General features: G+C 39.0%; 3 protein-coding genes across 3 annotated transcripts; all 3 read right to left on the bottom strand.

Annotated features, from left to right (window-relative positions):
- Positions 1 to 11,145: 11,145 nt before the first annotated feature.
- LOC138620969 (histamine N-methyltransferase-like) lies at positions 11,146 to 16,626 on the bottom strand. The gene is made up of 7 exons (XM_069698657.1): positions 16,544 to 16,626; positions 16,242 to 16,384; positions 15,352 to 15,404; positions 14,819 to 14,926; positions 14,040 to 14,170; positions 13,553 to 13,646; positions 11,146 to 13,146 (listed from the first exon to the last, which is right to left on the bottom strand). The coding sequence occupies exons 2-7, from the start codon at positions 16,373 to 16,375 to the stop codon at positions 12,794 to 12,796; spliced, it is 873 nt and encodes a 290-aa protein (XP_069554758.1). The 5' UTR covers positions 16,376 to 16,384; positions 16,544 to 16,626; the 3' UTR covers positions 11,146 to 12,793.
- A 4,559-nt stretch (positions 16,627 to 21,185) lies between these two features.
- Positions 21,186 to 28,480, bottom strand: LOC138620968 (histamine N-methyltransferase-like). Its single transcript, XM_069698656.1, has 7 exons — positions 28,404 to 28,480; positions 27,600 to 27,746; positions 26,338 to 26,390; positions 25,327 to 25,434; positions 23,832 to 23,962; positions 23,575 to 23,668; positions 21,186 to 22,380 (listed from the first exon to the last, which is right to left on the bottom strand). The coding sequence occupies exons 2-7, from the start codon at positions 27,734 to 27,736 to the stop codon at positions 22,019 to 22,021; spliced, it is 885 nt and encodes a 294-aa protein (XP_069554757.1). The 5' UTR covers positions 27,737 to 27,746; positions 28,404 to 28,480; the 3' UTR covers positions 21,186 to 22,018.
- A 4,788-nt stretch (positions 28,481 to 33,268) lies between these two features.
- On the bottom strand, positions 33,269 to 198,267 carry thsd7ba (thrombospondin, type I, domain containing 7Ba). The gene is made up of 29 exons (XM_069698655.1): positions 198,049 to 198,267; positions 161,777 to 162,116; positions 157,922 to 158,098; positions 125,330 to 126,197; positions 121,637 to 121,885; positions 120,515 to 120,684; positions 116,108 to 116,266; positions 108,561 to 108,761; positions 98,230 to 98,421; positions 95,162 to 95,393; positions 91,595 to 91,710; positions 90,517 to 90,649; positions 89,585 to 89,688; positions 80,975 to 81,166; positions 72,625 to 72,891; positions 71,694 to 71,872; positions 56,482 to 56,615; positions 55,086 to 55,242; positions 51,171 to 51,315; positions 49,467 to 49,582; positions 48,505 to 48,622; positions 46,696 to 46,841; positions 45,602 to 45,770; positions 41,666 to 41,839; positions 39,623 to 39,718; positions 38,371 to 38,453; positions 37,431 to 37,626; positions 37,011 to 37,098; positions 33,269 to 36,706 (listed from the first exon to the last, which is right to left on the bottom strand). Exons 3-29 carry the CDS (start codon positions 158,079 to 158,081, stop codon positions 36,625 to 36,627), a joined length of 4,926 nt encoding a protein of 1,641 aa, XP_069554756.1. The 5' UTR covers positions 158,082 to 158,098; positions 161,777 to 162,116; positions 198,049 to 198,267; the 3' UTR covers positions 33,269 to 36,624.
- Between the last annotated feature and the right edge of the window lie 25,976 nt (positions 198,268 to 224,243).

Below are 224,243 nucleotides of genomic sequence, written 5' to 3'. Positions count from 1 at the left end.
CCACGTACCTGTAAGTCGCGTGAGGTGCAGTATCAGGTGACTCGAGGCTTCTCTGCTCAGCTGACTAGCTACTGATAGCTTGCATGTGAGGCAGTCAGGGAACATGGGTAACTTGTAGACTCGAGATAGCTTGAGGTGTTTCGGGGATGTCTGTTAATAGAAGCTAAAGAAAACAACTGTTTAGACTGTCGAAAATCCATGAAAACTAAAGATTTCTGTTGTAATGTGTAATGTAAGTTTTTGAACGATATCAAACTCTAAACTAGGCTGTGTTTTTACAGTCTTTAACGGTGTAGTTTTGGAGAGCCTGTGCCCAGTGCAGATTTATTTTCCTGGCTGATGTGATTTTCTGCTGTTGTTGCCCATCCGCCTCTGGGTTTGACGTGTTGCGCATTGGTAAGCTCTTCTGCTCACCAAAGTTGTAAAGTGGTTACTGAGTTACTTTAGCTTTTTTTTTTTTTTTTATCAGCTGGAACCAATCTGGCAATTTTCATATGACCGATATCATCAACCAGTTATATCTGTCCACAGTAATGACGCTCACTGAATGAACGTCTTTTTTTGCACCATTTTGAGTAAACTTTAGAGCCTGTTGTGCAGGGAAATTCTAAAAGATCAGCACTTTCAAAATGCTCAAACCAGCCAATGTGGCACCAACAATCAAACCAGAGTCAAAGTCACATTTCCCCCCCATTCTGATGCTTGAGATGAACATAAACTTCAGCTTCTGACATGTTTGTTTGGTTTTATACACTGCACTGGTGCCACATGATTTGCTGAATGGATAGCTGCATGAATAAGCAGATGCACAGGTGTTCCTACTAAAGTGCCCGGTACGTTCAAGTTTTAATAGTAAAATGACAAATACTTTCGAAGAGGCTGGGAAGTGCATGACAACTTAATGTTGTTGTTTAGAGTTATAGGCCCGCTGCTCCTTTCCTCTTCCTGTGTTGACGGTCAGGTAATTTTTAAATGCTGGCGTTCACTAATGAAAGGATGAACCCAGCAGACTCTCTAATGGCTGGCTGTGAATGTCAGCAGGGACAGTAAATTAAGCTGTGACATAGCACCCTGGCCCAGACATACGTGCTTTCCAATCAATCAGAAGTCATCAAAGAGGATCATTGCAATTTGTATGTATTAACCCACTGATGTTAGTAATATTCCGCCCTCAACATTCATTACGTGTCTCAGCTAAAGTCCTGATCACAGATTCTTTCTCGTCTCCTATGAGGCTGTTCCGCAAGATAGCTCATTATCTTCAGCTTATGTTTCCACGTTTGCAAGCTTTACCGTGGACACACATTGATGAAATTGCCAGGGACCAAAAAACTAATTTTATGAAATCCGGCACTAAGGTAAATGTCTTTCTATCTATCTTAATATTCTTTCAGTTTCAAAATCTGAATAAGAACTTCTAATAGTCAATAAAAAAAAAGTGTCCATATGGATAGTATTAAACTAGGCCATGAGCATCGTACCATCTATTGAAAGTTATTTTTTTCCACATATAATGCCACCTTTCTTAAAGTGTCATCTTCGAACATTAAACCTCGTCTTTCAGATTTCCTATAAAATGCAACCTATTCTCTCAGCCTTAGGGATATATTGGGGTTCATTGAATGAATCTCAAACATCGGAGCAATCACTGTCCTGGATGAGTGGCATTTCTCTCTGCTCTCGCCGTCTAGCAGCCTTTTTCCGCTTCATTTGAGCCAACATCCAGCCGGAGAATGATCGGAGCAGCCAGAGGAGTCTTCCCAGCCGTTTTGTGGGCGTCTGGACGTCCTGGGCTCCTCTGTATTCATTAGCAGGCTAGTCACAGCGGTGCGATGGAGCGTATCCTCTCAGCGGCCTGCAGGGACTGTCAGCAGAGTGACGGAGACGGATCGCAGGTGGACCAGTCGAGGAGACCTGCCATAGATTAACTCGTCTGCCAGCAGGGGGACTCAATGGTACCATTTATTTTCAGCTCAAAAGATAATTTTTCTAATTAACCTTTAAGTGCATTGCTTGATGTTGTATTCAGTGTGGAAAGACTGCCACGTAGCTGCTGGACTTTTCTGGTATTCTTGGGTTAAAATAAATAGGAAATGTCTTCTCAGTTATAAAAGATTCTTTGAGCTGTATCTATGTCTCGACCTGTAGGTCAGAGACTTGGGTGGACATACTGCTAAATATCTTCTTAGTTTTGCCGCATAATTAAACAATGTAGTATTGATACAGCATATATATTGAGGGATGCTTGATTTTCTTACCCGGGATTGCAACAAAATGTGTTGCCTTAGAGAAAGACTAAATACCCTTGCCAGGCCAGTATAGACCTGTGCCTAAGGGACCTACAGTAGACATCACAAATCTAGATTATCTGTGATTTTCAAAGGATCAGTGTGTCAGGTTTAGGGGGCCATATTTGCAAAGATCAAATTTAATATTTATAATTATGTTTTCATTGGTGTTTAATCACCTGAAACAAATAATCGTGTTTTCATTACATTAAAATTAACCCTTCATTTCCACATAGGAAGCAGGTCCTCTTCCAAGGAGCGTGCCGTGTTGCACCAACGTGTTTCTACAGTAGCCCAGAAGGGTCAAACCAAACTCTGGCTCTCAGGAGGGCTTTTTGTGTTTTTGGCCATTTTCATGATCACCACAGACTCTCTAATGTTCAGACACAACACAAAGCGAATCATTCCAGCGGGGTGATTACAAAAAAAAAGTCAATGCAAAGAAGCCAATGTCGGCAAACTTATGCTGGGCGACACAAAATGACACAAATTCACGTCCACGCAAGATAAAAATATTGAATGGCCATTGCGTGAGTAATATGAGGCGAAAATTCACTTTGCGTTTTCAGTCAAAAAGAAAAATCTAAATGAAAGAATTTGAAAGTTGTATTCTAAACAAAGCTAAATATAGTTTTGGGAAATACACCTATTTGTTTCTGCACTTCCATTGACCTACCTGCTGTTTGCTAATAGAAGGCTGCAACTAGCAGCTACTTAGCGAGCCTAGTCCTGTCCAGTGGTAGGCTGCTGAAATCCACCTACCTGCTAAAGCAATATCAAGAGGATTCTTTTCACTCTGGACAAAGCGAGGTCAGCAATTTCCAGCATTAATACTGTGCTAACCAAGCCAATCAGTAAGCAACTAATGTTCCCCCCCCCCCCCCCAAGATATCAAACTAACGTATCAAGGATTTTAGGAGCTATAGATAGTTTTATATATAGTATATACATATTATAATGTGTATTTGAGAGTAAAGAAAAAGGCAACATTTATTTTCTCAAATCAACAACTGTATTCACAGCTTGCTGTGAAAGTTTAACTTATCTCTCAGAGTACAACCAAGTAGACTCAGGACATTCGGTGTCAAACTTCATATTAACCATCAAATGTTGCCCCCTGGGCAAGAGGCTGTCTCCTCTGCAAATAAATCCAAAATGGCTATCCCAAGAAGATTTCCCCAAGCCTAGAGACGTTCATGCTTTAGATTAAAAAATGTGTAATTCCATAGCCATCTGGCTTGAGAAAAGGAATTTAAGAGGTGCGTGGATGCCAGCCCGATGCTACATTTCGGAATGGGCTATTGCTTTCCAAATTGCTCTGGGCTGTGTCCTTTCCCATGTATTTGTGCAATAGCATTATCTTGTTTTCTGTCTGCCCTCCCCTCTTCACAAAGTTTAAAATGTAATCTTTTCTTGGAGCATGGCTGTTTTTGATAAGGAATCTAAACTAGGTCAAGGACTCAGAGTAAAGTCATTGAACAGTAATTAAAGCAGCCGCCGATGGTACAGTTCAAAATGTCTCCATGAGCTTTGAGATAGAAATCCATTCAAGGATTTGGAGAGCCTTTGTTTCACTCTCCTCATGAGTACAATCATCTTATTCTTTCTTTTTTTCCGGGAAACTGAGTAATTAAGTGAGCAGAGTTATTATCAAGCCACTGGAGGGAATTGAGAAGTTCTGCCCGAGCACCTATAATGTCCACTCATTTGAAGGAGTAGCAGAATGATGAAGAGCAGTTGCTGGGTTACCAGGATGCTGCAATGTCTGCTTGTAAAGTCCTTTTCCAGAACTCTACATTCACAATAAAGAGCAGATAGTCTATTCAAACGTTTCATTGTAAGGGAGTTAAATTAAAGCTTGATTTGATGCTAATATGACTTGCACATATAGCATATATAGTAAGTGTCAAAAAGCAAAAGATAGTACATGCTTTTCCATTTCTGCATTCTGCAACAGTTCTGTGTAATCCTTAATAATCCTTATCAGAGTTTCAGTGTTGGCACCATTAACACGGGACCATTGTATTGTACTACACATGCTTAATTCTTCATCATGTAAATGATATTGAAGAAAATAGTTTTATGCAAATATAAAAAAAATGTAAAGATTGTCTGCACAATGTGGTTTGTTTCTGAGCCAGACGGCTGCTGGGAAGTTCTGAAAGTCAGGAAAAGAAAAAAAAATAAACTGAAATATATGCAGATCTGGAGAACAATATGTGAACTAATATTCCCACCAATGGGACAACCATTGCCTTGTGAAATTCATAATCCCTCTCTGTAAGAAGATGATATTTGGCAGCCACCTCCATCTACTGTAACATTGTGCCTATGGTCTTTTTGCATCTTTAGGAGCGCCACTGGCTGAGCATTTGAAGTTTTTAATCTGGCGCTCCAGAGACTAAGGTCACCTTTCACTATCCCCCCTCTCTCTCTTTTATTTGCTCTTGCTTAGTTCTGGCAACCCTGCTATTTCACACACTATTAAAAGAAATCTACTAATGCAAGGAGCGAGGTCCTTGGCTCGTGGAATGGAAAATGATGGCATTTCTGAATTCTGTCTCTCTAAAAAAGACCCTGGGCGTCTTGTGCAGGGTTTATGACCCTAAGATTAGTCACTTTTTGGAGCTAGATGTACTGCCTCGGGCTATTTCTGCCAGAAACTGATTTTCATATTGATGTGCGACGTTGAACCCTCTCCAGTCCACATATTGGCTCATGCATCACCTGGACTCTGCAGCTGTCAAGCCTCAGTGATAGCAAGTGAAGCAGACAATTCCTCTGTTAATAAATAAACAAGTGCAACGCTGCAAGTACATATTATATTCCGAAGGCTTAAGGCTTTCAAGTACGCACTGTACATTTCATTACCATTAATAATGCACGATGTTCAAGTCTCAATTTTGTCCTGATTTCCTATTACAAAGCACAATTATGATGTTTTTATATATTTTATGCATGTTATCAAGAATGCTATTAAAAAAAACTATACCACCATATTTTAAACAGCCATCACTCGGTCACCGACTATTGTAGTTTTCTACACCTGAGCACATTTGTTTTGATTTGGCTTCTAGCTTTTTAAGCATCAGAAAATGGAATGAAGTATGAAACAAAAACTTCTTATATCTTACTCTATGTTTGTTGTTCTTGTTTTGCCTTTGGTGAAAATTGAAGTAACATTTGTGTGAACAAACAAATAACTGTTAACAAAAAACATGCAATATGCTTCATACCACTGGTCTTTCTCCTGTTGTCTAGGGGGGAAAAAAAAATAGCAGTTGGGGAATTACATAGAGCAGAGCTTTGCATGTATTACACAGTAGAAGACTAAGGAGAGATTATCCAAGGCCAGATGTGTCTCTCTCCAAGGAAAAAACATGCCGTCCCCTAAGCAGCAACATCCTGCCGCGAGTAAGTGTCAAGCAGCAGGGCGTCGGCGGTCGGCTGTCTGGAGCATCACATCGGCTGTCTCTGAATATGCAAGATTTCAGGTTTAGGAAACGGTCGTCTTTTAATGTTGTCGACACATCATCCATCATACTTTAGACAAACATTTTCCAAGTTGACTGATTGACGGTAATGCAGCATTAGCTTGTTTGCTTGGAGGCAAATGTCATGCCTGTTTATGCATTTTTGAGAAGAGAAAATATGAGGTTTAAATTTGCCTGTGAATAGACCTGTGAAGCCGTTTCCCAGCAAAAACAACAACAAAAAGGATGTTGCACAGAATAAAACAGGGCATGGTAACCCTAAACCCCTCTAAAACAAAAATGATATACATCACTCTGTATTCCTAATATCTCCACACACAGATTTGAATGGCTTAATTGTAAAAAAAAGTGCTTCTTGACGAGCACTTCATGGCAACGACACCCTGTACTTCATGAGCTATGACTCCAGCAAAGAAACCAGCAGGCTTTTCTAGGTGCAGAATTGCGTTTTATTGAACCAAGGGCTTGTCAGCATTTTTGGTGAGCTGGTAAAATATAATTGTGTCATCCTTTATGAAGCAGTGTTGGCTTGACAGCACCCACAGAAGCTTCATTACTCTGCTTTTTATTGGGGTGTGAAGAAGGGACATTCTCAGTGATGAATAACGTCTCTCTCGCATGAAGTCAAGGTAAAACACACTCACAGCTGTGATGTGCTCCACTGGATGTACATGGATCATTTAAAATGAAATCAATTCAGCTGAAGAATTAGAGCTGGTAGCCATAATGGTTTTTATCTGACGCCCATCAATACCTGTATTGATTTGCAAGTAGAATCGAATCTTGTGAGAACCGAGAGGAAAACGGAAAAAATACAACACACAAATATCTGAGCTACCACTGCAACAAATCCACCAAGCTGTCGAGAGACATCTGTTAATCCATCATGATTTTCTTCACGCACACCCAAACTTGGTGTCCGAATATTTAATATAGTGAAGCCGAATAACTTCAAAATTTAAATCCCAGCCTGCATGTTTCTAATCTGGTTGCTTTTGCTGCAAACAATCTGCCCGTTTTCTACAGGATTCTCGCTGTACTTTAGTATAGGAAAAACTAACAAATAAAAAAGGCCACCACCATTTGTGGATCTGGATTTCATAAAACATTTACAGTGGAAAGACTGTACACAGATTTTGTTTGATTCTCTAGTGTTGAAGGGAAACTCCTTAAACTGTCCTCATCTCTATTAGAAGCGAGCTACCTTCAGAGTTACTCACAGCTCCTAAATAAGATGAAGATGGCAAATGCCCCCATTCACTTGTACTGTGATTTATCAAGCTCAACAACCTTCTTTATTGGGTTTGGTTTATGGCCAAGGCTATAAAACATCACCTAATGGATGAAAAACACAAATGTTTGACAATTAAGCTGAATATTTCATTAGAATGGGTTCAGTCAGAAACAACGGCGAGGCTCCTGATCATAAGTTATTAAGGCAGAGAGGGGCCACTCATGGGACCGGAACTTTAAATAGAGGTCCGAAGTTTCCAACTTAATTTCCTTTGCACAATCAAGCTCTCGCCCATGAGAGGGAGGATATTTAAAGATCCAATGAATGGACATGGGCCATAAACCGCATTTAATAAAAGCAAAAGACGAGATACAAGTTGATTAATGCAGTGAAGAAAAATAAAGCCATAGCAGATCTGCTGGGAAATGTAAGTTCTTTATTTTATTTTCTCATGACAGGGATTAAGTACAAATATCCCTTCTGCTGGTATTAACTTTTCACAGGATTGCTTGGTTTCTTGATCAGTTTTTAGAGCAGGTCCTGTGCCTTTTCACTAATAGAGCTGCAGGAGAGACAGACATCATCCTCAGTAATAAAACACAGCTGATATCATCTGTAGGGTTTAAATGATAAGGGTTATTTAAAGGCCTCTGCCGATGCACTAAAGTCACTGATAGACAGTATGGCAATATTCAGCATCTTAATTTTGGCCATTTTCAAACCCATGATACAAGAATTCCTCAGTGTTTCCTACACATTTCCATTCTTATCCTTTGCACCAACATCACTAAACTTCTGAAAATTATTTATTTTTCATTGCATCCCAGACTAATTAAATTCTTGCAGGGTGAACATCTCTTTCAAGTAGGCTGACTCACATCACCAATGCCGCTTTAAACTCTGGAAGACATTGAAGTTAAATGTACAACTTTACAAAATCCATTGCTACACAATAAACTATGCAAATAGTTTTAAAAAATATACATAAATAACCATTTAGTTGTGGCCATGGAGGAAGCTCATTCAGTTAATAAAAGAGCTGCTGACAGAAGGTATCAAACTAACCTTATCTAAGCAAAAACTTCAGAGGCACACAACTCCCACTGCATTAAGGCTTTCTTGTTTTTTCCTCTGCATCCCACAAACAGTAAATGACAAGCACAGCCCCAAACACTGAACCATGTGAGGGGTGTTTAGTGAGAGGGTAAACGTCACCCAGTGTAATTAAGGAGGATCTTGCCGTCGGGAACTCTCTCAGTTGACAAAGTGAACAAGTGACAGTGACTCTTTTTTATCAAACGTTCAAATATTGGCTTAAAAGAGCATGGCTTAGAGTCAGCATCAAGTTGTTTCTCAAAATTGTTATCACCGTTTGTCAGGCACATGAAATTCTTCTGATGTAGCCTATTTTTCCACTTGAACTTTTCCTCCCAACAGAAGAAATGTAATAGTTGTAGTGAAAAAACAAATGGTCTCAACTGGAGTATATAATTTATCAAGACACTAAATGTGTTGTGTTATCTGTAATTGATCAAAATATGAACAGAAGGGGTCAATTAGTGGTGGGTTTTTTTGGCTGGTTTATCTCTCAAGCTTCTGGTACAATAGTTGGCATGCAGAATAAATATGGTGCAACTGCTTATCTGTGGCAATTCTCAATATTCATACTCACAGGAACGGTTCAGAAGATCGGACTATAAGGCCTTGAATCACTAGATTAATGAGACAGACAAAGGTAAACTTGATTAGAGCAGAGTCACCCCCATTCCACCCTTTCTGATTTGTGGTTAATCGCCTTGGATTGATTTAAGCCTGCGAGTCTATAGGATCACATCTGTGCAGCAGCGAGAGAAAAAGACTGAATTCTGCAACAGAAATTTTCCCCCTTCAACTTATTTTTTACTGACTGCTATAAGATGTTAGACAGAATCTTAAAATAAAACTAAAGTCCTGAGAATCCATCAATCCAAAAGCCGTATTCTGCTGCACTCACACCTATGGAGGACAGCTGCTATATAACAGCAGCTGCTAAACAGGACTAATTCTCCAGAATAAAATATGCCGCACAGCACGGCCATTTACAGGACTGGTATCAGAGCTATATTTCAAGGCCCGGTCGCAGCCTCTGCCCATTAAAGTGTGCGTGATGTATTTGGGGGCCGGTTTATGTCCTGCTCTGGTCTCAGAGAGGGCTACACACGGACATGATGGCTGATAGAAGATGCCTCTGGCCTGATACCAGCTCTCCATACAGAGGGAACCAGAGGAGGGGAGTCATAATAAAGAAGATAGACATCTGAGGAGTCAATTTGGTCAAACAGCATCTATGAAGGTTAGAAAAATATAAAAATGCCATCATTGTTTTGCCCTTATGAATACGTGTGATGCAGGTCGTGGGGTCATGAATTTTCAGACAATGGCCAGGATTAGGTATAATATGTGCAACTAGACTGTAGTATTATTTTGTAAGTGAACTTATTGTCAGACAGATTGAAGCAATGTAATAATGTATATATATATTGTATTGATATGAAGAAAAAAAAACAGACACAGCTTCAACTTTCATGTTGTCATTTTCATAGGAGCTGTTTGAGACATTCTGCAGCATCAGCAACTGTTCAATTTGAAAAACTAAATTGTGACGTCATCTTCAACATAAGATTCTTTAATATTTGTTAGATGCAGCAGTTTATTATGTTACCAGTGTTAAGTGCGTTGAGTGCTACGAAAATAATGTTTTTAAAGAAATCTCTCCATTTGTTTAAATTGTTTGTTATTTTAATGGAAAAATGTGTGATTTTTGAGAACATCCAACAATAATACAATTTTTTCCAGGAGAATTATATCAACCTTAAATTAAGTTTCAACAAGTAGACATGTTGCAAAGACGCTTGCAGTCTGCTACTCAGAAATTAATTCTAAAACAAGCTTGTATCAAAAAGGGATTCAAACTTAGAATAAAATAAGTACAACATACTTTCTTTATTACTGTGAAGGTACACGGGTGAGCGCCTTAGAGGCAGAGGTTAAAGGTTCAGCTCTAATAGCCAGCCAGATGGACCGGAGAGAAAATTTTACCCGGATAACATGTCGAAACTCTGCTGCAACATCTGTCCAGTCTGACGTAGCAAGTAAGTATGCTGCAAGTTATGGATTCTGCATTTAAAGCTTAATCCATTGTTTTCACTGCATCATCTGCACAACGGGAAGCCAATAAGGTTCCTGTGTAAATGGAAAAATGTACATCAAACACTCTCGGGAGACGTGGCATGTCATTATGGCATCAGCTAATAAGCAGGTGTCAGAAAGTAAGTAAAAATAATATCCAGCTGTTCAGCACTTTTAAGTGTAATCAATCACCTGGAAAAGAAGGCAGTCCATGACAACTGATTCTGTGATAAGACACCAACTGGCTCCTGAAGTAAATAGTTCTTGAAGAGCATTAGTGGCAAACAGTGGATTGAGGGTTGATTATCTCAGTGACTAATGCTCTGTCACTCTGTGGTATGAGAGGGCCCAGCGAGGACCCCCGGTAATGGAGCCTGAGCAGGTGTTGAAAGCCCACTGACATCAGGGGGGAGTGCACTGACAAGAATTTCTGATGAATTTCAATTACTGATCTATTAAAGCTAATGAGGTAAATGAGCAGCCAGAATACATTTGCCAGATAGCTTGAGACAAGACCTCAGAGGTTTGACAGGGTTTTGTGCGTGTGCAGCCTCAGCAGACGGCGCCGTATTTGTGCTACTGTTTGAAATGTGTTAGCTTGATGAAACTGACAACACAGGAGTCAAAGAACCACTACAAAGGACTTATTTCCTACATATTAGTCATACAGTTTGGATATGTTTGATAAAAGTTGGTGCGCTCACGTTGAGCTGTCAGGTCATATATAAATGTGAGGTCAGTGTGCCATCTACTGGACACGATGCAGCAGAGCACAGAGCTGCATTTGCTGTATTCTCAGACATGTAATACCATCTGCTGGCTTTATGGAGAACTGCATCATGGGGAAGTTCTCTTACTTTTTGAAAAAGCTTTTCGTCATGACTATCCCCCCAAACTATCTAGTTATGATGTTATATGCTTTGGTTGTCAAATATATTTCAACATTAATGCTATAATGTGATTTTTTTTTAATCATATTATTTATTTCTTTATTTTTTGATATTCGGTGTAATTGTGAAGTGCTTCGGGAGCATGCTGCATGGTGATTTTAACACTTTGAAATAAATAAAGTTGAAGTAAATTATTTGACTATTTTGTATACCATTATTAAATAGGGAAAGGGAAAGAGTGAGAGAGTGTGTGTGTGTGTATGTGTGTGCGTGTGCGTGTGTGTGTGTGTGGGAGTGTGTGGCTAAATGGAAGGAAACGGGGGATCAGTGGGTTGATATTATCTGCAGCTCCACTGACAATCAAACAAAAGTTCAGGTGTGGGTGATGCAACCACGCAGAAAAGTGTGGCGCATCTAAATCACAGTGACAGACAGAGAAAGACAGTTCTCCTCCAATAATAAATCAGAAGATACAACACCAAGCATGAGTGACAGCAAGACTAAACCTGCAATACCTGCAGGCCAACCATCTCTGGGCAACAGGAAGAAAAAAACTAAAACAACCGTGACCAACTTTTTAATCTTAGTAGTAAATATTTGCATACTCAGCAAACACATCACGCATGAGGCAACATCATCATTCATTTGGATATGACACCTGACAAATATAAGTCCAGTATTCACTCTCACACTTGAGAGCTATATGTGGTCCTTTAGCTGCCAGCATACTATATTCACCTAGTAGTTAATAGTGAGTTGATAGTTTTGCAATTTTCATTCCTTCTGAAAAAATAATGCCTTACCAGTAATGAGACTGAAATAAGTTAAGTTGCAGGTTGAAAAAAGAAAGACTCTGCAGAGTTATAATGGTTCTTTAAAGTTCGTGAGGATTTTTATAGTCCCGCATTAATGTGACCTGAAACATCATCAGATATTCACACACTTCCTAAATGTAGAAAAAGATAAGCTGATTAAACAAATGAGATAAAAATATTGTACTTATGAAGGAAACTGTTCCAATATTACATATCTGGGAGTGGCAACAGCATGTGAATGTCAGGTTTTGCAGTTAATTTGAAGGTGAAATTGGAGTCAGGTGTGTTCAATCAGTGGGATGACAATCAGGTGTGAGTGGTTGTCCTGTTTTATTTTAAACAAGGATCGAAAGAAAATCTTCACCTGTTTTTTTTTTTGCCACTTATCGATATTTAATATTTGATCCTTTTCCTTAATTAAAAAACAACGACATATGTTATTGTCTCTTTTATTTGAGTTCTCTTTATCTACTTTTAGGACTTGTGTGAAAATCTAATGATTTTGTAGGTCGTATTAATGCAGAAATATAAAATATTTAACTTTCAAGCACCACTGCAGCTACTCATTCTCTGTAAGTCTGTACGTGTCGTCACTGGATCCATTATTATAATACAAAAAAAAGAGATTAGCTGCTTCAATGTGAAAATGTAATGTGTAATAATTCAGTGCTAAATGTCTTTACACGAGAGGTTAAACTTAGATCAAATGATTCAAGACTTGAGGATACGGATATAGTTGCTTTTAGCAAGATATACTGTATATATTGTATATCATTTTGTAAAGCACACACAGTCTGTGGCAGCTATTTTAATCTCCAAACAGATAGTGAATTGTACTTGTTTTAGGCAAACATAGAGAGTAAATAGAAACCGGAGCATGTGAATGTTTTTCCATACAACATACTCAAGCATGAACAAGAATGCAGCTCAAGTTACTATTAAAGAGCACCTTGCCGTCTTTTTCAACACTGCACTTGTTTCTGAGAAGGTCTAACATGCCCGCTCTGATTTCGGGGATGAAGGACTGATAGAAGTGGTCTCTTGCTGTCATGAAATTCAGCAGACGTCCTCCGATCACGCTGCTTGGATTGAAGCACTCGGTGATGTCGAAGGAGTTGGGTATTACATGCTCCTCATATTTCAGGCCCAGGCTCTTCAGGCAGGCGACAACCTCTCCTGACGAGCGGTACTCTGCGATGGCGTGGACGCACAGCTCCTTCTTGTAAGCCTTCCACAGGGTGTCCCAGCCGCCGTTGGCTGGATTGTACAGGATTCAAAAATTAAATGAATTCAAGAACAAAAACAACTGACAACAGAAGCACAGCCAAAAGAGACTGTTAGTCATCCTCTGATCTTGTATTACAGTCAAGACACTCGCCGCCTCAAAAATCCTGAGCACAGCATGTTTCCTTGTCTGCTCAGACATCTGCTTATTTTTTTTTACAACACAGAAATCCAAGAGGGCATCATTTTTTCAGCACAAACTGATTGTTTGAAATCTGCTCTTTAGTAAAAAATTAAAAGACAAAGACACCAAGTCAGACTTTTTGCTTTTCAGACATCTTGCTCATAGTCTGAGTTTTACATAATATAAGGACTCGAATGATAAACTGAAATAATGTGGCGCCTTTAAATTGTTGTATGGAAGATGAATTCTGCTCACCTGCTTCAACGATGATCATGAGCCTGCCGTTGTTCTTCAGAAGGGATTGGTAAAACTTGGCCGTTTCAGCAAGGTTATCCACATAGTAGATCATCTGTTGGGGAGGGGATTGAAGGGAACCTTTAAATGTGACCTTTGTGAAGCTTGAATACTTAGAAGTCTTTCCATTTATAGTTCGTCTGCCAGATACACTTATATCAAAGAATGCATGACTATTCACAGCACTAATTATTATCCACTTTTGTTTGGCAGAAAACGCTCTGCACGAAATGTGGTCCCCGAATGAATTCAAGCACAAGTGCAGGATTTAGTGAGAACCTAAATATATCTCGTTGCTCACACAAAGGGAGACACTGAGATTTTAACAGACGTTTCCAGTCCTCATCAGACTACCCAACAACAACACAAGACAACGGAGAACATGCGAAGCCCGCTAAAAAGTGAATTTGCAATCTTCTCAGTGTGAATGCGAAAAAAGTTATAATACCTGAATCATGTGTATGAAGTCAAATTTCTTCATGTCTCCCTTTGCTTTCTCTTGCTTCTCATAGTCCCCACTGTGCATGATATGCCAAGAAAATGGGATCTTCTGGAGGTCGGCAGTCTTTGCTACCAGCACTTGAAGTTAGACATTAAAAAAAGAACAACAACAAAAATCAACCACATTGAGATATATCAATATGCATACACAGTACACAGAGCGTTTCATCAATCAAAATACAGATTACAATCAGATAAATTACAAACATGCAATTCCACAATTTCTCCACATAGAATTGTTTTTATTAAGTTAGTGTTATGATCAAAAAGAAATACAAAAAGGGTAATAAAAACGGAGCTGTGGTCGCAACCAGGGCCAGGCCACAAATGATTATTGAATTCTTGGTTGAGACAGGGTGCGGACCAGGGAAGGACATGATGCAATGACCAAAAATATTCTATCTGTGATCAGATGAAAGTAACATCAGCAGGCTATTTCAGTGACATCAGATTTGTTCCCATATATAAATATACAATACAGATTACATCACATTTAATGTGGTTTTTTTTCCCCCCATTTTTTTTTATCACCAGGTAGTTATACTTGTTTTCCTCCATGAAATGTAACCTTTAACAGCATTCTGAGAATCTAATTGCCAGCTGAAACTACTACTAATTACCACTACTAATGGAACGAATAGAAGAGACAAAATAGAAAAAAGTAGGATCTCATGAATACAAAATAAAAACATTTCAATCTGTGGTGTGAAAGTGAACCGTTAACACCTTTGAAGTTGTCGGTGAGCTGAGAGCTTCCCTCCACGACGTCAGCAGTGATAGGAACCGCAGGGAAAGAAGACTGCAGCAGGGAGAGCATCTGGATATCCATCTCTCCTGGAATAAACCAGGAGGTTTGAACATTTTAAAAATCCCTCTGCCTCCATGTAATACTGATTCAATATGAAAATATATATTGTAAAACTTTCTCAAACATTCAAAACTAATTTTAATTCGACATGTCGAATATATTTAGCACACGCGTGCCTGTTTGCTCAGTACTCTTATCCTTTTGATCATTAACAATAGCTTTGATGTTGTCACCATCCAACAATCAAAATAATCTATGAACTTTATTGATCTCTTGTGAGGAGCAGAAACTCTGACAGCATCCTCCTTTAACCTCAACGCCCCCACAGTCTGTCAGTGTGAATTCTCTTTACTGAACCCTTCATAAGCCTAGTCCTTTTGCAAGTAATGAAGCACAAAACTGCCAAAGCAAACCACTACAAAATCACCAGTTGTTGTATTTCATCACGTACCTCCACCACTTCCAACACCAAGAACATCCAGGCTGCTTTTACTAGCTGCAATTCTGCATCAAAAGAGAAAAAAAAAAAACTTTCAAATAACTTGGCCTGATTGTTGATGTGTCTGACTTAAAAAAATTCAGTCTCCTGTCTTAAAAACAAAACAAAATAAATCAGACAACAAACTTGTGACTGTAATGACCCCGAAGATTTCACTTTGATTTCACATAATTAGTGGTCCCTCTGAAAATCTCAGAATATTTATCTTATATATATGTCTTTGTGAGTGCATTTGTATGAAATATTCACGTTATTACTTTCTATGTGACCCATGTTTAATACATTTGTGGGAAACATGACTGTAACTACAGACTGCATTCGAAAAACAGATACAGTTGTAAATAAATCTTGCAAACAATGACAACAGGAGTTTATAGCACAGCTTACAAACATTATTTGTAAGTTGTACTTTTATGTGCATTCAAATTTCCACTTGATGGAAATTCATCAAAGGCAAATTAAAAAGCTGAAATATTTTATAGAATTTTTTTTAACAAAACTTCTCTGTACTGCCTTCCTACACCTCCAAAACCTGTTTTATCAGGGTTGTGGTTTTGTTTGGACAGAGGGAAAGGCAGAAAACAAACAGGCTTTTGGATATGGAGAGGCCCTGCAACTGTATTGGCTTTGTGCCTGCATGAAATCCTCCAATTCGACCTCTCTTTTCAAGGGACATTTTACAATTGTTGAGAGAGGTTATTAGCTGAGATCTCAATGGGCCTAAAGAGCCAGTTCAACAACACAGTAAGAGATAAAGAAAGCACCAACAACTGGGTAAGTAAAAATGTTTCAACGAATAGAAAAGTAAGTGTAGTGTAGCACTTCTCTCTTTCCGGCTGTACCTTTGAAATTCTCCCGGCAGGATGTTGTGAACACACTCCAGAATGGCCTTGTGCTCTCCTGAGTGCTCCAGGTAGAATTGGAAGCTTTGGACTGAGCAGCCCTCATAGCATGTGTGCTTTGCTTCTGCAGCCATGACTGATTCCTGCAATGCATTACAAACAGTGGTTAAAAAAAAAAAAAATCAAATGAATTTGAGCGATTTTTGCATGAACAAACAACCAATGAAAACATAAAGACATTGCCAAGCTAACTTGAAATCACTTAAGTGATTTAGTGCTACATTAAAAGAATTTACAATTACCTCCAATACTTGTTTGTGGAGAACGAGGACAGAGACTCACTTGCCCTCCTACTCTTTTAAGTTGCAGAGTTGCTCTCCCCTCCCACAGGCTGGCTGGCTTCCTTCCCGGGAGCTTTTGTTGCATAACTCATGAACTTTGCCAGCACAAAAGAAACAGCCACAGCTGTGCATTGAGATTCCTACTAAATTAGCCTCATCAATCTCATACAGGGATCCAAAATTTCTAGAGAAATTTCTTTCAGTTGTTTAATAGTTCACCTTAACACAGCAAATTCCTATGTTCACTCAATATGTAGCAGAGAGGACTAGTTGAGTGGTGGAGAAAGCACTGGAGGCAGGAGCAGTCTTTACCCGGTGGATAGTTTATTTACAGCGGTCACTAGACCACGACGGCTCCGGCATATTTTTTTTGTGTTTTTAAAGAAGCTATACAACAAAACAATCAAAAGAAACTTAGTAAGCAACAAAAAGAAAATGAAGTCTACTCCCAAGGCTACAGGGCAGCTACTTCCACAACCAACTTCAACCAGGAACACTGAACTCTTTTTGTGTGTCATCTATCCCAAACCGGAATATCAGAGGTGGAACGTTGATTTTGAACAACTTTTAAGTCTTGTTAAGGTCCTTCCTTGTCGTTTAGTTATATATATCTGTCTTTTCAGCTTTTCATGTTCATTTCCTGTTTTATTTTGGTCCTCAGTGTTTTGTGAGTTTTTGTGCACCTGTGTTTTGCCTTCTGGACCTTGATTTTGCTTTGTCCTGCTGTACTATGCTCTGCTTCTTTGTCTACCCTGCTATTTGGATCCTGGACTGAACTTGACTGAGCTTTTGGATTAGCCCTTAATCACTTTTGCCTGTTTGCATCAGTAAAGAGTTTGAACCTCACTTGTGGCCTGGAGTAATGCGTGTGAGTCCACCTCATGAATCATCACCAGTCTTTCTCACTGATATACAGAACAGCATTACTCTTAACCTGACTATCACTCCGGGCTCATGTTCAGTGTGTTGAACAAATGAACTGAACATGTAGCGTGTTCCCTCACACTGAAAGGATGTGAGACAGTCTGAGCTGCAGCAGTGAGTCTCGACACTCTCTGCTCATACGGGACAGTCAAACATTGTGAGTGTATTTTGGCAAAGTCTGCTAAAACAACAGGGAACACAGCAATGTGTGTGTTTATGTTCAAGTGTAATCACATGAAGAATTAGGACATTGATTATCTTATTCTAATTCACAGTTATATTAGCCATTAGCTAACGTGTTCGCCTGCCAAACATGTGCATCTGACTGAGACGTCTGCTGAACTCATCAGAACATTTCAGGAAGTGATTTAGTTTGTTGACCCAAAATATTCGTTCCTTTAAAAAAAAAAAATTCATTCGCGAACAACACCACGCCATCTAAAATCTCCAACTCCCACAGGCGAGTTCAGTGTTTTTTTTGGGAGAAGTTCACCTTCAGGGCTTTCTGCCAGAAAGAGTTTGGGGAAGAGGAAAGGGGTTGGATTTCTGAGAGGCTTTCTGGCAGAGAGCCCTGAAACCAAACTCCTCCTGTGTGCACCTTCAACTTGGTGATATGGAGTGGAGCAGAAACAACTGGATAACAAAATTGACAAAATGGATTCAAATGAGGGAGCTCAATGTGGATTTATTTCTGAACCATATCCAGAAATTAAAATGACACTAGCGAGGTTGGCAAGCTAAAACCATGCGCTCTGCTCTTCAATGCTAACTAGACTTGTTCAGTGTAATAGAGACCAGTGCTCAGGAACATTATCCTCACATACACAACTAATGTATGTGGCTGGCTTGATGGAGTGCGCTGAGAGCATTTGAGGTAACAGACTGTGGTGGCCAATGTCAACCTACACTCTTGAAGGCATGTGTTGCCACTGTGACAGGTGCCCTGCTGAGGGAGAAGATTCAAACAGGACACGGACAGGGTGCAGTTGAAGAAGTAAGATGTGTTTTTCTATGTGGAGATGGAGGGGAAAGACAGGTGGGGATTTCGGGGGCTGTGAGCAGAGAGAAGCAACATGACTGATGGTGCTGGGCAGTGTGAGTCACTGGGCAGTCGAGGAGCATGACAGAGTGGAAGACCCGTGGCACGATGAACTGGTTTGAGTGGGCGATGGAAGCGAGATGGAAGGATTTGCAGGGAGGCAGGCCAGGATTCTGGACTCAGGGGAACCGAGGTAGGACTTGGGCAGTTTGCATATTTATATGCTAATACTTGCTATTTTAAGTGCATTCCCTGACAAGTATGGAAACATGCAGTGCATTATGGGTGGTGCACTAAAAAGGGTCCAAATATTGAGTATGTTGCATACTCAACACTGGACACTTTAAAAGGATCTACCCACCGATCTATTTTGAAACTGCGGTGACTGAGGAAGCTGCAGCTGTTGCAGCAAACACCGCAATATATATATATGATGCAAGTTGTACACATCATGTTTATTTTTCACTAATCACCACCATAATGTTGTTGAATAGAAGGCACCAGTGTGTTTGTTGTGTGCGTCAAACAGGGCATGAAAACACGTTTATTTTTTTTTAAAGTAAAATGACTGAAGAAAGCTGTCGGAAGGTGATTGATTTAAATGTTCCGATCATTTCTGGAAAGTGCAGAAACGGCAGTGTTAGATACGAGACAACACCACCCCGCCGAAATTTCAAGCGCTACACAAGTAAATGCACTAACACGTAAGAGTACTATATGCGACATGCGCTAAGGGAATATATGAGACGTAGCTTTTGCTGTAAGCGGCCTTAGACCGGGCTGACACCGCAAAGAGGCAGAGAAGAGCTGCAGGGTTGGCTGATGTGTTGATGGGGGTTGCAGGCGAGTCTGTAAGGAGCAGCCAGGGAAGTGAGAGCTGACGGGAGACAGGTGTGCAGGAGAGCGAGGGACTCACACAGGCACAGAGGGACAGACAGGAGACACTGAGAAAGAAACAAACAAACAAAAAAAAACTCTGGTGGGAAAACACAAGTAAACTGCCTAAACCGTAACACGCACTTCACACTTGTACTATAATGTCGAGTATAAGCCCCGACTTTCATGTCGTTACAACCTCGCAAGCACGATCTGCAGTTTTTCTATGGACGATTTCACAACCTGTTTTTTTTGCACTTCAATTAAGTTACAGCCTTATCACATTAAAAGGAAAAAAAAACAAAAAACATCACATTTGCTCCTTCCACACAAGTCTTCCACCAATCGTACACAATTTGTTTAACCACCAAATTGCTGCACAATAACAAGCCGCCAGGTTAGAGTCCACACACATGCTGGTTAGTTGAACTTATGACTCCTATTTGCTGGTGAGTGTAAATATTTCCTATGCCTCGTCTTGTCTTTGTTTGTACCTGTTAGCCCTGTCGTACTTCACAGGCCTGTTCCTGTCACACTTCATGCCTCAGTCAACATGAGCGAGGACTGGCTGCAACAGGTTCTCAGTTCTTAGTGTTTTGTCCGTTTGCGTGTGTTTGTTCCAAGTTGCAGTGTATTGAGCGTCGTTGTAGACATGTTGAAAACAAAGTGAACTAAATCTGTAACCAGAAGCACATCTTTAAGTTATGAGTAAAAAGCAACCGAGGGACCAGTTCATCTCAGGAAGATCCAGAAGAAAAGGAGGCCTTCTCAAATTAGTATACGCTGACTTAGATGTGCTCAAAGACTCAAAGGTGAATTTCTGTAGACAGTTTTCTAATATGGCACTATCTGTCATGGTTGAATAGTTGTCATTGTCCCAATAATTGGCAGCTGTGTGAAGAAGAGGGTCAGATACATTGGAAAAGGAAAGGTGGAAGGAAACACCAGCGAAAAGAGAAGCAACTTCATTGGAGCAGAAATGTCTGTCTAAAACTTAAAACTTCAAGCACTGAGAGCAGTGGAAACACTTACAGGCTACAATTAGTATTCAAATTGTATCAGATCAGTTTTTTTTCAGTGGATTTGCAGATAAGACAAAGATACTAAGACAATGCTTCTACAGTGTTTGTTGACAGTGTGCCGCAGTCCAAAACGTTTTAACAAACAAACTAAGAAACAGCTGTAGCCAAGGTTAGCCCTTCTCAATTGTGTGTGTGTGTACAGTGGGCCGAGTTTTGGCATTCAAACACAAAAATGTAAATATATGCAAATATGTAACTTTAAGGTTGTGTGTGTGTGTGTGTGTGTGTGTGTTTGTCTGTCTTTTCTTTTTTTCTTTTAGTATTTTGTAAGTGATCGGAGTCAGTGATTGCTTACCTTATTTGTCCTAGATTTGTACCTGTACCCCACCTTGTAATTTACAGTTCAGTAAGTGATTCTGCCCTCAAGATGGTGCCAACAGTTCACCTATATCTCAAACAGTTGTTGTGGTTTAATAGAAACACTACAAACAGCTGCTGCATGAAGCTTGGGTTTGTCAAACCCCTATGTTGTTATGTTGTTTATCAGTGGCACATTTTTTGTATTACAGTTAATTTGAGATATATTGTTAACACAGCTTTTATAGCATTTATATATATATATATATATATATATATATATATATATATATATATGTATATAAACTGTTCTTGACTGCTTTATTGACATAAAACCACTTTTAGATCATTTAAAATGAAGAGCTCAATCTCAATGGACAACACATTTTTCAAGTTTCTCTTTATTTTTAGATTTCTGAGGATATTTTATTTAATGCAAGCAGCTGTATAATGGTTAGAAGTACAGCCCATCTGTATGCCATTAAAAATTCAGCCTTGTGTCACGCAAACGTGTAATACACCCATCCGTCCACTAGGGGGCGCCGTGTCAGTGTCATGTTTTGCCTCGCTTAGACGTGAAAGTGAACCACATGTATGACCAAGATCCTAGAAGCAGGTCCTGTGATAAAGTCAATAATAAAGTCGGTGTTTGAGTCTGTAAGCCAGCAAACGTCGACATGGATTTCTTTTAAGTAACCTAAGTTACATTATTAACCTACGCGATGTACCTAACAATACGGTACATAAAATGACTTATTTTAACCCAAGCCGTGATCCTTTCCTAAACCTAAGCCACCTCACTTTTCATGCCTGGACGAGGAAAACAGTGACACATACACAGGTTGTAAATAATTACATGATGATTAAAATCTTGAGCTAATGTCTGAGGCTGATTGTTTAATTTGTAGGAATGTTTAAGTGGATCATTACAATAAAAGAAAATCTGCAATCAAACCATTTTCATTTCGCACAAACATAAAGAGGTTATAAAGAATTAATACAAAATACTCAATAACATAATAATAGAAAATGTATAAAATAAAGATAGAATGTGTGGAAGCAGGTTTATGAAGAAAATGATGCAAATCAAGATATTTCCCAAGTAGACTAAAAGCTTGTTAATCATAACTATTTAATACCCTGTTCAAAATCAACTTAAACAACTATGTTATCAAGCTACTTCAAAGTTAACAGTCACTATATTCTGACAGCATGTTTTTAAGGCAGCTGATCTATGACTATCACTCCGAGGTTGTTGTTAAAAATAACTTTGCCCTCAGACTCCACACTGCAGTCTGGGTGCCGGAGCAAGTTCAACACACCTGCTCTCAGCTCGGGGGAAGCGGTTTTACTGAAGTCCAGCACTTCAGTGAGAAAATCAAGCAGCAGCTCTCCATTCTCATCCCCCTGTGTGAAACACTCGCTGATGTCCATTTGAGATGGCAGCTCGTAGCTCTGGTAGCTCACTCCCTCTGAGTCCAGGATGTTTTTGATGTCTCCAGTAGTCACACACTGACTTATTTCTTTGTCACAGAGCTGGTTTCTGTAGGTCCGCCACAGCTTTCCCCAACCACTCTCCCCTGGAACAGATGACATGAAAACAAGGGTAATATCAGCGCGTTAACAAGCAATGACAATGTTTACAAGTGGCTGTTCAGCAGGTTGTGTTCACCGTGGTCTCCATCTTAGTTTACTATCTTATCATGACTAAAATTTGCAACCTAAAACTCACTCAATGTCAAGATATTTTACTGAATATGTAACAATATTTGACTTGCTTGCAGTGCAAAGTGGAAACAATTCATCCCCATATGAATCAGTGCTCACAGCAACTCTCCCACTGTGGAGACGCTCATATGGATTATGCTAATGAGGGATAACTCAGTGTAGAGACTCCGGGAAGGAAGCAACAAACCTGGGTTCAGTGGCAGGAGCAGACAATATTAGCACGCCTTATAACCTGATACCTGTTATTGCATCAAAAGTTGTATTTTTAAGGACATTTCCCTCGGTAATAGATTCACATTTTAAGAGCCAAGTCAATTCAGAAAAACTGTGCACGTAGTACTGTCTGAGAGCAGGTGTCTCTCACTAAGAGCTTGAGAACTGGCTACTCTAATCATGCGTTGAGGCAACTGGGCAATTGGAAATGTCGCATTTCCTAGTCGAGAGCGTTCACAAACAGGCAACATGACAGCCCTCAGAAAACCTGCTCTACTTCTGCTGCCAGAAAATCATCGTCTGCGTCCAGGGACAAAACGAAGCTCAGGAAGGCATTTTTTTTATTCGTACACTGCATTTCTACACAGTTTGATGTACGGTAATATTGTTGTTTACATAGTAGGTAGGCTTGGTTAACCAAGTCTGGCTATTACCAAGCAAGTTTATTTCTCCCTGCCGAGTCAAGTGACGTCAAACTTACTTCTTAGAGCTTTAAAAAAAAACTCCCACTGTCCTAATGGCTAATTATGTACTTGACAGGTATTCACCTGCTCATTCTTTGCTGTAATAGATGTTAAACTTGTTGATGAAAAGAGACAAAAATAAGTCATCATAGCAGGCAAAACTAGCTTTTCCACCTTCTACCGTGATAAATGTGGACAACATACAGAACACAATGCTGGAAAAGGTTCCACATATTATTGCTTTTAATTAGCGACACTTTTATGCTGGTTTTAAACTCTAAATGTATGCGTAAGAAATTGGTACACCAACTATACACCAGCGTAACAAAGATAAAATATCTTGATCTAAGATTTGATCCATCCACTTACCAGACACGAGAATGATGAGAAGCTTCCCGTTCTTGCCGAGGAGACTCTGGAAGAAGTTGATGGTAACGCCGGGATCCTTAACGTAGTACAGCATCTGTTGATTTTACCACACATAACGAACTGGTGACTATATTCACAGAGCGCCTAATTATAATGCGATGCCAGACAGATGTTCTAATGGCATAAATTGCTGTCGAATGCCACCGAATGAATACGAGCTACATGTGTCAGAATTGCAGTCTGTCATTAACACCGACCTGTATCATGTGAATGAAGTCGGCCTTCTTCGTCATCTTTTTCACCTTCCAGTGCTGCTCAAACTGGGCGGCAGTCATCTTGTTCCAAGTAAATTTGATGTAATCTAAATCTGGTTTCTGTGACACTAAAACTGCAGACAGACAACTGACAGTTATAAAGTCTACACTGTATCACTGAATTTACACAGAAATGTAGTGATGCATCTGTGCTGCTGCTCCAAGTTTCTTTATGTGAATGACATGCCCACGCAGCACCTCAAACACTTAGGCAAAATCATAACATTGTCATTTAAAATCCCCTGCATCATACAGAAAGGTTGACACACAAAAAAAGTTAACATGACATTTTGCTTCTTATTTCAGGCCACATTTTTTTTGGAGTAGACAGTTGTTACAATGCTGGACAGAGTTTGGACAATTTGCACCTCCGCGATCAAAACAAACACAAATCACTTGTGTTGTATCACACCTCATTATAACCAGCGGAAACCACATACCAGGTTACACACACACACAATACTGCATTTTCAACTGTATGTTAAAAGTTTTGAGGGAGACAATTTTCCAAACATGAATCTACAAATAGATATGTTATTGCCAGCCTACATCACTGATTTCCAACATAGCAGTGATTAAAATTAAAGTCCATGAATCATTTACATCAGCCAGTTATATCTGCAGTCTTTAGCTTTAACTTGGGCATGGGAAAACAGGAAGTGCTGAATTTTTGGGTTACAACAACTTATAAATAAGTTTATGTAAAAAAATTGTTTGAAACTGAACCCTTCTTGGTCTGATTAAATGCAGTCATTGGTCAGTACAAAGTATTATTATCACACAGTAGATCTGTGTTTACTATGCGCATGAGCTGCATTCATTGTAGTTCATTTTACATCATAAACCTACTTGCATCCTGACCTAAGCTGACATAGCAATGAAATAATAATGCTAAAAAGTTTAAGTTGTCTCAGTCAAACTTTTACAGCCGTGACTTGTCTGTGAACTGCTGACTCAAAGGAAGACGGCATGAGCAAGTCTTTCAACCACAAAAGATTTTGACATATTTTACAAGATTCTTTTGATAAAACACATTCTGGTGAAGGTGTGTGTCGACTGCTAGCAGGCAGAAAAATCCAAACACCTCTCCAGTACAGAAGCTGCCAAAGTTGGAAATGTAGAAACAGTGGGTCCACCAATTTATACACAATTTTATGAGGATGTCTTTTGAATAGATGAAGTGTATGTGTGAGTAATTGGTGGTAGCAGAAGATGTATGTAAAACTTAGGCTGGTGCCTAAAGGACAACTCCCCTACTAACACATCAATAACTGTTTGACTGTTTTATTAGTGTGAAAGCCAAGGGCTGCTTTAAAATGTAATTTCAGCATTAAAAATACAATAAAAAATACATATGCTGTGAAACTGAATATTGAAAAGTATTTTGGAGAGCACATCAATATAGAGATACAGAAGAGTGTGCTTTTAGAGACTGTACCTCTGTAGTTATGTAGCTGCTGGCTGCTGGGCTCCACCACCTCGTTATCCACCGTCACCCCCTGGTGCTTCTGATGGAGCTCAGAGAGCATCTCTAGGTCAATCTCACCTAAAGGCAACCAACAGTCTATTTTTGGAAAACAACCATTTCTTGCAAATAAAAGTTCGATACACTTTCTCACAGTGACCAACCCAATAAAAATAATTTACAAAAATGTGTACATTTAGTCAACAAGCATTTCCTCACAGTGCTCCAGTTCAAACAGGGCTGCAAATTTAAGCCGGAAAGAGCCAGTAGCACTTTTCAATTTTGCAGGAAATCATAGATTTTATGTTGCAATAATTAAAAAAGAAATAATGTTAAACCCAGCAAAGAGAGTTATCACTATGATTTTCCTTTTAGTATCATTTAGCTACAGGCAGATGTTCTGGTTCTTATTGAAGGTGACAAGTTGCCACGTACAAAGAACTAAATCTAAGCAAGAGAGCTGATGTGGACATGCGCCAAGTCTTTTTGATTAGACTGAATAATATCTTACAGGGGAGTTAGTAGTCATTCTAATGGGTTTTACAGTCCATTAGAGAATCGGTAGCATTGCTCCATTATGATACCGACATGACAGCTAAGGTAAATTAAAAGGATTGGCTTTGACATAAGTAAAGGGTAAAAATGCTTCGGGGGCACATAGTGGGTTTGCTCTGGGAAAAATAACCGCGCTGTATGGTGTGAACAAGAAACAATGTGCAGTGAAGCTATAGAATAGTAAAGGTCAGTTTGTCTGACGGAGGTTAAAGATTAATCTGACAACTGGACAGATGTCTGCAAACCCTTGATGGTGATAATAGGGGGGAAAGTTTCGTCTGCAGCAGCAGCAGTAGCAGCAGCAGGCTGATTCGACAAGGCCTCCTCACCTTAGCTGTCTGCTGCAGAGGTCGCTCAGCTATTTACCGTGTCACACGGAACAGAAGTTAAATTCAGCCGTGATAGTGTCCTACAAGTGCGTGTTCTCACCGGCTCCGCTTCCAACTCCAATGACATTCAGATGTGACTTTCCATCTCCGATGCTGAAAGGAGAAGGAAAAAAAAAAAAAAAAAAAAACCTCAGTTTTCAAAACAGTAAAGCCTTGAAATTCATATCCTCCAACCTGCCAAATTTGGGTCACAGTTTTGGGCTTGTCAATTCTGCCTGACACTTGGGTACGTGAGACGCTGTGATCTCGCGACGGCGACATCTAGGAATACCGAGGCTTTGATTGCTGCCGAGGCATGTTCTGTCACTCACCGTCTGATTTCTAATAACCCCATTACACCTTCTAATTTACTCGTGAGTCACATCTCTGCAGATTCCTCTCAGATCTGCTTCTTAGACCGTCGCAGCCAGCTGAAAGTTCGGTTTGGGTTCTCTGCAGCATGTCAATCGTCTCCAAGAGTTTACATCACAACATGGAAAAAAAAACAAAAAAACAATGCAGGAAGGGATGGAGTTTCCATAAGCGCTGACTCATTGCCCTTCACAGTCACGTACCAACTGTTAGGCTGGGTAATCTGTGTACATTCATGTAGACAGTCATTTTATCTTTGTGGGTCCAACGGTAACAGTTAAGGCCAAACCAGCGAGCATTGTTGACTTTTTTGAGCAGTAACAAGAAAGAAAAAGTGCATGTTGGTTAATTTGCACTGCTTATGCCACTTAAAGCTCTGTGATCTCTCTTCATTTGGACTGAAGACGATCCATTTTACTGCGATTCAGCGGTTCCTCTTTTTTGTGTTTATTACATTGTAGGAGTTAATTTTTGATTAACTTGTTTTTTCCACTTCCGCCCTAATCGACTCTCAACTTTGTACACATATTGTGCTGAAATCTCTTCTTTGATTCCCTGCCAACTGCCTAAAGGTCAAGATCATATCTTGCCTGACAGTACACTGGTTTATCAGTAACACTTGTGTCATAATGTGTACTAGAGTTAAGCCTTATTGGATTTGTGTGCCCGTGCCAATGTCTGAGAGTTGTTGTAACGTGATAATAACAGTATTATTGGAATTTAATCAATTTGCTTTACACATTTTAGGACACAAATCTGTCTTTTTAATGATTTCATATCTGCTTGGTAGCGGTTTTTTTTTCTGTAGCTTCATTAGGCCACCCAATTTACTGAACTTTAAATACTGTTAACTATTCTATTCTGATGTACATTCAGCTGTACTCTGATGTATTTTGTTGTAAACAGTCTGGTCATGTGGATCCACTCATAAAGGTGTGCGTGCTAGATTACCTGGCCAGGATGTCTGGCAGCTTGTTGTGGATGAAGTCCCGCATACACTTGTGTTCAGAGGAGCGCTCCAGAAAAAGCTGGAAGGATTTCTGGTATCTGCTATCATCATTAACCAGACTCTTCAGTGGGGAGGCCATGGCTCGCAATCTAGCACCAAAAAATACATATATATAAAAAATAGATATTAATTTGTTTTGGGCTTAAACGCATTTGCTGTGACACTTTTTTTTTTTTAAGCCATTACGCGAACAGCGTGGGTTGTTGCTGTGACATCGAGAAGAGGTGTGCTGTCATAGAAAATGCAATAATTTTCCTATTTTAAATTTAGAGGCCACTTAATTCATGCAGCTTATAAAGTACTAATCATTTCAACTTTATTGAAACGGAAGTCAACGTTTGCAAAATGGTTGTACTTTTCTAGTCTTTGCGCACACTGGGTTTGAACCTGCTCATTCACGAAGCTCCACTCCGATAGGGAAACAGGCTTCGCCCGGCCGGATTGCGAACATTCTTGGCTGCAGCTGAGCATGTATTTGTCCAGCAGTGGCTGATATATTTGCCGTCAGGACAGAGGTGCCTGTGTATTTAGAGAAATGTCTCAAGCTGCAGCAGCTGCTGCAGCGGTAACACAAAACCACGTACAGTGCAGAGAAACCGCCTGCCTGCCGCGTCACAACGGTCACAGCGACTGCAAACAAATGGCTGCTGGCTTCCTGAATGTCACAGAGATAGGCTGAACGTAGTTCCACTGTGCACGTGTCGTTTAAGCAGCAGAGAAATCGAGACAACGATGTGATCACTTACGTGTCGGGCGGAGGATTGCGTCAGGACCCGGAGTGGCGTGCAGGCGCGAACAGATCCCGCCCGCCTCTGTCACACGGAAGACCAGTCCAATGAGGAAAAACTAAGAGCGCTCAGAGGCTGATGTGTACTTTTTAAAGACTTAGGCTGGAAGAGGTTGCAGGCGAACTCTTTGCAATAAAAAAAAAAAAAGCATTTATTTTTTCAGATGGTTGCTGGAGTCAAAACTTCTTATACCATTAGAGGGCATTCGGAAAGGGCGTCGCTCATCGTGTCTTTGTAAATAACTTGGCAATAAATCTGAGAAAGGTCAGTCGGACTCTAGTAAACCACACGTCTCACACACACCCCTGGTATAACCTTAACCAAAGCAGGAGAGTGTTGCAGCTTCAGAACCAATGCGGGAATGATGAGTTTCTGTGTTATATTTTGAGGTTTATATTTGGATCAAAAACTGCATATATACATGCATACTGTTGCCTATGACTTCTATTTGTTACCCTCTGCATTCAACAAGCTAAAATACTGCTCAAATAATCCATCACGTCAGGTTTACATTTGTTGAGATACCTTGTTGTTTCCTCTCAGCTCAAATCCAAACATGCACCGCTGCAGAAAGAAAAATCTGACATAAATCAAAGCAGACAGTATTGATTCATTTCAAGCTGATTTTCTTATTGTATGGAGACCAGTGCCCGCAAAGATCTTTTTAAAGTCGAAGAAATGTAGCGCCGATAAGGTCAGCAGCACTGCTAGGGGGTGAGGCAGGATGATTTGTAAATTGGTCTAAAAGATGAAAAATGAAAAAGGTTATATCATATCATTTAAGTGAACGTCATGCCTTTCAGCGTGTCATTGGCTCGCAGATTTCCTACTTTTTACAGTGTCAGATGGACAGGAATTCAGCCGACAACCCAAATTAGTTTGTAATTAGGCCACATTTACAAACTGATAAATGTTTAATCCATGGAGGAACTCCCGGGGAGAGTAGCAGTAGCCTGTATCGGTGTATATGAATGCAGAGCTCAGACAAAAGACCATGACCATATCTATATTTATGGCTCAGAAGAAGGCTAACTTGGCCTCCCTCTTGTTTCCATCCAGTGTTTTCTGGCATGTGAAACAAAATCCAAAATGACACAACATAACTTTACTGTATAGACTACAGTTTTGTCAGAATTAAGGGTAAAATGATTGGATTATGAAATTGACGTTAACCATCACAGCTGTTGCTTTGTCACCGGAAAGGTTGTTTACAGCCTAAAAAACAACAACAACCAACAGCTGCAACAGGACAGAGCAAAGAAGACTTTCATCTCTGGCTTATATATCAATAGAGAGAGAGAGAGAGAGAGAGAGAGAGAGAGAGAGAGAGTCATTAAACTGAAGGCCAAGACATGAGAGTTCTACACTGCTGCCATCAACACTTTGTCAACAAGACAACATGGACATGGCACATGGACTTCATTTTCAAATCAAGTACACACACACACACACACACACACACACACACACACACACACACACACACACACACACACACACACACACACACACACACACACACACACACACACACACACACACACAGCTCGTGTCTAACAATAGGCTTGTGAGAGTAGTTTGAATTATTGTTGCTTCAGTTTGTTGAGCATCATTGGTCCACTAAGACCAGACAACTCAGCCTTGCATGTATTTTCTTTTTACATTGTATTTTGTTTCGTATTGTTGATGAGATAATGACAGCATTCATTGTGAAATGTTGTGTTGATGTATTGGTTTAATTTTAGCATATTATGTTACAACCTTGGATTTAACTGGTTATCTTGGCATGTGTCGTGCACTTGCATCCTAATTGTTCAGCCCTGGCCCTAAAACTCACAGCACCTTAGGTTTACTTGATGGATCTCCCCACTCATACTGAACAGAAATACGTACATCACAACTCCCCCACGTCAAAATAAAATTCATTTTTATGGCAGCCTTCTATTTTCTGGCCATTTTTGAACATTAAACTTTTAGCTTGAACGAAATGCTGCTGCTGGAAGACTAACCAAAACTACAAAAGCTGACCTTATTACTGCCCTCTCTTTGTACCATCTTTGCTCACGCTGAACTAAACTTCAAAGAGTTTTTATTTAATTACATGAGCTTACACCATTTTATATTTCTGACCTCACCGTTCTCCATGTGCCACCTCTGCAGTCTTAGATCTGGTCTTAGAGTCTTAGAGTACAGGTCTTCACTTACACAACCTAGAAGTCAGTGGGCGGAAAAACATTTTTTACTGAGATTCACATAATTGGGATGAACTCCTTCATGCAGATGATGAACTGGATACTCAGTCTGACCTACTCGGTCTAATTCAGTACAAGATATTCATTAGTACATATAAAGTTTCTTTCACACATACAGACACTGATATACACCACCTGCACACACACTGTTATGCATATAGTGCACAACAACTCGACGGTGTTACTTGTCTAGCTTGTTCAATTAATGCAAGGTCATATTTAACAGGCATCAAAACCCACGCAGCTCTGCATGCTAACTTTTAATAACTAGCTCAAAACACGGAGTGCAGCTGAGGCAGACAAGAATGCGTTTAGTTTTGCAGTCAGAACTCGTAGTACTGGACCAAGTGAAATGTTGGACCTGATGATGGTGCTGGATGGAAAACCAGGGGGGTCACCAAACTTGTGACAATTCATCCGGGTTTCTGAGCAGTTCGTCAAATAGTTGCAGGGACATTAAAACAAAAGACCACAAATGTCATTTCCATGCTTAACATTATGAACCCGAGGCTATTTTCAGGATAATTTCACTACCCTCACTTTTAAGCTAATATCTTGGTCATTATAGGGACTAACCATTCATGCTATATCTTGTTTGTTCCAGAACAATCTGGGTAATCCACAACGATAATACATTGATAATACCTACAGATTTATAGACGTCCGACAAAGAAACATTTTTGATTGTCTGGGATGTTTGTGGGGCACTCTATGACTAAGCAATTTTAAAAAGTATTTGCTTAGTGCCCGGCAGAAAACAAATGCCATTGTTTTATTCAGTAAAGGAAAACACAATTAGTGTAATTACAAATCAAACTCCAGAAACCATTAAGTTTTGTATGATAGTTTTGTCACTCCATGAGTGACAGAATGGGTCAAAATATTGACCTGCTGGTGTTGCTACAGTAAAGCATGTTTATTTATTGTTTCTGTTAGTATGTTTTATTGCTATTGTCATTTGTGTCCTCCCCCCTCTATTTTGTAGTCGACTGAATTTCATTGTAAATGAGGGTCTCCTGATTTGCCAAGTATAAATCAAGTTTGAATGAATGTTTCCGCCCTTTTTTGCTTGACAAAGTTCAGTAAGACAGTCTGACATTACTGGGTTCAGAAATCCCCAAACTTCACTCTGAATATTCCATAATAAAGTTGCCATCTTCAAGACATTTCATCATTCATCAAAGAGGCTTCAACATTTCTATTGATTAATGCAAGCGAGTCCATGCAATTAAAACTTGATGTATTTGAACTGTGATGTGAGTAACCTGAAGGCGTGGAGAGTCCTGGAGATCCTGAGGTCTGTAATGAAGAAGCAACATGCAGTTTGATTTTCCAGGTTCGATTCCCACTGGTCATCTCTGACTGAGTGTGTTCCTCCTCCGTCCTCCCTTCTCCTTTTTGTCTCCCTAAATAATTGCTGTCTATTAATGTTTAAATTCCACAAATACAGTCATAATTAAAACAAGCAGTGATATGCGGGCCCCTGCATGTAATACACGTCCAATAAATTTGGTGCATGTAGGTGAAACTAGGTGCCGGGGCTGCAGTTTAGAGGGCGCTAGCGACCCATTGGGCCGCGCCCATGCGCAAAACAGATATCAGATGTATGTCTCACCAAGCCTGATGTATGTGTCACGTTTCTTTAGGTAAACCTGCTCGCAGTTAAAAAAAAAAAAAAAAAAAAAAAAAGTATGTTGCCAGCAGGGGGCGCTATGACTACGAGCGAATATTACCATAGAGGTGTCTTCAGACTGTTATCAAAGATGTAATGTAGTTTAATTATTTAATTTAATTTAATGTAATGTAATTTAATTATTTAATTTAATGTAATTTAATTATTTAATTTAATGTGATTCAATTAATTTATTTTATTTTATAGAATTTAATTAAATTCTTCAATATCATTTAATTTGATTTATAGTATGTCGTCTAAAATATCTAAAAAGACATATTATAGCATTTCGTCCAAAATATAACAAAAAAGTCATAATATAGCATGTCGTCCAAATTATGACAAAAAGTCATACTGTTGCATGTTGTCAAAAATGACAAAAAAAGACAATTATTAAATTATTTTATTTGAATTTCAGTTTTTCTAATAAATTCAATTTTTTTTATTTAAGTTAATTCTGTTCAATTTATTAAATTAATTTAATAATTAAAAATTTTTTAATTCAACTTATTTTATTTAAGTTAATTGAATTTCAATTAATTCAAACTTTGCCACATTGCCATGGCAACTCCCTTTGACAAAGTCGAACGAAATTCTCAATATATCATCAACATTTTTAGGCTATTCTGACCAGAATTTAGGTTCATGTGATCAACCAGCTCGAAGCAGCATGTGAAAGTACGAAAAGTGTCATTTACTGTTGCAAGCAAGGGGCGCTATGACTATGAGGGAATATTACCATACAGGTGTCTTCAGGGTAGGACTGTTATCATACATGTAACGTTTGGAGACGGTCGGTCCATGTCCATAAGATTTACAGCAATTTGTAGTTTTATGGCGAGACGCTCAAAATGGCTGCCACACCACAGGCACACCCAATCGACGAAAACAAATTATTTTGATAACTTTTAATTCCAAACATGTTAAGAAGTGCACTGATAAAATTTCAAGTCGGTCCAACAAAATCTGTAGGAGTTCATTAAAGTACAACATGTGCGAGTCACCAAAAATGGCGACAAAATTCAAAATGGCAGATTTCCTGTTGAGTTGTGGTCATGATGCCAAGAAACTTTGTGTGATACACATGTCCACCTAATTTTGTGCATCTAGGTAAATGTAGCTAGCGAGCCATTTGGCCACGCCCACGTGCGAGTCCATTACAATACTTCAATTTTCGCCACGACGTGAGTTTTTGAGTATGTTAAAGCCACCAAAAAGGCGATTAATCTTAAGGAACTATAATGATAATCGGGGAAAATAATTCCTTGAAAAATAATTGGGCTTTCGCACCATCGGTGCTTCGGCCCTAAATATCCAAGAAGTGATTTTCTGGGAAAAAACATTTACAGTTTTGTTTCGTGAAGCCTGAACATCATCAGCAGAGTGATGAAACTCTCAGATTTCATCACACTGCTGTACATGATGAAATAGTAATAAACGATTATAAACATTCATTATTTGAAAAGGGTATGCATTGTTCCTACTAAATATTCATTAAGCTCTCACTCTTACTCCAACTGCAGCACAGCGTAGTGCTTTTTATTAGAACGATCCAGTTTTCTCATTATAGACAAATTAAATGAATTAAGAAGAGACAACCCCCTATAGACTGTTCACACATCTTCACTAAAACATGCAAATATGTCTTGAAAGCTGCTAAAATGAGATGAATTGGATATGACAAGATCAGCCTACGTCTTTACCACAAATCAGATGGCCACGACACAAGTATTTGAATTCAACCCTCTCTTAAACAAAAGTGACAGTCTTAAATAAATTAATTAGATGAGACAAAAGATTTAAACACTGTTTCCCTCGCAACCTCCGATCATCCCGGGACTATCCGACTGGGAATCTGACTGGAGGGCAAGATGAATCTTATCAGCTGCTTATCTATTCTGGGCTTTGCCTGGGAGCCGGTATCAGCAATTACAATTTATCAGGACTGGGAAGTCAAGGAACCAAAGACGATAGCAGCAGGACTGGAGCCTCACTTTTAAAAACATTTCCCTCATTTTGAACTCTGCAGATGTGCAGCAAAGAGGAAAGAACAGTGAATTACTTTCACATGGTTCCACAATTTATTTGCATTTTTGTCCAGCTCTCCATGTACACACAATAGTAACACAAATAGCATGGTACTGTAAACAATGGGTGGACATACTTTCAGATTTCTGGGACACGACCCAGTAGTGTTCTCTCATCAGGTCAGAGTTCGGCTGTTTTTGTTTTATTATGGAAATGTGACTAGAAAACCTTTGAATTAGCCAGTCAGAAATTTTAACTATTTTGTTACTGGGTTTTACTTTGACCTATCATTTACCATATGTCCTTTTGCTGACCAAATATTAGAAACACTGACTAAAAAAAAAAAATCTCTAAAATGTTTGGCAACTTATTAAACAAAATCTCTGCAAGGCCACTTGGAGCACTTTCTACCAAAATGGATCAAGCATGCCTACATACAGTCAGCTGTTGAAATACAGTCGCTGCAACGTGTAACAACCGTATTTTGCACAACCATAAAAGATTATAGAGTTATTGGTAAAATACATTCAGAAGGAGGTCAGATGACACAAGACCAAATCTTCAGTTTGTAGAGGCAGAACGAGAAACAGCACGAGCTCAGGTTAGCGCCGAAATGACCAAATATTAGGAACTTAATTGTCCACTGGGTTGTACGAATAATGTACAAAAGGATACGTCTAAATGAAACTAAAAAAGTATATACTCTAACAAGGTGCTTTGGATGACGCGCTGGCAATGAAAATCATAGATGCTTTGCACTGTAAGTGAAAATGTATATAAAAAACAAAACAATCCAAGAGCTGAATGAAAGAAAACTTTAAAGAGATGAAAATGATGAAACAGCCCAATTAATTAATATGTGCTCACAAATATTTGGTCTTGGCTATCTTTCATGTTTTGAGCCCTGTATTCACGTCCAAAAATATATGAAATGCAATAAAAAAATAAAAATTGTAAGAAAGGAATAACATACTCTCCAAACTAGACTGGTTTTCTCTTTGCCAGCTAATCTTGTATTTGGATGTGAAGTATGAAATAGATTCCATAAAAAGAAAGTGAAGTATGACATCCTCGTGGAAAAAATAAAGAGTATTTGCTCTATTAAAGACACTGTGTGTGATCCAGTGGATAATTCTTCCTTTCTATCCTCTCATTGGTGATCACCACTTTTGTTTGTTTTGCATTTGGTGCAAAAGTGTGCGGTATGATCTTTATCATGTTGGTATTCGATAAATTGATTTGCATTAAATGTCTTTTTCTTACTGTAATTCAATAGACTGCACATGTCACCAAAGTCATCTGCCAATTTATTAGTAAGAATTCTACTACTTTGATGTTGTTCCTTAATTTTGTTCTGTGGCCGAGTGTCTTATGAGCATTTGGGAGGAGAAATTACTGCATCGTTAAACTCAAGGCAAGCCTGCATTTGGTTTCCACATTTACACAACATATGGCATCATCAACGAAAACACAATCTGACGGCAAAAACTTGCATTACAGTTAAAACACTAGAAAAGTCATTTGAAAGGAAAACCAAAACTGAATCAGCACTAACGTAGTGCATAGACCATCGGGTTTATTCTCAGAAAGTCAAAATAAAGGCTGTTTAGTTTACCATGAAGGCTTGTGATACTTCCTTTCACAAAGACCCAGCACCGATGAGACAAAGTCAAATGCTCCGTCGTCGGGCCTTTGAATATCATGAGTGACCGCTGACTCAAGATATTCCGTCCTTCTCACGACACAATTACGAGACAAAAAAAAAAAAAAAAAAAAAAAAAGAGAAAGAATCAGGTGGTCCCGCTGATTCTTCGCACACAAAAAACCCTCCAAAATAAACATTCATGGATTCACTTTGTCTTTTCTGTCTGTGAGTCTGTTTTTTTGTGGGTTGCGAACAGTACTTTATCTGTCTGGTCATGTTGCAAGCAGATAAAAAAAAAAAAAAAAAAAAAAAAAAGAAACTAGAGGTCCGTGTCTCTTTTTCACCTTTCGTTCCTCTTCGTCGAGGAGGAGAGTTGGCTGTAGTCAAAACTCGGGGCTACTTTACCCTTCAGCTGCAAATCACACGCGAGCATCACTATTTGTGTGTTTGCTCATTTTTTGCGATATCCAGCCCTCAATTCAAACGGGTCAGCGGTCGGTAGTACGTGACGATGCGCTCGCTAACAATCTGAACGAGTCTGTCCGAGGCCAAAGAGTGTCCTAGTGAGGTATAGCAGCCTGGTTACATATCCATGTCACCATCATAGGCTAGAGTCAAGGGCTTCTGCTGCGGCGGAGACGTCTTCGTGGTTTTGGATGGCTTACTGAAAAGAGAAAAAACAAAAAATGACAATAAAGAAAAGTAAAGAGAGTGTGCGGCTTAGTAGCGCAAGGCAGCCCAACTTGATTTCAGAATTCCATTATCTGATAACAGCAGCACACAGCAGACAAAATATTGTGAAAAGTATAACTCATACTTGACAGGTTTCTGTTCAAGGAGATGAATTTGCTTTGCTTCTTTGGTATTCACTCTGTTCTTATCTAAAATGTGTGTGACCTACAGTGGAGCTTTTGTTTTGGAAATTGTGCGTAGTGAGGAATCTCTGAGGAGAGTAATATAGTACATACCAGACCAGGAATGATAAAGCAATAATGAAGATAATTAAGATGAATCCGACGGCAGTCACGGCGTAAACCCACAGCTTTACTCTTCCATCTGTGTAATCAAAAAGCAGTTTTTAATACAGAGTTTTAAATATATGCGAGTCTGAATGTATTTACAACTTTTTTCTCACATTTCAGAATAACAAAAAAATAGGTTTGTTTTCTTTTCAAACATACAGTGAAGGACTGACTAGATATTCTTGACAGTTGTTTGTCCTCTGAGGTTGTTTTTTTTTCTTTTTCTTTTTACAGAGTAATGATTATCTCTGTCAAAGTGAATTTCTCCCCGAGCCCAGGGATCCCAGACCTACAAAGGCACGTTCAAAAGCAGGAAGTAGCTCAGGCACTCTGGCTGAGCTGTACAGATGATTTCCATTTCAGTACCTGGGCCAACAGGTCGCAAGGTCCACTCGCTGAAGAGGTCTTTGGCCTGAGACGGCCCGGGTTTTAATCTTCCAGAGTTGGTTTTCACATCAGCTTTCTTGTTGTTGTCCACCCCTGGGGTTCTGGTGCAGTAGTCCAAGAAGCCGTGCGTGGTCATTACTTCAGTGTAACCCTTCTCACACCCACACACTCCACTCTGCATGAGGTGGAAACCAGGGCCAGAAGGACATCATTTACAGCCAGCAGAGGATGAGTGCAATCGTTACTTTCCCACTCCTACAAAATACTGCTGACAAAACTGTCTGCCGTGCATTTGGACTATTCTGCTTTACTCTGATCAGTAAAAACACTCTCTGCTTCTAAGCTTCTAACACAGGTTGATTTTTCTGTAATTAACCTGCGCCTCTGAGGGGGTACATCACTTCCCAGATTGGGAGACTAATAGGAAGGCACCCCAGCCAGGCTGAAGACAGACACACTGGACTCAAATACAGCATTTCACAGCTTTGCCGTTATAAGTGCAGTTACATCGGAGTACTCTGAGGGGCAGTAAAACGTCAAGCTAAGGCCAGTATTTGTGATTTTCATGCTGCTTGTGTGCAGTTCCCGCCTCCTCCACCCCCCCCCCCCCCCCACCACACACACACACACACACACACACACACACACACACACACACACACACACACACACACACACACACACACACACACACACACACACCCCATAGGTGTAGTCCCTAACTGACACAGAGCCACACAGTCATTGGTATTAATCTGATTATCCTTTAATGGCCTGTTGTGCTGAATTAAAAATGTCATCTGTCAAAATCCGTTTAACTCCCCCACCTAGAGATGTGTGGGCAGCAGGAAAAGAACAAAACACACACACAGTGAGACTCAGAGATCACAGCTGCCTGATCAAAGTGCGGCGATCTTACCGGTGTGCAGTGTGAGAATGGTTTCGTGCACGGAGGATGGCAATGTCTGAGCGTGGTCGGCCTTTTCTGCGGGAAACACCCCCCTGGAGAAAGACAACATGTTCTTATTTCTACTCCTTCGCCCATTGATCACGAAATGAATGTACTGTCACACCTGATTAATGGGCTCGGTTGACTATCAGGGACCCTGATTAATTTCCTGAACATTTTAATTCCAACATGGAAAAAGCATGTCAAAATATCAAAGTGCAATGCCACTGGTTCTTCACTTCCCTGCAAAGGGAGGTTATTCCTTCTGGGCTCATATTTGCCAGGAACACTTCCTCCCAGCGATAAGATCACATTCACCAACTATTTACAGCACATCAAGCCTACATAAAGCTTTCATTCCCACAGCACTATTACCTTTGTTCTGTTTCTCTACGCCTGCTTTACTTCCCACAAATACAAATGCATGATTATATTTATATGGATTGAAAGCCTCCCAGCTCAGAGTCTGGCTTATTGATTACTTATGTTAAGAGGGAGAGGAGAAATCAATAGAGGCTGTGCTGAGAATAGGCAGATCAAATAAGCTGTTAAATTCAACCAGAACACTGTGCTAAAACTATTCTTTGTGCAAGAGTGCATGTGTATGTATGTGTAAGTGTGTGAGAGACAGAAAGTGCAGTCCATGTGTTCACACTGCAGATTCAGATGCACAATTGTGAAGGCCACCAGATTTTTTAAGAGCGGGTCAAGTCACTGATCATTTATCTCCTGGAGGATACAACTTCTGGACAGTATAATGATATTGTGAGATATCACATTCGTTTTCTTTTCATCTGCCGCTTAGAATGTCTGCTTTCTTATTATCTCCTGAACCAACAAGAAAATCTGCTCTAAATTGATTTCTAAACCACCTGCTACAACTACCTCTTCCAAAATCACCAGTGTGACAGCTTTCTCAGATGATTGAAAGAAAATTCACTTACTGTCATGGCAACGCTTACATATTTCTTTCTGAGCGATCAAATTATCTGATATTCTAGCAGATATCCATGTGATCCAGACTGAGTTGAAAAATGAAAGCGTTTTCCTGTTCATAGAGATTCAGTTCAGTGCGGGGGAACAAAAACAAGAACTGGGACACGTTCAGCTGAAAGCTGCATTAAGCCAGATTTATATTTATATAAGATTGTGCGTCTGTGTGTGTGTTCCTTTGAGTTGTTCTGTGTCACCAATCCAAGATGGACACAAGACAACTCCTCACCTGTGACATTGACGCCATCCGAGCGCTGACACCACACTGCTCTCTCATTGTTGCTCCATCCTCCTGTCCTCCACTGGTAGCTGTGGCACTTTCCTCCTGTAGCGATGACAGAGAGATGGAGACGACGCTCATTAGCAGTTTGTGTCGGGCATACAGAGATATCGTCAGGCTCCTGTGGACGTTAACCACCGCTTTCTCCTGCCCTGCTACATTGTATTGTAAGGTAAGGCGTGAAAGGCGAAAAGGGCATCTTCTCCACGAAGGCATCTTTGGAGAAAATAAGATCAATTTGGTTGGAAATGTATGAAACATGCCTTTTTTTTTTTTTTTTTTTATGAAAGGAAAACACTTATTCTCCACAGGGGAAGAGTGAATGGAGCAGTCAATGACACGTGAGGCTGATGTCGTGTATTTAAAAAGAAAAAAAAAACAGCCACATATGCAGACCTGAAATTAAGCATAAAATAACATGAAGAAACACAGCATGATACATAGAATTAAACAAAATCACACATATGGCTACAAATGTGTATCATTAAAATCAAAGCCAGGTAGAGCATCTCAGAAGGACAATTTCACATGCAAGTTTTAGAAGTGGCTTTTTAAAAAGGGAAAAAAGAACAGCCAAGAGGCCAAATAGTTGTTGGTTGACTATGTATAAGAGAATATACAGATACAGCAATCAAAAATGTATCTAATCATCTAATAATCAAGATTATCTAATGAAACAAAAAAAACAAGTTTAAAAAAATATATATATTTAGGGAGCCAAAGATTAACTCTGTCTACATTTATACATTTTTATCTCAATCAGTAAAATGCACCGTCCTCTATGTTTCATCACAATTGGATAAGTGGTTACGACCTCTCTCTGGTTGAAATCCTGACCCGGGAACGATAGCCTTTTCATTGTATTTTAAGATTTAAGTGCTACCTCTCCTGTGACAGTTTCAATGATAACTGCAATTACTATCACACCACCATATAGAGCGGCATTTAAAGCATTTTTTAATATCCTTTTAGTCTTTTAGCTCTAAACAGACAGGTTTATATTGAGTGAGACCCCAAAGGAGTCTTCAATCCATAATGTCTGTTATGAGCTGCAGTGGTGTGTCGTCTGATGAGTCACAGAGCAAATGTTGCTTTCCAAGGAAACGGTTCCCTGCCTCAATACACGCTGGTAAACACTGGAATATGGTTTCGAGGGCAGCAGGATGAAAGACAAATCCTGCAGTGACCCTCATGAGCAGATATAAAGTTTATTGAACATTTATCAGAAGGCCATCTCCACTTTATTGAGCCATCTTGAGGATAAGAGGCTTTTGTTCTTGAATGTCCTGTGTTAAAAATGTGAATAGATGCGCTGTGCAGAACAAGGAGAAATGAAGGTATTCTGAAGGCAAATAACCACCTTCTACGTAAATGATGTTAATCGTGTCTCTTATTTTATGAAGTTGATTTATAGAGACAATAAGGGTCCACTTAAAACCAGCTTCTGTGGTATGAAAGCTTTTTGGGGAAAGCTTTTCAGCTTGCAGCTTGGACCCTTTTACATCTGCATCAACCGATTGTATTTATCTGTCGGGGAAGTGGAAACAAGCGCTAAACACAACACTGACATATTATCACCCTTTAAAATGTAATATGGTGAACTTGAAGCAATGAGCAGCTAAAGAGCAACATCATCATTTATTGGGAGTCATGTCACAACTACCTGATAAATGTTTCATGTTCATGCAACTGTTATTGAGGAAATCTTAGGCTCTTTTGTTGCTACAGTGAATGCTCACTTTGTCTGCTGTTTGTTGCTAAGCAGGCAGCGTACAGTGTTCATTACAGCTTTTTTTGTTTTTTTTGCTGAAAACAGCTGCTAAGAAAGTAGTGAGTGAACTTGAATAGTAAAGCTGAGAGTCAAAAAAGATGAAATTGGGTGATAATTATCTGTCCGCTTGTCACGTGTGGCGTCTTTACATTGCCTTGTCATGTTGACAATAAATAGTAGGGTTAAAGGATGACGTGTACACTCTTGGTTCTCCACAATACCTTTACAGGGCTGGGTCTCGAAGACTTGATGTGGGCAGCTGCCCTGATTCTCCATGACTTGAATGATCACAGCTCTGGAGCGCGCCTGGCGACCGGTGGTCTCAAAGCTCCGCCCCTCCAGGCAGGTCAGCTGGCAAGAGCTCCAAGACGACCACTCAGTCAAATGGCAGTCTCCTTAGGGCAAAAGGAGACAGAGAGACATCAGTGATAACACAGCATGGTCAATAAACCTATCAGACTTTCTTTTCAGATACTTAGGGCTGGTTTATATTCAGCCTGCCAACACTATTTCAAGGATCATTTTATTGGCTCCCCTGCTAGCTCCTCGAACATTTAAAAGAGATCGAAAACAACGTCAGCACACATCTGCGGCTGATAATGTACCAAATGCACAAACAAATTAGTCAGACAGCCCAGTGGGTATTCAGAAGTAATAGACTAACCACAGTTATAAATTATACAATACAAGCTATAACACCAAGCCCAACTGTAAAGGCAACACCCAGCACTGAAACACGTTTCACAGGAGAGGAAAGTTTATTTTGGGTTCAGTTTGGGTGAAGCTTTTAGTCGGCAAAAGGCTGGATGATGTGCTCTGTGAGTCAACAAATAACAGACGGACACTTGTTTTCTTGAATGTCAAACGCAAATATCTTTTGTAATGCTCGATGGGGTCACCCTGTAGTGATAATATCATCCACGGCCACCGCTCCTCAGCCAGAACAGCCCTCTGATTCTTTGCCCTGAACGCCCATTAGAAACTGTCTGCGGATTGAAGCGTCTCATTATCTTTCATCTTTATATGGATGCACTCCATCAGCGCTTCTCTCATGCTGCTGCAGTTGTGGAAACATGCTGTGGGGAAAGCTGTAGCATACAGTAAACAACAACAACACACATATTGTACATGACGACAACCCCTCCCCCGGCCCCTACGCTCGCGCCCGCCACCTTCCCACATACAGCCGCATGAGCCCCGCAACACGCACATCTTCTCTCTTGCCATCAAACACTCCTGATCCCGAGCCAAGACTCAAAGCAAAGGCGGTTTGAGTGATGAATCAAAGAGAGGATCAGAGGAGAGCGAGAGGCAGATGAACAAAAGCAAGCACTGCAAGATGGTCTCTCTTCATGGTAAAAGCTAACAAAAGACTCGCGTGGCGATTTTGATAAGTCTTTTTTTTTTTTTTTTCACAAGATGATAATCATTGTCTCTCTTTTAAAAATGAGAAAAATTCAGATATATCCTGTGCTACTTGTGCAGCCGCCAGGTGACTAAGGAGAGTAAAGCTCAATTATAGATTTTCAGTGTGGAAAGGCTGACAGTGAGAAGGGAAGCTGGATGTAGCTGTCAGCCATCAGCTCCCCCCTTAAAGGCAAGTTCTACATTCACGTTGTAGCCTAATAAAACATTTTTTTTTTAAATCAGCTTGCATCATGGGATGTCAGTTAACTACGATATTCGGTCTTCTTGTTGCTATGGTGATTTGTATGATGATAAGGTTGACCATTTAACTGGGCCCGGAGTCAAAGAAAAATGTATACAGTTTACACAGTTTATATAAAATGTTCTCACCAAAATGGTCAATTAAAAGCACACTGTGAGTGATTTGAATACAAAATGTCTACAAAGCTACATTTTCTTTTTATTCATATGGATTTAGTGTTCATGTAATCTCTGTAAAGTAGAAGAGCTCCATCAAGCCGGCATTTTTTGCATTATATTATTCATCGTCAGCTTCATTAAAAGGGAGTCTGCAGGCAAACAAAGTTCCATCCAACTAGCTGCACTGCTCAAGTAAAATACACAGGCAGTGCCAAGATGCATAAATTTCATCTCTTATTATTTTTTTGCCACATTAGAGCTAAAAACTAAAATGCCAGCACAAGTGATCTTTTATTGTAATCCATCAGAGATAACTCGCAGGTCCTGATACTCAAGTTTGATATATTATCTGTGTGCGTTATACAGTACGTATGACTGATGTATGTATGATATTAAATGATGTAGTTATAGTACAAATAGAACTACTGCATACTCCAGTTTGTCTGAGCTGCCAGTCCAGGAAATTTGGTAAGTGTTTACCAGACTTGGACGCAGCACAACAATCCATTCACAGTTCCGTTTGGAAAAGGCGGACTCAGATCCAGATTGGCACCCAACAGTAGCTGTACCAAAATCAGGAAGCGTACCGCTGTTCAGAATATTTTCAAACATAAAAAAAAAAAAAAAAAAAAGCGTGTCTCTGCACCGCCTGTCTCCTCGGAAAGCTGCGAATGCGGACAGATCTCAACACTCGCATCCAATCCCTGACATGATAAATGTGGTTTGAGGATAGGCGAGTGTGTGTCTGTGCACCCAAAACAAAAGCAGCAGCAGCAGCAACATGAAGTAGTACTCCATTACATTATTTAGATGAAAGATGTATCAACTGGACTTGGTGCGCATTTTGACTATGTTTTCCACGTAGCGCGTGGATGATGATATAAGCGTAGTCGGGTACAGAACATTGTGGTGATGTGGGGGGGCACATCAAACCATGTTGCAGGATTGAATATTTCTACCTGTTTTTCATGCAGTTTTGCTTAATAATAGAATTGTAACACATGTCCAGCTCCTGCTTTTATTACAAAGGAGGACAATACTGTCGGCATATTAAGACGAAATTTCAGTTGAGGCTTTCGTTATTTGCTTGTTAGAGCCATTTAAAAACAAACAAAAACAAAAAACACTTATTTGATGGCATAGATGGCAAATTTCCCTATTTCTAAGATTTATTTAAAATGTCTGTCTAGACATTAAAGGACATTGTAATTTATTTTGTCTAGAGGCAGTTCTCACTGCTGAACAAAAATTTGAATTTTATAAAGTTGACAGTGATGAGGTTCTTGATATCAGCGGCTGTTTTGGCTGGTAGAGGGATAACACAGGCAACTCATTATTTTTATGTACTTTCATCTTTTCAGTCTTCTTAGCTACCCTCGCTGCCCTTACTGCCCCACCCTACCACACCAGCATGCGTACAGTGCTTCATAATGATGTCCTGCCAGCTCCTTTCAGGATCACCACTTTAAAGTAGTTTTGTTTAGTCATTAGTCATTGTGATACAATACAGGAAATTAAAGTAAAGTAGATTAAACTCAATAGGAATTTCATTTTGTTATCTCGTGGGGTTTTTTTGTATACTGATTTTGCAGTCAAAAATAAATATAATCAAAGCTGCTCTTACTGAAGCTGTTTCTTTCTAATATGGCATTTCATTTTGCTGTTGGAAAATCATTGCCTTCACAGTCGCACACAAACTCTCCCCAATGCAGAATTCCCATAGGCATTAATTGTGTGGCTGTAATAAGCAGTGATTGCTCTCAGCAATATGATATGTTAATTGTTTCATTTAGCACGGGATGCTTTTTTTTTGATGCGTTATTTATTTGTGGGTTGCTAAATAGTGCAGTGTAAAAAAAAGAAAGAAAAAAAAAGTCAATAGTGCTTTCAAGTTGTAGATCATTTAGTTGCTCAGTAGTGACATTTACAGAATTGAAGCTCTTCGAGACAGTATCAGCCTAAAATATGGAATTCGTTTTATCCAAATGAAAAGTGTATCTTTTCTTGGTTGGTATTGAAAAGCCAAACCAAATAAAGCAAAGTTAAAAGGGTCATTAGTTAATCTATAACTTGATTGATTTTGTAATTATTTAGCAGCTGCAAATGTCAACCAGTGGGAAGAGGGCACGACATTTTGGCAGATTACAGCACGTGAGTTTGTGTTAAAAAAAACCCATTATTGATTATATAGTAGGACAAGCTGTATAATTATTGGGGGTCGTCAAGTCCAAATGACTGCAGTAATTGATAAATCATGCAGTCATGTACTTATGCTAATTATGCATAAATAGGCATATATGTTAATTGAACGTGTTTGAGTGCAGCTTTGCCTGGGCAGGGGACGAAGCAGGGCTGCTCCATTTCCTGTTGGACGCGCTGCCTCACGATGTCTCCACACAGCTCGTCTCTCGCTGGCTGAGGAGGAGACTCGTGCCAGTTACCCGAGTGGACGACACATGACAGGTTCCTTCTCCGAACGCCCTCACCGCACTCTGCGCCCTGCACACACACACACACACACACACACACACACACACACACACACACACACACACACACACACACACACACACACACACACACACACACACACACACACACACACACACACACACACACACACACACACACACGGATTTGCCTTAGGAAATAAACTGTATGTAGTTTTGGCTTTGGTGAACACAGACAACTATGACACTTGTAAGTACCTACAAATGTTTCCTAACCATAACTTTTTCTTTCACTACTGTTGGGTATTGCCGACCATAAGTAGTCTGTATGATGACTGTGCCCTATTAGATGAAATAAAAAAAAATAAAAAATCCACATTGGTTCCTTAATGCAAACTGATCATGGAAGCTATTTCTCATATCTGTATGGAAATCTTGTATACAATTCTATAGGCTTTGTTTGCACATTCATGTAAAACGCCTTAGGGATTGTATGCATGTCTACCAAATATGTTTAATGCATTTCCTTCCTCATACAATATTTGCTAAGCCGATTCCTTGATCATTTCAAATCCTGGATGCTGTTTAGCTGATAGCAGTTCCTCTTCTTTCCTGCTTTGTTTGCTGACACAGTCATGTGTTTCTTGGTGTGCTATTGTCAGTTGTTAGACATTCAACATGTGTGAAACCATTGGCACACTTGCTTGTTTGTGTGCAAGCACATGTGAAAACAAATTAGGGACCTACTCATCAAAACATTGCTCCATAGCGCTATTAGTGGCCAAAATCCCCACAGAGTACCTGTAAATATTCAACAAATGTGACGCAGAGAAATTAATTCTTAAGATAATGCATGGCTAGCAAAACCAGAAAACAAAGGCTGTTCAGCTAAAGTGAAGGTGGAAATCTTCGGTTGTACGACGACACCGCACGGAGTTACAAAATTGTTTTGCCAATTTCAATGCGGGTCATACCTCTACAGTGCATTGGGACCAGTCACTGAGCCCCCACATATAGCAAGGCCTTATGGGACACGGCCTGGACTGGGTGATCTGGTTGGGGCAGGGACGACCTTCGTCATGAGCTTCTTGCAGGATTCTCCGGGTGCGCACGGACTGACCTACAAAACATCCAGGCAGACATACCATTATGAACAACAGTAAACCAGTACATTTGCAAGCTGTAATCTAAATGTCGAAGCTGAATAATATTCTTTTCGCCTGCATATGTGTGAAAGTCAACAAGAGTGACATTTTGCAGACCTATTGTTAAAATGACAAATTGCTAAAGCAGAATGAAAGCACTGTGGGATTCAGGCTCTCAGGAATAGATCGTATGCGAGACAGGGTGAGAGCCCTAAATGCATCACTGCACAAGCATAACGTCCCATAAAATAACAGTTAATAAAATGCGTGGCTGAAATGAATGATGATCATTTGTTTCAAAGTGAAAAGAGGCTGTGTCTTCACTTTAGCCCTGTGAAATATTTTGCTCATGACAAGGAGGAATTAGTGTAATAGCACAATTCATCTGTCAATCTGACACTTTACATTCAAATCTAACAGTTTCCTACAAGAGCACTTTATGTAAGTGATCCATCAATAATGTGTGAATGGAAATGTTTGGTAAATGGCCACAGTTAAAAGTGACCAGTTTAGTATGTTCGAGAGCAGCTTCGTGCCTGGGTCCTGTGAGGCTCAGTGAAGGCCTCCGTCGGCCATCCAGCTGGCAGAAGTTGTGTGTGTGTGTTTATGAACGAGTGTGTTACGCCAGGGGAGATGCTGAGCTCTGTGAGCCGCAGGCAGGCACGGTGAAAAGGACTCTGCCATCTAAAAAAAATCAAACCAGAAACACCAATGCTCCCGTGGCATCCTGACAAAACAAGATCCTTGCGTCGTCTGACACAGATACGACACAAACCCCTCATCAAGACTGACAGATGTGTTTCACAATGTGTGAGAATGAAATGAGAGAGTGAAAGAGAGAGTCACAGCAACAGTGACAGAGCTTTGAGAGACACAGTGGGAGAGGGTGTGGAGTTTAATCCCCAGTTGAAGAGCCTGTGTAAATGTGAGCTTATTGGAATGAGGGGTTAAGTGTGAGTAGACAGACAGCCAACGTTAAATTAAAATTAATGAACTTAAGACAGTATTGAATCTCTCTAATTAACAGAATAACAATCTTTCTCTTTGGGAAATTGGCTGTGGGAAGCCGAAGAAACAATGTATGCATCCTGGTTAAATCATTAACTTTTGTATATTGCATGAGATTATGACATGACTTTCTCAAAGTGAGGCGAGCCAGCCACAGGTTGGTGATTACCAACCGCATTTTTCCAATCATGCAGAGGTGGGTTATATATTTTATTTCAGAACACTGAATCATTGATGGCTTCCATAGAGGTGAGCTGTATGAAATTAAATTTAAATGAACCTGGTATTCTTTAAAGCATAACCTCATAAAGCAAGTTGCCCATGTTAATTAAAAAACTGGATTTCACACAATATAATAACAAAGTAGAAATATTAATATATATATATACGTTATTGAAAAGGAAAAAAAAAAAAACTCGGCACACAGTATTCTGGTATAATAAGGCTGTGGATAACACACTCTCGTGAATATTTTAATGCATTTAAATGTATTCATGCAGAATTCAACATCTTGCTGAGTGCCTGAGTAGACGGAATAATGAGGCGCTGCAAGTGTTGTCCGCTGTGTGTATGTTCATCAGGTTGGTGTTCTCATTGGTTCAGTGGGCTTTGTTTGCTCATGATGTTTACCTTGGCTCCCACAGGTGTGCGAGCATTCCGCCCACGTCGACCACTCCGAGCGCATGCAGCTGACGGGACAGTCGACCACGCAGCTCTCTGACAGCCGCCACTTGTTGATCAAACCAAACTGTAGAAAACAAGAGGCGAGCTAAGAGGAGGGCTGGCTAATTATTTACACTGACAAGAAAGAGTGTGCGTTCCACATTTCCATATTTTAAACAGGCTGTGGATCATTTCAGGACAGTGGAGGAGAAGCAATTGTAAAAATATTACCATTAACGTTGCCATTAAATGTTATTGAGCTATTAGAAGCATGTCCGCACAGACGAGCGCAAATCATATGTCTAATGCACATTATATTTAACACGGAGACAGCAGAATTCATCCCATTTAAACCCCTTCACTCAGCAGTGTGCAATGCTTCTGGATATATCACACGTTAACTGCAGGTTGTGGGACAAGACAAATATTCAGTTTGCGACACAAACGTGAAAAATGGTCCATCTACTACTGCTTTTGAATTTACAGTAACTTGCAGCATCTTTGAGCCATTTGTCTTTGCACAATTAAGATAAGGCAATAGCATTAAGTTCTGTTTGGCTTGGTGGCAAACTGCTCGGTGAAACATAACGTTGGAAACAGATTAGAAGCAACATTTTCACTTTTTCATTTTCACAAATTGAGAAACTGAGCTTTCAATAATGTATGAGGTACAGAAGCAGAACAGCAGCTGGAGCGCTGCATTATCTACCAAACCTTCTTATTCTGTGAAAACAGAGAAAAGCTGAAACAATCTTGAAATACACAATTATAGTGTTTCCTGTTAGAAGGATCTCTGTATACGAATTATGAAAATAATATTTTTGTTCTTAATTTGTTTAAAAGTTAGTCATAGTACACATTTTGCACCATATTTTTGATGCACAAAATATAATTTTTTTTAAACGCCTACTTCAATTTCTTTGATTTACCTGCTCACATTTCTGCTCCTCTACAATCTTGCCATCGCTGCGAATACAGTCCAGGAGACGCAGCCGTGATCCCTGACCGCAGACGGCATTTGCACTCAGCTGGCATGTACTCCAGTCTACAAACACATAGCAACATATCTGCATTCGTCTCACTTTCATACCAGCGTATATACCAGCAACAGCAGCATCACTTTATGTTATATATCAACGGCAGAAATATTTATCATAGTAACCCCTCCCCCAGCTAAACTCACACATTTTTAATCTCTGCTGAGTTCAACAGTACGTTACAGTTTATTTTTTCAGGAAGTCTCACTGAGATCAGGATTTCTTCTGCAAGAGAGACCTGGGAACAAATTACATACAATGTACACAAGACCCCAACAATCAAAATCATTCACTCAAAACAAACACAAGCACATAACTAACTCCAACATTACGCTAACATAAAAAATAAGGCTTTTAAGTCTCCAGAAGGATATCACTAACTGAAAGCTATGTTGCAGCTCATTCCAGTACGAAGGAGCACAGCACTGGAAAACCAGTCTAAACCCTGTTCAGAGTTGGAACTTAAACTCTCGGAGGTGTTTGCGATGGCAGTCAGCAGTAACGAAACAAAAGTCAGTTTGGTCGACAGCATGATACCAGAGTGATAGCAGCAGAATACGCATACAAAATATCTCCATATTCCAGTTTAGACTATATGGTGGATTACATAACTTTGTTTTTCCATTTTCAAAGAAGAAACACACTTTGTTTTGCTGTAAAAATTCAATTAGAATTTTAAATAATAAAGCAAGATGTTGAAAAGTAAATGTTCTATTGGAAAATCTGCTGCCAAGTGAGATTCTTAAGTATTTATAATGCTGGACTGTATCGATTAAATGTCCATATAACACATGGATGGGAATAGAAAGATCGATTTTACACATGCTTGAGAAATACATTCATTTTGTCCTTTTGGATTTCAGAACAAGTTTTAAATGAAACAGATGGGTCTGCAGATCATTGAAAGCAACCTGTAATCTGAGGAACTCCTTGTTTGTGATGGAGTTTATGGTATACAAGATAGTATCATCAGCACAAAAATGGCCTATACATTACATCAGAGGTCTTCAACAGGGGGTCCGCGGAGGTACTGCAGGTGGTCCGTGAAATTTTTTGGTTGATTAGACAATTTTTCACATTTTTAAAATATTTTTTCCCCACAAATTTAAATGGAGGCAAAAAATGTTATCTTTCAGTCAGAAATGCACACATTCAGCGACACACAGGAGCTCTCTCAAGCTGGGCACCGGTTCACTCACAGCGCGAGACTAGCCTGGACCTGTCCCTGAAAGCCTGGACCTGTCCCTGCAAGCCTCCTGCACACAAAGAGGAGGACCGGCCCCTATCGCTGCTGTGCCAATCACAAGGCCCAGTTTAATACAAAACACAATTTTATACAATATATATATATATATAGTAGGGGGTCCCTGCTCCATCTCTCTATCAATTTGGTGGCCCTTGGCCTAAAAAAACGTTGAAGACCCCTGCATTACATTATTTATGTACACAGTGGGCATGGCAAAGCAAGGAGTAAGTATGAGGAACACTGACTTTATCAGACAGATATGATTTGAAGCAGTTGTATGGACAAACACCAAAACTCCACACACAACAGCTTATTTACAAAGCTCAGCTATGATGTGTAGATGATCCTACCTGAGACTCTGTACTGGTAGGTGAAGCACGTACTGTTGAGGAAACAGGGCTCTGACTGGACCCGCTCTGGACAGACGGCATTATCTGAGGCTGGGAGGCGGAGGATGTGTCTGCTCCTGTTCCTTGTTGCTCCTTCGTCACATTGCTCCAAAAAAAAAAAAGATGTACAATAGTTTTAGTTTCAGAAATAATGGTCACGGAATAAAACCATTTGAAGTCAAGTTCAGCTGGAGTTCACATAGTAACTCTTGGTTGGAAGTCAGGAAATCAAAAGTAATTTAATCATCTTTTAATTACGTGAAATCAAATTGTCGGAGTGAGAAATAAAACAAATGTTTGCAAAGTGTAAATTCAGCAAATAATATCATAGTGAAGCCACAGAGATGAAAACTAGGACAAGCTAGGGATTCAGCATTACCTGACACAAAAAAACACAGTATATACAAACTGCTGACTTCTGTGTTCTATAAATACTGTATTTCTAGGCTAAACGTCTAAATAATCCTGCAAAGTAAATCAGCAAGGAGAGACTTGAATTTACTGTATCGACTTTTACATCCCACAGTTGAGGGCATATAAAGATGGGTGTGATAATAATTATTGAGAGAGCAATTATGAGAACATTTATCTACCAACAGGCAGTTCCAGCATGATGAGAATGTGCAAATCATTCCAGTTGCACTCTGTATGAATGGATATGTGTGCACGGAGGATTGTGTAAACGTGGAGGAGCTGTCAGCTTGGTCTCAGATTGGACAGGAGAGATTCCACTGATAAGGTCTTAGCGTTGAGCAGCATTCGTCCCTCTGCACCTGATGCACCAGGACATGCACCTCAATCACTGTCACCTCCTAATGAGGGACCTCTGTGTGAGGCTCATGAATCAGCTGCAGTCATTGGACCCCTAATGTGGTCACACCAACTGTCACACAACCGCACACTGACATTTGTATGCTACATACAACATTAGGTCCGGCAATCTGCGAGCTCAACTGAGCCTTCGGCTGTTGACAGATTAGGACCAGGTTCACAGCATTTCTTTTCATACCACGACTGTAAAATAACAAGACCAATAATAGCTACACAGTTCACAAAATCGATATGTTAAAGTAATTTGTAAGCTGGGTTGCCATAGGTTCCTTTAGGTGCTGTAGCACTTAGCACAGTTACAACTGTGCATTTCTGTTCCACATACTGCCTCACATTTTCATTCTTTCTCTGTCGTGCACAAAACCACCCACACACATCCGACATTCTTTACCGGCGTTGATTATTATCTGTAAACGTAACCAATCATAGAGCCATCATGACTACTTCACATTCAGCTAAAATTGACCCCATATGTGTTGGAGGAAACGGCACATGAAGAGACATGTTCTTCAATATGAATTTTGTATAAAATGTTGTTTGTACCAGTATTTTAGTTTCATTTAGCCACATTAATTAAATATCGTGCACTTTATTGAATGTAGTTTCCTGCCTCCCGGGTTTTTACTTTATTTGGGTTCTGTTTAGAATATAAGATGCCACTAAATTAGATGATCACTGGTGCTTGACTGTTCCCTGTCAAAGCCATTTATGGAATAGGGGGAAAAAAACACAGCCTTAGTGGAGTGCAACATCCACTTTGGCCAGTAAAGTTGGAACAAAGCCTGAGTTTTAGAAAACCTTGAAGACAGTCGAATAAGGGTATTCAAGATGTGTGCATCTACACTATACTGCTGGTTGACCATACGCAATGACCATGATGTAAAAAAACAAAACTGTCCTGTATGTGCTTTGGAATAATCACATAACCCCTGTGGACGTATTCCTCACGCAGTGTGATTTGTGTCCCACAACTGCATTTTCATTGGCTTTAGCTTTACTAAAACAAGGCTGAGGAAGGAACATTACTGGCCATCATTCCACTGTGTATGTGTGTGTGGACAGTGTGTGGAAACATCACAGTGTTTATTACCCAGGATGCCGTTCTTCATCACTATGCCACCTCTGGACGCAACAACCCCACTGATCTCATCACACACCTGTACACGGTGCACAAAATCCTCATTCCAGCTAAGTGCAGGGATGACCCCGGGCTACACAACTGCCTCCAATTACAGTGGACAAGTCGATTTTTACATAAAGCATCTCTGTTTCCTATAACATTCCCCATTTGTGGAGGATATTTCTCTTTCCACAGCATGGGACTTTAGATGTGTTCTTTTGAAGAGCTCTTTCTCTCTCACTTTGCATAATGTCTCAGTCAGTATGAAGTTGAGACCGGTGCTGGTGAAACACACACGTCTGGTGGAATCTGAAGTTGAGGTTGCAGGTCAGGTTATTAGTTGAATAATGTGAGAATGGTTGCAAACCTCAGACTGTCCTAATTGCAATGGCATTTTAAAGCTGACAGTTAGTCGTGACTGCAGATCAGTTTAAATATATATCCAAGTCTGTATGTGAAGATTCTTATTTTAGTCTTTGTGGTGATTATTGTATTCATAGAGGTAAAAGTATATAGAATAACTTCAGTCAGATTTTTCTTGGTTTTGGGTCAAATTTGTTAAATTTGTTAAATTAAAGGGCTATGTTCTTTACCATTTAAAAAAAGGTGTATATATTTTTTTCTTTCATTCTTACTGAAAGAGATGTGACAAAAAACATACAACACATTTTTATCTTCATATAATTATTTTTGCCATTAGGGTCTCTGCTTCATGGTGCCTAAATATAATCTTTAACATTTGAGTCTACACTACCCAATTTACCATTTTGGTCACCTGAACAAACAGATGCAGATACAAATGACACCACTTTTGCTGTGACACACGTGTTGTAGTTTAGGGTTTTTTTCAGAAACATTTTCATCGGCCTGTCGGCATAAATTTGCTTTCAAGTTAACAGCTTCAGTCTGATTATATTTCCGAATGTATCACAGAATTTTTCTAACGTTAAGAGTGCCGTCAAAGATTGCAAATTCAAAGACTGAGCAAGACAAAACATCTGTGGAGAAAAGTCTGACTAATTAAGTGATCTCTCTGGTTCATTTTCCCATCCTGCTCTCTCTCTGATGCCAATGTTCCAGTCCAGTGAAGTGTTATGTCTAACAGGAAACCTATAACACGGCCATGTGACCACTAGCCTGTAGCTACAAACAATGGAGAACATATGCTACATAGTTCGAGCCTGAGGGCGAACATTTATTGGAAAATGGAAAAACATTCACAAACTCATTTTATTTTTCTGTACCCAAAACTGTTTATAATATGTTTGAATATGAACTTCTATTACAAATGGCATTGCACTACTTACGATGTGAATGTGTTGTTTTTACTTTTATCTTTAAAATCTGAGAAATGCTTTTGTAAGATTAACATAAAATCATCTCTACCTCTAATCTATCTCTCCTCCACCTATTTTATATTTACATATATTTTCTGTAGATTATAGACATGCTTTAAAGGTCTCATATTTTATACTTTTCCATTGTTTTATTTGCTGTTTTGAAATCTATAAGTAGAAATTGTTGTCATAAACCATTGCAGTATAATTTTACATCTCCTATCTAAAGGTTCTCTCTGGAGCTCTAACGAGAACAGGCTGTTTTGTGTCTGTGTCTTTGAGGGGCATTATATCAATGACCTTTTCTGACTGGCTGATGCATGAGTGCGAGTTTGTGACATCACAAACTTACAGGAGTCCACATGGTACAGTTGCTGAATAGAGGCTGTCTGTATTTCTTGCTGGACTCATCATTTTGACACACAGTATTTAAACAGTACCAAGACCTGCTTTATGACTAAAAATAGAATAAGAAATCTGAATTAATATAGTATGGGACCTTTAAATAATAACAACAAATAAGCCAAGTTCCAACCCCACAAACTGTGAACTAAAAGAGAAAATAGTCACTCAATTATTGCTCCTTACCAGAGGGCAGTTGCTCCAAGGTCCCCAGGGTGCCATGACGCAGTCATTGGGGCAGGCCAGATAGCAGACCTGAGCTCTGGGTGGCATTTCCTCCTGATCACACAGACTATCCTCCACACTGCTGTCCTCCCCAGCCGTCGTTTTCTTCTTGACACACCTAGCAGAGCAACACATGCAGCTGTATAACTGGCCTCTGGGGCCCTCATAATTGGGCCCTTTTTTCAGTTTAAAAACCCATTTCTAAGTTTCTGATCCAAAATAGATTATTGTTTTTTCCTCAGGTGAGGTTTTGAAGTTAGTTTATTTTCAAAGGATCTCTACAATTTGTCCTGTTTCTGTTTGAGCTCTCTGACCCTTTGACTGTAAAAAACTGAAACATGGGTTCAAAAAGCCTGTTCATTACTCACACTCATTGTTATATATTATATTTAGCCCTGCATGAAGCCCTCATTTCAGTCAGGGACGACTTATTAATTGCCAGGTCAGTCCTGTTTTGTTACTAACTTGTTCCACAGTAACTACTCACATATTTGTGTGCCATTATTAACTTCTTTATTGTGAAGGTAATCTCTCTGAAAACTGGTTTTAAATTGCCCAAATTTTAAGATACATTAACTGAGGGGATGGACAATTTAAAAACGTACTAATAAATAACCTATTTGTTGTTTATTTCTGTGACCTTGGAGAGAAGTTCAGTCAGTTAACTTGAACATTTGAAAAATGACACAGTTTCACTTTTTACACAAATAATATTTTTATGAGCTGAAGAGACTAGTGTGACCAAATTATATATATAAAAAAAAAAAAAATCTGTAATCAGTATTATATTTTACATTAACCTACAGAAAATGTTTTTCAACTGTCGAGCAGTCCAGAGTTTTGTCTAACAGCTTATGATAAATGTGGATGTTAAAACTGTACATGTAAATTTCTGAAAATGGTAAAAGAAATGAAACATTTCTGTCTGTAAATTTGTACCAGCAGATTTTAGCTCTTTTTCTGGAGCTGGGTGCTTGATTAGCTTAAATCTGTGTCTGTTAGTTGCACTTACATCTGGACTTGCACAGAGCAAGTCCAATTCTGTGTCTTTAGACACAGTAACACAGTTGCCCAATTCAATGTGTACTCTCTCCAATAGTGCTTAATCCAATTCTAAGGTCAACACTTCAGTGCTTTCCTCGGTGGCTATTTTAAGTACCACCAAAAGGAACTGCAAAAAAAATCTATCAACAGTCATTAGGAAGCAGTAGTTTGTTTTGACTGTTTGTTTTCCCTTGGCATTGCAAGTGTCAGGACCAGTGAGAGAGCCAGCTACAGGACTGTTGCCAGTGTGCTCCCCCTGCTGTGTGTTGCAATGCCAGGCTAGCAATCTGCCAAGCCTCGCCCGCTCACTGACCTGATCTTGCGGCTTTGGACTCCCTCTCCGCATGCTGGCAGGTCGTCCACAGTATTGATGGTGCAAATGGACCAGGGTTCGATCCTCCACTCGTACTGGCTACATTCACTGGTGCATGGAACAGCCTCATACACCTGTATGCATGCACACGCAAACATGCAAACGCGCAAACACACACACACACACACACACACACACACACACACACACACACACACACACACACACACACACACACACACACACACACACACACACACACACACGCACAGGAAGAAAGGGACACATACGGGAAATTATAGAGAGGATGCAGCAAAATGTGTAACTTGGAAAATGGACACGCATACAAATCAGCTCACATACTCATCCTGACCCCTCTCACCCCCCACATATGAGCATGTTCCAAGTAGAGTTAACAATAGCTTTATAGTGTTCACTAATGGGACGTCCCTACTTTAGAAACAATATTCCTCCTGGGTTTTCATTTTGAAAAATCTAAAAAGAAAGAAAAAAAAGAAGACTCCTTTGAACTTCCAGGTATAATTTCTCTCAAAATTTGCTTGCATGCTGTTCTTGTTTAATTTATTAGGCACTTAGGATTTCCTGGGATTTTAATGTTGGGATGATGTCACCTATATTTTTCTACATTCAGAGTATGAATAGAGATTAAAAAAAAAAATACATAAAAAAAAACAACCCGTCACTGGAAGCATAGAAATACCTTTTGAGTAAAAGAATTGAAGAGGAAAGTCCAGCACTAAAGAAAGGTAACCTTTTAATACAAGGGGGTTCTGAATGAAGCAATTGACACTTAACATGCTAAAAGTGCAGAAGGGATAAAAAGTATTTTAAACCACACTGAAATAAATGTATGCACGATAACAGCATTGGGGTATGTAAAATGGCAATGACCATGGCAGCGGGCCTTTCGGCTGACAATGTAATTGGCTGGTTTTTGAGCGTATTCACTTCCTCTCTCTCAACCAGTGAATCTGGCATGTCTGTATAACCAAGGGAGCAGTCAACACAATGCTCCTGCAAACACATGTTTATTCTCAATCTATGTAACTGTCTGCCACAGTAAAAGGTATACTCTTGAGGACAATTTGCAGAAAAAGCTATGACAAGCTGAAATGGGTGTCAGTGAGTGTGTGTTCAGACTGGAGAGAGGGAATGAGTGTTGCGTATTCCCTCCCCTGCGGGCCACACAGATGTCTATTACACACCGTCATCATCTCCCATCTGTCCCTGCAGATGCCCCTGCTGGGAAAACTGGCAACTGCTCTTTTCCCACTTTCTCCACTACGACGGCAGAACCACAGCTCCAGCTCAACAGCTAATTTTCATCAGCGGAAAAATGACTTTCGATTCACTTTCCTCAATATACACACCATTTATTGTGACCTAAGACCATTTGCTCAGTAAGAAACCGTGTCAACATAGCACTTACCAAACGGGCTACGGTGCCAGAGCACATAAGGTGTCAGATGGATAATAAAACATTTGCTGGCAGGTTACAGCTACAACACAAAGACTGGATTTGCCCTCAAGTCCATCTCATCTCACACACATTCACTAAGAGACCATGCAGAAGAAAGACTATCAGAATAATCCTCTACACACTGGATCCACTCATTGGGTCTCTATCTTCAGATCTTTCTTCTCCTGGAATGAACTGTTTATATATAAGCAATACAAGAATATTACTCTGCTGAGTTTTTTTTGAGCAAAAACGTTAAAAACGTTCCCGACTACTCACAAAATAAACTCCTAAAGTATCTGAAAAAATGTCAATATGAATTTATCCAGGTAAAAAGCAGATGGAATATCATAAGTTATTTCCATCCATGTAGCACTTTCTTTAATTTAAGTATTGTTCTTTCTCTCGACTAAAGGACCAAAAGGGTCAGGAGTCTCTGTGACTTGGACAGATCTGGCATGCATTTCGTCTTCATTAGCTAAAGCAGAGTACATGTACAGAATGAATGGCACTGACCTGAGCCTGCGTGGATGTCCATATTAGCAGTGCATGACAAGCCAGAAGTTGGGGAGGGGAGAGAAGAACAACGATATGATCATTAGTTTAGATTTTGCCTGCAGTGACAGAAATGCATAGCTGTGCTTAAATTTTAATTTGAAAAAAAAAAATACTGCATTCTGCTCAGTGTTTCATTAATGAGGGTAAAGGATGATTAGGTACTCCGTCAACACAACTAGAGTAAATCTAGGCGTCCTGGATATTTTGCCAAACTGAATGATTCATATTGCTGGGAGAGTGTTAAAGCGCTGCAGTTGGTTGTAACAGCTGTGCTTCGGCCAGACCTGCAGCTGAAGGCAACTCCGAGAAATTAATTTGTCTGGAGATGGTGAGCGGAAAGTTGACGTGAATAAGCATATGCTCAGGGAGGCTGTGTGCTCTGTGTCTAAATAAGGTTACTACAAGCAAACTGTATTGACAACCACTCCAGCTATTCTGATTCATTTTTAATGGTAAGAAACGGCATTCAAATAAAAACCTACTGACTCAAAGACAGTGATAACTTTAGCTGTAAACATGTGTACATTTAAAATCAACATTTACTAGACTCACAGAATCCTTGCTTGAGCCAAATGCTTCTTGCCATGACAAACAGTCACCAGTGTATCTTCTGCAAATGTCTGTCCATGCCAAAAAAGTTCATTTTTCCAATTCATTCCATAATTCCTCCGCACATGTGACTGGGATTACAAGCCTTGGGTTGGGTCAAATAAAAATCCATTCTGGGTAAGAAGCAGTCGTGGATGATCTCTGAAAAGTCCTAGATTTACAGAGAGAGCTGAATTGGCCTTGTGCATGCCATCTCTTCACTCTCTAAACAGCTCCGCAACATAGTGATTGTGACTTCAATCCAAAAACCATACACCATATACCAATGCAGCACATGATACAAACCATATACACATATATTGTAGGTGTCTTTACAATGATGCATGAGCATACATACAAAGACAACACACACACTCCCACGCATGCAAATAAAAACATAAAAGACCAACACAAACACGGACATGTGAACTTTCGACAGACCCTTCTGTAGGGACAGCATTTTATTGTTAACAGAGAGAAAATTGGACAGGAAGCCTTGAAGCAGAGCACTCTCTACTATAAATCTCTCTCAAAGTGTCATTTTGTAACTATGACTTCAAATGGACTCTTCTAATACTGTCAGCAGGCCCATGGATGAGTTGGAAAAACAATGGCTCCTTTGAGTAACACAGGTGGGATCTACTCCCAGCTAATTATGATCAATCCAATATACTAATGATAAGTTAAAATGTGCCATAATAAAAGACAGTAATTAGGATGACTGCGATTGAGGTCATGTATCAGGGACTTTCAAAACAGGCATATAATACTGCTTAAAAAACATCATTCTCGCTTAAAGTGATTTAGATAAGAGAGGATAAGTTGAAACTGACATGGGAAGAGTAGGAATGAGGCGAGCCAAACAACCAATACACCAGCAAACCAACAGCAGCAGGAGACTCTGTATCCAAAGCAATACTCAGTCTGAGTATGTCATCTGCTCGTAAGCCCCACTGACTCACCGATCCCTTCACGCGTCCTCATGATTTAAGACGAGGTGGATAACATAGATGATCTCCTGAGAGGACCCAGACTTGACAGATTGTAACATGTTATTCTGTGGATGCACTCCTGCCACATACCCTGTGTTTCAGTTTCACAGCAGTCACAGAGAACCTGCAGTGTTTATTCAGTCGTGATGTTTTCACATTGTGAGCTTCATACAAACAGGAAGGCACGGCCACAAGAGACACAACCGTTAATTTCAGCCGTTGCTCATTGACCACTGAGTTGGTTTGCATATTATCCTCAAGCAGCCTCTTTCTCTCGTGCTCTTCTCCTTCTTATAACTGCCTCCCAATTAGGTTTCCGACTATCAAGGTCGTCAATGAACCAAAGCCCTTACAAGATTTACTCTATGTCTAACATCCTCCTTGGACCCACTGCTGTGTTGGCTCTGCCGCAGGGCAATGGCATGACTTTCCATAATTACACAAACTGATTGGCCATCAAGCCCTGAAACAATCTCCTTTTCTCATTTACTTTGTAATCTATTACCAGGACCCAGCTCAACAAGACAGGAATGCATTAGCAGAGACATTTTGCGAGCACTTAACCTTGTATCATAATAATAGCTGTGGTCAAACATCTTTTTCCAAACACTTTGACAAAAATTCTGAATGAGCACAAACTAGAGCCAGAGCCGCTCTTTCACAGTTCAAATTAGTGCGCTATTCAAGTAATTTTCACTTCAGAGACAAAACTCTGATTGAACACACTTATGTCATAAAATCTAAAGAGACATCCTGAAAGCCAGATTTTCCTGTGATATATTAGAAGGTGCAGGTGACAGACTATGATGAAGACATGGTTGTCTGCAGTCTTTTCCAACAAGTGTCCTGGACTTTATTCCAGTTTCAAATCATAGATGGCAGATGATGTGCGATGGAAATTAAAACGTGACAGCTTTATTAGTTGATCGATTTCATTGACCGATATTGGCTTGTCATAGACATAATGATATCCACACATATGTTGTCTGATATGGAATTGTTTTTACAAAACGTAATGCAGAAAAACCTGCTTGTGACAATGTAGAAATTCGTACGTTCAGAAATGTGTTTTTTTTTTTTTTCATATTTAGTCATTTATAAAGTCATTCTCCCAGGAAAGTTCACTGATGTCCTTTTGGACAATAAATTTGGTCATTAAACTGTAAAATATCCTGCCTCCATCTTTGTCACAAGTAGTTGATGAGCACATTTCAGATGATATATCTATATACATTTTTGTTTTACAAGTAATACATTAATAATCAAACACTGAGGCCTCATCCACAACGACTGCGTACTTCACATGTAAAAGTTGAGGTTTACAAAAAAATAAGTTCACACATACGGCCAATTTAGAATCACCAATTAACCTAATAAGCAAGTCTTCGCAAAGAATCCTGGCTACCTGGAGAAAACTCACACAGGCGCAGGGAGAATATGCAAACTCCAGACAGAAAGGTCACAGCAGTGTAGTAAGACACCAGTTATTGCACAAGCCCCTTTCCATACAGGCCAAACCCAATCATATCTATTTACATGTTATTTATTTTCTTATCACACTCATCACTGGGCTGCTCCCATCAGCTGCTTGCTTATCACTTTATTTCCAGTCCTAATGGCACAAAGCAAAGGAGCCACATGATACACACAGTTTTGGTTAGAGCAGCTGAAAGGTCAAGGATGATTCCAGGAAGTGGCAGGTTTCTGAAAACACAGGCTCACCTTTTTATGACACTCAGCCTAAATATACTGCTTCACTTTTCTATGAGCCCTTTCGCTTCCACTTTTCATCATCTATCAGGCAAATGAAAATACAGAGGATGCATCAGATACCGGGAGAGCAGTGCATTGACATTTTTAAAGAAACATATTTTTACAGAACTGGGCATATTTCTCCAATCATTTTCAATGTTTTTGTTATTGCCTGCTGCCAGAGGCAAAAGACACACGTTACATGCTGAAGACACTGCAGTGGCCGCACACTGTGCGTCTCTGAAAAGCAGACAAACACCTACGTGCTCAATTTTAGATTTAAAGTCAGTGGTTTGTTTTTTTTGTAAATATTGAGTCTGTAGTTTCATCTGACATGTATCTATTTGTAGAAGCCACGTTTGCCGCTATGTTTGACCACGTTGTCCAAGTTAAAGAATAATCCTATTAGTTAAAGGGAAGCAGTGCACCCATCTCATTCAAGCTTGCTTTTCTTTAGTTTTTTTTTTCTTTACAATATATGGTCATCTATGTGCACACATTTTTAAGATGATTGTGACCAAAATAATTAATTATTTATTTCTGTCTTTTGTATGCATGTAAACATTTGGAAAGGGTCATACACACAGTTTTAGAAATACAGTAATTTGGTACAAGAATGGAATAAAGGGAGAGAGTTGGAGATTAGACACTGTGATGTTAATACACTGCTCACAGCAGTCTTCTCTTTAAAAAAAAAGTCACTGCAGATGAGAGTGTGTTTAATATTCACCCCGACACGCAATATGATTTGTTTTTATAATTAGCAGATAGGAGCTATGATTAACCTTTGAATCTGAAGAAAATGCTATGAACCAGCTGAGAGCCCAGAGGCTTTGAGAGGCTTCAAAATGTAGCCTTTCTGGGTAGCAGCACTCCACATCCTTAACGATATGCACGGCAGGGAGACACCTCGCTTTTTGGGCTATGCCTACAGGGGAAGAATAACACATGTCCAAGCACTGCTCTACGTTAATTACACCTCATTGGCCTTAGGTAGCTCCAGCAGCAGTTGGCTCTAAGAGAGAGAGAGATGAGTTTAGCACCTGAATGCAGTTGGGTGAAAACAAGATCTAACATTTGTTCTGATTTTTGGGATTCAGCCTTTCTGGAAGACCTGCTGTAGCTGGTTATTAAAGGAGGGACAGTGTGCAGATGGAACAACAAAGTTCTCTCTCATAATGCAAAGTCATTAAATCTCATTAAAATAAAAGCAAAGCCTTGCTGATTAAACATTACTCTTAATAGTAAATTTCCACAGCAGTGAAGAAACAAAGGACCAGATCTATTAAAAGCCATGCCATGCTAAATAAGTTTAGCTGAGGACATCGTGTTGGTAAAGAAAAATACACACAGCATACACGACAACAATATTAACACAAAACAAGAATGCAATATATAAGTCAAACAGTACCAAGTGATTTAAGTCAAGTGAGTTGCGCTTAAATGTCAAAATTGCACTTGAGTGTTGTAAGCAATTATCTCATATTTATAATGATACTGTTGAATACTGTGTACAACTAGCAGCTTATCGATACAGTGTATCTGTTTGGATTTCATGGTAAATGGTGTACTTCAGGTGTTATTGTGGTCCACTGAGGATAGTGGTGATTATAGAGTCTCAAAACAGCAAGAAGGCGATGGCTCTTTTTCTGTAGGTGTAGCAATCACAGAAAGAGCTGTCAAAAGCACTTATGGGTCTACACAGTAGTTTGAAGGTGTTGCAAATAATGGCTGACAGATTGGTCATCACTCTTTCACCCCCACGTGTTTTGGGACAATGGTTCTTAAACTGGGTGTCACAATATTTATCATATCAATGTCATTTTCACCACATTTAAAAAAAATTGGCAACAACATATCTATAAACTACATTTTATTTTATACTTCCTACATGTCAAAACAGAAGAAAAAGTAAACAAAAACAAAAAAATCCAGACCACCGCATTACAAGCTAGTTTTGTTTTGCATGTTGAAGATAACGACATGATGACTCAAAGTTGCCGGTTCTCATAGTAACGACATGCTTTCTGATTTGGGAGTTTTGAGGGGCAGAGAGCTTGAAATGACTACATCTAAGCTGATAAACACAACTCTCACGGCTAAAGGCAATATGGTCAAGTTTTATCTGCTTGGGGACGACACGCATCCATCGTCGTTCGCAGTATTGTGCGTTCCCAGCATCATAAGTGGGATGTGGGACAGATGGAAACAGGACCAGCAGCCACCTGTCAGTGGAGTCAGACCTGCGGGTTTTGCTCTCACACATCAGTGTGTGCAACATCTGGCTAACCATGTGCCATTAAAATGCCTTTAAACTTGTTTTATTTTGTTGGTTTGTACTTGTACACCATAACTAAACGAACATTTTCATTTCTAACAGAACAAAAAATATGTTTGACATTTTAGCGTAATAAATTGCATTATAAATCTGCAGAGCACCTGCTGTTTTTATTGTCTTAACAACTGACTATTTATACAGTATGAACTAATTTCGATATGAGAATATGACAGTAAAACTGCAGCTGTGTATTTATTACATTCATTGTTATATTGGAGATTGGGTAAGTTGGGGTGCCGGGACAAAAACGTTTCTTCTAACGGAGTGCCATGGTTTTAGAAAGTTAACCACTTCAGCAGATACTTGTTTGAAAGCTTCAAAGTTTCAGATGATGAGTGTTAAATAGGAGACACACAACCATCAGGGCAACTCCATTCACCTTGATACATGTCTGGGAAGAAAACAGTAGTAGATGCATGGCTGTGGTCATAATGCCGGAGTCCAAGGTAGACAAGGATACGCCTTTAAAGACTCTTCATACAGAGTGGATGAGGAGGTGGCCATTAGAAGTTACTACCAATCATCAAAGGAAACAAAATGCTGCGACTCACAAGCTCTTCTGTGAGAAGTAGCATTGATAAATAGCAGATGGCTGTGAGTTCATTAAGTGTGATGAGATGACACAGAGATGTTTTAAAAGGACTTAACAATAAAAGAACAACAGAGAAAGCTGTCACCTACCTCGGTGCTTGGAGTTAATGAGGTTTCTTCAATGGTAATATTAAGTGTCTACAGAAAATCTGAATGCAATAAAGCAAATTAAACAACAGATAAGTTGAAGGATTCAAAGCCAATATACAATTACCATAATCAACTTGTAACCTAATTTTATCAAACAAAACTGAGCAAAAGAGAAAACTCACCAGAGCAATATCAACAACATAAACAAGAAGCAACCAAAATACTGAGTATGGGTAGATAGCAGCTTAGCTTGGCAGCTACGCCACCGTGACATTACACAGCAGAAGATCAATGTGGGAGCAATAAAGAACTCATCGACAAATTCATGCATGTAACAAACTGCATCTGACTGTTTTCTAGTCTGTTTCTTCTAACCAGGCACCACAGCCAGCAGCATCAGCCGCCTCATAGCTTACTGACATTTGCCAAGTACACAAACACCCTGTTGAGCTGAGCCAAGACATCAAATCATGACATGCAATGACCAAGAAAAGCACCAAATGCGTCAAGTACAGCAGAGGGCCTGGGAAATCCGCGCTGAAGATGGTGATACATATGATGAAGATAATCATTTATTTGACAAGCAATGACGCCAAACTACCGACAATGTAGGACAACACAGGCTTTGCATCTTGAAGTGTGTGTTTGTGAGCAACCCCTTATATCAAATCGGTCAATGCTTGGCGTCACTGAATGCTGTCACCAGCAACGAAATGTGAGGTTCAAACATGATTATTAGAGAACACACTCGATTTGATTGTTATCAGCACGTCATGCTGACTGGCTAGTGGAGCCCTTCTCCACCTCTGAGGCTCAGTAGACTGTTATCTACGATACACAGTATCATAGCATTGGAGATTCCCAGAGACAAATGGACCAGACTTTCCCCCTCATGGTTACAATAATAAACACATAGCTAGTGTTGTGTAACAGTCACAGTTTGGTCAGGTCTAGACACAAAAACTACTTGGTTAGGTTGAGGAAAAGATTGTGGTTTACGTACATAAGTTAACTCAAATGAGTCAACGCAGACTTCTGGTTTCACATGGAACATGAACGCTGGTCTCCTGGTTCAAAGTCCTGTGTTTTATCCATCCAACCAACCTCAACCTTCTCTTTCTTACGCCTAATACTATGTCACCTGACTTCCACATGTAATCGCATCATCATGGCTATAGCAGGTGTGGTTTGCCCAGTTTAAACATTAGGTCAATAAAATACATGAGATACAACAGCCTGCTGTATTACCAGGTAGGTCCTGTATAGTAGGCCCCAACTAGCCCATTATATTTGTGACAGAGGTGTGATGATATCAACTATTTAACAGTCAGATCGTGTGGGTGGCGGATGTTGGCATGCTTGCTGATTAAAGAAAAATCCCAAAACATCAGCAGTAGAGTGTAGAAAAAGAATAAGAAAAAAACAGCTTCAATAGATTGAAAAAAGTGAGTTGCGTTGTAGGCTGTGGTACGTAGCATGTCAGGTGTGTTGACAGTTATGTTTCCATTTTTAGGTTTTATGAATTAATATTGCTAGCATGCAACCAAAGACTGCGACGTATTCAACTGTGACATACACAGGATGCAGGACTGTGTTTTCACTAACGTTCACCATTGATACATCAATACTGAAAAGGGATTTGAACTCTCGCTTTATATTCCAAATAATACACATTGCTTGTGGTTGAGAGGGGCTTAAAAATGAAGTAAATGTAATTATTTGATGAACAAAATATGGCACACATGGACACACTGTTAATTAAAACAGTCTTCCTCGTCAATTTTAGGCTTGCTGTCTGTATGTGGCATTCACAACATAAAATCCATCAATTGAACATAAAATATGAATGCTCTTATTCAACAAACTCTGTTTTATATTCCCTCTTACCTGCACCTGCAACGATCTGACTGAAACATAAAAAGCACAAATGAGCTTGAATACATGTGATCTTGTTGAATTCCACATAGGAAGGTGTGATTCTACTGAAATGAAGGTCTTGCAGTCACATCAGGAGGTGATAATAATAAGGAGAAAATAATTAGTTTTTAACAATAAATAAGTGATCTGCACGATTCAAACCAATGATAGCAGTGTATGGACACTTTTGTCCTGTTGCTCACTCCACAAGTTGCACAAGACAACGTCAAAACAAAAACAAATGAGGAAGAGATGTCGCATTTCCTCTTATTATCCACAAAAATAAAGGAACTAGTGTCGTATGCTTATAGCCGTCTGTAACACACATCTCCCTCCACACACACACGCACGCACGCACGCACGCACGCACGCACACACACACACACACACACACACACACACACACACACACACACACACACACACACACACACACACACACACACACACACAACATACAGCAGTAGAGCGTTGGAGGTGACCCGGATGGATGTTTCTCCATTTGACAGGGCCAAAAAAAGAACTATCTGACTGGCACAGAGGCTGTCAAGGAGTCAAGACCATTCTTTTGTATTATATGGAAAGTGAATACACCACTTGATATCTCGGTTTTTGGCAGTGTAACACTTGTGGGAGTTATGATAAAATTCAAATGTCTCCTGTAATTACAGAGCCAATTTGTGTGTTTCTCCGGGAGCTCAGCTTTGACATCCGTGAGTTCTCTATGGCAGTCTCTCTGGGCAGTTCGTGTTCAGACATGGGCTGCAAATCCTGGTACTGCAAAATCAGTGTGTAGAGATCCAACACTTTATCAGCATTTACATGTTTTGTGGGCGTTTTTATAGTAACTTAAAAAAATTGGAGATATGGTACATTTGAAGTAAAATGTTTTAAAAGGTAATTTTGCATAAAAAAAAAAAAAAAAAATTCTAGGCATATGGATAATGTTTTTGCACACCAGAAAGTCTTATTAACATGAAGAACTTAGAAGCTCGCTGTAAAAAAAACAAAACCTCCCACACACCCTCGATCATATACACTTACCTCAAGCACTCCATTCAAAGGATCAGGGGCCACATTTATAAAACTGTGAATTGTATCCAGATCTTATTTTTAAAACTGCTCGCATAGACACCATGCACATTTTTCACTTTAAATTACAATCAACTTGAAGACGTGTGGACTCTAGAGAGCCTCAGTCTGCTCACAACACTTCCGTAATGAACAATAAACGCAGATAGCTGGTAAAATCATAGACACCACAAACAAGAAGTATGAAACATTGAATGTAACCCCATAAGCCAGGATAGGTTCTTCCTCTTTCCACAGTTGATTATCCTCTGGTGTCTCCAGTGCATTCTGTGGCCTAGTGCCTCTGACAAGATATGTTTACAAAATATAATGTTATAAATCCCACTTTTCTAATGGAAGTGGTGTTCGCATATTTCAAGTGTTGTTTTGCTTATAAGACAGATGGAGTAAAATTGTGGGTAATAGCAGCTATCTTTGTGCAAATGTCTGAAACTGTGGCTCTTGATTTCAAACAGGGAAAAGCAGCATCTTATCTGGAATTGTAAGTACCAGTGAAAATCCAAGAAGCTGAAGCTAGCTGGTTAATTAAGCTTATGGCTTAAAACAAGAACCCTGTCAAAAGGGTCTTACATATGCACTTCATGGCAACATAAATGAAAATGTGCTGAAAGCCTGAGGATAAAGGGCATCTTATACTGCTGTGAAGAGCTTACTTAGTCCAATATAAGATGGATCTTACACTGTTAATTATCACAGTAACATAATCATGTTTGGCTGCTTAGCTGACATGGACAAAAAATATAGTTGTGATGCAGTTGTTTGTATTTTCAAACAGCATGATTTACTTTTAACAAAACAGGAGGAATAAGCAAGCTGAAGACCAGCCGTCGCATGTGTGGCGAACATAACACTACCCCAGATAATGAGTTCTGATGACGTTGTGAGAGTGTGAAATTGTCCTTAAAAGAACTGGACACAGCTGCTAAAGTTACCGTACACTCAGATACACTTTTTGTAACATAACCTGTAAATGATAAAAATGCTTCTTGACCTTTGCTGGGTTTGGTCACTATGGTTGATAGTAAGACAGTTAGCTGGATATGCTAGAGTTTGCAGCTTCTCCCTGTTTAAACCATTACCGGTACTTTTTCTTCCCATTAAAAAGACACCATCTTCCAAACTCTTTGAAGACACGGCATCAGTAATATTACAGCCACCACCTCAACATGTGGAGACATTCACACACATCCTCTATTTCATTTGCCATAACTAAGCAATGACTGGACAAGTGCTCATTGGAAGAAGAGTTTAGCATACAGTTAAATGAAAACAAACCCCAAGTGTATTGATTATCCTTCAAGTTAGTTCTTAGCTTATTCTTTTCCCACGTGTACACAAGAACCTGGGGGTGCATTTTCGGTGAGAGTCATGTATTAATTATTCATCTTGATTAACTTGTTCATGGTCACATTTAAAAAGAAAAAAATCTTTCTGACTGCCTCATTAACAGCACACTTAGCGTTTACTTCACAGACCAGCTCCTACACAGTCTGTTTGACATTGTGGCCATTTTCTGCTCATTATTTTCATGGTGGCTCCCCCCCCCTTATCTTTCATGCTCACTCAACCATGCGACGAGAGGATGATTTGTGGTGCCCTGTAAATTTCATCTCTGTCAAGCCAATCTCGCTTCTGGCTGCGGCTCAAGGGGAAACATCTGCTGGTGGGAGCGAGGCTAGACTTTGGCTAAAAGTGTGACTCCCCGTTCACAGTCAGAGACAAGAGTGCAAGTGTTGTCAAAAGAGGAGAGTGGCCATTAGGAACGAGCATATCTGTTGTCACGCCAAAAGAGCGTAAATTAAGAACTAAGGGCCAAATGTAAGTGTGAAGGCTGAGCGAAGAAGAAAGCAGCTTCCTTTGAACACCATGTGGTGACCATTCAGGAGTACAACATACCAGAAGGGAAAAGTAGCCTTACAGATCTGTGCTTTTTGAACTTGCATAAAGGCTATAGTATTTTTCCACCCACACCTCGGACAGATGTACTTCACTTTAAACGGCCAATTTAATAATGTAAACAACGAGCCCCACTTCACCCGAAGGATAAATCCACGAGGACATGGGCAACAGTGAGCTCCAATTTCTGTGGCGAGGGTTATTACAGGGCATTCCAACAGGGGCCATACAGACCTTGTTAATGGGCACTTAACCATCTGTACACACATCTCCACTACACATTGGAATATTTTTTACACAGCAGCGCATCATCTCCACACTGACCTCTACAAACTAAAGTGTCCTTTCAAGCCCATTCAAGCATACAGACAGCATTCATAAAACACTTCCCCTGTTTAAACCGTGACCCCACGAATGATGTACTGTCACAAAATATATTCAGAGCTGCGCTTGAAAACCTGACGATGGAAAACGAAAAGCTCCCATCTGTCCTCTTCACCCCCCCCCCCTCGCTGTCCTCCTTCTTTTTGTTACTTAATGCCGCCCTGTTTTTATGTCAAAGAAAGGGCATGTCTTGCAAGGCCAATGACTATGTCTGACTGAGGACACCAGGAAATGAACAGGTCACCCAAGAGTCCCACTGTCTGATGGGTAATAAAGCTTGTCATTGAAATGTGAGCAGAATGCAACGGTTCCACTACAATAGCATTTGGCTGCAATACAATGAGAGTTCAAGGAAAATATTCCAAAATGATCACGCACCATACAAATGTTCCCAGTAAGATAATACTGTATGTCAGGGAGTGTGAACACTGACTAAAGTATTTTTTCACATTTAGCATGGCTTCTATATTACATGTACTGTTGTAGAGCACATTAGCAGACTAATACTGACCTCATCTGTATTCTATTATATGGCCCCTGGAAACTATCAATTCTGGTGAGAAGTAACTTGAGAACATTGTAATGCCCATAAACTGTAGATGCTTGTGAAAAATAAAGTCTAAAAGTAGGAATGCCCCAAGCAGATCTCAAAGATCATTATCGGGGCCAATCAGTAATTTTTCAACTGATCGATATCGGCTATGCAAAGCTATTTTTAGTCTTGATCATTTGTTTTACATCAACTGTCACACAGGTACATAAACCTAAAGCACAGTTTTTGGCTGGAAGCAGAAGTGTACTCTGGGATATGGCGTACATGCGGCCACTTGTAATGTCTGCAATGCGAGCGTTTTCCAAGGCGTTAGTGAGAGAGAAATGCATGTAGTACTGGTGATTTGATATAGCACGTAAAAAATAAACACTCAACGAAATACAATGAGTTCACTTAAGTAGTGAAATTGAGATTTTGGTTTGTTGTGACTGAAGGTTAAGCTATTACAACAATTCAAAGTGGAATTGAGATTATACGTTTTTGAATGTGTTCTTACTACAATGCTGCACTAAGGGGAAATGATAGCTTTTCATAAGGAGGTATTTTAGTTTGTTTACTTGGATATTTTGTTAAGAAACAAACATGAAAACCACCTGCACTCAGTGGAATTTTGATTAAAAAAAAACATATTTTTGTTTGCTTATTTTGTGATTTTGTAAAATAAATAATAATTTTAAAACAGTTTGGGAGCTTGCAGTTAAATCATTTTTAAGTGTTGATTTGAATCATTTTCATGAATTTTAAGTGTGTACTGTGAAGCTGGATTAAATAGGAAAACACAAGTATTGGATCGGCACTCAGATCGGGGGCAAAAAACTTTCCCAAACCAATCAAATTAGCTTAAAATGAAAGAATACCTGTATCATATAAATTCCACTTTAAAGAGTAATAACAAAAATGGTTACCTTCCAAAGTTAGTTTTCCTCTTGCTGCTACGGACAGTATAAAAAAAAAAAAAAAAATCATTGGAAGTAGCCTTACCTGGTTCTTCAAATCCAGCTTGGGGCATGGGCGTCCCCCATTAAAAGCTTTCTCCCTGAGCCACTTGGACCTGATCTTCAACCCGCTGCCACACGATGTACTGCAGGCCGACCAGGCTGACCAGTCACTGAGCTTACAGTCGAGGGGGCAAGGGATGTGGCAAACCTCCACAATGAAGCCTGAAATTAAACATTGGCAGACAGAAGTTCGGGGAAGGCCCAATTCAGACTTGGTCAGCAGCTGCAGAGCGCCTCACATTAATAATGTCAGACAGACATGCCACTGGCCTCTGCTACACCAGATCTTGGACTTACTTACTGCGACACCAAAAGCTAATTATCCAGCTAATGAGTGTTTAATTCCTTCACTGTGCCAGGGGTTTTCACAGAGTTTCCTAGAATGCCTTGCATTCTCTACTTTTGTTTGTTTACTGGATAGCTGTATTAGCATTAATTGGCCATCTGTCTTTCACATTTAAATGAAATATGCAGATAAATAGGACAAAGACAAAACAAACAAACAATCCAACTAACTCCCACCCACAAGAACACATTACAATGAGGTTTTCACCAACAATCAGAGTTTTATTTCAGAATAAAGTTGAGGACGTATTATTTATGCTGCTTTCATCTGTCCCCAAATGTTTATAACAATTTAGTTTGTTTTCAAATAAGAATCAAGTTTTGGATAAAAATTATAAAATTAAAAGATAGTGTAAAAAGTGGTTGTAATATAGTTTATTCTCTGAAATCATCAAGTTTCTTTGATTAGACATTAACTGTTCCAAACAACCACGGCTGCAGCTTCCTTTTCAACTGAAAGCAACATTGTTTGAACAGATACATAGGCTAAGGCACTCTCTCCTCATTATTTAGAAAAAAAAATATATATATAAGTGAAAAGTATAAAAGTATATTTCTGTTCGTCCTACCTGAGTCTGTACAGAACGTGGGGTTAACCAGGTGCCCCTGCTGGTTAATGCAGGCCACGGCTCTGTAGCGCAGACCTTGGCCACACTCCTTCGCCTCTCGATGGCTCATCCAACCCTGCTGCGACCCCAGGACGGAAGCATCAGGGAGGATACAAGTGGACCAGTTCCCAAAGGGTTCTGATAAAAACTCATCACAAGGACAAGTCTCAGTCTCCTCCAGTGGGTACAACTTCTCGTTCAGGCAGTGCTCCTTCTTTTTACTGCGACCTGAGCGAAGGATGGATACAAAGTGGAAAGTTACTACACTGGATGGGTGATGAACACTGGATGAATTGGGCTTGAGGCCAACTTTTTTCCATGTTGGAGAGGAGGCTGAGGGTTTGAATACATAAATAGGTTTATTATTTTCAGTTGATAGAGAGTCCCCCCCCCCCCCAAAAAAAAAAGCAATGTCAAAGAAGGAATTCTGGTCAAACATGGCAAAAAATATGAATTACAATGGCTTCTTTTGTTATCACCAGTACAGCTATTAACAGAGTTCAAATGGTTCATTTGTATCACTGTGACTGAGCGACAGAGACCGCGTACAGGCAGGAGCTGGTCCAGCATTCACTTTCACCGCTCACTTATATCCAGCGTCTCCATTGTAATCGCTGGCTTGTTTTGGGGGGATTTAGCTAATAAGATCATTGTTGTAATTTCATGTGGGAATCATTGCCTCCACTCCTTCTGCTGACTCCACATGGACTGGATTGGTTTAGAAACTGGCTTACTGTTTCATTATTCTCACCCACGTTTAAGCCCAAACCACAGTTGTCTGCAGAAACACAGTATATACTCCAAAGTTGGACGAAGGCGTTGTCAGGGGACTGAGCCCACTGTAAATATGCCATCAGAAAAGAATAGTTTGGAACAGTGCATGACGCATTAACAGGGAGCTGAGCTACATTAACTATGGCTTATATAGCATTTATTGTAATGCATTCGACGAAAGCTATTTACATGGAGAAAAAGGCTATTTAATTGTCCGGAATAATGTTCTTTCCTGTTTCTAAAAAAAAAAAAAGATTTTGAACATAAATGTGGTCACTGCTTTTCCCATATTCACCACAGAATACTGCAGTCAAATGATCGGCTCCTCCTAAATGTATCGTTATATATCACAAATCAGCACCAGGATGGATGTGAATCAGTTTGTTCAGTAGTTCGTTTTACTCCACGCTGCCGTCTTTTCTTTGGAAGGAACATAACAAACAAATAGCCAATCAGTCACAAGTGCTCCATGACAGGGGAAAAGGAGGCACTTTTTATGTTTTGCGTGACACCTAAATAACCGTGGGGAATGATTGCTGCTGTTTGCAAGCATGTTAAACTTTAATTATTGGATTCATTTTGAAGCCTCTTAAGGGAATGGAGCACGCGTAATGTTCTGTCATAACAACTAAGTTCAAGGTTAGACCTGAGTAATAATTTCTTTTATAAAAAAATGAAGAATATTTTGACCATTCTATGTACACATTATATGTAATATTATAGATAATACAAATAAAAGTACTGTTCTGTTCAACTGAAACATAATTTTCAATATTTATAACCTTGTGTGTGTCATTTGTATGCAAATGCACCATATTTAGGCTTAGCACGTCGACACTATGTGCTACCACGAAGACCAAGAAGAATATAAACTGCTACAGCGGTGCAGTGTTCTCCCACTGAGGACGAATCATAGAAAGAACCTTCCCGTCAAATTCTCTTGAATTTATTTTGGCCTGCTGCACATTTATTCCCTCTCTTTCTTTCTTAGCCACGACTTCTCACCAGGACACAGCGCTCGCTGTTTATTATTAATGATCACAAGCGCACAGTCTTTTGATTCCAGGGACTGACAATAGTGGAGACAGGGACAGACAATGGGAAGCTGCACAGACACTCACGCTCTGTTGTACCATTAGTCAGTGATGTTCTGTTCAGCTGCTACTTGGTGATTAAGTGCTGTAATTCCCTTTTTGGTATCCCCACGGTCCCTCAATCTGTCCCTTTTTGTTTTAAATAATTTTATATATTTGCCTCTTTGGAAGCCCATCTGTACTACAAGAGAACACGTTTCTCTTTCAGTTTGCTCTCTTACATTGTGCGATGTGATCTAACAAAGTTTCTTTAATTTATTGGCACCAGAATGATTCTGAGAAACCAAACATTGTTTTACCTCCATTATTATCTTATCATATTTATCAGTGAGTATTAGAAAATGGATGTGGATTGACTGTAACAGCTTCCGCAGTGAATTTTTCCTTTAAAATAGTATGTATGCTTCAACACACCAGCTACAGGTCCTTTATCTAATGAGTGTAAAAATGATTATATATGATGAGATTATTGAAGACACATGATCAGGAAATTAAGACAGCAGCTGAAAGGCATGTGTTCCTGTCAGAAAATGTCACTTTGAATATCCGTACAAGTACCAGATACAACCTGTCAAGCTGTCCAGCAGCTCAGAAGTCTTCCTCATGATTGATTGTCTGCTTTGCATCATAGAATAATCACATCATAAAGAGCTCATTGTCAAGTCTCAACATCTATAAATAGTTTGCTGTCAGTAATACATTTGTTTTGCAATTGTGCATTGCTCAAAAACTGAAAGTCACCACTGTCAACACCTTTTCATGTACTTGTCAACTGCAAACAGAAGCGGCGCAGGCCCCCATGCAAGATTTACATTTAGTTTGTACAGAGTAACAATCTGAGCTGATGCAACTAACTGGAGTTTGAAAGATAAAAGCTTTTGCCACATATACTTTGCCATCTTGTAATGCTAAGTTGTTGCAATTTAGTGTTCTGAAAAAAGTTTTTTTTTGACAGATTGAAAATATATCTAACATAATTTAGATCATCACTGACATTAAAATTAAAGCCAATTCAATTATTGTATGTTTCTTTTAGGTTTTAGGGCATATTGAGTGAAATAATAAATTAAGCGGGTGACATGTCAAATTTCAAAATATCTAAATAAACTTCTCATCACTATCCAAGCAGAAAAGTCATATTTTTTGAGAGCTCAGATGTACAGTATCTGACTTGGTGCAAAAAAGTACTTGAGGGCTGAAAAAAGAAAGCAAATATGGATGTGTCTTGCCTGCCAAAGTCCCTGAAAGCCAATATGCTGAAATAGAATGGATATAGATCTGTAGATTATATTACAATGACAGGCGTGGTGTTTTCAACCCTCAACTCTGCATTAAAACACCCATCATTCATCATTATTGCAAATTGTCCAAACCAACGCTGCAGTGTTTTTAGCAAACAATTTGCTCAGCCTGTAGTATGCCATGAAATGTGGACAAAGTTTTGTCTTTCTACTTTTTTTTGTTTTCTTTATTGATTAAGACCACTAGAAATCTCCAATAATAAGTGAGAGGCAGCAGGACAAGACGACTGGCACCAGACAACTTGGGTGGGCAGATGACATAAATGCTCGCAGGTCATAAACATGTGAATCTTCCCCATCTTCACTCCCACATGATTTGAACGTGGCATAAGCACAGACTCGAAGAGTTACACAGATGTAGGGTCATTGTAATGGTTAATTGCTCAAAATCTTACATATATAGGAAGTGAACCATCAAGCAGGCTGGTATAAATAAAATGTAATAATGAACCATATTTCACAAATATGGTGTATTATTGAGAAATAATGTGAAGTCACTACATTTCTGTAATAACTCTCTCTGTAAAGTGAGATTAAATTTAACTGAAAAATGGCCAACGTGACCATGGTTTATAAAACCAGCAAACAACAAGTACCCTGAGGGGGAACTGTGCTTTACTGCACTGAACATTTACAAAAAACATTTACTGAAATGTTGTGTCGCAGCACAGGCAGAGAAAGTCAGAAAACTGACCCGGTAATGTATTTAAAGATCACTAAAGTTAGCAAACATTAGCCCTCATAGGTTACTGGCCATATCAAACAATGTAAGGCTGTCACAACAACAAAACCCCTGACTTTACTGAATTAGACATAGGTTTTTTTTTTTATGAAACAATTTTAATGTTATTTCTTCTTCCAAAAGGAAACAGATTAGAGATAATCTGTGAACAGATGGCATTGTGTTGTCTGTATATTTAATACAGTATTGCTTTGGAGGTGCTTATTTTCTTGAATCCTGCTGGTCCCAAAAGAACAGAGCCACTCAACAATTTAATGAATTGCAGTCCCCTAAGAACAAGTAAATTACTATGTAATTGTCACAATTAAAGTAAACACTGTGTGTACTGTAACATAAAAGTGCTAACAAAATTACTTGACCTGAGCCAGATGGAGAGAACAAATACTCAAACACACACGCAGCCTGGTGAAAGAGTTGCACTGTAGCTTCGCATATCCTTCTATACTCGTGCACCCCTATTTGTTTCATGGATCCTGGGTGTCCTCAGCCTCCTGGGAATCCAGTCAGCAAGGAGCCCATCTGTTTCTGAAGTGGCTCTGATTGCAAACATTCCTCACAGAGTGTGAACTCACTGCTGTCGCACTGCAATTCACCAAACAATCTGTTCAATCTACGCCACTGCTGGTGGTTGATTGAAAAGTGCCAGTGCAACATCACTTCACGCTGACAACCACATTACAGGTGACAGCAACACATTGGCCTGCATGCACCACAGCCAGCATGCTAGTCTCCTATATCCAGCTTCTTTCAACATTACGCAATTCAATTAAACCTATTTTTCTTAATGATTTCTCTATAATGTCTATTGAATGGATCCTTCATTAACAGCGACAACACTGTCCATACCTCTTTGTGTCCAACACCGCCATCTCTAAATGTTGAGTGAGTGAAAGAAATTGACCTTATTGTGGAATGGTAAGGCAAGTATGAATTGTCTTGACAGAGACATCAATAGCGAGACAATAGATGACTGATCTCCCCATTTCCTCCATCCGATTAGATGAATGCACCATACCCTGGTCTGTCATCGATCCGATATCAATTTTTAAACTGCTAAAACATGACGGCTGTTCTACAAGCACTGTTGAAGCAGATTGAGTTTTCATTTAACATCTGCAATGCTTAATTGTAAAATGTGGTAATTAGGCTTGTATAATACATCATTTACTTAATTCTACTAAGTGGTTGATGCATATCTGAAAAAGCAGAATCGATTCCTGAGTACTTGTTTTTTTTTAAATCTGAAACCTTGTAACTTTCAGTGTGCCATACAGAGTGACATGCAAGAGGGAACATGAAACAGATTTTCAAGGCAAACCTGAAGGAACAATTGTTCCTACAATGTGACGAGATCATTTCAAGTTTAGATAATATAAAAATCAATGTGTGTTAATACAGCTGGAGGTACAACGTGTATTTAGACTTTATATCGTTACTTTTATTATTTAATTTCTAAAATTGCCACATCTAGGGCTCACAATACATGTCAACAAAGGAAAACAGTGGTGTTACATCATAAATGGACAAATCAACCTGTTCTATTGGTTGTCTGCCTCTCCTGTAACATAATGCCAAAATGATAAACTTCACTTCGCTGCAGCATAGTGCCATGTGTTTTCTTGGTATACCCCCCCCCACCCACCCACACACACACACACACACACACACACACACACACACACACACACACACACACACACACACACACACACACACACACACACACACACACGTTTCTTGAAGGTTTGAGTGGATTTCTCTGGAGTGGATTTCAATGAATCGATTCAACAAAACTGTAGGAGGAGAAAAAAAAAAAAAGAACTCTAAAATCATGAAATAACCATAAAGTAGAGAAACAGAAAGAGCAAGCATAAAACTGAACCATAAAATAAAAATGAAATAAATTCAGCTCAAGATAGCAAATAGACTATTAGAACTATAGTATTTCTATAAAAGGCCAGTGTAAAATGGTACACATTAGGTACTTAAAAGCTTATTCTGACAACGAAGAGGGTCGGTGCAATTGTGTGTGGCTCAGTAACAAAGCTGGATGGTGTAGCTAAACCATTTATCTGCAGTTAAGCTCTTACAGATACACACACACAAACTCTGCTCTCTGATCTGTGGGAGAAATAATTCACAGAACTTAACATTTGAATACCCATACAACACTCAAGCTGCCAAACAATCTAGCTATTGCTGCAACTCAACAATTGCCAATAAAGGGTTGGGAAAAACATGTCATGCTTGTATAATTTTATCAGACATTTTCTTTCACCAAAGTTACGTCGTCCTTTATACTGACAAGGGGCTGATTTGGTTTTCAGCAGCATAAATGTGTATCATTTACACATCAATAAATATTGACCTGATGTTAAGACATCAGTATAATTAAGATAAACAAACAAGAAGACATTGCTGTTTTTTTGAAGAGAAGACATCTAAGTTTTAATGACTTGACAAGGAGTGACAGTAAAATTACACACACAGCAGTAGTGTTTACGAAAAATGAGATGTGTATTCTGTATTTTGCTTATATAAGAAAGGACCTTTCAATCAAAACTGTGTAATTTATCTATGGTAACAATATCAACATATCAATATCCGTTGAAGATTATATATTGTGGGTCCCGTTTCGCAGGTATTTAACAACAACAACAAATGCTTCTACCCGGGAGCACTGAATACACCTAATAAGCCATATTGTGAGAAGACTATGCAGTATCCATACACAGTCTGCAAGGTGGTGGTGGTGGTGGTGTACACATTATGTGTATCTGGACAATCTATCATATTAAGATCAAAATTTTTACCACCATTTCACCAAACTATAGCACAGGCAGGAAACCCACATTAGATGAACATGCAAGCAGAGAGGCTGCAGTAGTCGTAGTTGTGAACCCAGTTGGAGAAAATTATTGCTTTAAAGTTATAGTGCGGCACTTAAAAATGCACATCCACGACATTCGAGCCATACAGGTTCACACAATTCGGATGAAACATCTGACCGTGAAATAAATCTCTCTGTATTCCCGAGCCGGTCAAACTCGATAGGTACAGCATGTGCACCACAAACTTTAGCTCTTAGTTTTTGTGTGTGTCAGAAGATGACACTAGTAAACAGTGGGCCTGGCTGCTCATTTCATGGTTATTGTCATCCGATTATCTTTCTACTTTCAAGCCCAGCCAGTTTGTAAACACAGTTTTGTTATGGGTAGTGGTACGGCATAAAAAAGGTTGTTAAATAACGGTGACACAAAAACGATATACACAAAACTGAGGAAGCACCTGATAGATTGTGCTTCATTCAAACTACAGAACAATATTTCTGCCAATTTTCAACTTTGTTCACATGTATTAGTCATGGGTTCATTGTGATTATATTATATTAGCAGTATTTGCTGGTGTTCTCTGTATGGATGATGCTGTAGCAGATGTTATGGCTGCCAATCCACAGAGATATAGTGACTTTAGTTGATAGGGATGGATATTTTTACACAGAATATACAGTAATATGGCTCAAGGAGGCTTTACAACATCGGTGTATCAGCTCAGCATCAGCCTTGGTATCCTGCCAACGTCCTGAGCCACGAACCAGAGCTTAAAACCCACAGTGGCTTCACTTCCCATCAATTTTCCTGACAGAAGATTTTTTAGCAAGTGGTAAAGTTGGCATAAAAAAGTTGAAATACTGACCTATAATGACCGTTACGAGCCACTGAACATGAGAATACACTCTTCCCATAGAAACCAGCCACTGAGCCCAGTATGATTTAATGTGTTGGATTCTAAGAGCATTATAGATGGAGACAGGGTGTGTTTACTACAACCCCTCCAGCATCAGATAAAATATTCATGAAGACAAATAGTATCCAGCCTGGTCTGCAACCACAGCATGTAATTCATATTTTGCCATCTGCACTAGAATAAGGGATTACAAGATGTGATAGACCTAATTTAGGCCTGACATAATAGGGACAGCAGAAAGTTACAGTAGCAGAACCCCATATTAGAGAATAGGCTGTATTAGATTGTGGTATGTCAATGTGCAGGACCTTTTCAGCCAGCACACACAGAAAATGCTGCAATTAGTTGTGTCCGAAAAATAAACAATAAATCTTTTGTGCTAGCATCTAGGCAAAATTCGATATGCATCAAGCCTGTACTGGTACATCATTTCAAGAAATAGCCGTAAGCTCTCACTATAAGTCAGACACCGAGAAAAGCTTTCATCTTCTCTGCTTTAATTTCTTACCAAAGTAACTGACATATCATTAAAAGGATACAACAACAGTGTGAGAGTGGTTGACGTGAGAAGACAATCCAGTTGTTCCATTTGGAAGACGAAACAATTGCCTTGAGTGACATGTGACTCACAGTCTGTAAATACAATTCTTTACCTGTGAGTGCGCGTTTGCGACTCCGGGAGCTGCTGCATCCGCCACATTCAGAGAACTTGGACCATGCAGTTAGAGTGCAGTCATCCTTGCAAGCCACCCGGCACTCTCTGATCTGAGGGGGCAGGGGGCCAGCCCATCGCAGGCACTCTGTCATATTGGCCGACTCTCCGCTCTCCTCGACACAACTGATGCCTGTAAACACATGGGGGAGGGCAAGCATGTCACTCCAATTACACAGACAATGCACAAATAACAGACCATATCTCACCAAGTTAAGATTCAGTCACTGGGATTGTAAAACTCCCTACAGATGTTTTTTATTGTTGTTTGTGCTTCAATAAGCCCGATTTCAGCATGATTTAAGTCCAGTTTACATTCACAATTTTATGTTTGAATGAATGGGCCCAAGAAAGAAAATATTTCACAGTAAAGTCAGTTTAATAAATGTTCTGGTGCAGTTTGCACGTTAATTTCGACTGAAATGCTAATTCAACCTTCAAGCACAACACCTTTATCAGACTTCTGAAGATAACTATGATGTATTGAAGAAAAACAGGACATTTATAATAAGAGCTTAACATGAAAGCTAAATAATGTTGACAGAATGATCTATACTGTCTCATTAAACTGTAGGTATTTGATCAAATAAAGAGATCACAACCCAGGGCTGAAGCTGCAACATGTGCCTCGGTGTGCCAAGAATAATTACACAGAAAACCCAGCAGGACCAATTGTTTTCTTTTCCTGTTATTTAACAACTAGTCTAGTGTTCAGTTAACCAGACACAAAACTTCACAGTCAATCCACATCTGTTACTTTTCTTTCAAACTGTCAAAGGTTTTCTCTGTCAGAAAAGAGATGTAGTAGCTCGTTCTTGTAAAGTGGAGAGTAGAAGGGAGGCTCAATTTGAGAGGTGTGTCAAAATCAGTAAAAAAAAAAATAAATAAAATAAAAAAAAAGCTTTAATGGGAGGCTATTTATCGCTGATGTAAATGCGAGTGTCAGTATTCTAAGACGCTCACAATTAAACTGCTAATATGCCAATGCAGTTTTAGTATTTGTTCACATTTATTATCTTAGTTTTGTGTGTTAGCAAGCCAACATTTGGACACCTTTGATGTACGGTCTACTTTACATGAAAATCCAGCCAGTAGTTGTCAAAACATTTGACTGAAAACCAAAAATACCAACCTGCAGAGATGTTAAGGGTTCAGGGAGAGGTGTTTTCATCTTCTCAGAACAAGGTGGAACTAGCCAACAAGTGAAAATGTAAATGATGTAGATCCATGGACTAATTAATGCCAAGATACCACACTACTCCACATTTTGTTAAACTCACACTGTTTAAATGTCCTTTCAAGGAGAGGAATTTATGAGATGCTGACACACAGAGCAAATTCCTTGTTTAATTTCTGTCAGAATAAAACGAGGGTCTGAGACATCAAATTGGAGCTTGTGTTTGACTGTCAGTTGAATGGCTGAGAGCAGCCTGAATCATAGGTAATTACATTATAAAACAAGAGGCATTTGGGTTGCTTAATATCCTGGTATAATAAAGACCATACATTAAACACAATCAACTATGCAAATGAGGTTTGAGTTAAATGGTGCATCAATAAGGAAATATTCACACAAATGTCTGGAGCGCATGCATATTTTATAGCAAGTTAGTTAGAAACTGTCACAGAAACCCTTGTTAGTATGCAAATGTATGCACAAAGGTGCTCAGAAATAAAATCAAATCATCTAATCCACATAGGGAGGACATGTACTAGGTACTATTTGTGGGATGTGGTTCTCAAGAACATGCATGACTTTTTCCCACATATCTTATATGATAGTGACAAAAGAAAAGTGACACAGACTGAATTATTTTTGCAAGATATGAATAGTGACAGTTACGTTGCGAATCAGGTGCCACATTTAATCCAAACACTCCCAACATGAAAAGCATTTGAATTACAATAATCACCAGATCTACAAGGTGGGAAAGGAATAATTTCCCTGTCCAGCACTTATATTTTAGTGAAGCCCTGCATAACGCCAAGGTGTGTAATACTAGAGGATACCATGTCAGTGTCACGTTTTACCTTATGTTGGCGTGAAAAGTACACGCATGTCTAAAAACAGTGGAAGACGGGGGTCATGTGACGGAGGCCATGTGACTAAGTATTAAGTATAAAGAGTTATAAGTCATAGGTTGGGAGAATGTTGGGTTGGTTGGATGAAACAAACATGACATTCACCAAGGAGACAGGCGTATGGGTTCGTGTTCAAGCTAAAGTTATCATGGATTTCTTTGAAGTAACCTACGTTTTAAATATGTAACATACGTTGGGAAACTTACGCCAACGTTTCTGTTGAAAAATGACTTATTGTAACACAAACTATGATTTTTTTTTCCAAACCCCAAACCAAGTATTTATTTTCCTTGAATCTAACCAAATTGCAACTGTGTACCGTTTAACCCAAACGATGATCTTTTCCTAACCCTCCCACCTAAACCTCAGGCATCTTACTTTTCACGCCTAGGCGAGGCAAAACGTGACACTGACACAGTATCCTGTAATTGACTGATGGGTGTATTACTGTTCAGTTTGCATGGATGTTTAAGGGTAGAATCATGTAGTGAGTGTGAACACGAACTCAATCCTTGCTAACAAGGAGGAAATATAAATGACATGTATTAAAACGAGGACTAAATGTAATCTGAAATCGAGGAATTAAACGAAAATGAAAAGAAGAACTAGGAGCGGAGTGAAGACTCTGACACTGCAAAGTTTGCTTGCTAAGGGGACAGACAGACAGAGATGTGAAGAAGGGACATTTAGAGATTGTTCAGGTGCCTCTGGTTGTACAGAAACAGGTGAATAGAGCGTAGGTTCTTTAAACAAGGAGTAATACCAGACACACAAACACACTGCATTCCAGGGTTCACATTCATCGTTCCCCCATGGATACTGGGATTTACATAAAGCTCTGTTGCCAATGAGGGAAACTTCTCCTCCCCCAACGCCTCTACGTCTTTGAGGATCCACTGATCTACAAACATGCCTTTAATCCATTGTATTGATTTCGATTTGACTTGTAAATTTTGCCCTCTGACAAAAATTGTGTGGTTTCTGCATGTCTGCCGAGAATGCGTGGGGTGGTCATTTACATACAAGGCCTCAACACAGGAATTGCAACAGAGATAATAGCTATTATTAAGGTGCATTTATGTAACAGTCAAAAACATAGCTATACACACACACACACACACACACACACACACACACACACAAAAAGATATTTTATTTAACAATGTATATGTGTAGATTAAACAGTGATGATTTTACGATGAACTTTTAGAGGTGAATCCTGCTCGTCAACCTATCATCACTGCGGGAATGATTTTATGTTTCCTTTGGCATTTATTTCCGTCCATTTATCTTAAATTGTCTTGTCTCTTGACCATTCTCCTCCACCAATGGCAACCCCATTCTGTCAACCTGTGCTTTTACTAGGAGAGCCCAGTACTGCAAGTACTGACATTCTGATTTCGAAGTGGAGGCCATCCTTTTTTAACATAATTATTTCAGTCTCTGGGTGCCGAAGCCCATTTGTGTGGCCTTTCACACCATCTCCTCTCACAAATGGTAACATTTTTGTCACGGTATCTTCGCCACTGACACGGATCATCTTTGATTATACAGTTACTTAGAAAGGTGAACAACTTTGAGGGCCATTTCAAAGCAAAGGCTTTGAAGAGGCTTGTCACACTCCAGGTGTTTAAATTTTTCAAGTTTAACAGATAATAAAAGGACATTCTTTCGAAATCCTAACTTTTGTTTTTTCTATTGATAGCTTTTATCAATCCTTTCCCGAACACTTACAATTTTCTATGATTACTTGTGATACCACATTTTTAGCACACATAACCCCCTACCCACTCACCCACCATCAAAAATAATATTCATACTGCTTGTATAATGTTCTTCTACATAATGAATAGTGAGGAGTAATAGAGATTCGATTCATCATTGCCATTAAGTCACATCTTTCCTGCAGCTAAAGATCATTAGTATGATTCATTTTTTGTTGAATAATGCCTCGCAAACATTCCAATTCTACTCAGGGAGGAATATAACACATCCAGCTGGTTATGAGACACAATTTGGCCGTGTTTAGACACTGTGTTGTAGTTAGAGTGAAATGCATTAGCTCATTGTTTACTCCAAGTTATCAGCTACAACTTGACACAGCTTTTCCACAGTTCATCGGCCTCTTTATTGAACCTTTGACTTTTTTAACAAGGTTAGAATTCATGCACTCAGATCTTCTCTCATTTAGTTATGCCTGTCGTCTGTGAGAATCATCCGGTGTGTAAGGCCAGCGTATCCACCACAACCCTCTCCTCATTGTCCACTTAGTTAAACATTAGTATTCTTTCAACATGTAGCCTTGTATCCAACATGGGGCCAAACACACACTGAGATGGAGGGAAGCATTTACTCAAGCCAAGGGCATATTGGCTTTGTAAACCTCAAACCCAATCCTATGTTTGTTGCTAACCTTGGCTATTCTTCTGACCTTACAGTAGAGCCCTGAGCCTGGGGTTCACAGTGTATCCAGATTTATGACAGATTTTTACTGGGCAGAAAGTCCCAGGTTTGTTTTGTGAACTATTCTTGTGTGATTTTTGTGTGTTTGTTCTTCTCTAGCCATCTGGTGGCTCCCAGGACTGCAGTATGGCTACTAAGACTTCCAGTTTTCAACCAAAACTGGAAAGTAGCAACCAACAAGGGAAATAAAAGAGGATTCTAGATTAGATTCATAGATTGTGTGTCTGGTGTTGCCTCTCAATTAGTGTTATTTCAGCCAGAATATCACCAAAAAGCCTAATTATACTTGGACAGTAATAAGGATTGAAACAATAAGGTCTTCTCTACCGACCACAAAAGCTGTCATTGTAACACATTTGGACAAAGCATGAATACAAAGTCAAAGGAAACATGTAAATAGGAAACAGATAGATGTGACAATGAGCTAAACATGTTACAACAACTAAGTTTCTGGCAACTTCTGATACCTGCCTGCCTGCCTGAGGCAAAGAGTCACCGCTTATTACCAGGACAAATGCCAGAGCTCCCTGACAAGAAACACTTTCATTGGTTAGTTTGGTGGTGTTTGTAGCAAGAAGACAGAAATACTTACACTCCGAAGCACAGTGCTACTCTGCCGGACTTTTATACTGAGTATTTACATCATGGTTGAGAGGATAAGGATTTCAAGGATTGCAGTAAACCCTGTTTTTTAATTACATTTTTTTGTCATATAAGTTTTCTGATAGTCATGTACAATTCATAAATCAAACAACACATTTATAAAGTGTACAAAGTTTTCCAAGTTTTAACAGATTTACTATGGTGTGCTCATAATTATTTTATTAAATAATGGTTTAATAGATTGTGATAAGTGTTGATTATTATTATACGATTATTCTTCAGTGCCTTGCACTCTGATGGGTCACCACTCTTGCTACCTAATTATGGGGCATAGATACAGAAGGCTAATAACACAAGTCTGTTTGCACAGCGAGACTCTGCGGCTTTTCAGTGATTCAATTATAACTCAGACAGTTGATTCCACTAATTTATTTATTGCCACAAATTATTTTAAATTAAAGCCGTAGAGATGTTTCTGTAAGATTTGTGCTGTGCAAATCTTACCACTATTCAAGTGTTGGCTGATGGAAAAGAAAGAGTACCTTATTGCTTGAAAAATTGATATTCAGCCTATAGGAGTAAATAGGCCTAAAGCACTCCAACTACACAGTTTAACAGTGAGACCCTTAACCCTTGACCCCTAAGTCACTCTTGAAAGACTGTAACCCACCACTCACTCACTTACTTTTGAAAGTCAGCACTAATCATACCAGCAACTCTGACTTTACCATTTGGGAACATAGAATGACTTGTGTTTGCATTATGTTTGATGCATTTTACAACAATCAACCCATCATACAATTTTTGGTATCTGTGAGAAACTCTGGAATCTGATGTAAATCTGACAACTTTAAAGCTTTTTATACAGCATCCATATAAGAGTGGACTACATAAAAAGAACATAAGCTACATTTTCATATAGAACTAGTGCTAATATGTAATCAGAATGTATGTTACTTGAGTCTCCATGTAGTAAAAAATGCAGCATCTTTTAAAGATCCCTGAATAAAAAAAAAGTGAGAATTCTTCATGTTAACTTTCTGTCTTTAAATCTGAATTGGCTTTATCCATTGTTTCTACACCCCCACTATGGCCCTATTCCCAATTATCACATCCTAAGTATGCCCAAATCTGACAGTTATGTGTCCTTTGCATTGAATAGGTTCAGCCATTCCACTGTGAAAGTAAATTCAAAATTATTTGTTGTTTCAAATCTACATTTAAATTCTGTGTTTCTGCCATTTTACGAATTCCACACTCAGACTTGATTTTTTTTTTAAATGTCACAGGTATTTAACTTAGCCATTTTCTAATCATATTCAAATGGGAACCTCTAAAGGTCAATGAGGCTTGCTCTTAACCTGGGAACACTACAAACACTTTTTCCATCCTCCTCGAAAAGTCATAGAAATTCACTTGAGAAATGTCAGTCATAATTACCCTGCCGAGTGAAAGAGAGCAACGCTGAGAGATAGAAAATGCCTGAAAGTTCTCAAGGCAGCAAAGTAAGCCACTGAAAAACTTGAATCACATAAGTAAATTAGATAGAACTGCCAGTTTCTAGGATTTATTGGGACGTTTACTCGCCTGTAAATGGGTTCAAAATGATCCAATTAACACTCTGGCTTTTTAACGATTTGAGCCAATGGCAGTTGTTTTCACAACTCCACTGAGAGAAGCCTCTCTTAGATCTTCACCAAGGATATTACACAGGAATCGGCACAGCTCAGAAAACACCACCAACAACACATTAGTTAGTAATCACATGCTGTACAAGAATCAAAAGAAGCAATTATCATATCTGTACAAGACAATTATATTGGCATATATTGTAAAATGCAAATGTTGTGTGTGTGAATTTGTTGTAGTTATAAAGCATGTAAAACACTGACTTGTGCCTTTATTTTAGATGTCCCATGTGTGCCATACAATCAACATAGAAACGGTTTCACACAGTAACTACAACATCAACATCCAACTCTGCACAAAAATGTGACAATAAGATACATACGCACATGCTACTCACCTCGGTTAAATTTTTTTGCAAGAAACATAAATGGTGCCAAATCATTTCAAATTATATGCGCTCATTTGTGCAGACTGTGTACATTTTGTGAAGCTAACATAACTGCTTATCAGTTGGGAAACAAAAGAAAAAATGATACAGAGCGCTCAAACAAATAGAAATAAGTGAGCCACAAATAAAATAGTGCACTCCAACTAAAATCATATTCCTTTCATAGTAAAAAAACAAATGTGTTTTTTTTTTTAAAGCATTGGTAATAGTTTGTTACTATGCACCTCACACTCCAGTGAATGTCTTTGTTGGCTTCCAGCAAGCTAAGGTGTGGACAAGATGTTATGTTTGTAAGTTAGATAAGAAGGAGACTTTAAGAGGAGGACTAATGTGAGTTGTTCAGACTCTGACTCAGGTTGGTGTCTGGCTCAGCGTGGCTGTATGCCCTGCCTGTGATGTAATTCTGATGTTACTGCTTCATGCAATATTTGGTTGGCTGAATGAAAATCTATTGACACATATAGTATGGATACAAACTATATTATGTCAAATGAATGCAAAACTATGATCAAATACAGAATCAAATATAAACTTTTCTCCTTTTATGTCTGATTTCTTTTTCTCAAAATGAACAGTGAACAAGTCATTTATAGAGTAGACGGAGTGTGTATGCTGTAGCAGATACAACATTATTTTTGTTAGACTTAAATTGCACAGCTTGATTTAAAAAATGCACTTTGTTTGTAAGCTTCATTTAAAACCATTTACGAGTAATAAGTGAAATAGTTTGTTTTTGTGAATTGGAAATGCTTACTGTTAATGGCTTTGTTATGTTAAGAATAGGTTGTGTTCTGTGAGTATTGCTTTTTGTTGTTAATAATTTGCAGAGCATACCGTACATGAACTGCAGAATTTCAGTGTCACACTTTGTGAAGGCAAAGCTATGAAACACATATTCATCATTATGTCAAAAAGGGCTCTATAGTGTGAGCGCATTTTTAGAGGCTTTATTATATGAGTCAGTCTATAAGAGATTGTGTATGTACTGTATTGTGTGGTTTATTTATTTCAGCCTGCTACTGAGATGTGCCTGTGACCGTCTGACTTGCAACACACATTAATAATAAACCAGTGCTGTGATGAGATCGTCAAGACAGCAGAGAGAAAGGTTCATCTCATTACATTCACAGGACAAATTGCCTCCTTCCTTAATGTTTCCATCACTTGCTTGTTAAAAGAGGAGCTGTGAAAGGGCTATTAGGGCTCATTAAATAAATAAAGTAAATAGATGGAGGAGCAAAGCATAAAACAGGTGACATACTGTAGAAGCAGCTGTCTGGAGAATAGAAAGTAAAGAGAATGCAATAGGTCAGGGATAAGACTTGCCTCGTGTTTCTAAACCATTCCCACAGGCCTCTCCTGGTCCAGATAATCCACGTCTAACAGAGTCAGGAACCAGAGTGCAACTGTGCCACTTGTGTGTCCTCCACCTACACCAAAACACAAATACAGAGACTTGAGGATGGCAGTGTGTTATAGCATTTTCAAGTACACAAAAGTTAAACATCCCATGACCTTGTTGTCAACCTTGTTAGTTTGGACCACATGCAGGAACATTTACAGTTTGCCATTACTGCTGCTACAATGACAGTAGAAATGTTATGCTATCAAATTAGAGACATTTGTGGAGCACCTACTGTCAAATGGGTTGGCATTGGGCGAGATCGCTGCTGGAAACAGACATTTATGTGACACATTTTGTTAAGTTACGTTCATTTATTCTTAATTAAGGGAAGCAACGTGGTGCAGCTCTGTCCCCACCCCACCTTTGACCAAAGTCAGTCTGGCAAAGGCGGGGGTGACCCCGAACAGGATAAAGTGGGTATAGATAATGGATAGATTCCTAATTACATTATTTTTATTACAATTCACCTCACTGAGTTCAACATTCTTCCAGGTTGGTAACACAGTACCGCATGTGCCAAATGTCAGATATCTGATGTTAGGGCCAATAAAAAAAAGAACACACATACTGTATCTAATAAAGCTTTCACTCATTCAGAGTTAATTATTATCACTTCCTCTCAAAGTGTAGTTTTTATAAATGTATATTTATGGTTATATTATTTTAACCATGTACCAATATATCCACAGCTACATTTCACAGAGCACCCTTGTGATACTGGGTATTCAACAATGGGTCACACTTACACCTCTAAGCTTGTGGTAGCAGAAAGATTTAGGTAATCTCCTTTGATAAGAAAGGAAAACAGTCCATTATAAACCGTGTTTCAGTTCATTATAAATAATGCTTTTACCTATACAGTGGACATACAAGAAGTGATTCACACTCTCTCTCTTCGTACAGTGTGTCAGGACACTCTTGACCTCCATTAGCCGGCCTCTGAATGATGGTCCTGTATCGAGACTGTGTGGCGGCGGTTGCATTTTCTGTTGAACACGAAACACAATATTCACTAAAAGGCTGCGTTCAGCGGCAGATTATTTGCACAGTTAAATTTAAGTGAACATTTTCAAGGAGGAAGAGAATGTAAAATGACACTGAGACAAATGCCAAACAAACAGATGTACGGGACAACCAAAAAAAAAAAAAAAGAAAGCTCAATATCACGAGTGCACTCTAATATCTCAGAAAGAAAGCTAAAAAACAAGCGGTCTCAGAATTGATCTGATCCTGATAAGCATGCCCTTGTGAGACCTTGTGGTTGCGATGTCCTCCACTTCACTGCAGTCTGTTTTCGGACACACCACACTGTATAATGGCTTCATTTGGCTCGTGTTCCAAGGCTCATTACACAACGCTAATTACTAAACATTGAAAATGGTGCAATTAAGAAAGTGATTACATCATCAGCGGACCCAGTGGACTACAGCATATTTACAGACGCGAGATGCCTGCTCACTTCTCCTAAAAACAATTACATACTTTTTGATTTCTAAGATACTACAGTACACATATTGAAATCCATTAAATATCAATTTTCCTCTTGATGTGTCAAGCTTAATGTAATGGACAGTTAACGGTCTCATTTACAATTAAATGTAATCATTGACTAAAGTAGGTACATTGGGAGGGAGCACATTTGTACGGCAACTTATATTTTTTCTCTGGTGTCATTGTTAAAAAATGTATAGTAAGTAATTTGAATCAGTTTGATGACCTGTTATTAATTGTTTTATCAACTGACTAATTGATATCAAAATTTGGTAAACCATAAAGTTAAGTTATATGTTTGACAAGCACGTTTTGAACAAAACACATATATTCATGTGATTGAATTATTTACCTTTACAAGATTGTTGACATTTTAACAACTTCACCCATCAGACAGATATTTCTATAATGAGCTCACAGAAATCAATGTGATTGGCTACCTGGAAAGCAGGTTGATGGGCAGGGTGTCCATTCACTGAAAGGTGTCACAATGCAGTCCTTCTTGCAGGGGAGAAAACAGGGTCGGGCGGTTTCTGGATGGAACGAATATGAACACCTAAACATACAGACAAAGGGTGGTCTTAAATTCTCTTCATTCCTCCTCGGCGAAGAATGATAAACGTCCTGAGTTTAGTGGTAAGAGGACAGTGCCGTGAAACAACTGCCCTGTCCTTGACATCACACATCTCCCCACAGAAAACATGATTGATTACATGTGGCCCTTGCCTGCACGGACCGACAAAAGGTGGACAGATATAGAAATTTACAGTTTTCTCACAGTCAGTTGCCTCCCCGGGTACATATATTGCCCTATGAAAAAAAAAGAAAAAAAAATCTGACATTATATTTTATTCAAGCGTACAAAGTGCTCCTATTTTATGGTTTATAATGCATTTTCACATTTAAACCCCAGTTGTCTCAAGGCTGCACTAACAACAGTTTATATATATTTTAACAATAGAGCAAATCACTAGTGTCGAAGGTGTGACAAAACCACAAGAAAATTCTCCTCAGCCTATTTATTTTGAATCACCATTTCAGATTTCCAGCTGACAATCTTCGCTCTCCTCCACCGCCAGCAGCACGCAGCTGTTTTCAGAAATAAATGCCGTAAAAATACAGTTTACCTGCTCCCAAGAGCGGCTAGAAAAAAAATTACTGACTAGCTGTGGGTAGGGGAAACAAATGTATGATAGGTTCAAACATCCAGGTGAGTGCATTCATCAGAGCAGCCACAGTTGTCTTTTGTTGTCACCAAGGAGAGCGAGATAGTGTGTTCACGGAGAAAAATCAATCAAAACACGACTGCTAATTACACCTGAGAAAAGTGAAGATATGCAAACTGTTTACCAATTGATCATTCCTGCCACGCCGTAAAATTACTTACCAGGATTTAAAGAGCTTTCCACTGCCTTTTAACAATTTCCTTGTCTTAAAATAGAAAATAATCATGTATTTCTTCTCTATTTAGGTTGGTACATATCTTGTGTAACATATCTGTAACAGCCCCCTTGGCTATGTTGTATTTTGTGTGCTGTGCAACCTTGAAGTGGTGCGGATTAATGCAGCGATGTAAAAATCAAATAAGTCAAAAGCTTTGATGTCTTCATCAACCAGAAGCCAAACCCCGAACACCAACCTAGCCCCCCTCCTCCTTTACACACAAACACACAAGCACACGCGCGCAGACTTCCAAATTTGATTTCAGAGTGAGTGACTTCCTTTACCCGACATCCAGATCCGGGTCTCACTAGAGACTCAGCATGGTGCCACATCCTACTGACTGCAGAAAGCCAGCACGCACAGGAGTGAGATCAAAGTATGCCAAAGCATAAGGAGGCAAGATACATTACACCCATCCTTCCCCAGCTTTATCCCTACTCTTCTCTCCCCCTCTTTGCAGTGATGTATGCCAGAGGGCATGGCAACGCAACAGAGCAGCAGGGGGAATATTGTGTGGTTCGCCCAGAATGAGGAATTAGACTTACAGTCAAAGCTACGGTGTTCAGCAGCGACATGCTCAGGAGGATTCAAGGTCTCAACCAGGTTATCGATTATCTTAAAAGTGCACTCCAGTAACCCATTAATAGCTTTCATAATGTTAACTTACACTGAACATATATCTTGTATTTTGATCCATATATTGTATTTTGATCCATCTATTCAAATATACAGTATGCACTGTTTTTTCTCTTTGTCTATTTGAGTATGTTGCTTTGCCTAGTCTGAACACACTCAATAAAACTATAATGCAGAATCAAAACTCCTTTTAAAAACTAACCATCATTTGTTTTGGGTGTTATGTTTTTGCCTTTGATGTGTAAATGAGTATTCATGTTATCATTTAAACTCATTATTACGGTATGTTAGTATGTAAATACAAGACAATTTATTATAGGTTATGCTCTAATAACCACTGCTTAATTTGTTTAATAGATATGTATTTCTCAACGTACGACAAAGTGGAGCAAAGATGAAACTGAGAATCAATCCGACGTTTTCCTGAGGACTCTATTGATGCCCAGGAAAAGCCTCAAACCTTTTTGTTGAGCTAAGGAGATTATTGCTCAGCATGAAGAAATGCTTAGATGTTTGCTGACTACAATGACCCTTCTCAAGCAGCACAACATCAATTGTACGAGTTATCTGCTCCTCAGATGGGAACAATTCAGAAATAGTAAGGACCTTCCTGCATTTGAGTCAAAGTTTGAGATAAAGCAGGATTGAAGCAAAGGAAATGGTCGACGCTGAGCTCTCCTGTCTACTTTGATTTTGTCCTTCTTTTTTTTATCTAGGAAAAACACTTTTACAGTGTATATGTTTTACGCATAATAATCTTATGATATTTGCTAAATTATGTCAAATCTGCTCTGCTTTATAAGGACACAATCAAAGCCTCAATGTGTCCTGAACCTAGCAGCTTTGCAGGGTAAACACACTAACTCACTTGTTACTGACAGTCAAAATCATTTCTGATGAATTGCCACATGCAGGGCTGTGTTTAGGTGCTGTTCCATTAAATGAACGCTCTCCAGCTTTATGCATAGCAAAGAAGTGATTGAATTCACAGCATACTGTGCAGGCGAGATCTGTTGGTGGAGCAGAAATGACAGCTTTCATTAAAGCCTCTGTGGTCGGAGATAGGACGAGCACGAGAAAAAAGTCCCTCCATAATCCATTTTATGGCCCTGTCAATAGCATATTGAGCTAAAGAAGGGAAACTTTGTGAATTATTTATAAATCTGTCTTCCTGGTGTGGGCTATAACATCATTACAATGACAGTACAAAAGCCCTTAGCAGTGTTTGATATTGTGTTGCTGGAAAGAGGAGTAGATAATGGTGGAGCATAGGCAAAAATGAATCTCTGGTTCACAAAAAAAAAGAAACTAAGCACACAGTGACAAACACATAAAAGAAGAGCTCAATGCACCAACTCTGGGGATATCATTTCACAGTGTACTGAGTCCTTTGGGTCATCTGTCAGTAACTAAAAGCATATACCAGATCCCTTCAAGTAAAGCGCTTTTGGAAAGTGGATGTTGTTTTCTTAAATGATTTGTCTTTTAGAGAAACATGATCTTCTTCCTGATTTTATAAAGCTTTTTCAGTCTTTACCCACAATTTAAAATTCATTCCTCTCAGGGCCCATTTTGGGCTGGTAGATCCCCCTATCTACCAGACTACCAGAGGAAAATTGATGCTGGCAAAATAATTAACTATGTTTAGAGTGGGCAAAACATTGAGTGTTCCTAACCATGGAGGATGATACACCTGTGAATATTTGTGGAAATCTGCCGAGTGGACGCTCGATTTAGTTGTCACGTGAGAGAAACAAACCAGAGCTTCATATGAAAAAAACTTTAGTTAAAATGTTCTTGCTTTCAACATGTGGGCACATTTGGCTTAACGCCACTCAGACGCAACCAGGAAAAAGAAAAACATCTCACATGACATCTTTGAGAGTCTCCACACTTTTACCCAAAAGTAAGTAACATGGAGAGCTCACCTCTTATTTATGACAGGACCAACTTTCATCTTCATACAGCTGACTTTTCGGATCTGGACACCCACAGCACAGGTAGAGGTTTCATTCCAGAGGCTGATTCCATTCAAATGCAGAGAGGCATCGTCAATACAGGGACCCCATGCTGAGGCCTCCCAGTAAAATGCCATGCAGGTATGGTCGTTGCAGACTCTCCACTCCTCCAGGGCTGGAGCTGATGGGCAGGCCTTCCCTTCTGGATGCCAACACAGAGGAACGAGCAAGAGAGTGTCAAATACATGCAAATTATACAACATGGCATTCTGAAAAAGAGCTTCGCTGTGCTTATAAGCAAACTAAAAGTAGCATTAGCATTACTTATGCACAAAAATGAAATACACGTCATTTAAAATACAAGTCAATGGATGTCAAATACTAATATTATTACTGACTGTCGGCTGCTTAGTGATTAAACAATTTTTTTGTTCAGGTTAGCTGAGCAGACACTTCACAAGTAAAAACTTGTAGAATTTTGAATTAAAAAGTCGCAGGAACAGAATTGATGGAGCAATCCAAAGACTGCCAATAGCCACAACAAAATATATTTCCAGTTCCTTCTTCCTGTGTCCTAGTTGTCAAATATGCATGAATTATTTTTGACACTTAAAGCGACTAAATCTGTGGATAATTCTATTTAACATACTATAGTTATTGTAAATGGGAACTCTGTTACTGTAATTAGATCTGCTTACATTCAGAATGCATAATTATTCTATACGTGATTAAAAAGCACAGTACCCCTTTAAAAATAATTTGTAGTTATAATACATTTTGTTTTATACTGCTTTAGGTTTTTATGTTTGGCTATTTCACCAATTTGAACTTTTTGCAATTGCAATCCAATGTTATTTTATACATCTGTCATAATCTATTTTGTACATTTATGCAACCATGTTATGTCTTTAGTGTTCCATGACAAAATATCAAATCAAACCAGACTAAGAGATCTTAATTTTCAGTGAACCAAACACACAAATATACACAGATAACCATACATAATAACTATCATGTACATAAATGCACTGATGCAGCTACAAAGGCATGCACACAAATATACAGGACACAAACACAGTCATGCTTTTGAGAGCACTATGCAGAAAACAATATACTTGTGTATTGAGGCTACATTGGTCAGCACTGAGTCTCAATGGTGAAACATGGGACAGTCCATTTAATGAAGGATTACAGGTGTTATCTGCAGAGTGTCGAGAGTCCTAAAGTGAACTGTGACTTCCAGAAGAGCACAGAGGAGTTTGTCACTGAACCCACAACCAAATGAATACCTGCACTTTCCTGTCTGCTTTGCATTCCTCAGGCTTTCTATACTGTCACACACTGTCACAAACAAACAGGCATATAAACACAAACACAGCATTCCTACACACAAACACAAACACACACACACACACACACACACACACACACACACACACACACACACACACACACACACACACACACACACACACACACACACACACACACACACACACACACACACACACACACACACACACACACACACTCTTACAGCACCTCTGGCAGCAAGCAGATAGCCAGCAACATAGCAATAAACAACGCAGTTTGGAACCTGGCTTAAGCTGTGAGATTCTTTCATCAGCTGTTATTGCAGATATGCGTTTAGTTACAGGGATTAATGGGTGGTAGCTGGCTGCCAAGACTCTGCTGTCTGACTTAAAAAAACATAACAAACAGAGCACGCACAGAAATCCTGGCAGGAGAAAGAGTCTCTGATAATGGATGGTCAACTCAAACCTCAAACGTTTTTGAGATGAAAAATACCTAAATAATACTCTGAAATCTTGAGATTTAAAAAACAACATAAAGCCACGGTGTTCGTGAAACCACTTTAACAAAGCCTCTGGCTCAATCAGTCTTTATTTTTCATTTGCAGAGTGTAGTTTTGAGTTTATTCTCTATGTCCTCATTTTCATTTACAGTAACAGTAAAAATGCCCTGTAGTCACTTTGCATTCCACTAATGAAAAACATGCTGTCATTTGTGTCATTTTTTTCTTTTACAAGCTACCTTAAAAAGGCAGTACTATATTCCATAGACATTGAAAGGCAAATAAGTAATTTTAAAAGCAACACTCAGTCTGCAGTGTGAAAGACACTTCTACTTACTTCTGCCCATCCTTAACCTCTGTCTTTTTTCCCCCATCTTTTTCACCTTTTACTACCCAAGTGATACTGATATTATAACAATTATAACATTAAACTATATGTGTACCCTTCATACAAGAACTGCAGCTCAAAGTGCTTAACAGCAAGAAAATGACATGCACTGCTCCACATAAAAACAGATATAAAGGAACATAAAAAAATAAAATGGAAAAAGATACAAGGATGGATAGAATTATACACAAGACAATGCATTCATAAAATAAAGTTAGAATATATTATAAAGCAAAATGCATTGAAAAGACGCAGTAGTGCAGAAGTGCGGAAAAGTGAAAGAGAGCTTCAGGTAGAGGTAGTAAAAAGGCTAAAATAAAGAGATATGTTTTAAGTTTTCTTTATGAGTAGTATTTACTGAGCTATGTCCCCTGATATCTACAGGTAGTGTGTTCCACAGCTTTGGAGCACGACTGAAAAAAAGCTTAATTCATTATTTTCTTTCAGCTGTTGCTGTGAACCTTCCAATTAAACCAGCAGCAGATGACGGCAGTGTTCTTGAGGGCACATAGTTAACCAGAGAGTTAACAAAGTAACTTGGTCTGAGCCCAATAACAGCTTTGTATGTAGGGGGGGGATAAAAGCCAATCCTTTGTGTTACAGGTAGCTAGTATACTGGTCATTAGTACCGTATGTTATTACTGGAGTACCTTGTGTTTACAATAAAATGACTGTAAATGGCAGCTGTGGTCTAAACTGTTTTCTACCAATGTTTAACACATCAAAACTCAAACTTTATCGAAAAGAAAATCTAATAAACAAAGCAAATAGATACGTAGCTCACTAATATTGTGTGGGAAAAGAGTCTAAGAAGTCAGAGGGAAGGTTGATTACCTTTCCCCGGGATGGCCAACACAGTGCGGGTGCGGCTCTGTCTCCCCTCTGCAGTCTTAGTGGCACAGCTGTGTGAGCAGGAGGACCAGGAGGACCAGGGGCCAACCACACAGTCCGCAGAACACCCCACCTCACAGGCTTCTTCTGAAGGTGGAGGGTCGTCTGCACAATGGGCATTGGGCACTTCCTCCCCTGTAGAAGGCAAGATAAAAGAAAATGTACAACTGAAATGGGCACATCATCTTTCAGGGTTCACACTGAATCCAAATGACACCCATTACCCTTCATCTATCTCGTCCTCATCACCTGACAGCTATCAGAGAGGAAATCCCCTGTGTGAAATGGAACCAACACATGCTGGGACTACATTCAAATCCCATGGATGCATGAAATCACAAGTGTATATGGTAAGTACAAAGAAAATACAAACAAACCTGACTGGTGACTGTTGATCAGATTTAAACTTAGAGGGCATGTCTTGATCACATAAAATACATACAGAAACATGCACCTGAATTGAGATTGTGATTTACTTATTAAACTTTTCATTCTACTCAGACTGAAAGAAAGTATAAATACAAGTCAAATTGAGTGCAATACAGTGGATGACATTGCTGATACTTTTGAAGCTTGTAGCTGCCAGGTTCAATAATAACGACAGCATACAAAACCTGAATATGAACACAAAGTAATCTTGATATACAAGAGGCCTTTATGGTTGTAAATTGGAGCAATCTTGATGAATTGGTTATTATAATTTGTAGCATGTTTTTTTTTATGATTTTCTTCTATGAATCAAAACATTATCCTAAAATTAAATATGTATTCTTCTTAAATGGTAGAATGTTTTTAATTTTATTACAAAGCCATCCCGTTGGTACTCTCACATACTCTTTGAGGCTTTGTCTTGTAACCATGCTGTGGAATATGTGTCACAGCTCCCACTTAACCTTTGTTTTAGGAGTGAAACATCTACAGGAAACAGAGCCTTCTTTTATTACTGTACTTCATGATATTGGCATTCTTGTTGTGATTTAACACTTTAATGGCAAAAAAAAAAAAAAAAAAAAAAAGTATTAACAAAAATAAATCCTTGTATTTTTTTTGTTAAACATGTTGCCAAGAATTAGCCACATATTTCTCGAAGGTCTCTCAGTCCAACAGAGAAAGATCAATTTCAGAGGCAGAGATGCCATCCAGATGTCAAAACAATGCCAGCAGCAGCTGAGGCATTGTTTTCAGATCTACACTCACACTCAGCAGTACCATTAACTTGTTGAACTCTGCCACTACATCATGGAATATGCTTTAACAATAACACCCCCCACACCCCCGTCTACAAGCACATACCCAGGCAAAGGATGTAAACCTTGAGAGAGCAAACTGAGGTATTGCGTCATCACATTGATGTGAAAGACTCCCTTGGGGAGTTTAAAAACCTTTCGCCCATAAAGTTAAAGCATCGGAGATCTCCAGCCATCAAAGTAACTGGTGTGTATACAGCAGGAGACAATAGCTTGCTCCAAGTAATGGTAAAGCTCCACAGGCTATTGTATGGGATGCATTATTCCTTTCATTAGTGTCAATGCTAGTGGGCATAAAATGGAGAATTCTCCAGCTGAGGATAAGGAAAATAAACAAAACAAAAACATCCTCAAACATTTGGCTTGGCACGCAGTATTAGCAGCATGACTGTGGTATGGAACACGTGAAAGGATGGATGCTGATGGAGCAGGTGTTGTAAAGTCCACTGAAATTACATTTTAAAAAACAACACAAATAGCTCTGAGGGACCAGGAGTGTTTTTTTTTTTTTTTTATAATCATATCTCCTAAATGCACCTAACTAAGCAAAGATCTGGAGGCTGCAGTATTTGAATAGAAATTGCAGTGAAATTTAACATAATTGTTTTGAACTGATGCTAGGATTTTGAGCTGTGTGGGAATTGATTGTCTTGGTTCACCATGGCTCCCACCCAAGTAATTATTTCAAGTGTGCATGCTTTATATAAAGCGAACATGAAGTGAAGCAGACTATGCACTATAGATTTCTGTGAATCAACCTCACCGACCCACATTCAGAGGGGTGTACAGGGAAAATGGACAATGAGATGCAGCGAGGCAATTTTGAAAAACTTAAAATGGGAAATGCAAAGTAGAAAGTTTTATATGAAGTTAAGGAAACATTTATGACTTCTACTGCTTTTACAGAAATGGCAGGAGATGCTACTCCCACCCACTATTCTCTACATTGGCAGGATTTGCATGTACTGTAAGGTTTCATGGTTTTTAATTTATATATATATGTCATATATAGAGTAGACCTCTTTCACCCACATTGTGGTTTCCATACATGCTCAGTCACTGCCTGCTTTGAATCCTAAGCTGTTTTCAGGGTAATTTCATTACCTTCATCTAGGCTATTATGAGGGCTAACCATTCATGTTATATCTTGTTTCTTTCAGAACATCCAAATATTTCATCATTTGATTTGATAATACTTAAGAGATTTTAGAAAATGTGCAAATATAACACGACTCATTTTTTTCTCATACAAAGTGGATGCAATGTCAGCCCTATGTTTGAGATAGTCTGGAGGTCAGCTATGATTTCAAAACCGGATTAATAGTCGTACAAAGAAACGATGGGTTCCATCAGAAAATGTAAATTCTGCTGTTTATTTTGATATGTGGTACGTTGGTAAGTGATCGGGACTTAATCAATCAAGAGTAGCAAGGGTGGAGATGGACAGAGCTACATGAGGAGTGTAACGACGATTGAATTTGATGCAAATTGGAAGTCAATTTTCACACACAGATGAGGAACTGACATTATTGGAAATCTCAAGCCATGTAGTTTCATAGGGTATGCGCTGCATGTCTCTGATGAATAGTCGCTGCGCAATATCACCGAGAATAAGGGGGTGGGAATTTGGACTCAATTTGAGTCCATCGGGTTCTACGGGCAAAAGACGGTCATATGTATGCTTCAGTTTCAGCAAAATCCATTGCTACAAAAAACAAAGAAACTATCCAAAATATCACAATCTTAGTTTTGTCTGCAGCGTATTATGTAGTTTGGAAGTTGAATTATCAGTGAACTTGGAGGGAGAGGTAACAATAAGAAGATAAAAGCAAACAGCACCAACTGCCTTGGTAAAAAAAAAATAGTAATTCATTGGTGATCAACGCTGTCAGACCACAAACAGGTCCAGTGTTTGCTTCTGTCTGGTCATACAAAAAATATGAATACAAATGAGTATTTTGACACATGTAGAATTACAACCTTAGGTTTTACATCTAATAAATACACAGAGGAATATGCAAGTATGGGGTGTCATGCAAATCAGGCTCAGAAATTGTTTTCAGAACTGATTATAATAGATGCATTTTTGCCAAAGGTGGAATTATTTGCTGTTTTTTTTTTTTTTTTTTTTTTTTTTACAAACAGTGGAACATCAGTAGTTATTCAACGATTGTTCTGCTTGAAAAATCACAAAGGACTAATGAATGTGTAAGTAAACAAAAGTAACAAAAAAACTCACAAAGCTTTTCCTGGAAACACTGCTTGAAGGGAACTGACACGATAATATGAATCTAAATTCCCAACTTTTGTGTGTGTGGAAGTGTGAGTGTGTATGTATGTGACTGTGCAAATACGTGGCTGGCCTAGGGGTCCTTTTGCATTATTAATACAGGGATCTGTAGTTTGGGCTCCTACTCAAATATAATATCACTGCCTCCTGCCTGCAATTTGAACATGATTTCTATCCTGCTCGCCCACCCACCAATTAATCTTCTTCAATTAAATTATTCTGGCAGATATTGAAAAAAAGTCCTCGCCTTTGCTTAAAAGTTAATAATCACATCCACTGTGCGCAGGCAGCTTTTAAAGCAGAGCTGGGGGACAAAAGCAACAATGTAAATTGGACAAAATCACTGTGAACATCAAAGTGGGCTCTGACAAACTATCCTGGGTCACTAATTAATGTCTGCACTGTATCTGCCTGTCAAACATGAAACTTCAGAATTTCATTATCGGTGACAGTCACGCAGACGGGTTTAGGCCTGATTTCCTGAGTTCATCACCACCTGAACATCACTGACCGGACGAGAGGGGAGCTGATGGTAACCGTACTGCTGTGTTGTTTTTGTTGGATTTAGGAACATCAAAAGCATGCATCTATGAGGGTTTACATACGTTACGTCAGCTGTCAGTCACAGCTGCAGCCAGTATATGTTTGAGTCAGCGGGCCCTGTGGTCAGCAGTTGGTTGGAGAAAAGGGACTGACCACTCTGCTGTGAATGGTCAGTGTGCAGGGAGTGGGAGCTGTGGGAGCTGTCAAATCCACTTCACTAAGGCTGGACAGCAGCAGGGTTAAGCTAACAAAGCACTTCTTTTGGCTTAAGTTTACAGCCCCAAAGAACACAGTAAGTAAACAACTGTGGATCTGATACTTGTAACTTTTTATAGAAGACAGCTAAACTTTACACAGTTACCTATTCAAATCAGTAAAATATGGATATACATTTTTTTATAATAATATTTTGAACTATTAACCAATCTAAAGGAAAATGTGGCCATATTGCATGTGTTTAAAAACAAATATTATCAGTTTTCTGTCTATTTATTTATCTATCTGAAGGCAAGACTAAGTTTGTGGACCATAATATTACCTTGTTATCTTCATTGATTGGTCACGCAAATATTGACAAACACAATGTGCTGAAGCTAATAACACACACATTTAATCTATTGTTATTGAACATAGCCGCCAAACATGCACAGTGCTGATGGAAAAATGATGGACCCCTTGGTTTGAAAAGGTATTCAAACCCACCTAATCTTGAACAATTGTGTCCGGTACCTGCAGATCAGAGCTGCACATAACTGCTTCAGTTCAGTTCAGCCATATCTTTAGAGTGCATGGTGTGTACGTCTCTCTTAAGGTCATTCCTGTATTGGGTTAAAGTCTGGGCTCTGACAAAAGGTGTGTTTGACCCAAAGCAGCTGTTACCTACAGTTCTGATGAAGTTGCATTGGTTGGATCTTCCTGACTCCAATTAGCTGTTATTGTCCTGGAGTTCTGATACTTTCCCCAGCCTACACTGTAAGTGTGGATAATCTAAAACATAAAATGTAAATGCTTTAAACCTCCTATTGTGTTCAGGTTAAACTTGACCCATTTTCATGTTAGATTGTAGAAAACGTACCTTTAATTTTTTCTGATTGAAAAATGTTTTTTTTTTTAAAATTACATTCTTAATAATGGCATACTGAATACTATAATAAATGCTTGTAGAAAAAAACAACAACAACAAAAAAAAACCCAACAAGGAATGGTATCAGTTATGGATTGTTTATGCAGAGAAACACGTAGCAAATGTTACCAAACCATCAGGAATAACAAAAATCGCAACAAAACAAAAGTAATAAGAATAATGACATCCTATAACAGGGGTATAATTGTGGAACAATAATAAAATGTTGCTTCATGGGCAGAAAGCATATTGACTTTACTTCAATTGTAAAATGGCCCACAGCAAATACAGATAATACCCCGCATGTACACTTTCTCTTTCACACACATACAACACACACACATCAAGATCTACTATTCACCAGCTGGAAAGCAGTATATAGGCTTGGGCTTTCACACACACACACACACACACACACACACACACACACACACACACACACACACACACACACACACACACACACACACACACACACACACACACACACACACACACAGACAGAGCTCTGATGAGAAAGACGAGCCTCTCATGGTCTTATAATATATTTTCCTGTTCTATTCATCATCGCCAAATGAGGTCATTTAAAAAATTTCCCCTCGGGGATTAATAAAGTAAATACCTACCTACCTACCTACCTACCTAACAAAATGGTGATTGATCCTGTGGCCCACTGATGAAAGCCTTTGCATTAGCAGTATTACGAACTGACCCAGCTGGGCGTCAGCGGCGACATCCCCGCAAAAACATTACAAGAAACCAGCACCAACACTCAGCTGTAGGATGAATAATAAGTTACTCAGCAGGTATAACATTTCATGTTTCTTCAATGCATGTTCATAAATTCCATCTCCCTAACATGAATGACGTAAACCCTTTTCGAACACAACTGGAATGTTGAACTGGTTGCACTACACATATGCACAAAAGGGGACCAGCAGATGACAGATGAAGGGAAGGATTAGAGGGGAACTAGATATGTGTCCAGACAGTGTGATGCACAGGATTGATGCATTTTCTTAAAAAAAAAAAAAACTATTTTTCCATAGTTAGATCCCTCAGGATCATCCTTCCTGCTGAACCCCAAAATCTACTCAAACACCCCTGTGCCACTCAATTTCATTTCACCCGTACCGGAGTGGTTTTAGCACTTACCTCATATATTTGCAAAGCAATACAACCTGGCATTTAGGTGATAGAGGATGTTTTCTGATTGCTTCAGCAGCCATAGAAAATCATTTAAATCTCCATCAGATACACTTTGCAGGGAAAGTGCAGTTTCTTTGCTCTCAACTTATAGACATAGAGTTTCCTCAGACAACTTCATCGGTCTTTAGGTTTGGGATGCAGATTTGTTTTATGCTGGGAAATTGCAAGCAAAAATGCTTACTCAATCAGAGAGAATAAATCCGAGAAAACATTGCAGATCTCTTGGGCACCTGTCACTTCACTGAAGTTCACCGTCTTTAATGGAACCTGCTAGTTCACACACCTTCTTCCCTTGTTCCAGCTGAGTGAAAATGTACAGCATGTTAAAATCAATGACAATCATCCTAATGGCTTAAGACTTGTTTCTCAAACATCTTTTGCTTAGTTCAAAGCAGCTACAAAAAGGAAGCATATGTAAATGTGTGCTCCATTAAGCCAAATACCTTTGAGTAAAAAAGTGAACCATTGAAAAAAAATATTCGACAATTCTTATGTTTGCAACAGGAAAGTAGGCTTCTAATGGAAAAAAACTATTAAAGGATGGTCCAAAAAGTTGGCTGGCAACAGTTGACCATTGCACATACATTGGCCATCAGCAATTAATAAGAACTCTTCATACTGTCTGCATCATAAGGGATAATCCACAACAAATAATTTGTTTTAGTTTTCAGAATAAAACAAGTTCAAGTTCCAATGAGCTAAAAAGATACAATAGTGAGTGTAAAGCAGGTTTTATACTAATGATAGAGAAAAGCTTCTGCTTGAAATGGGGACACTGAAATTAGACCAGGGAAACAGGCTGACTGACTGCTGTTGTGAGTTCCTTCCAATTAAAAGAGTCTTCCATTGCACAACAAAACAGAACCATGATGAGCTGATATGTAAAACAGGTTTGTTTTTAGTTTCGGTTATTATCTATAAATAGCTCTGAATTCCAGCTGCAACATCTGTGATGAAACCTGGAGGCTAGAAAATCAACTTTGTAGACAACGACAGCTACGTTTGCTAATGTATTTGTTTACAAGGAAAGCTGCTTGAAAAATAAAGTATGCGCATCCACAAATGTCACAGCTGGTTACTGTTTTTGACAGCACATCAGTTTATCATCAACAATCCTTTCATCTCTGCTGATATGTAACCACCCCCCCTTCACTTCTCTCCATCCTCACTGGCTGTCTCACCCTGTCAGAACAGAGATGATCGAAACCCAAAGGAGCAGTTGGTATGTATGTAGGTATTCTCTGCAGTTGCTGCTGCAACAGCTCCAGACCCCCAATGCTCTCTCCACAGAACTGTCTTAGCACTGTAAAATATTGCTGGGAAGTTTTTAGAAGACAACGCACCCCAGACACCCACAGATATTGTGGATAAACCATGAACAATCAACCTCGGGGGCTGGGTTTCGCTTGCTTTGATTGCAGCTTTAATGAAAGAAAATACCCTGGCTAAGTGGTGGTTCTGTTCATTTTACATGTAAAATATACTTTTTGAGTTTTGATCAAATCAATACATTTCTAATGCATAATTATAACGTAAAGCTAGCATTAAAAATTGTAATTTAGGTATTTTCTTTATTTGATGAATTAAAATAACAAAGGAAAGTGAGTGGAGGTTGGCGTTAAGATTGCTGTGGTACATGGACATTCAGTTTATGAAGAATTTATTGGCACTTTTTTTTCTTCATGGCCTTTTTGTTCTCGATATGGGTATTCCTTTTCGTCATTCACTCTGAGGGACATCAGATGAGATTAGTGGGAGAAGGCCGGGTCAAGTCACTGTAATATATTCTTTTAATTGAGCACTGAAATTAGTTCGATATTGAGAATCTGGAAGGGCAGAACTAGCGGAGGCTTTAAATAAACCCCCGCCTTATAGGACTTTAAATTGCATTTATTTCTTTCTAACAAACTGTCCATCATTCTTTATTTGTAACCGCTAAGAAGGAGAGCTCAAGTGTGTTGAATCTGAATGTGCAGAAAAACTGCCAATTAGCAGTTGCTTTCTCCAAGGTCTCCTAAATTTATATGGCAAGTACGACTGCAAATTAAGTAAAAGCTTACTCTCTCTCAAGAGAGAGAAACCTGACCATGATCAAACAGGGTCACAGAGATGATACAAAAAGAAAATAATAATCATATCAACACAACCTAGTTTGTCTGTATAAAGTAATGATCTATTTTTCCATCTGTTTCCACCATTCTTTTCACAAATTACTTGATGATAGTTGTATTAGGTGTAATGCATACATAGATGCAATACATATATACATGTAAATATATAATAAAATGCAGCAGCAATTTTAAACAGGTTGCATTTGTTTCAAGATTATAACTTCGATACCTTTTTCAACCTCATGAATGTAAAAACTTTCAAATTCATTTCAGCTTAAATACATTCATCTAGTTCAATGGCAAGAATCAAAAACGGTAATAATTCCATGCTTTAACTGCTTTTTATCTCTCGAGTATCAGCTGGGCGGTTGTGAATCATCGTGGCGTGCTTAGTGAGGCTTGTACTCTTTTCTTATATCACTGCTATTCCTCCCTGCAGTGTCATTGTGTGGAAAAATATTCGTAACAGAAACTTGTGTGACTTAACAACTTGGCCGTGACACTGTTGCGACTATGTTTGAAAACAACCCAATGCGCTTGAATGGTCAAGCCAATTAATGAAGTAACAGTAACCAACTTGTCAACATTCACTAACAATAAATTCACCACGGATAATTTAGTAAGGGCTTTTCCCTCAAACCTCCTATTCTTAGGTGTCCTGTCAAAACTCATTAGACTCACCCATTGGCTAATATGTTTGGACCCTCCACTGCCTTTCTGATAAACATACACATGATACGTTGTGACAGAATAATAAAACACAGACAAAACTGGGTGCAATTAGGTTTATAATCTATGGAGATGAGCAATTAATGCCTGGTAGGAAGCTGTGATTCTGACTTTTAATCAAGCCAGTGTTTTCTGTGCCCATAAACTCAATGACGGTCCCTAATGAATAATGCATGCTCTGTTAAGGCTGATGTTCCTGTCACCCAGCATGAGGATATGGCTGAGCACAATGGACCACATTATACCTGATAAATCATGTATCGCAACACATCTGACAACATTAAATCCACAGGCCATAGCACTGATGGTTTAACTGCACCTTGATGAATTTTACAGCTACTTGTAGCTCTAGTCTGATTGAATTTATGAATGCATTTTGCAGTTTATGGTTAGCACAATTTTAAAGCTACAATTTACATGAGCTTATGGTTTGACTCAGAAATGGCAAAAAATATAATTCCAATGCTCCTGGCTCGTAGAGTGGGATGGATGGATGGATGAGTGGATGGATGGATGAATGGGTGGATGAATGGATGAATGGGTGGATGGATGGATGGATGATGCTAAAGATGATCAGAAATTGTTAAAGAAATAGTTTGACATTCATAAATTGCAAATATGCTTATTTGTTCTCTTGCCAATGATAAGAACAGAAATAAATATGAGACTATAGCCAATAATTGGTTAGCTTTGCTGAGGGTAAACATAGCGATAGAACTGGCTCTGTCCCAAAGTAACAAAATATGTGTTTACTAGTACATCTAAAGTTTACAAATTAACTCATTACTGTATATCGTCTTTGTTCAATATGGAAAAAAATGTAAAATGTTAAAATGTAAAAAGGTGGTATCGATAATCTCATCTCAAAAAGGGCAAGAAAGCCAGCCAGCACATTTCTGAAATGTCGACATGATCCTTTTAAAAGGCTTTTGGAAGAAAGCTAAACTGAATGAATAAGAACATTTCACCCACAGTGAGACATTTTACTGGAAATTAGAAGTCACCAGTTCCGGAGAAATTACCTTTAGCGCTGACACAGGTCACATTCTGGACGGCTGTCCCAGGACCACAGGAGCTTTTGGTGGGAATGCATCTTTCCTCTTGTTGGACCTGCCACAGGTAGCAGGCAGGATCCTCACAGGGGATGAACTCCGTCAGATGAGGGCAAGTTCCCAGCGTACCACTGGACTCCCAAAACACTTCCCTCCTCCTCTGTCTGAAACCTGATAGAAAGCAGGTGGAGAGGGAGGGTTCAGAAAAGCTTGTCAGCGAGGCAAAGCAGTAAACATATTGTCCTTCACAAATGATACAACCCCCTTCCCAGCCAAAAGCAGAATATTGTATTATAATGAATTCTTATTAATAATAGTTTGTGATCATTATTATCTAAAATTGAATATCTGCTGCAATTTACTTTGACCTAAGGTTTGATACAGTTTGTGGTCCTCACAGGACATTTTCTCTTTGATCAATAGTTTAGTGAACAAAAGCACTTTCCAATAAAAGCTGTCATGTCTCTGTTAAGTTGCGTTACACTTCTTTTTTGGTATAATAATGTTTTAGAAATAAAATTATATCTATGGTCGAAGTTAAAATGTTTTTGTTTTTCATCTGTGAACTTTCTCACCTTTTTCTCAGACTCCAGTTAGCAGTGAATGAGATATCTTGTTGAAGCAGTACACCTATTAGTTAGGGTCAATTTCAAAACCAGGAGCCCTCCACAGTATAATCTTTTCAAGAGCCTAATGCTGAGTGAAACCAAGAATCCACGACCATGACTTCCGCATGAAAGAAATTCAAACTGCAAATTATTTTCATGGTCATTTACCTTCGTTCTATATCCCATAGAAAAAAAAAGTCCTACATGATTTTGCCAAGCACAGCTTAACTGTACAGAAATAAATAAATATTTACCTGCAAACTAAACTGGTGTCTATAAAGCAGCTGTTTAATGAATAAAGATACAAGCTTGTCTTTGGATTTGTTTATCGGTTTTTAGCTTGTCTCATCTGTAATCTGTAAAAAAAAAAAAAAAACACATCAGATCCACAACTGTGGAAGAGCTGCCACCTCTGTGCATAGTTCATTTATCCACCGCAGCGCAGAACCCAACCCTCTCAGACCTGCCCAAATGAATAAATAATCTGATCCTGAAACGACATGATTGGGTGGAACCTGATAGCTTTGGTTGTGAATTCTAAAGTTCAGATATTGAAAAATGTGAAATATGTAATCTGTAGGCAAATTGATGGTGTATTAAAATGAGGCTTGAGTGAGCAGGCACGTTTCACTCTGTTAATTGCCCGTTGCTTTGACTTGTCTCTTCATGCATTGTTTGTACATGTTAGCGTGTTATTTTACTTGTTGAGGCAATTTATGTGATGTATCTGTTTAAAGTCTTTGCATACAGCGCAGAGAAGTGGGATCCGATCACATTGCATCACTGAAGATGTGTTCTCATGCTCGGTATGAATAAATGTACTGAGAACTGTCCACTGCTGATTGAATCACACAGCAACAAAGTTCATGCTGTGTATTAAAAGGGTTCGATCAATAAAATGGCACAGACAAAAATACTTTCATCCCTTACTTGCTTTGACAGAATATTATTACGCTAGTTATGTGAGAATCATTCAATTATTTCAATTGTCTGGTTGTTAGGATCTACTATTTTGCACACCTTTACTTGTATGTCAAGTAGTAAAAATGCTGTGCTTGCTTTGGGCTGAATAGGAAAGGCAGTAATTAAAATGAGCTTGATGAAAAATCAGTACAAATCTGCAGTTTTAAAGGAAAAATGCAATCTGATCTCCAACGTGTCAGCATAATCGACCTGTGGAGCTTCCCCTCTCAGCTTAGCTCGTTTTTTTTCAGATGACAGGCAACCAGAAAAATGTATAGTCGATAGAGACAAGTCGAGTTTTAAACTGTGGACGTCACATTTACTGAACCTACTGCAGAACACCATCAGGGGAAGGAAACTTTGCATCACTGCAATTTCTATATTTGAGCCGTGTAAGACAAGATGTAGTCTTCCCTGTTTTTGTTATTATTCTTCCACTGCAGTTTAACAAGAAATCAGTTTGAGGGTAACATTCTTGAAAGACATCTAACACAGACTGCCTTATGTTGGCTGAAGAGAGACTGGGGAATGTATTTTAGCTCAAAACTGTGAATTTGAACCACAACACACACATTAAAAGCACAATTGGAATATACTTTTTAATGATGATGATCACACCCAGCAGAACATGCTAGATTATGAATATGGGTGCAAGACACAAAAGTCTGATTGTCACACTAATTGATAAGATTTGACACATTTTAAGCCCAAGTGGAGAAAAGTCAAGTGAATGAAAGTGCTTTTTGATGTTAAACTTAAGGATATTGTTTCAAGAGGAAATGCTGCAAGTCTTTGTAATATACTTTTTTTCCCCAGGTATGTGTAAAAAAGTGCAAGTTGAAAACAGCTTGATGTTGTCAGCTCAACAAAAAAGGCCCAAACAAATCAATGTGGGACACTTTTGGTAGTTCTTAAAACTTTTAAAGTCGTTTAACTAGATTAATGCTTTAATAGATGAAACACAATCTCACAGGCCTTCTTGATAAGTAAATTGGCCTAATTCCCTTTAGTGAACCATCTGTGAGATATAAACACTCGAGACTTGGGTTTTGTGTTGTTGTAGCCCAGAACAGAGCTCCAATAAAATGTATGCATAATGTAATTTGATACAATATTCTTTACTGTTGCCAATCATTTTAATTGTCTAATCATTGCCATATCTGATTGGATTTGGGTATTATCCCTCTTCTTTTGACCAATAACAAAACATTCAATCTCAGCTACTCTTATTTAATTTCAGCCCCACAAAACCTCAGTGAGGGTTTTTAGTAAATATGGACAAACACAAATTGACTGTGAATAATTCCCCATTGAGTGGCATCTTGGATGACTAGATTGCCACATTGCCCTGTGCCATCTGTTAAGATTGTATTTTCTACTTTTCTATGAGAACATAATTGTTAGTAAGGCTGTGGCTACACAACATTTACATTTGAACATTTGTGCCCGTAAACACTTTGTCTAACGTTCTGTTTTTTACAGAAAAAATAATAATGATCTTTGAGGCTGAGAGAGCTTTAAGAGGGAGTAACATGATACGAAGAATAAAATGCTCTAATAAAGGTTTACTGTATATAGCGATTAGCAAATTATTCAATAACATGATCTACATTTTGACACAATCATTATTATCATGTCAGTCACCTAATTACTCATAATTACCCAATTGTCTCATTTTTGTATTAATATTCCCCGCTCTAAAATATTGATTCTCTCAAAGCTGAATTGCTCATAAATCATTTTATTTCTTCATAAAAAGGTTGTTACTAATTGGGCACCTCCCTAGTCCAATCTATAATTTCTATTGACTATTGAGCTCTTCCAATTCCTGGAGGACGCAGAACCTTTTTTCTTGTGGATAAAAGGCTGTAGGCTAAAAAAATGCTATTTCTAACCACTTCCTTTGATAAAAGTCCACGACACTCGAGCAGTAGCAGCTTTCCTTTTTGAGCCATACTCATTTTAACACAGCTCTGACACATGCCACAAAAGGATGGAAAGGTCCCACATTCTTCCCTTCCACAGGTGGAACTGTCTAACCCCTGGATGCCCACTCCGCAAATTACATCCCCCAACCATCTATTGGTGTGAGGCACCAGCCCAGGAGCCTGATCCCAGCGTTGCTGCCCGAGTGTGCTCTCGTAGCGCAAAAAGACTGTGGATCGATTGCAGTTTTGCCCAGAGCACTTACTGCTACTCACATCCAAACCACAAAAAACAATTTGGCTGGCCATGCCCCCACGGATATTAATAATTGAAAGGTTTCTTGGTCATACCAGGTTTATTTCAGGGAAACAAAGGCCAACCAGTGATTTTTCGCACACAGTTGTTCAGAAATGCACCTCCCTCCTTCCCTGCGACTTCTTGTAGACGTAGGACCAAAATTCTTTCCAGTTACCTCCCATGTTCAATTAATTTCCCCTCATAGCTGCACAATGTGATCGGCCAAGATAATATGGAAAACTGTGAAAAGCACATAAAACTACTGCGGGGCAATTTAAATTTGTAATTTTCCAGAGAGCAAAACCGGGGCAGCAAAAGCATCTTGGCTGGTTGACTCCGGTACCTGAAAACTGGAATCTGGTGGGCCTTTTGGTTTGAGATGGATCATAGTATATTCTGGTGTTGTGAAACATAAAGGCTAAGAACACATTCAATAGGAGCAAGAAATTCTCTCCAGCTCAAGGGCTACAGGCAAATGACTTGGATCATAACAATGTCCTACTATTCAATAATTGTTCATTGCATCGCAGGCGCCAGAGCTCACTGTGAGTGATTTTGTATTGGTTTCATACTCTGTCTGCTGTGCGCTCTGGGTCTTTATGAATGCCATCAAAAGACAGTGTGCCACAAGAGAGCCCTGTGCAAAACAGCAGATGCTGTGTTTTCCATTCCTTGAAATGACACTGTCTGTGAGAGGAGCTAACTCATCCCATAGAGATCCACTGTTGGAGAGTGTGGGCACTGACCTGAACAATCCACACTTCAGTTGCTCCCTGGGGCGCTTTCATGCACATTTACTCACGGCGGGGACGAGGTCACGCTGCCCTTTTAGCGCAGCACTAACACACTAACAGCTCTGCCAATGCCAGCACACTGACTGAAGCACAAACTACACTCCACACACAATGCACGGCCTCTCTAAGGCAGTCAGAAATGACACGCTTTCACCTGTGCAAAAGAGACAAGAACATAGAGACAGCACAAGTGTGTTGAATACTTTAGTGCACCTGCTCTCGCACATACACACACAAACACTCCGTACACACACACACACACACACACACACACACACACACACACACACACACACACACACACACACACACACACACACACACACACACACACACACACACACACACACACACACACACACACACACACACACACACACACAGACAGGCGGCATCTGATACTCCGTTTACCCTCCTGGGGTTTGAGAGCTGAACTTCAGGCGGGCTCGCTTCCGTTCTGTCGTCTGCTGTGGTTTATGCATGCACTGTTTTCTTCCAGAGCACAATTCCTCTCAGCCGGCTGCTTATCAACAAACAATTTAAGATTCAAACGTATATTGCCTGCCTGCCTGCCTGCCTCTCTCTCTCTCTCTCTCTCTCTCTCTCTCTCTCTCTCTCTGTGCCCTGACAAAGTTACTCTCTTCCAGTGACACTCTCCCTTAGCCTTTATTAGACACAATACCTCTCTCTCTTCAGGTTTCAACAGGACCAAAGTGCAACACAATCTGTCACTGAGACAGAAAACAATGCTAAAGTTGAAAACATGCACATGTGTAACAGTTTTCAGGTTAGCGCAAAGTCCCCTGTTGACCACAAGCACTCAGCTCGGCAACAATCACTGGGAACAGCTGATTGTAAATGTACAACAAGGCAGCTTGCAATAGAACTCAGCAGTTAATTGTTTTTGACTCAGTGCTTATGATTTCACCACTCGCCCATCTGTGCAAATATCACTTTCAATTTTAAATCATATCAGCTTGTTAGCTAGCTATCTGTAGTATATTTTTGAATATTCTGTGGCCATCCCTCTGTCCACCCATCTGTCACAACATGATTCTGAGAAAACAGCATTCTGCTTTTGAAGACAGTTGGAAAACTGATGCATTTTGGAACAATCTTTTGGCGTGTACAAATAATCCTCTGATCCATTTTGTTTTTTGTCAGGGTTGTTACATTTTGGTTCTGTGGCTGGCTGTGGTTTGTGGTTTTAGGCTGAAGACTTGCCATTGCCCAGCCCTGTCTTGTCTCCAAGACATTCTGTTGTAAAATGAATTTACAAATAGAAATATATTTTGCTGTTTTTCTATTATTATGCTTAGGCCCTCACAGCACTTGGGGATAGATTATATTCTCTTAACGCAGAAAAAGCCCAAGGTAACTTGAAAAATAATGAGTTAATTTACATTTAATCAAAACCACAATCTTTTCCCAACCTTAACCAAAGTGCTCTTGTGGCCCAAACCTAACCATAGATGGGACTGCAGATGTGAACTGTGATCTCTGATGTGAGAGTCTTAAATAGTCATAAATGTGTTGTTTTGTTGCCGTTATTACATTGATAAATGAATTAGTGATGTATATGTAATTCCTATAAGGCAGGGCGGCCTTGTCAGCGAAGAGTAGACCATTTAACAGAATCAAAACACAAAGCAGTCGGGATGCATCTCTTTGTGCAACACATTCTCTGTATGCTGGACTTAAAAGTGTTCCTCCACCTCATATTAGGAGATCTTGATAATAACTAAATTCTGGAAAGGTATTTAAGAGGTTATTAGTGTAAAATGATAGGTTGGTTGATGAATTAAACAATAAAAAGAGCAGTTACCATAAACTATTTAAATACAATCTTTACAGCTCTTTGTAAGTGAATGTGGGCAGTGAAAGATATCTGTAACCACCTAATAGACTCACGTTCAACAATCTGTGACTTTGCTAGTCATGTCATGTTCATGGTTTTCTGCATTTAGGACATTGAACATGTACTTGTGCTTAAAATGCGTGTTCTATGCACTTAAGACATTTGTATGAAAAGCATGTATATCAGGGGTCTCCAACACGTCACTCACGAGCTGCCAGTAGCTCATTACCTGTTTCTCAGTAGCTTGATGAAGGTTTGAACAATTTGCAGTGTTTCCTAAACATAGATTTACTTGGGCAGGCCACTCATGTATATTTAATTTCAGCATTTTTTTTATTTATATATTTTTGAACCTGTCTGAAAGAACGAAACTATCAATGGGGTCAACTAATGAGTGGACAATCTCCCCTTGGTCTCCTTGGCCTGTGTCTGCTCTGCATCGTGTCAGTGCAGCAGAGGATGAGCTCCGCTCTTTGTGAAACACACAACAGGGAAGAAACTAGCACGGCCTACAAAACTGAGCAGAGATTCAGGCTGAGTTGAAAAGAAACGGGTCCTCATAAATTAGGTAAATGGCTGAATGCCGCGACTTTATTAATTAAAACCATACAGAAAAGCAATGCACATGCTGTTGAATTTAAGCTTTTGTGAAACAAAATGACTGTGTTGAGTATCAATTTATTATTGTTCAGTTTAAATCAGCTTATTCAGCTAGTTTGGGTGGAGCTCAGCTATGTGAATAAATGTTACTAAACATGAGTAGCTCACAGAGGAAAAAAGGTTGGAGACCCCTGATGCACGGCCCTTTTTAAAACAAAAAATTGTATCGTTCTGTTTCTCTACATATTGTGTTTTAAAATCAAATGAACTATCCACATCCATCATAAGAGTCCACATCCATCATATCTTACTTTCTCCCCGACTTACTCGCTTAATATAGTCATTTTTTAATGTAAGTGTTGCATTGTTGGCACACACACACCATTTCACAGTTAAGAAACGGATGTTTGGTCTGCACATTTTTCAAGCTAATTGCTTGCTCATTGTTATGTCCACTTTAATTCAGCATACCTTTCTTCCCCTGTGGTTCTTTGCAGTTGTCAGGTAAGCAGGCACCCCAGGGTGACCACTGGGAGAGAAAGCACTGGTGCTGGCAGGGAATGGAGCAGTGCTGGACAGCCAAGGGGGGCTCTTCACCATCACACAGCCTGGCATTTACGGGCCTGGACACTGAACAAACAAAGGAAACACAGGCAAGGATAAATCGAGCTCAAGTCAAGACACACACAGGCAGCTGTTGAGTATGTGTGTGTGCCATTCCTGCCAAGTAACATGTTTTGGGATTGGAATCCAAACAGAAGTGATGTGAAGCATCACTGCCCTCCAATTGAAAAGTATGAATGTAGTTTGGTTCTGATTGGGAAAACAGTATTGCATTTATTGGTAAAGGGCTACAACTTCAAATACTGCTCACTGTGGTGAGTTTCATTTAGAAAAGCTTATAGCGACATAAAAATGGAAAGAGCAGAAGGAAAGTTGTTTATCTCAAGTCTGACTCAGGAGAATATCAAATGGAGGGCAGCGGCCGTCTGAGGGAATAAACAGAAGCTGAACAGGGAGATATTAAGTCAAGACATTGTATAACCAATTAACCGCGAAGCAGGGCTGACATCATTTGAAGATCACAGACAGCTCAGCCACCTGTAATGGGCTCTGACATTAGTCTCTCACACAAAGTAAGAGCTTTTTTTTTTCTGTCTGGGATTTATTCAATCTAATATTCCATTTTGATGCACCTCCGCACATCATTGAGAGGCAAATTTCCATTTAAATGAGAGCCCATAGAGAAATTCACTAAATGTCCACCGTGTATTTTGTCTTTTTACCCAAAGTAATTTGCATGGTGTTTGATCTCCTTTGTAAAAATGAGAGGCCTGCTTAAACACATTGATAAAATGCAGGACAGATCTTCCCGCTTTGTTCCCTAAATTATGAATTTCTGTTTGTCAATTTGTGTCACTGCAGTAGACAGCCAACAGAAGCAAACTGTATTCCACATTACCCGACCGAGCAGCTCTCCTCATTAAAGCGCTGCATTGAGGAATAATATCGCAAAGGTCAACTGTCTTTTCCTCCCAAACACCTCACTAATTTAGTATGCTAAGGCTAAATAATATTTTATCGTTTAACAAATGGCTATGTTTATTTGGCAGGAAAGAGTGTGATTTGAAAAAAAGAATCTTATTGTTGACAGCCATGAAAAAAAACTACCAACTGTGCTTAATTAAAAAGATAAATGAAATTCTTAGTATGCATGTGCTCCCAGTTGTTTTCTCACTGTGATTTATAAGCCCAGAACTTTAATTTTGTATCAAAGACATTTTGGAAAAAGAGTATTACTTTTTAAAAGTTCACAAACATTGATTAACAGTGGGTCCCCTGTCGATGAATTTACTTGCCGCACTGTGTGTAGGAAGACAGGAGGATATTGCAAATGTTAGGATGGTGAGATCAAAATTTGACACTGTAAAAAGCTGATCAAGAAAATAATTCATTTCCTTTGTTTATCTTTTTTGCATCCAGTTAAACATGGGCAAGGTGCCAAGAGCAGAACAATGAAAGCAGAACAGTAAACGTCTTCCTCAATGCCTACTTATGAGCTGCAAACACAAACATGCTCTGCAATAATAAAGGGATTCCAACCTGCTAAGCTGATTAGGTTCAGGGGAGGCCCCGAGGGGCATTACATTAGGGAATGAATTTAAATCAATTCAACCAATGAATGACAAAATGTAATCAATTCATTATTTTTCATTATTTTGTAGTAAATCTCTCTGCAGTTTTGCTACAGCATATAAAGCCTGTTTTAAAAAGGCCAACACAGGAGTTAACACAGTTCCATTAATGTGTACAGTATATTTCACATTTCTACCATTTGCACAATTCACATAATAATTTAGTGTTATTATGGAAACAACTTAATCCCAGGTTTCCAATCATGTTGCCACGGCTCTTAGTGCAGCGACCGAAACAGAATGAGTCAGACTGCAGTTATATTTCTTCAGGAAACACGACAGGCTGCAACGTACTGTATGTTTTTGCACAGTACTGTATATACACTGTCAGTAGTAAATAGAGATAAGTATTGTTTTTTATTTTTGAATGCTTTATTATGAGCAATTTTGAGAAATATTGAGTATAAAACTTTCTGACGAAACTCTCCTTTTCTTTCACTTGACCAACAAAAACCTAAGGTTTTCAAATTGTTCTCTAAATGCGAGCAGTTGGTACAAGGATGCGGCCTCAAAAAATAGTCTAAAATTGAACAAACTGTCTTGTTATATTTCTGAAATATAACAGAACAAAAAAATATCAAGATTGTGACGAGACATTCAGTATTTGTTTTTGGTTGCTTTTTGATACTCTGTGCTACAGACACGTTTCAGTCTCTGCCAAAGTACTGAAGTTCGGTAACCTCCTCAGTACATGACATTATATAATGTACACCAAAAGCAGATCAGTTGCCATTCTATGACTTTCAGGTCAAAGTTTAGTCAGCTCTGATGGCTGTGTCACCCACTTGTCTCGCAGCATCTATGATCTCCTCATACTTCATTGAAGATGAAGGAAAAAGCATCAGTCAGGCTGCACAACTACCATCTCCTCGCCAAACATAGCCTCGCTGTTATCACCGCCTTTCCAACATACATCACAGGATGTGCTTCATTCTTGTTTTGACTAACTGCAGTAACTTTCTTCCTTAACTTCATTTCTCCACTTTGACAAACTTTATGAATTTATTGCAACTGTCTACATTTTATTACCGTTTGTTAAATCTGCATAATGCATAATAACATAAGCATAATGCGCAGCGGGAGGGATGATCAGATTCTACTCAAAGTTGAACGTTTTCTCCTTTTTAATAAACTCATTTTAAACTGATATAGCATATTATACTGTCCTGTGATTCCAATTTCCTCCCACAACGCAGGCCAGACACAATTATTACATGCTTGTAAATGATAATGTAGCTCAAGTTACTATGTCCACCCCCACATTAAAGCGATTTAGCTGGTTACATTGTTTGCACTGATATTAATAGGAGGAGGAGGTAAACACCAAAGAGCACACTGTGAAACATTGGCTGTACTAATGTCTTACACTGTGTACATTCTGAGATCATTCATGTAAGTGTGACTACAGTTTAAAAATTTAAATTAATTAAAAACATTAGCACTTAATTAGGAATCTTACAGTTGCCGGACCTCAGTACTCAGATAGAAGTAGTGTTTGATTTAACAAATATCTTCTACATCTCGAGAAGGGTATTTTTTTTATTTTTTTTTTTACAAACGTAATATGCTTTCTTGAAATTAAATAAAAGAAAAAGGTATCATTTATTTGTCAAAAGTTCTGTACAATGTGCCGCTCATTGGCCCTTTCACACACACCGGTGGCACCAAGGAAAGTGCCGGTCTGACCAGTGGGAGCAATTTGGGGTACAGTGTCTCGGCGAGTGAAACTTCTCTGTAGTGTACAGTATAATCCACATGCAACCAGCACAAATATGTGGCGTGATCCTCAAGGGTCTAAGTCCAGTGAGAGTATCTCTCTATTTTTCATGGATACTGGTGCGTTTCTTAATATAGCACTTTTCAGCCAGAGAGGACAAAGCCATTCACACAGGCTCTTATTCACCCACGCATACTCGCACATGGATGGCAAAGAAGGAGCTGCACTCATTGGGAGGAATTTTGGCTTCACTGTCTTGCTTGTTTATTTTAAGGTGTGAACGTTTTTGCCGCTCGGGGCTGTTAGCATGCCTGTAGATTTTTGGTCTTGTTCATTTCCATGGCAACTCCAAAGAAACACCAGTGAGCTCCATTAAAGGGAACTCTTCCTATAGTCTTATACTGCAGCCTGAGGCAGGACTGTCTGTCAAACAACAGTTTTTATTTCTAATTTGGAGACAGCCTCTTTTTGTAGTTTTTTTATCTAATGGCAGCAAATTAGCAACGTAGCACATTATTGAAATGCCACATGGTTTCGAACTTTGTGTATCTTTACTTGTTTTACTGTTTGATGTGAATGAGGGTATCTTTTTGAAAACTTCTATATATCTATTTTAATGCTGATCTACTGTTTGCTGGCTCTTACTTGGGATACACATTCAATATGAAACTAAGGTATAACAAATTTCAGCCTAACCAAGACTCAGTCAACTCGCAGGTCTTGCAATAAAACACTTTTAGATGTAAAGGCTGTTAGTCTTAACTACAGTATGCTGGAGCTCATAGAAACACAGTTAGATTGAAATGAGGATATTGTCAACCTACACTTTGCTACACCAACATAACCTTAATAATTCAAACATCACCACTGGGTTTACTTGGACTTTACTCATGTTGTCTCTCTTGAGTCACCATGTGCTTCCAGGAAGCCCCGGGTCAACTGTAATAAAGGCCTATTTTTCCTTACCCTCCTTCCTGTGATGTGGTGCTGAGTCGTCAGGGACTTGAACACAGTAGGTCTTCCTAGTCTGAATCCCCCCTCCACATAGAATACTGATGTTAGCCAGCCGCCGGTCCTGCTGGTTCAGTAAGGGGAGGATGCGACATTCACCCCAGTCAGTAGCTCTCCACACATACCTAACAGAGCACACAGACATGCAGATATGTTTGCAATGTTAATAAGCAAACAGCTGTTAAATGGAGTCAGGGACTGTTGTACAATGTATACACAAGTATCATGTTTGTGTAATTTAAAAAGCTAAGCTGTAATCTATTCAGCAAAAAGTTGATAAATGATTGTACTTATAAAAAGGATAAAGTGTCAGCTCACAAAGCAGTGCCAGTTGTTTTCAAAGACACAAAGCAGAAGACAAATTAACGAGACCGTTCTCTGGCAAGCGCCTTTCTCACAGTATGTCAGGAGGAGGGAGGCACAATTCTTTTGATTACAAGACTTATAAAAAAATGTTTGGTTTCAACTATGAAAAATGCAGTGATGCGGAAAGCAATAATATTTGAGGAATTTACCAGAACAACAGCCTGTAGTGCTCTATCAAATGCTTAATTTCCGTAATGAGTTTTCCCTAATCATGTAAATCCTCTGCTCTCCGGCACTCCATGTAGATTTAACAAATAAAACAAAATCTACCAGCAGGGAAATTAATTCTCCATTGACTACTTTGTTTAGTGCATATTATATTAGCTAAAACCTATCTTAACTCAAACGCCCCCGAAACAATTAGGTTTTGTCAAACCCTGAGTCTCATCCTGTACCGTGTCTATTGGGTCAGAAACTCCCAGCAGTAAGTGAGGTTATTGCAGCTGTCAAAAGATAATTGAAATAATGCAAAAGTAAAATATGCACAAAGTAATTCAATGGTGAAATTATAAATATTTGCAGCCTTTAGGCATTCTCTTATAATTATTCAGGTGAAACAGCTCAGGCGACCAAAATTAAAAGTCATTATTTGTTTTTTGAGTTTGACATTTTACACATAAACATCTGCATCAGGAGTCGACACATGAACATAACTTTTGTTTCTGAGGTCTGTGATCTTTAAAAGTTATCATTATCACTATAGAGAATTACCTGGGGCAGATTGGAAGTAAATCTCCAATGATGTTGCAAGCCTCTTTTTCCTCAAGGGCAGGACATCGCTTCCCTCCGCCAACTGGGATCTGCATCATGATCCGTGACCGGAGGCGGTAACCAGGAGACAGGTCAGTGGACCGGCAGGTCTTAGAGCAGGGACTCCACGGTGACCAATCAGATGTCTGACAGTCTTTGGGCATCACACATGCCTGGAAGGTCAGGGGGGAGTTGTCCTTGGTACAGAGACTGCAGATTAAGAAGACTACATTACTGACATGTCAAAGAAACTTGATATCATAGTGCGACACCTTTCTGACCCCTTTTAGTTTTAGAATATGCTTTCCAAAAGAGATTTGACAGAATTATGACAGATGTTGGTTGGGATTTAAACAGATAAGTGGGCAGATTTTATGAGGTAAAAATTTAATTGAACATTTAAAATGCCATCTGCTTGGAAAATCTACTGTTATGTTGAGTTCCTGATTAGCAAACAACCTTTACTGCTTCTACTCCTGCATGACAATATTCAAAGCTGTAAAACACCCTAATAACACAGATCTCAGGACATAAAGTCAACCTTTTACAGAAATGCTACAAAGAGCTGATAAGCTATCCAAAAAACATGAAACAAGTGCATTAGTCATGTAATTACAGCTTCCATTGTTTAATTTGGACAGTGTAATTAGTTAGGTTATTAAGATGTGAGTACAATGATCATTTTAGAATTTTAGTTTAATTAGTCTGTAAGAAAAGCAGAATGAAGCAGAATTCATGTGGGAAATCCATATTCAAATGCTCCAATCCTCCTCCTCAGTAAAAACCCTGCTAATCAGGCAGTGTACAGTAAACGGTCCCTTTCCCTTCACAGTCAAACCATAAAACCAGGGAACCATTGAGGATAACTTTTGAATGTGAAACGCCTGACAGGATGACCACTTTTAAGCCCCTTTGTCCTCAACAGCATGAGACAAACACACGTCATCACATACCGATTTAATGCGCCGCTCATGACCATATGAACCAATAAAAATGCATCCTTCTTCCAGGATTTCAGTGAAAGGTGCTTTCTGATACCACAGTTTACATGAATGGCAGTCAGAAATTGATTTTAATAGCCAGTGAAATCATGTCACTTTACAGCAAGGAGATGGTACAGTGGCATTTAGTCAATATAATATACATGCAATGATTTTCTCTCTCCTTAAAGAGACAGAACATGATGGAATGTTGTTTATGACTGTATGTGCATGTGTGTGTGTGTGTGTGTGTGTGTGTGTGTGTGTGTGTGTGTGTTTGTGTTTGTGTGTGTGTGTGTGTGTGTGTGTGTGTGTGTGTGTGTGTGTGTGTGTGTGTGTGTGCGTGCGTGCGTGCGTGCGTGTGTGTGTGCGAGCATGTGCAGAAAAATCCATACTTATCAAATCCAAATACGAGAGTGAGCTCAAACAGCCGAGACTAGAGGGGAGCAGCACTTGACATTTAACACAATAATGCCTCACTTCCTTGCCGATATGCTGCTGGAACACCAGGTTTCACATAATCTACTTATAATTGAATAAATAACCACCATCAATATAGAACATTTTATTTCACTGAATACACCTCCACATGAAGAAAATATCCCACTGGGTTCATGAGAGGGGCCAACCGTGGATCAATCATGTTGCCCTCATATTACAAAATATGCGAGTGTGAAAGATAAAAAAAAAACAATCAGATCCATTAAGATGATTTCACCTGAAAGACACCGATGATCAGCTCCCACCATTTTAACAACTTGGAAGGCAAATCCAGTTCTGTGAAAAGCTCTCTTCCCTCGACCAACAACTAACCAGTCTTCCTACACAGCAAATTTCTGGAGTGAAATATCCTGGAGATAAACAAAGAGTTTGATTTTGGGAGATCATTTTCTAAGTTAGACTCCAGCTTGTGTTCAGTGTTACTCTTTGGTGGGTAATATTCTGGTGTTCATTCGCTGAGTGTTGAGGAGCATGATTCAAAACCTGCACAGCTTTGCTGCATTAGCATTTCCCAGCATGCCTTCGTTATTTCTTTGTAACTTTTGAGAATAAAGCAACCAAATTAAATCCAAGTGATGGGCAGAAATTACATTTAGTTTTGTTAAAGCATGCTGTTTAGTAATATTTCAATGAAGACATAATGATAAATAAAATGGGGCTATCATTCAAAACCATAAGTGTACAAGGTAGGAATGTAACATATACCAATCACAGTACCATTCATGCATTGATTGATTTATATCTTTAGTGATGAAATTTTAACTCCATGAATGTCAAATAATACACTTTTAAGTGTTGACTGTTAACACTGTGAAAAAGTTCATATTAACACAACTCAAGGTTAAAGTAAAATTTACTCTTCATGGGAGTCTAGTTTTAACTCCCAAAGAGTTCAAGTTCAACTCATGAAAAGTGTCAAAAATCAACTCCAAGAAAAGATTTACTTTCACTCTGCTTGAGAGTGAATTCGATGGTCTCACATGTAGAAGCAAAAAGAGTTGATCTGAACTAAGAGAGAGTTTATTCCAAAGATGTGAATTTCCTGTGTACACAGAAAACTTGCTAGATGTTAAGAAATGCCCCATTTTTCATATATATAGTCATGTGAAAAAATAAATCCATCCCATTGAAAGTGTTGGCTTTTTCAACATATTTAAACAAGCAAACACTTAATCCTTTGTAACACTGTCAAAAGATAAAGGTGATACGTTCAAACAAATGTTTTCATAATTTAAATGAATGAAAACTAAAAAAGTCCAGTCACGTGGAAAAAGTATGTTTCTCCCTACATTTGTCACACCTTCAAATCCATAAAATTAGAATCAAGGGTTCTAGATCAGGTAGCCATGATTAGGACCTCCTATTAAAGAGTGTGATGTCGTCATGCCGAGATCTAAAGATCTCTCGAAGGCCTTTAGCAAAAAGATTATGTATACCTCCAAATCTGGCAAGGGATTTAAAAAGGTCTCCAAACCATTTGAAATGATTGAAAATCATCAACACGTAGGGTAGATTTCACATCACTGCTAATTTTGTCTATGCCTGGTTGCCCCAGCAAATTCAACCTAAGAGCAGACTGGTTGATACAAAAAGAAATCTCCAAGATCCTAAACTTTCATCAGAGGATCAGCAGGTGTCTCTTAATCCAACCATCTGCTTTAACTCTGAGAGAGATTGTATACGTGGGACACGTACCAGGAAAAAAAGCCTTTTCTGTCCAAAAAGAACATTAGAACAGAACTACCGTTTATCCAGGTAAGCTTTTGTGCATTTTCTGATCGCCAGATAGTTGATATAAAAATATAGAAATATAGAAATGAATAGTCAAATATTCATACTGAACAGTAAAGCTGGTCAAAGTTTTTAGCACAGCAATGTCAGAGACTGGTGGACATTTATGCAAAACACATACAACAAGTTATTTCAGCTAAAGAGGGCAGTATTAGCTTGAGGCCAACTCACTTTATCCACAGACGAATATTACAACTATTGATATTCTTAATGACTAAATAAGGAAAAAAACATTAAAACATGTCCTTGTGGTGTTCAAGTATGCATCCTTTAAAATCAACCATTTTCTGGGTATGTACTCATTTTGAAATCATTATTATATTCATCTTTTGTTGTTGTTTTTGTAATCAGTGTATGAAAGGTGCAGTTGTGAACAGCTCACCTCAGCATAGCATTCCTGCCGTCGCTACGTGTGCAGCGGACATGTCGTGTCTGGTATCCCACCTCCAGTTCCCAGGACGCGGGGTACTTGTTGTGTACATGAGCGTGGTGGTGGTGGTGGTGGTTGTGATGGGAGTGGAGGTGGTGAGAAGCCAGCGTGTGCAACATGACTGTGTTGTTCTCATTGGAGCTGATGCTGAAGTCCACTGTGGTCCGTCCACTTAACAGGGCATCCTTGTGATGGGGACGTCGGCACTCACTCCAGGCCCCTACTTTAAGGCTGTACTGGTACTCCCCCTCCCCTGCAGGGCAGTCAATGGCGCTAGAACAAGTCCTCGTTTCTGTTAGGTTTGGGCAGTTTTCCCCCCCATACATGGATGTTGCCAGGACATGTCGAGTCCGATGCTGCAGGCCAGAACTGCAGGTTTTGCTGCAACTTGACCACGAGGTGAAGTCGGAAACGACGCAGTCCTGGGGGCAGGGGATGAGGCAAGCCTGCTCCACAGGTGGTTTCTGGGAAAAGAACTCGCATATCCTCGAGGTGACTGTGGTTCGATTTGAAGTGCGCACACAGTGGACTTTGCGCCTCTGGATGCCATGCTGTGCTGTGATGCACTCAGCCGTCCTCAGCTTGAGCTCATTAGAAAAGAAAGGGACAAGAACACAGCCCCCCCAGACAGACACGTCCCACTCAAAGAGGTTTTGGTGCCAGTCGCAGACCTTAAAGCACTGCCTCTGGCTTTCTGGCTTGTCCAGGTGCTGGCAATGGGAGTGGTGGGTAGTCCAGCCCTCCATGTGGATGCACCATACTGTCCTTGTCTGAACCCCGCCAGAACCACACTCCTCCCCAATGCACTGACCCCACTGGCCTGCAACAAAGAAGGAGAGGGCATTTTCATTAGGAAATGGAGCCGGAGGAAAAAAAAAGATGATTCAAATTGCGGCTTTCTGGCAGCTTGCAATCAAGCACAATTGGAGGCCATTCACTTAACCTCCATGATTGCTTTATTCATGAACTGGTGAAGAAAGGAACAAAGGAACAGAAAGTAATCAAACCACTTGCAGACATCAATATAAAAAAAATATCCATTTCGGATTCTTGATCTCAAAGTGATCAATATTTTGGCCAATGTTCGGTATGAGCATCAGTTGGCTAAAAGGTTATTAGATATGCTTTTAATTTTCTTAACTGCAAAATTCTTTGAACTCTTAATAGATTTTATTTGAAAGATCTATAGAAACCTTCTATGTACAGTGTTTCTCCTGTGCAAAATGCTTTCACTGTTGAAGAAGGGGTTTTATTTTAGCTGATGAGATTAATGATAGTTATTGAAATTAAAGTCATAATTAGAGATTATTGAATTTCATTGAAAACAATGGAAACCAAAGACATCAATGGCCTGTTGCTGTGGTCTGAATCTTTACTCACAATAGTTATCTGAATGTGCAGATTAATTAACCAGTTCTGGCAGAAATAGAATAACAAAACAACCATAATTTGTTTTAAAGGAAATGTCAGCAGTGGAGGAATTTTAATCTTCAAAAGAAAATAAACTTATAATAATGTGTTTTTGCCGTCTGTCGAGTAGTACTGGGTGTACAGAGCAAAAACACAAAGGGAAACACTCTTTGAATGTTGACACCTTAAGCAATTGCTAACAACATCAGAGTTCAAAAAGGTCGACTGACAAACATGTGCTTAATTAGATTTCACAGCCCACATGTTCTGACAGTTGATTCAGTCAATACCTGAGGTCAGTTAGCAAAAAGTTCAAAAACAGGGAGAGCGGTGAGTTAACAGTCATTTTGACAGATTAATCCCTAAGTCACAACATACAGTTTCTTCATTACTACATTGTTCAGTTTTCTGATATATAATTTCTCCAGTTAGATGTTACATGACAAACCCTGTGAGCAGAAATGATGGGAACACTATGTTTAGCCATATAGATGCATAGGAAGCTAAGAAGCCATTTTTAACTATATTCACAAAAGTGCAATATTCTCAATCCAATAAATTTCACTCGCAGTTAAGTTATGACAATGTGGAAACTTTAATTTTAGGTATTCACCATGGCACCATCTAAGTGATGATGTGGTCGATTACTGCGGCATATAACAGAACCGCACTCGCTAGTCACTGTTCGGTAACATCAAAGTTTGTGACAAAAGCTCAGTCTCTATAAGTAATTTTCCACTTCCAAACTTCCAAATAGTGGAAAGTAGGAGTACTTTGTGGTCACGGAGGGAACAAAATTGCTGATACTTTTTTTTGTCGCTGTAAAAACTTCCATCAGCTTCAAATTGTAGCTTAAAATGTACTACTTACATGAATTAAAGATGACCGCAGCCTCTATTTCAGAGGAGATGGGAACTACAAACTTTTCAGAGCCACCTTCAAGCCAAGTTATTTATATGGGGCAAAATAAAATATATACGTAGAGATGTCAATTCCTCCAAGGACATCATGAACATACGTAGCCTACAGTGTTGAGCCTAATAAATACAACATTATTTGGAAATTCAAACCTCACAAAAAAAGCTGAAACCAACCATTGATCATGCATGGAGAACCTGTTGAATAAGAATGCAAATTTTGCATCGAACTTTGGGTCTAGCTTCTTTTTATCAATATGCTCTCAATATATACTGGAATATGTGCAGAATATGAAGACTCCTGTAATGTGTAGATAATATCACTGAAAAGGGTCATTAAATTCAGTTTAAAAAAATTCTCTAGTGATGTGAAAACTCAACTCAAAAACACCTTGATTTGATTTTATTACCTTTTGTCCTTATCCCCAAAAGACGTAGACACAAATCAAAATGAGAGAAAGTTCAGATCAGTTTGCCGATATGATGTGGTTATCTCTGTCTGTCATGATCACTTCTCATCCAGTTATTTTGCCACATGCTATGAAAACGCTAATTTGATTCATTTCTTCTAATTGGAATTAAATTGATGTAATAATGAGATCCTACTGCTTCCTAAATTGCTTTAAAATGACAACCCACTCAAACTATTTTATGCCTTTTCGTGCCAGAGAAATCTGTTGTTAACACTTTGTTTCCTGGCCAATAATCAACATGACAAACTGCTTGGAAGCTGTTTGCTTTCCATCTTTGCTTCAGGGGGAGTGCAGATTTTTTTCATGGCTCATCGGAGCACATCATTGAGTTCCTTTGTCTTGCCTTTGCAATGGTAATGGGACTTACAGCGCAACTAATATCATTATGTTATTATGATATTTTTTGTCTTATGTGCTCATTGTTTTTAAAGCAGGTATAATGTTAAAAGCTGAAAATGTAAACAGATGACTGTGACAGACATCCTTGCCGTCACTGTGGGTTCTATCGGCTGAACGCACCACACTTCACTAAAGTACGCTGTTCCAATTTGTTCATTTCTCCACCAACGATCACTCTTCACTCTGGTGCTCTCCTGCCGGGCATTCGAGCACATGCCACACCATCAGTCCGCAGTCAGCCAACCAGCCTTCCTTTCCGTGTCCCTAGGAGTGAGACCCGGTGTCCTGTTGCTTGGGTTTTTAAAGGAAGAGAGGGACAATCAATCATTGATTTCAGCTGGGGCTAATTAAGCCCCTTCCAGGCACCTTTCCCTGAACCACTCCCCCAATCAGCCAAACCACGCCCCGCCACCACAATGACAAAGCTCAAAGTGTAGGAATTTACAGTCACCACACTGTATTACTTTAAACTGCAGTGTGATTGTTCCACTGCAAAAAAGATTAAGTGATTTGTCCATTTGGTTGGAACCAGTAAGAACATACAAATCACAACTCTTTACATGCAAATAAACATACATAGATGCAAGTCTATTTGCATGTAAAGAGTTGTAAATTAAAGAACATGACCACCTTTGTCTGACAGTGTGAAACACACCGAGGTTATTCCAGTAGGTTCAACGTTGTACCTCGTTGTCACATTGGAAATGACAAGAAAATATGGGGCTGTGTTTATTATCGTCCTATGGGCTTCATTCACAGCTGCAGTCGGAGCTCTCAAGTTGTCTAAGGTCAGTGTTTTCTCACAAGACATACATGTTTCACATTAATAATGAATTGCAGTCCAAATAATATGAATACATGCTACAAAATATAGTCTACAGTACACAGGATTTACATTGAAGCATTTAAATTGGAATCTGTCAAGGTTGCAGTACAATTACATTAGTTACCTTTTATTGCTTTTATCACAACTAACATGATGGGCAACACCGCATGACAATGTGGGGAAAGGCACCTATTCATTTGTTTGGAGGCAAACTGGATATATTTGGAAAGGGACCATAGTTGTCTCTAACCGGTGGTTATTCCTGCTGTGGAGAGGACTGTCTATGACAGCAGTACTGACCACAATAAACTAACAAATGACAAGCAATACCATGATACCAGATTGTTCTTTGTTTTCTGAATGCAGTTTTAGTTTGGTCACATTTTGATTTTGACTGATGACATAGCCTATTTTGCGCAAGTGGCTTTTACCAAGACTTTAAAGGTCCCATTTTGTATAAATTCATATTACTATTGTTTTTGTGATCATAAACTCTAGGTGCTATATTAATACTGTCCACAACAGAAAATATGTAATCAAATGCTCAGTCCACAGAGAAATGCACACAGTCCATATTCAGAAACTGTGCCATTTGTGATGTCACAAACAGACACTTGTGACCTATATCTGCCCCAAACACTGTCCAACCTTTTATCTGAAAGAAACACCTAGCGGTCATTCTGTTGCGGAGCTAGCAGGCTACAAAAACAAAGAAAAAACTGTATTGGCTTGGGTATGCGCCACTCAGAAAAGAAGGTCATTGATATAAAAAAACAGCCTGTTGGTAGCGCGTCAGAGAAGAGCCGCATAGACAGGATGTAAAACGTTGGGTTACTTAACGTAATCCCTGGTTCTCTGCTAACAGAGTGAGGTGTTTGGACTTTGATACTTAAGACCACGAAAGCATCTTTTTAGAAATATCAAGACAACAAATAATACACCAGCAAAATGTAAAATAAGGGACTTTAAAATGTATATTTATGCTAAAGCAGAAAGAAGAGGCTATGAAAACGAATACACATCCCTGAGCTGTAAAAATACTGTATTTAAATAAAAGAAAAGATTATGCTAGTTTTAGCCATAACCCCCCCTTGCACTTGCAAAATCACTGCTTGGTACAGAGCTAAAAGAATCTTTCTGAATAAAGTCATAGCTGAACTTTTTTTTTTTTTTTGGGGGGGGGTTACATCCTAAAAATACACATGAAAAGCTCTGCACAAAAATAAGATATGAGCAGTAATCCACAGTTTAGTTGAAAGACCTTCGGTGTTAACACAGCACATGTCCTCCCTGTTCCCTTTGCTGAGTGCACAGCCGTCGTGGTCATCGGTGGCACTCTTTCATGATGAGCACTCTTTCATCAGCATGACCACATGTGCTCAATAGTGCGTTTTCTTTTTAACTGTGCCAGGATATGAGTGTGTGATTTATGGAGGAGTGATTGAGAGTGATGCTGCTGCCAGGGGGGCCAGCTAACACAAGCAGTAGTTCATCTCCTAAGCTCTGAATAATCACTATTTCGATCTGTCAGCATCAGCATCTGTCAGTCCCTCAGGAGGAAACAGTCGCCCACAGCTCCTTCGTTCCCGTCGCACTTAGGCGCCTTGCTTACACCTCCGGGGGCTCTGATACCCACAGGGTTCCTGCTATATTTACTCTTCAATTTACGTCCTGCGAAATGAATTTGAATGGAGAGCAAAAGGCTGAACAGATAATACAGGAAAAAACTGAAATTAGACTCGGCCGGTGAAGCGGGACTGAACATGCATCCTCTTTTTCAGCAGTGAATGATCAGCAAGTGTGATCAGCAGTTTTCCGTTGAACCCTTAAATTGGACAAATGATGGTAAAGCTGTGTGACAATAGCGAGTAACACAACAAAAGCAATCTCCACAATGCCCCAAAACCAGGCACATAAAGGCAAAGAGGAAGCAAACAAAGCATCAGTAAACTGTCTCCTGAACAGCAACGAGCAGTGCTCCATTAAGAAACAACTGCACTCACCAGTGTTAAATATTGTGCCTCTCCAATCCCGTTAATTACATTCGGTGAAAGTATCACTGAGTCAGGTCAGTAAAAAATTCTTAGGATGTCTGGGTGCAACATTTACACCAGTGAAGGTTGAAAGTTTTATACCTACACATTTTGAATGAAACACTATTTCAAGTATGTCAATATTGACAAATTATTGAATAATTATCTGAAGAAGATGGAAGCTAGATGCCCCAACACTCTTTTTTTAATGACAGGAGTTTTAACTTGCCCTTAAGTGCTGGCTATCACTCCAAATACTATGATACTGATACCGGTTCCTTTTCAGTAAAAATTTTACTAAATCTATTTTAAGACGAAGAAAATGAGATTACATGTGAAGGTACAAATCTCTAGTTCCCATGCAGTTTAGAGGGGGAGAGCGTAAGCCAGGTTGTTTTATGTGTCTACAATTAGCAGATGTCCTCTACACACCTTGCATGCAAATTATCACTCGACACTATAATTTACTAATTTTCTGTATATGCCTCACATACTATTGGTTGATGCCAGCTTGCAGAGAAGCCAGCAATGACTGCAGCAGGTAAGAGGCCAAACGTTTGTTAAAAAGAAAAATAAGTGAAATAAGGCATCCTGAGGAACATTGTTCTTGAGTTGAAACTGAGTGATTTCATCTACTGTATGTGGGCGCTCCACCTAAGTAAAGACTACGAGTGGTAAATGCTGTGGCTCAGAGACACTGATGGGATTAACTCCTGTGTAAACGTAGAAAAAGTTATGTTTTAAAATAAAACTGTGTCAGTGTAGATGTGCCCCTGGTATTACAAATTTGATATTGAACGACAAGGTATTCTTTGATAGCATATTGTAGTGAAGCACTCCGGTCTGTGCCATGAAAGTATCAAAGTTTAGTACCCAATCCTACCCACTGTACTGCTTCAGCAAGCTATTTTGATCATTAATTGGTCATATTGATCGGAGTTTCTATCTTCTGCACTGTTCCACACCTTATTCAGATAATAGCATAAAACAGGACCGACTCCTTTGTTAACATCATTCAGTACTGTCACTTGAAAAGAACAGCACCTAACTTTTAATTACTAGTTATGTATTGGTATTTTTGTAGACACCTTCCCACATAATGATGTTCTCTCTATGCATTTTCTCACAACCATCTGCTGAGTTTGCTTGCCATCCATCCTCGACTTCTCTCCCTGAGTTAAGCTTGACTGTTTAAAAACACATCCTTTGTCACAACACTTTTTAATTAAATGATACCTATGCCACTGAGCCCAATTATGCAGAGCCTTCCCCCATGCCACACTTCCATCAGCTGTAATTTATGAGCAGCGAGGTGCATCTTCAATTACAACATTCATATATGCAGGAATTCATCAGATTATCATCAGGCAGTCAATCCATCTCCAGATTGCCTGAATCAGCTCATTTTAGCCGAGTGTTTATGCAGCAGGTCAGATGAAATGTTATGAAATTAAAGTTAAAAAAAAATCAGCATCAGGCAAATTAATTGACAAAAACACACATTACTCCCAAGTAAAATAAAGTTTGTGTGATGGTGAAAAAAGAGCAGCTGCTGCAAAAAGTTTGACCTTACTGTTAAAATATAAATTATATATTTCCATAACTGTTCAATAAGTGAATGCATTATTGCATTTGTGTTTTGGATTGACAATGAGATATTTAATGCAATTAGCATTATCCCCAGGCAAAGCATCAAATAAAGCTTCAATATCCCACACTAATGAATTATATATCTGGGGGCTGCAAAACTATACACACAGCCCCAAAAGGCCTGTATTATTTAGTATTCAGCCCAACAGCATGAGTGCCAGACCTACTTGAATGGTTAACCACAAACTGAATGGCCAGCCGTGTAAACTAGACAACACTTACACATGCTGTGCCCATTGAGTGATGTAATCTCAATTTGGGCCAATCAGAAACTAAAAAAACAAACATGATAATGCAAACCCTTAATCAGCAAAACACTATAATTTAAAAATTTGACATTTCCTTCAACTTTTAAAAATCTGCTTAACGGAGTTCAAAAATAAATACACAGACTGAGTGAACAGGAAGTGACTGTGAAATGAGACGTCTCAGATTTTGTATAAACCTCAATGCGGGATGCACAAAATCCTCTACTCAGATTTATCTCAAATCAATGTTGCTGCAAATCATGGGGTTCATCTTAAAACCTGCACGAAGATTTCTAAGTGAACGATCAATCAGCGGTATTAGCAGGACTTTTTCAGAGCTAGCACACAATGGGGTAGGGAAAGTATTTAAAATGCACGGCAGTCAAACAACTAAGCGAGGTGGACGCACACGAAATAATAATAAGCGTAGGCACAAGTTGTATCCCGGTAGCAGCATCTCGGCACAGAATATACACCAACCTGTGGCATTGCAACAAATTAAAGTTTGATGAAAGCTAAAGGGTGAAGAGAGATAAATGCACAAAATGCAAGCAAGCTGTTTTGAGTCGTTTTAGTCTGGAGTATCATGGAGAAAGAACGTTTCAGGCTTCTGAGTACTTTGTGTGCCGAGGAATATTAACTTTGCACCACACCACTTACAGTAGTTGCAGGTAGAACTACAAAAGATGAATACAGTTGGTCTGCAGTGCATCTCATAATCCTCTTACGTCCAGTACAAAGCACCCTCTTGGCGCTGCAACCTTTGTCCTTGGCCGCTCCAATGACCAATAAGAATTTTGCCCCACTACCTTGACTTTCTCCACCAGCCTCACCTGATTCCTGTGCAAAGGGCAGTCTTCCTTTTTACACACCAATAATTAAACATCATTTTGTATAGCCTAGGATAATATTTTACCTTTTAGTTCTTTTTTTTTTTTATTGTATACTACACAGAATGAATTTAAGAAAGGAGGCACTCCTGAGATGTGTATCCATATTGTTCACTTAATGCCACAACTAAAAAAGTTAGTTAGTGCTAATGCTAAATGGTTATTCAGTGAAATACTTCAGAATTCTTCCCTGGGGATTCTCTAACAAACCCCAATCTGTTGTGTTTTGCACCATCTAGACTTGTCGACAAAGCATAACACAAACTCTGTTAAAACAATTATTGTAAGCACGGGATAACTGTTACCGTTAGTACGGTGGAAACAGTCGTCAGTAGTTCTGGATTTCAAAATAAAAGATTTAGGAGTCAAAACCTGCTGAATATTTATTAATCATCAAAAATGAAACTTAAAAGAAAGCATATGTAAAGGCTGCACTCCCTGAACCGTTTTTAGAGCAGGCGTAGAGAGGATTGGAGGAAGATGGAGTGGAGAACCGGGGGAACAAACAAACACAAATGCACAAAGCACTCTCATATTATAATTGTGGAATGATGTGCTGAGGCCTTCGGGTTTGAGGCTATAGTGCGGTGTTAAATTTCATAAAAGCATATTCAACGTCAACTGATGATTTGAAACCTTTTCTACTTGGTAGCTCAAAAAATGTTCATTTGATCCTATAACTTCAGATGAAGTGTACTGTATGTTTGCATTTCTTACTTTCTTCTCTTTCAGACATTTTTTCCAGGTTATTGCTCGAGTCACATTTGTCTTTGGTTTCGCTCTGTACACGGTATCTAACATGCCAACAGCAGTTGGCTGTCAAAGAGTTTCAAATGGGTGCTCCTTTCTGTTAAATCAAGAAAACAAACAAGCAAAGGTGGTTGGATAAATAATTTAAAGTCAGCATATGTGAACAACATTTTCCTGGATTCCCTTCATGATGAATATCCTGGAATAACATATTACATGTAGCCTACTGACTGAATTTTATGAATGAGCTTTAGGTTCTGTTTTAGAGTTTTAATGGAATCTGATCAAAGATCTGTGCTGCTAAACATGGCTTCAATACTCAAATACTTGTCTTAAAAATATTGTAAAACTGAGACCATGTCTAATTGCCCCTGTGGCTGTTCCCCTTTGGAGAGTAAAATGTTTAAAAAAAACCTGAAAGATATGGTAAAAGGTTGCCACCTGATATTGAGATAATATTGTGTCAGCACAACACAGCAGGGAAGTTGTTTTTTCTCTACTCAGGTTTAACAATAAATCCCATTCCAGTGACATTTCCTTTTTTCCTTATAGTAACTGTGGTGGCATTTTTAGTAAGACTTGCAAAACATATGCTCATGGTCAAATCTAGACAGGCCTTATTCTCACACACACACAAAAAAAAAAATCAATGTTTGGCTGTACTATTAACTAGCCTTTCGAGACTTGGTAGTTCATCTACAAAGCACATATTGTATTTCCTCTAAGATCTCATTTATACATATAGATCCCACTTTGATTTTAGGCTGGAAAACCCCTCAGGGGATATTGGAGACAATCAATGTGTTTACACTTATAAATGCCACAGCACTTTAGTCAGTATCACTTTAAGACGTGAAAACTACACGAGTGGCTGGGCGGAGGTGTGCTATAGCTCTGCAGTGATCAGAATCTTTTTCTGTGTAATTGCTTGTCTCATGTGGTCCTCTCAAGTCCCTGCACCAGCCTGTGTAGAGGTGACAAGTAATTGGATAGGATGTCATTCACTCCTCTGTCTCACCGCCGTACGCTGACCAGGGATTTCTCTCCCGTAAGCACAGGAGCAGAACTAATGGCCATATCTACAGGCAGCAACCTGAGGAAAGACCCTGGTGTTTTGATAATGCAGGTGACGAGGGCCGTGACAGGACAGAAATAAAGGGACAATTGTATCTCTGGCCATGCTGCTCACTGTATATGATCTATCTGCTGCTTATTCTGATAGAAAGAAAAGTAGTTAAATTCAACAGCGCATCCATGGCAACTGGTATGATGCTTTCCCCTAGGGAGTGCGTGTAAATTAATATTTGATTCACTCTTCAACATCAAAAGAATACAAATTTAAAATTATTATTATTATATTTTTTTTTTATAACCACACAGCATAATATGATGACTCATAATAGCACAGCACAGGCTCAGGTGTTTTACATTTAATTGAATGCTAATGCAGGTAATTCTAATGCAGTCAGTGTAGGTGAGTACTGGAAAAATCCATCGGCTGGTTTGGGAATAACAGCAGCAAGAGCTGGGAATAAAGCGACTGGATTGGAAGTTATGAAGAAGTACTTATCATCAGTGTTTGACGGAAGTCTTGACAAGGTTGCTTTCATGGTTGAATATCTCCTGTAACTTTATTTGAGTGCTGATTTCTTATGCACCCCAGAGGTTTTCCCCAAGCTACTCTCAGATTGCACAGCAGTTCCTGAAGCGCTGCTCAGTTTTTGTTCAAAAGTGGGGTGAAAGCACTTCAAGTCATGGTGCACAGGATTAGTTTTAACCAAAGATAGTGAGTAATGGTCATTGTTGAAGGTCATTAAAGCTATGCTACGGCATCCATATTTGATTTTAACAATATATGTTAATCACTAAAAGTGCAGAAATCAGTTTCTCATACTTTTTATTGTGGTAATATAAGTTCATTAAATCTCTTATGTAAGTAGTTTTTTCCTGCTGCTATACAGCAGAGCAGCACTTAAACCTGCATTCACTCTAAATGCCAGCTTTTCCTCAGTGCTTCAGAAAATGTGCCGTGGAGCGAAAGAGCAAAGGTGTATTGTTCCTGTCTTATATTACTTTTAGCTTCTCTTTACTATTTCATTTGGTGATTCATTTGAACTGATGAAAAGTGATTAATATGAAAAAAAAATCAGCAAGGTTTGATTTTTAGAAGAAGAAATCAAGGTCTTTAGAATTAATTTTGATTACCCTATTCCAAAAAACTCCTTCCTCCCTGTCACTTTTTCCTCAACAAATTCCCTGCTGTTTCTGAGAGCTTCTTTGTCCGCAGGGTTTTCATGTTCCAAATTCATTTCATGGTACAAAATTATAATTTGTTCCTTTAATCAACCACAAAATGGTCTTGGAGCTGAGCTGAGGACCAATTCTGAGAGGACTTCAAGCCAAGGGAGTTCCTCTGACAGAGGTAATAATTACCTGAGTCAGGTAACCTGCAGAGTCTACCCTGCAGAGGCTAAGTACTTCACCTATCCTCCATCTGTCATCTGCCTTGCCTTTGTCCCGCAGTTATGAATCACACACTCCCTCATTTTATAGTTATCGGTGGGAGGTCAGATAAATAAAGGACTGGACAAAATAAGAGTTCACAGCACCCTGACTGCTCATGATGACTGCTCGTCCAAACTTTGTTATTTTTACACGTGTCAAAAGAGAAGAGAAGAAACCACGCGAGTGTGATTGCTAGCATGAGTGGAAGCTCAGCTGTTTTTTCTGTTACATATCATAGTGAATGTACAATGTAGAGAAAACACACAGTACGCTTTCAAATGTGAAATTGAAAAGTCGCTCAATATACTCTGTAAAGCTGATGTATGCTTCTGAGGATGGGGAACCACAGTCAGCTCAGCCCAAATACAAAACACAATAGTCTCTGGCCTGTTTTTTTTTATCAGAGATCCAAACACAACCATCAGGCACTGTGCAACCAGGGTAGTTGTTATCACCGAGTCTATTAGAGATGTGCAGACACCTCAGATTCCATTCCTCTGGGAGACTTATTGGAAGGGACGGAAAACGAATGGATAGTTTGGGAGTTCTGATAGTTGGAGGTGTAGCTTCCTTCATCTCCTTCAGATAACGAGGAGAGCTGTAGCGTGAAAATAAGCCAAAAGCTAAAGGTACGGGAGAACTGCTGTAAGAATGTAAATGTAAGTATTTCATTGTTACAAACAACCATTCCGGTCCAGGCTGAAATGTCTCAATAACTAATTAAATGAAATGCCATGAAATTTTGTATCGCCGTTCAACGTTCCCAGATGATGAGCTCCCCTGCTTTTCGGCAAACATTTAGCAGTGAGAAGTTTGGTAACTTTTCATGTAGTGCCATCATCGAGAGAGCCCATTTCTGTTGTGATTATTTAATCCAGATAGTCTGGAAACTGTGTTCAGATCAAGGTTAGCTCAGCCACACTGAGGGGTGGGCCAATCAGTGACCAGTGAAGGTCGCTGAGTGTGATGATGATAAACTAAATCATCTGTTTTGAAATGTAGCTCCCACAATGGCGGGGGTGTTAGAGTTAGATGAAAAGATACGAACAGTTGTAGCAACCCCAGAAAATATTGAGGAATTGAAACCGTAGCTGCAAAAATCTGCAGTGCTCATTTACCGACATAGTGCTGCACTCTGCACACAACGGGGTGGAGGCGGTGTCTTTGGCATTTTCAACGTGGTGAGGTTTGAAGCACAACTTACATCATATAGTGGCAATGTGGTTAAAAGATGGTCCAATAATTTATCAAATTAAAGCAGTCGTACGCCCATTAGAATGCAGCGACTGCTAACAATCCCCAATGGAAGTGAATTTGGGTGCATTAACACCAGGTTATCATCGAGTCATTATTAAGTCGAAATTTGAATCGGTCCACTATTTAGTTTTTATGGATTTTTCTTACCAAATATCTGCTGAACTTTTTGTTCAGCCTCAAATGTCTTTTTAACACTATTTAAACCATCTGATCATGTTAAAATAAAAAACACGAACCTTTACTTTACCACAACAAGAAAATCTAAGTAACTTTGGACCTCAACTATTATTCAGCTGAGTCTACCTAAACTGCACATTGAAAGCAACATGTCTTCAGCACAGCAGCAGCAGCAGCAGCAGCAGCTTAAATCCTCAGTCAGTGTGTAAAATAGACGTGAAATAGAAAAATAGGATTCTGGTGGCAGTCACATGCCCAAAGCACATGTAAAATGCAAGCAGTTACACAGTCCGTGTAAACGTCTGTACAGGTTGAAAAATATATTATCTTGTTCTGTCAGGCACACACGAGAGCGACGAGTGAAAAACAAGGCTGATGATCTGTAATGTTACGACTGTAGGTATCATGACAAGATCACTTTTCCTATAGGGTCAAGTCTTCCTGACTAAACTGTTGACTCAATCATATAAAAAAGTCAACAGTTCAAAGCTAAAAAAAAAATATGTGAAGTGGTTAAAAGTCTTGTTTGACAAATGTAAACTGCCCTTCACCTGTCCTGCTGCGATGCAACTGTGTGTTTTTTTCAAGTCCTTGACTGATCGGCTGTCAGAGAACAAGGACTTCGTTTTCATTGGCACTACCAGGAAAAAAAACTATTAAGAGAAGTGTGACATTGAAAACAATATGCTCAGCACTTGTGGCATTGTCATCCCACTCTTGAATACATACAAAATAGGATAGACAGTTATGTAAGTGCACATTAGTGAGGGAGATGTGTCTGTGATGCATGGATTTTAAACAACATCGAACCTGGTGCAGCCAATCTTGAAAGGTGGCGTGGATGAGTTTTGTGGCTCATAACTCAAAGCAGAAATTGAGTAGTGTGAACTGAATATTCAACACAATCCACTGTGTTCACAGATTTTTTTTTTGACAATCCATCCATCCATCCATCCATCCATTTTCTTCTGCTTATCCAGGATCGGGTCACGGTGGCAGCAGGCCAAGCAAATTGGCCCAGACTTCCCTCTCCTCTGCAACATTTTCCAGCTCATCCTGGGGGATCCCGAGGCGTTCCCAGACCAGATGAGATATATAATCCCTCCAGCATGTTCTGGGTCTTCCCCGGGGTCTCCTGCGAGTTGGGCGTGCCCAGAAAACCTCCAGTGGGAGGCGCCCAGGAGGATCCTGATCAGATGCCCAAACCACATCAGCTGACTTTACTCCGCGGCTCGACTCCGAGCTCCCTCCTGATGTCCGAGCTCCTTACCCGATCTCTAAGGCTGAGCCCAACCACCCTGCGGAGGAAACTCATTTCAGTCACGATCTCGTTCTTTCGGTCACGATCCAGAGGTCATGACCATCGGTGAGCATCGGAACGTAGATCGACCGGTAAATGGAAAGCTTCGCCTTTCGGCTCAGCTCCCTTTTCACCAACACGGTCTGGTGCAGTGCCTGTTGTGCTGCTGCAGCCGCACCGATCCGCCTGTCGGTCTCCCACTCCATCCTCCCCTCACTCGTGAACAAGACCCCGAGATACTTAAACTCCTTCGCTTGGGGCAGGCACTCCGTCCCCACCTGGAGGGAGCAATCTACCGGTTTCTGGCAGAGGCTTTTTTTTTACATTTTATAAAATGTAATACAAAAGATCTGTAAAATAAAAAAAATCCTGTACATTAGATATTTGTTGTCAGTGTCCATGAAGTGTTCAGTTTAAGTGTCATTTTGAAGACCATAGTTTGTCATGCAGTTGAATTGTATTATATGATTATTATATTTATTTTTTTGTAGAGCAACAATCAAACAGCAAAATTGAGAACTTGAGAGGTCCTGCAAAGAAGAACGGGAGAAACTACCCAGAAATAGGTGTGCCAAGCTTGTAGCATCATACTCAACAAGACTTGAGGATGTAATTGCTGCCAAAGGTGCTTCAAGAAAGTATTGAGCAAAGGATGTGAATACTTATGTACGTGTTATATTTTCATTCTTTATTTTTAATAGATTTGAAAAATTGTAAACACATTTTTTTTCACTTTGTCATTATGGGGTATTGTGTGTAGAATTTTGAGGAAAAAAAAATAATTTAATCAATTTTGGAATAAGGCTCTAACATAACAAAATGTGTAAAAAGTGAAGCGCTGTGAATATTTTCAGGTTGCACTGTATAGGTGAAAGTGGTTGGTCTCAACAATTGTCAACACGCTTTGGGCTAAAGGATAGTCATAATGGTCATTGCATTATTTAGCTGGAACTGATACGTTGGCTCTTCCTGAGTACCGATCAAAATGTGTAACTGTTACAATATATCACAAACTGACAAGTGTATTTTGCATTGTTTTATCAGCTTCTCATTAGACACTAGATATTCCTTAGATTCTTCTTGAGACATTGCAGTATTCACTGTCTCTTTTAGTTCATTTGATGTTCAAAAAAGACGCGTTGGCCGCAAACCCAACTGTATAGGTTACAGTCTATTTCAGTTTCCATAATGAGCTCAGCTTATTAAATCAGCACACATGCTCACTCCCTGCTGCATCAAGGTGATCTGTCACCACATATCCTTCTGTGGTGGTCTAGTTTTCATCATGAATACTGAGCAGAGCTGTACATTAAAATTCAAATATGCTAAACATCTTAAAATATATTTTGACCTTCTTTAGGTGTCATATATGAACATGTCAGACGGGAAAAAAGCCTTTGCTTTGGTACTTGGCACATACAATGCTATTAGCAAACCAAATGTGACTCAACACAGCCCTGCAGTTATCAATCCCGGACTGGAAACACATTTTGGGATAACATGTGATACAATGTAGTGCCAGCTCTTTGGATCATTTTAGGATCCACTTTAAATTCATCTGGAGCATTTCTATTAGTAACTGGGGAAAAGATTTGAGAAATCCCCTGAACAATTTTGTCACTCAGACAGTTTTCCAGCTATTCATACGTGTACTCTGTTGGAAATCTGCAGTTGTCGTGTCACAATGAGTCACGCAGATTCAAAGACAGCTGGATGATAAAAAGTCTTAAATATCCCTTTCTGATTTGGAGATTCAGAGGCAGATGCTTTCGCAATGGGTTACCCTGAAAAGAACATGACCTGTCACTACCATTGTCAATGCCTTCCTAATATACTGAGCTCTTCCACTAAACAACAGGAATGCTTGAAAAATGCAATACAATTATAGTTATTGATCAGTTTCTGCAAACATAGCCAGAAACAAAACTTAATTTGGTGTGTAACTAATATTAGCTGATTGTTACAGTTTGAAAAAAAGAGGCAATATTTTGTTTACTCCTGACAGGTCAGTACAAATATTGAAAGTGATTAAGTAATAACTCAAGACATACAGTGATTATTTTGGCCTCATGGTGGTACCAAGTGAAATTGTCATTAAATTTAGAAGGTGCCGTTATGTTAGAAGTGTTCATATGTTCACAGCTAATGGTTTACATCAACAGAAAGACAGAAGCAATCCCATTACTTCCACAGGGGCGGTAATAAAAGATCAAACATCACTCTGCAATTGCTAATTTAGAGTTGACCTGGCTTCTTTCCTCATGATTAAGTGCTGGGCGTCTGGGGTAAGAAAATGATGCATGGTGTGTCTAGCCCGTATTAATTAAGTGCTATGAGTTACTTGCAAATTTAGATCCTACACCTAAACTGAAGCGTCCTTCCTTGTCTCCGACTTCCGCACAAAATCCCAAAAACTAATTTTAGGCGATCTGCCAAACGACGTGTGCTCATTTGTTCTCAGAGATCAGTGAATATTAGTGTTTCAGCAGGCTGGTGTCTGGGGCCATTTTAGATATTCTGATAAACCCGAGATGTTATCTTTACGGGGAAACACATCTCCAGAGATAATGTGAAGTACATAATAATTTGCATTATCTGTACTCTAATAGCTATGGGAAAGAACAGTACCGAACAACTTTGAGAAAGTGAAGCTCAGCCCATTACTTTTAAGCTCACATTAAATAGAATACTATATATAGTCTTGGCTTTTTTGAAACATTGTCTTGCCTTTATTCACTAAAAACATGACAGCAAAAAAGAGTATGTGCGGGCTATATGCTATCTCTGCCTTCATAATGAGTAAAGCTTGTTATATTGAGGTGCAGGTTCACTCCCTTTAGCACCTTTGCTGAACTAATGATGACTATGATCCCACTGCTGCCCAATATCCAAGTCATTTTTTAATCAGAACTACTGAACAGTGTTGTATGTCACTCTTTATAAGAGGATCTGCTTGTCATGCTAGGAACTACATCATAATTTGACTGGCTTTCAATTGCCACTTTATCCAGGTGTAATGCTATATAAAATGCTTTCGACATAGTCCCAGGGTGTGTTTTTCTGTCCAGGCTATGTTTGTTTATCATCATCTTTTGAGGTGCAATTAGAGTCAACAAAAAGTAGCAGCTTGTGGGAAAAAAAATCCTGTCTATAAATATAATCAGTAATATATTCTTGTAAAATAAATACATTCTCAGAAAAAAGCAGTGAAAGAGAATATATTGTTTAATAATAATACACCTCATGACATATCAATCTTATCTGTGGCAGTCACTTCTCCATGTATGGAGTGCTGAAAAATTCTGCCTCGAATCTCGATGAGTCACTGAAGTTGACAAATTTTAAATTCTATAAGTGTGAGCTTTTAACACTGGCCTACTTGGCAGCAGGCATGAGGCTGATGTACTGTATAACTTCTACAACTATAATAAGTTTCTGCCCAAACTAACTCTTCGTGCCTCGCTTCGTTTGTGATGAGTAGTATTTTTGAATATTCTGACTTTGTCATTGAGTTGCTTCTGCCATTCACTGACTCAGGCCTCATGCTGCCAAAAAAGCCAGTTTGAGAGAGCATGATCCCTGATCAAGGAAAGGCCCCCAAGCAACCCCCACAGCAAAACCCACCAGTACCCTTTTCCCATCACTGTCTATTTATCATTACACGAGTGTTCTCTTCCTCAGTTACATCTTATTGAAATGCAACTTTGTGAGGGCCTCATTTAAATCTCTGTGAACTGAGCTCCCTCTTGAGTTCCACACAAGTTCAAGAATACAATTTCAGGTTTCTGAAATTCAGTGATAATTTTTGAAGGGTTTGAAGGCTGGGGAGATGTATTCCTGAGGTAAAGTCACTTTGCTGAGATGAATAATTATAAAACCATTTGTGCTAACTCCCCTAAAGACAATATGAGACTTCTGAAAATCTGCAACATGGTAGCACTCGGCACAATTGCAATTTCTAGGTCATGATTTTTTAGAAAACCTCTTACTTTTTTATAAATATTCTTATTTTAGCAGTAAATCACTTGACTACAACATTGCTAGAAATGCTTGTTTTAAGCCATAGAGACTCTGATGTTCATGTGATGTCTGTCTATGTTGTCATGATTGAAATATCTCAACGAGTCAATAGATTACCAGGAAATTCAATGCATACACCCATGTACCCCAGATGATGGAACCTGGTTTGAATCATGACTTTGCTGATCCCCTGACTTTCATCGAGCACCACTATGTGGTTGACATTTAGGATTTATAATGTCTCCAAAAATTCTTTCTATAAAAATGTGATTAAGACATTCATGTTCTCACTAGAAAATGAAGAAAAACCCAAAACAACCTCAACCTTTGTCATCTAGGCTACATAGCGGAAAGGGAAATCCAGAACAACTGTTGAACAAGCCTGTGCATGCACGTTCCAGTACTTCAACAGATAGCATTACACCCCAGGAGGCAACACGACACTGTCGAAATTCACACACCTCACATGTAAATGTACGGGTGGGGCGCAAACTGTGACAGCCTATTTTCGCTTGGCATTGTAAATATCGGTAGGTTGACTTTAGTACTGAATTCAGTAAACTGATAAACATGACTGGAGAAAGTGCAGCAGTCCGTCAGTAGAAGTGAATTAATCAAAGTGAAGCAGTCTGGTGGCGGTTTTTCACATCACGTTCAATCCCCGGTAGCATGACCTGTGTGAATACTTTTTTCTGATTGATAGGAACCGTGTATGTAAACTGTGCACATATGCAATTATAGTTCAGCAAAATTCAATAACTATTTCATTTCAAAAGACAGGGTCAGGTCAGTTCTGGTATTAGGTAATACAACACGTTGAAAGAGTTACTGTGCAGTGGCGGTAAAGTGGTCCCTTTCTAATGAGACTATACACGGGAGGATTGCGGCTGCAGGACAAAGTACACAGCCCTTCTTTTGTCTTGTAACAATGTATTAAGCTGTTGATAATATGAGGCTCTGGCAGCTGAAGTTAGGCATAATATGTGCACTAATATATATTTCAGTCATCTTGAAAAAAGCAAATTATTACTTTGGAAGAGTTAGAGTTTAATTTACTTGAAAGTCCGTGTGCTATGTTTAGGATGTAATAGCTAAGATGTCTTGTGTAACTCTTGAACAATTCATCTATGCCCATGTATGAAATGGACCTCTTTCACCTTAAAAGTAAAGCACAAAATCACAAACTGTGAAGTCCACACTATGATTAACAAGTTATTCCCCAATAAATAAATAAATCCAACAGCTCCAAACAGAAGAAAAAAAGAGAATGAAAGCAAAGCATTAACGGAATTAATTAAATTGGTTTGTTATCCCCATCGAGTCCAATAGGTCGATCCGGCTCTCCCACTGATCTCAACAACAAAGAATTATTCAGCTGCTCATCCCAGGGCAGGACAAATGAGGATGAACAAAGTGGTACGACTGAATGAAAACAAGCAGCATGCTGTGGACATTGGCCAAACTTGCAGACACAAGTTTATTGCAAATGAGATAATGCTGCACAATTATTATTTTTTTTTTAAACTAATATTGTTTAGTGTGTTGGTGGGATATCTGAATATTGTTGAAGTCCTTTGTGTTTAGAGAAGCTAGCACAGTGACTCGCCGCTGGCTAGTGTTTACTGATTGCCGACATATTAGGGCTTTCGGTAACATCGCTTAATTGCATCTTCCATGAGGCATTTAGGGGATATGTATTAATTGTAGTCACATACAACTATCTAGGAAAGACTCTTCTCCTCTTACTGCATGAAAACAATAGATATGTATTGTAATGTGTGACGTCATCTTCTGCTATGTATTGGTATCAAACATTTTTGAACAACACCTAGCCCTAGTGCTTTTAGTACCTCAATAAAACCATAAGTAACAGTGTTCTGATCAGATCCTGTACAGAAAACAAATGAAATAGGAAATGTTGAGTATTAACATACAACCTCACCAGATATGTGCACAAAATGTCTTCATTTCTATCTGTTTTGTTGATAGAAAACGAAACAAAAACAATCCAGAAAGCTTTATGTTTCCTCCAAAATGAATTTGCTGCTGCTAATTACATAAATTTGATTTCAAGGAGAGAGGATTGGCAGAGGTTAACTCAGCAAACTCATCCAGATAGCGCCGGACATCTGATTTGAGCAAAAGAACTCATATCTTGTATATGCACAAGCTTAAGTTATGCATTTTCTGTTAAATGAGTGACATATGCCATCATTCAAAATGTATAATTTACATTTGCTGCAGGATAATCCCACTGCAATCCCTTCGGCCAAGCCTCTCTCCCTTATCTTCCACTCCGCTCTTGTATACCCTTTGTTTTAAAGGGTCGGTTTCAGCGCAGCAGCTGATCAACGAGTGAAATAAAACAAGCTCTTGATAGACAGTGCTCTGCAATCAGAAAATGACTCATAGGGGAGCATTTCTCAGGTAAGAACAAAATCCATTTGGTTTCACCTCGCTGTCTCTCCAGTGTGTTCCCCACTGGGTCAAATACACAGTAAACAGAGGAGGCTATTTTAACAGGTCTCTGTAGAGGCTGCCGCTCAAACACAGAGAACATTATTACTATTTTCCTTTTTCTCATACTGTGCGTAACACATCAGTAAGAAGTTCCCATCCTCCTCCATTCTGAGAAGATCTTTTAAGGAAAGTGAAACATCCACCTCAGGGAATGAATATTGTGTCATTAATTATCAAACAATGGGAGACATAGTGATATAAAGACAGTGTAACTTACAAGAAGAAATGGGATACCTTATCAGTTGGTAACCTATTTACTTCTAGCTCTGTCTGCAGTAGGGGGTATTAGGACTTGTGCTGACAAAGACATAGCACTCTAGCATGGAGAGCAGCTTGTCAGGGCAACTGCGCCATGAAGAAGACGAACACAAAAGGCCTTTTTTTCCCCCCTTTTCTCCTAGTATTTCGGTTTTAGCCCCCCCGTACACTCTGCAGCTTCTCCCCGGACTCATCGTGCCTCCGTGTGATTGAGACTATTTGGCTTAGTTTTTGTAAAGAAAAGAGGAGTTTATCTCATTAAAACTATTTTAATTACAACAGGCGTGTCATGTTTTGTTAAAGACGCAAATAGCCTTTTTTTTAAAAATCTGGAATTACAGTGCAGCTTCCCCACTAGAGAGCATTCACAGAGCATATTAAGAGTGCTGACAGAAATGAGGAACAGAATGATAGAGTAATAATGCTATGTGACACCGAGGCTTAATATATTTTGGAGTGTGCAGCCAAGGATGTCAGATGCTTTGTCCGTTCATTCCAAGCGGTGACAAATTGCTTTTATGGTTTCCTTATGTGCCTGACCTTTACACAGACATGCATAACAGACAAAGTACAAGGTCACGCACACCAGCCTCAAAACTCAATACTCCCAAGTCCTAGTAAGACATCAAAGAATAGGATCTGCTCCTGCCTGGCTCTCATCACTGCAGATTTTCTGAATTCTTTGCACTCTTTGGGCCAGTTTGTAGCAGCGAAACAGGAGAACCTCCTGTCAGCAGATTTGCCTCATTTGCATTTAAGGATTTGAAGCCGTTGACTAATCAAATTCCAGTATTGTGACTTTTCTGCGATTAAACTAACACAGCACATCAACCAGAAGACTGGTGTTCAAGTCCATGAGAAAGCAAAAGTAAACGCAGATTTCTTTTAAGAAATGTAAGTTACTTACATAACATACTTTAAGTAGATTAAGTAACATACATGTTATTTATATAAAATGACTTATTTGAACCCAAACCATGGTATTTCTACAAATCGAACTATGTGGTTTCTAGTGTAAAAACCTTATGCACCTTGTTCGTATCGCTGAGACACCAGCGGCTTTAACAATGTGGCAGTATTCAACTTCCTGGGATGAGAAAGAGTTTGACTTCAATGTTTGTAAGTATAGGTTAAGTTAGGTAGGTTAGGTAGTTACTTTATTAATCCCCGAGGGGAATTTTTTTTTTCTTCGCTACAGCAGCATACAGAAGCAATAAGATAATAATAGAACAATAGAAAAGCAATAAAATAGCAGTAAAAAAAAAAAAGTATGGCTGAATTCTCAAAGTTCATTCACCCTAACAAGTTTATTTTAGCTTTTATTTAAGTTACACTCATCTACAAAAGTGACCATCATTAGAGTTTGATTTGTTAGTCAATTAGGACAGAAAACTCTTTGATTAAGTTTAACAAGCAAAATGCTGATTGGTACCGCACACGCAAACTATGAAGTTTGGTTTCATATTCTTTACTTTTTTCAACAGCCATCATAATAGCTACATAAATATGAAAGTGATGTTTTAAGGAGCAGTCTTCACACAAGGGGACCAAAATCAGAAGCTTAAGAGATGCCTTTTATGTATTTTGATATGAGAATTAATTGAAGCTGCAGGATCCATCCAGTAATGAGATGACCTTCTATCTTTGATTCCCATCATTTACACAATGACACTCCAGGCTGGATATTTGCAGTCGCTACAGGAACTCTTTGTAATTATTTCTGTCTCCAGTTACCAGTCACGGTTGTGTGTCATTCCCAATTCCTCATCCAATCCTCTTATGGGGAAATTCACACTGTGGAAGATTGGTCCCGAATTGGAACGTTTTGTATGAGAGTGATGTGAAAGACCTGTTTGAAAGGGACATCTGAGAGGAGAGCTGCTCTGAAAGCTAACTCCTCTGAGAATATTCTCGTGAGATTAAGACACTGACTGCAAGGAATGTACTGCCTCGTGGGTATCATGAGACTAGCCACCGGCTTTTATGATAACCTCAATCAGTTCCCTACACGTCACAAGTAAGGATGCAAGTTCAAAATGAGTACTCAATTGAATAACCAATGCACAGGGCTTTTTTGAAGAGACACAAAACATTATGTCAAGGTTGTTTTGAGAGCTGGAATATATGAATGGGTGCCTTCAATGCTGATCAAAACACAGCTTCGGTTTCCAATTCACTGCATTGTTAGTGTTTTCTGTCAACAGTATGTCAGAGGCAATATCTAAAAATTCAAAGTGGATATGTGGATAAATGTGGCCCAGAATATTTCAACCTGAGATCAATGGTAAACTTTGGATTTTATTCTCCTTAAATTTAATCAGGTTGACTTGGAGAGCTAGGTTTAGTCCACCCAAGGGAGATGCCTTCATTTGAAATTTTAATGAAACAACATATGTGCATATTTGCAGGAATTTCCTGAATTGTTTTGGCAAGCTGCATAATTGATCGTGTCTGAATAGAACAAGGGAAACATCTTGAAAGCTTTAGAGTGTTAACAAAAGGCAAAAAGGAAATACTTAAGTCAAGCGCACGTCACATAAAATGTTTGTGAGAGAAAATATAAGTTTGGTGGATGAAAAGCCTCCTCACAAGTCCTGTGTTCATATGGAATCTTTAGCTCTCTCATAAATCATGTAAAAAAATGCAGGTGACTTTTTGATGTTGGCTACATATATTATAAACAACTAGCTAGTTGCTGATAGTGTGTGAGGAAGATAGCCTATATCTGGACTTATCAACTGGGCCATCAGCAAATAAAACCAATATTTTAAACATACAAATACTGTTCTTGTCTGGTGCAAAACTGTTTAGATAGGGGTTTGTATATTTCATCAATTGCATTTATACTTTTCAGATGTTTGTCTGCTGCACAAAATTATTCATGATCTTAGACCAGTGCCTATGAAAATTGCTCTTAGCCCTCGAGTTAGAGAGAAGCCACTAATGAGAGGAGGTTGTGTGATGATTATGTGTGGTTGCAGGGGGGTGGGGGGGCACGTTTTATCTGTTATAGCCATTACATAATACAGATAATGGAACTTACAGTTAGTATTACTCTGCTGATCGAGAGGGTAAAATTGTTGCATGATTTTTCTTTGTGACGTTGTTAAATGTTTGCCCCATGACTGTAACGTGACTGAGTGGAGATGTTTCACAGCAGTGCAGCACAAGCAGTTTTCTGATTTGCGTGAATCATTGCTTATTTACTTTTGAAGCTCTCTATTTGCAGCAGGAGAAATCCCACTCTGACAGAGATCCACAGCTGTTGTCAAACTGCTGACAACACCAGAGCCCAGACGACAAATCACCTGGCAGTAATCTTAGTTATGATTGCATTAAAATAAATGAGTGAGTTTTGAGAGTGTATTTTCTGAAATGGCATATATTATTTTAGAAAACCTGCCATCGCCAACAAATTTTGTATCTTGCCTTCAGAATGTTTGTGACCGACAATATCTGACTGAATGATGAATGCAAAACCATAAACAGAAGCAATATCTCGCAAAAATCCTAAGTGTTCTAGCTGGATCTGAGAAACTATTGTGGGCTAGAGGTAATTTCTAGAGAGACTGTGCTTAGTCTCTATATCACAACACTATAATTTAAGCTCTTAGCTAAAGGCAAGATTTGTCACCAGAGAATTAATATTCAAAAAACAAATACAATGCGTTATTTGTCTACTCTGCCGACTTACCAGCAGAGTGAGAAAATAAAAGTTGGAGGCTTGCTGAAACATTTAAAGCTGAATGATTAAATAAGTAATTATGGGTAGAAAAGGATCATTTCTGATTTAGTAACTGAGATATGAGCAAGCAAACACAAAAAAAACAAGAAATTCATACGATATTGATACGTATTTATTACTAACTACTTGCTGTTCCTCAACAACAACAAACAAAAAAAAAGCACATAATAGTTACTGCAAAGAAGCCAGCAAGCAATAGTTTCCAGGGGAAAGTGGAACTTGACTTAAATTCTTTCAAAACTTGCGGAAAAGAAGAAAAAAAAACTATTCCCACAATGCTTGCAAATGTGGAGATAAAACTTCCAGTTGAAAATGTCTCAGTTTGATGCTATCATAGAGTGGATTAGTCCAGTTTATCAGTAAAAAGACGACAGCGGCAGGATTGGCAGTCACTGAATCAAAGGTTACTACTTGCACATTTCCAGGATTAAGCTGTCTGGATATGTGGCTTTACAGAGGATGAAGTCAGATGAAACAGCTGAATGAAAGAGGAGGATCTGTGTCGACACTGAGACATCATGCAGGAATTTAGTGGAATCAACTCATCTTTTGTCATGAACTTCCTGTACATATTACAGTTTAAACGCTTGTTAAAACGTTCGTTTTTAATTTTGAAAATTTAGAAACATGAGTTCACTTAACTTTTTTTACTTAAAATTGTGCTGAGAGTTAACTCAAGTCATTCATTTGTTTAAGAGGCCTTTTTATGCTCATTTTACTTTTTTCTTTAATATTCTGGGACTTCAACAAATTATCTTTTCATGAGTCACAGATTAAAAGAATCCTTATTTCTCTTATACTGGCCCTATACACAGCCACTTTAGCTCCTCTCCATTTAAGGCCACCCTCCTTGGTTTGTAATCAGCCAACTTACAGGAAACCTGCCGAGAGAAGGCCCCCAAGGCGTGTGACCCCTCCCACATGCTTTTACCAGTGTGGGGATACCGAACGGACACTGTAAATCAACTAAGTATTATTTCTTGCTCTTGAGTAGAAATGGAAACTTCTCAAATCCATCCATAGCAGCTGACTTCAGCTCGATAGGAAATTAATGTCCAAATTACTATTAAGTCGGATGTCAGAAAATGATGTCAGAAAATACAGAAAAGCACAACAGGTCCCCTTTATGAAACATAATGACCTGCGTTGCAGTTTTAGAGTTAGGACTCTTCAAAGACTCGTCAGTTTCGTAGTTTGAAGAAAACAAATGGAGACTGTTATTTCAATACATACACAATGTTGAATTGTTGGTTTCTCTGTATAATGCTGTTCTAAGTAATACGTTCTGCTGTAATGACTTTAAAGTGTTAAGCGCCATGAAATAAGCTTTGTTGTGATTTGGCGCTGTATAAATACAATTTAATTGAATTGAATTGAATTAGGTGAAACTCGATAGCATAAATTAACAAATCAACCAAACCAAAAGGTTTATGCACATTACAATATATAATACTTATAATTTAATGGTAGTAGAATAAATTGTATGTTTTAGCATAACATAACATTTTAAAGCAGCTCTTTAACTTTCAAAAAATTGTATAGAGTTATTATGTTATGAAGTTACTTGACTCAGGGAGCATAGGGACAGCTTCAGCAGGCTCGACTGTTGGTGGATTACAATGTTACTGTTTGAATTGCTGGGAGCATGGGTGGGGGATTGGATGGGGGGGTTCTCTCTCAAAAGAGACCTGACCTCCTTCAGCATCACATTTTCGAATAAACAACATCAGCATTACTAATGCGGCAATGAATTATATGAGAAATAAATAACATCTAATTACCACCACCCCTTCTGCTCTGGTCAGTGCAGCTGATCTTCTGTCAATAATGCGAGTAACATAATATTTATGCATTATGGCAAACGGGCTGCTTTCATGAGTTGTTTTGCTTGTGTTGTTTTGTGCGCCTATGTGCAATCATGTCAGACTGTCTAACAACTGGTCCGTGTTGTGTCGACTACAACAGTTCCCTCCTGCCAAAGCTTTGAGTCCAGCAGCCTCTCAAAATGATTCTTACAGGCAATCACAAATTAGGTAGAAAAAGGCCTGTCGTTATAAGTGTTGAGTTTCTGTAATATTTGTGTTTGTAATATTCCTTCAGACAGAGCTGTAGCTTAATGAACTCTGTCTGTCCGTCTCTTTGAATGTCTCTCCCCCTCCCTCCCGGCTACGTTCTGAAGTTGTCTAAGGTTCTGACGATAGGTTCTGTCCAGTCTTTGCCTCGAACAGTTATTTGAGGTTTAATTAAGCACCATGTTGTTTTTGTTAGCATGTGGCCTTTGTTTGTAGTCAGTCTGTAGTATGTTTTTTAATGTCCACCGTGAGTTTGGCATTTTCAATTTTTAAGTAATGAGAAATGGCTCCTTAGTGTGGATAGAAGACCAAACCCAAGAAAAAAACACATCTGTAGGCCAGTTTATAAGATCCTTGGTGGCTAATTTACATGACAAACTTCATAGGAAATCTATCACCTGCACACTAGTGTAGCGAGATGGAAAAAAGAACATCCATCATGGCTGTTCTGATATTTTTGGAATCCAATGTCAGACTAAAACATTAAACATATATAAGTCTAAATAAGTGTGTGTTCTCGGTTGAACCGACGGCTCTTTGCAACGTTCAGATTCATGCATACAGTGGGGGTTTTGCTCTGTTTCGATAAGCCACCCTCAGTTTGAATTCATCTTATGTAAGTAATCAGGTTACGGTGGGGCATGTAAACAAATTCGCAGATTTTATACAATAACTCGTTTTCTTTTGAACATGTCATTTCTCATTTACAGCTTATCATCTCTCTGACGGGTCTTTAAGCCAACAGCATTGGCCACATGAGACCTAAATATATGATATATTGTTTGTGTTATTCCTTGTTGCTTCATTCAGAGTCTCGCATTTCAAAGAGACACATCTGCTGGCAGTCCTGTGAGTAACAATTACTGTCCTCTTTATAAAACACACTATTTACAAGCTATAAATTTGACTATAAAACTACCAGGGTGGTGTGCTTTTCCTGCAAGAGAACACTAGAATGAGTGTAATTTCATCTTGTCCAATTGGAACAGTTTATCTAGTGAGGTTAACACCTTCAAAATGCATTTTCCTCATGTGATTTTTTTTTTCTTTCTTTCTTTGTCCCCATGAATCAAAAAAGCCCTCTGTAAATTATTCAGTGCTGTTTGGTTAAAAGTGAAATCCTCCAAGACTTGATCTTTGCACACTGCCTCCTTTGAGCTTTTTTTTTTTTTTTTAGAAACAACAGAAGCTCAGTGCAGCAATGTTTGATTTCAGCTTTGATGGTGCAACAGTGTGGTGAAATTGCAAATAAACTCAGACCTTGAAATGAAATGTAAATGTTGCCAGACTGTATCAAAGCTCGTTTATTTTTTACTTACAGTTAAACACCCGATATATTGTTGAATTGTATTGAACGGTGTAACTGTAGTTTGAATACAAAGCCCTTGGATTTCTAACCCATACAGGAATGAAGTGGAATCAACTAATGTTGTTTCATTAATTAAATGAAATATGTTTTGTAGTTTTGTTAACTACAATTTAATTTAGTCATTTTTTATGTCTCAACAACAACAAACTTATAAACTTGATTTTGTCTTACTTCAGGTCTTTTGCCTTTCAATGATGAGTTAAATGAATTTACAATTTAATATAAACAGTACTTGTACTATGTCTGGAACAAAATGACTTCAACAGCTGCCACTGTTCTGTATTTCTTCATGGAAATAGAAAGAAAAGCTGTCTGTATTGTGATTAAATAGTTGCTGACTCATAATCTTCATTGGACTTGCTGCTCCAAGTTCAGTTAACTTAACTCTGTTAGTTTTACATTATAAAAACGAATAAGACTGCTCGGAACTAACTCAGCTGAAGTTCAGTTAGGTCGCAGTTTTTAAGGCAGCGGGGAAACTTATGTTTTTAAGTTGAACTCATTTTAAAATGATTTATAGTACAAGGCTGGGTCCTGGGGCTTCAGTCCCATAAGCTCTTTGAATAATCTGGCAGGAGCTGAGTCCTCTCATTAAGGAAAACCTTTATTGATTTCCCAATCTTTTGAAAATCATTGCCCCTCAGCTGAATTTTACAGCTGAAGGTTCCCACGTAATTTAGATGAACAGTAAAGGTCTTAATTATTCAATTCTTCAGGCGACGACATAATAATAATGTTTTTTTTTTGTAGCTAAAACAGGAAGAAATATGGGCTGTAAATAAAGAAATACACTCGCTAAACAAATACAAATACATGATTTTAATCATAGTGCGAGCTACTGTACACAGTCTCAAGTGCATTATTAAAATTATTTTGGGTTATCACAGTTTTCTTCCTTGAGATAAAGAGACCTCACTTTCCTGAACTAGTTGGATTCCCCAGTCAAAAATGAAAAATAAAAACTTAAATAAAGGTGGGGTTTTTTTGTTTGTTTTTTTTGAAAAAAAAAAAAGAAGCTTTGATGTACAACATACAGCCCCATCTGGGATGAGCTCCCACATGAAAGCAGTTCTTTTCCTGTTTCTTAAACTGTAGAAAAAATATAAATAACTTCTGAGAGGTGAATCCCAACATTCTCAAGACCGTCTACAGAAAAATTACACTCACCTTAAAGATGTCAAATGAAAACCTGAGAGAGAACATCTTACTTACTTTAGTAGACTAAAGCTGACACTGGCTGACTATGGTGTGGTGTTTAAAGCAGATGCTCATGGAAGTGAAAATAAATCCAATTTAAATGCGCTATTTTGGATATGAGAATTATGAAGCAAGCAGTGTCCCCTTGAATTTCAAAAACACAATTTTAACAGTATACCAGCTTTCACTACATTATGAAATGATTTTCCCAACACATATACTAGTTATATGCAAACTACTATATAGTCATAAAACTGTTTTAATATAATCAAACTAAACAAACCACCAACAGAGACATAAGAATTACAATTAGCTGTATCAGTTGACAGCACTGGTGTGTTGTGAAGGTTTTTGCACAGAAACCTTGAGATAGTGTCTATATAACACTTACGTCACAGAACACATGATAACAGAAATAAACAGAAAACTGTTCCTTTTAATTGGAAAGCAAAAACACTTAGAGGCTGACTTGGTGCAAACTCCTATCACTAACTGCTTTTCAGTGTGCTGCCTGTTAGTGGTACATTTATAAGTCACTGTTAAAATGGGCAAGTATGGATCTATGAAAGGGAATGTCTTTGAACAGTCACTCTAAAGAGTTAAATAGTAGTCCCATTAGCCGCAGCGTTTCAGCAAGACAGTGATGAAGGTCAAGCTTAAATGGCTCCAGCTCCCCGTTTGAGCCTGAGACTCACAGCTTAGCCACAGCTCTGGGAGCTGGCTCACACAAAAGACTTACCCTCACAATGCTGTTGGCCTAGATAGACACACCAGACACACAATAGGGTGGCTGTGCAAATTCAGAGCAGATCTTCCCTGCGTTGACAATTCCAAAATTAAAAGGGTTGCTCGTCAGCCAAATTACAGTCGGTGCTCAAATACATAATGTCAGGAGTGGATCTGGGGAAGTTAAATCAATATTTGACAGCATGAATGTATAATTTGGGACATAAAGCCTGGTGCTGCTGCACAGACACCTAACATTATGTGGCCCATTTTAATCAAACTATACCAAATATGTACTCGCAGCAAAAACACAAGTTACTGTACAGGTGACTGCATTGTATGGTACCACTAAAGTTTGTATTTTTACTTCTTCAAAGCTTTGTGATACCAAGGGTGACAGCTTTACAGTTTCTCTACAGTCAAACACATATTATGTATTAAGAGTTGAGGCGTGTTAGGTTTGACACTTACTTTCATGTTTCCAAATTGATTTGCCTTTCCAGTTAAGAAACAACTCGTAAGCCATCTTGGCTCTGCAAGGGTGTCTTACCCACACACTCGGTGTACCAGCAACATCCCTTTTGAACATAAGCTCTTTCAAGTGAAATGAATCAATCTCTTTATCGCTTGGGCAGTGTCATTACCCAACCACAGAGTGAGAAATGAATGTGCTAATCGCACAGCAAGTGGGGCTTTTGTGTGGGAAGGCCAAGTTTTCCTCCACAAGCTGCTTTGCAAATGCATTTTCAATTCAATTTGTGCAGTGAGTAAAGGAGGAATCGTAAGATTATCTCAAAATTATCTTTACGAGTGAGTGAGGCCTCACATCAGCTTTCCACAGTTATACCAAGGTGATTCACTCACAAATACAAAAAAATGTTCGCAAACAAACTACAAGATGGATCCACATGAAATAATATAGGTTTTTGTAACGTGTTAAAAACACTAAATCTATACGGTACATTTATACTCCGCATTGACACAACAATACATGTGTGCAACATGCTGTCTACTGAAAGACATCCACCACATGTAACTGGGACCATAAATCTGCTCAACATACCAGGACATGATTATTTAGTGTGCACCGATGTCTCATCAACTGTGTCATGTCAAAGCAGCATATACATTGTTATTGTGACAGTCCTGGCCCTGCTTGTCATTTCGGGACTGTGGATGAATAGTCAGTCAGGGAAAAAAAAAAGTATTATTATGCTAACCACCCAGGCGTACGGGCCTTCTGGCTTGGTGATGTCGAAAAGCAGCCCGAGGTTTATGCTCCCCGTGTGAGTCAGAGACGAGGATTACTCTCCCCACAGAACTGCTTGCCCTGAAAATGAATGTAGTTGTACAGTATTTCTCTCCTGTAATGAGCAGTAGTAATGACTGTCTGGTGTCTGGTGTGTGCGTGTGTGCGTGTCTGGTTGGTGTGTGTGTGTGTGTGTGTGTGTGTGTGTGTGTGTGTGTGTGTGTGTGTGTGTGTGTGTGTGTGTGTGTGTGTGTGTGTGTGTGTGTGTGTGTGTGTGTGTGTGTGTGTGTGTGTGTGTGTGTGCATCCTCATGCAGTACATCCCTCTTTATGACCCTTAGCAGGTTTAAACAAAGAGATTTGTCCTTTTAAGTCCTCACGTTTCGTTGGTAGGAAAATAGATCCTGAAAGTAGAGCAACTAACTGTAATTGTACATCTCCCTACCAGTGCACCACAGATCAAAGTGATTTGACCTGGATGATTAGCATTCACATAGTCAAATGGGGAACTTATTAATGCAGATCTAACAAAGGTGAATTATTAAATGTTTTACCTGCTTTCCATGAGAAATGGTGGTCTGTAGGAAACACGATGTCTGAATGGACCGGAATGGAGAAGAGAGACAAGAGGAGGAAGAGGCTGAGATAGTTCCCAGCTTGCCGTGTCCAGGCAATGACCCCAAAGTCATCTTTTAGAGTCATAGTCCAGCCCATTACTTCCTCTCTTACTCCTGTAGGGGAAAAATGGAATTCATCAGTAACTCGCTCATAAATATGGTCAGAGAAATTGCCCCCAAGAAACCAGAAGCATGGACTGTGTGTAGCTCTTCGAAAAAATGGGCAGAGTTGAGAATGTCACTCAGGCACTCTGAAGCTGCTGTGTAAAAAATAAAAAAAAATGTCCCATTGAAACCTCCAGCCCAGAAGCATAATATTCAGTGTCTCCTCCAAAGTGTATCAGACTCTTACACACATGGGCTATAGTGTTGGATGAATCATACTTTATTAATTTTTTTTTTTTTTTTTTTTTTTTTTTTAAATAAAATCCAGCATACAAGTGTGATACTATGCCTGCTTCTCCATAGAACAAAAATAATTAGTCAGAGAGGCTCGAGTATTTCAGCCTCCCGAGGTAGAAGTAGAAACAAGTATTGAAGGAAGGGGAGACTTTAAGCTTGGAGTAATACAGGGTATTAGTACCTTTTTATTGCAGCTCATTTATTCCTATCTCCTGCTACTGTGATTCATGTCCTAGGAGTGCTTGGGATTAGTCCTGGATTCAATAGACCTCTAATTGTGTTGCTCCAACAGCAAAATTAATGAATATGGAATTGAATCTGCAACACCTGATGCTTTTAGAGAATGAAGTTACAGTGATTCATTTTCTAATAACAGATTTTGCTGCACTGTAGCTCTTGGGTATTGGGGGAATTTGTTATTATTGACTTATTATCCGACAGAGAACTAGAGTTTTTTTGTGGTCATTTTGCAATCAAGGAATTTGAAAAGTAAAACTGAGTGTAACATGAGGTGGGTTAAAACTAACACAAACTGTGACGAAGAGGGAGTTGTTGCACATAAAAGAAGAGAAAACGCTAACAGGTTTATGCAAACTGAGAGACTCTGATGCATTTTCATAAGTTGGTGTCAGCGATCCAAACTTCCAGTATTGAATTTATTAAGAGTCAATTTTGGAGTTGATTTAATTTCAAAGTCAAAATTTAACTGCCAGGAGATGGAGCAATTCTATGGTGTTGTTTAATTATTTATTTTTTTCCCATTTTTAGCATTTCTTTTAAACCTACTGAAAGTGACCATGAACTGCATCGTGGCAATATGAAAATCTGTTTTTAATTTAATGTTTATTTTAGCATTACAGAGCACAACAACAGTGGTTTTACTACATTTTGTCCTGATAATTAACTATCATAGAGAATATCTAATGGCAGATTAACTACTGAGAGGCGGCAGGCATTTGAGATTTAAGATTAGTCACACATGGTGTGATAGTGAAAGCATCGGTGGCTGAATTATTTTTGCTTGATTTCATTCAGGGAAATTTGATTTTGACTTTGCTGCCTTAGCTGTGTTTTGGTGGGGGCCAAATTTGTTTAATGAGAAAGAAATGCAAGGATGGAGATGGCTCGTCGCCCAGAAGTGGGCTGCCAGAAGCAGAGTTTTTTTTATGGTCTGTCTAATTTTCCTCTTGCTTTGATGAGTTATTCTATAGTCAAACGTGTTTTTTGGTCTTTGGAGGGGTGTTTAAACTCAGCACAAACACAAATTTGGGGTTTGGCAATTCAACATATAACACTTGTTTGTATCTGTCCTCAATACCAATCTGCCGTGTGTGGTTCTGTCAGCACAAAGAGTAGTGATAGAGTTAACTGTTCTCTCCTTCGGTCTCTATCTCAAATAACTCATCAGCTTTGAACAGACCGTATGCATTTTTTTTATTTTTTTTTTACCCAAGCAGCCTTCGTCTCCGATTTTTGACGGACAGAAAATGTATTCTCTTTGGATGAGCGAACAGACTGGCACTTATACAGCCATACACCAATTAGACACCTCAGGTTGCTGATTACCAGCCTTTCTTTTTGGCTGCAGTGCTCCAGAAGCCATACCTGACTACACTTCTATTACATCCCACCTCAAGCCAGTCAAATTTGACTATTCATGGGAAAAGCAGCACACGCACTCTCCATGGGCTGACAGAACATGCCACAACTGACTGGAAAACATGGTCATGAACAGAAACAAGCCATGAAAACAAGCTTGACCCCCAAGGCATTGCCCGTATGGTTTTTCAAAGTACACAAAGACAGAAATTTCAGAATACCCTTGTGTCTGACATGTTTGCAAGATTTAGCAGCAATTGAGATCATACAGCTCAGGCTTGGGGTCATCCAGTCTGTGTGTGTGGCTCTTAGTAGAGAAGGAATACAAGCTATCCTGAAAATCTTAAAAAAAAAAAAAAAAAAAAAAAAAAAAAAAGCTCTTAAGCTGCTATATATCTGGGTCAAAGGAATCACGCCAGGCTCTCGGTGGCCGCAGAAAACCTGGCAAACAGCAGCGTGGCTCGGATACTGGTGTGCATCCTATTAGATCCTCCGTGATCTGATGGAATGCAATCTGCTTCTCTGTCTCCTGTGGTCCTTGTTTGGGGCCCGCTTACTGGATTCAGAGAGTAAAAACCCTGCAGCTATCATAAGGGAACAGATGAGCAACACTCCAACGCCTTCCATATCGCAGGTGGTCACAATAATTAATGTTTGATTAGATGTTTCCAAATGAATGGCAAGAGCTAATTTGGTATGCCAAGGCTCTGAACAATCACCATGCGATCCTACAGACTGTCTTTAAATAAGACAAACACCCTTTTCTGTCTGGACTGGAAACAAAGGCATTTGATCCCAGTCTGTTTACCAGAGATGCCACCTTCTTCCCTGGATTTCCACACAATTATGTAGCTCGCCACCTCGCTCTCCATTCACATTTTCAGCTTAAATTCCTTCCTGTATCCCTGTGCTCTTCTTTGCGTACAGCATCCGAGGTACTGTATTCAGGTTAATGCAGCTGAAAGTGGTTGTTTTTTTTCTCCACGTTGTGGTGCATGTAATTGTCTTTGATGGGGTTTGGCAATACAAAAAGAGAAATCCATCCTCATCCAAACAGTCTGATGTTTGAAGGTGTTTTCATTGGCGAAAACATCCATCACAGCACTGAGAGAATCATAAATGCAAAGCACCACACCGAATTGTGTACTCCTTTCATCAGAGGCTTGTTTTTAACAGTTGTATATGTCAGTTTCTGTATATTGAGGAATATTCTCCATTTTCATTTTATTTCTGAATTCTGTAGACACCATTTGTACGATTCTAGACAGAGCTGTAACAAAGACAACTTCACGGTTTCGGTGGCAGAGCAGATTCATAATGAAGGTTTAGCTTCCTCTGACTTTTCACCATGACTGTAAAACAAATGGGCAATGCTGAGTGAAAAATAGCTGAAAATAACTGTACGAAGAAGGGTCAGGATTTCTGTCCAGTCCTGATGACTCCGCTCAACATAACTTATGTCCACTGTCAACACTCAGTTGCAGTGCACAAAGTAAGTAAGTGGTGGAGGTCAGGGTTTCAGATGGGTGTTAAAAAAAAATTCGACATTTCATTCATAACTTTACATACAGGGAGAAATGTTGTGTATGATAACCTATTTTTTTTTTATTTTATTTTGGCACTGGATGTTAGTCATTTGTACCTTAAAAAAAAAAAAAAAATAAATAAAAAAAAATCAGTTTGTAGTTTGCAGTTTGTGTTGTGCAGCCTGATTTCTGGCTGCAATCCAAACTGCAAGAAAACATAAATCCACTGTTTCTGATGCTGCTTGATTTGTATTAAACACTGTACCTGAAAAAGATGACTGCCAGTCATCCCTTTGGGTGATCTGGTAGTTACAGCAGCAGAGGCTTTTCACAAGTCCTTCCACTGAAGACAGGAGCAGGGCAGAGGAGGCCTCCGAAGATGTTAAGTTTGACAGGGATGGTAACTCAGCAGCACCGGGCCTTCCGCCTGAAGCATCATGCAGTGGATTAATCCTGTGTGAATCAATGTGTACGGGGCTGGGACTGTGTCACACCTCCAGCAGTACTGAGTGGTATTATCTCCCTGGCGCTGGCTCTGTCAAGCACCCGCCCACTGATGTTCCGTCTTGGGTTGGCACAAGTCAGCGTGAGCTACTGTAAGGTGTCTGAGGAGGACACAAACAGACAGGAAAAAAAAGAGAGGCACTGATATAAACATGTGACTGCTACAGAGTAAAATCTGACAATCCATGCCGTGACATTCGTGAGATTATATTTCTTTCACAGGATGTACTGTTGATAGCTAGCCAGCTATAAACCACAATAAGCACTGAATAACACATGGAGGTTTTATAAAGATGCACAACCTGAAGGCATTGTCCTTTTATTTTACACACTATCAGCAAAAACTGGTCCAGAGGAATGACTTTTCTGTGATTTATAATCCACTCATCTGTTCTCTTTTATTCAGTCTACACTTCATCTTAGCACAAAGATCCCAGAGAAACTTTCTGCGCATATAAAATAGGATTATTATGTTCCCCAGTTATAGACTTGCTGCAGTTATAGAGGGGAAGGGCAATGTCACTTGTACATCACATTGGCAGAGGGCTGGTTGTTGTTTGTGAATTTTACATAAAACTGCAAGGCTTACAATGATTTGTCATTCCTTGTGTCACATTCATTCAGTGAAACCAAAGACAAGAGTTCAGTCTAAGAGCAGAAGCTTGGGTTTTTTGCTCTCGTATGACATTCAATGATTACCTGTCAACTCTCTAGCCAAGGCTTTTCTGAAGGCTCATCCAGAGGAAACTCTGATTGTATTAACACATCCTGCCTTTGTCTCCCATCCACTTCCAACTGCTTTCTCGGCTCTAAGCTCCACTCCCTTATTGACCTTCCTGGTCATGCTCCTGAAAACCACAGATCCCTTTGACCTCGACCTTATTTCCCAGGGTTTTTAAGTGCTTTGCCTCGCCATTCCATTGTGGCTCAAATGAGCTTGTCTCTGCAGCTGCACTTCTCCGCCTTCAGCTGGCAACTAACTAAATGAAAGCCAACAAATAGGACGGAGGAAAGGTAGCCCTGGTGGATGGAGCAAAATCAATTGCGATCTCAGTTTCAGGTACGGACAAACAATTCATTTAATCTTTATTCAATCTCAACTTCCCCTATTACAGCCATGGTGCATGTGGTGCTTACTGTTATTACCTGTTGTTCCTACATCTAGTTCATAATGCAGTAATTGTCCTTGTGTATGAAATACAGAGCAATTCAAGTCAGACTATTCTGTTTTTTTCTGTGGATACTAAAAAATAATTCTTAAAGTATCTTAACATAAATGTGGGAATTCTAAAGAGGAGTGGAATTTTTTGCCACGCTAACAATGTTCTTCTAGGGATGGTAATCCCAGTCTGTTGGCCAGTCAGTCCATCACTTTGACCCGGACTGAAAATTAGAAGAAGAGCTATAGATTTGATACAGACATTAATGGTCTTCTAAAACTTAATCCAACTGTTTTTTGTGTTTGCTGAGTTTTTCAATGACCAAAATTAGTGACCCTGGTTAGGTTTATGCACATAAAACACTTGTTTAAGGTCAGTGAAAGACAATTGGCTGGGTTATAATGATCACTTCAACCATGTTCTACGACAAAGTTACTACTTCCTTAACAGTATACAATCTTTGTAATCATGGCAACAGTTAACGTGATCTAAAAAAAAAAACTATTCTGACTTGTGGTTGGACACGAGTAGCCTCCTGTCCATCCAACCCGTCTCCTCCTGACAAGGAAAAATTCACATTATATAGGAATCATCTGAACCCGTCATTTATCTAGGAAACCAGATTATCATAAGTTTTACGAACGCTAGAAGACACTTTAATTAAAAACATAGCTGTGGGTTGTAATAAGTTGTTTGTCTAAAAAGACCTCTGCGGCCATTTTTTTGTCATTTATTGCTACGTCTCAACAATGACCGAGACAGGACATCATGCCTTCCCACTGCAATCAGACTGTAGAATAATTACAAATGGCCAAATCCATCCTACATCACCATTGTACTGTTTTTAATTTCATTGAAATTTTATATTTTTATATTTTATATTCAATTTTATTTGTATACTCTGTGCATTTTTACATCTTTTATATTTATACCTTCACTACTTCCATTTTTATTCTGTAATTTTGTATTGCTTTTGCCATATCTTCCATGCTGCTGTAAAGAAAAAATGTCCCCTTGCAGGATCAATAGAGTCTGTCTGTCTGTCTGTCTGTCTGTCTGTCTGTCTGTCTGTCTGTCTGTCTGTCTGTCTGTCTATCTATCTATCTATCTATCTATCTATCTATCTATCTATCTATCTATCTATCTATCTATCTATCTATCTATCTATCTATCTATCTATCTATCTATCTATCTATCTATCTATCTATCTATAAGTATTGCAAAGCTTTAAAAAGTGTTGTTTGTTTTCACTACTGAAAAAAATGAAAGGTAATTTCAGTAAGAATTATCAGGATATTTATTTTATTTAAAATACGTAAAGCAGTTTTTGTGCAGGGCTATCCCCATATGTTACATTAACTCAAGTTACCTTTGCCAATTGACACTGGGATGGGGAAGCCTCTACAGATTCCTCCACTCAACACCTTCTGCCTGTGAGTTCAGCCTACAGGCAGAAGTGTTTGCCATCCTCTCTTGTAACAACAATCGCCTCCAACCTTAAACCTGCTTTATGCTTTTCAACTCCCCTCAGGAGCTGGTTACCTCACCCGGCTTGGCACTACATTCTCCAGTCCCCCAGCTATATCTTCACACAACGACACAGCTTTTGCATTGGTTTTCTTTAATATACATCCAGAGAGTGCCTTTAGCCATAAACCCCGTCTCTGCGGTGCGTCTAGCCTGCCAGTGTTTCACCGTCTTAATGCACTTGTGTTATGGTTGCCAGATACAGTATTTCTTCTTATCAAACCTTTCCGAGTTTACAAAGTTAGAGACATCTTCAGCATGGCACAAAACAACCTGACAAAATAATAACATTGCAAAGATTTATATGTTGAATAGATGCTATTATGACAAGCTGTACTATTACAAAAAAAAAAAAGACTAAACACTGCACCAAAGTGAAAGTGATATTTCTTCCTCTGCTTCGTGCCTCACTCTGGGAGTCTCTGGGAATATCAACTTTCACTTTATTACTGAGATTGAGACCTAAATATTCTGCTGAAAGACAGTTACAGTATATCTTAGATTATAAAATAATAATGTTGTTGTAATCTTCTGCTCACGTGGGTGGATATTGAACTTTCACATTACCATCTGTTGAATGATTTCTAGTTGCCTTCTCCTACATTTTACTGCAATTTAGAAATAATTTGGAGCCAAAACTTCAATCCAAATATGAATTATCATTCATATTATCTAAATGTGTCTTGAGAAAAACCCCACTCTTCATGGCGGTATCCGCAGACTCAACTGCTGGGCATTTCCAATAATCACGTCACTAAAACAAGCCGTATATTTTGCAATGCTTTCTAGAAATTGAAAATAATTTTCCCAGACAGTTGAGATGTTGTATGTGGTAGTTTCTGAAAGAGAGAGGTATCTCTTCTCTACCAGCACCTCGGACAGTCTGGCAGCCCAACCAGATGCTCCTGAAGCCGGGGTTGTGAACTCAATCAGCTGCATGTTTATCACTGTGGCATTGCACACAGTACGGCTCTTTCTCCCTGCCTCCATGTGCTGTAGGTGCAGTGGTATGGCTAGTTAAGCAAGATGACTGGGTCACAGCATTGATAACAGCAGGGACGAATTTTAAGTAAGCTATGCCCATCCTGCCTCAACCACACAAAGATCAGTTAAACGATATCATCCATCTACTGCTGCATATCTTTTTCTTTTTTTTTTTCTTATAAAATTGGAAAATTGGTTTTACTTTGTTTTTCAGACCTTTTTAATCTTGAATTCCTTTTTTTCCTCAGTTTGTGAATGCTTATAAAAAATAACTTTGGGTTGACTTGAAAATTGAATCACTGAATTAGTCAGCCAAGGAATGCGTACTTCTATAGAAGATTGCTGAACTATAATGATTAATTACAAAGCAAATGTGATCAGACAGGGTAAATTTCAAAATGGCAAAAATGAGGCGCCATGATGTTTAAACATAAACAAGCTACAGAAAGTCTTAATCAAATTAGTTACATCAAACACTATTACAGAGAATAAATCTTTACCCCAGCATGCTTATGTATATTTTTAATTCAAGTCACATCAGGCCAATTCTGAGTTAATCTCCACTGCAGTACATTTCTTGGTAAGTACTAAACATGTGATGGAAGAAACAATCAAACCAGGCAAAGCTGAAGCCCACAGCTGTGTTAATATATAGGCTCCAACAACATGTTGTTCACAGTGAAACCTCTGACACAGAATAAGAATCACAGCTCAGTGTGATTGATTGCACCTTGGTCTCATGTTTATCAAACAAATCCACAGTCATTCAGCGACGGACACGCATTAAAAGATAAATTGATGTACTTTAATGTTAACAGACCAAAACGTTTAACGTAGAAGAATAGCTTCATGTATCAAAGCTTCTTTAGGCATATAAAAGGTGTTAAATTTCATGGCTAGATATTCATACACCATTTACTCACACACACATTTCCCTGTTCAAAGCAAATCAAAGGCCTTTAGAGGAAAAATGACGCTAATTGATGCGATGCCTAAAACAAAGCCACAGAGCATTGTGTTGTTAGCCAGATAATTCTCACTGAATATTTTTCCCACCATAAATATTTCATCAAAGACACGGAAAAGGATCTCAGAGAATGTCAAATTAGCACAGAATAATAGCAGAACAAAAGCTGCACAATAATCAGCCTTTATTCTATTTATTGCTGTGAACAAATGATAAGAATGAGACAGGTCTCCCGAAAAAAAAAAAACATGGAAAGGGATTAAGCTGCTTTACTGTAGGTGAAAGGGCATAGCTTGTGTTGTATGGGGAGTTTTAATTGGTTACATTTCAGGTGGTTCATCCTGAGCGAAAATAAAGTAACTACACCTCCTCGAGAAGCTGCGACAGCATGTGCAAAATAGAGCAAAAAAGGATTTGGAGCAGAAACAGACACTAAAAACAAATGTCTCTGCTTCCTGAAGCGGAGCTGGGAAATTATTCCACAAAAGACAGAAAAAGAGATGGAGAGCTTGAAAGAGAAACAAACCATGCCTGGATAATCGGATTTGTTTTGTGCAGCTGTTCCACCTGGCCTCCCAGCCAATAACCCCCCCTTCATTAAAAAAGCTTATAATTAACGCAGCACTGGCTGTAATCCTGGTCACTCTATCTCCCCTTTTCAATTGATAGGCACATCTCAGGGGACTGGGGGTATGCAGGTGAGCGTGTCTGAGTCCCGACTGCAGCGGATCCAGAGGGGATTGTCGCCCAGAAAGGGAGCCATCAGTGTGAGCAAGAGGAGCAGCGTGACGGCGTCAAGATTAATTTTGAGGAGGCCTGGTTGCTGAGGCTGGCTGATAACATGGGTCAGCAGTCGCAGAGACACCTGGACCCTGAAGCCACGAGTGTCCCTCTAGAAAATAACTGTTAATGTACTGGGAGCTGTGTGATTTACCCGTGTGTGTGTGTGTGTGTGTGTGTGTGTGTGTGTGTGTGTGTGTGTGTGTGTGTGTGTGTGTGTGTGTGTGTGTGTGTGTGTGTGTGTGTGTGTGTGTGTGTGTGTGTGTGTGTGTGTGTGTGTGTGTGTGGGCGGAGTAGAGGAGGAGCTGACACCTGGCTAGCCGGCAGGAGATGCCCAGAGATGGTAGAAACCTATAAAAAGTAAATTATACAGAGGGGGGAAAAAAAGTAGAGAGGAAAGGAACCATGGGTGAAATTAAAAACCTGCTTCTTGTGATAAGTAGTGAGAAGGAGAAGTCTGCTCCTTTTTAAAAGAGCTAATCTGGTGTTATGTAAAAAAAAAAATAATAATAATAATAATTCTAAATGTTCCAGTATGTTGGAAAAATAAGTGGTCGCATGCTGTGTGAAGGTAAGTGAATATGTAGTATTCTAGTTTGATACAGAACTGTGACCTATTGTAGGGTTCTTTTAAAAAAAAAAAAAAAAAAAAATCAATATGAACAGCTCACAAAAAGCCTTCACTTATTTTCGATGGATAAATAATACAGTACACTGACCCATTCACCGCTCAATGGGTGCTGCAGTCTGACAAAAACAGATATTAAAGAAAACTACTGTATGATTTAATTCCCCTAAGCCACCGCTAAGCAGACTTTGCATAATAAATGCATAAAATTTTGGTTTTAAAGCGGTATTGCATATTTTTAGATCAAGGCAGTCGAGAGGTTGCGAAGACTTGAAAATAGAAAGTCTGTCAACAAGGCTATAACAAGTAAACCAGCACAAGCCAAAGGACAGACAGTCAAGACATGCTAAAATCAAAATAAAGTAGGACTTGAAAACATAAACTAGGCTTAAAATTGACATATTACAAGGAGATTCTAAGACAATGATTGAGCTCTTGTATAAAGGGACAACCTTTGTATTTTGAGTCTTTATAAAACCTTATTATTATCTTCCTATCTCTCGAAGTTCTAAATGTCAGGACATTATGTTCACTGACCTTTTTGTACCCATCAACACTGCCAGCAGCGCTAATAACTCACACACAGCTATGTTTCTATCGCACCCTGCGCTATTTACATATTTGAAACAATGAGACAATTACCTTGCAATGAACTATTGTGTTTATCAAAGTGCTTAAAGACAGTGTGTGTGTGTGTGTGTGTGTGTGTGTGTGTGTGTGTGTGTGTGTGTGTGTGTGTGTGTGTGTGTGTGTGTGTGTGTGTGTGTGTGTGTGTGTGTGTGTGTGTGTGTGTGTGTGTGTGTGTGTGTGTGTGTGTGACACTATCAACGCAAAGCTGTGGGTTGGATTGGAAGACAGAGGGTTGTTTTTCACTTAATTGAAAATACACATTATCAGGGGTTAGTTATGCATAGCCCTTCACAACAGCTAATTTCTTATGTTCATCAAAAACACTTGCAGCACCGGTGTATGAGCACCAACAACTACTCAGACTTTTACTGACAACACACACACACAAACATAAACACAAACACACACACACACACACACACACACACACACACACACACACACACACACACACAAACACATACACACACAAACACAAACACCTGTAAAATAGGTAGAGTGTAATCTCCACTGCGTCAAAATTCACATTTTGGGTTGTGAGTGGAAACAAGTTGGCGCTTTGTGCTTTAAGGAGGCCCCAATATTGTGCCCGGAGATAAGGGATCAGGACAATAGACAAAGATCGCCTGACAGACCGGATGCTGAGTCTGTGGCTGTATGGATTATCAAAGTGCAGCCATGGATGGAGAGGAGGAGCAGAGAACATGAGAGAAAGGCTGCCCCAGTGTCTGTTACTGGGAATTAGGAAAGGCGCTCAGATGGGTGACTTCCTGTATTGATTGATGGGTGTTCCAGGGATTAAACCTTAACCCTATATTGATCCACTTCACTTTAAGAGTGTGACTAGAGGGGAAAGGTTCGGGTCTCAAGACAGCCGTTACATTACCCCTGACTGGTTTCCTCATTTTGATTGTTGCATGAAATGTTGCTTAAGGATACATGTGTTTGTTGTCTATCGAACAAACAACAGGCTCAATACAACCAGAGGAAATCGAGGAGAGCCATGATGAGTACATTGTTGTGCTATAATGTATACACTTTACCTGTCAGGTACTCTAGGAAAGAAAAATAAAATGCTTTTTTTACAAACAATGTCTGACCCAGATCTGACAGGCAGCTGTGTGCACTGAAAATAAAAAGCCGGGCTTTTAGCTCCCATTAAGATAACTGATGTCTTTCACAAGTGTTGGTGCCACAAAAGGCTGATGAGCAGGAAATGGAGATGAGAGAATGCAATTTGTCACTCACTCTATGCGTGTTTATGTCGGGTGTAGCATGAAAGAGAACAAGTACCTACTCTGTTTTGGCAGCTACAATTAGAGTCTCCACCGACTGTTCAGTAGAGATGTATTCACTCCTCGCAGGCTTTAAAAGCATATGCAATAATTTGTGAACATTGTATCATACATCTGATCGTTCATGTTGCCCTGGTAATTGATTGACTACAGTGCTCCATATGCACACTTCAGCATACACCATGGCTGATTCTTATTTGCAAGATTAAGTGGATTGTGACTGTGATCATGTAACTGCAGTTGTTGCTTTCAAACCTTTTTTAACGGAGCTTTGTTCACGGTGTCAGGAAGGAAAAATCTCTGCACATTTTCGAAATGCTTCTCCACACTTCGTTGTTTCTATTAGCTTTTTCATGATCACAAAAGTTTGTTTTTTGTTGGTATTTTGTACAGTTTGTTACAATGATTCGGCCTTGTATATCTATCCAATCTTCTCTTTTCTTCATCTCTTCTCTAAACTTTCATTGTGACAGTTTTGAGAAGTGCTGTGTGCAGTTTCATAGCTAAATCCAACGCGAAAGTGCTTTAGGCAGCATTTTCTATAATGGCGGCTAAAAGAAAAGTCTAACGGTACTATTCAGTACTATGCTACTCACACAACTGTACATGCCAGTGGTCCCATTTGCTTTAAGCCACAAAGAAAAAAAAAAAAAGATTCAGTAAAATAAGTTGAATAATAGCTACATGAATGCTGTGCCTCATCACTCCCTATCAGACCCACAAAAACAATACAATAAAATAAAAAAAGGATCACTCCCTGGCTTATCTACAAAAAGCATTGTCAATATAAGAATGGTATACAAAGCAAAACAGTTTGGGGCATGTGTATTCTAGTTCTGTTCAACGTGTTTTTACTCTGAATTATCACAACAGAGGTGACAAGAATCGATACTTCGGTACCAAGTTGATTTGAAAACTTGATTGTTTTTTTTTATAGTACCATAGATGTCATACTGGACAATACCAACATACGGAGTGGCGGTGGCAAGCGCAGGCGCAGCAACAGGTCCGCTGCGACATGTAGAAAAAAAAAATAACAAAAAGAGTCCATCCATTATAACCTATAGACAACAAAATAATAAAGTTCATTGGAATATCAATGTATGTTCTCGTAGATCATCACACCCTTCCAGGCCTTATGTCTAAACCAACTGCACATTTATTTTGCTGGTAAAAAAAAATGTTTAGTTTGTGGGAGATAAATATTGAGATATGCATGCTCTTAGGGAGTATAAAAAGATACAAGAAAATGTTTTTTTGCAGAGAGCAAAATCATTTAGACTCTTTCCAACAATCTGCAAATATAAATATGAATACAAATATTTGTATGACATAACCAGATACAAATACAGATACTGGCTTTGTGTTAGACCCTAAATGCACACTGACAAAAACAAAAGGACTTGTTACTGTGATTATTAGGAGTGTGTGTGGGGGAGGAGGGGGTTGACCAACCTACCATGATGAAACACATACTGGGGCTTATGTATTAATACTTCAAGTGACCATCGAAAGCAACATTACCAGATGAAGATACTTGCAACTTTGTGCAAAAACAGCAATTGTGTATGTGATCATAAAGAAGTGCTCAAGTAGTATCTACCCATTTTTTTTTGTTTTGTTTTAATATGATCGGAAAAGCATGATGTCATGTCTAAACCTTTCATAAAGATTGATGAGAGAAAAGAGCATCACAGACAAATACATTTTGGAACAGAGCTCGAAAACGTCTCTATTCCAGATGTGTTCAGTCGTGTACTAGCTGCAATGTACGAAGCACTTCTTTTGACAGGCAGCTGTCAGCCTTTTGTTCTGAGCTTAAAAGTGGGTAACAGAGAAGATATTTCTGTAATTCCATCGTGGCTTGACATGAAGAAATGATGACTTCCATCAAGCTTAAAGAAAATGACATAAAATAAAACTGTCAACCTGGCAGCTGGTTGAGATAATTATACAGTAAAGAAAGCGTACATTAGCACTGGTGTGTAATGAGAAGGCACAATGGAACATTTGACTTCTGTCTATATTAGAATTAACAAAGATGGATAGTGTTTTGAAAGGATAAACCTCTGAGACTTGGGTTACAACAGGGAACATGCTGAAAGAAAGCACCACAGCAAAGATAACTCCACTAGAGTTGATTTTTTTTTATGTTTCACAGTACCAAAAAAAAAAATCGTTATTGATCTGATATTGGCCCTTTATACAGCCCCTAAGTTGTTGTTTGTTTTGAGACCTCGAAACAAATCAGTTTAGCAGCCGTCTCTTTAAGGCCCCCTTCGATAAAAGCCCACTGTTTTCTGACTGACCAACTTCCAAGAAGCGTGCCGTGGGGAGGCAACAAACACTTGAGACACCTGCGTCATCCTCTTATTAGTGGAGGTTCCAAAAGAAAACTCCAAACTAACCAACATAAAATCTCGTTCTTGATTGGAAATGTCAACTTCTCAAATCCATCTGTACGTGTTTGAGCCAAAATCCGATTCTGAATATCAGAGTGGACAGCATGAACAGCCGCAGCAACAAAGATTAGAGCAGGATGTCTCTTTTTGGTAAATATTATACCCATTGCCTGGTTATTGTGTGACATAAAAGTGGATTCAGTCTCTCAATCACAAGCCATATTTATATTTGTTCTATATGTGCCCCTGGTTATGTGGACATGTGGGAGATGTGCATGTACATAGATTGGCAGGGTTTTGTCTTTGAATATATTCTCTTGAGCATAACTGCTTTTGGTATTAAAGACAGACTGAATGGTTGAAGGACCTGTTCCTGGACTTTGAGTCAGGGAACCGATGACCATGTAAAGAGATCTGTCAAGGTGATGTCATCTCAGCACATTTCGAAGCCCGAGTTGTTTTCTCAAATAATTATTTTTTATGTGCATTTACCACATTATTTGAAACTGTGGCTACATTTATATTAATTTTCAACTTTGTAACATTATACATATATATATATATATATATATGACTGAATATACGTAAAAGCATAATAGATCCCCTTTAATAAACATCAAACATACAGACAGTATGTTCCTTTAACTATGCAGCACAATATTGTGGCTGAAAGTGTACAGTACACTATGATAGCTACTATTTTCTATAAGGTTTATGTTTTGCTCGTGTGGAGGTCGCTGCAACCAGTATATATTCCTGTCAGAGTAAATAAAAAACAACTTCACTCATCCTGATAGAGATTAGGATTTAGGAAAGGGCACACCAATTCCGGTCTAAGAAAGGCCAGTCGGATTTTTTCTCTCACCGTGTACTTCTTGTTACAAAAATAGCACTCATTGTATTTGCTGTAGAGATTTGTACAAAGTGAATAAGACACACAAAGAAAGGTTTCCTCTCCTAAACAGTTAATCCACCACACTGTCAAGTCAGAGCGTCGGAGAAAATCAAGCGTTTTCAGTGTGACATGCAAAATACAGCCTTCTCTTCATACCATGCTGGAAGAAAGCAAATATCTAAACTATTTCTATCTAAATATTACATTTTGATTGGTAATGGGTAAGGCCCTTTACTTTTTAATTTCAACATAGTTAGTATGTCCAGAATGATTTAACAAGGAATTAAAATGCTACAAGAATAGAAACATCTTATCATCTTCTGCTTGCATTCATTATCCGACAAGTGTTTCAAGAGGTGATTATGCACCAGCGACAGCTTAACCTTTATGTAAAACATTATGCATCACATTTGTACTTGATTACCACAAATGGGTCTAATATAGATCTACATATTGTTCTAAAATATCAAAGGAATGAAAGGAACAGACATATTTAACAAAATGTAATATTGAGGTATGATATTTTGATGGAACAGAAAGGATGTGTTCCCCACTAACGCTTGCAGCTGTGCTCTAGTTCTTTAATTGCAACAAGATAAATTTGTCTTTAGGCATCACATGTCTCCATCTATCCATTATCTATAACTGCTTTAGCCTGAACTGGGTCACGGTGGGCTGGAGCCTATCCCATCTGATTTTGGGCGAAGGCAGGGAACACCCTCGACAGGCCACCAGTCCAACACGGGGCTAACACCGACCGATGATCAGTCACATTCACGGGAAATTTAGAATTACCAATTGAGCTGACGTGCATGTCTTCGAACGGTGGGAGGAAGCCAGAGTGCCGGGAGAAAACCGATGCCGGCACAGGGAGAACATGGGAACTCCACACAAAGAAGACCCCAGCCGAACCCAGAACCTTCTTCCTGCGAGGCGACAATGTTAACCACCGTGCAATTTCAATCACATGCAACATATTTCAGACAAAAAAAAAACAATTTGTCAGCTAGATACATCCACAGCAGATCCTGTGCTCGTTGACATACATTTAAAAGTAGGCTTTTACCGTTACCTGACTTTTACGTTTTAGCGAGGTAGCATAGAAATGTTCTCATCATGACTTTTAGTCAGAAAAAGGTGATGAAGGGCTTTTAGTTCAGTGAATGTACCAGAAGGTCAATGGCAAAAGACAAGGTTACTCCTGCTGACATATATTTGTGAACTGGGCCATGTAGATCAAGTATTTAAGAATCTCACTTAGGAATCAAGCTGAACGTTAAAAAGTAGGACAGAAAGTACTCCTACATCAGACTCGGAAATGAAAACCTAGAAATCTAAAAGCACAGCATGACATGGGACTCATCCATATAAAGATACAAAACCTTCATTTCCAATTCAACTCTGACTAGAGTATCCCAAGTATGGCATAAATCTTTCACAGCTTCTGGTTTACAATACACCCCAGAATTCAAAGGATCTTTCACAGAAGATGTTGAACAGAGATTCTCCTACCGCCAGTGACACAACACAGAAACCGTTTCAGCAACCCAAATAATGCCTGCAATAACAACACCATGTTCAGCAGCATAGTTGTTCTCTGGTTCATAAAACTGACTCTCTGATCTCGTGCCAATGATCCATGAAATCTTTGTGAATCCCCGAACATAAGTGGAGCTCGGGGGATAATTCATAGTGCTTCGAGATGTGAGCACCCAGATGAATGGCCCATGCTGTTTGTTGCCTGAGCTGAATGTCTTCAGAGTAATGACAAGCAGCACAAAAGATCAGGCAAAATACAGGTGATGTATTTTATATTTATTTATCGATGTTCTTTACATGTGTAAACACATAAAGTACCTCCAATGAATGTAGCATTAAGTATCGTGACCAAAATGCGCCTCCCTAATTGGAGCTGATTTGAGAGGTTTTTGTTGCATGTTAGTCCTGGTTTAAACCATTTTTCATTATAACAAAGCCAAATCTCTAAACCAATAACAAAATATCCTGATTTTATTGTTGATTAGGAAGGCAATACTGTACATCAAAACAAATCAGGCAACACTTTGTACATGATTCAACAAGTGAGGAATTGAAGTGGCAACAATCAAAATTGTTGGGGAATAGCCATGGTTGGCTGGAAGAGATTTAATCACAGATCACTTGATCTGAGAACAAATGTTCTGCATTAAAGGGGAATCTGTCGGTGGAACAACACAGTGGCAGAGACACTATGCAATTAGTGCCATACCAAAAAATATTCGACAACACTGAAATGTATTGCGGCAATAAAGGCTCAGTGAAAATTCTAGAGGTATAAATGCTTTTAAATGAACCTGGATGACAAAGAAATCTGACAATCTATTCTTACAAATGTATAAAGATATTAACGGATTGACGTATAAAAGCACTTTCAGCCTTTCTAAAACTGGAGAGGGGATGAAAAGTGTCTCCGTATATTGTGTATAGGATCAGACAGGGGCTGTGCATCAGCAGAGCGCTCTGTCTGACCTTCCCTGCTGTTGAACCCATTACGCTTCAATTAACGACAGCGGCCCGCTGCGACCAGAAGGAACAGCTGCTCGGCCCACATGGTGGTAATTCAATGAGAGTCACAGACAGGGGGACATAAAACTCGATCCACCAATCAGACACACCTATGCACAAGGGGATACAAATTTACTCTGCTGTACTGGGCGGTGAGACGAAGGAGTGAGAACCATGACCTGGACACCACGAGCCTCTCCCAGTATACAAGAGCGAGTCAGAAATACTGCTGAGCTTCACCATCTGGGTAATTCGATTTTACATGCAACACAAAAATCGGATTAGTGGCTATGATCTCAGCTAATGGATGCTCAAAGTTCATATCAACTGCAGAGATTTTCAATTTGTTTTTGTAACCGTTTTTATTGGGCGATTATGGTCTTGTCTACTTGTAACCTTATAATAAGGGGTATCAAGATCTAATCCTATAGTTGATACTTTAACTGCACAGAATACAACTTTATGCTATTAAAGCGGGAAGAGGGCATATGTGGTTAGAGTAATAACAGATTATTATATTCAATAAAATCCACAACTGCCCAGAAGAACTGATTAAATACACAGTTCTTGTTCCTTTCATACAGCAATGTGCTTTATCAGCAGTCATCTTTAAGGAATGTATGATGTGAAATGACCGTGTGCAACCCTTTATTGATTAGTTAAGTCTTTACAACACAAGGCTCTGAAACTACTACAAGACAATGAACTGCACAGTAGGCTGGCAATCTGTATGCTGTGAAAACAGACAGGAGGTAAACATTCTTGTATGCATCTTGAGCATCATGAAGATATCTAAAAAATTACATGCCAAGACCTCTAATTTATTTAACTTTTCCACTTGCATTTGAAAAAATGTATCAGCCACAAACCATCACTGACGACACCCCAATCAGCTGCCATGGGGAAATTCACATTAGGCATCAGAGGTATGATAGAGTATGTGCAATGGCAGAACAAAGTCAGAAATGAGAGATGTAAACTGATAATTGAGAGAAGTATTTATAAAAATATATCTATTGAACAAAATAATGAGCGTTAAAAAAAAGGCAGGCATTCATCACTCTAATCAACTTGAAGTGCAAAAAGTCACCTTGTAACTTTGCTAAGCTTATGATGCAAAGCACCACCAAATCCTGACAATGCAATTAACATGAAAAATGTGAAACAATATGTTTGTGTAGACAAGATTTCCCCAAGTCCCCTAGCAATGCCCACACCTTATCTGTAACTTCACCAGGAGTCTCGGAGAGTGTAATTACAACAAGACCCTCCAGCCTGGGACAGTGCTGTTGGCCTGATTGGATCTTACCTTGAGTTGACCTTCTCAACCTGGGGTGACTGAAACAACACTCTACATCTCGACAAAGAACAATGCATTAGTTAATCAACTGATAAAACCACCAGATAAAAGTGTCCTGATCCCATTAGTGCTAGAAATAACTCTCCACAGTCGGCTGGCAGTTTTATGGTTGCCAAGGATGTAGTGTAGACCCAGTATCCTTCACAAAGGGATGGGCTCTTAATGAGCAACTTTTCTGAATGCAGAGTCAGCAAAACCTGCTCAGAGGGCAGACAGACATGAAAATGAAAGTGTTTTGTTTTTATTTTTTATCTTATCTGGATTTGTCTCAGCTCTTGGTTACCTTAGAAAAATTGTGTTTTGTGTGTATATACATTTTATACGCAGGGCTATGCATTTTTGCTTTATGTTTTTACTTTAAGCAGCCCATAGTATTAGGTGTCAAAATCAAACCTAAGTATGTAATATATGTAATATGTCCAGCTTTGAAATTGCTCCTGAAGAGAAACAACCACCTAAAGGAGATCATAGAATTATTGCTTTCAGTTGCAGTTTACATACATGTCCATCCAGACTCATATATGGAGTAAAGAGTTTGAAGAAACTTCTAGGCTGCTAGGCAAGGCTAATAAAGCTAATTCAGATAGAAGACTTGTAGCCACAACAGAGGAGAATGCTTTGAATATGGATGCTGTTGCGGAGAAACTACGAGCTCTAAAATGTGGATGGTTCATACATTTTCAACCCAGCAGGACAGAGGGTTTATACAATCATCAGATTAGTGTCACCAACTCAGTATGTGACATAATGTGAAAAACAATTTTCTCTTTGATTCCCGAGTTATGGCATTGCATAATAGCCAAAACTGTGTTTTTGCGGAACATTACAATGTCACAGTCAAGTTGACCTTTTAATCTTTGGCTACAAAATGTCACAAACTTTTTGGGAGGTTAAAGTGACATTTGCCACCAAACATATAATCAGTTCCTCCTTGAGTACAGGAGGACATTTGTGCCAAAATTAATGAAATTTTCTCAAGGCATTCCTGATGTTTCACATTTGTAAGAATGGCAGTGACCTGAGGTCCAGGTGACCTTGAATTTTTACTACCAAAATCTAATCAGTAAATTCATCATTTAAAGTGAACCTTTGTGCCAAATTTGAAAAGAAAATCCCTAAAGACAGTCATGAGATATCCCATTCTCAAGAATGGGATGGATACAAATGGACAAACGGAACATAACGCCTGCGGGCAAGCGCTCTTGCCAATACAGAGGCACAAAAGAAATGTATTTCTGGAAAGGAAAGTGAATGGGGCCCTAAAGAAAGATACAGGTGAATACACTCTGTGGGACTTATCAACATGTGACTCATCCATCTCAGCACCAACAGCCTACAGTAAAAGGGACGGGAACATATTTGTCTTTTTGAATCTTGTAATCTACTCAGACCGTCTGTAACAGAGCTTTAGGACAGCTTCTTCACAACTGTCATATTTGAATAAACGAATTTGAAACAGAACATGGAGGCTTGGATCAACACACACTAACCAAGATCTGCTGCACTGAATAATGTATCCCACATAACAATGTGCCATCAAGACATGTGAGACTGAGAAGGGGAGGGCTGTCTGCTGTGAAATAGATGGTAACTGAACACTTAACAAGTAACACTGATCTCAATGGCCAAGAATAACCTGTGAAAGAGAAAATTGTAAATTGTCTACAGACAATACAAATTGGTATACAGCCATTCAGAGCATGGTTAAGAATGTATTTAATACAGCTAATAATACCTTTATTGGACTCTCTACCACTTTTTCTAATCAAAGCATTGTTTTACAGATAAAAGAAAGTGAGACAAAGACTCATAAAGAGCAAATAAAAACCTTAGAATAAAACCAATCTAAATCGAAGCAAAGTGAATATCACTTTTATAAAATGAGTCTTTAAAGGTTTAAAATATTTTACGGCTTTCCTTTACTCCAACAAGAAGCTGCAGTATAGAAGCGCTTGCCCTCCATCTTCGGCAAGGCACTGGTGACAATAAGAGAGCAGCAGACCTCAGGCTGCAAATATAAATCTAAAGATCCTGTAAGTCTCTAAAGCTGACTCGACAAAGCAAGACAAAGCAAAATATTTAGAATTTTGAATGTGGCTGGATTTAATTTCTAATTATGACATTAAAGATTTGCCATTGGCATGCACCGAATTCAAAGATGCAAAATTTGAATTATTTACAACTGTTCCATCAAGACTTTAAAAGGCATCAATCCATACATACAGCCATTATTATCCGTTTCCATTGCCTGGCACCATATATACATTTTTGGTTTAATCAATTTTCTTTCACAAAATGTAACTTCAACAACATTTTAATTGAACTTTAACTTGATGTTCATAGCGTTTCATTTCATTAACAGTTTATATACTGCAGCACATTGAAAATCAAGACAAAAATATTAAGACATGCAGCATCTTTGCTGCCACCAAACGCAAAGCAATGTGCTCCTTCAGAATTCAAGAGACATTTCAGCAAAACATTGGGCAATCTGGGTGTCATGTCTTGGAAATGACAGTGCTGTATAAACATGCAATTAAACTGAGAACAGCTGACATTCATTAAATATGAGCCTCTCTGAGAAAAACTCTGTGCTATATGCCTGAATTAGCTGTCGAGGTCTTTGTGAGTGATGTGTTTGAAAGGCTCTATAAAAAAAACACCAGAAATTAAGACATGAGGAAGAAAGAGCGTTTATTTAATAATGCGTGTGTTTAATTTTATTCATAAACACTCACTGACCCAATCTCGATGATGTGTAATTTGTACAACTTCAGCTCTCGTACTTTCCTAAACACCTACAGAGTCACTATATTTCATATTCATTCTATGTGCAAAATTTACCAGAACTCTGTTGTACAGTCAAGAAAGATCATCTTTGGTGTGCAGTTTTAGTTAAGAAGTATAAAATATAAACTCTTTCTCTTAGGTTAGGCTACATTCAGGAATTTCCCAATACAGTCCCAATAAATAAATGCACACTAATAAAGAGTTAGGCAGCAGGATGAAAGTTTATTGAGAGGATATAGCCACAAGTTGTCTTTCCCTCTCACTGTGTAATAATTAAATATGTCACTTTGATAGAAACCACTCAGGACTTTATTATACATTTATAGCAATTAAAAGAATATTTAACCTCCCACCCTAGTGGTCTAATTGTTGCTCTATCAATTCTTGGGTGGGAAGACACTGCATGACATATGGACTCACAGTGTGAGTGCTCTATCTCCTTTGTTGGGTGAGGCACTTATCTGGTTGTGCTTCTCAGATAAGAGAGGAAGGAGAGAGGAAAGGATGAAAGCGGGACTTTATTGAACATAATCTCTCCAAGGAGAAGCCTGGGCCGGGTCATGTTGTGAAATCAGAGACCTCACTGTGGCCAAATCCAATCAAATGTTTTGAGGACTGATAGGTCCAATCAGTCAGTGGCTGGTTTCTGCTCACCTGCAGTTCAGGCGTAAGCTTCTGGTTTAAGACCTTTATAGACACAGAAGGGAAACAATGTACGTGTTAAATTACCAGATGAATAACATTATTATTACATTACATTTAGCTGACACTTTTATCCAAAGCGACTTACAACACACCGATGGTACACCATTGGGAGCAATTTTTTTAGGGTTCAGTGTCTTGCTCAAGGACACTTAGGCATGTGGACAGGAGGAGCTGGGATTGAACCACTAACCTTCTAATTAGTGTGCAACCCACTCTATCAACTGAGCTGCAACCTCCACATTATGAAACTGAATGATAATTCTCTTATCTCCCACTGTCACCATTTTTTAATGGATAATAAAAACTGAAAATGTCAGCACTGTTATGATTGTTCAAAAGAAAAGATAAGCCACATGCACGGCACTGGGAACAGGAGGATACAAATAAACACAAAGCTTTAATGGTGAAAGGCAGGTGCTTGATAACCGGACAAATCTCAAACATTATTAAACAACCACGAATAGTATGAGCCAGCAGGGGCTGTCCAAAAAACACAAAGGCAACTAAGGAGGCAGTAATTAAAAATGAATCACAAACAACAAACTGACAAGGACTCTGAACTTACTTGATAACAAAACAGAGGAACACGACACGTAAACTCAAACAACGAGCTTACAAGGAGGTAGTGGGAGCTCAGAGACTTGATATTTTAGGGAGAGGAGGACAACGAGGGAAAGCTGAAACTAATCAAACAAGGGTAGGAATTGTAGTTGACCAAGACACAGGGAGTGAATGGCTACACAGTAAACCAGGAAACCCAAAACCCAACTGAAATAAAGACAAAACAGAAATTCAATCCAAACCATGATCTATTCAACAAGATAATTGGCTTGTGACAAAGCGTTTGGTTTGCAAGCTGTTTCATTACAACTATCATCAGCTGTAACATAGTCTATTATGTTGTGACTGTTACAGTGGTTCATTTAATATTAAATATCTAATATTAAATGTATCACTCTAGCCGTTGAAAGAAGTTCATACATCCCTGTAAATAGACAAACCCACACAAGCCAAATGTAAACATGCAGAATATCAATTGGATAAAGAAATCACGTGCTAAACATCACTATATACTGTAAGAGCCCCAGTAACAGACCAACATAGGACTGCATATGAATTCAATCAGTGTGCAATCAAGTCAACAACTTACAGACAGGTAATCCTGATTTTCTTAACTGTGAAGTTAATGATTAATTATAACAAAAAAATCACTTTATGTAATCACTTTATCGCACCATGCTCACTAGCTGTCACTATGTGGATAGTGATTGACATTTACAGTCGTTAATGATAACAACCCCATTTCCCAATTGATTTTTTTTGAAAATATACTAGTACAGCAGAAGAGGTACATTCAGATGTTATGTGGAAGTAATAAATAATATAACTCATTGTAAATAATAAATGACCCTAATGGCATAGTTTGTTCATCGGATTAAATGATGATGCTCCATCTGTCAGTTTTAGAAAACCTGACACAGAGTCAATGGAAACTCTGATCGAGATTCGCATACCATCTGTGGCTTCAACATGAACACCTGAATTTTCCCTGATGTGCCGAGGACAGTGATAAAATCAGCCTCTCCTCTGAGACAGTGGCACAAAGAACTCTAACGATTTTCTGCTATGCTTCACCCTCCTCTCGCTTTTAAGACAAGGACTTGAAAGAGACGTAACAAAATAATTCACTACGTGTGATAAAATGTAAGGAGTTTCAAACAGACGTCTTATGTAACTTGTTTGATCAGTGGTGAGTCTGGCTTTTGTGCTTCCACTGAATGTGAATGTGCTGGAAACACAAAATGTAATGTAGTACCTTAAAAAGCAAGTTCAGCAGATTACATGCTGCAGTACATGTAATAAAAGAGTAGAATATTAATTTATTAATTCGTACTTTCCCATTTAATAGCTTAATAAGAAAATTAAATGTTTGTTGTCTTTTAAGTGTCACATCAGTTTTGTCATCAAAGTAAAAGAGACTTTAGTAGATTTTAAGTTGGCTGCCAGGGAGCATCTTGGTACTTCTTCCAATTTTTTTGTACTTAGTGGATGCTGCTGTGACTCTGTCGAGTAGCAGGAAAATGTGAATATATCTTTTTAAAATATACCTGTATAAATACTTAAATTATCTGTTATGATGATAAAAGGTTATCTATCAATATTTAACTGCATGGTTTGGTTTGGACATTTCTACTTTAATATCTTTGAAATTTGGTGTGAGCTGACGTCCACTGTGATTTGTCTGCTAAAGTGCGTTAAACCTAGAAAATACTTGTCACAACCTGCTCCTGTCATTAGGAAAGGTTTTTTGTTTTTGCACTTTAATCATTTCATTTCCTGTTTTATTTTGATCACCAACTCGTCCCGTCATTTCAGATGTCTTTTCCTGCCCTAGTGTGCTTCCAGCCTGTGTGATTGCCTGCCCCGCCCTGACTGTGTGCACCTGCATTCAACTGTCTTCCGCCCTCGTGTATATTATCAGGGGTCTCCAACACGCCGCTCTCGAGCTACCAGTAGCTCACCACCTGTTTCTGAGTAGCTCGCAGAAGGCTGATATGTGGACTGAAAGAAAGTAATTAAAATTGTTTTGTTTTCTATGACATATGTGATTAATGTGAGCTTCATCAATTGAAAACGTAACGAAATGCATACAGAAAAAAGCAAGCACGCGCCGTTGAGTTGAAGCATTTGTGATACAAAATGTGTGTGAAGAGTATCAATTTGTTATTGTTCACATAAAAGAAGCTCATTCAGCTGGTTTGGGTGGAGCTCAGCTATGTGAATAAATGATCCTAAACATGAGTAGCTCTCGGACACTTTTGTTTTATGAAGGCAGCTCTCAGAGGGAAAAAAGTTGGAGACCCCCGATATATAGTCTGTTTTCCATTCCCTCTGTGCTAGTTTGTTGTTGTACCTTGTGCTCTATATTCCAGACATTTTTTTTTTCCCTCGTGTTTACTACTCCTGGTGTAATTTTTCCTGTTTTTTTTGTTGTTGTTTTTATCCTCGCCTGTTACCCAGTTTTCTCATACTGCTTTTTGTCCTTTTACTCCTGCTGTCAGGCTTGTACCTTTATACTAAAACACATTTTTTGTTAATTTTGAGTCTGTGAGTTGTGCTTTTAAGTCCAGTCCATTCTGGCCTCATTAGTATACTATTATTGCGCTTTGTTGGAGCCCAAGATACGTGGTAAAGGATTTTAATTTATTCTAAAGCTTTTTGAGGGTTTAAAGTGTCGGTTCAATAACCAAAGCCTTTCAAGCTCTGAAAGTAAATATGTTGCACTTACACAGGGTTTAATACTGTATACCCTCTGGTAGAAATGTGAATGTAGTCAACAACAACATTAAAGGCACCCAGTAGTAAGACAGTCGTGTGACCTCTAATTCCACACAAGTTGTTCTTGCATAAATGAGTCGCCACTAAAATGACAACATTTTACATATAATGCTCGAAGTTACAGTATATTGGAAGCTTTTTAAATTGTGTGACTGGTGCAGTGTGTGTGTATGAGAGATATAAGACTGAAACCTTGTAACTGCCAGGTTTAAAGTAAATGCAAATGATGTTCCCAAGATACAACCGTGCACGCATGTGGTTTCCTAATGAGTCCACCCTCATTGTTTGTATCAGACAAACAAGAATTCCATATGTGGATCTGAGTCACAAACTCCATTCTCTCTGCTGTGTGTACAAATCAATGACAAACATGACGTTTTGCTAATTAGTCCGTCAAGGATAAGGGGTTGTATCCACTTTATCCTTCATAATGTATTGCATTCCAAATATGTAACACATATTTTTTGAAGTTATCTTGAAATGTCATTGCTAAAACAGCAGATGTTGTTATTGTTAATGAGAGCAGCAGGCAGATGTTTGTTTTGGATGTGAGTTGCAGTGTGACCGTAGATTGGATGAGGCATTGCTCACAAAGGTAATAAAATACTAGCCTTAAAGTGAATATCTGCCATAGGTTTGATATGAACATACAATGCTTTTTTTCCCTTTTTTTTTTTTTTTTTTTTTTTTTACTTTTAGAGTCTGAACTAATGACAATAAGTTGGTGCATGGAATCTGCAGATGGTAAAAAAAAAAAAAAATTATGAATTTAAAAATGTAAAGCATTTCACAACAAAAATGTCAAAGATAAATCCATTTGATACTGCACATTTGTACAAGTTTGTTCTTAATATCAGTTAATAAAGATCAGCCCTCATTATGATTCATATCTGTCACGTTCAATTAAAATAGATCATGGCCTATGGACTGGAGACTGTTCCGTGACTGGATAGTGCAGCTCAATGGAACTGAGCCAATGAAAGTCAATGACATTTTTAATGTGCTCTAAATTTTATTAAAACATCATGCCTACGGTCTATTGGGGAATACCTTTGACGAAAGGTCAAAGCTAGGGGAAATACATTATAACCATTTGAGCATATCAAATAATGGTTTGATACATTTCACAGGTAGTCATATATTAAGCATGAAGCATCTGTTAACACTCTGCCCGTCAGAAAGTTCATTTGAAAGACACAAGCAGTCCATTTTTTCAAATTCTATTTCTACATTTTTAATGTATTGATTTCTGCGTAAAGAAGCATCTTGAATGTGTTAAGTATCCCTAACTACAAAACTGTAGAGAAATGTATTATCAGAAGATGAAAATATTTAATAAGTGTCTGTCCCAATAAAACCATTGGAATAGACAGGAATACTTTTGAGCAAGGGCAGCACTGGTTTGCAGTTTTGTTGTGTGATCCTTTTACAACACGTTTGTGAAACTCAAGTACTTTAAGTTTTTGTTGGAAAAAAAACCTGAATGTAAGTTGCCAAACAGCTCAACTTGAACCTAAACATTGTGTTAACAGATCCATTGTTATCAACTTGGGACTAGAGTAGATCCTGTGTAATTTTCTAAAATAATTTCTCTTTAACAATATTCTGGTGTCAAATGTCCAAACTTATTTTAAAAAGCATTTTATTGTTCTAATGTTTTTGTGTTAAAATGTACTTTCCAGTTTAGTCATATTGTGACAGTGTTGCCTAGCTGTTACAAAGCCTGAACACGGATTCAATGATAAAGAAGCGTGTCTCTTTAGCTAATTGTCAGAGTAAAATAATGGTCGTGCAGCTAGGTTACAGGTTTGGCTCAGCGCAGCATATTTGACATTCAAGGATTTTGATTAGAACAGCTCCACAACTGAGGATCTACCTGAAGCTAGTAATCATAGGGAATTCATTTTTGGGCCATTCATGGATTACATCATTTAAAAGCAGAACCACAGAATGAGAATGACGATACTCAACAGCAAAAATGTGACCAATTAGGAATCCCAAGAGAACTTATTAGTCCCTGATGATGTAACTGATTACCTCAACTGTCTCAACCCTGCTTAATAAAGGCACACTAAAAATTACCCCTTGGGAAGCCGGATCTCCCATACATACACTCTCACTGAAATTGAAGGAGGAGCAGAAGCAAAATAATGGCTGTGGAAATGGAAAGAAGTGCTATGACTTCCAAAAACTGACAGATGCTCCAAAAGTCCTCAGTTTGTCCAAAACAGAACTGCTCCAGCTCAAAAGCTCCCGACCAAAATGTTGGAAATGCTTCAGGTGGATGGACAGATTCAACCTCAAAACAGTGCGCACTTTGCACAATAATCACATTTACAATAAACATAACCTCATAACTGTAGAAGCAAGTTGTGTGTAGATAAACAATATAAATATGAAATATATCACTATAAACATAGAAATGACAGCTATTCTGAAGAAAACATTTTTCTCACATTTGTTGATTAGTGATTGTAAAAGTTTTAGAAATGACAGAAATATATTTCTTTGTTAGCTTTTGCTATTTCTATCAACAGGATCTAAGCAGGTCCACCTTGAGTGATTTGACCTTCCTCTGATGTCAGTCTGATGCTTTACTGCCCTATGTCAGCAGCGGTAACACAATAGCTTTTCACTGGAAAATGTTATTCTCTTTTGCAGTCTCGCATAGTTTGTGCTGTACCACTAAACCCACATCATCACAGCACAAACCAAGACATGTGGAAACTCAATGAATGGCAGCTCTTAAAGATTTGATTCGCCAAAAATACTTTAGCAAATTATCTAGTATGAGATCAATAGAGGTAAATATGTTTTTTGTCTAATAATAATTTTCAACTGTAAATTATGTTTGTGGAAGCACAACATTTAAAATGACTAAAACATGCAGAATTTGATGGAATATGTCATACATTTCACATAGTGACACATGCATAAGACAACTAACTAGTGCTTTGGGTTTGCTGAGGGATTAATACAAAGACAAAATCCAACCTACATCACACCAAAGGAAATTGTCTCTGATGAGCCAATTGTTTATCTATAAAATATAAATTAGCAAACTACATCCCAAAATCTCCTGAAATATTCATGAGATAAAATATCAAAATTAAACATTCAACAGTTAAAGCCCCAACACGACTTCATGAGGTGAGGTGAATAACCAATAAGCACCAGCATTTCCTGGCACGCATAGCTGTGCCACATTTGTGAGGAGTGTTTCCCACTCCAAGGTTCTGGTGCTTGGCCAGGCGGCACTCAGCACCAACCCGTGCCAGTCATTATCCCATTGTTTGAAGGCACACAGCCTGTCCTAATTAGATGCAAAAGAGCAGAGAAACTGTATGGAGTGGTACTGCAAATGAGGAGAGAAACACATCACACCGGCTGCTCTCGCAGGTTGAAGTGTAATGAAATAATGAACACTCACCAGATCTTCTCCTGTAGACAGAAAAGCACATCAACAGGCGGCCTTTTAAAACAGACAACTGCTGTGGAGAGCAAAGGGCCTTCATAGAGAAAGACCTTCAGCGCTGGTTTTTGCACCGCGGGTGAAACGTGATCGATAAAAAATGATCTTTGCAGCAGCCTGTCCAAACAAGACCAAAACAACCATAGATGAAAACAGTTGTAAACAAAGCGTCAGCCTGTTCATACAGACTGTAAAGATGTGTATGTGCTGTTGGCTGGACTCCTTACAAGACTTGGCATCACATGATGCATAATGTTATTGTCTCTGCTGTAACTTCATATGCTTCCTGCCTTTTGACTGCATATCACAAAAGACAAGATGATCCCTGATCAAGCTTCTTTTCATCTGGCATCCTAAAAGTGCCAAGTTCTTTCATCGCATACAAACATCCAAACACAATAAGAACAGCTTGAAATCGTAAATAGGTTGTGTGTGTCAGTTCCGCTTGCCATTTAGGCTGATGGCCACGACTTTGCTCAAAGTCGGTTTATTCCTAACGTTACTCTTGTGTTGTTAAAGCTTACTTGCAAAAGAGATTTTTTTTATCCACTTGTCACTGTAGACAGCTGATTAAAGCATTTCATGACCTGATTAGATGTGCTCACATTGTCATCTTTAAAGATCAGTGAGCATTTTAAATCTACAAACCAGACAGCGGGAAGATGGGACTGGACTTGATTTACTGATGCAGCACGAAACTCTCTCCTTCAATATATTATTACAAATGTGAGAAATTTTAAGATCTTAAAATGAATGCTTGTCTGTCATTAATCAGCCATAAAAAACAGGAGATAGAGGGAGAAGACTGCAGGAGCACACTCCAGCAGGGAGAGAGTGAGATAAGGGGACCTCAACATCAGTGGATTACCAGCTTCTAAAAACCAGGGCTACCACACCGTCACACTCATGCACACATCCACACATCTTTTATATGCGCTGATAGATATTTGAAAATTGTTCAAACTAGAGGTGAGGTCTCATTGTCAATAAACTAACATAATATAAAATATTCCTTCCAAAATCAGAAAATGTGAAGCTTGTTAAATGTGATTATGTGTACATCTGTGTGTGGGTGTGTTTGTCTGTTTACACCTAATGGCACAGTACAGTGATGTGGATGGTAATTAAGTGCAGGTGAATAAACAGATTAATATGGACTGTGCATAGCCATGTACACCTCTGCTTGCCTGAAGGGTTAGCGTACAATAAATTAAGCAATATATAACGGATCTTATTTAAGACCAGTATAGTCACCATCCTCGATTTAAAAAAAATTAAATAAATAAAGACACATCATATGTAGCATTTATACACTGCAGAGCATGTTCGTAAGAGAGGCAATTTATTTTTTTGCGGAGCGATTTGCAGCTCCAGAGTGAGGCTAAGGCCGGCCAATAAAGGCTTCCTGTGTAGCCTAAGCCTCATATAACTAATTGCATTACAGTACAAAGGCTACTAAAACACACATCAGTGTGATACTCCATTGTACTCTGATGACATGTTCCTTCTCTACTGTGTATTTTGAGTCAATCAAACATTTATCTCCTTGTGTCATAAATACACACAACTTTATCAAGCTGCAGTTGAACCTAAACTGAATCAAATGCACTATTAACTCCTCCTTGACTCCCATTATTTCAGGAAAGCATTCAACCACTTTCAAAAAATAAAACTCCATATATTTGGGACCTATTTTAGAAGTTACATCAGCAGCAGCAATCAGCAGACTTGAGAGGGTTGAGAAACAGAAGCTGTAAAGTATTGAGAGAGGGATTATGCGTTGTTGGTTTTAGTATGTTAATGGGATTTTGTTGACAATTACAAAAACATTGGACAACAACGGCCTTATGGTTTTGTGGATCCTGAAAGAACCCCCTTTTCTCCTGTTGCATTTTTATAATAATGCATTTTCAAACAGAAAAAGTCTCAACTGGGCGGTACCTCAAATCCATAGATTGTACATGCTCTATTCTAAATGCTCAGAATTGTGCAGCTTACTGATCCAATATCATACTCGCTTAATGAACACAGCAGTTTGATTACAATATTCCCATCGGTGTGACGTAGTTTGGCCCTCGCTATCAGGAATCCATTCTATGTCCGAGGAGCAGCATCAGCATACTTGAGTTCTGTTTAGCCAACATGTCCAATAGGCATTAAATATTCAAATTAAACTATATACTATATAAAAAAAAAAAAAATCATATTTAGAATAGCTCTCTCTCTGGGCTTGTGTGTCGTCGTATTTCATGTTAGATGTTGTTTTCACTCACGAGAAGCAGGGAAGTGAATATTGAGACATTGGATGAGATTGATGTGTTCAAAGGAGAATCATATTTGGTCGCGGTAACACCAAGTGCCCAATACTGCATTCAAATTTGACATATTCCCATTTCATGAGTAATTTCCACTTGAAGACAGCGACTCATCATTGTAAATTAGAACGAGATGCAACAGTAGCGTTAAAAGAGACTGTGAATCAAAAGAAGTGGCACTCAAGCTGCTCCATGGGGATCACTCTGAGCTCTCACCTCTGCAGTCCGCATCACTAAGTCTCGAGGTACATACCTTTCCACTTGCCAGTCATTACTTGTGACATCCCCTAATGTAAAATATTGTCTCTTTTTGGATCTAAAGGACACGAAAGAGAGCTCGAATTCAAACCCATTGCCAACTCTGAATATCAAAGCGGCATCACATCAAATCTGACTGACTGCAGCTGCACATTTCCATTAGAGTGATAGCGGGAACAGCATGTTTTCACCAGAGGTCACATCTTCTTTTCAGGTGAACAGTTCCTTTCCTTTCTCATTAGATGTAATTACTGCTGACACATCAAAGACAGCTGGGAATAACAAAAAAAAGAGAATGTCAATTGAGACAGAAGGTCTGTACAGCAGGAGAACAAAAAGACACGTTTGACCATTAGCAGGGAGGTGTATCACAGCACTAATTCTATTACGAGCGAGGAAGATTTAGTGAATATAGCCAGTGATCCAAAGTTAATAGGGGTGATGGAAGCAGGAGATGCGAGCTAAAGGCCAGTGGGCCGTCAGCAGGCTGACCAGGTTTTGTGACAGCCTCCTTCAGCTGCCTGACAACCGCTAACACCCAAAGAATAACCTGTGTGGCCAAATGGAAAGAGCTACAGACAAATAAGCCGGTTACTTGACAAAGACCCTTGAGATAAGGCTTGTTCAAGCTCCTGCATTTATATTCCAAGTGGGGTGTGGGGTGGAGGCTAATGTAATTGAAAACTGTTGCGGTGGTGGGGGGGTCAGCAAATTCAATAGACTCAGAAAAAAACTTGTTTGTGTTCTGGGTAGCGATGTGAAGTAGCAACAGACCAGCAGAGCATTATGATTCTTCTGCCCAAATAATCACTTCAATCCTGCACTACATCAGACTGATGTGAAGAGGATTCACATCACCTAACCCTAATCATGTCAAGGGTAACTCTCGCTGAAAGAGGTTTTCTCTAAGGAGGATTTCTTTGGTTAAGTGGATTCATGTATTTTCAAGATGAAGTGGAAAAAAGGTGACAATAACTGTCGCCAGACAGACGAAGTAAGTTATTTACGTCTGGGATCTTTGATTCAGCTGTATTACTTTTATGTAAAACTGAAGCAGAAACTGACAAAACAAAAATATTTTTTAAAGGTTTGATAAATAAAATATTTACTGGTTGACATAACATACTTTCTTCTTTTTTTTTAAAGGTGTCTTTAGCTATAGTGAGCATCACAAAAGGTCCACCTTGAGTGATTTGACCTTCCTCTGATGTCAGTCTGATGCTTTACTGCCCTATGTCAGCAGCGGTAATTAGATGAAGGAATCCCTCGATGGTCCTATCACGGTTAGTCACTCGGCAAGCACACACAAAAGTGCGCACGAATACACATTGTCAAATGTTTTCAAATAAAAGAATCTCAACTTCACACTTAAATAAAAGCAAGTTCATATTGTTTTTTCAGCGACTATCGTAACAGTTTGTTAAGATCCTAAATCCAAATCCAAATCCATGTGGCAAAACTTAATCCTAACTGGAATTTTAATACTTTGAGCAAATGGATGTGTTAATCAAAAGAGTTGTTGCTCATAAAAACTGCATAAAAAATCAAGAGATTTCTTTCACTGTTACTATTCTTGAACATTTCAGTAATCCCAACGCATGTTTCACAAGTTGTGAAGGTGGTGTAATTGGGATTATTATTCATACTCAGTTATGATTATTATGCATATAGAATGTATACACTCGAGGATTTCCATGTGTTTGACGGTATTCTCTCCATGGAGGTGAAATGGGAAACCATTACTGAATCTAGTTTCAGAAATAAGAACGAGCGGGAAATCTAACATGAGGAAACCAATGCCGAGATGGAAGCAATGCAAACTGACCACATCCTGATTTTTTCCAGGAATCAACAAGTGTCGCTATAATCTGCCTTTAAAGCCGCCGCAAGTGAGCAGCGGGTCTGTAATTGCTGGAGAGAGTTGAGGTAGCGTAATGCTTTAAAGACTGTTTTTAAGAACTGGGTAAATGTAAGTGCGTTTCCCCACGGATGGACCACACAGTCTCAAATTAAATAAGCGTCAGACAGCAGTTTAACGACATGCTTGAATGCGTCAGCAAGCAGCAAAGTGGGTGAAAAGGAAAAACATCAACGTTCAGCAACATTTTACAGTTGCACCACACCTCTTAAGTGTTGGTAAAAAAAAATTGCATTTGAACTGCAGTAACTTGGTAATTTTACAGATGAAGCGGTTGTCACAACACATCCTCACTGACATCACAACACATCCTCAATGACATCACAACATCCTCACTGACATCACAACACATCCTCAATGACATCACAACATCCTCACTGACATCACAACACATCCTCAATGACATCACAACATCCTCACTGGCATCACAACATCCTCACTGACATCACAACACATCCTCACTGACATCACAACACATCCACACTGACATCACAACACATCCTCACTGACATCACAACACATTCTCACTGACATCACAACATCCTCACTGACATCACAACACATCCTCACTGACATCACAACACATCCTCACTGACATCACAACACATCCTCACTGACATCACAACATCCTCACTGACATCACAACACATCCTCACTGACATCACAACACATCCTCACTGACATCACAACACATCCTCACTGACATCACAACACATCCTCACTGACATCACAACATCCTCACTGACATCACAACACATCCTCAATGACATCACAACATCCTCACTGACATCACAACACATCCTCAATGACATCACAACATCCTCACTGACATCACAACACATCCTCAATGACATCACAACATCCTCACTGACATCACAAAACGTTACACTGACATAACAACACATCCTCACTGTTCGGGGATTGCTCGCTTACTTTGGATTCACTTTGCAGATGCATTTTGGAGGAAAAAATGTATAAAATGTAATCTGTTTGATATATTTTAAAATATGCATTATATTTGAATTTGCATTTGGTTCAAGGGCAAAAAAAACAGATTTCAGCATCCCACTTCACTTACACACAAAGGGACTAATAGAAATTTGGTGTCACAGATGAACGCCTCTCATACAGGTTGATTTAATTTACAGAAGATTTCTATTGTCCTATATAATCTGTTGGTGTTGGGCTAGTCGGATACTACTGTTTAGAAGGGATGGGTCATGATTTTCGAATATTCAAATGGTCATTAAATATAAAAAAAAAAAAAACATTAGTCTATGCGACTATCGTCCTTCCTTATTCCCGATGTTTTTATCGACGCCTGTTTGTAATGCGTTACTTCTGTCAGAAGGTGGCAGTAATGCACCTAAAAACTGTCTGCCAGCTGCCATCACACAACATGAGGAGAAGAAGAACGAACGTGTTGGTTCGGAGCCTTGCAGGTAAAACTGTGTGGCGCTGTGAGATTACATGACACAGTGTGAACTGGAGAATCGTGTAAAGACAACTACAGCATCAAAAAGTTCTGTGTGGAAGTTCTTCAAAACATAACTGAAGTTGAGTTGCAGTACAAACTGCAGATAAAGCTAGTTTATCATACGAAGTCATCAGAGTGGAGCGCTGAACAACGGCCATCATCTCAGAGATAAAGCTAAGGACGTGCTTCTCATCTGATCTGTCCAAGGCGAGGGTTTTAAAAGTCACATGGTATTTGTTGAGCCCGAGTTACTCTTTCTTTCTTTCTTTCTTTCGTGTGTGTGTGTGTGTGTGTGTGTGTGTGTGTGTGTGTGTGTGTGTGTGTGTGTGTGTGTGTGTGTGTGTGTGTGTGTGTGTGTGTGTGTGTGTGTGTGTGTGTGTGTGTGTGTGTGTGTGTGTGTGTGTGTGTGTGTGTGTGTGTGGTGGGGGTTAATAGTCTATTCAGTTTCCAAGTAAATTGGAATAAAAAAAATATGAAAATTGCATTTAAACATTTTTGGCCAAAATTTGTGACTTTGCATACATTTCATTACGATACACTTTACTGTATATTGATAATGGTAATCAATTATTATCAATGAAATGTGATGCTACATCACCATGTTTGTTATTGTACTGACATAATTTCTTTAAAAAGCTGACATAGACTGACGATGGCTGATGAGAACCCTGATTTTACTTTTTATTTGTCCAAAGCCTGTGTGTGCGCTCTGTATCATTATCATTGGTGGGAGATGAATATTCACTATAAAGCCCTTTTGAGTGCTTTCCAGATGTATCTAATCCTATTAGCAAAAGGATGTTGTGAACAAAAGAGCTTTTCTTCCTCTGCCCTTTCATTCATCCTATCAGGAAAGAGATATACCCACGAATAATTCAGAGAATCCTTGATGCTAACTATGTATGCAATAAACCATCTGTCCTCGATCTATCCTTTTTTAAACATCAAAGCTCTCTCATAAAGAAAACAGTTGTGTAACGTTGTTCTTGCAACTCAGAGCCACTTATTGTGCTGTTAACTAAAGGATAACATACGGATCATAATTTAATGCAACTGGAAACGTTTTACCTTTTGAAGTGGCCTGTTATTGTATTCTAAAGCTCTAAAGACAGAGAAATTGGCTCGGGGACCAGAACCATGGGGACCATTGAGTATCCCCATTTATATTTAATAAGGACGTTCAAAGAGTACATACAGTACACCTGCGCAATGCAGATGTTGCACTAAAATAACTTACAATCACTAAAAGTGCCTTTGATTTCTGTATTAACACTGTATATATTAGGGTTGAAAATGTTAATTAGCCTTTTCTTTTTTTTTTGGGGGGGGGGTTGTTGCAGCAATGTCTACTTTGAAATGAAAGCTATTGTCATGACACTAACATGACACGTGTCTTTGTTGGTCCAATAGATAAATCCTATCTGAATACCAATGTCCGACTTTTGCTCGGTCAAGCCCGTTTTGTTCCGAAATATCTCAACAACTTCAAATGTACAGAAACTCTCAATCTGCAGAGGTTGACTTTAGCCTCTACTTCTTCCTCTACTTTCCTGAGAGCTGATTAGCAAATGTTAGCAAAGCTGACCAGCTAAACTGAGATGGTGCACATGGCAAACATTATTCCTGCTGAACATAATCATGTTAGCACTGTGAGCAAGGTAGCATGCCGAGGCGAGCACCTAGCTCAAAGCACCAGTGTGCTTTATAAGTAGAACTGAAATTATGCTGGGATTTCAAATGACATAAGAGCACACAAAGGACTAATATTCAGCAAACGGGACAGTTCATCCCTCCATTGGCTTTTCTCTGAACAGACTGACTGCCAGATTATGTCTGTTTGCCAAGAAACACTGCACTCTACTGTACAAACTGCAATGTAATCCCATTGCCTTGCCTCCTGGTTATGTGCCCTGATAGGCTTATAAAAGATTAATTATCGCACAAAGTCTCCAATATTAGTATAAATCCCACATGGCGCTATAGAAATGAAATCAGCACACACACACACACACACACACACACACACACACACACACACACACACACACACACACACACACACACACAGAGAGAGAGAGAGATACACACAAACAAGTCATGCTCCTCACTCAAAATGTTTGTTTGCTGATGTCAAATCATCGATTACTCATACTTGTTGGATCATGCAGCTTGTAACTTGACCACCAGCCTGAGTAGGTAGAACACACTGCCTGCCTCCTTGAGACCACCCTCATATTTCAATCAATAATCAGCTTGGGATGCAATTAGTAACTTAGAAGGGTTGTGAGAGTCACGTGACAGATCAATCGAGCAGAGAGGCGGCACACTCATTGAGGTGATTCACAGCCCAACAGTTTGTCCCACGCTCAGCCTGAATCCATGCCGTCTATCTTCTTTATATGAAGCTTTCAAGGCTGGAAATATGCATCTGTCAAACGTCCCCCATTACTCCGGCTGCCTGTCACACCTGGGGCAGCTCACAACCAACCAAAAAAAAAAAAAAAAAAAGACAGAGTGTAGCTGTCAGCATGGAACCCTCAGCGGACTGAAAAGGCACCAGCTACCCCATTTCTCCGACTGTAATTTCCTCAAAATGCGGATATTTTTCTGGGTCTCAGGCTGAGCGCTGGGTTAATGACAGAGGCTGTGTCAGCCAAGCAGCTGAGGCAGCTTCTATTTTGCTCTAGATAATATTAACACATTGTTTTATAACAAGAAACCCTATCCCCAATATATATACATATATATATATACACAAATATACATATGTATATATATAATATATATATACATATATATATATAATATATATATATATATGTATATATATATACACACAGCACAACATGACAATACATCTCTTGTGTATCTGAAACTGAAGAATGTGTTCTTTAGAGTCGTGAGAAAGCCCATAGCAGGGCTTTTAGTCTGCAGTGTGGGTTGCAGTGGCCACCAAATGCCATTAATGCTTCAAAACTGCCCCACCGTGGCTCTGTGGCTGTGGACTGTGGTCACACTGGTTGAAATGTGCAAGTTTTCCACGTGGATCCTCACGATGTAAGTGCAGTTTCAGCTACTGCTGTTAATATTTCCACTGCAGCGTGTTTGGATGTTCTTTCACCTCATAAACCAGTGTCTTTTCACATCACAAAGCTGTTTCTCTCATTTCTCTCCACAGTCCGAGAGAGCGCTGCAAACTATGTCATGAATGAAATATAAGCACACCGCTGTATTACTTATGAGACCTAACGCAACTTTGCTCTGAGCTATTTTCAGATTTCATTTAAATTCATCAGTGTGATGAATATTCTTTTACCACAGACACAGCCGATAGGGCATCGGTCCTCGAGAAAATATTAGCTGAAGATGAACTTCAAAGATTACTTATCAGCAAAGACCACCTTTCAACTAACCAATAATGTGACATCAATCATTATGGTAAAAGCCATCGTGCAAAGCTCCTGCTAAGCAGCCAAAGCCACCATGAGACATGATTTAAGTGACACTAATGTGCTTCAGTGTTGAATTTCAGATGTAGCATTGCATTGTCCTGTTGTTTATTTAAACTTTAAAGGCTGAACATTGCTCGTGGGCAAGCCTGTACTCATTTATACATCTTCTAAATGACAGCGATAAGAAGATAGGTCTACTTCTGTCATTTATGCAAATATACACATTAATTTACATCTATATCACCTGCAGTTTGAAGGGAAACTCTTTTCACAAAAATTAAATCTACACCAGGACATAACATTTTCCCGTATCACACAGCAGTGGACAGAATGTAATTAATATATTCCTCGCTGGTTTCCACTCGGACAGATTTACAACTTGTTTCAATTAGTCAGTCGTAAAAAAATCCATTCAGTCATCGCCACAGATGTGGATGAGAGCAACTGTCCTGAGTCTATCATTTTTGCACAGCACAGCCAGTCAGATTCACCAATGAGTTGTTCTTTGCTGTATATGAAGTCACATCCGATCGCTCTATAAATATACCAAAGAGGAAAATCTTTCACATCAGCTCCTCTGGATTTAGTCTCAGCTTAGCTCTGGGAGGACGCCAGCTCCGGATCAATAGAGTCCCTTCGTCTCCTGCTGATCTCTGAACACTTGAGTTCATGCTTCTGCAACTCTTAACTCACTTCCAACCACCAGCTGTGACCACTGAAAACCTAATCTCCCTATCTGCCTTGTTCTGCCTCTGTATATTTCTCATTCCCTCTCTCTGTTTCTGTATCACGTCTGTGAGTGATCTTATTGTAAAATAGACACAGTCCTGCATTTGCCTCTCAGCTACACTCTTCTGACTGAAGTCAAATTCCTGAAGTTGACATTGTCACAACTTGTGAACAATGAAAGCACTTATTAAAAAAAATCAAATTTGAGTGCCTCAGGGGAATGAAACAACTTAGCTCCCACTGTCCCTCTTAAAAAAATTGTTTTTAAAAATCAGAGCTCCACTTCAAATTCATCACAGATGTAGAGGAATCAATTTGTGCACACTGGACAGCATGCAGCTTGGTTTCTCACTGCTGTAGACCGTCAACGCAAAAGTGAACAAATAAGAAAAAAAAAATGTCTTACCTGGGCTCTCGGTTGAGGCTGATGCTGATGCTGTGTGTAACAGATCCTACCTCTGCCTACGGGACACAATCACAAGGAAAGAGAAAGAGGGGGGGGAGGGAGAGGGGGGAGGACAAGCAAAGAGAGAGGAGGGGCGAGCAGAGGGACCGAGAGCGCAGAGGAAGAGAGGGAGCAGGAGAAATCAGAGAGAAGGCGAGAAAGTGTCTGTGGACAATGAGAGAGAAACACAGACAGAGGAGACAGGCGAGAGCAGTGATAGTGATGCTCTCACACAGCGCCGCGTTACACTGAAGGGGGTGTGCTGGCTCTGGGAGGTGGTACTTCTCAGTCAAATGACATGCACCTCTCTCTTAAAAACCATTGGCTAAGAGGGATGATTTTCTAATAAGCCATCACCGCTGTCTCCAAGTGAACACACCCCCTCCTTTCCCACTGCACATGCATACGCAGATGCATGCGCACACACCCATATACACGCACGCACACATGTTCTTTTTCTGTGCAGTCTGCAAAGACTGCCGCTCCTTTTGTCCTCTATTTCCTCCTATTCTCACGCCGAGCACTCTCAGGTCTCTTTATTCTCTGAAGTCCGCCACAGTGTGTGCATTGTCATTTTTCACAATTGTTGCAGGAAGTGTTCTTGTCTTTCAATTCAAAATTGCCTCCACTTTCAATTGTGTCTTGTTTTGAGGGATATCTACAGCCTTTTCCAATAGATTTCAAAAACTGTAAAACAAAGGCTGGCTTTTTATATTGAGCAATCTTAGCCTTTATAACTATGTCATTTTATATGTCAGTTATTATGGAGAGAATGACTCTTGATTACACCGGACAACCATTTTGTCACTCAATGCTTTAAAAATCCCTTCAACAGACACTAAGATGTGTTTGTGCTTCAACTTCTAGTATCTTAAATGTGTTTTTTTGTTTGTTTCATATTGAGGTTCGTTAAGTATGAGCCAGTTTATTTTGACAAAATACAGTTGGTCAAGTCAACAAACCACACTACTGTTAGACTTCAGGTTATGATTTTTTTTCTAAGCACCAACAATTCCTTTTTAGACATATTTCAACAATCTTACTGTTTCAAATGCATGGGAAGCAAAAACAAAGGAAATGCTAGATATGACCGCATGGATCATGGATCAATTTCAAGTGGTGTCGCTGACTAAAATGAGTTAGTGTGAGTAATATCGCCTACTCACAAAACAATTGTTATTGGGAGGTCTGCGGGGAAAACTATGCGTTAATGCCCTTTCATAGTGAAAGCAACGATGTGGTCCTTGGGTATCACCTCGATCAATGGGGGTACACGGTTCATGAAAATGTACTATGCACATTACTTGGCACCCTTTCACCACATATATGGGATATGCATTTCACTTCTAAAAGGTGGGAGGGTTGCTGTATCTTGTGCATGAAATATATATGTGAACTATTTTCACTTTCTAAGAGGTGAATGACCTTAAAGCTCACTTATGAAAGATTTGATATTCACAGAAGAATATCTATGAGACTCCTTTAATCAAGGATTGACAGGTATGGTTGCTTATATGCAAGTGAAACCAATTAATAGTAAACAAATAACCAATATTTATATATATATATATATATATTTGTTTATATATATTATATATTTCAAGAAAATAACTGTCTCATTCCCTGCTTGGGAAATAATAGCAGAATATCCAGAAGAAAAGCTCAGAGAGGTAGCTGTGAATGTGTACAAATCTGAGGTGGTTAACCAGCGGTATATATGTCAACTCAATCAGATAGTCCTCTGATTTTTCTCCAGGAAAACTGATCAGTATGGTTTGAAAAGACTTCCGACAGAGTTTTAGCAAATGTCTAATATTTTTTCGTGCCATCAACCGATTAATCACTTTTAATTCTAATTAATAATTTGAAAGTGTATATTGCAAAGTGCAAGCCCCTCCATGGCTAGTAGATGTTTAGACCTAAGCTCAGAGAACAACTTTCTTTCACCTGCTGAGTAGTAAACAGACAACATAAACAGATCTTGATGTACAACATCAACCGAGTTTTATACAACATGTGTTTAGTGTGTTGAATTTGACCTTGGACTAATCTAACTCTCCAAAAATATATCTCTTCTATGTTTATTCTACAGTTATCACTTTTTGCGTATGTAATTATATATGTTGAGGCATCACAATTGTCATCTCTCTATATTAGTTGTGCTGTTAGAACATCTCACTGTTGGCATACAAGCTTATCTTTTGGCAGTTTCATGTACTCTATAATTGCATTTTTGATGGACTCCTTTTGTTTGACCCATACTTTTCTCTCTGACCCATCGTGGGGGTAATTGGCAGTGTTACTGATAACCTCTTTGAGTTCCTGTCATTCTGCCCTGACATCCCTTATACCACCACGTCCTTTAACCAAAGAGAAATATAACCTAGGATAATTGGAATGTTTCGCTTTCCTCATGATCTGTCAACGAAGCCCTGCTCCTCAGAAACAAGAAACTTCCCTTTGACAAGAGCCACATAACAGCTGACCCATAACAATATCTAACAGAATTATTAAAAACAGCACAATTCCAATTAATGTGACAGTAAAAGTGCCTTTCCCTTCATCAGGTGCAAAGGGCCAGGATGTATTTTATCATATCATAAGAGAATAAGTTTGCTAATTTAAGAAATGGAAAAAATAATGAGAGAAAGATTTCATCCTCAAACAGTGAATAAAAAGTCAGAGCTGTCTTCCAGCGTCATCGTCTTCATTTGTCATCATTAAAAATTTCATTTTGAGATTCACACGGCTGTATTCTGTTGTGCAAGTGTAAGACACCCCTTTCTTGAGGTTTGTCCCAAACAGAAGGGCACACGCAGAGAACCCCCCACAGTATTCTCCCAAGCTACACAGGCTGGAAAACACTCCGAATAATCAATCACGAAATGAACAGCCACATACCAAATCGAAATCTAGGGATGGCATTAATCCTGACAGTAAATTCAAATCACTCTCAACGCTGCTGGGGCTGATAGCTGACTCACTGCATCTCAGCCTCTGGATGCTCTTTTCTATCCATGGAATCACAGGGAGTACTATGGCTGGCTGGCTGCGGTTTGCTATCTGATTATGCATTTTATTTAAAGCTGTTCTTTCGAAGTACCAATCAGGCTTCCCATCGGATTGCCTGCCTGTTTGCCTTTGGAGCATTTAACCTCAAATGTCAGTGTCAGCCAGAGGCAAGCTCCTGGAGCCATATATTAAAATGTCTGTGGTTAAATTCACTTTATCATATTAAGTACAATTGGAACTCATTACTATCAGAGACTTCATGAAATTGAAGTTCCCTAATTGGACACCAGCAATAGTCAAAGATATAGTTTATCACTTATAAAATGGAACGTATCAGCTACCCCCTGACATTTACTGGGATAATTAAAATCAAATCAGGCACGATGTAAACACAACACAATGTTTGCTTTATGAAAAAATAGCAAATGGGTAAAAGCCTGGTGGAATTTAATTGAGTATAAAGGTGTCAATCAAAAAGCCTGTTAAATGCCAGTAATGATGTTTAAAATCTGAGTCTAAATGTGTGCATTCAAGAAACTCTTGATGCCAACCAAATTTCAGGTGATAGAATGGAGTATTTTAAACTAATCTTTATTGACTTTATGAACATATGGGAAAATGTGACTTAAAAGATACTTTACTTTCGTGGTAAAGAAGTATTATTAAAGAAGATAATATCAAGCATTCATGCACTAGATCTAAATCATCAGATTTTCAAGGTTGTGAAAGTAAATAAATAAAAAGTTGAATGGTGCATAGGGGGGGGGACTAATGATACACATAATTCACCAATAAAGTATTTGGGTAGCTTTAGAAATGCCAAGTCTGTGGTGCTTATGTTTAGATTAGTTTTTGCCATGCTGCCTCAATGGTCATTGATTAATGTTCAATTCATTCATGTGTCATTTGACACATTAAGTGTCAAAAGGTGTACTTACCTTATTTTTAATTAAGCTGAGCGATATGATAACTATGTTTTTGACCAATTCTCAATATCAATATTGTGACAATAGTGTAGGGTTGACTATTGGTACTTCTTAAAATATTTATTTAATGAGATATTTGATAAATAACTATCAGTAATGTGGATACAACAACCAAGTCGCTAAAGGCAAATAATAAAACAGCTATAACGGACAGGTGAGTTCCGAAAATTACATCACTTTACTGTCATGCTTCCTTTAATACCAGGAAAAGACAACACTTACGCAATATTAGGATATAAAAAATGTAAGACTTGTCTCGTATCACAATATTGATATAATATCAATATATTGCCCAGCCCTACTTTTAGCCATATATCACAATAACTACTTAGCATGAACTGAATGTTTGATGGATAATCCTATGTTTAAGTGTATGTGCGTTGTATTTTATCCAGCTACAAGAAATGGGACATATAACGTGAAAGGTGAAAGCTGAACAATATGTTTGGACAGAGATTGTTTGTCTTGCTTATTCACAGTGAGCTAACTCAGACAACAACAGCAGTTAGTTGGCTGGAAAAGTTCACCAGCTAGCAGCTTCTATGTCTGACACTATAATGCCATTAGAACAACACTATCCAGCCACAGATTAACAGATTAACAAATTAAAAAACAAAATTATAATTTAGCAGAAAGTTCATGTTTTCCTGCCCTAAGGACGGAACCTTGTTTATCTATGGGACTAATTCACAGTATGTTTGAAAGTGGACTCACCCATGTAGAAGTGAGCTGTATTTTCAAAGCAAAGACTCCTGTAACTAAACGAGCAGAAGATGGATAAGATGATAAAAACTACCTGATGAAAATAAACCACTGCAAGCTAAAAAGACTGGAGCTCAGTGTTGAAGTGCCGTTTTTTGCTGTTGTTTTTTTTTCCCCCGGAAAGCTCTTACTGCGCATCTCTCACTAGCTTTGATTCGTATCCACTACCTTTGTTACACACACACACACACACAAAACATGAGACCAATAGCTTCTTTTCATTGAATACACTTTTACATGTCACGGTAGAAAAAGCACAAAGCAGGTGCAAATAATGAAATTCAATTTAGCAATGTCCCACTATTGGCCTCTTTTACGTCAGACATTTTGATTTGTCACAGCAGGGAAAGCACAGATGACACAATTTTTTTTTTTAACACTGGCTAGGGTCCATTATACGTCCCAGTGACCCACGGCAGTGAACCAGCATGCACTTACTGGCACCGTGGAACTCCCTCCCCTGTTTCAGCTTCATCAATGCGCTTTCCTGCTTTTACAAGCCAAAACATATGCTGTGAAAAACACGCACTGTTCACGCTGGCTCACTGTTAAACTGCGATGACTTACTGGGACACTTCAATAGGACATGACGTAATAGGATAGTAATAAAGTGCATTTAAATGTGACAACAAAGAATTCGGTTTTAATATTTATTCTGAAAAGGTGAATACTTACTAACTCGATTTGTATGATTAAAATGTTTCCATTTCGTGATAGGCCTTGCAATTGGTTCCATGCCGTGCTTTATGTGCAGAAATAGCACTGTTTTTTTTTATACTTTTAATTTTTTTCAAACGCCGATTTAATCAGTGTGCATCTTCTGCATCTTTATTTCAACCTACTAGCAGCAGTAGCCAAGTAGCCATCAAGGACAATGTGGGAGCCAAATATGTGGCTTCAACAGCTTCAAGAGGGTCATGAAAACATCAACATAAATACCATTCATCCTATTTTATTTCATTATTTAATTTTTTATGGGACTGATTTTAAAGGATGTAATGAAAACAGTGCTGGCAAGAGACAGTGAGTAATTGCAGGCTTGGCAGTGTTATCCATTACAGCTGAGAGTACTGAGAGGAGGATAAGCTCACCCAGAAATGCTGTTCCTATTTACATTTAGACAAGCCATTCTCTGATGCCAGCCCCCCCTCCTCCCCCCCGTGTCCCTTATGATGGGGTTAACAGTCTTTTAATCTGCTGTTGATGGGCAGAGTCACATGACTGATAAGCTCAGGTTTGGAACAGTGTACGAGGTGGCAGTGGGGCTGGTAAAACCAAAGCAGTTTTGATGTTTAGTTTCTTCTGAAGGCTCTCATTGTTTTCACAGCCATACTAAAAGCAACTTGCAGGGTCTGCTGTGCTTGTAAGTGCAATCCCTCATTATAAATAACTAGTTTTACATTCTTCCAGGTACGATTTATAAGCTCATCCATAATCATTGCAGATTCAATCACGTCAAATTTAAATTCATCCATCCAGCAACATGTTTTTCTCCACTGTGCCTTAAAAGTTTTGTTACGACTCTTTACTGCCGGCATAAAGGCAACGGAGTCAATGATCCACTTCATTGTGTCACACTTATCATAATACAATTTGATGTTGATATTTCACAATACAGTCTGACTGAAAACAGATTGTGGCAACAGAAAATGTCGGTTTCATTCGAGTGTATACATTTGTTTTCTAAAGACTTGCTTCTTTTACATTTTAAAATTCAAATGACCAATCAAACTGACAATGGCTTGTCTTTGAGACAAAAAGACAGCTCTTAAAGTACTAAAGTCTTTAACCTGAGAAGTTGGTAGCTTATAAAACTCATACAAGTTTAAAGATTACCTTCTCTGACTTGAAGGTACTGCAAAATTTGTGCCATCTTCCTTTCTTTGCATATTTTATAATACTTCTTTCCCTTGCCGTTAGTCTGTTCTTTTCCATCGCATGACTATACAGAGGGCTTGTTCTCAATCCTCTGTAGCTTTAGTGAGAGCATGTACAATAAAAACACTCCTCTTTTGCACCACTCCTCTACCCGAGTCCTCTCACAACACATTACACTGAATAACTGAATCCCCTTCAACTACTCAAGTGTTTTCTCACTAATTGTTAAGCAACTTTTGCTTCTTCTGTAATTTAGAACTACTGCATGTTCATCCGAAACTCCATTACCAGTTTGCATTCCTGTGCCCCAAACTGAACTGTGTACCACTTTGTTCTCGTGTATCAAAAACATTAAGCAATATTGGGTTAAAAAAGCTTGTGAAGATCCTTGTGGTCAGTCGACGTGTTATCCAGCAGCAACAGCACTTGCTTGACGTTGCTGAAGACGTTTCACCTCTCGTCCGAAAGGCTTCTCAAGCAAGTCTAGTTGCTTTTCACTAACACTCAAATATAGGGTGAAATAATAACATTTTAAATGCATGTTGTGTTTTTCTCAGAATGACTTGGGGCAATGACATCTGAATGTTCACAAGCTTTAATTTCCCAGTCATTAAATAATTTATTGCCTCTGGCCCTTACAAATCCTTACAAAAAGGCAATTCCATCCAAAAACATGCACCTCAGGTTCATTGGTGGTTCTACAAATTGCCTTTAGGTGTGAATGAGAGTGTGAATGATCTTTGTTTCCATCTGTCTCTGTGTGTTGGCCCTGTGATGGACTGGTGACCTCTCTATGGTTTACCCTGCCTTCGCCCAAAGTGAGCTGGGATAGGCTCCAGCCCCCTTTGACCCTGTTCAGGATAAAGCGGATATAGATAATGGATGGATGGATGGGTGGATGGATGGGTGGATGGATGGACGGATGGACGATACCGTATACATTTACACTGTTAGCTTGTTCTATTAAAGGAAAAACAGAGGTGGATAGCTGCAGCTTTTCCTGCCTCGAAATTATATTCAATCAGATTCATGGATTCAAAAATTAAGGGATGCATGCTGGACCATTGTGGAAATTCAGCATCAGATACTGTTTTCAAGGTAAGCCGCTTGCTGTAATTGTACCATGTCATGAGTCATGCATAAGTACAGTGCCAGGTATGGAAGTTATACGTGCGTCAAAAGACAGCTCCAATGGATACTTTATAATTGTTATTCCATCCTTCCATAACTGGACACAGATATGCTCCCACATACAGCATAACGTCTGGACACCTTGTGATGTGTGTCCTTGCTGCAGAAACTGAGCCGTTCGAAAGATTGTCCCTTTTGAAATCCTACAGGTGACAAAAGTAATTGTACAACAACTGTATCCGAGCCCAACATTAGTAAGCTGTAATTTGTAAAACACAGACTTTTCCTGAGTGACAACAATTACAAATGTGTTTACAGGGAAAGTGCTGTAGCCATTCCAATTAAGTCAGTGTACCAGAAAACAACTTCTATTCAACAACTACTCAGTCTTACTTGCATGGGTGACTCAGAGTATGATTTTCCTCTGTTTTGTTTAATAAAGGATTTGCATTACTTTAGGATACATAGAAGGCACTGTAAGGTATGAGGTACTCGTCCCACGGAGGCTATGTGTGAGATGATCGAAGTGCACCATCCGAAGGAATAACGAGTTTAAAAACAAAAACGTGCTGCCAACTTAATGCAATCTTTGTAATTATATATTTATTAATTGAATTAGATAATCCTAATATTAATATTGCTTTAAATCCATGCAAATAAGATACTGTAACACTTTACTGACCTCCAGAGGGACGCAGAACAAATATAAAACCTATCTGAAATAATAACTGCATCAAAATAAGAAATTAAGTAAAATATAAATTTTTGATTTTTGTTTTGAAGCTGCTTAAATATGTACTATATGTGCTGACTTAAGGAGTTCAGTGTCTCATGGAGTAGGACTGTGACTTGACTTAAGCTGCAATATCTATAGTTTATGTTGAATACATTAAATTCATGTATTTTTGTTACATGTAATATGTGTAGCATATTTAATATAAAAGACATGCATAACATGTAATGTATCATAAAATGTCCTTTTAGAAAATGATAACATTTTGGAAAGACAACCTTCATATTCAGAGGTTCAATGTGAGTCAATGACATCAATAGTATTTCTGATGAATTGTGCTATAGTGTATATGTATAAGTAAATTTAATACTATGTTGATGCGTGATCAAGCTTTTTTTTTTAATGGTTTGCCGATTTAAAGAAAAGCCTTCATGTCTTAATGTCGGTGTGAGTCCTGGTTTAGTATACAGCATGAGTTGTGTGTAGGTACTGTAATGTGTTGGCATAGAGCACAGATAAATTGTATTAACGATGTAAAAGAATAAAAACTGACAAAAACAAAGGTCAGAGAAATAAAAAATAGAATAAATAGTTCAGTGAATAGTTCAAATAAATGTGTGCATGAAAATGCCCATGCTACCTCCGTGTTGTTTATATTTCAGGTGATGACATCAGAAAAGTGCAGATTTTAGGTGATGTCGCTCATCTGCTTCTCAACAGAAAATGAGAAAGTGGGTCATCTGATTGGAAACACATGCAGTCTATTTGAAAGTCAAGTCTAATTTACAGATTTTCCCATTTCCATTTTTTTGTTAGAATGTTTGGAGGGTGATGAGATATGTTATGGACAGTTTATCTGATTTCCTCTTCCAAACCCTCTGCACACCCACAAAGACTCTCCATTCTGTGCACAGTTATCTCACTTTCTCCACGATGCACTGTCTGAAGAAAATATTGTTTAATCAATGTCCCGAAAGAACTTTGGTCATATCAGCAGATCAAGCTACCCCTCATCTCCCCTGACAGTTTGTAGGCGACTGTTTGTCCCATTATTTCATTTCTGATACCACCCTCCCATGTCAAGTTGGTCCAAGGCAACATTCACAATTTCACCTTTGTCGGCTGCACAGAGGAAGCCGGGACTAGCTTGTGAATGCGAATTAAAAGAGAGACTTGACAGGTGAAGGAGAAAATAATCTAAAGTCAGAAGATGTGATAACATGACGGGGAGTTGGCAAGACGCAAGCATCCTGTAAACACACGCTGGGGAGTAACATCAAGTCTGACATACTAAGCGTTTAAATTCACATGGAAATGTATAAAAATGTAGCCGTTCGATTTGACAGGTCGCTCCACAATTACTCACTGAAGAACAGAAGAAATGCCGTATTTTTGTTGCCCGTTCATTTCAATGAACCAGCTGCTGTACGAAGCCACATGCATGTTCGCTCACACCTTAACATATATTCTCCCCTCTATTGAAAAAAACAAAAACATTACTATACAGCTTTCTATGATGCAACATGAAGTTAGCAAATGCAATGTAGGTCTGTCTCTGTCTCGCCCCTCCATGACAGATGGTTTATTACAGTGTTTGTGTCACACCTCCTGTTTTACCCCTGACAACATTCACCATTAGCATTTATAGATCACAACAGAAGCAGTTGCAGCCGCAGCTTTAGTCTATGCCCGCGGCAAGGCAACACAGTGCAGGCATTACAAATGTGACATGCAATTCTGGAAATGCCCATTTATAAATTGTGGAGACTTAAATTTCGGAATCGTCCTCCTAGTGCTTCTTTACCCTGCCAAGACAATTTCCTGAGGAAGAGTGTGGTAGTAAATATAGTTAATGTGCTGAGGCGGCAATGTTACACCAACATGGCATTAAACAAGACGTGAGATATTGGCGTAATTCTTCCCCACAATTGGGAAGTGAAATCTCAAATCATAAACTAGGTTTGGATTAACCACAAAAGGAACACCGAGAGGGTAAGCAAAAGAAAGAAAAAAAAAAGAAAAAAAATTTGAACTGCCCCTCTGTTTCAAATCAGTGTTAAGTGCTCATTAATGTTGTGCGGGCTCTCTTCAAAGGGAATGACCAGGGGAGGTCTTAAAATGGTCTAACCTCAAAATCAGATCTGAAATCATTATTTTAGTCACACTGCAGACCAGCAGGGTAACATTGAAAATAGTCTCTGGTCCGTGATGCTCAATGAAGACCAAAGAGGCCAGAGAGGTAAGAGATCTAATGCTGACAGGTGCTGCTTTCTGTGGATGGGGAGTAACAGGCGTTTTAGGCTTTGGATTGTAAATTTAAATTGCCATTTGGGTAATTAAGGTGAATTTAAAACATTTCATTATACACTATATTCCATTGCCACCTACTTAAATTAGGCTGTTAAGATGGGGGTGATTTTATCAGGAAATCTGGCTCAGTGCAAGCTTTAACATGCCATTTGATAAGGACGGTAATGTAAGATCATCAAATAAGTCCCAAGAGAGTTAATCATGAAAGGGGCAAGAGGCAGAAACTACTTTCATGCTTGGTTATACAATACATGAATCATTCAACATTCACTACATTGTTTTAATTTTTATTTTAGCTAAGAGGCTGACTTTTATGACTGGCATTTATCTGTATTCTGTAAACTGTAATCATTTGGCTTTCAGCACAAAATATTAAAGTGCTCTGTGATGAAGCAATAAGATGACAAAAACCTTATAGACTAGAAGGAGTTTGTCAGATAAACAGAAGTAACTCCTGTCTAATTTTATTTACAAAGACACTGCAGTGGCTGTGAATAATTCAGCCATGAACTTTTCTATCCTTTTCAATAAGTTGATGCTGTTTTGTGGAATTTTGCACAGATCCTGCATTTGGACTCCCTCAATCCACCCAGATGGAGGCGGTGACCAGCGACCACAAAAATCATATAGCGTTCTGAGCTATTTCATCCAGGGAGTGATATCTTTCCAACCGTCTTGGTTCACCCTGTTGACTTCTCAGGAGTTAAAAAGGGTGAACTTTTTAAAACTGGGGATTTCAACATTTAGAGGGTGAAAACTTGGATGACGCATTCACTGACACTGTCCCCAAAGGACAGTTCCACCTTTGCCCTAATCTTCTAATCATATCCTCCTGCATAAAGAACAGACTGTGTTTCATCCGTGAGAGAGGCTTGTATTTTGACCAGTTGTCTGGAAGTCACTTGCATAAAAATGGAAGCCGATACAGTGCTTTTAAAAGATTCAAGTCTGGAGGTAGCATATTAATGGAGACTAATGAAGGGCCAAGAACTAAGCCCTGAGGCACTCCTTAAAGGAGCAGCGTGTAGGGTTTAGGGGGATCTATTAGCAGAAACATAAGGTTCATTTTCATGTCTTCATTAGTGTATAATCACTTAAATTTAATAATTGTGTCTTCATTCCCTTAGAATGAGCTCTAATCTACAAAAATTACTGTGCCATGTTGCAACGCCACATTTCTACAGTAGCCCAGAAGGGACAAACCAAACTCTGACTCTATACAAGTCCTTTAGCTTTTTTGGTGAGTGTCAGGGCCTCCATAGGCTCAACATGCTTGGAAGGGCACAGTTAAAGGTATTGCGTTGGTTGTCATCTGCAACCTGACAGGTAGATGCCACTAGATTCTACACACTTCTCTTAAGAGGTGAACTGGATTGTGGAGGATTTACAGTTGCTAGTAGCCACAAAGGAAATACTATTGGAAAGATAGGCCAGTATAAAATGACTAACCGATGCTTGAGACATTCAATTAACAATGAGTTCTCAATTGTATCTAAAACTGCAGTAAGACTTAAAAGTAATAAAAAACAGATGTTTAGCTGGTGTTGGCTGTTACAAGATGTTATTAAGAACTCCACAAAGTGCTGTCTCAGTACTACTCCTCTTTCTGAAACGAGACTGAAATTTGTCAAAGAGCCTGTTGTTGTTAATTTTGTTACATGAGCAGCTTAGCAAGTATTTTTCCCAAAACCTCAAGCAAAAAGAGAAGTTTAGATATTGAACAGAAGATGGATGCATAAGGTAATGGCATTTTGAGAGGTAGTTTGAATGCAGTTTATAAAATATGCAGGCATATGACTGAATGTATATGGACAATTGTTAACAGCAATGATAAATGGACATATAGAATAAAATACTCTTTTGAAAAAGTGAGTTGGACAAATGTCCAGTGAACAAGAAAATGACTCATTAATTTTAGTAATGATATTGGATAGATGCTTAGTCGTGACTGATTTAAATGCGAGTAAAGATCATAATATTAAAGACATATCTGGAATCCTGCTTCTGTCTGGATATGATCAAAGAAATGCTTTGCACATAATATTCTCCTTCATTTGTGTTCCAGCTCGGAACATGTTTTCTTATTGAGCGGATTTCCTCATTAAGCCAAGGTTGAGATGGGGTTTTAGGCTTTCTGTGCCTACACGGAGCAACATAATCTAAACTGTTTACACAAGAGGAATTAAAAGGGATTAAACATTGCTCATTTCAACCGAGACAGAGAACACAAGCAGGTTGAGTCTGTAGCAATCCAACCTGATCTCACACGATCACCTTTTAAATGCTGCATTCATGTTTGGTCCGATTTCAGAAAGAAAGCACACAGGACACGCTGGGTTGTTCAGGGGGCTTGAGAGATTAAAGTAGTTTTGGAAGGGTTGAAATCTCTGCAGTTTAGAAGAAAAGATGAATGACCAGCATTGATCAGCAAAGCTAGAAATCTCTTTTGAGGTTATTTTGTGCAAAGGCCTGGTAAGATATTACTGAATATACCGTGAACACAGCAGTACAGCTAAAGGCTGATTCTAGTTTATTTTAACCTAGCTTGTTCCCCTTTAAGGTGGCTATTGTGGCTCTACATGAGGCCCTTTGCACAAGCATCTTATTATGAGTGACAGTTACATTTTAAAGTTCAGAGATCTCTACCCTCTTGGAAGGTGGAGGGAGTTTGGGTCAATCTTTAGAGATGAATGACTTGGGTGCAGGAGATTGCTGATACGGGTACGCCACTCTGCCCTTTTCCATCATGTCGTGCGTGTTTGTTCCGTCCATTGCCATCTTCTCCACGGAGACCTTTTTAGAAGCAGAGCATTGTTGATTTGGAAATGTTTCCTTGATTTTTGTGCTGCTAGCATGCAAATGTTAAATGACGTTACATTTTTTATAATGTCTTTATTGTGCTCACGTACAGTGTCAGTAGGAGGAAATGTCATTTTTAACTTTGAAAATGGGGGTGTAAACGATGTAGTAATGTGATATATGATCGTGAGTTTGTGCAGCATTTTTTTATTGAGAAAATCTGACTGTTGACAATGGCTCCTGTTAAAAATAAACTGGACGGGTATTTTTAGCAAAGTGGAGCGCCTAGCGGCTTCTGTAAAACTGCTGACACAAGCCGGGCTGCGTCTCATAGATGAAACAAGCATGTTCTAGAACGGCAGTGATCAGTTCCAGCGGCCAGAACATAACGCAGTCAATTCCGATGGCAAACAACCTTTATGGCTTTCCACTGATGATGTCTTACCAGCACACATGTTGGATTGTTTAAATATATGAGACTGACTGCCTGAAAACTCAACAGCGAAATGCAATGGGGAAGGTGGGGAGTGCAAAGTAAAGTAGATCCGTAGAGCCAAATTCAACAGAAATATGCCCGTTTGAAATAAACCTGAACGTTTGCTCTTGTAATATTTTCACAGCTTCTTAGATGTCAGTCGGCTTATAAATCAATCTTGGAATTTGTATCATGGTATATCATTAGACTGTACAGGTGAAGGTTAAGCTATACCACCGCTGTGCACACTGACACAAACACCTCTCGTCACAGCGTCTGGTCACACGAGTTCTCCGTAGCAGGGAACCATGCAGCTCAGTGACAGGAGACAGATGGCGTTTGACATAGGTCACCCATGCTGCACAATCATGAGTCCTCTCTAGCGCTGGTAGCGCTCAACTTGCCCACCTATTCATTATTCATAATTGAGTGAGTGGAAATAATGTAATGGCCACAAATTACAGCCTACTGAAGCTTAAAGATGATGCCATGTAAGTTTTGAGACATTGTACTAATGATTCATGAAACTAAAGGAAGCTCAAGTTGGCATATGGCCAATATAGATTAAGAGAGTCAATTAAACTGTTGCATCATGAAAGGCACTGTTTGGTTTGAAACCGTTTGCCCCTAATAGGACTAATTCGATGGAATTTAAAATATTTTTGTGACAAGGATGTGCAAAGTGTTGAAAGATATACAGAGACATGAGTGAAACAAGACATTTCTCCTCTATCTCATTAAAACATGGAAAGCATTTTGTTCCGAATCTTCCAGTGACAATGATCCTGCATTCACTGACCAAAAAACAGTTCTTGTTCAAGATTTCTTTACATGTTTATTGGTAGAGAGACACTGCAGATTGTACAAAGTGGACTGCTGGGTTAATGTTTGCTGATAAAAAAAAAAAAAAAAGCAAGACACATGAGGTAGGCCAGTAACGGCACCCCTCAACAACAAATCTGAATTTTTCAGTTGTGCTTATAGATTACCATTACTGGTCTTTTCAAACGGTGTGGAAACAATGAGTGGATCCACAGTTTCACAGCAACCTCACGGCACCTCCCTGCATTGGGAGCAATTTCAAATTGTGCCTGGTAAGCAATTCAGCATTAACTTTGCTCATGTTTTTACAATAAAGGGGAATGAAAACAGCTGAATCTGGATCTGATAATGGCCCGTACAGCTGCTGAAGGGGGCAAATGAGTGAATGGAAGAATACAGCCCATAGCCACCAGAAGGGCTATTTAACAGTTGCAGCAATATATAAGGGGACTGTGACGCTGGCAGGCCATTTGTTCCCAACCTTCAATGCAGCGAGAGCTCGATTCTCTCTCAGTCTGAGGTCCTTTCCCTCCATCAGCAGCACAGATAAGTGCAGGTCCCACAGAGAATTGAAGGAAGAAACAGATTAGAGAAAATCTGATGCACAGAAACACCAGCCGTCCCTCTAGGAAAAAGAAGGACTGGTTTAATGTCAGCCGTGCACCTCCTCACTCTGACAAAGGAACATTGTCCACCATTGCAGTGAAGGAGGATTCATTCAGTAAAGCAAGAGTTGAAATTTGAAGGGTATAGCTGCAAGTGCAAACTTATTTAGAAAATTTGCAAAACTTTCAATTATGGTGGAAGATTTGCATCAAAAAATGAGAGCATGATAAGAATACCATTTTTAGCTAAATTACAGCACAGTCCTTTTATAAAAGCTTTGTAAACCTACTGGAAAAAATAACAAGAAAACATGCAATTTCGAGTCCACTGCTCTTTAAATAGAGCACTGCTCTCTGCTGGTAAAGACAGTTATGATTTCAATGGTAGGTTTAAAATTCTACCTTACTGGTAGGTAATATGCAGCCTGGTTTTAATCAGACCCAAATTCACAGTGTGGATTTATGGTCTGGCCATGCTCGATCAAAAATTGCTTTGAGTCACATCATTCTAATGGACGTAGACCTCAGGTTATTTTTGATACTATTGGAGCAAAATTGGCTTTGATTATCAAAAACTCTACCACTGCTGCCATTGTTAGAACTACTTTCCAAACTATAATCACAGGAAAGACTGAAGCTGAGCAACATTCGGGTGGAGCCTGATAGGAAATTGGTTGGACAAGTAACTAGAAAACTACAATCAAATATTTAGTACCGACACATGATTAATTTTCAAAGATTAGGTCGATTTACTAAATACTTGCTACTCTTGTTTGTCAGCCCAGATACATTAAAGCTGCATTTAAACAACTCCAAGCCTTCATAGACACACATCTTCTGTTTCTACATGGAGAAAAAGAAATCCGGATATTGGGACTGTTAGCTGCCTTACGGTTTAGAAGTATTGTGTTTACCAACCATCACCAGCCAGTGCCAACTTGATCTTTGAAAATGATAACTGAAAATATTTGAGTACCCCCTCTGAAAATGAGAAGTATGACAAATGTAGAGCGTCCTCTGTCATCCAAAATGTATTTAGTTCAGAAATAAATTAAATTATGGGGTGCATTCGTGCACGAAAAATTTAATTGAAAAACTAAAAACTCTTCAAAATAACAAACTTACCATGATAGAAAAATAGTTTTTTTTCTAGACTTCTAGGTCTGAATAAAGATGGAGATCGGGACTCAACCTGAAGACTGCCTCCATGTAACAAAATCTTTTAAATCTGACTAATAGAGCGTGACTCTGTGTGTGTGTGTGTGTGTGTGTGTGTGTGTGTGCGTGCGTGCGTGCGTGCGTGCGTGCGTGTGTGCGTGCGTGTGTGTGTGTGTGTGTGTGTGTGTGTGTGCGTGCGTGCGTGTGACACCTGACCTGTAGGAAATGTAGAAGGTTTAGAGTGTCATTTGCAGTTAGCTTCAGACAAAAGTCTCCATTTGGGGGAAAATTCATAATTAGAATAAAGTTACAGCAGTTGTGCCTTATATGAAAAGTGCACATATCAACTCTCACTTTAAAGGTATTTACCAAACTCAGACAAAAGAATCATACGAACAGCGGAGAGCAACAAACAAGCGTCATACAAATCCTAAAGTACAATTAGTGGCAAAAAGCTGTGCAGACATTTCTTTTTTGAATAGATGTGAAATAGTTGAGCAAAATATATGAGGCAAAACATGCCCAAAATGAACAACCAATTTTTTTCAAGTCGTATTTAGGAAGTTTCATTTCAAATTGGTTCAACGCTGGTATATACATTAATATCTATGAACTTATCTTATCTAACACGGCATGTTACTTGAACGCAATTATTAGTATTCTTTGTATTGTTACACTTGCACATCACACATACTGTTTATGCTGTGTGCATTTTAACTAGTACATGCCTGTGAAATTTTGTATCCTGAAATTTGATCTAAATACCACCTGTCTTGTGTTAGGTTTACTTTTCTAACTTTGTATAGTCCTTTTTTTTTGTCTTCTTTTTAATTGTTGTGCACTACTACACCAAGACAAACTAATAAACTTACTTGACAATGAATCTTGATTCTGAAATAGCCATATGCTCACACATCCAACATGACAAAAAACCCTTTGCCTATTCTGTTCCATTTAAAAAGACATTTTCTTTGAGCTGATGTAAAATGTCTTTGCAAAGCCAAACTGCATTATATGAGCTGTTTTTCTTACCTTTTGAAATTCAAAAACCTAATGCAGGACTGCAAATGACATCTGTCTAATACACGATATGTATTACACCTTGTATATTACGCCTAGGTTTCATAATGAATACCATTAGGAGAACATATAAAGTGAAGCACAGGTAAAACAAAAGCCACTTGAATATCCTACCATAATTAAGTCTCAACCTTCATCGCAACCTTTTATTATAAGGCCTGGATAGGAACTTCAGACAACATCCTCACAGGTGGTTGACAATCCATTAACACATCACCTGCAATGGAATATAAAACTATACAGTCAGGATATCCTGCAATTATCAGGCAAACCTACTGGTTAAGGCCTGGCAGAACCTAGCTACACCTGACTCAAAGCTGGTTGGTTTGACAAGAGAATAAAAGCAAGAATAAATTCTTATTACATTATAAGGAATCTACATCCATTCATCGTCACGAATGGAAATGCTCTGATCGACCCAAAAACAAGTCATAGCATTCGTACTACCAATTCAACTCTCAAGTATAAAGTTGCATACTTCTTATGCAAGTCACACATTTACTGTAATATATTCATGGATTTTTAGCATGCTACTGGCATGGCTGTATAGGAGTGGCAGTGTTGCTGTCGGCCCACCACTGTGGTCCAGACTAATCTAAATAACTTGAGCGGTCTCCTGGACTGTTTTTTGTGTACCATCCTGAGGTTGATATTTATGACTAGGATTCAAATTGAGTCCAGATAATCATTGTAAGTGTGTCCAGTACTTTGGTTTATGACTAAATACCTGTCGAACTAATGGCAATCCCTACAACTTAATGTGTACTTTAAGTTTAGCGCTTATCAGCAAATATTAGCATGCAGTTTTAACATAGTAAACATTGTAAATCGTATTCCTGTTCAGGGTGAAAAATCTTACATTTTAAACCAGCCCCTGACAGATAAATGATCAAATTTACCAGGCCCTCAACAGTAAATTATTTTGTGTCTGAAACGTAACCACTTTTACTTGCATTTGGCTAATTGTTGGTGCTACTTTCCCAACCTTCAGCTGTTAATTGTCAAGATGCGAGCGTTGTCATTAATAGAATACTAGCATGTGCACATTACCATTTAGCTAATAGCAGAGGCTGTGCAGGCAACTGGCTGCCCCCCAAAATAATAGGAAACTGTCTTGAAATATACATGGAAAGTCAATGAGTACATGCCCTTCCACATTCACAATAGATGCCAATGCGCCCACTCTACTGTAGCCATGATTATCATCACCGTGACAGAATAAAGCGTTATCATCTTGCACTCTCCACCTCGCACCACTTCTACACTGTCATCTCCTAATGCATGTTAAAAGTAACCTGAGAGGAAGATAACGTCAAAGAAAATGCATTTCTTACACCAGCACACACCTGTTTCACTTGACATTCTCTTAAGTACAAAAGCAAAAAGGGCACAAAGGATTGAAAATAATCTTCAAGCATAATAGAGCTCATTTCACCACTTAACCTCCATCCATCCATCCCTCCATTTTCTATAACTGCTTATTCAGGGGAGACTCCCAGGGGGCTAAAGCTGAAACTCCACACTTAACCCATCTATTTAGGTTCTATATGCAGTACGGTAAATGAATGCACCAGATTTGTCCTTACTTAGTACCAAAACACAGTACTCAGATGTACAAATCAAGAGTAATTAGTGACTATGAATAACCCATTTAACCTTAATCTGGTACCAGAATCTATGAAGTCACACATGATTCCATAAACTGTCATTAATATCATAATCTCTCTTATTCCGGGAAGAACATTTAGTTGAGGTTCAATATTTAGCTTGCTGCTAAAAATATGTAATCTTCTTGGAACTAATGTACCAAATGATGACTGTACATTTTACTGCCACTTGCAGTAAAGATTGTCCTTTTTTCCCCCTCAAACTTTAATGGTGGAGTTAAAAAAAAAAAAAAAAGGAAGAAGAAAATTACAGGAGCAAACAAGCACAGCTCAGAGCAACAATGTTTTGTCCACAACTTGGCAGAACAAATGCCATTTCATTAGGAGAAGGTCAATTGTATCCATCACCCTTGTTGAGATAAATGAACAATTGTGTGGCAACTCAAAGATCATCAATTAATGAGAGACTAACACTGATCTTAAGAAAAAGGACTAGGCATCCAAGTGCCTAAAAATGTGTTAGGCTCTGTCTCTTTAACAAAATCAGCCTCTGAGGCACAGCCATTATTCTAAGCCTTAAATTAGCAAGTCAAATGAATGCAGTTCCGACTATTATACGTAATTACCAGGTGTATTAGATAACGGCAGATTATTCATTTGTTTATCTATAATAGTTAGCAGGGGTGACCTATGAAGAGTTGTGTTGACAATGGTATTAGAAATGTAGACTACTGAGAGAAACCCCAAAATACTTTGATGCTTCATGACATCTTATATTAATACCAATTTTACCATTTTGCCGATTACACTGCTTTGTTCCCAAAACCAGATTCAGATACCAGGTTGATTCTGAATGACAACTTCCAATAAATATTTAAAACATAAATATAGGGTGTTTTCCCTCCAGGTATGCTCTTCAGCCTAAACAAAGCTGGCACGGACACAGGCCAGTGTGAAATCTCCGAGGGAAGTCTAGTTGGGGAGAGTCGTCCCTCCCAGTCGAGGTTTGAATAATGTATGAAGGATCTGGAGACATCACTTAGAGATGCTGCCAATATCAGCTGGGGCCCTGCCCACCCCTGTGGCTGCTGCCCTTTAACACAACCTTTAAAAAAGGTGGATTCCCCTAATGTGGATTAACTTGTTTTTTTAAAACACACAAATGGTACACCTAAAAAAAAAAAAATAAACCATTAATTTCCAACAATAATGTGAGGGTGCATTTTGTGTGAGGGACATGGGAACTTTTCCTTATTGACAGAAAAAGGATGGATTGGTGCTCTTGTCGTTTCTTCCTCATCTGTATTTACTTGGTTTGACCGTTTAGGCATTATTATCATTACATATAATATATTCTTGCCCACTCATATAATTGTTGCTCTTTTGAATGTTTTTCAGGTCGAAGATGATGCTCCGTTCCAAAGAGGGAAGTGTTATATTCTTATACCCAGTGCTAATGTGCACCAGTTTCTAAACATATGAAACAGGAGACAATGGAGACCAGGATTCACTTCCTGTGTCCCATGTGTGGTTAAAGGTAGGCTACTAAAATACTTTAAGGGGTGGGGAAAGAGTGTGCTTTTGGTTAAACAATAAAAATGTGTTTTATAAAATGAATGAAACATGTTGACAGTGTAGATTTTGTGATTGTGCTGATCAGGCCACATAATGTATATAATACATAACAGTTAGTACATATTAGCTGTATATGGATGTTAATTTTATTAAACGGGGTTAATTTTTAGAGAGCTCAGTTGTTGTCTGAAGAATCAGGTACACCGAGTTACATTTGCTGCAACTTTGCTGACCCTGAAATAATAATTTCATATAAACCCATGTTAGAGGATGAAATCTTTAACTTAACTAGTATATAAACATAATTTCTAGGGGAAGGAGTTGTTTTAAAATCAAAATATTAAAGTTGAAAGCCCATGTTCCATCTTTCCCCTCTCTCAAGCCAAGATATGTTTTCATGTAAATTTAAATAATTGTTCAATGGATGGCATTGCATTCAGTTCTTTATTTACAGGTCCACAGTTAAGGCAAGTTTCTTAAGAGAGGTAAAAGCTGATGTGATAAGTCTTTTTGTCAGTTGCTCACATGAATGTTTAACATTAAGCATCTCTGAATGAAAAGTAAGTGCTCTTTTAAGTCAAATCTCCTTGGGGTCTGATTCATTTTGCACGCGATCTGAAGGAGATTCTGCAACTCTGGGAAATGCTTAAAATGTTGCTATGGGACTCATTTTGTTAGCTAGTTGCAGAGAACACATGACTTCCCAGATCAAAACGAGTTGGTTCTGTAAAAGGTTTGATTTTTTTTTTTTTTTGGCTGCAAGTTTTCTTGTGGCACTTAATGGACAGATGACTAAAACCTGACTTTTTAATCCCTGCCAAAACACAATACATTAACAACCCAAGCAATGAGGAGATGAATCAGAGGGATGCTCGCTTGCTTCTAAAAAATTCAGCTCGAGTTCAAACCTATTCCAGTCTTTAGTACTATATCTCAATTACCTGGATGATTGCTTGGTGGCCCACTTTGTTTGATATAAAGATGTCCCAGTGAATGATAGACCGAGCTACACTTTGGCCTCTGGAGAAACTGGGAAAAGAGCAAAGACAAAGTTTAGACGCTATAAATTCCCAAAAGCAGTGGTGGGATCTTAATTTTAGCCAACACTGTGCAGAAAAGGTCAAAAAGAGCTTTGCACTCTGCGGCATCTCCTGACTCTGTAAACACAGTATATCACATTATCAGTCAATGAAATCAATGTGCAGCTTTTCTCATTGGTTAGAGATACCATCCTGTGTCAGGGAGAATTTCTAGGTCGACCTTAAAAGTCACATCCGTTTCTGTGCGAGTGCTTGATGAAAAGCCAAAACCTGGTTTAGGTCTATCAAAATGTCCACTGTGCACTCTGGCCTCTGTGGTGAAGTGTAGCTATATACAAAATTTTCAGAAGAATCTGCAAAGTCAGTGCTTTATTATACTCACACGAAGGCTCAAAATTAAAGATGCATTGTCAACATTCTCAGCTTCCATTCTGCCCCATATTAGCTTTTTTTTTTCCCCTTCTAGTCACTAATCAGACCTTTATACCTAAGGGAATTGTTAACAGCCTCTGCTTTGGCATAGTCTGCAAGATTAATAGCATGTTAATTATGATTTGAAATCTGAACTACATTACTTCTAAGAGAAGAGTCATTCTTTAATCCACTGACAGATTTCTGGAGTTCACAGAGATTCGTGAGTATTACATAACAAACTGCTTACAGCTATACTTGTGAACGGGTAGGTGAATGCCACGCTACTGCATTAATGAGGGTTCAAATATATCCTTTGTGACTTGTCAAACACCATTTTTCCCCAATGCTTTTGACAAACCTGGCAAAATAAATTACTGAAAAGCACAACTAAGACAATTTGGATTCAATCTGGCAACAAAATAAATTCCTCCCCCGTCTCTGAGAAATCTCCTAGAGAGACGTAAGGGAAACGTTCAAAGTATTCTCATGTTAAAAATCTGATCTTCACAGTGTGTTTAAATCATCCCCAGGCTGTACAAAGTAATAGGGGAGTTTCATGAAAAGCCAAAAAAATAGAATGCCTTTAAGCACAGTCCCTTACTTTCCTTGACAGGTGCATGTTTGTTTTTGTTTTCAGAATGCTGAAGCTGTGATAGAGCTCCTTAAAAAAAGAAGCACAAACTCTTCTTACCATTACTGGAGAACATCTTCACATCGCTGGCATACTCATGTCGCCGAATTTCCTGTCATCATTGCAGTGGAAGATTTGCTAATGGCTGCTCCGGAGGCTGAGTGTTATGGGGGTTAATCTAAAACGGTGTCCAAATTGGTCCAGGACCGTCTTCACCAGACGGACGGATCCTGTGACAGCTGCTGTACTTAATGCAGGTCTTAGTAGTTCCTCAAAGCTCTTCCATGAATTATTCTCTTCAACCCACAGCTGTAATTGCACCAAGACCTGGAACCAAAAAGCAGAACAGAGTGCATGGCACAATTGGGACCAAGCACTATTATCACTTGTTTTGTAAAATCACTTAAAATTGCAATAAGCAAATAGCAAATAATTCAATACCATAAATAAAAAGTAACAGTATAATATTACCATTTTTGTCACAGTTCTTTGCTCAGATTCCTCTGTAATGTTAAATTGTGCATGTTGAGAGCAAGTCTAGCAATTTTTCTTCTTCAAGCAAATGCAGAGAGGCCGTTTTGACAGGATTGAAGTCAGAGCCGAGTTAAGCGGCGTGGAAGATCTATCGGAGTCACCCGTGTCGATTTGACAGTTCAACAGTGGCAGATGATTCGGCAGAGCTGATGGGGGAGGGGGTTCATTATCTCCTAATTACATGAGATAGAGCAGAGGCTTACTGAGCTGGTGCAGCAAAACACCTGCAGACTCAAGTGTGCATTCCCAGATTCCAGTGCCAAGCGTGTAAAAATGCTGCACACTAACTAAACAGAGCAATATTGCCAGGCACCTTTGGAGACAAGCAAATGAGAAGCTAAAACAAGAGGAAAATAGGAAGGTAGTGATGGATGTCATCTGTTGAAACTGGGAAAGTACATTGAGCCAGCCCAATTGGTATCTGAATAAACATCTGCCTGTTTTTTGTTGGTTGTTTTTTTTTTTTTTTATCATTTTGCATTGTTCCAGAGCCAAAACCCAAATGTCCACCAAATAGATTCCGCCATTTCAATCATGACCATGAAGCATCTGCTCTATGGTCATGATTTTTGAGACAGTGTTGGACACATCTGGCACAGAAATAGCCACAGGACACATCGTGAATCGTTACAGCTTGACAAGATACCATGCTGTATTGTTAACAAGGAAAGGTTGTTTTCAGGCCAGCCACGTCAAAGTAAAATGAAAACTTTTCTAACACCAAATTCATACAGGAGGATCTGCTCTATACTTCTGAGTGCCTGGCACTTTGACAAAGATAATATATATTGTTGAAACTGGAAGTCGGAGGGAAAAAAAACATCGTAGTGGCAATTTATTCCAGATGTTGTTGTCTGACTGTAGCAAGTCGCCTACGGAGAGTGCATAAGTGCTTTCTGTGTGAAATGCTTGACTTTACCGGCATTTCTCCTGCAGCGTGCTCTCTGGACTCCTAAACAACAGCTGTGACAGACTCTTCGCCTCGCTGCTACACACTAAATGTTTCAGAAAAGGAGCACACAAGCAGAGCATCTTCATCTGCAACAGATGTGAAAAAAAAAAACTAACTCCTGTTGTCCATTGCAATATAATATATAAAGACTAAGATTGATATTTTTTTAAGTGAGATCTGTTTATGATCTGTCTATGGTGACAAAGCAATTATTCATTCACCAGTAAGACTGGAGGAACTAAGTTAGCTTTACACAAAAGGTTTCAAATTGGATTGCAGTGTCTGGTGTGGATAAAGGCTCCTGTCACTGATTTGAGAGAAGCCCCTCCTCTGCTACTGCTGCAATATGGAAACTAATATCATACTGTGCCATCTAGTGGGCGGCTATAGAACGACATTATTATGATACTTTCACATTCAAATCAGTCGCTATGCACATCCAAGCTTTGTATGCATTTATCAGACACTTCAATACAAAATATCTGTCTTTCCTAATAAGACTAAATGATACAATTGACAGAAACAGAAACAGAGGACAGGAAAACAGACCTTAATCAGAGCATGTTATTACCCCGGTCTACTCATCAGATTCTGAAAATTGGAAACGGTCTGAATTAATTTTAGCATTTACTTGCACCTGTCTGTCTGTGCCAAGCTAACAGAAGCAAATGAAATTGGTTTCCAAAGAACCCCTTTATTTACCACAAAGGAATAGATATTGGTTAGTGCATTACCTTGATCCACTACACTGTCAGATGACCTCCAGTTTTGCTGCGCTCTTTATCACTGAGCGCAAACAGGGTTGATTATGTTTACAGGACCGGGTAAGGGAATTAACTTCAGCCTTCTTTTTTTCTTTTTTTTTTTCTGTGCTGCAAAAGGAAACACGCATGTGGGATTATCCACAGGGATATACAGCAGGGCTTTGACATCAAAACTCCTGGACTCGAGGGTCGTTGATGTAATTCTTCTGGTTCAATACCAGACTAGTTCAGAGTGAAATTACATATCACGCCAGCACCGTAGAGGGACATATTCTCTATTACTTAATGGATTGCTGCTCGCCGAGTTGCAAGGGTGCAGAAATTTAAGAGACACAAGTAAAGCCGTGAGGATATATAAAATAGCAAGAGCTATAATAGTGCACACTTTCTGTCTGATCTTTTCTCTATATATACACACATAAACACAGTGAGTTTCATCCCATGAGACACTAATGGGAAACGGAAGAAGGACCCAAAGCCACAGAAACAGACAGTGAACCCAGTCTGGCCGGTGCATCCAATTAGCATCATGGCAAAGCCTCAGCCCGAGGCTAATAGAAATGTAGATAAGATCTTATGGACCAATTGGAGGTAGGATATAATAAGGGACTGGCAGATGGAGACCAGGAGTCTTAAAGATGCTATCTGACACACATGCTGGCTGGCCCTACTCCTGCTGACCAAGCATTAACAGCAGCCTTCACCCGCAGAGCAAGAAGAAAGGGAGATAATTATGTCATAAAATAATGAATTACTCTGGCACCATTTCAGAGAGTTGTAGATAGCGTTTGTCTGTACAACACTTGCTTTGTCTGGCTTCCTATTTGGTTGAGTCAAGTAAAACCCTGGCAGTGCAGAAGCTATTCACATGTGCTCTCCTTTTTTCCT

Source organism: Brachyistius frenatus, unplaced genomic scaffold (genome assembly GCF_029030835.1).
Source record: "Brachyistius frenatus isolate BFR_SWC_R1_liver_20210118 unplaced genomic scaffold, ASM2903083v1 Contig_27, whole genome shotgun sequence".
Classification (NCBI taxonomy): Eukaryota; Metazoa; Chordata; class Actinopteri; family Embiotocidae; genus Brachyistius; species Brachyistius frenatus.
Note: the sequence above shows the minus strand (reverse complement) of the source record. Positions and strands in the feature narration are given on the sequence as shown.

Bases quoted from the DNA above. Each gene is read 5' to 3' on its own strand.
- LOC138620969 (XM_069698657.1), bottom strand. From the start codon at position 16,375: ATGGCTGCAGAAGCAAAGCACACATGCTATGAGGGCTGCTCAGTCCAA. The intron at 15,405-16,241 runs GTACAGCCGGAA...CTTTTGATGCAG, and splicing joins CTGCCGGGAGAATTTCAAAG to AATTGCAGCTAGTAAAAGCA. The intron at 13,647-14,039 runs GTATTATAACTT...CCTCCCCAACAG, and splicing joins ACTTCATACACATGATTCAG to ATGATCTACTATGTGGATAA.
- LOC138620968 (XM_069698656.1), bottom strand. From the start codon at position 27,736: ATGGCCTCCCCACTGAAGAGTCTGGTTAATGATGATAGCAGATACCAG. The intron at 25,435-26,337 runs GTGAGAACACGC...GGTTGCCTTTAG, and splicing joins TGGAGTTGGAAGCGGAGCCG to GTGAGATTGACCTAGAGATG. The intron at 22,381-23,574 runs GTAAGTGGATGG...CATCTGTTCCAG, and splicing joins TCTCATCATTCTCGTGTCTG to GGGAGAGTGGTTGGGGAAAG.
- thsd7ba (XM_069698655.1), bottom strand. From the start codon at position 158,081: ATGGGCTGGACTATGACTCTAAAAGATGACTTTGGGGTCATTGCCTGG. The intron at 81,167-89,584 runs GCAAGTCTTATC...ATGTGTTTACAG, and splicing joins GAATGGTTTAGAAACACGAG to GCATCAGTTGTGTCGAGGAG. The intron at 46,842-48,504 runs GTAAACATCATG...GATGTTTTGTAG, and splicing joins GCACACCTGTGGGAGCCAAG to GTCAGTCCGTGCGCACCCGG.